At 41.3% G+C, this 243,793-nt stretch overlaps 18 protein-coding genes and 1 long non-coding RNA gene across 33 annotated transcripts in view; 9 read left to right on the forward strand and 10 right to left on the reverse strand.

The window, feature by feature from the left end:
• The window catches only part of LOC108877911 (neuron navigator 1), a 94,925-nt gene extending 72,785 nt beyond the window's left edge, over positions 1-22,140 (reverse strand). For 3 of the 6 annotated variants that reach the window (XM_051071220.1, XM_051071219.1, XM_051071218.1), the window contains exons 1-4: positions 12,730-12,864; positions 9,151-9,339; positions 4,187-5,089; positions 3,214-3,305 (exon numbers count right to left, since the gene is read on the reverse strand). In XM_051071220.1, the coding sequence (XP_050927177.1) occupies positions 3,214-3,305; positions 4,187-5,082 (988 nt within the window). In that variant the 5' untranslated portion in view covers positions 5,083-5,089; positions 9,151-9,339; positions 12,730-12,864. Of the gene's footprint in view, positions 1-3,213; positions 3,306-4,186; positions 5,090-9,150; positions 9,340-11,466; positions 11,573-12,729; positions 12,865-21,733 lie in introns of those variants that run through there. The other 3 variants (XM_051071217.1, XM_051071216.1, XM_051071224.1) reach the window with 3 other exon arrangements.
• csrp1a (cysteine and glycine-rich protein 1a) lies at positions 20,555-27,920 on the forward strand. The gene is made up of 6 exons (XM_018668158.2): positions 20,555-20,903; positions 23,822-23,931; positions 24,670-24,838; positions 24,923-25,052; positions 25,147-25,243; positions 27,392-27,920. Exons 2-6 carry the CDS (start codon positions 23,823-23,825, stop codon positions 27,466-27,468), a joined length of 582 nt encoding a protein of 193 aa, XP_018523674.1. The 5' UTR covers positions 20,555-20,903; position 23,822; the 3' UTR covers positions 27,469-27,920.
• A 1,052-nt stretch (positions 27,921-28,972) lies between these two features.
• On the forward strand, positions 28,973-31,504 carry phlda3 (pleckstrin homology-like domain, family A, member 3). The gene is made up of 2 exons (XM_018668160.2): positions 28,973-29,707; positions 30,866-31,504. The coding sequence occupies exon 1, from the start codon at positions 29,278-29,280 to the stop codon at positions 29,704-29,706; it is 429 nt and encodes a 142-aa protein (XP_018523676.1). The 5' UTR covers positions 28,973-29,277; the 3' UTR covers position 29,707; positions 30,866-31,504.
• A 5,352-nt stretch (positions 31,505-36,856) lies between these two features.
• On the forward strand, positions 36,857-39,414 carry tnni1a (troponin I type 1a (skeletal, slow)). The gene is made up of 5 exons (XM_018668159.2): positions 36,857-36,991; positions 37,231-37,362; positions 37,726-37,815; positions 37,986-38,162; positions 38,788-39,414. Exons 1-5 carry the CDS (start codon positions 36,983-36,985, stop codon positions 38,890-38,892), a joined length of 513 nt encoding a protein of 170 aa, XP_018523675.2. The 5' UTR covers positions 36,857-36,982; the 3' UTR covers positions 38,893-39,414.
• Positions 39,415-41,629: 2,215 nt separating this feature from the next.
• lad1 (ladinin) lies at positions 41,630-49,867 on the forward strand. Of its 3 annotated transcripts, none has more exons than XM_051071262.1 (14): positions 41,630-41,723; positions 42,708-42,875; positions 43,387-43,708; positions 45,236-45,309; positions 45,923-46,094; positions 46,449-46,541; positions 46,915-46,958; positions 47,042-47,084; positions 47,368-47,411; positions 47,520-47,586; positions 47,741-47,875; positions 48,228-48,314; positions 48,981-49,097; positions 49,269-49,867. In XM_051071262.1, the coding sequence occupies exons 2-13, from the start codon at positions 42,727-42,729 to the stop codon at positions 49,071-49,073; spliced, it is 1,323 nt and encodes a 440-aa protein (XP_050927219.1). In that variant the 5' UTR covers positions 41,630-41,723; positions 42,708-42,726; the 3' UTR covers positions 49,074-49,097; positions 49,269-49,867. The 3 variants fall into 3 exon arrangements, with proteins under 3 accessions (XP_050927219.1, XP_018523679.1, XP_018523680.1); XM_018668163.2 differs by lacking the exon at positions 41,630-41,723 and adding an exon at positions 41,752-41,949; XM_018668164.2 differs by lacking the exons at positions 41,630-41,723; positions 46,449-46,541 and adding an exon at positions 41,752-41,949.
• A 647-nt stretch (positions 49,868-50,514) lies between these two features.
• On the forward strand, positions 50,515-59,025 carry tnnt2a (troponin T type 2a (cardiac)). The gene is made up of 15 exons (XM_051070985.1): positions 50,515-50,552; positions 50,791-50,794; positions 51,241-51,325; positions 51,719-51,772; positions 53,089-53,145; positions 54,556-54,585; positions 54,827-54,851; positions 56,227-56,290; positions 56,563-56,679; positions 56,762-56,839; positions 56,931-57,041; positions 57,140-57,249; positions 57,383-57,473; positions 57,573-57,613; positions 58,763-59,025. Exons 1-15 carry the CDS (start codon positions 50,515-50,517, stop codon positions 58,794-58,796), a joined length of 939 nt encoding a protein of 312 aa, XP_050926942.1. The 3' UTR covers positions 58,797-59,025.
• A 1,461-nt stretch (positions 59,026-60,486) lies between these two features.
• Positions 60,487-76,779, reverse strand: LOC108877916 (plakophilin-1). 2 transcript variants are annotated; one of them, XM_018668162.2, is made up of 15 exons: positions 76,402-76,779; positions 73,133-73,248; positions 69,331-69,510; positions 68,970-69,166; positions 68,716-68,857; positions 68,195-68,402; positions 67,759-67,927; positions 66,963-67,080; positions 65,426-65,581; positions 65,144-65,320; positions 64,653-64,806; positions 64,378-64,564; positions 63,581-63,665; positions 62,781-62,891; positions 60,487-62,613 (listed from the first exon to the last, which is right to left on the reverse strand). In XM_018668162.2, exons 1-14 carry the CDS (start codon positions 76,583-76,585, stop codon positions 62,817-62,819), a joined length of 2,148 nt encoding a protein of 715 aa, XP_018523678.1. In that variant the 5' UTR covers positions 76,586-76,779; the 3' UTR covers positions 60,487-62,613; positions 62,781-62,816. The 2 variants fall into 2 exon arrangements, with proteins under 2 accessions (XP_018523678.1, XP_018523677.1); XM_018668161.2 differs by having other exon boundaries at positions 69,307-69,510; positions 76,402-76,774.
• A 3,544-nt stretch (positions 76,780-80,323) lies between these two features.
• Positions 80,324-99,160, reverse strand: tead3a (TEA domain family member 3 a). Of its 6 annotated transcripts, XM_051071263.1 has the most exons (14): positions 98,939-99,160; positions 93,646-93,887; positions 88,029-88,093; positions 87,782-87,844; positions 87,616-87,678; positions 85,578-85,589; positions 85,067-85,177; positions 84,918-84,961; positions 84,731-84,792; positions 84,507-84,640; positions 84,228-84,398; positions 83,510-83,650; positions 83,262-83,414; positions 80,324-82,314 (listed from the first exon to the last, which is right to left on the reverse strand). In XM_051071263.1, the coding sequence occupies exons 2-14, from the start codon at positions 93,650-93,652 to the stop codon at positions 82,201-82,203; spliced, it is 1,140 nt and encodes a 379-aa protein (XP_050927220.1). In that variant the 5' UTR covers positions 93,653-93,887; positions 98,939-99,160; the 3' UTR covers positions 80,324-82,200. The 6 variants fall into 6 exon arrangements, with proteins under 6 accessions (XP_050927220.1, XP_050927221.1, XP_050927223.1 ...); XM_051071264.1 differs by lacking the exon at positions 85,578-85,589; XM_051071266.1 differs by lacking the exon at positions 87,782-87,844 and having other exon boundaries at positions 98,939-99,159.
• Positions 99,161-105,678: 6,518 nt separating this feature from the next.
• On the forward strand, positions 105,679-113,515 carry LOC108877939 (uncharacterized). Its single transcript, XR_007813413.1, has 2 exons — positions 105,679-106,660; positions 112,929-113,515. It is a non-coding gene; the product is annotated as an uncharacterized LOC108877939 (long non-coding RNA).
• On the reverse strand, positions 113,375-116,564 carry LOC108877936 (adenosine receptor A3-like). The gene is given in 4 exon segments (XM_018668192.2): positions 113,375-114,124; positions 114,126-114,142; positions 114,315-114,778; positions 114,908-116,564. Coding segments are annotated over 4 exon segments (1,014 nt in total). The 5' UTR covers positions 115,246-116,564; the 3' UTR covers positions 113,375-113,929.
• Positions 116,565-116,701: 137 nt separating this feature from the next.
• LOC108877937 (uncharacterized) lies at positions 116,702-168,571 on the reverse strand. Its single transcript, XM_018668193.2, has 6 exons — positions 168,444-168,571; positions 119,150-119,184; positions 118,132-118,345; positions 117,916-118,034; positions 117,556-117,712; positions 116,702-117,378 (listed from the first exon to the last, which is right to left on the reverse strand). Exons 2-6 carry the CDS (start codon positions 119,168-119,170, stop codon positions 117,113-117,115), a joined length of 777 nt encoding a protein of 258 aa, XP_018523709.1. The 5' UTR covers positions 119,171-119,184; positions 168,444-168,571; the 3' UTR covers positions 116,702-117,112.
• LOC108877942 (leucine-rich repeat-containing G-protein coupled receptor 6) lies at positions 136,790-174,504 on the forward strand. The gene is made up of 18 exons (XM_018668198.2): positions 136,790-138,181; positions 152,225-152,296; positions 158,768-158,839; positions 160,838-160,909; positions 164,040-164,255; positions 164,433-164,504; positions 166,707-166,775; positions 167,245-167,316; positions 167,471-167,542; positions 168,002-168,070; positions 168,512-168,583; positions 168,885-168,950; positions 169,070-169,141; positions 169,601-169,672; positions 170,216-170,341; positions 171,200-171,354; positions 171,999-172,079; positions 172,207-174,504. The coding sequence occupies exons 1-18, from the start codon at positions 137,937-137,939 to the stop codon at positions 173,460-173,462; spliced, it is 2,931 nt and encodes a 976-aa protein (XP_018523714.1). The 5' UTR covers positions 136,790-137,936; the 3' UTR covers positions 173,463-174,504.
• A 105-nt stretch (positions 174,505-174,609) lies between these two features.
• On the reverse strand, positions 174,610-177,151 carry ube2t (ubiquitin-conjugating enzyme E2T (putative)). The gene is made up of 7 exons (XM_018668200.2): positions 177,006-177,151; positions 176,511-176,620; positions 176,180-176,249; positions 175,985-176,090; positions 175,756-175,854; positions 175,269-175,352; positions 174,610-174,928 (listed from the first exon to the last, which is right to left on the reverse strand). Exons 2-7 carry the CDS (start codon positions 176,617-176,619, stop codon positions 174,812-174,814), a joined length of 585 nt encoding a protein of 194 aa, XP_018523716.1. The 5' UTR covers position 176,620; positions 177,006-177,151; the 3' UTR covers positions 174,610-174,811.
• A 500-nt stretch (positions 177,152-177,651) lies between these two features.
• Positions 177,652-179,849, reverse strand: zgc:194242 (uncharacterized protein LOC100005854 homolog). Of its 2 annotated transcripts, none has more exons than XM_018668088.2 (4): positions 179,702-179,849; positions 178,720-178,976; positions 178,385-178,565; positions 177,652-178,174 (listed from the first exon to the last, which is right to left on the reverse strand). In XM_018668088.2, exons 2-4 carry the CDS (start codon positions 178,972-178,974, stop codon positions 177,978-177,980), a joined length of 633 nt encoding a protein of 210 aa, XP_018523604.1. In that variant the 5' UTR covers positions 178,975-178,976; positions 179,702-179,849; the 3' UTR covers positions 177,652-177,977. The 2 variants fall into 2 exon arrangements, with proteins under 2 accessions (XP_018523604.1, XP_050927227.1); XM_051071270.1 differs by having other exon boundaries at positions 179,697-179,751.
• A 254-nt stretch (positions 179,850-180,103) lies between these two features.
• etv7 (ETS variant transcription factor 7) lies at positions 180,104-185,071 on the forward strand. Its single transcript, XM_018668080.2, is given in 10 exon segments — positions 180,104-180,360; positions 180,611-180,758; positions 180,891-181,000; positions 181,002-181,056; positions 181,147-181,323; positions 183,035-183,142; positions 183,268-183,411; positions 183,794-183,936; positions 184,028-184,128; positions 184,214-185,071. Coding segments are annotated over 10 exon segments (1,209 nt in total). The 5' UTR covers positions 180,104-180,327; the 3' UTR covers positions 184,404-185,071.
• Positions 185,072-186,304: 1,233 nt separating this feature from the next.
• pnpla1 (patatin-like phospholipase domain containing 1) lies at positions 186,305-189,603 on the forward strand. Its single transcript, XM_018668081.2, has 9 exons — positions 186,305-186,628; positions 186,707-186,939; positions 187,015-187,080; positions 187,165-187,377; positions 187,730-187,790; positions 187,908-188,159; positions 188,333-188,450; positions 188,690-188,812; positions 188,996-189,603. The coding sequence occupies exons 1-9, from the start codon at positions 186,421-186,423 to the stop codon at positions 189,081-189,083; spliced, it is 1,362 nt and encodes a 453-aa protein (XP_018523597.1). The 5' UTR covers positions 186,305-186,420; the 3' UTR covers positions 189,084-189,603.
• Positions 189,604-199,341: 9,738 nt separating this feature from the next.
• On the reverse strand, positions 199,342-213,912 carry kcna10a (potassium voltage-gated channel, shaker-related subfamily, member 10a). The gene is made up of 2 exons (XM_018668219.2): positions 213,628-213,912; positions 199,342-203,203 (listed from the first exon to the last, which is right to left on the reverse strand). Exon 2 carries the CDS (start codon positions 203,015-203,017, stop codon positions 201,272-201,274), a length of 1,746 nt encoding a protein of 581 aa, XP_018523735.1. The 5' UTR covers positions 203,018-203,203; positions 213,628-213,912; the 3' UTR covers positions 199,342-201,271.
• A 7,516-nt stretch (positions 213,913-221,428) lies between these two features.
• On the reverse strand, positions 221,429-229,317 carry kcna2b (potassium voltage-gated channel, shaker-related subfamily, member 2b). The gene is made up of 3 exons (XM_018668206.2): positions 229,033-229,317; positions 228,015-228,165; positions 221,429-227,246 (listed from the first exon to the last, which is right to left on the reverse strand). The coding sequence occupies exon 3, from the start codon at positions 227,127-227,129 to the stop codon at positions 225,627-225,629; it is 1,503 nt and encodes a 500-aa protein (XP_018523722.1). The 5' UTR covers positions 227,130-227,246; positions 228,015-228,165; positions 229,033-229,317; the 3' UTR covers positions 221,429-225,626.
• Positions 229,318-236,469: 7,152 nt separating this feature from the next.
• Positions 236,470-243,316, reverse strand: LOC108877945 (potassium voltage-gated channel subfamily A member 3). The gene is made up of 3 exons (XM_018668205.2): positions 239,499-243,316; positions 237,565-237,639; positions 236,470-237,424 (listed from the first exon to the last, which is right to left on the reverse strand). The coding sequence occupies exon 1, from the start codon at positions 242,562-242,564 to the stop codon at positions 240,969-240,971; it is 1,596 nt and encodes a 531-aa protein (XP_018523721.1). The 5' UTR covers positions 242,565-243,316; the 3' UTR covers positions 236,470-237,424; positions 237,565-237,639; positions 239,499-240,968.
• Between the last annotated feature and the right edge of the window lie 477 nt (positions 243,317-243,793).

Below are 243,793 nucleotides of genomic sequence, written 5' to 3' on the forward strand. Positions count from 1 at the left end.
CACTGAGCTCATTACACACTTGAAAACAAGCAACACAAAGGTGAGATTTATGCTTTGTAACAAGTGTTCCCAAACAGTTTCAGTTTGGCAATAGAAAAGGTGAGCACTAACTGGTTGATTTTGCAAATACACAGCATGTCTGGATAACTGCCCCACCTCCATTACAGTGCAGAGCTGCTTCCCAGCACTTTTCTCAGGCAGCTTCTGAACAGGGCTATTATTTAGCCTATCCTCGTTGATATAAAAGGGATGGACAAAATATGAGAAACACCTGCCTGCATAATGCAGTGCAGTTTAACAGCATCACAAACTGCAACCTCCAAAGTGATCATAAAGTTGAATCAACACCTCTCTAAAACAGTTCATGAAAGTAGGATTAGAATGCATTCGTTTTAGCTAAGTGCACCTAATAAACTGTCAACTGAGTGTATATTATAAAAGAATAAGTTAAGGGAGCTGGGACCATAATACAGTTCAGTACACTACTATGCAAGCTGGCTCGTGGCCACCAAAATTAATTTTTGGCTCACCTTGAGAAAAACATCATGAAATCTCTCTCTTCGAAGGAACGCGTGCCGAGTTATTTCAAAATAACATGTTGAACTCACACCTGGAAAGTACAATTTGTTTTGTTTTCTATGTTTAAATGTTAATGTCGGTGGTGAAGTCACTGGATCTGAGATGGTGGGTGTGGGCTGCTGTGCAGTTTCATATCCTCTGAGTTTTCAGACCAGATGTAAATCAATCCTCTATGTTTGTAGGTGTCTGTACAGTGTGTGTGTGTGTGTGTGTGTGTGTGTGTGTGTGTGTGTGCATGAGTGAGAGAGAGAGAGAGAGAGAGAAAGAAAGAGAGAAAGAAAGAGAAAGAGAGAGAGAGAGAGAGAGAGAGCTGACGGACTCTGAGAGCGTCCGTGGGGAATATCGGGCCATACCCTCACTGGGAAATGAAAAATGATACACAGTCCACATCACATTTATCTTTCAAACACCATCTGTGTACTGTCACATGCGCACACATACACACACATGCTCGGACACGAGCGCACGCTCAAATACTCCTCTCCAGAGAGCAACAAGGTCAGGAGGTCTGTGGCGTAATTGAAAAACCACATGGTGCTACAGTCACTTTAAATGTTCAGGTCTTCATTAGGGTCTCGGATTGAACGTGTAAGAGCTGATTATGTTACTGCTGATTCAATCTATGTGAATGAAAGCATATGGAAGACATTCACTTTGGGGAAAACTACTCTTTTACCAATACTCACTCAGGACAACCATAACAAAATCACATCATGATTTGGCCTTGTGTTGTGTGTTCAACCAGAGTCCTCAGCTTTGAAATGTTTAACCAACATTCAATCTGTCTTTTCATCTCTGTGTTCACATTTTCTGTTTTCTTTCCTCCTTACGAAAAACAAAATCCATCAACCCACTGACCTCATCAGCCTCCCTTTTTTAATCTCTCATCCCTCTCACTCTTTCACCCTTCCTTCCAACTTGCCTTCCTCCTATTTCCTTCCCTCCCTCCTTCCTAAATTACAGTTATTACAGTGTCAACCCACCCTCCATGTAAATGCAGCTTCAGAGGAGTCTGAGACACTTTAGTTCTGTTTCTAACGCCTGCTAAGGACCAATTACAAGGCCACAACCATAGTCCCTAGACAGCCAAAGACCTTTAAAGACTGGGGCTGGTCTGCCACAAGTTCCCATCCCCTCCTTTCCTTAGCCAGCTGGTTGAAACCTGCAAAAAGGTTTTAAAAGGTTTTATTTGCAAACTCCTCTGTTCTGTTAATTATACTTTTCGAGAGGCCAGATCAATAGGAGAGAGAACTTAAAAGTCAAGGCAGAACTGTTTGTGGCATATTACACTAACTCTAGTGTAACTAAACTGAAATTTGGCCGCTGTCGCTCAACTCATTCAATGAAAACAAATGATAAAGGCAAACACCAGCTAAATGTACCTTGGTAGATCGTAATATACTTGATCAACATCTGTTAAATTGGATTAAAATGTCTTTTGAATTTCATATTGATAATGTGTGTAATGTGTGTAGTGGGGGGATCATATTGTGTTCCTGAGCTGAGGGCCTTTTAAAATTGAATTCTCTAGTCTAGCTTTTTTGATTTTACAGATCTAAATTATGATATTAAAAAAATAAGAGATGCAAATGAAAACACCTCTAACGCATTGTCATTGTTTCACTGCAAACAACCAAACAGAGAAAAACATTTCTGACTATACTAAGAAGACTACAACTGAGAAGAGATTTGCAACAATGCTAGGTAGTCAGTCCCCTCCTACCCAACCGACACCACATCACAACACCAATGGAATGATTCACTAAGTCACTGATAAAGTCATATCTCTGAGGCACATCCACATCTCTTCACTCAGACTGACCACAGCGATGAATGGCTATGGCTGTGGTTACTGAGCAAACCATTACTCAAAAGGACGGGGGGTGTGGGGTGGGGGTTGGGGTGGGGGGTGTCATGCTGGGACTATGGCTTTTTAGGTCAACGAAGCTGGAGAGGAAGAAGAACAAGAGATGGGTGGAGAGAAAGCGTGAGGGGAGGAAGAGAGCGAGCTCCTCAGCAGCTCTTGGATGAAGATGAAATCAGCGCACACATAACACTGCCTGGCAGCGAGTAGAGAAGTGCCCCATTTCATCCCATTACTGACCCACATCACCCCTGTCGTCTTCCTTCATCTTAACATCCTGGGCCCATCTCTCTTTTCCATCTCTTCATTGAGGAACCGCTGCAGTCTGCAGAGCCCCGGGCTGACGCTGGCTGACACACACACACACACAGACACACACACACACACACACAAATTACACCACCTAACCTCAGTCATGGCTCCTGAGGAATGATGAGTGGCAGCGTGACAGACATACATTTGGACAGAGAATGGTTGTCCCTTAGTCTTCACTGAGCCTATTCAGGTTCCACAATGAGACCCAAAGGTCAGCCGCTGGCATGTCCTGTCTGCCGCCATTTATGACCCTGTCGCAGTAAATGCGTCTGGCTGCCATGAAGTAGGCATCTATACCTGCCAAAAGAGCTCTCGGCCTCTCGGCGCCCTGACACTAACTTGGCAGACGAGATTAGACTGCGAGATTTGTTCGGCGAGGGAGACAGAGAGAGGGGAAAATTGACGATGATTGTTATTTCTGCGAAACTGTGCGTGTGTGTGTCGGTGCAGCGAACCTGGCGTTAGGTCATCGCAGCAGACTTCTATGGATCCAGATGAGCAGTCACTCAGTTCATCCACTGAAAAATCGCTCTCCTGCACCTGCAGCCTGTCAACACATCATGAGGAGAGCCATCGCACATCTGTTACTCCACATGCAAATCACTTTGGTATCGCTGATGACATCAACACAGGCTACTGTCCATGACAGTAGAAGAACACGGACATTCACGGATGTGCAACATTAATTTCCATAAAAGCAAATCACAGTAACAGAAAATTTCTGTTGATGCACAAAGCACTGCAAATAATTCCATCATTATAAGGCTAAAAAGAAGCATAAGAATTCCTCTTTATCATATTAAATATTGTGCACCATGCACTGAATGAAAATAACTTTCTGCTTTGGCTGATTCATTCTTCATGGATTGATTCATTCCACTAAAACACCATACATCACTAAACAACATACATCTGACACAGTGACGTCTTTTTTTTGTTGCTTACAAAATTAGGTTCACCATTTTCTTGTTTTTATCCCACATCACGAGAGACTATGTGTGTGTGTGTGAGAGGACAACAGTATATTGAGTGAGCCCAGAGGCTGTCAAGAGGACACTTTAACAATCAGCTCTGCTCCAGAAAGCACCACACAAGTGTGTGTATCTGTGCACACCAATGTACTACTGGACGAGATGCAGAGGAATTAGACTGAAATGGCCAAAACGGGCCTCTGGGGCTGGTCTTTGGTATCCTGAGTGGGAGTCAATGTGTGTGTGTTTGTGTGTGTATGTCAGTAGAGAGGGGGTTTGTAAAGAGCTATGAGGAGAGAGTGATCATATGGTGATAACAAGAGAATGGTTACACAAGGGGGTCACAACAGGGGCTCCTGATGGAAGTCTTGATAAACTGTACGTGTGTGTGTGTGTGTGTGTGTGTGTGTGTGTGTGTGTGTGTGTGTGTGTGTGTGTGTGAGGGCTGACCACTCACCTGAAACTGAAGGGAGCCACAGTAGCCATATTGACCTTGGGTGTGTTTGTCTCTGTGGACTCAGTCTCTTCATCTGGGTATTGATCCTGTGTATCAACAGCCATCTTTGACATGACTGGTAGGGTGAATGAGATGGGCGGCAGCGGCAGGGGACCAGGAGAGGACACTGGACTGTTATCCTCAGGAGTCCCCATCTCCTCATCTGACTGGCTCATGGAGTTGCTGCGATGTCTGACGGCTTGCTCACAGCTCATTTGAGAGAGAGAGGGGCGCAAGTTCCCGTTGTTCAGCATGGCGGACTGGGCTGGCTGGTTTTCTGGGGACTCCTCTTCTCTTCCTGGCATGACCTCACTCGATGTTACAGAGTTGGAGTTGTCCCCTCTTTTGAACTCCTGCGGTGGACGCAGGTTGCTGGCTCCCCACGCTTGGTTCTTATTGGTGAAGGCATTTCTGTTGCGATTGCCATCATGTGTTAACTGTGATGGGGTGTGAGCCAGGGCAAGCTTTGCCAGATCCAGTGTGTCTTTGGAGTGCGGCGGCGTAACTCGGCGCTGGGTCAGCGGGCTGCTGTAGGCAGAGCGAGACACCTGGGGAGCAGGTAGAGCTCCCGTCCGCTGGAATAGTTGACCTTTCAGGCTAGCGTCTCTCAGCAGGTCCCTGGAGGAAGGCCCCGGGATGTTTGAGCTCCGTGGTCGAAGTGAGGGTGAGTGCATGGGTGTGTGCGTGGGTGTGTGCGTGGGTGTGTGTTTAGGGGTCTGAATCGAGGGCCTAGGCAGGTCACTAGCCCGGCGGCGGGGGTCTGCTTTGGGGGAGGAGGGCAACAGGCTACGCGGGAGGGGGATTCCTGAAGAGGGAGGCCCGCGGGGGGCTAACTTCACATTGACTCCCCCACTCATATCTGACCTAAAGTAGAGAAACACAAGGAGAGAGACACATACAATGAGTCAAAAAGTTGGGCGGTGAGGTGGATGCTCCACCTTCAAGGCACATCCATAGCAACAATACAAACAATATGATACGATCAGTCGCAAAAGCCCTCCCAAAAAAGTTTTGTTATCCTTTTAGAGGATAATTTCACTGTGTGAAGGTTCCTGGAAATGAACCTAATCAGGTAAACTAGAAATTTGCTGTTCTTAATACAGAGCTCAGTAAACATCCACGGTATGTGAGCATGTGACTCAAACACATATAACAAACTGAGTCATGGTAAGCCACGAGTTGAGCTTATTTTCAGCAAGGCACGGAGCGTCTGTGCAATCAAATTTGCCTGCTGGGGAGTTGAAAGCACAAAAACAGTTTCACACAGATTCATGCTCGCAGCAATGTCTACCAGCTGCTTTGAGAGCGCTATGTTCTCAAATAACTGATTTTCTTCACGTAATGAATTCAAACACACTATCACACGGACTCCCCACACACACACACACGCACAAACACACAGATATAGACACACACAGACACACACACACACACACACACATACACACACACAGAGCACTCATCTTCTCTTGTACATATAACAGCTTCAGCTGGGGGATCGCCCTCACCTGATTTGCTTTGATTCCAGATATTTGTGGTTTCTGTTACCTTCTCCGCCGTCCCACACAGAATGACACAGACCTCCTAAGAGCTAGAAAAGTCTGCCTGATGTTTTTTGTGCCCTTCTGTTCTACACAAAACCGCAGTGGATGTTGGTCAAGCGAAACCATTTCACACAATGTCATATAATTTAACTACCTCGTGCTACTGTGCTGGAGGGAGGGGAAGGAAAGGGGGAAAAGGTGGAAACAGCAAGTGTAGGACGGGACTGATCCCAGCATCTCGGAGAGGAACAGAGAACTAATTCTTTTGCTATCGCTAACAAAATATCTGAATCTCACTCTGCAGTTTTCTGTGATAAAATCTCACTAACCCTCAACTGAACATGTAAACAATATCTCCACATGAGATTTACAATTTTTAAGGAATTTTGACTTCATATTAAGCATTGAACATGATTTTCTCAATTGTGTGTTATGTTAAAAACAACAACACTGAATTATAGCCCAGTCTGAGAAAATGTCTGAATACATAACTGTATTGAAATACTTTTCCACATCAGTCTGTCTATAAAAGGACAAATGTCTGAGTTTAACTGTGAGAAATGCTTTAGCTAAACTTTTATGACCGTCTCACTTAACATAGTGAACAAATCATGTTGCTGTTTCTGTCCAGATGTTCAGGAGCAGGTCAACAGCTGCTCTGCTCTCCCTTCCAACTCTGATATAAACATAAAGACAAACACATACGCATGTTGTACATTTTCTGTTTTGCTTTCTGCTTCCTGTGCAGCACATTTGCTTTAAAGCAGTGCAGTAGAAATAGATTTTTAATATTATAATTTAACACACTCTGACAAACACGCAGATTTAACGCTTAGCCCTACTTGCCCTTTCTTAAATAGAAGAAATTTTGTTGCCAGACGACGTCTTGGGAAGCTGTCTTTAGTAAAGCAGAGATGTATCAAATTAAGCAGTCAAAGTCACGAGGATAACATGTTGGATTATTTGACAGCGCATCTAATCATAGTATTGCACACAGTGTAATGCAGATCACACAAATACACACACACACATACTTTCCAAGCAGGCTAAGGAGAAGGTCTGTCTTTTTTAAAATCGTCGAGGGGGGGGAGTTGACTGTTGCGGCTGATAAACTCAAAACCTTCCAGTTTCTTATAAAGGAAAGAACAGTGTGTCTATAGAGAGACATTTCTCTCACCTGCTCATAATATCAGACACACTGACACAGAAAATTGAGATTTGGTGTTTTGCCAAGGACTAGCGCTCCATCATAGTTGACTCAATGCTAATGCGCAGCAGCGTACAGCAGCGGTGAGGCAGCAGAAGGTAAACAGAGACAGATGTGATCATCTATCCTCCTTTCCCCTCATTTCCCTCTCTAAATTCCTCCTCCTCCTTCTCCTTCCCGTAACCCCCCATCTCTCATTTCTTCCCGTCTCTTCTTCTCTCCCTCTTTCTCTTGGGAGGTCGAGTCACTAATAAGCATCAGAATTTTTGTCTGTCTGATATAATTCCTGCAAGGATTTTCAGGAGCACAGGTGCGGTCTGGCTATGTGTCTATCTGTATGGAAATTGGCTATTCTCTGGGGACGCACAGGGGTCATGCTGGTACTACTGCAGCCCACGTAAGGACATACAGAGGCTCAGCTGGTGGCGGGGATGAGTGTGTGTATATATACGCAGAAAGAGAAAGAAATAAGAGACACAGTAAGATATTTCTGCTGACTGAACTCAGTAGCTGTAAGCAGGTGAAAAACTGGCAAATCAATTTCTGGTCCGATTCTCTCACAGATAAAACTATGTTTTACAGCACAAGCTTGTTACACGTGTAGAGTGCGCTCTCTATGTCATGTGTTCAGACTACATACAGCCCCTGAAGGCAAGATCATCCTGTATCTTTTTATTACATAAGCTTTTACAATGGTTAGACTGTTGGTTTGTTGATGCTTTCACTGTAGGTTTAACAGCTTGTCTGGCCACAGAAATTGGTTAAAAGCAGTGCAGTAATTTGTGGAGTTGTCCAGAAATGTACAGGATGAACACGTGTAAAATCAGATTTCTGGTTCGGTTCAGGCTGAGTTCATCATGGCATGAGCCTTATCCTAAGGCATGCAGATAAGGAGAAATAGCTTAGTAGTTAGGCCTGCAGCTAACAATTATTTTTACCATCCTTCCACACATTTTTTACATTTTTTTTTTCAAATAGTCCATAAAATGTCATGAAATTGTGAAACATGCCCATCACAGTTTTACAAAAACCAAGATGACATTTTGAAAATTTCTTGTTTTGACTGGCAAACAGTCCAAACCCTTGATGTTTTCAATTCTCAGTGAATAACAGAGAAAAGCAGCACTGTTAAAATCTCAAACCAGAGGTTGTCTGCAATTTTTGTCTAATAAATGAGACATATGATGAATCAATTGTCAAAATCGTTGTAAGGTAATCAAATCAGATGTTCAGGAGCAGGTCAACAGCTGCTCTGCTCTCACTGAGTGTATGTGTATACAGTATATACACGTACACACAATACACTAGAACACTAAAATAAGATAAAATATACTGACACAAAGATGGTAACGAATACATGCAACATACTGACAATTTTTTTTTTTTTTTTTATTGTAGGTGAGTGTAGAAGCCAGGTCTTCCTCCCCTGTCATTCTGCAAGGTCGGTACTGACATCTGCTGGATATTCAGGTAACTGCACCAGCAGGAATCAGCAGATTCCTCACTATTCTGCTATCTGTTCATTTCTACTGTCTGCAAATAGCGGAAGTTGCATTATGTAAGCTGATAAAAAAAAAAAAAAACCTTAAAATCAGCACGAAAGACAACAGTTTAGTATGTACTGTCTGAAGAGAGAAAAAGAAGGATAACGTGCAGCTGCATTAGATGTCAGCTTCTAATTTGCTAATCATATACACCATTGTCCCATGACACACACAGCCTGCGCTGAGTTCGTCTGATCAAAGAAACACCCATACCCTCTCACACACACACAGACACACTCACCCTTGTGACGAACACCCTCTGACTCATCGCAAAATCAATAAATGAGGTGGGAACACAGGCCTCTCTGTCTGTGAAGTAAAGGACATTAGCAATGCCTGCGAGTTTGTGTGTGTCACCCAATCTGGGAAGTTGAAAATAAATGAATGTAATTACTTCCATAATGACAACAACAAAAACAACAGCCATAATGTGAGCGTCATAAATCATCTTACAGTGTGCTATAGTGACACACAGTATTGCAAAAACACTAAAATGAGCTGTCAGGATTCCTGGAAAGGCACTGTTTTCTTGGAAGTCGCAACAGCATAAAAATAACAACATCTGAGGTTCATAGACTGCTTACGATGAAATGTCGTGTGAGCAGATCCGCTGTCCCACGAGTGTCTTACCTGTCACTGGGGTACTGAGTCCGTCAGTGTGCCGTTAAGCCGAGCAGGCAGGCAGAGCCGGCTGGAGGGAGGTCACACTTCTCCGACGTCCCAGGAACAATGGGCTGTTTTTTCCTGGATCACTGTTGCATCCTCACGGCTGCCCTCCCATTGGTCCGCTGCCGCCTCACCATTCACAGAGACAGGAAGCTGTAACAAACGGGAAGAGGACATTTTCATCCAATCAGAGGCCCCGCACTGAGGTGACTCATTTTCAAAGTCACTTTCTTTGATGAAATCTGTGTTCTCATCTTTTGGTAGAAAAACGTCATCTCTAACACACACACACACACAAAGTGAAAACTGAAGACTGTTTATGTTATCATGAGTCAGTGACCCAATTGGAAATTTACTTGGCCTACAGTGACCCACCATGACACATATTCTGCCATCCAAGTGTCACAATATAGCATTAAATTAATCAAAAACCTTGTATCTCCAGCACAGATTGTTTTTTTTTTTGATGTTGTTGTTGTTCGTGTCATCACAGTGTATTTTCATGTCGGACAATGGGTTTTCTAACTGTTTCATTCAATGAGGATACCCACTTTCACACAAAATGGGATTTCAACACTGAATTCAACACAAAAATTACTAAAAACTGGTGTCACAAGGTTTTCAGTGCAGCATAGTCCAACCACATGGAGAAGTCATCGGATGTGGAGTCTAAAGATTTCTTCAGAGGGAGTGTGAATCACTGGCAAACTAGGGAAAAGACGCACACACACAGACACAAAGACTTGTTCCACTATCCCCGTGAGAATACTCATTGACACAATGCATTCCCTTGCTCCTTACCCTTACCTTAACCATCACAACTAAATGCCTAACCTCTACCCTTACCCTAACGCTAACCTTAACCCAACTGTAACCTGAACCTAACCCTAGTCTTGCCCTTTAAAGAAGCAGTCTTTACCCATAGGGACCTCAATTTTCTGTCCCCACGGTGACACGAGTCCCCGTGCGTCAGTGTGCATTCAAGTTAGAGTCCGTACCAGGATAGAAAAGAAGAAAAAAGCCCACATCCCCTCCAGATGCACTCATTATAGAAGCAAGTATAGTGGTACAAACACAGGCACCCACAAACTAAACAGGACAGAGCATAACCAGACAACCGACAATATAAACATGACCATGTGTGCACAAACAGTTTCCCTCCGTCCTGATTCACTGCCACAGATCCTCTCCACATCACTCTCAACGCACCGTCCCCAGATGCATGTTATGCATGCTGCACTGAGTCATACAGCCCCTATAGTGCTGACTCAGGCCGATCACATCATGTCACCCCTGGTTATAGGATACCCCCCCACCTCTCTCATCCCCTCTAGTCTCTTTTCATCCCACTTAAGCTCTGCCTTTCTTTCTGTTTGCCTCTTTCTTTCACCCTACCGCCATCTCTATGTTCCGCTGCCAACTGTGATACTGCTGTGAACATTCTCACAGATCAAGATACAGTGTTTTTATTTATCTGTTCACAGAGTCACAGTTGGATTTACACCAACAAGAGAGCACATATTAACACAAACAGGGAGAGATGCGCAGCAGCAGTCAAATTAACACATGCCTAAACAGAAATATCAAATACAAACTGAAGTAAAACAAACACAAGGCTGCACTCACCCTCTGCAAGCATCAGCACACAAAGCATCAAGTGAGTTTGTCTCCAATCTGTATGCTGCTGAGTGCGTCCAGCTGAGTCCCTGCCTTTTGCTTCTGTCTACTTTTGCCTGGCAGCCCCCTGAGCTGCGAGCATGTGCATTTGTGTGTGTGTGTGTGTGTGAGAGAGAGAGAGAGAGTCTCTGTCATTCCACTCGTCTAGCACGTCATGCCGCTCTGCTGCTGCCGCAGTACGCCTGCAGCCGTATTCCCGCCCCTCTCTTCCTTTTTTCCTCCCCTAATCACAATCTCTCTCTCTCGCTCGCTCTCTCTCTCTCTCTCAGTAATGGACCTGTTGGCTGTGCTCCCTCCCTCTCTGAGGTGAAATATAAGCCCCAGCTAAGGCAGAGACAGGCCGGTCCATTAGCTGGATGAGTGTGGTTTGTGTGTGTGTGTGTGTACCCGTGCATGGCTGTCTGTATAGTGTGAGTAATACATGGTAATTAAGCAGATGTAGCCACAAATGTGAAAAGCCCAAACCCATCATCCGGTTTTCGAGGTCTAATTGGTGGTCAGCGTGAAAAAAGAAACACGCATACAAAAAAACAGGGTATGCTAATGATAGATCCTCTGACGACAACTGAACATGTGCATAAATGCACACAATCACACACTTACATGTGATGTCTGTATCTGCGTCTGTGCTTAGCACACACACTTGTATGGACAAGGACCCTGAAGGAGGAGCAGCCCATCCATCACTCCTCTAATTCGTCCCACAACTCTAATGAAAAGGGAGGAGCAAGAGACAGAGAGAGAAAGAGAGAAATAAGGGAGACAAAAAAAGCAAGGAGAGGCTGAAAACAGTAGGCGGCCATCAACATGTGCAGAGTAAACCCCTCTACTGACGTCTTTTCCCAGCTGCCAAATAGGGAGTGACAATATACTGTACATCCCAGGATCTAACCTTGAACTCAGCCTCTCCAGATTGTCTACCCGTTTCCATAAACCATAGACTGTAGAAATCTCATCACATGCAGCCAGTCTGCTTGACAGATTCAGTTTACAGAGGAAAATGTTGTTTAAATGTAGCAGCAGTAAGACACACTGCTGGAACTGTTAGTGTTTTTGTGTGTGATGGCGAGGTGTGAAACTGAGATTTCAAGCCCCAGAGATGTCTTTATCAGCTATTTTGACAACCAGACATCATTCATTCCTGTATTTACTCACAGATTTTTTTTGCTGCGAGTTTAACAGAAGGGGATCTGTTTATTTTGTGATTTTTTTTTTGCTTTTCAGTCTCTCTCTTTCATGTTTTTTGTCTCTTATTCTTTCTCCATTTCTCTGTCTGTCCTCTCTTCTCATATTTCTGCTGAGCTGGCTTACAGTTTGACACACTGACATCAGGGACAGTGCTGAATTTTTAATGAAGACTGTGATTCACAACAGAATCAGACCCACAAAATACGTCTGTAATGCTGTATATTCCTCAGCTTCAACTGACGTTTAAAAGGTTATTTACTGCGCGTTTAATCAATCACCAGACTGTAAGGGTCTCTACAGTCTTGATCTTGCGGCAAATACAGCCTCAGAGCTCTTTGGATGATCACATTATTGATCAGGCATTGACAGGTCAGTGCTAACACTTGACTTTGTCTGCAAGTCTCTGCTGGAGACATATATAAATAATGGAAAATGTGTCCAGTTAAACTGCATGTATGCAAATAAATACATCAACTGATCAGCCAACCATGATATATTGAGAAATGAGAAAATATTAGCACACAGTATGTTGACCTGGAAGCACAGCACCTCCCCCAACACACACAGGGTACATGCATACTGTAGCCTACACATACACCCCCCACAACCCCTTCCTCGGCCCAGCATACAGTACAGTCTGCCCCTCATGCTGTCGAGCACAATCACTTAAATGCTCACCTGCAAGTACTCGTATTAATTGCCAGGGCCCGTCTCCTCTTTTTCCTGCTCCCAGAGAGTTTGGTCTGTGAGACTGATGCACAGCAAACACTCCAAAATCAGCCACGAGCACAAAAACACACTCACATGATCTGTTGCTTTGACTCAGTGGCTCATGAAACGGGAAGTGACTTGTAAGAGAAGGATTATGGGTAGGAGTGTGCATGCGTCTACAATGAGTGTGTGTGTGTGTGTGTGTGTGTGTGTGTGTGTGTGCGTATGTGTGTTGAGGGGAGAGGGTTAATGTTATAGCTAATCTACTGATGTCCCCCAAGGCATGCCGCCCCCCCCCCCCCGGAGAGACAGACCCTGACAGATGCTGTTGTGACAATGGGACACTTGTGTCACTGTCACCCTGAGGGGCATCTGGAGGGAGGGAGGCAAGGGTGGGGGCTACTCTAATATGTTGACTGTCTGGGCCATGGGTCCTCAGATGTGTCGCTTCACTGAGATGAGTAAAATCAGAAAACAAAAAAAGAAAAAAAGGACACGTACTGATTCTGAACAAACAAACAGGTTCAGTTTAGAGGAAGTCACTAGTTCCCTGGGAAAGTTTGTCTTTAGTTACCACAGTTCTCTATTCAGAGTGTGTCAGCATCCTGAGCTTGTCTCTACATTATGTATGACTCTGCCTCATGTGACTGCACTGTTAACACTAGATGGAGCCAGACTGCCTCACTACAGTGAAGCAGTTTGAGATGGGGCCGAATAAGTTTAAGATTGAGGTTATGACAAAGGTTATGACTGGTAACTAGTCCTGCAAATGTTTGATCTCTAGTAGCCATACTCTGAGAAAGGTTTAGTGATTGAGGCTGCAATTTATGTTTATTTTCATTGTTAATAAATTAATCTGCAAATTAGTTTCTTGATTTATCAATTTGTTTCCATAATGTCACAAAATGTTTTTTTTAAAAAGAAAAACATTATAATTTACATACATTATAGATGAAAAATGACATCTTCGAACCCAAAGATATTTAGTACCATATAAAACTGAGATGATTTTTAAATAGCATATTACTAAAATTGTTAGGCTATATTTTTTAATATATATCTAATAATAGTTAATCTGCTGTGGATTAACTAATAAATTTCACCTCTCAATTTATAGAGAAGGTCCACAGAAGATTTGTCAGTTGCAAAAACTAAGCTTTTTGTTAAACTGAATCATCTTTTATCTGACTTCATAACTCCAGTGATACTCTGTACCTTAAAAGGTTGTTGAAAGCATTAGTATGTATGATAGTATGTTACTTATTTTGAAATGGGAGCAGGAAATTATTTTCTTTTCATTCATATTGTACATTTATTGTCATTTCCAACCATACAATCCATGTCAGGTGATAATTCAGTATTGTCATTCATTTCAATGTACTGTGAGTGACAGAGGAATATGTAATAGTCATTTCAACCATACAATCCAGCTGTGATTAGTTAGTGGATTGTATGCAAAATGTGTTGACTGTCATTTTTAAAATTTGTCCTTTAAAGAGCTGCCTTAGGGTAAGCTTCTAGTCTCTTCTGCCTTTACAATACCTGTGCTGACAAGTTAAACCGGCTTAGACGACAGGGAGTTGAAATTCCCACCCAGCCCCAATAACAGCATTGACAGCAAACACAAGAAACAGAGAGGAGACAGTCACAGATCTTCACAGGTAAGCACAGCTGCTACCTCTGTCTGACAACTACCTGCTCTTCTTTTTCACTAATTGATCTCTCTCTAACAGAAGACTAACATGTAATACTCTTCTTTTCAAGAACTGCTTTACTATATTTTAGTGAAGTCAGGTAATCCCTGTGTAACAGGAAGTTTATTGAAGACCACACCTCTATCATCCTTCTCTCCTCATTCCTTATAAAGTCTTGACTGAACATTTCTGCACTTCAGGGGTCGTCTGAGAAGTGATGTGAATCTAAAATGCTGTAATCTCCTCGTGCTGATATTATTTCAAACCATGATTCTGATTTAGGTATCATTTCCTAAAATCTGCTGGAAATCAAGCTAATTCAGTTTCACTTTTTCTTTTTGACTGTTTTGAGATTATTTTCCATTTATTATGATAATCTTCTAATCCGCACACATTTCATCTTAATGAATATTAATCCACTGACCACATGAAATAACAATACATTCCACTGAGAAAAATGTTTTATACATTGCAAGACTAAATTTTAAAAGTTTAGGACTGTGAGGTGACCACCATATACTCGACCAAAGGTTAAGTTAGAGGAAAATTCTTTCATCCAAAAAGTGGGGGGAAAAGCTAACTACTGTAGACAGAAAAGCAAAATTTGCAAACTAATGATCAGATCCATTTAGGTTAAAAGTTAAGGACCAGTTGACATGTCTCTTCTTTCTTGCCCCAGGGTCAGAGGAAAGAAACACTGCAAGACAACATACCATTGAAACAGCAGCCTTCAATTTTGACATATTTCTTGACTTGTTTAACCACAGGACTGTTACAGCATTTGCCATTTGTCCTGTTCCTTATTATAGATTCTTTTCTCACAGATTGTTAGACCAGACTGTCCACTATGATTGGATCAGTGCCTACAGAGATGGAAGAAACTGAGGAAATTTCAACTGTTACTACAGGCAGTACATGTTTCTTCAATCTAATCTTTTCTTCAATCTTTTTTTTCTGACAGTCATTTGCATGTTTCTTCCACAAACTTCATTTGTGGTCACTCTTTGTGTCAAATGGTTCACATATTATCTTCTTGTTTTACTCTGTTTGGTCTCAGAGTGGAGAACAGTGCCAGATCCAAAGCTTGCCGGTTGGTTATTCTCACAGGACCTTCTTCACAGCAACAATGACTCTAAAAGTCTATTTCTGAGTCTGGACATCAGACATGACAAAGAGGAGCAAGACCAAGCTTTAGTCAGATTCTACAGGAGAGACAACGTTCAGTGGGCATCTCCACTTCGGTGCAAACTTCAAGGTAGTCACTAGTAGATTCAATAGTACTACACCAACTGGTAAAAGTAGTGATAAAGGTGTGTGTCTCTGCACAGGGGATGTTGCAACAGGAAGTGGGGTCGACCGTCACATGATGTCAACAGTGATTTTCAAGCTAATGAGTGGATTCCATATAAACATAGGTTAGACACAACAACATACACACACACAACAACATGAACAGCATTGATTGAGACTATTTTCAGAAGTTTCTGACTGCTGAAAAAAATGGATTAATCGACTGACAGAGAGTTAACTGGCAATTAATCTGATAATTTAATCATTTTTCAAGTTATTTATCAAGCTCAAATGCCAACCATTTGAAAGTGAGGTGACAGTTTGCTGCTTTTCCATAACTTATGTTATAGCACGCTGAACATCTTTGGGTGCTGAACATCACCTTGGGTTTAAAGGATGTAGTGACCTGCATTTTCTCTGTTTTCTGACATTTCCCAGACCAACCTGTTAACTAATCAGTCAAGGAAATCATTGGGAGAATAATCCTGCTGAAAAGCTTATTGTTAGCTGCAGCACTAATAGCTAATAACATACGTTCTGTTCATGTAACCAGACCAAACATTTACCATTATTATTATTATTATTAACTAATTTACCAAAAACAAGTGATGTTGGGGCTAATTAGCAGGGACTGAAGTTGACATGTTATTTAAGGCATTAGCTTGCAACATGTGTTACATTCTTCATTCTATTTGGCTGATTTTCCATGTCCTAGTCTATCTTTAACTTACACAGGACATAACAGAAAAATCACAGGTAGAGTACACAGCCCAAAGTGGTAAATGGTGTATTGTAAAATGTAATACTGTACTTTTATGTCATTATATATCTATGCTTTTTAAATCATGTAGTATTTAGTGTTAGTTATTCAAGTTATTCACCACTCATGCAATTAATTCATAACTTGAGGTGGATAACCTGATAAACAAGACAATCCAATCCAATACAATCATTGAAACAGATGAAAGATGGACCATTTACCTGAAACTTATGATAATGATTATAGCAATCACTATAACAGCTTATCAGCCAAGGTGAACTATGGGTCTAATTCAACTTACACAGACTATATTCTGCTCAAATGTGTTTTTCTTCACTCTCTCTAACCCTAACCATTTCATTTTAGTCATTAACCTTCGCTATATATTGCAATTGCAGGAAGTACGGCCATTACCAAAATCTTCGAAGGCGAGTCTGACCACCTAATCCCCTCAGTTTCAGAGGAACTGCTTGACAATAACATGTTCACCGTAGCGGGCCGGATGATCGGCCATTCCTTCCTGCACTGCGGCCCAAGTTTTCCAGGACTTAGCCCAGCCATTATCCATGTTCTCTTTGGAGGTTCGCTGGAGACTACTCCTGTGACGATACGAGACTGCCCTGACCTCGACATCCGAGATACTGTTAAAATGGTGAGAAAGTTTGGAAGAGGTCACCATGAAACATGAAAAATATTTATATTTTCTACTAAAAAGCTCCATCTGTCACTTAATGCACAGACTCAGCTCTATAAACCTGCAATCAGTTTAATATATTTTGTGGCTCCCGCTTGAATAATACATATTTTTGATCATGTTTTATTCCAGCTAGACGGAGATACTGAATTAAAAGAATCTGACCCCATCCATCAACTCTGCCTGTCATGGAACCTGCCAACACCAAATGCCACCAACAGGAAATGGCTGTCTGAAAAGCTTCTCTTTCACAATGTAAATGTCAAAGTATTTTTCAGTTTATTCTTCTTCTTCTTCTTCTTCTCAAGTCATTCTAATTTCTTCACACTAATGCTGCTCACACTGAAGAACCTACCATCAGATAACATATTATTTCATTACAATATGTTTTAGTATTCCAAAGAGCATTTATTGCTGGCTTGTTTTGATATAACTTTATTTATACCCACTTAAGTCTTTCAAATGCTCTTGATCATTGGTCAGGAAAAGACACTTTTCCGCTGAGAGTAATCTGTTTGGCCATTACAGTCATTTATACAATACCCAATAGTCACTGTAAAGGTCATGTTGCCACTCTTATATTATCATAACCAGTAATGGACTCAATTTATCAGCAAGAAAATGGAGTGCAACAAAAAAGGGACATTTTACCCGCAACATAATTCAAGTAGAACGGCACTCAGCAGAGTGCATACTTCTGCCAAAGCCAAACAATCCAACAAATGTATGTCTAGCTCTTATACTAGAAAAAATATCAAGATCCACACATCATTTCCTGAGAAACTGATGAAAACGCTGAAAAATGGCATATCTCGCAATATTAAGGAAAAAGAGCAAAAAATTCCTGGATCCTCCTCTTTAACAGGAAAATTCAGTGGGTTCTTCCCTGGGCCATGCCCCAATACTCCACCAAGTTTGGTGAAAATCAGTTCTGTACTTTTTGCATAATCCTGCTGACACTGGTGAAAACATTACCTCCTTGGGGGAGGTAACAAAAATTCTTTATCATCCAACTGCCAATAATCAGAAGCCTGGAGCATACGCGGCTTTTTGTTTTAAACTATTCAACTGACATTATCTGTATATGTTACAGCTATTTTTCAGTAAAATAAGCTACATATGAACACATGGAACGATTGCTAATGAAGATGAACGGTACAGTTGTGCTGGGATAGGAGAATGAAAACATCTGGCAAATCATAATTTATAAGTTATACCATGTCTCTTGTATTGCAGGTTATCGAGCAAACAAGGCGTCAAATCAATCAGTTCCGAAAAGGCTTGAAAGAGACAGGACTGTGGCCTCTTCTCATTCACAGAAGAGATGTAATCCCACTCCTGTTTCCCAGGGAATCAGAGGCACAGGTCACACCTCAGGTACTGAAGCCAAGGCATATGTAACAGTGGTCTAATGCTGTATACACACAGGTTCATAAACAGTAACTGCTAAGGAGTTCAGATTCATTCCCTTGCAACAGTAAATTGCACCACTATCAGACACTCAGAAGACCATAGATTATGTTGAATACAGCTGTAGTTCCATGTGATTTCAGATGGTCTTGGGCTGCATCATATGGCCTTCATTTGTAACAGTCTTCTGTGAGAGCTACAACATAGAAGATGAAGATGAGTCAGATGTAACAGATGTATGTCGGGTGTCTGGCTACTTGAAAACATTTATTGAAAACGGTATGTGTGACTATTTTCACTGTGATATTCTTTAGCTAGTGTAGCATGAATGCCCAGCAGATTCTGTGTTGTCTGACCAGCTGCTATTTTAACACAGCGTCTCCAGCTGAGCTAAAGAGCCTCATAAAGTTCTGGATAGGGTGGGAGGTGCCAGCCACAGAGATGAAGGTGGAAGTAGTAGAGGCAACATTTCCCACCGCCTCAACGTGTTTTGAGAAGCTGAGGCTGCCGAGGCATTATACAGCATACAGGACATTTCACCAAGATTTGTGTGCATGCATATCAACCAGTTACAGCGGTTTTGGCTGTGTCTGAAGTGGAATAATGTTCTGTAAGTGTATGTGAATGTGTGGTTCTTGTATAATATGTATAATAAACCCATCGTTACTTTCACTTGGCTTTTTCTCTTGCTTCCTTAACACATTCCACATTTCTTATTGTGACTCTTGATTTTCAATTCAATTAGTTATGACTTACAGGCCATATTTACATGAGACTGACTACCTATAGGGCGGCAGCTAATAATTCTATCAATTATTAATTAATCTGCTGATTTTTTTTAAATCAATTAGTTAGAAATACCCAGTTTCTTCCCAATTTTTTCTTCGTCCAACCAAATGTGCTCACAATGATAATAAATAAATAAATAAAACAAAGAAAAACAGCAAATCCTCACATTGGATGAGCTGGAAAAAGATTTATTTTATATATATATATATATATATATATATATATATATATATATTTTTTTTTTTTTTTTTTTTTTTTTTTTTTTTTTAAGTAGTAAATGTGCTGGTGTCACAGATACACAAACAAGAATCACTGTTTTTCAGCCTTCTGGTTTTATCCTGGTGTTCAGTACCCACAATGACCACATGATGGTAGCAGAGATCAATTATTGTAGAGCTCACTGTCTATCATCCACTCTGTCTGTATAAGCGAGCAGCTCCACTGTCCATTTCTATTAATGCCTTCTCATCCATTAAGCATATTTGAGTGACCTTTAACAGCAAGTCTCAAAAGGTCATGTAAGGTCATGGTAATAAAGCACAATGGCTGGAATTAATTTGACACTACGTCCTACTTACTAAGTATGAGGGAAAGCAACTGATTTACTATTTAACTCCTCAAGCTGATTAATTGTTAAAGGTTGAACTCTACACAGGGGTAAAGGGATGAATTTACTGGCTTAAAAGAACAAACATGGAAGAGAAGAAAGAAAATACCAATGGTTAAACAAAATCTCAACACGACACGGTGCAGTTATGCTAACCCACAGCAGGCAATTTCATGATTGGCAGGGTGCTTTAAGAGACACACTATAAAACCGCTTTAGCAAAGTGGAGCTCAACCACTTTAGCAGGGCTGACTGCTTGTTAATTGTCCTGTAAATCTCTCTAAAAGCTCTAAGGTCAGGCCTTGTGCATGATTTCAAGGAGCCTGCAACTAAGGAGAAAAAGTTACAGACAAAAGTACAGCACGTCTTTGTTCTACTTGTAGCACTACACATAGTTTATCTTCCTTTTTGTTGTTTCTAGCTCTATTTCTTTTTAGGCAACAGTATTTAAACTGTGCAAGACAATACACAGCTTTTCAGTCCAAGTCCCCTCCCCATTCACACTCTCTCTCCCTCTCTCTCTCTCTCTCTCTCTCTCTCTCATTTGGTCGGTCAGTCAGTGAGAAACTCTCTGTTCCTCAACACGAAGTTAAGTTTGCAGACTGGAACAGCAACAACAGAGGCTCCTCCCTTTTCAGCACATCTGGATCGGTGGAAGAGCGGAGAGGCACATAGCTGCAGTCTAACTGAGTCCATTTATAACAGTGGGCTCACCAGGACAAAGTCACACATTTGGATACCTTTCTCTTGCAGACTAAAAGCGCGACTCCTCCACCACAACTGTGGCCAGCTGGTTTCCCTGAACACACTCTGGCACTGCATTAACGCTACTCGTATCGAGGAGTCAAACTTCAACCTGTCTATCATCGTAGACTGACAGCACCTAACTAACCACAGGTGAGTAATGTAAAAATATTACAGACTGCTTAAGCTTCCTGCTTTCTGCTTCCTTCTTTCTATATTCAATTTCCCAATCTTTCTGCTGATGCAGTATGGGAAAAACACTCTGCCACAATGTAAATTTACCTTTCATTAAGCTCTGGAGCAAGTCAGGCCAGATGATACTTCTTCTGTTTAAAGAGCAATTATGTATTAAAGTCTACAAAGGTATCACATGCTAGTTTGGCTAGGAACCTGCCAAGTTAAACAGTGACTCTATGTGTTAGAATCTACAGTAAAAACCTAAAACAGCACACAAAGATCTTTATGTGTAAAGGCTGAAAGAGAATACTGGACAAGTTGTACTGAAATTAACCTAAGCCTAAAATCACACAAATGTCACATGCAGTCACATCTACCTCATGAACGGACTTCCTGATTTGCTCCGAGTTTACACTCCTTACCTCTGCTTCGCTTCTGTCTTAAGCATTCTTGTACCATTGTCTGTATCTCTACGTGCCTAAACTTGCAGCACCACCATTAAATTGTACCAGATTCACCCTCAAGATAATTGAGCAAATGCCTGGAGTATTAGCACAGCAATCATAAACCTCATCAAAAAAGTGCCCTAGTTTTAGATCAGAGATATGGCTTTAATACCCTTTCAGTATGTCGAGTGAGAATACTCTTTTATCATCTTCTCTCACTTCTCTATGCGTTTACCTTTGTGGTCAGACTGACAGCTATCAGTCTGGTCAGTCGTGACAAGTCAGTGAAGCCCTTATGTGTACAATTCTAAATACACTTCTGCCCTTTTTCCTTAGATATTCTTCATAATTTTTTCTCACCTTCTGCTCTATGTACTTCATCCTGAAGCTGGGAGCTAGGAGTTGGTCATTTTCACATCCTGACACTCAGCTCCTGTCCAAACTCCTACCTTCTTCTCCTGCTCCTCACTGATGGCCTTGCCTCCAAAACTGCTGTAAAATGACATGAAAATAATCAGAATGTTAGTTGAGGTTTCTGACTCACCACTTCAACTCACATTTTCCTAGTTGAGCCACTGGAAAGCTCTAAAATGATATTTTTCTATCTGGCACAAAAACATTCCTTACATTTCTGCTTTTGTTGGCACTCAGTCGTGTTTCCAGGAGTGTAGAATATACAAACTGCGAGCCTTTACAACTGAAATCCTGAAAATGCCCATTGGCGTCTGAGTGGCTAATATTATGAATTGTCTCCAGAATGAGCATTACATTAATAATCAAGGCCTTTTGCTTTACTCCATGTTTCACATCTGCTTCTTCTGCTTCTCTTTCACTAAAGTTTACCAGTTCAACTTCAATTTCTGTCACTTTAACTGACCCTAGACACAGAGCTACTTTTCAACAAAAAGAACATAGCAATTATTGCACTTTTTTGTATTTGCCTTTCATTGATTAGCTTGCCTTGATAGCAGCACTTTTACACAGTATGTCATAGACAATAATAATAAAAATAATTTAATACATAAGAATTCTGATAAATGTATATGTTAAGCTCTTTTATTTCAGCATAAATAATTTAGATGTAACACTGATATATTTATACTGAATGATTTGCACGGTATGATATTCTCCTAAAATCCCAGTCACATCCCAGAAAATATTCTGAGCATTACTTGTTGCACTCATAATTCCTGTATCTCTTTTAAGATTTCACTGTCTGGCCTTTGAATAACCCTCAGAAATAGACTGAAACAGTTAATGACAGAATGGCACATTGCAGTAACAGCCAGACACAAACCACTCCACCTATTACTTCACTCTGATTTACTATCATACCATGACCTCATTTTCACATTAAGTACCATTATGGCAAAGAAGTTATGTTTAATGTTGGGGTGTTGTATTTACTTTTGAAGAAAGAAAGAGGAACAATTAGTTATGGGCAGATTTCTCAGGGTGAGTAACAGGATCATATGCTGTACTGTATGTTCTGACTTGCTAAAACAAAAACATAGAAAAACAGGAAGCGAGTCCAAGGGTGATAGGAAATGGCCTAACTTATTCATACTGTGCACTGACAGCTAAGCTCCTCCCATTGGTCAATAAAAAAAGAAGCTGACCCAGGTAGAGTTGCAGCTTCTTCCTCAGCATATTTCCTTCCGAATAAAGCAAAAGTGAAATCAAGATCGAGAGTTCAAGACAGACAGACAGGCAGGGAGTAGGTGTTGTGAGTCAGGGGCAGGGAGGTGGGAGGGTTTACACAGTCAGGAATGTGGATACAGGAGAATGGACAGGGAGGGTCATGATGGGAAAAACATTGGGTTGGAACAGGCAGAACGCCAAGGTCTTTCACATCACACCAACTTTAAGCCTCTCCAGAAAGTGACATTTTCATATTATTTCCACAATGGTTGTCTCAAGAGCAGTTTCCATCTCTTGCCCTTTCACAAAAACATCTTTTTTTCCCCCACTGCTGGCTTAATGGAGCTTTACAGAAGCCACAGAGAACTGGCAGGAGTGAAATTACAATCTCTGGGCCTGGCTCAACACAGTCATAATTACAGGCAACCAAATATGGATGTTTAGACGGATTTCTTAGAACAAAAACTCCTGTGAATGTGTTTGCTTGCGGGTCATGTAAAATTTATTAGTTTGTTGATTCATTTGCTTTTTTATTTAAGGCCTAGTTGCACATGTAAATTACTGGCAATAAAGTGGGTTATGCCCTGGAAGAATATATAAAGACTTTGCACTTTTAGATCAAAGCCACTCCCTAGTATTTCACTTTTCCCTCACTAAAAAAAACTCTGCATTAGGCATATCTCTTTGGGTGCTTATCTTTATAGACAGCCTCTGTACAAATAAAGAGTTGAAAAGTCTTATACACACCAGACTAACCACAGTGTGTTTGTGTGTATTTCTATGATCTTGTTTCATACATTACAAAAGGATGCCATTAGGGGGAGGAAACAAGTGTGGCCGCTGTCAGAAGGCAGTTTACTTTGCAGAGGAGGTACTCTGTGACGGGCGGAGCTTCCACAGGTCCTGCTTCCTGTGCAGTGAGTAAACTCTTTGCTGCTTCCTGTGATTGTCAATGTTTAAACCACTGAGCTGCTGTCACTTGTTGAGAGTAATACTAACCTAATGTGGACCGTTGCTCATATAATCTCAAAGAAACATTTATACATAGGAGAAAGCAATAGCACACCAGGAAAAAAGCACACTAGGAGAAGCATGGCTGCATTGCATCCTGGTCTAAAACTCCTGGTATTTTCATTTATTTAATTACTGTATTAGTAAGTCTTGTAAGAGACTTTGCTGTTATTATGTTAGATCAAAAAAAAAAAGTTTCCAACAAGAGGTATTACAGTTGAGCTGCTAATTATTATATGTACCCTGTATGTGACAGTTAAATATGAGAACAACAAAAGTGTACCAGCAAAATGAGATAATTTACCTGAAAAAATAAACATACTTTGCCTGTGGATTAAAAAAATCTAATGTAACTACATGAATATAAGAAATTCAAATGATTAAAAGAAGAAAGAAGAAAAAAACAAAGTTTCTTGTTCTCCTCGACTTGAAAAATATGTCGGTTCATGGAGTTCAGAGTGGAGTTATTTGTGTTCCTGTTTCGTAATCGAATATTCCTGTGATGGAATTTAGATGAGAATGTGCTGCTGTAACAGCACTGTTCCATAAAAGGAAACAGTTAGGAGCATATTTTAAAAACAGTGTGCTCAGAAACATGTGCACAAGTATGCAAAACAATAATATATGGATGTGTGTCTGTGTAGTGGTGTGTCACAAGAGCTTGGACAGCACAACTGTTGCTGTTCATATGGATGAAATCTACTGCAAGGCATGCTACGGCAAGAAGTATGGACCAAAGGGCTACGGTTATGGCCAGGGAGCAGGGACCCTCAGCATGGACAAGGGAGAGTCTCTGGGTATAACACATGACGAGTGAGTAACACACAAGCACACACATGCTTCTTGCTGTATTTTTAAGGCCCTTTATCCACATTTTTGCCCTCTTTCTTCCATCAGACCTGGTCCTCACCAACCCACCACCAACCCAAATCCATCCAAGCTGGCTCAGAAATTTGGAGGATCAGACAAGTGCCCTCGCTGTGGCAAGGCTGTCTATGCTGCTGAGAAAGTGATTGGAGCTGGAAGTGTAAGAAAGAAAAAACATACACATGCACACACAAGCATGCTAAAACACTCACATTTTAAAACAGATCTGTTTTTTTTTTTTTTCCCATTTACAGGCATGGCATAAGGTTGGATGTTTCACCTGTGCCACGTGTGGGAAGAGCCTTGAATCAACCACACTAGCTGACAAGGATGGTGAAATCTACTGCAAAGGTAAAACTTCACTGAGTTCACTTCCCATACAAGAATGACTTCAAACAGTATTATAGTATTGTTACACAACTACAGAGACACCATGTATGTGGTGCTGAACAAGCAACACACATTTGACCTGTGCATATCAGACTGCTGTCATGTCTACACATTGAACAATACAATAACATACACATGCAACCCTGTTCAGGTTCACTCTGACACTGAATATATGGCTGAGAGAAGCAGCCAATAGTCTACTATCTACTTTACACCCTTTAGTAGCTTTACTGTGTATTTACCCTATAGTAATATTGTGTGTATACTGACTTGTTTTCGATGCTGGTCCAGAGAGGTGAAGCCAAGCAGGATGACCCATGTTGATCCATTCAGGCTGCATATGTCTGAAAGAGATGATGATGATAATGCATCATAAACTACTAACACAAACATAAGCAGTATGACTACACTAAACACTTTACACACAACACTAAAAGAGCAAGACTGCACAACTTAAACTGGGAGGAAGTGGGGTTGGATACAGTGCTATAATTTCCAACAGACACAAAATGAACTGCTGTGCCTTGTTAGCAGGTTTGTGGGGGGGTGACTGCGTTGTAATAAACATAACAATACAGCAGAGGGCGCACTAACACAGAAAAATGTCCTCACATACACAACAATGAAATTGTCAGGGGATAATCAGTTATGGTGATTTGAATCTCATCTGAGTTTTTTGTGATCCCACCAGGGCGTCTGCACTGCTCACCAAATTATGTTCAAGACCTATTTAATATGACATACAGTCACCAAGCACTTAATTAGGGACACCTATACTCCTATTTATTCATGCAATTGTCTAATCAGCCGATCATGTGGCAGAAGTGCAATATATTAAATCATGCAGAAACAGCCCAATCTAATCTGCCTTGTTTCAAAAGCCCAGACTGTAATGTTGTGGGGAATGCTTTCTTGGCACACTTTGGACCACTTAATACCAATCAGTCACGGCTTGAATACCACAGCCAATGTGAGTATTGTTTCTGACCAAGTGCATCCCCTTATGGCTGCAATTTATCATCTTATGATAGTTTCTTCCAGCATGATAATGCACCATGTCACAAAACAAGTCGAACCTTCCTCAAACATGCCAATGAGTTCACTGTGCTCAGTGGCCACTGGACTGGTCAACAGATCTGAATCCTGTTCTACCACATCCCAAAAGGTCAGGATGTGGTGCATCAAGAGATTTGAAGCATGAATGAAGCAGCTGACAAGTCTGGCACTATGGCCTATTATTTATCATGTTAATCAACTTACTGACATGTTCATCACATTTTTGTCAGTACTTCCCAGCTGTAAGTAATAACAATTCCTGTTAATGTAATTAAATAATGAATTAATTAACACAACATGCACCCATGTATTACTGAACAGACCTATAGGAAAAGGCCCATGAGCCAGAGGGGTCAGGGGACCCCTGGGCCAGAGCATCTGCATGAAGTGACAAAAACAAAGACACACAAATGACCACACACTTCATATTTAAGTATTTGCAGAATTCTCAAACACTCTTCTGTCTGATTAAAAAAAAGGATCAACTGGTTTCCTCCTCTCATGCATTAACGTTATCATACAGTGATAGAGATAACCATCGGTTTCTTTAACAAATAATTAACCAGTGGTGTCTGATAAACCCAGAAGGTCATTCAGAAACACTTACAGTGGCGGTGTGCCAATAGGTTTAATAGCGGTAATAGCAGACGTTTGTTACCCGCTGTACACACATTTTATTCCCCCTCTGCCGAGGACGACGGTGAAGTACAAAGTTAACCTGTGATTCGCAGCATCCGATTCGACAGTTAAGGTGAAAGTTCAGGGAAATTTAAATGGCAACACGGAGCGACAGATTCTCTGTTTTTCGCACCCCCAAGTATTGTGGAAAGGTGTTCACCAATAGTAAATAAGGCTTACGATACGCTTTCTGATTTGTGAAAACAAACAAATCTAGACCACATCAGACCGGGACTAGCTCCAAATAAGGATCTATTCGGGCTTTTGTTTGTTTGCTTTCTCCAGACCCAGTCTTGAAAAGAATAAGCAATGAAAACTACTGACTACTACCACTAAACTAACTTCAGCATCACCTGTCACCTGTCTGTCTTCCAGGGTGTTATGGCAAAAACTTCGGTCCTAAAGGATTTGGATACGGAATTGGCGCCGGAGCGTTGGCGCACACTCAGTAGAGTTCATTGGGATCTTGACTGGTGACTGGTTTCCAGAGCCCTGCACTACCGCCTTCTTCCTGCAGGGGGCAGATTGCTGCCAGTAAATATACTGTACACCCGATAAAAACATGCCTGATTATAAAGCTGCATTATAAACTGGGCAGAATAAAAGAAGACACCATCTTAGTTCCATACAGATTAAAGGTGATTAGCCTACTTGTGCTGTTACAGTTAATATTGACCCATACATTACACTTAATACTCATTTATCTATTTAAAGCTGCATTGGTGATTTGCACTATACCTGCTCTAACTGAATATTACCATCGTCTTCTTACTGTGGGGCTGTTTTCTTGTCTGCAAATGAAATCTCAGTATTCTCACCAGTCTATGTAACACAGTAAATGCTGCTTGTTCACATATAATGGCTTCCAAACAGCATGATGATAAATAAAATGGAAAGATAATGATTTTACCGCCAGCTTTTTCTGAATTGGTGCAAAATTATATAACAAGATGTGAGTGAGGCTGTGTGTGTGTGTATCTGTGTGTATGTAAAGAACATGTTGTGTGTTTTAAGTTTTCAAGAAATGACACGTTTATTGTATCCATTCCTTACATAACATTACAGTGACACATCACACTGCCGGAACTACATCAGGTAAGTCTGGTATCTTGTAATAGTTGAGGAAATTACTGCTTCACTCCACCCACAGAGCTCATCTGACACATTAGAGCCATGTCACCTTCAAGGATGTGAGGAATGACACAACAAAACAGAAATACATGACATTTTCATACAGCACAGGGAAGTGAAACCTCGGGGGAATCAGCAGGGCTTTGAATTTTGATATGAAAATGTAACCAGTTTCTCCGCTTAATATGACTTTTGTCACATGCCTTTCAGCTGTTTCAGACATGCCCACTATTATGACAGGGTGTGTAAATGTTTAAATGTAATGTATAGAACTGGAAATGCCTGCCTCCAGCACATCTTCACTAATAGCCTACACTAAACTAATGGAATGGTTTACAATAAGTAATAATAGTAATCTACCGATTAGTCATCCTTCTATCTGCTCAACAAAAACATTGCTTCTTTGCACTTTTGTTTCTCTCTCACTCACACATTACAACATTTGACTTCTTTACCCACCCTTAGCCTCCCACTCACATTCCAGCTCTGAAAGAGAGACAGGAAAAAGCAGCTTGTCATAAACACTGTTGGGAGCTAAAAGTGATTTAGCTAACTTATTTCTTTTAGTTTATTTATACTGACAGGCATGTGTGGGGCATCTTTTTTTGAGCAGGTGCACTGTGACCCAAGTAAAAGGTGGTCAAACTGACTGAACTGTATTTCTGTTAACACTTAAACCCCACACATAGTGCTGTAAAATCCAAGTGTCTGCATGCATTCACTGACTCACACATTACACACACACACACACACACACTTAAGCAGGGAATTTCATAAACAGCCCGGATCTCCTCATGCCGTCACCGGGAGGAGGCGGTGTGCTGTAGTTGAAGGGGGGAAAAGGTCCACAGAGGAGCCGGGCATGTTTGAACATATCCAGGCAGACCAGCCTACCGAGCTCCACGGTGCGCCGTCATTGCGCATGGGTTGGATTTATTTACTGACGGTCTCAGAGTTTTTGTGTGGGCTGTTATTACTAATGCCATAGCCCAAACCGATTATGTTTTCTTCCTGAGGGACATACTGCACAACATGAGATGTGTATTTAACTGATTCATCTTGAGACTCACCGCTGCTTAAGACTTTCTGAGTTTTGCCTCTGTCTGAAGATTGTGGCACAGCGTGGCCATATGTCTCTCCCGGCCAAAGTGATGAGAGACGGGCTGCTGGAGAAGCGCAGCAGCGGGCTCCTCCAGCTGTGGAAGAAGAAGCGCTGCGTGCTCACCGAGGAAGGGCTGCGCCTACACAACTGCAAGGGCGGTGGCGACGGGGATGCTCCGGGCGGCTCGGCGTGGAGCTCCAAAGCCAAGGAGCTCCGCTTCGAGCGCATGGTCACGGTGGATTGCGTGGAGTACAAGCGGGGGCTCGTGTACTTTACCGTGGTCATGGCCACGGGGAAGGAAATTGACTTTAGGTGTCCGCAGGACGGCGCGGCGTGGAACGCGGAGATCGCTTTGGCACTGGTGCGCTACAAGAACCTGCAGGCCGTGCAGACCGGGAGGAACCGACACCTGTCCTCAGCGCACCTGGGCAGCACTGGAGAGGATGAAGAGCTCTGAGGTAAGTCTACCAACAGTGACGGTGAAAGGTGAAATAGACTGTGTTTGTTTTAAAATTTGCAGCCTTAGATTTGTGAAGACTCCTCCATTTATTTACCGCATTTAGACTTAAATATCATTAATTTATGGAACTGGGGGACATAGTGTTGCACCACACCCTCCTGAATATCTCAGATTTACTGTCAGTGTCAGTGTCAGAGCTGTGTGTCTCTAAAACTGACCACTAAACACATGTCAAATCATCACTTAAACCCCTCAAGAGTAAAGGTACATTTTTATTTACTTCAAGCCAGAGGTTCTCAAACACTCGCCCTCAAAGTCTCAAAGGTCTCTCAAATAGTGCAACGGTGGTAATCTCCCTTTCTGTGGTTGAAGGGGGTGCTAATAGTTGAAACAAGCTGGTGCTGTCATTGGATGGAGTGAAAACATCCAGGCTCTTGGGGAGGAGGTGGCACGGGGGGGGGGGGGGGGGGTCAAGGCTCCAGCTACGTTCATGCTAAAGGTTATTTTCAAATAGCACTTCAGTGTTTAGATGTTGAGTCAAAGTCACGTCAGTGTTTCCTTGCTATGGTCATGGGCCTTTACTGCACCACAGTCTTCTGAGGACACAAACCCACTCTCACTCGAGGACATAATTACGATGCAATGTGAGCCTCCAAAATAACATCTGCCTGCCTCTCCCTCACCAGGCAGCCAAGTATTTTTAAACACACACACACACACACACACACACACACACACACACACACATACACACATACAACCATCTCTTATGTATTTAACTGCACATGAAGACGATATATAATGTGTTTTGGGAACAGAGTTAAGTTCCCCATATATCTTTTCAGCTTTTCAGTTTTTAGGATGAAGTCAATGTCGTCATATGATATCAGTGTTATTGGCTGAAACTAGTCACTGAAATCTAAAATGTTCATGAACTGAGTGTGTAAGTCTGAACTATGAGCTCACGGCCCAGGAATCCACAGCGATGCTTCCTTAAGAGAGCTGCACCAGTCAAGTGCCCGAATTAACTTAGTAGCCGTGGTAACAGTGCAATATAACTCACTACAAATGCACTCTGTAGAACACCATCAGCTGCATCAGGGTCCAATACATAATGTAACAACCGAATATTAAAAATCTGCTTTTCTCTCTCAAGCCTTTCTTAGGAGTGAACCAATCAGAGTGGAGAAGGGCAGGAGACACCAGAACCATTGGCTTGATTCTGTGGCGCACAGCTGGGATGTACAAAACGGCTCTCAATGAATATGGATTAAAGGACTGAGAACAAGTGTTGCAGACGCTCTTCCTGTATTCCTATGAGTGTATTCACACTGTCATACAAAGCATAGGAATCTGAATCCTGTTGGAACAGTTTTTTCTGTCATGACCTCAGTGTTTGAGGTCAACGTGGAGGTCGCTGCATAAGGAAAAGATTGTGTTATCTGGACAGAAACTGTGGAGCCGGGACACTGTTTACACCTGTGCCTTGACGTTTCCAAAATGTCTTCTATTTAGGGCATATTTTTCCCAGCAATTTCCAGCGTTGCTGAAACAGGAGTCACTTTGTTCCTTCAGTCTTACTTTTGATGGACACGCCATTTGACTGGCTGTGAAAATCTTTGTTACAGACTGAACAGATGTGCATGTTTTTCTAAAGCTGAACATGAAGAATAAGCATTTTGCTCATATTCATTGCACATTGTATTCTATATATTTGCTGAAACCATGTACAGTATTACACGCTTAAAAAAGATAATAAATTTTTTCAGCAATCCCAATGTGCTGATATATTTCAGTTGAGTTCCAATTCTTGTACAGTTCTTAAGTTCTCTACACTGGAGCATATAATGTCTCTTACAGCAAAACAGTCAGCTGCACTTTATTTTAGGTTCAGACAATTAATTGTTAAGCTCATCTGTTTCCAGTTGTGGTGTAACCTTGCTGTTATAGCCTCTGGAAAATACACACACCCCTGGCACATAGACACACACACACACACATACACTTTGTGGCCAGGACACCTTTTGTTCTGAGCGGTGCGGAGGACTAATGAGAAGCTCAGTGAGCCTGAGGCATGTGCGCACCAACATCCACCCACACATATCCACCTACAGGAGATTATGTGCACACCCAGCATGAAAATCAGCGAGGTCTCTGCATCAGCAGACTCTCGTTAGCGAATACGAGCATATATTGTTCATTCAAGCTTGTTTTGTATGTCTGTGTGTGTGTGTGTGTCAAGAATATAGCAGTCAGTGTATGAGTTGTGTGCAGTTGTGGAGCTCAGTGCAGGTCAGGGATAAAGGGTTGATTGTGTAGCGACTTCTCTCGTTTCTGTGGAAAACCCCAAAGCTAGCCACACCGCATGAGTCAGCAAGGGACCAGGAGCGCTGCAAGGAGCAGAGACACCCAGTGATGGATCATTGTACTAAACTTTGTGTATGTATGTATGTGTGTGTGTGTGTGTGTGTGTGTGTGTGTGTGTGTGTGTGTGTGTGTGTGTGTGTGTGTGTGCATGGGCAGGTGTTAATACACAGAATGCTGTTTGTGAAGGAGATCTGTGGAGAAGTGTGAGTGTGTGTATTCGATTGTGGTTGCGTGTCCTAAAAATCCGCACCCTTCAGAGTTTGTGTGCTCACACTACTCAGTGGAATGCCCTGTCTAAACATCATAACCTCTGCCCGGGGCATCTGGTTTTCTCAGCAGATAAACACACACACACATTGACCTGCAATTTCATAAACCAAATCCTAGAACACAGGCCATGTTTGTCAGAACAGGACTGACAATGTTTGCATTATTTTGACACTGATGTTCCTGCAAATGGGACAGTCACCTGATTAGCTTATCAGTGTTTGTAGAAAGAGAAAGCATGTGTACACATATTTTTTGACGGGGACTCAAGATCACTCTTCAAAGTGTTTTTGTAAGTGACTGTCCTCGTTCAGCATATTGAGCTGCTGTCTGCTGTGTGTGTGTTAAACCACTAGAGGTCTGTCTCTCTCCTGTTAAATGAGGAGACGTTTTCATTGACCACTGTTGCTTGGCTGTGTGTGTGTGTGTGTGTGTGTGTGTGTGTGTGTGTGTGTGTGTGTGTGTATGTGTGTGTGAGTGTGTGTGAGTTTGGCAAGCCTGTATGTAGAGCAGGCTACTGTTTGCTTTATGATGAAAGGTAACTGAGCCAACATCTTGGTTGTCTTGTGTATACAATTTTTGTATGTGTGTCCCACTGTCATATGCTTTACCCCCTCCAAACTACAATGAAATGTTTCATAGTTTTTCTCCAGGAAAGTTCTTGGAATTTGTTGGACAATGATCTGTTGACTTTGTACATGCAACATTCTCAGAAGCTAAAGATGGTGAAGCCAAAAACTCTTGGTATACAAAAACTAGACAGCGTAAAAATCCCATAAGTTAAATAAATACAGGAGAAATGTACACATCACAAGAAGAACTGTCTTGTGCATTAAATGAAACTTACCATGATAACATCATAAAAATGACATCATGGTAATTTGGCCACAACCTCAATGGTAAATCATTTATGGCAGTGACCAAACCACCATATCATTTCAGTATCACAATGGTTAAAAAATCCTATCACCTGTCAGCATCATGGAAAAACTAGCACTCACTCACGACATGTGCCGCACATCTGTAATTCCAGCCATGTTTTGAATTTTGGTGGTGAGGCTACCCTTTGATTTTCATTTGGTTTACAGACTGTGCCCTGAAGTTTCATTTTGTCTGTCAAGAAGGTCTGTCTGGGAGGCTAAATATGAGGCGAAATTTTCCCAAGGGCCTCCCTGCAAACGTGTCTTGTATTTTGATCTGCCCTATGAGATTTAAGTGTGGGTCAACAAGAGTCTGAAGTCATGTTGTTTAGCAGGTATACTATTTGCTGTGTTAACCATCCTAGATCAGTGTGTCAGCATGCTAACATTTGCTAATTAGCAATTAACACAAAGCACAGCTGAGGCTGATGGAAATGTCATTAGTTTTGGAGGTATGTGGTTGTAATAAAAATACTGATTAAGTGAAATTTAGATGCTAGATGGCGCTAGAGAAGTGATCGTCAAAATCCATTGGATTGATTGTTTGGAAACTATTAAAGTATGTAAAAATATGACCTGTTGCTGGTGCTGAAGGAAAAGTCTGTACAGAATTGTATTGTAATGCATCTGGATTACAATGATGGATCAAAGTTGCCATCCCTTATAGAGCTACTCCGCTAGTGTGGCTGAAATACTGTATAAGAGAGGATTCTGGACATTGTCAACCTCACTTTCCTCCAGGACATCTAACTGTAACATTCAACAACAGTGAAGTAAATCAGCTTTTTTTCCCACATTTTCTCACGTCTGTAGATCCTTGTCTGAGTGGTCTTCATCCTCCTGTGTCGTGCCAGGCCAAAGCTTCAGGCTGTAACTGCTGGCTCCTGGTTTATAATGAGTCTGTGAAAGAGAGACAAATAGACAGAGCAAGATTAGACAGTAAGAAAGATGGGCTTGACTAATAATAGCCTCCACTAACAAAAGAGAAAGAGAGAGAGAGACAATGGGTGGTGCAGTTAAATAGAGGGACACCAAATCGTCGGCCTCATCCCTGGTCTGTCCATCCTGCCTCTGCTGCTGCCACTGCTGCATCTCTCTCTCCTGCCTCTGACACTGGTAAGGTCCCTTCACGCTGTGGTCTGTAAAGCTTTTCAAGTATGGTGGTCTTCCTTCTGTGCATGGTACACAAAGGTGAATGGATAACAGCTTTAATAGATTGAATACATTTGTCTGGTACAACCATTTATTTTATTTTCTACATAGACCTTTTCTTTTCAAATTATTCTGGATCTATTGGTTTACACCATGGAAATGCACCTGCCCTCAAACAGATTTAGCAGAAGTGCAGATTCCGTGTTTTAGAGGGGGATTAATGCACAGTATATAATGTAAATCAAGTAAACACAGACATTAACAGGATGTACAGAGCTATAAAGTGTTTTAATGTAATTTTGTTAGTAGCATGATTTCACTTATGTGTAAGTGTACCTAAACCATAACTGCATTAACCAGAAAACTCTGATGAACTGAAATAATACAAACTATTTGGTTGAAATCTGTAGCCAAAGCAGCTCTGTTCAAATCTGAGACTGACGTGGACTTTCCAAAACACCTTGGGCTGTTTTTTGCATTGCCAAGTTGGCTGCACCACAGAGGCTCAGAAGCATCCATGAGTTACTGGCGGTAAATCCCTGATCCAGGCTGGGCACCCCAGAGCACAATCACTCGCCACAGCTGTCTATCAGATGTCCCCCAGTCTATTTGGGGAGACAGGCCACTCTAAATTCCTCTCCCCGAGATAATCCCGACAAGAAAGATGGGGATGAGAGAAGGGAGAGATGGATGAGGGACGGCTATCAGTACGGAATTTTTCTAATCCGCTGGAGCAGCTTGTAACCCCATAATGCTAGGAGGTCTTAGGTGACGTCATTCACAACTTAAACCAACTAATAAAATGGGGGAGGGACATGAAGAGAGAAAGGGTGAGATAAGGTGAGGCAGAGAAGGGGTGAGTGTTGTTAACTGCTTGTTGATTTGATAAAGGGCAGAAGGGCATGACCCTGGGGGGGAGGAGGGGCAAGATAAGGTAATGACAAAAGTGAAAACAATACCATAGGGATGAGTTGACAAGATGGGTTTAGTTACTTAAAATACAGTCTCACCTTTTGCCCTGTTAAACATGTCACACCTTTCATGATATTTTACATTTGGTAGACAGTATTCCCCTAGTGAAACTTCATCCCACAGCCAGTGAGGTCTGATAACTGGGACAATGAAAAACTTTGCTGCTACTGATTTTTTTTATGTAAATTTTTGATGCCAAACAAAAAAATGATTAATTAACTTTCAACCCAGTAACCTTAATTCTAGACTTAGTGCTGGATTTAAGGATGCATATACCAGTGGTTCCCGATCTTTTTTTTTCCTTCTTTGTAAGATTATTCTTACAACCATATCAGATGAACATAAGTATCCTTTTGTCAACAGTACTATTTATTTCAAACATTTATCCTTACTTTTTCCAAGCTATTTCAACTGTGTATTGAGGTATCAACTTCAACTATCTACCCACTACTTTTAGCAAACACCATTTATCCATTACCTTTAACCAACTATTTCAATCATTTATCCAGTACTTTAACTGTACTGTACTGTACTGTAACTTTACTATTACTGCTTATCCACCACTTTTAGCTTTATATTTCAACTGTCTATCAGTTATATGTACTTAATTTCAAACAAATATAATGTCTGATTGTTTAATTCTTCTCATGTACTCTCAAAGCATGGTTAACAGTGTTACAACTGACTAAAAGTGTAAATATAGTGGCATACATTTCTTTTAATTTTAGACTCTAGAAGTACCCTCTGTGAAACTATGATTTTCCTACAAAATACTTGTACAACAAACTTCCAACATTACATGCAGCTCCCCAACAGCCAGTCAGAACTGAAGAAGCCTCTTAGGTGAGAGGTAAAACACATAGAAGTATCTACAACCGAGTCCAGTTGCCCTTGATTCAACCCTTGTTGGATAACCATGACACAGATGACTGAGAATCTCCACAGACAACAAATGTCCAGTGTTTTTTGAATGATTTTGGAAAGTCTTGCAGTACTATACAGAATGAAGATACAGGGATTTTTCTTTCAAGAGTAAAATTTCAAGAGAGTGTTAGTCAGGAAGGTAGTAGGTAGTAGTGTGGAGAGTTTTCTATGATTGGCCTGCAGAGAGCACCCATAGAGAAGTGTGGAAAGATGATCTGACCGTCCAAAAGCTGATGAACAAACACTGACAACTGTTCACTGTGCGTGTGAGTGTTTGTTTCTAATCTCTTCTGTCTCTCCTCCAGTGAGATCTCATCAGCAGGATGCCTGAGCATGTGTGAGTGATCAGGCTTTGTGTTCTTATTTTAGACCATTTACTCACTTACACACATAGTCACACATACAAACCAAATATTTGGACTGTTTAGACATTATCTCTAAGCTTTGGTCTTTCCTCTTTTAAATCTTGTCCATCCTTCTTTAACAGGCAAGAGGTAAGTCCAATTTACCATTGACTTTTCCAAAACATTCTTTTATTGCCAAAAATATTCCACAGAAGCAAATCAGATAATATATGTTTTAAGATACAAATGAAGCAAATATTGTTGGGAATGTCTTGAATTATATTCTCCACCCAGAGGAAACCAAAGATCTCAGCTTCAAGGAAGCTGATGCTCAAGGTAAGACAGCTCAAGTTTACATTTTCTGTAATGCATATATTTAACCACAGGAGGGCAGCAGATGTCATGTTCTTTGTAGGTGCACAGTTAACGTGTACTCTGATGTTCAGATAAGCCTAAACATCCAGAGCACATACTATGAGACCTGAATGTTTCAACTTGTGTCTAGAAACTGCTTTACCAGAGAAGAGCATCCTGCGATACATTATTATGTTAAGTGTTGATTCATGTTTGTGCAGAGTCTGATGGTGGCAAAAGCCAAGGAGGAATTAGAGCAGGAGGTCATTGTTAAGGAGGAGGAGAAGCAGAGGTATCTGGCAGAGAGGGCTCCACCTCTAAACACCAGCGGCTTGAGCCTTGCACAGCTACAGGTAACTTGTCCTCAAGTTCCCAGAATCCTCCCATTCTTCCCTCCACTCATTTCACAGTAACTCAAAACCAGTTGCAGCTGCATATCCCATACAACTGCAGGTAGTTGTTATCGATCCACACTGAAAACTTTTTTTTTCAGCGTGGATGTTTTCAAAAACTACTTTCATCCTTGCTCACTTCATTAAATATTCATAAAAATCAATATTTTTTCTAATTGAGTCAAATCTCTTAAAGGAGTACAAGGCATTATTGTTCAGTCATATAAATTGTGTCCAAGGATTATTTTCTGACAATGGAAACTTTTCCTAAATGCATGGATTTGAACTGTGAGTGTGTTTTCTGCATGTATATTATATGCACAGGATCTCTGCAGAGAACTCCATGCCAAAATCGATGTGGTCGATGAGGAGCGATATGACATTGAAGCCAAAGTCATGCTTAATACACGTGAGGTGGGTACATGATACTTTCATAGTCCATTTCTCTGTGCTGTAGATAGAACTGGGTCATATAAACATCTTCATTAATGTGACGTCATTTAAGTCCTACTTTTAGGATGCAGAAAAACTGTCACAGTGATACCCTCTTACATTCATTTATGCCTACTTTGTCCCTGACCCAGATTAAAGATCTGAACATCAAGGTGTTGGACCTCAGGGGGAAATTCAAGAGGCCTAATCTTCGACGTGTTCGTGTGTCTGCTGACGCCATCCTCCGTTCGCTGCTGGGCTCCAAGCACAAAGTCTCCATGGACCTCCGAGCCAACCTCAAGTCTGTCAAGAAAGAGGACACTGAGAAGGTGTGTGCAGAAGTAAAAAAGAAACTTATATACACACAGAGCACAATCAAACCAGCCCGTGCAAGCCGTGTACCTTGCTTAGGGCGAGCGTGCAAGGTAGCCGTGAAGTTTCAGATATACACATGACATCAACACTTAAAGTGCCATTGAACACATGAAAAGTGTGTTTATGTGTGTGTGTGTGAAAGGTGTGTTTGAGATACCGAGCAGCAGGCCAATGCAGGGCGGTGACCGTGTGTTAGACAGAGAGGAGGTACAGTACACAAAACAATGATCCCATTGTACACAGAAGAGTAGCTTTTGTGACTAGTTCTGCTCACTGGTCAGCATGTGTGTTGGTACATGTGCAGATTAGCTGGTGCTGGTGTGTATTTGTGTGTGTGCTTGCACGGATGTGTGTGTTTCTGGGTGTATTATGAGCAGTAAACCAGTTATACGAGTACAGTTATACAGTAATCCCACAGGGGATTCCCAGGTGACAACATAGGAATCAAAGGCTTAGACACAACAAGATCTTCTGAACCTGCTCTACTTCAGTCTCTTAAAAAAACAACAAAGATTGCTTTCATTCTTTTATACCATTGCTTAAGCCATCTATCTAACTATCCACTGCATCTTTCTGCAGAAGAGGCCAGTAGAAGACAGTGACTGGAGGAAGAACGTAGAGGCCATGTCAGGGATGGAAGGAAGGAAGAAAATGTTTGATGCTGCTAAGGGTCCTGCCCAGTGAACACAGAGAGTGGGCGGGTGTCATGTGAGTGCTAGTGCTTCTCCTGCATCTGAAATGATTTTGTTACAGTTTTTATTTTTTGCAGCTTCTGGATTTTTGTCTCATGCTGTCAGACTTTGTTATGCTCCTGCCATGGAGGTGAGAAGATGTCCCCCAGACTCCCAAAAGGTTTTCTCTTCTCTTCTATTTGCTGTTCATTGATAAGATGTTAAAAATGACTGCATCTATTTCACATGTGCAATTATTTGTATTGTTCTCATAACCAATATTGTATCTGAACCCTAGTTATTTAGAAATCATCTCGGATCTCTGTAAGACAAATGTAGATAATATTGTGACCAAATCAGTGGACTTAATGGTGTCATAGCCAATGATCTGGTCAAATTAAATTGCATATTTGATATTCTTGCTTGGGGATAAACTGTAAGCATGGGTTGTGGTTTTATGAACTGGTAACAAAATGATGTATGCTTCATCAGCTATACTTACATGAAAACTGACACAATAAAAAAAAAACCTTAATCTGATTGTTTGTGCTTTCTTCTGTGCAAGTGTGTGTTCAATGAACAATGGTTACAGTTAAATTGAAAAAAATGGGAACCTCACTTCATTAATAATTCAATAATTCAATTTAACATAAGTCCTCTTGTTACAGTTGTCTTCCCTTTGCAGTAGAGCAAGCTTCATATGTTGGCGATACAGCATAGATATCAATGTTCCACTTTACAGATTAAGCTGATGCAGCAAAATTTCTGGCACACACACACACACACACACACACACACACACACACACACACAGATAATCTTGCCAGCTGTTAACTGCCACTTAGCCCCAATATGGAAGCAATGTGACAATAATGATGTTTATAGGCCAGACTCGGGCCGAGGACCACGGAATACACTGGTCCAAAAGGAACACATATACTGTTACGGTATACGGTATTTAGCAGAATAACTTCCTGTTTGATTTAACTCTCCAGTCTGAAGTCAACACAGACAGCTATAGTCAAATCAAGTCAGTTTTATTTATACAGTGTCAATTCACAAGAGAAAATATTTTTAAAGAAATTCATGGTTCTCAGAGGATAAAGCTTAATGAAATGTCTCAACTATTGCATGAGTTACCATGGAATTATGTCCCTCCAGGATGAATTGTTATGACTTTTCATTTAGTGCCACCAACAGGTCAAAATCTTTTCACTTAAGTTCATGACCAAACACCTGAAAAACTAATGACACTGGCATCAGTCTCAACTCTACTTTGTGTTTAGTGATAATGGGCAAATGATGGTGAACAGGGTAACCATCACAATTACTAACAAAATGCTAACATTGTTCTTGTTCAAAACACCATTGTACATACAGCATATGGCTGTGGAATATTCTTTTATATTAGAGGAACATAGAAGGAATGTATGGACAAAAATAAACTCAAGACTCTCAGAAATGCATCCTGTAGAGACACTTTTAAAACAGAGCTTATATGTTAAGTTGCACATTACTGCTGATATGCTTATGTCTGACAGCTGTCCACAGCAGTAAAACAGTCCTGTCACTGTCTGTTTTGCATGCCCATAAAGCACGCTCTGAGAAGTTCTTCCATAATAGTACTTCAATCATTATCACCTTATCCAGACGGATGCAAAGAGCCTGCCGAGTCATTTTTCCCTCATGGGGGAGGGGAAAGTCTGTTTCACTTCCAGTTATGTGGTCAGGTCTTCCCTGAAAATGTAAGGCTAATTTTAGGTATAGGCACAGTAACACCTTCCAACACCACAAGGGCACACAATGATACAAGCACACACAGACAGAAAACGTTCAGTCAGTTATGCTTTGACTGAAACTATACTGATGCATGCATTGCTTCTTTGGCCAGGGAGTGACATGCAAAATTGTTCCATAAGATAGCATCTTAATGGTACATGCTATAAGCTAGTCTTCTCCAAATATGAGTGGAGCGGGCTCATGTTTGCACACGCCACAAAAGACAGAGGAATCTGGATGTGGATCAAGTGCTTTACTTTATCTGTTATCATGAGGGTAGCTCACCCTGTTTATTGTGGCATAATGGCCTGCACAGAATACAGCAGGTGCAGGTGTGGTGTAAAGCCAGGTGAGGTAGAGTGTGTGTGTGGGTGTGTGTGTGTGTGTGTGTGTGTGTGTTGGACTGAGCCCCAGCCTGGGTCAGAGTCCTACACACTGGGCTCTAGGGAAAAGGTGTGGCCTCACACAGCACAGCAAACAGTCTGACTCACACTGTAGACTCACACTCACACATTTATTTAAAAAACTCATTTTAACTAATGTTTGTTGTTTTATGTATAATAGCTACAAATATTTAAGTATTTGTTGTTTTTGTGTCAGGATTCTGTCAGTTTGATACTTGGTACTTAAGTGCTTTAGAAGCAGGGAATATGGAGAAGGTAACAATAATGGCTTTCATCGCGGTCATACGAAACACATTACAGAGAATGTTTAAATGGAATATGTATATATTTTATTCGTCATATCTATTTAACTTTTTTGCCCCATATTAATCCTATTTAAATGTTAAATTGAAGATTTCCCATATCAGTGAAAATGTTTTAACTGATTTACCCAGTAATAACTAAATTGCTGAGGAATTGCATCGCCACGATTTTCTATTTCATCAATTCTACTTGGTTATTGTTTAATTATTTCCTGTAATTATTGTGTAATTACAGGCTTTACCACAGCCCCAACAAACAGGGTTAGTTTAAGGACCATCAGGTCGTGTTAAATGACATAGCTACCACACTTCCACCATACAAGGACAAACTCTCTCTCTCTCTTTCTTCTCTCTCTCAGGTGGGTAGCTTACCTTTGTGGTCACGTGACGCCACCGGGGTAAAGGTGGACTGCTTTGTGCCGCACTGACTGTAATTTGACTGCCGCCCACAGAGTGCCAGCCAGTCAGTCGACTTTTTCCTGTCTGTGAGCGAAGTGCGCCTGGGAACTTTATTATTTATTATTATTATTATTATTTTGCATCCAATATGTCCTTCAGTCGGAAAAACTGGTCGGCTTTGTCCAGGTAAGATTACTGCTGGCGGTGAGTTTTCTGAGGAGAGTACGACACCTGTTGCTGAGAGCACCTTCTGCAGCTGCTGCTTTTTGACAGTAGATATTCATTTAACTTCACTCAAGCAGCTTCTCTCTAGCAGCCAAGCAGCCTATCTTGAGTAAAACTTTATATTGTGCAGCCAGCCTAGTGAGCCTGCAATTACCTTTTCAAACACTATGCTATTTTCGGTTTCCTTCAGTATCATTGGTAACATCACAGGCACTTCTGTCTTTGCTGTGATGTTTGTATAATAAACTATAAAGTCACAGTTAAGGTCTAGAAATAAATGGACTATCCATATTGTCTTACAGTTGAATAAAGGCGTTTGTCCAGAGATAACATCAGCCCTGTGCTGCACTCTAACTGCCTTCACTAAGAAACTAATAAACACTCTTTTTTTTCCCTGCACACATCATGCATAATACTAGAATGAATAGTTGATTTACAGTTGCTTAGACAAGCAGCCAACTGTGACTTTACCAATAAAACAGCTGATGAACAAGTAAAGCAGGTTTTGTGTAACGGTTATTATAACTGTAATCTATCCTTTCCAACAAGCAGTTTATTGGATTAATTCCTATAGATGTTATAAAAGTAGACTGATTATCTGGACACTGTTCTTCATGTGTTCACTGTGTGTTCACATTGTCACTCCTGTTTCATTTTCTGTTCCGTGTCTATGTTTGCTGACTGTTTGTTCCCTGTGTGTATTCTGACTCCGCTCTCAGCCTGGCACGCCAGTGGACGATGGAGGACGAGGAGGAGGTGGAGAGGGAGAGGAGGAGGAGGGTGAAGAGCTCTACCAGCGCCGACCCAGATGAGCCTAGAGACACGCCCACCAGTGACAGTGCCTTTGGGACAGATTCCACGACTGAGACGTCCCAGGGCCCCAGCAGGTTATTCTCATGATTTAGTAAAACCTGAATTTATTGAGTCGTACTTGCCCGAGCTTGATTTAAAAACTTTCTGAACGTCGGCTGCTGTTGCTACAGATGTGTGCTCTCCTCTTCCTCTCTCTGCTTGTTTACCCGCTGCTATTATTCTGTCTTTTCCTTTGTCTTTCTGTTGTAAGAATTCATCTTTGATGGTACACCTTTTTAGTGGTTGGATTTCAGAAGCAGAGAGATAGAAAGGATTCTTACACTTTTGCCCCTTGGGAGTGTGTCATCTGTATACTTTTCACACACATGAAAAAACCTGATACCATGCATAGAAAGCATGACAGGCTGTCAAATCCCCACCAGCTGAGTACCTGGAGGAGAAGCAGTCTTCAAAGAGAGAGAGGAACTGTAGAGCCTTTCATTAGAGAAACCTGATCAGACACAGGACTGACAAGTCCTTTCACTTGTCTCTGAGAGGCCATCCATCACATATATCGGTCATTCACATGTGCATATTTGTTTCCAGCATTGAGCAAATCCAGCTCGACTTTGTGGAGATGCTGCGAGTCCGCGATGAAAAGCGGAGGATGAGACACGTGGAGACACTGAGACGACAGAAGGAGGAAGAGGAGGATGGAGCGGAAGCTAACAGAAGAGGAGGAGGAGGAGAGGCCAGGGTGGAATTACTGGGAGACTTGGATGAGGAGCAGGGCAGTGTGTTTACCTCTGTGAAAACTACATCCAAACCACAACCACCTAAAAAAACAACATCTTACAGCCCCAGCAGTCCCACCAGCAGCAGCACCAGCAGCAGCAGCAATACCAGCACTAACATCACAAAAAGACAAGTAAGACTGGAATCACTCATCACCTCTCAGCAAAGTGAAAGAAATATTTAGTTAAACATTTTGCCATTTGACTTTTAAAACTATTGGGGCTATCATATGATACCTAGTATAACAAATTGCAAATTATCAACTGAGGCTGATGGCAGTACTTTGCAAGTATTTATTTATAAACCAAAACATTGGACAAAATTGGCTTTTGACCTGATGGTGGTGCTAGATGAAAAGTCAGGGGCTCACCAACAACATTGGGATACATCATCTGGGAACCATGAATACTACATTTTGTACAAATCTCTGTCGTACATTTGAACTATTTCAAGGGATGAGTGAACACTTAACCTGCTGGTGGCGATACAGAAAAAGTCAGTTTAAGTCAGGATTTACCTTCTTGGCACCTTGACTGTCAAAACTAGACTATGGTTAGCAGCTGTGTGAGGCTATGCTCAGGCACAATGGTGCTTTGAGCCAAATGCTGACATCAGTATGCTAACATACTCACAATAACAATGTTGACATGATTAACAGGTGTAAGTGTTAGCGTGCTAGCATTTGCTAATTAGCACATAAAATACAGCTAAGCATGATGGGAAGTTTTGGAGGTATTTACTCAAGTAGTTAGCGAGAAGTATTTGTTGAAATCTAAGATGGAGCTAATCTGGAGCTAAAGTAAAACTCGGGATCTCTAAAGTCAGTAGGATTCATCATCTGGGGACAATGAATTTCATGCCAACCCATACAGTCGAACAATAGGTGAACTGACAGGCTGACATGCTATCCTAGTGCCATGCTAGCATGCTAAAATGACATATAGTCATTAGTGCGACGCCTCACTGCAGACGAGTCCTCAGAAACAGACAGTAGACAGAAAGTCAACAAACTCACTCACAAATAAAGACTCACAAGTATAGCACGTACATAGTTCACCTGCATGTAGTTAATACTGTTACCCCACACAGACTGAGAATCGCGTTAATCATTTTCTAGATCTTACAACAACAACAACAGCTCACCAATTTCTTTCACCTCAGGGAAAGATATTACTGTCATTTGTTTTGTAAAGATGGAAAGACTCAGTGTAGATTACAAATATTATTTAGGCAAACAAAGACATAAAGAGAGTATATGATGTCATACACATACAGACGCATTCATAGATGCTATTAAAACAACTTCGATAGTTTTTTCGAGGATACAAGCATACTATATAAATTTAAATTTTGGTATAATTTGAAGAAATAGAGGGAAATACTCTGTATCCTCATCTCTTTGTATTGTCATTTTGCTGGAATTGCACTCTTCCAGTGAATCAAGTGACTATGCAAATGATCTATAAAACTTCGATAAGGTATGCTTAAGGTCATAATTTGAACTTTATCTTTTATTACACTTGCAGGCAGCTCTAATTCAGTAGATCTGCAAATGAGGCCATAACAGTGCAGCGTTATGTAATGCAAGGTGTGGCTGTTCAAAAGCCTGTACGCTGTGTGCTTATGTTTGATTGTCTCTTACTGTTTGTTTCTTTGTTAGCATGAAAACGGTGAGTCGTCAAGCAAAGGCCCTGATCCCAAGCCACCGTCCAACCCGGCGCGCACGTTTGTCAGGTTAACAAGCAGAATTTTCCATTGTTCTTTTTGTCGGTTAGTCATTGGGAACGATCCAATACAGATCAAATTGGAATTTTACATAAGATAAAAGGTTATTGAGTCCACACAAGGAAACTAAAATGCAGCAGCAAAGAACAGTGTACTTCACAATAACCACAAATGTCTAAATGCTAAATATAGCATTTAGCATTAGCATTATGTCATGCTGCAGTTACTTTGGCTCCTCCTGTCTGACGTTTTAGCTGCTTGCATTTATTCAGACCTCTGTAAAAATGACAAAAAAGGAGGCCTGATTTCATGAGAGATTTCATTTTATATCTCTGTCTTTAAGATGGTTATTGAGGATATTGTTGGCCTCTTATTGATCACAGTGTTATCATTTGAGTGTTTTGACATGGTGACCTGTGTTCATTCGAGTAACTTCAATATCTGTAGAAGGGTAGAGACAGATAGTTCAAAACAACATTTCAAAAGGAGACTGGGAAATATGTTGCTGTAAAGACTTAAATCCTCTGCAGCTTTACTGTGAGTTTGTCCTGGATCACTGGTTGCTTTCTCATGCATCATCTTCAACTGACCTTTCTGTTCACTCGTGGTTCTGCTGTTGCAGTTCTGTATCCATCTCTCTTGACAAGAGTCCCACCGTCAGCGGGCGCACGACTCCCATGAGCCCTCGCTCTCCAACTGCCCCCTTGTCACCTCGAGAATACTGGCCCTCACCCTGTCAGAGTCCCTCTCCCAGGGGAGCTCAAAGCCCTGTTCAGAACGGACACACACAGGAGGTAGTTTAACACACACAAATACACTGTCAGATGACATAATTTACAACATAACTATCTGTGCTTCATGTTTTGTTTGTCAAATGCCTGCAAAGTGCTTGCAAAGTGCTAACGCTACTGCTCATTAATTCAGTAAAACAGCAGCACCATCTAGTGTTAAATGAGTGAAAGTTACATTCTTCATGCTGACAACAACAAACTAGCATTGGCTCCTTAGTTGGAACCTGCAGCTGGCATAAAACAAACACTGTTGAGGGGTAGATTAGATGCTCAGGAGCCCACACCTCCTCCTGTCTGGGAGCAGTCGAATCCGATCCTATGTTGCTGTGAAGTTTAAGTTATTTTACTTTACCTCAGACCCGCGAGAATGTCTCTTCCTCCAATGGGAACTTTGAACAGACGACCAAACCTGCCTTCATCAGACAGAGTTCCAGGACTATATCTTTCAGGGTAAACACATCAACCCAATGGACACACACACACACACACACACACACACACACACACACACACACACACACAAACATGCATGTACACTTTTTCCCATCATCAACTTTTGCTTATTTGACTGTTAAAACACAATTTAATCTCATAACACCCATCAGGCTATCAGTTCAGGTAGAATTTGCTTGCGCCACTTATGCCACATATGCTAATCGCTGAAGCAATATTTACCAGCTGCCACTGCTGACTGGTTGCTTTGTTAACACCCTAACATATCCACAAGAGAAGAGGATGTTTGTGCCGCTCGTTAGCTGCTGACATTTGGATGACTGGAAGGTCTGCTAACACACACACTTGTCTCACTCTTGGTCCTCCACAGATGATGAAGAAGAAAGAAGAAGAGAGTGCACCGCTCCAGCGGAGGTAAAGAAAGATCCTTGTCTTTATTTTAAGCCACTTTGTGTGTGTCTATTTTTAGTTAAATGCATTGTTTAATTTTATTTTAGTGCAAGTATGAGGATGGCCACCAAGAAGTTTGAACCCAACACAGTAAGATAACACTTTACTTTCACCTGATGTAAAATTCATTAATTAAAAAAGTAATAATAACCAATTTTCAATCAATCGATTACCATAAAACTGAACTGCAAACAGGTTTTTTGGCTTTATAGCATCCAATGTCTTTGTGGCATTTACTATATTTAATCATATCTGCACATATCAGTTGAGTAAAAACATTACATTATTTGTTTTAGTTTGTAAAGTTTTTTTTAAAATGCACATAGATGATTTACAGTGTGTCTTATACTAAGTATCCTTGGATTTGGAACAGGACCAACATGGAGATGAAGACAAACCATCGTCTTTCCAGAGAAAGTGAGATGATTTTTTTGTACCTTTTCTGAAATGTTTAACTATTGTAGTTTTATTCAAATTAAGTGAACACAACTGAACAAGTGCATGAGTACATTCTGTTTTGTTCAGCTCCAGGCAGAGGATTTCATCCAGGTCCATCCAGGAGAAGATGGAGAGACTGGCTCAGGCTGCACAGGTCAGACTCTCAGCCCACGACACATCATAACTTGGCCTTCCCAATTCACCCAAAGCAACAATCATCCTCTTACTACTTCTTGTCTACATCACATGGCAGTATTATTACTGATGGTGTTTTCTCTGGACTTCTCTGCTTCCTATATGATGCTCAGAAGTCAGACATAATGCGATCTCCAGATGTGACCCAGAGGACCCTGTTCCTGCTGGATGAGGTGTCCAGGAAGAGAGGTCTCTTTGAGAAGGAGAAGCAGGAAGTTGCTCCCTCCAGCCCTGGAATTTCCAGACAGGTACATTCATTGCTCACCATCCACTTTTAGCTCTGTATTAGATGCACATGTACTGTCAGTGCTTTTTAATGCTTTTTAAGGCAGCTGTGGGACTAATGAAGGATTATCTTATCTCAACTTAAATTTTAGTAATTAAGCAAAACACAATAGGTAAACTATTCAAAAATGCATATATAAAAGAAAGATGTAAACAAAATAATAATGATAGTAGGGGATTCAGAGTAATTGAATAGAAGGCATACTTATTTAAAATGCTAAGCTTTAATTTCATGTGACATGTAAAATTACAGCTACACCCTGGTATCATTAACACGACTGGGTTCTGATTATTTCACATCTCTGATGTTACCAGGAATTCAGGCACTTCACATCAGGAATGTCGGACCGGATCAACCGCTGGCTCAACAAGACAAACCAAACTGGGGCCTCACACAGTCCTGTATGGCCACCTATTAACCAGGCTATTTGCATTGTAACATATCTAATAAAATTGTGTCATATAAAAAGTGTAGAATCTTGCAGGTAGAGGGCAGTAGTACTCTTTCAGTTAAATGTGCCTCAGCGTCCTGTGCCTCAGCGTCCTGCTTACTGTTATATTAGTCTTAGATTTTACAGTCAATGTGTAGATTGTGGTCAGTTACCTCTCACTGATTGTATTCAGGGGTGGAGGAGTGTAAACCCTGAGCAAAGCTCTCTTGATTAAGTGCCTTGTTATTTTTAAAATAAGATTTTTTACCAATAGCAACTGTGATTATTATGTGATTTAAATTCATCGGCAGTCTTAGTGTTTATATTCTTACATTTATGAGCATTCACTCTCCTTATTCTCATTCTTCTGTTATTGTGGAGGATGTTTTACTTGTGGTGATTAGAGACTGCCACAGGGACACTGTCATCTCTGTTATATCAGGATAAAAACAAGATCTTTTTGGTTATTATTCTTTATAGGGAAACTTATCTGAGGAATATCAGACACAAGCACATTTTCAATATACTGTATATACAGAGTAGATGTTTTCTTCTCTCTGCCTGCTTCACTGCTGTGTCAAGGCTTAATTGCTTTTGCGAAACGTGTGATAATTTTCATTTTATTTTCTATTTATAGGACTTGAGACATGTGGACATCGGCAGTAAGAGGTGCCTGTTTGAGAGCACAGGGGAGGACAGTGTCTCAAAAGCCAGCTCTGGAAAAATCTAGTGAAGGATTTATAATGTCCAACAGGTAGAGTTACTGTCCCACACTGCTTGTAGTAGCATACAGTAATATTTCTTTGTCTGGACATAAGCAGATCTGAGGCTGCTAGCAACTTTGACATATGTTTATAGTGAAATATAAAACTAAAAACTATTTCTTAAGTTGTAATTTCTTGCCTCTCTGTTTTGTAATTTGTAGGATTAAGAAGATGGCAAGAGACAAAGAGAACTGGGAGATTAATGAATTCCACCACTGACTGATTGCTTTTTCAAGCTTTATATGTTGTTTTTTCTTAACTGCCAAAGCAAACAGAGGGAAAACAGACAGGAGAATTAGAGAAAAAAGTGAGCTGAGTTGTAGCTTTAGGAGACTGAGAAAGATGAATTTGCTTTTAAAGTTAGGAGGCTTCTATCATACATTTTCACAATACTTCTTGAAGTATAAATTTGTCTTTTTTCAAACATTAAAACATAAGAGAAAGATGTTCAGCAAAGGATAAGGAAAGTGACAGAAAAGAGGAAGGGCAGTGACAAATTAGTTTTAAAACACTTCAGCTGTTTGCCTTAACCTTGTGTAATCTTTCAAGCACTTTAAATGGGTGAAGGTCTTAAAGCAAATGATACCCATGTTTATTGAATTACAGTAGCGGGAAGTCTGGAGTTTTAATTGTATGTTTTCATCTAATCTGCCAAAATGTAAGTTTTGTTCTGTGTGTCCTTGTGGGCAAGATGCTGCCTGTCTGAGGAATAAAATGTTTTACTACATATGTCTGCCATAAATTTATTTTAATTGCTCAACATGGAAACAGTGTCTTTCTTTCAATGCAATGCTCTTAAACAGCACTTATCTCAGCGGAGGTAGAATGTAGATAAGAGTTGGATGTCTGTGTTTTGTCAGTGGCAGAGTGCCATACATGGGTGAGAGTGTGTGAGCATTTGTGTGTGTGTGTGCATGAATCATTGTCTGTGAGCAACTGCAGACTTATCTGGATCTTTTTGGCTCTGTAACCTGCAGTCATGCACACAGCGGCCTTTTTTGGGAATGGTGATAATGGAGAGTACATGCTATCTGAAAAGTTTATTAATAACACAACAAGGGGTCCTAAAGCCTCTTCCCCCACCGCACAGTTTGTCCCTTTGCCCCTGTGAGACTCACCTCACATTCCTGTTAGAGAGAGTGAGGATCTCCCCCCTGCTGCACTTTGAGTCTCTTTCTCCATCAGCTCTCATTGTCCATCAGTCCATCTCATCTTGAGGTAGGTTTCACTGACTGAGTGTGCAAGAATGTAAAACTAAAACAGACTAAAAAACACTGCAAAAGGTTATTATAAAGATGCTGTGGGTGAAGTGGTGAGATTGTGGGAGGGGGGGCAGCATTTCTAGGTGAATTCATAGAGTCTGTTTAATCTTCAGATTGACTGCTGCGCACCTGAACACTCACTACCATGTCGGACAACGAAGAAGTGGTGGAGGAGTATGAGGAGTAGGTTGAAGCTAATTTTCATTTTCATGCATCGTATCATACAATAGAGTCTACTGTTTCTGCTTAAATATGCTTAGCATGTGTCCCGTGCGCATGTACAAACAGATTCTGTTATATAGCTGTTAAAGTGCTTTCTTTACATCTATTGTAATGATAGCTGTCTTGTCATGCAGTTTGTTATACTGCTTGTGGTTGATGTCATGTGATGATAGACTGCTATGTGCTATATTTACATCAGAATGGTAATGCATATATGTGTTTGAATTTCACAGGGAGGTGGAAGGTAAGAACCTGAATCATGACTCATTCATCATTACAGTAGTGAAAGGTCAGTCAAGTCAGCATGAAGCTTCCATAGCTGCAGGGGAAGGTGGGGAAATCCTGTTACATATACAATGTATATAAGCAATATGCAGCACCACATAATTAACAGGGTGTCTGCTTTTTTCTTCTCCTAATGTTTGAGGCTTATCACAATGCAGCACAAAGAGTGTTTGTACCAAAACACTTCCTTGCTGAGTCAAGGATTGCAGTAGGTAGATTTATTTATTTTTTTAATCCACAGGATGTAAAAGGTATTTGCTCAGGGTCTTGATGCCGATGTCTGTTTCCTGTTTTTCTTTTGCTCGTAATCAGCTGTAGCATTAGTGGCATTATAGCAAAAGTAGCTGTGTGTGTATAACATGAGGCATTCTCATTACGTGATTACATTTCTAAATTCCTTCTGTGTGTATTTCTCTGGCTGTGCGATTCAGAAGAGGAGGCTGCAGAAGGTACGGAATGTCTTAACTTTGCAGTACAGCTTTAGCACTGACATTTGTAAACAAAGTTCTGGGTCATCTACAAATGATTTCTGGTCATAGTTCATTAACATAAAATGCCATTTAAAATGTTCATGATCATCAAATACCAACAAACAGGTGGAATGGTAGACACACTTTGTCCTGCCAGTCAGGGTGTTTGTGGTTAAACCAAAATAGCTATGACTGACATTCATGAATAATTATATTGAATTAGTCATGCTTTATCTCACCAAGCCTTGAAGCTTGTCTTTCTTTCTTTCTTTCTTTCTTTCTTTCTCTCTTTTTTTTGTGTGTGCCTGAGTTTTGCTGGCTGCTCTGCTGGCTGACTGGCTGCACTAACCGCATCTGTGCTTTGCTCGGCAGAGGAGCAGGGGATAGAGGAGGAGGTGGAGGAGCAGGAGGAGGAGGCAGAGGAAGGTACTGCTTGAGCTTTTGGGTTGAAAATATTTTTGTGGATATACTCCATAGACAGTAAATTTTTTGGGCTGATTTTGGTGACATGGGGCAAGTAACCGCTGACACCCCCCCCCCCCCCCCAATCTAGCAACAGTTTGGTGTGTTGGTGCACATGCAGAGCAACTAGACATAAAAATGATAAATTAATAAATAATACATTTATATAAATTATTATTTAATTTGAATGATTAAATAAAATGTTCTGGCACACTGTCCTGGATTCTAATAACTTAGGATCCAACAAGTATTACTGAGAAATAATACTTGAGCTCAAAATAACCAACAATAATCAACACTTGGCAGGCTATGTCACACCAAGGAAGACAAAATAAATAAAAATATAAATACATGCTTAACTAACTAACTAAATAATAAATGAATATATGCAGAAATATATTTCTCTTCTACATGTAGTTCTACTCTAAAGCAGAAATTAAGAAAAACATTTTATATGTTATTCCCTGTTAAATAATCAAATGTATTGATTGATTTATTTAGGCATTAATTATGTATTTTTATATCTATGTATGACGAATAGTAAAGTCATTTTCTGTCCTCCATAGATATTACTGTCGCTGATCCAACTTTTCTGGATTAGCACTTTAAACTATTATATGCCCGAACAAACATTGTCTGTGTCCACAAAGTCAGTCTCATTTTATTGTGAGTAATGGAGATATTATTCATCACCTGATGAGATCATATATTTGGGACTTTGCTGCTTTGTTCTCACCCTCTCTAAAGTTCCCAAATATTGACCGTGTTGCTCATGAACTTGTCTGTGCAATTTTGTTTTGAAATGTCTTATCGCATAAGTTTAAAGACCTCAAATCAGGGTTGAGAAAGTTTAGTGCCATCACAAACACATACACATGCTCAAACACACACCACTTCACAAGCTCTTGAGGGATATCTGCTTTTAATTCCAGAGGGGAGTAGCTCATTCAGAAACTGATTGCTTCCTATCTCTCTGCAAGGCTTTTCATGGTGTTTAAACAAAGTCTTGTCCATCTTACTCTGGGACACTGAAGATACATCCTCAAAAAGTGTAAACAAGTTCCTGCAATAGCTGGAATGAGGGAAGAGAGAGAGAGAGAGAGATGTTTAGCAGCTGTTTTCTCATCTCATTCCTTTCACCATGAACTTATGAAAAATGGCAGGTCATTGACAAGGGAGAGCGATCGCTCAAATAAGGCAATGAGTCAATATCACACCCTGTGATTGTCAAGATTTGTCACTGAAATGTCAGTTTGCTGTACAACTTCTTTCTCTGCCAGAGGCTGCACAGGAAGAAGGCAACCCCGCCGCAGAGGAGGAGCCCGGTGAAGAACAAGGTGAGGGGTTTGAAAATTGGACACCGGTTGCCAGGTTGTTTTTGGGTGCAGACATTTAGTCAGTGTTGTTACACAGCCTGTGTTTATACAAGAAGACAATATATGGGTGTAGTGTTGAGTAGTGTTGAAAACACAGTGACGGTGATTAACTTTTTCTGTCTGTAACCATGAGACAGACAGACTGGAAATGATCAGCCATCTCAGTCACACTTCACTTTGGTATGTGACAGTCTGCAGTTACTTGATAAGCTCAAATGAACATACCCTCTGTCTTTGTCTTAGTCATACCAGACACAGCCCCTGAGTGAGAGTAATCCTCAGGCCTCCTATTGCTCCCAGCCCTTAGGCCCTTGCTCATTAGTCAGGATTGGATCATTGCTGTCACAGTTAATTAGCAGTTAATCTTGCTGATTAATGTTAGTCAGATTCATTCCTTTTTATGCCTCAGCAAACGCCCTACGAAGCACCTGTCAACTGTCACCTGATATGTCTCATACAATGGGCAGGAGAGAGTGACTTTCTGACTTGTCCAAATGCTTTGTGAATGCAGCATTCAGACTGACAGTTCAGTTTAAAGCCATTCCTACTGTGAGGCTCATGAGATGGCAATCTCCGTTGTTCCCCCACTTTCATCCAGACTGAAATATCTCAACAACTAGCACATGGATTACTTTAAAACTTTGTACAGACATTCATGGTCCCCAGATGATAACCCCTACAGACTCTGGAGATCTCTTGACTTTTACTTTGGTTCCACAAAATTTCAACAAATACTTCACGACCAAATATCTGCAAAACTAATATTTCCATCAACTTCAGCTGCATTAATGTTAGAATGCTAACACCCAGATGATGAATCCTACCATCTTCTGAAACCTATTGAGATCCCCTGACTTTTCTTTTAACTCCACAAAATGTAAATTTACCAAATATAATAAACATGTTGCCAGTGTCACTGTGAGCATACTGACAGCATTTAGCTCAAAGCCTAAATATAGCCTCACACAGCCAGCTAGTTGGAATCTTGTTGCTATTGTAAATATGAGAGACTAAGGCTAAAGTTTTTATGGCTCTTGTTGTTTGTTGAGTGTCATTCAGAGGTCACAGATTCCATACCTTCTTTGGTAAGAAACTGCTTATTATCAAGATTATCTCTCCCTAGATATCACCTCTCACCTCTCAAGAGTGCTAGCTCTGATATTTGACATGTGCAACACTTCATTTTTGACAGACCCCACAGACAAGCAAACAGTATCTGATTTTCTCAGTGCTCTGTTGCGGTCTTTCTGTCCCTTTCATGCACTCTGATATATAATTTTGTCTGTCAGTGGAAAAACACTACTACTAAACATCTACTGTCCCATTTAACACAGTCACACAAACCTCTCAAGCATTTTGTTCTGGTTTCAGATGGAGAAGGGGAAGCAGAGGAAGGAGAAGGTAATGCTCTTATTCTAAACTGCATCAAAATGAAAGCTGGCACTGTGTGAATCTGTTTTTCTTGGATGTGACCAGGATCAGAACTGAGCACAGATAAACGTTCGGCTAAACAAAATTTCCAGCTGTTACAAGCACGCACACCGAAGCCATTGTCATAACTTGCTTGTGTGTGTATAAATGTGTGTGAGATCTGGATGAGCTCATTTTTGTTTTGTCTTAACTTTTTTTTCTTTCTCTGCAGAAGAAGAAGCCAAACCAAAATTCAAGTGAGTAACACTCACTGATGTGCACGCACACATTTAATCCTCTATAGTATTTTGTAGAGACCAAAAATTTATGGTAGAGCTAATTCTATTATCTGTAAGTAAAGCTCTGAAATTAAAAGCATAGTTTTGGGGAAATTATTTGTTCTTTATGCAGAGAGTCTGATGAGAAGATTGATACCACTCCCATGTTGTAAATTTCCCTACTGTGGGACTAATAAAGGATTATCTTATCTTATCTTATCTTATGTCTGTATGGCAATCTACCACACCATTGGCAGCCATTAAGTTTAGCTCAGGACAAAGACTGACAGCACGAGGAAACACCTAGCTTGGCTCTGTACCAAGGTATCAAAATCCTTCCACCGGCACCTCTTAAGCTCACTGATTAGCACATTAGATGTTACTTGTTCTGTGCAAATTTACTGCTCCCAGCCGAGAAATACTGTGGCACATAAAATTATACTTCAGGTTTTGAAAGAATCAGTTAATCAAACAGCATATAACAGGTTAATTAGTAAGAAAAAGATATTGCATGACCTGAAAAGGACAATAGTTGAGGTTAGTTGTCAAGTGATCTGATGAGTAATTTGGCCCACAGTTGATGCAGCGGCTGTGACACACAACCCATGGAGGCTATTAAGCACCAGAGAGCTGGAATTCATACTCCTCCTCTGAGTTATGACTCAGTCAAATCTAAACACACAAACATGATACACATTTAGATGTGCTGTGCCTCACACTTCCTGTGGATTTTAATATGTAAAATAATAAATCCACAAAAAATTAAAAAATAAAGATGCTCCTCATAACTTCAGAGCTTGTCTGAGAATCATTACAGGTTTCTCCAGTATCAGAGTAATCCAGTAGTAACTATCTTATACATATATGAGAGTGGTATCAATCTTCTTATCAAATCATTAATGCCACACTGAACCCCAAAGTAAGTCATCAGTGTTTAGCGGTACTATTAAATACAATGACATTCATATACAGAATAGGAATTGGTTCACTGTGTATCTTCTGACTGATCTTATGACTTGGGACTTTAATATAAATCATGACCTGTTTTCATCTCTGTACATACTGCCATGATTAATAAAATCTATACCAAAACAGAGAATCAAATAACATATAGTCATGTGAAAGCCGCTTCTCATATTTGTATGTTTGTTTTCGACATTTACAGGCACAGACATGCAGGAATACATTGAAGGGACATTTTTTTGGCATGTTGAATTTTAACCTTATCTGACACCCATGCTGACAGTGACTAATTATTTTTTTCTCATTTCTTCCTACTCTATCTTATCACTTTTGTTCACCCACTGTGCTCTCTGTGTTTTTTTTGCTTTAAAAAAAACAAAAACATCTCCAGGCCATTTATCATGCCAAACCTCATCCCCCCGAAGATCCCAGATGGAGAGAAGGTGGATTTTGATGTGAGTGACAGGATCACCTGTTTACTTATATTACATACTGTGCATAGGTTTCTGCCTCAGGGGATATTATGTAATGTCAAACATCACCAGAGGTTTGGTTGGGATAGATATGTTGATGTTAAACATGTTCCTATTAAAAACAAATAGGCCTTCTTTACATTTCCTGACATACTTTTCAGCAAATCCCCAAAGAAGAGATGAATAACAAATACCATATGTGTTCTTTCCTTTCATTATGTGGAAACCAATGAAACATATCCCTGTTTTTGTAGGATATACATCGTAAAAGGATGGAGAAGGACCTGATGGAACTTCAGACTTTGATTGAGGTTCATTTTGAGAGCAGAAAGAAGGAAGAAGAGGAGCTCATTCATCTCAAGGAGAGGATTGTAAGTGCTCTATACTATTCAAACCTATTCATATACACAAGAAAGTTAAAGGTCTGTTAAAGTGGGCTACTTTGTTGTGCAGGAGAAGCGCCGTTCTGAGCGAGCAGAACAGCAAAGAATCCGCAGCGAGAGAGAGAAAGAGCGACAGAAGCGTCTTGAGGTAGAGTCCTGCTCCAGCTGCTGTAATGTAATTTATACAGCTGCCTACAATTCACTCCCGGCCTCTTTCTTTTGACCCGTGACTTCTCTAGGAGGAGAGAGCTCGTAAGGAGGAGGAGGAAGCCAAGAGGAGAGCAGAGGATGACGCTAAAAAGAAGAAAACCTTGACCAGCCTCCACTTTGGAGGATACATGCAAAAGCTGGTGAGCAAGTGGAGGCTTTGTGATGGGGGCTTCCAAGAAGTTAAAGTAGTAAAATTTAAGGAATGTAGCCCAGAGCCATGAATTTCACTTTTCCACAGACAGAGAAACGGAGTGGTAAGAGGCAGACTGAGAGAGAGAAGAAGAAGAAGATCCTGAGTGAAAGACGCAGATCTCTGGACATTGAGAACTTGAGCCAGGAGAAGCTCAAGTAAGTTGAGAAATATCACAATACATTCAAAGATAAAATATTTTTCTAATGGATGTTCTTCATGATACACACGAGATAGTGAAAATAATCCCTCAACAACAACCGCACAGTCTCACATTTCTTCGTCTCACAGGGAGAAAGCGAAGGAGCTGTGGGAGTGGATGTACCAGTTGGAGGCAGAGAAGTTTGAACTGCAGTACCAGTTCACCAGACAGAAATATGAGGTGTGTTTGTGCGTGTGTGCAAAGGTATACAACACGTATAATTCAAGTAAGATACCGGAACCTCGTTTGAGTAACATTCGTGTGCTTTCTTTGTTCCAGATTAATGTGCTGAGGAATCGTGTCAGCGATCATCAGAAAACGTGAGAATGAACTCTGAATTCTTTCTCTTCTTGATGACACAAACATTTTTCACACAGGTGCATCTGCTCGCACACTACGTACCTAGTCTACGTAATTGACTGAATGCAGGATGCTCGACAGGAATTTAACTGTCCAACTGGAGGCGAATCAGCTCCCTACTCTGGGTGTTGCTATTACTGACAGCATGAGGAAACATTACTACTTTGCCTCTGTTTAGCATACTAACTAGCTGCGTTCCCTTTGACATTTAATCTCACTAACAAAACCTCTATTTCTACCTGTCAAGTGAAATGGCCTCAGAGAAAAAGAGTGTCCCAGCTTAGGACATCAGCTTTTGTAAAACCTCCAGTTTGCACGGGTTCAATATGTCTTCCCATGACAGGTAAACTAAACTGTGTGTGTGGAATTGGAGGAGTGTCCTTTTAAGGTTAGCGTTAAGGTTAAACAACTGAAACAAAGCTGGTTAATCTTTTGTTAAGTTTGTACTTTGGCCTGAGGACAGGCTGCCAAATTTTGCACAAATGCCCCTCAGTGTTGTCAGAATACAGAGGACACAACAGAGCCACAGAGCAACAGAGCCACAGACAAAACAGTTAAGTTTTAACCTTAACGCTAACCTTAAAAGAAGCTATAACTGATCACAGCATGCGACTGCAAGTTATTTTTCATATAAATGGTCGTGTTGACAGAAGACCATCACCTGCCTCTGTGCACGATGATTTGTCGCAACGGAGGGTATGTGCGTCAACCCTTTGAGTGCTCATCACTAATTTTGAGCCTGGACAAGCACCACACCCCGTCTCCTCCCTGTCACAGCCTGGCTCTTATTTTGCTTGTGATAAAAAGTTAACGACCCCCCCGAGGGCTCTGTCACTTACTTCAACTGGGAGAGCTGGCTGAATGGCTGGGTGTGGCAGACAAGCAGGTCAGCTGTCACACCTCTCACAGACACACCAAAAAGAGTCTCTGGGACGACTGAGCGTATCTCACACCATGTACTTTTCGCCTTGTTATTTTTGGAATGCGCGGTAGACGATTCTGCCACCTCAAAGTGTCAGCTAAATGTGCGTTCTCATTGCTTTTTGTGGACGAACAAGTCAGGCCTGATGTCTGCCTGCATGTGACCTTTCTACTTGTTTTTTCACCAGATCCAAGAGGACCAAGAGAGGCCTAAGGAAATAGATGCTGAAATGCAGAGTGAGCAGTGTATCATCAGTCCTGACCCGCAGCTACGACCGCAAACTAAGTCCTGGCTCTCCTGCCCCACTGTTTCCCTAATACCACCACCTAGAGTACCAATCATAACCAGTTTTCTAGCTCCATCTCAATCTATTGCTCTCCTCTTTTTTCACCCATCCTTCGAATTAGATGCTCTGTGTTTGATAGTGTAAATAAAACCAAGTCAGTTTCATCACTTGCTTCCTGCTCTTTCAGACGTTTTTGGCTCCCGTGCATGTGTTCGTTAACTTGGCTTTAAAAACTGCACAGAGAATAGAATGATTCTGCAGTACAATTAAGACATGAATGCAGAGAGCCTAAAGCAAAGACAGGAAGAGACACCTTCCTACTCAGAGACGGGCTCTGACACGACCAGGACTGACATAATGCTCCTTGCCTCGCCCACACCTCCACCCAACACACACACAGAGCTGAAAGAGAATGAATCATTTACATTTACCTGTAATACAGGTGGGAAAATCCTCTTTACAAAAAAAAAGATGTTTCTCCTCCAACTGTGTTCCACCTTTTTTTGTATCAGATACTCATCTCAAAGTGAATTCTTGGTTTCGATGAGACTTGCATATGCAAAACTAAATCCCAAGTCATTGGTGGGGATTGGTAAATATGGTGGAAAGGTTATGAAATGAAACAAGCATTTCATTCAGTGGTAGCATGGTTTATTAACTTGTGGTCAGATTATACCAAGCACACAAATCTGCTGTCAGGGATGACTTAGTTTGTCTTTATGATGCTCTGTGTCACTTTTCAGTATTCTACCACTTGGGGGAAGGGCAAATCTAATATATCCTAATATTATCTAAATTAAAAACTGAATATTTATGGTTCAAAATGATTTATATTAATGAAAAAGACAAAAATATTAACTCTAAAATAGTAGGATGCACTGAGAATTTCTTTGTTTTCACATCATGGTTTATAATTGTAACAGACCACAGAGAAGCAGTGATAAGTGAGCCAACAAAGGTATCTGCTGTTTTTCCAGCTGCTCTTCATTACCTGTCAAACAGCACTGGTGGCAAAAATTCAAAGAAACAGAGACAGCTGTTGACAGTTTACTTGGTAGTGTCACGTTAATAATAAACAGAAAGGACTGAAGGATCAACGGATGAAAAATGTACAAACAAAAAGCTAATGATTTATACCTGCTGATCCAGGCAACCAGTCAATTATAGTAGGCTAGAAAGGGTACAGGAGAAAAAAAGACAACACAGTCATATTCAGTATATTGTGAATATTTGAAATGAATGATTAATGTATTCCTGTGTGAAAACAGTGCAATGTGCAAAAAACACATTAAAAAATCAACCTTTGGGATTTAAATCTCACCAACCCTGCTTCAGTCAGACCCTTACACTCAATTTGGAAAATGGAGCTGAAAAGGCTTCTCGTTTTACTTTCATAGCTGTTCTCTTAGTCAGAGTCACGGCATGCATACACAAACACCACAAAAACCCAGCTGGAATGAGAACTTAGAGCTTAATTAGTTCAAGAAATGGGATGAACACAGATTCCAGTATCTTTCTATCTTTCCACACAGCTCATATTGTGTAAATATGTCTAATATGCACATAGTATGTTAGTACACTGAATAGTTAGTTGGTTGTTGAAGAAAAGATCACCACTTACAATGTTGTCTGCATATATGTCATTTATTCTACGTACAGACTGAGTGACAGGGAATGCTCCTAATTATAGGCCACACACACTTCTCCAAAAATACATTCTCAGAAATACTGACATCAATCTTCCCCGAGGCAAGCGAACCTCAGCGTGACTGTGTGTCTCGAGTATAAAAACAGTCCACTGCAGTGTATCATGGGACCGTGGAGAATCCCCACAGCTGCCAACCATCTCATCTCCTCACAAGGATGCGTTAGTGATTGAGGTTTCAGAAAGAATTTGAATTTTATACATTTTAAAATCATCTGATTTCAGTAAACAAGATTGTACTTATGAGAGCAGACACCCTTTAATGTATAAGTACCCTGTACTTTAAGTAAATCTGAATATGTACCTCTCAACTGAGGTAGCGCACACAAATCATAATTCATTAGAATTATGTCCGAGGGCACAGCCCCTTCATGATCTCCTTGCTGTTCTATTGAATTAGATCAAAGATCACTTAAAAGACTCTATGTGTGATGCCAGCAGCTAACGCTGACTGTGTGGATATACTTTATAAGATTTTTTTTTAATGGACTGACTGTTTGAATATATTGCTACAAATTTCTATACATAGTAAATCAAAGTGAATGGGCTCCAGCTGTGCCCAGGTGTTACATGTCATGTACTACATGTACTACTACCTCCTCGGTCTCCAGTTTCTTAGTGTATGCAAGAACACAAACAAATTTTATAAAACAACACAAGAGAATTTGTAGATTTCCATATGCAAGTTAATGACAAAGCAATATAATGGAAGAAGGCGCTTCGTACTACTACTTAAAGAAACAGTTTGACACTTTGAAAAATACGTTTATTTGCAGTCTTGTCGAGATTTAGATGAGAAGATCATTACAAAATATTAAGCCATCACTGTGTAAACGTAGCTTAGCAAAAAGACTGGGAACGGTAGGGGAACAGTTTGCCTGGCTCCGACTACAGGCAAACACCTTATGTCTTATTTGCTTAAGCTACACAAAAAATTAGGTGTAAAAACATGGTTTGATGAGTTCCAAGTGTTGTTTTAACACCTTAGTTTTTGTATGAATTAATCAAACAAGATATTCATGCCTGGTAGGAGGATTTTTTTTTTTTTTTTTTTACCTCTGGACAGAGCCAGGCTAGCTGTTTCCCCTTTTTCCAGTCTTTGTGCTAAGCTAAGCTAACCAGCTGCCGACTGTACAGACTGTCATGGTATTGATCCTCTCGTGTAACTCCCAGAAAGAAAACAAATAAGGCTGTTTGCCAAATGTCAAACCATTCACTCAACTATTTAGGGCACTATTGTTGTAAGTGAACAGAATGAAGTAACAAAAAATTCAAATAAACTGCATTTAACATTAGAAATGTAGCATTTCTTTGCTTCTGTGTGGAAACTTTGCAAACCCAAGTGCTATTTCTCTCTTGAATTGAGCATTTGCTTTGCCTTTTTACATACTGTAGGTACATTCAACATATTAAACCATATTAAACCTATCAACTTCAAAAAAGTGAACAATTAAAAAAAAAAAAGACTAAACAAAAAAACTGATTTCTAAAATTGTTGCTGTTGTACTTTATACCTACAGAGCGCACGCTTTGGATGTACAAGATTTTATCTGATAGCAACAGTTAACACAAACACACACAATAGTCTTTTAAACTGTTTATATATTTTTCTTACTGCTTTCATTTTCAGCTGCTCAGTCCTCAAGGCCACAGATGTTTTAACTTCAGGCCACTTGTAGACACGTTTATGGATATGAATAGTCACTGTGTGTCTTCTGTAACATTTCACTGCAGATAACATGGTCTGTCCACATTGTCTGTATTGTGGTTGACAGCCTGTGAGAACTAGGTTTCAGCACATGCACACTTCACCTACCAAAAACACTCTCACCCATGTATATACACAGACAGAAACGTATCCAAATTAAATACATATAACACCGGCAGGTTTACTCAAATTAAAAGCTCTTTTTTCTCTATAGTATGTACAATACATGATTGACTTGTAATTGCTAGGATCTTTCAGCAAGGCTATTATATGAAGAATTTTACTTCTCCTTGTTGCAAGGGTGTGGCCACAGCAGTGTCTAAACATGCTGGTTTCCATCTGCAAGTACACACACGAGCACATGGAAGAAAAGAGGAAAGAGAAAAGAGAGGAGAGAAAAAAGTTGTAATCCCTTTGATAGAAAAATCTGCTCATTCTGGCCCCACTGAGCCTTTAAATCCTGAATACATGCAGCTACAAACATCCCAAAAATACAGAGACCGTACCTCTCGGGCTTGCGTGGTGCCACTCATTCATTGCACTCACTCGATAACTTGCATCGCCCTGTGCACTGCTGAGGTGTTCTCATTGACAAAAAGCGACTTGGCCAATCCCATCTGTGGAGTGTAAAGTTCAAAAGAAATCAGTGAAGGGTGTCCCACAGATGCAAGCACATGCATAGACACACACACACACAATGTGCCCTCACCCTAACTATGAAAGGAAAAGCACTGCGTCAACACATGGAGGAGCCTTTGGCGAATTACAGCAGTGTGAAAACCAGCTTCTCTTCCCAGCTCTACTTATCTGTCACTTTTTTTGGCTTGATTCATAACATGTATACACACTGCTGTTACTCATACGATAGGCACACTTGCTCATACTCATGTACTCACACACACATTTCGAGGAAACATTCAATGTATTCTGTCTGTGCTCCACCCTGTCCACCTCTGACCCTCACTGTCTTGACCTCTTTGTCATCTCTGTCTTTCCAATTTCCACATATTACTCCTCTCATAATAGACATCGAGCACTGAAAACCAGTCGGCCAGGATTCCAGTCTGACTGTTTCTGTGTTCGCTGAACTCTTGGGTGTGGCAGGAGGGAAGGGAAAGTGACTGTGCGAGCCAAAGAAGTAATAACAAACACCCACCCATTTCAGCTGGGGGCCTCCCACTGCTGTTGCACAAGCAGTGGGAGCATGTGCTAAACTTTAACCTGATGCATATGTGCGCGTCTGCCTTAAGAGAATCTTAAGTCACAGTCAGCAAAATGTTATGCGTTTCGCTTCTGTCTAATTTACCTTTTTCACAACACCCTGAAAACTCTTCTCGTTCCATAGGCTGTAGAGCAGCAGTGAGGCTGCTTTGCTGCCTTTGGGAAAAGACCTATAGGACAGAGGAGCAGACATTAAGAGAGAGCACAGGTTAGCAGCACGAGATAAGACAAAAGCAGATAGAAAATAACTTTTGGCCAATACACTGCTATAGAAACTGCAGTGGTGATGGTAGATTACAAGCTTACTTGATGTATATTTGCTGTAAAAAGGGAGGAATTCATAGTTTGCTCATCATCCCGCATCATTATTTGTGAAGGTCTTTATGTTGTTTACAGTGCCTCGAAATGATGGCTCACCAAAATCATAAAATAGAAACAGTTTTTCTCACTGACCCTCAGCGGTATCTTGCCATGGAGACAGTTTTGGTTTTGTGTTTTGAGATACGCGTCTCTGAGATCAAGATCCAACAGCAACATCTCTATTCAGATCCAATTTACCAACGAATCAACTGCAACTTCTGACAATGATTTTGTAACAGGAAGATTGTGTCTGGAGGAAGGAGTTGGCATTTTAAATATTTATTTTCATCAGTGCTGCGAGCACCGCAAAAAAATTCCATTGCATCATGGTGAAGCAAACAAGAATCAGACAGATCTCAAGATAAATAAACATATATTTAAGACCCAAAACAACCTGCATGGATAAATACCACAAGAGAGGCAAAGCAAGGGGAGGAGTTTATCTATGTATCACCTTTCGATCACAGAGGCAGTTCAGAATGTTGTGGCTATGAAAGCAGAAATGAATGAATAAAAACTGACCCGTTCTCGCTGAGGTCAGCCAGTGATGTCACCAGTTCATTATTAATGACCTTCTTGCTGACCTCAGGGTCTCCCAGCATCAGACTCCGTACTGTGTTACAAGTTGTTGCTATAGTATCGTCGTTTTTCCCCATTTCCCGGGGTCCAGAGGAGAGAAGGCTTGTGAGCTCAGGCAGAGTCTGCTTTGCTGCAGAGAAGGAAACCAGTAAATCAGATTTATGTGGACAAAAACTACTTTTATGTAGGTGACATCAACATCTCACGCTTTTTCTTACCTATGGAGGTCTGCAAGCCGTTGGTCCGAGACAAGTTATTCAGCAGGGACATGGCCGTCTTCTGCAGGCTAGCATTAGGTGACTTTAACAGAGAGGACATGTGCGGCAGAGCACCCAACTTCTGAACCAGAATTTGGCTCATGGCACTGGAGCCCTAAAACAGCGCAACATATAGTAGCAGGACAAAAGGAGAGAAATACATCAGCTGTTTCTCCCACTTCACTATAACGGTTCATATTCATCCCATATGCACACTGTGAAATCCAGTCCAGATGACTTTGTTGCATGCCTCCCACTTTCCCTTTGACAAAGTTCTTTTGTATTTTAACTACCTCTGAATCCATGGAGAAGAACCTCCACCCTTTCTCATAAAATCAGCCAGTTCTCTCTGCCTCTGCTGCTTTTCTCCTCTCCAAAATCAATATGAGATAATCCCAAATATCCAAAGACACGCAAATGGTAAGCCCAATAATTATCGTCTTTGCACTCACCGGTCCCCTGGTGGCAGTGAGGTTCTGCAGGGCGCCGCAGCAGGCCTCCAGGGTGGCGTCTTTCTGGGACGAGCCCAGCAAAGACAGGTAGGTCTGCATAGCTTTGGGATGGTTCAACCAATTTTCACCCGTCGGGTTGCTGTCCTCTGGCATCGGCCGATTCACGTCAAACAAAAACTGAGGAGAGAGGAAGGTGGGAGAATGGAAATGGTGCTTGGATTGGAAGTCCCGTCACGATTTCGTGAACAATCACAGATGGGAGGTTTGCTGGTTGATGCCCACCTGCTTTTGAATCCTGTTACTCTTGGGGCTGAAGCATCCAACTGTGGGGCTCTTCTTGCCCTCTGTCGGAGGAGCATACTTTCTGAAGCACCCAGGGGACTCCTCCTCCAGTTGGAAGGTCAAGTTATGGAGGATGCATGTACAGTTCTCCACAGACTAGAGGAGAGGACAGGAGAGGAGATTAGTACACTCAAATATCTTTTTTCCCCAGTCTAACTTTTCTAATAACTATTTTTATATTCTATTCTGATAACTATTTTAACTATATATAACTAGCAGATCTAGTTTCCGACTTACCTGCCACATTATGCATTATGTTTCACATTATGAAACAGTAGATAATACAAAGATGGTTCTTGTTTCTAAGTTTCTCATCATAAAAATTAAATATCAGGGGATTTTAGGAAAAAAAATATGCATGTCCAAAATCTCTACAAAAGAGACCGCAGAGATTTGGGACACGCAAATCTCTGTAATTACATAACCATACCAACGGACAAAAATAAATTAGAATGACATCCAGGTTTGCAAATACTGGAATTTCTGTTCCATTACTCCAAATGATTGGGCAAATATCCACTGAGCATCCACAACAGATACATTAACATGTTGACTAAAATAATAATGAGTTTGAGGAAATTAAGGCAGGTTTAGTTAATGAGGCAGAAAAATTCACAGAAAAATTATCCTTAATTACAAAGACAGTGAAAAACAACGACATGTCCTTTCCAGAGCTGAAATAAGCTAAATGTATTCTCTCTCTGTCTCTCACACAGACAAAGCACAGTCATACAACACGACTCATAATCTCATACTACTTCATTAAAAGAGGCCTGTGTAAACAGTGCTAGCACAGACATGGCATTAAGCCTGCGTCCACACCCAAAACTCCCACAAATGAGCAGATACACACATCGGCCCACACTAAATATATACACATGCTGGCTCCGCCTGCAGTATTTACCTACCTATCCATGTGTGTGTTTATGGAGTGAGCGGTGTGAGAATGCCAGTGCGCATACAGACATTCAAGGGGGTGTATGTGTATATGTATTTGGATGCATGCATGTGCTTAGCATCTAGACCGAGCACATTGTGAGAGACACAAGACATGTTCAACAGAAACTATGAGTAAACCAGTATACGTCAGCGTACATGACTCCGACAGAAGCTGTCAAGCAGCAACAAATATTCAGCATTTTGCTTGAAAAAAAGAGGACTTATTCACTGATTAATTGTTTCAACTCTATTTGATGTCATCGGTTTTACTGATAGTGATGATGACGGTGGTATTGCGGGGAGTTTGGGAGTTAAAACAGACAATAACAGAAAATAATTTACGAGTCCGCTAAAAGTTAACTCAATTCATTTTTGTTTAGCAGTGGCACTTAAGGGAGGACAAGCAATGCAATGGTGCCAGAATAATAATGACACTACAGATTAGCTGCATTCTAAAGCAAAAGCCTGAAAAATGTAGAGTATCCTTTTACAAATATCAGTGGTGGATGGGAAAATGTTCCAGTTGATGGAGGTGTACCTTGTCATCAGGGTTATCCTCTGCCACGCAGGACTGGATGTAACTCATGAGGGCGTCGATGAGGCCACTGCACTCTCTCATTGCACGCCTCTCCTTTTGCTGGGCGCAGCTCAGGTTCCTACACACATCATCCATCACCCATTTAAATCAACATGGAAACACTAACATGTCTAGAACATAATAAGAGACACAGAACTGCAGGTGCCTGAACATGTAACTTGCACTATCATACCTCTGTAAAGCAAACACAATCATGGTGAGAAGGCACGTGGTGCACAGAGGTTTCCACAGCATGATTGTTCATAACCAGTATTTGCAGTATCAACTATAACTATAGTTAATAAACAATAATAATATATGTGCATTAAATTCATGTGGTCCTTCAATTTAGGTGAAGTGTATGGCACTTCACACAAAACTCTTACAGGTGCTGAATGAAAAGACTGAAGGCAGACATCAGATAAAAGTGCTGCTCACTGTACTGAGTGGGGCCAATACATTTAATTCAGTACAGCAATATCTTGACTAGGTCTGCATCTAACAATTATTTTATTATTGATTAACTTGCCACTGATGTTGTTGAATCATTTCATCTGTACAATATTGAAAAGTGTCCCTAGTGTTTTCTATCTATCTATCTATCTATCTATCTATCTATCTATCTATCTATCTATCTATCTATCTATCTATCTATTTATTGTATAAAACTAATTGAGAACTATCAGTAAAGATTATAGTCGTAAAAATCATCCACATAAAGGCACAAATTGGAGGCACTGATCTGAAATGTTCTCACCTCAGGCACCCTGTGGCATTGTAGAAGACATCAGGGTGTATGTTGTTGTTGGCGCTGTTGTCTGACCAGCAGGTGAATGGCACCACCACATTCTCAGTCAGGGCTGGCAGTGCCGTCGCTGTTAGTTCTCCCTTCAGTTCGTCGGCGGACGACAGGTTCCATAGCAGGCCTGCGTATTGCAAGAAGAATCAAGTCACAAGCAATTAAAAATAAAAAGCTTTCTGATTATAGTGTGAGTCATTTCATCCATGCGTCATGCAGTCTTTATGTTCTACTAAAAACAATAAGAATACATTAAAAGGGCCTGTCAGTTTGTATGTGAGAATTTCCCAAAAGGTTTAGGGTATAGGGCATATGTTTTAACCTGGGATTAAAACCCCACTGTGTCTCACTATCTCCCAGTTTTTTGAGGTCCCATCTCAATAATCTGTCCTACCTGTGATTTGTTTCTGAGTCTCAGTAGAATCTGTCTCTTTTAGAAGCTGCAGGGCTTTAGCTATACCACCACAGTGTTGAACCTCCAGCTTGTTGTTCTGGTCCTTAAACACCAGGTTCCTCAGAGCCCCAGCGGCAGCCTGGCTCACCCCAGAGCTGGGGCTCCGCAGCAGGCCTACCAGAAAGGGGATACCCCCTAGTTCGGAAACCTGCAATGCAGAAACGTGGAAGGAATGGTTGAGGAAAATCCAACACTTTCAGGTGTGGCGATGCGTTGACAGCACCCTGAGCTACAAACAGAGCTAGCAGCCAAGTGTGATGACAAATGCTTTCTCCTCCCTTTCCCTTAAGGCAGGTTACACAAAGGTCCTCATAGAGCGCTCCTTTGCTTGAATTTCTATCGAAGAAGACAATGCTCACACAAAAGTGATGTGAAAAAAGACTACAGTGCACTTCTGCATGTTTGGAGGGCGTGTCTGCACTAGAGGCATTTGCAGTGTATTTGTGTGAGAGTGCTCGTACCTCCTGTTTAGCACGCTCCTCTTTGAAGGTGGTGTGTTGGATGAAGGTGGCTCCAAACTGCTGGAAATTGTCATCAGGGTGAGACAGGTACTCTACAGCCTCCTTTAGAGTGATTTCTGACAGGTTTATCCCACTGTTAATCCTGGAGAAACAGAAATTAGATATTTAATTAATCTGATGTCACAAGTTTGAATAACAGCGTGGAGTTCATTTAATGCAGGAAATTTGAAAGACAGGGAGCAAGTTGAACTCACGCAGACTGCTGCAGCTCGATCTTAGAAGTTTTGATGGTACCCATCTTGCCCTCAGTGTGGGACTGGGCAGAGGGCGGCCGGACCATGCGCGTCTGGCTGTTGGTCAGCTGAGAGCCGTTGGTCATGGAATAGGTGCTGTGTCTATTTACTCGAGTCTGCACAGTGTGCTGGCTCTGGACCGTCTGCCCTTTGGCTCTCTGAGTAAAGAGCAGTTTACAATGCTAATTTGATTCTGTGGAGTACTTGCAGTTTTTATGTTCACAAACATATGTTTTGCACAATCATTTTAGGTACTTCAGCGACACTGCAGGTTAAGAGAATAAGAATTAATGATCACCATAAGGGGTGCAGGTGCCTGTACCGGTGCTGGGGCAGGAGAAAATGGAGGAGCCAAGGCAGGGTCACTGCGACTGGGTTTCAGCCCATTGGGACTCTGGGGCCAGTTGGAGGCTTTGATTTGCTGTTCCCACGTGCCTGAGGAGCTGAAATGTCTTCCTCCCAAAGTTTTAGTGGACATAGTGCGACTCTTCTGAACATTGAACTAAAAAGAAAGAACGTGTGGCTCATGAGATTTACTGACATTGAAGATTTCATTTCAAGGTTCTCCAGAGGATAATGGGTCTACACAACACTTTATATTTTAGATTGAATTAAAGTCCACACTAACTAGTTGTGGAAAACTGTAGTTTAGCTGTAGCTAAAGTCAGAGTATTTTTCTCTGTATGTATTAAAACACTGCATAACCTTAAGGCTTCTCTGTGGCAACAGTCCAAGTCAGAAAAAAAGACAGAAGAAAGTAGGTGACCCATTTTTTACATAAACAGTTTTCAAAGATATCCCCCCGTTAACCTAGACAGAGGAGTCTGACCTGACACAAAGCCTGCATACCTCTTTTTTTCCCCCCCTTTTCTTCCTTCTCACTTCATGTTGAGGCCAGTGGAATGCACCGACCAGTTACACAAACCAAGGTAACAAAATATCTGTTGTCACTGGAGACCAGCTCAAGCTGTGTGCATTATGACACTGCTGGAGCAGTTGAGCAGTTTCTCACAGAGGAGCTTTGTGTGTACAAGTCAGACACAGCACCCATTAACATTTAAAAATCCTGATGTCACTTAACACCTTAATCCCCCGTTGTCACGTATTGTTATTGTTCCAATTTATACTTATACTGCATTTGCTTTTTTGGCTTTTTGTATGTCTGTGTTTGTGTGTGTGTGTATACAAAACACACTATTCAAGCTTTGCCAAAAAGAAATCAATAAAGAAACTTGGCATAGGCTGAGCAAGATGACAGAACATGTCTTGCTAATGCTTTAATGATTAGTCATTCTCGCAATTAAACCTTTGTCTCCCATTGGTTTGTTTGAAAAATCACGCTACAATGTGGCAGTTTTGGAAGAAGATGACATTCTTGCTGGTCTTTGGACGCACTGAACGTTCGTAAGAGGGGGAAGTGTGCACCAGCGAGACAATGAAGGGAAAAACGTCCCCCTTCTCCTCACCCAAAAATCATAAACATCAAAGCTTAAGAACTCACAAGATTTTTTTCTCACAGTTAATCACTGCAGCTGATGTGTTAACGTTTTATAGAATCAGGTCACATACACACACTGTATTTTTTTTTAACCCTATCCTCTGTCTGTGTACCGACTCTCTTTCCTGTTTCAAACCGGACTGATTGCTCAGTTACTGGAGCCTGATGGAGGAGAAGTCTGTCAGCAACATGCTTGATAAGCACTGACAGCGTGTTTACTCTCAGAGTGTTGCATGCTCCCTTCATTTGGGTACAGGTGGACTGAGCCACTGGAGCCATTTTTACACCAGAGGCTGGACAGGAAAAGATAGATGCAAATTCTGCAGAGCAAATACAAGCGTCACAGACAAACAGCAGGATGTTTCTGTGTTTAGTTAAAAATATCACTTCATTCTTATTAATGGGATTTAGATGGGAAACATGAAAGAGAGCAGGGTATACCTGTATGCTACAAGAAAGTGCACTGCCATCAATAATTTAGAAATTGTGACTGAGAGTATTATTGATGTTTACTGACGTGATGGTAAAGCAATCCAGTTAAAAACATCAGTAACCCGTCAAATACAGATTATTTTTGTGTAGATGAAAAACACAAAGCAATGTTTGGTCAAGTATCAAGCAATATCAGCAACACAAAACTGCAGCTGGATCGCTGACTGGATCACTTGCAGGTTGGTTTGAGTTCTGGTTGAGTTCTGACATCTGGTTCGTATTTTAAGTCATGAGGCTCCGCTGCTTTATAGGTCAGATAAACTCTCAGTCACATTCTGCCTGGAAAACAAAATTTAGGGAAGAATCAAGTCCGCACAAGCAAGCAGACAGTTTCTGATGCCACTAGGGGAAAATTACACTCATAGTCCACGACGTGCCCTCGAACAGAAACTGAAGAGGCTGCTGCTGACAATATTTACCAGATGACAGAAAGATTTTTTTTCTATAGAATTCATACCAAGTTAGATATTACTTTGACATTTCTGTCATTACTGCTTTGAATGAATGTACCTTATAAATGTAATATGTGCATATAAATGTACCTTTATATTGGCAAAAATGTCCTAATTCAATTACATGCTTGTCAGTGAGGTCATAGTTAAAGCTGGTCTGTCACTGGACTACAATGTGTTGATGTATCTAACAAAGTGGTCACTGTATATCAACACTGAAATATAAAAGTGGGGAGGGTTATCACTGCTCCTGTTATGACCCAAGGCAGAATTTGTGGTTGCTAGCTCTGTAATTCATTTTTTACTGAGCAACTCCAGAATTAGCTTCACTTGTGGAATTTAGATAATGGGACACAATCAACACACACATTCTAAAAAAGGATGTGACAGAGATATATACAGTGATGTGATGATAATGAACCTTCACCAGCGAGAACACATCACCACACTCCCAAGAAATGCCTCAGCTCACTGTCAGCGGGTAAGGTCAGGTTAACCCAGAGCTACACATTCACACACAAGCACATACGCACACCCAAAACCACACCGATGAAGTCAACATTACTCCTTTGTGGAATTTGGATTAGTCCTGCTCTGCAAATGAGTTGAACTCACCCTGACTCTTTGTGAGAAGATCGGAATTTAGAATGACACTCAAAAAACAATATCTGTCCTTTCCCACAATGAGGATATCACTCACACACTCACACTCACACACACACACACACACACACACACACACACACACACAAACACACACACCTGGCTGCTGGATACAAAAGTATGTTCTGAAAATGTTCATCAGATTCACACACTGTTCTATGCATAGACACACATCCAGGCACATGAAAAAAAAAACAGATTGAAAACTGATTCAGGAAAAATGTTGTCTTCGAGAGACCCATGTGGCAACACCATAATGTTTGCCTGGCATCATTATGGTCTAATGCTTTATTGAACAACGCTGTAAGTCACCCATGACTAAGTGAACCCTCCCACTTGGTGTTAACACCAATTTATAAACTTATGGATACACCCCATTAAAACACCAAACTTCTCACAGTTGAGTTCCAAAACATTTTCAGTAAAATGGGAGGGGATTTTGTCACATGTGGGAGCTATAAGGCATCTTAATCATGAGTAAGTGTATCTTTAAAGGACCACATGAAGATGTTTAGTGCATTTTCAAAGCATGAGCCAATTTCTGTTATTTTACTAAAAGAATTATCTCACATTTTGGGAAGTACATGTACATTTGTTTGCTTTATTGCCAAGAGTTAGATGAGAAGGTTGTGTGTGTCCATTCAACATGAAGCTCAAGCCAGAGGCTGGTTAGCTTAGCTTAGCATGAAGACTGGAAACTGGGAAACAGCTAGCCTGTTGTCTAAATCTGTTTTTATTGTTGTCCAAGTGTAATCTTTGCATGGTAATACAGTTGTTAGTTCCCTTTAAGAAGCTTAGTCCGCATTACCACACAAAACACACAACTTTTTATGGACAAAAATGAATGTATGAATGGCATGTTTCATCTCAGTAAAACCGATAATGTTGAGTATCTGTATTTATAGTCAAAAACACAGATTTTGTCCTTTCATGCAGAGTCTGTGAGAGAGAGAGATGGGTTCATGCTCTAATTATCTCTACAATAACATGCAGTGCTGTTACATGAGAGAAACAATTACCCCTTTGCTGTAGCCCGTTGTCGCGGTGGAGCGGCTGTAGGTGCCATTTGCTTTGCCTGGCAAAAACTTGAACGATCCAAATTCACTGTATGTTGTCAAAGTCTGCGGAATCACACCTGTTAAAAGAGGAGACGAGTGAAAATCCAGTGATTACTCTTTTACTCTCAAGACATTACTGGGTTGTAAGACAAATAAAGTCACATGAAACACAAATACCTGGATTCATGTCAAGATGATAATCAAAGGAAGATTAAGCCCCCACTGAGAATTTTACACAATGGAATGGGGGAGGGTGTTACTGGAAAGAGGTGTCTTTATCATCAGATTTCCATCACACTGATAAGACATGCTGTCATAATGTAAAATATCCAACCACATGTTTGTGGTGATTTCTGCTTCCAAAAGACCAAACTTGCAGCACTGCTGAATTAAAATGTTTTAAAATTAATTAAATTTGGAAAATTCAGAGGTATCAGATTGACTCACATGTGTTTCACTGTTAAAACGGTCCGCTTCCCTGGTTTCTGGTGGACAAAGACAGTCTTGTAATCTCTTATAAAACCTTTTCATTAACTGATATTCAACTGGACAGTTTGAAGAGGAATTTGAAGACCGTGAATAAAGTAATACACCAATACATATATTAAATTTAAAAAGGGAAAAAACAACTTATTAAATTATATTAGATTCATTTCAAATATTCAATATTTAAATTTAAAAAAAAAATCTAGAGATCAATAATACTATGTTTAAAAAAAAGGAAATAAATAGCCAAATTCACAGTTACATTTAACAGGTATTTTAAAGGAACCTTAAAAGGTGGATTTATTTTATTTACAATTTCCTTACCCATTTCATTAATAATTCTCTGTGCTTTTAATTTGGTGACTTTGTTTTGGCAAGACTGTGGTAAATCTGCCCTAAGGTGTACATTAATCTAATAGCGCACATTTCTTCAGTAATTTGTTAATGCACTGTTTGATTTGACTCATTTACTAATTAATTTATCCAACAGTAAATGACACACAATCATTCTGCTCTACCACTATTTTGTTTAAAGGGCAGCCTTGAAGACCTTTGTGCACATATTACAGGTTTTAGAATCAATATACATGACTAGTCAGACAGACAGACATGACATCAGGTCAGTCACACTTGGCAGGCTTCGTAGGGAACTGTGTGCGTGAGCTTAGGAAAAATCCACCCTTTACACAGGAGCATGTTTTAGCACCTTTGTCTGACTGTCTTGTCGAGTGAGTGATTGGCTGAGACTTCACCATTACAGGATTATGACAGTCAAAACAACAGTATTATCATCAGCAGGAACATATGTGAATTGTGTGCAGGAAAGGAAGAAATCTCCCACTGTAACCTTAAAGGGTCAGTTCACCTAAATCATAAAAAAAGCCCACATTTTTTCCCTCTCAGGTGACTGTCTGGCCAAGCAAATTATTTTGATTTAATATGCTGAGATTTTCAGGTATCTATGTCTGAATCCTCTGCTGCCTCTCCAATACTCAACAGCAACATGTCCTCCAGAAACAATACACCAGACAGACCTCGCTCTGGGCAGCTTTTATATAGACACTTGGTAGACACAGTGGTAGAAAACAGCTTTATCTGTATTGTACACTTAAGCGGGAAAATCTGAATCATCTGTGCCTTTAAACTCTTTGAGCACCATAAACCTCAATGGTGTTGGCGCAGAAACAGGAACATCAGAGGGCGAAATCTTATAACCTCAGCACATAAAACCAAAATATGGCTTGATAAAACCTGGGATGAGTGAGAAAATATGTGTTTTTGTTACTTGGTTGACCTGCCCTTTAAAATGTCAAAGAACAGAATAAGTCGTGGTCATTAACGGGAAAATCCACAGAGGCAAGTGTTCGAAAAATAATCTTTGTCAATAAAACACTGTAAGAAAAAAAAGCTTCTTTTGAACAAAATAATTAGCATTTGCCCCAGTAGTAAAACTAAGAATTTAAGAGTAGTTGTATGACCTCAGGGGTGTGTATAACTCTCACCTTATGGTTATTCTCCTAATTATTCAGTGTTTGTCTACTGCTGTGTGTTTTCTAGATATATACCTTGAGCAAAGTATTCCCAAGTCTGCACCTTACTGGTAGAAACTTTGCTTTTTCTTTGGAGAAATTGGTTTGTCTTAAATTGTGACTATAAAGGGATGCGTACATTTCGCATTTTCACTGTAAAGAGTTGATTTTGAAGCTATTAGTTGTGTGGAGCAGAGATGATAACGCACTTACTTCTCAGGTACAGCCTTTTGGTTGGGCTGTATGTCTCTCATATGGGCTACATTTTTCAGTCTGTACTAAAGGCTATATTGCAGGCCAATTTTAAACATGCCAGAAGTGTCTTATCATGCCTGACCCAAATTTCACAATTGCTTGAAGCATTGACAGTGTCAGTAAGACAATAAAGTAACACAATGATAGCCTACTTTACAGATTACTAACATAGGCTACTGATAAATTCCTCTGATGCCATATATGCCATGCACTACGTATAAACTTAGCGTGAGGACACATTTCACAAGACATTCTGTTTCTCAATTTTGGTGGATCTTTATAATTCCTCTTGCAGTAATGCCAAATACCAGGGTTGTTTTGAAAGACTAAAATGTAATTTTCAAAATGTGCATGTGGGCTTTTCCAAGCCCATGGGGCTACATTCCTTACTAACTAACAGAGAGAAACAGCTCTGTCTTGCTCAGGATAAAGAGGTGTCTCTGACATGCTGGTTCTCAGCTCACTCCAACAAAACTCACTTTCATAGTTTAACAGTGGAGAGGGATCACATTTCACATTTCGGCCTGTATAATTCCAGCAAAAGTCACTTTTGGCCTAATCAACTTCTGATATCCACGACTGTCACAATAAAAACCCTCTACACCTAATAACCCTTCACAGATAAATTATACAACTCCCCACCTGTCTCTAGGGTTTTTCCCCAAACGACACAACTCATATCTGGTTCTCCCAGGTTATTGGGCCAAAAACGCGGTACAGGTCAACAGTATGTTCAGCTTTTTTAGAAGATGCAGCAACCACTTCTAGGGAAGTTTTATGACTCATGCAGTTAAGAGGAAAAACTAGTTATATAATAGTGTTACAACAGCGGGCAAACAAAAGTAAAACACTCATATTAGGATAAATAAAAGACAACACCGCGGGACATGGCAAATAATGAAGATACAACAAATGTGTTATTCTTAACATTGTGAGGTTTTAAAGGATTTTTTTCCATACTTGTAGGTGAGGGAGACAATGAGCCGTTCTTCCCGTGTTTGGACTTGCTCCTCTTGATGGTGTGCACTTGATCCAGCACGCGCTGCTGTCCCGAGCGCAGCTTGTTATCGGAGGGTACAGCGAGCGAAGTGTCCTCCGCGTTCCCGATTGTCATCGCCGATCGCAGCGGGTCAGGAGGCATCATCTTCCTTAGTCGGTGCCCTTCTCGTGAACGGATCGACTAAACCAGTTCCCAATGGTAACAGTTCTAATAACGAAATAAAAATAACAAACCACAAAGCAAAGCGCAAGGACTGAGGAGAGGTGTGGCTACACTCTGCGCAGTGGATGCAGCGGATGTGCAGAGTGTGTAGACACGCTAAATGTTCCCAGAACAGCGGCGGTGAACTCCACCTCCCCGGGACCGCGCCCCGTCGAGGTGGGACCGGGAGAGTTCATATGCAGGTGCGGAGTAAAGGGAGGGGCCGCGGCAGACACTCATACACTGAAGCTTCTGTGTATAACATCTGCGCTACTGTGGTGGAACACATGGTTAACACTAGTAGTTTTTTTCTTGGGATGGGAAAAATGGGAATATAGGCGACCATCAGCAACCACATCCACTGTTGTCATGGTGAAATGTCTTTTTCTCTCTGTTCCCCTCCTATCACAGACTACTATTTAATTTCCCTGAAGGAGTCATCCCAACGAGATCAATAAAGTAAAGTCTAAGTCTAAGTCTCTTAAGTCTACACAGTAAATAGTGACGATGGCAGTGTAGACACATGTCAATAGACAGTGTACAACATCATGAAAGAAATAATACATTTTTGAAGTTCAGGACTAATTAAACTATATTTCGGTTACTCAAGTACTGTACATAAGTTCAAATATGAAGAACTTTACTTGAGTATCTGCGCATTACTTTATCCTTCAGGAAAATGTCCTGCTTTTTCTTATCTGTATTTATTTGACTTGAGAGATTAATATTTTACACACAAAACATGATGACGAGCTTCTAAGATGAACTATTAAAGGAAAAAATAGAGTATAAATATAAATAACAGTAGTTCAAATTAGCTCCACCTCAACCAGCTACAATAGTAGCAATGTTATTTACCCAGTAATTCATCAGAAATACATATAATTGCAGGACTTTCATTTGTAGCAGAGCACTTTTTTGTGGCTTTTACATAAAGATGAGAATACTTTCATATTTTTATATGCTGTACATCTCAACAGCATATAAAAGATACTTAACACTACTCAACATCAAAATGTGGGGCACCACTTTCTAATAAGTCATAAATTGCAGAATTGTTTTACTAATTATTAAAAACTTAATAAGGACTTTATAGAGGTACTATACTTTCTTAGCAAACACACATTTTGAGTTACCCAGTTGTTTAAAAAAGTATTTATATTTATAATGTTTTTATGATCTATATTTGAATGATTTTGCCATATAAACCAAATGTCCTAATCGTACAAAAAACAAAAACAACACACCTACATAAGCGCATATATACACTTACACATACATAGTTCAATACCATACACATGCACCCACGTACATATATACAAATCCTTACTCAAATATCAACATGTATGGTTTTGTCTATCTTTATTTTTATCTTAGTTTTTTATCTATGAGTATGGATGACTTTTTACTATCTGATTGATTAAGGATAGAGGAGAGACAGGTCGGGGCATGAGCAAGCATAAGTCAACCTGAGAAGAGAGCCAAGAAAAAGGGAGGAATCAGAAAGAGGAGGAAAGGGATGAGCAAGATGAAAGAAATACCGGGAGAACAGCAAGAAGGGGGGTGGGGGGGGGAGAAAAAAAGGAGAAAATATGAGCACATGCTCTCTGCATAACCGGATTGTTCTGGCTAAGTTTCTGCAGGTGACATTTTCCCACCACACCCTTCACTTCAACATCGCCAAGGTAATAAACTTATGACATTTGTGTAATGTACGTGTGATATGTGTGTGTGTGTGTTTATGACATTGTGCTGCATGTCAAAGTAGGCACAGATAAACTGAGGCCCTCTTGATATATTCCTACCAGAGTCTTGATCTGAGAGACAGAGGGAGAAACATAAGTCAGAGATTTGTTTGATCTACTAATAGTGTAAATCCGTCCGAGCAGGTGGATTCTGGAGGACAAGGCCATGTTGTTTGATTAGATTTGACATCTGAAGACTAGAACAAAATTTTATCCCATGAAGCTTTGCAAACCAGACTGATCTGATTTGGAAGGGACTACCACGTGAAACTGAACCTCTAATTATTGCCGGTCCATGACCAGTAATTTACTGATTTAAGGTGAGATACAGCTATGAGCAACCTGTTAACTATTCTAGCTGTATTCTTGCACTGCTGCAATGTTGGCAGGCTTAAGCTGTAGGCACCACACCCTGCCTGATGGCTTTGTGTGCGAGTCACCGTTCACCACTTGCAATTTTGGCAACATAGCACTGGTAAGTGGAGCCATCGCAGACAAATAACACACTGAGTAATGTCTACAAACAAAGAGCCAAAAGTATATGTGTGTGTGTGTGTGTGTGTGTGTAATGCTGGAAGTGATCTCTTGTACACATCCTTGACAAAGTTGCAATGAGCACGTCAGTTTAAAGCCAAATGTTATTCTTATGCTTTGCCACATTTTCTACAGTGGTTTATTAACACTTCACAACCCTGTTTGTGAAGTGTTAATTAATGTTAAGAAGGAACTGTGCTCACTTAACTAAACTAAACTAACTAAACATACAGCGAGCAAAAGGTCACATGAGTTGAGCACCGACGCCACCTCTTTGTAGCTTGGACACAGACAATATCGACTGCTGGACTGCAGCTAGAATGTGTGTCAAGCCAAACCTCAATAAAAGTCACTTAACCTTTGCTGTGTATGCCTTGGATGGCTGCCAACACATACAACATACAGTATATTATATAGGATTTTGAAAGGTCCTGAAAAATTTTGAGCTTGCAGAGGTATTTAAAAAAAAAAACAAAAAAAAACAGGTGTGCAACAGGATGTTAAACTTAAGTCTGGACTGAGGAAATAACAGAAGCGTTGCTGCTGGTAGATGTCAACCTTTGCCCTAACAGAGTGCCACAGTATTGTAGTGATATGCGTAGTATAGTATCTATATGCTATCATTTGTGCGTCACCTTTCTGATAAGTAACTTTTCCCTGAAATGTGATTACCCTAAAAGAAAAAAGAAGAAAACTGTATAACTTGCTCAGTGGCAAATCACCAAGCAGACAATGTGAATAGTTTGTAGTAACATTGATGTGTGCACTATTATCTGCATCTTGTTTATCTACGACATCAAATTTCCTCAACATTAAAGAATGGTTGCATTAATAACAGTTTGACTTTTTTTTTTAGGTACACACCAAGGTCTGTGCAAACACGAGCATTATGTAAACAAAATACCAAAGATGTTATATAACTGTGAAGGGAGGATACAATATGTATGAAAGTGAGTGACCAAGTAAAGAGGCTGAGCCATTATGTATGGGGAGAAGGTAAAGTCTCTACATGACAGTCCTTAAGATACAACCTACCAGACAGAACTGCTCCTATCTACGCTTAGAACATTGTGGTAAAATTGAGGCGACAGCGCCATCTGGCAGGCTGAATGAGAACTGCAATCTCTGTGGTAGAAAACCTTTTCAATAGTGTAGGTGAGGGGTGATGTTAAAGTGAGAGTGATTAAATTGAGATTACAGCGGTGGAGTCCCAGCTGAGACCTAATAAGAAAACAACATTAAGAACGAGGTGAAGCTGGATATCCATACCACATATGGAATTTCATGGAACTAGGGTATCCAATGGTTAAAATGGTGGACGATTTTTAGATGTTACTGATGATGATTTCCTCTCTCAAACAGCTGTCTCAATGTTACTATCAAGATTCGTGAAACTACACAGTTCTGCAAACACCTTGTGATTTTATTGGTACAGCATAAAAGGCACAGATTTAATTCACTGAACAGACTTGACCAAAGGAGTGATGAGGCATAGCCAACCAGAATACACAGGCAGGAAAGAAATGATAAAATACAACACTTTTGGCTGACCACACAATGAATATTAAATGAAGTTCTTATCTAAAACTGAACTTGTTGCCTCTTGCTTTGGTGAGAGACAAAAAGGTGAGAGACAAATTATTGTTACCTTCCACATGGTTAAAAAAAATCTTGCCATGATAGTGTCAAAGTCAAACTACAAAAAAACAAAAACAAAAACAAAACAGAACGCTGGTAGCTATGTTTACCAGATATTGAAAACCGTATATTGAACAAAAAGTGTCGATCAAACGAATAGTTTGTTAGTGTTATCAGGCAAATATCTACCCCAGTGCACTGTGGGTGACCTTTGTGTGGTCTGTACCATACATAATTTTGCATACATCAAAAAAGGGAAAAAAAGAAAGAAAACACCCATCATTTATGTTTAGTGTAACACTTCTAGCTGTGCTGGTGAAATACAAAAAAGATCATCATCTTTACAAAAACGAGTCTATTTACTTTGTTTTGGCTTATAAAACAGTACCATTACAAGTGTAGTGTACACATCCTATACATCAGTGCTCCTCAGGTTAAGGCTTTATGAACCAAAGCACATTCTTACCCAACTCATGTGGAGGTAGAAATACTGCAGCAAGCCCACACAGTCAGAGTAAAAACAGTATTGTGTCTATGAATAGTAAAGGTTGACTCTTTCATTCAAAATGCTGCTGACACCCAATTGTGAACTGAATCTGAAACGGTTTGTGAACCATTTAGTTGTTTTCCAAACACGTGAGCCGAACTTTTAAACACCTCCTTGAGATTTGATCAGAATCTTTCCCTCCACACCATGTACCACTGAAAACCTTAAAACAGCAAAAAAACACCTGAAATGATGGCTCTCTTTACACTTTGACACTGTGTTTCAAATATAAATACGACTTGTATGTCTTTACATGTAGTGCATTATATTCTAAGAGGCACACTCATACTTTTGTGTCATATGATCCTTAAGAGTTTTGATTAAACAAACTGAAGATCACAACTCAACTTTAAGCAGTGATAGAAGATACACCATTATAGGCTTATTCAAGTCCTACCTTACAGAGACAATACAAACTGTAGAAGAAATAGCCGTTGTGGCTGAGTTACAATAACACTGATTAAATGATTTGTTTGCCAACCTATATTCAAACTCGTCTCACATCAGTCACACCTTTGACATAAATGTATATGCATGAAAAATCCCCTGCAAGTGATAATATTCATTTCTAGTGCATCACAACAACAACCCCATTGTATGTAATCTTTATGATGGAAGAGTATCACATATGAAACTTGATTTTATCTAGTTAGCCCTTTTACTGTTTTTTTTTTTTTGATGTTTTTATCATGTGTCTGTCATTGACTTAAACTTCTCATTAAAAATAGAGGTCTAATACATATAATAAACTGATATTTTGAGCCTGTTTCATAAGGTGAGACTTTTCTTGGAATACATCATAACACTTACTGGTAATCATACTAAGAATGGTATTACATTTCCATTGAAATATGCAAAAAAAAATTCAATTCACTTTAGTGTTTAATTGTTGTAGACAGTGCGCCTAGTTTGCAGTGATGGAAATACATACACATTAAACACCAGGTGTGACTACAGTGGGACTGTTGGTCTGTTAAAACAAGAGTGTGTTTAGAAGAAAGGAGTGGGGTTTTCTGTGTCTGAGCTGGAAATAGTGTTTATGCTCTATGTATCAAAAAGTCTGTGGAGAGTCTTTGCACGCACAAAATGTGCTGCTAGTCGTTAATTAGTCGATAAACATGGTACTGTGCTCCGTGTTCACTAGTGGACACTTCAAACACAAAGGCGATGCACAGCAGAGTCTCCTGAGTTTCTCTGTTGGACACCACCTAGTAAGAGACAGGAAAAGAGGAAAATATTGTGCAGGTTCAGGAATTAATAATAAATAATGTGTGAACACCAGTGCAAAGATAGGGATAAAAAGGAATTAACAGAAGTAACAGAACTTAGAGGAGACAGGTGTTAACTGTTCTGGTGAGGTTGTGCAACGATAGTAATGACCCATAGGAAAAAAACTAAGGCGAAGATCGTAGAACTCAGGACAGCAGAAGGAAGGAAACTCTAGAACCTGCCAGTGAAAATACGAATATTGTCTCTGCTAGCCTTAGTTTGGTAAAGAAAAAAGTGTAAATTTCAAGGGAAGCTATGGTGCAGTTTTACACAACAGTTGTGGAAAGTGTGCAAACTTTCTCCATCAGTTTGTTTTGGTAGCCTGACTGTTGCTGAAATTAGTGACCACTCCGTCCTATTTCTATCTTCTATCTATTACATTAGGCTGCACCAAAAGGCTCTGAACATGATTATGAATGATTTTCACCCTGCACCTCCCCTCTCTGAGGGAATATCCTGTGAAAGGAGGTATTCAAACTGAGTGGCTCAAAAACACAAAACGTACATTCCCTGAGGATATGCAAGTCTTGAATGTTAACTCTTTGAACTTTAGGACACATTTAGTTTTTTAACTTATTGCTTCCCTTTTAATTATTGGTGTTTAATCCTGTGTTAAAAATGATAGGATTATTGGAACCATGAATTTTAAATCTCTCACTTTATGCTGTTTTTAGCTGATTGTATATAACAGTGGTAATCTGTGTATTTAAAGATGTTTTACTTTGGATGTTCTTATTAGTATGCTGTGTTGAATTTTGTCATGTATTATGAGCTCATTAAGAGAATGAACTACCAATGTTTGTTATAGTGGCGTGGCAACTCAACTCAACACACACACACACACACACACACACACACACACACACACACACACACCTACACCTACCTGTAGGATGGTAAAGTTCTCCAGCACACTGTTCATCATGTATTTCTCTGGCAGGTGTTTGAGTTTGTGGATGAAGTTGATCATGTATTCACACATGGGCGAACGATGGATGCGGAACACATACTTTCCTCCTTCCATATGTGCATATTCTGTCTGGATGGGGAGGAATCCACACACATGTGTCAATTAAAACACACTGATATGAAATATTTTATTGTGCATCAAAAATATTGGGTTGATTTTCTCACCTCAACCTTCTCCACCACCTGTTTACCAAAGGAGCAGACCTTTGTTGAGACACTGATAGTGATGTTTTCTGTTCCACTGTACTGGCTGCTCACACCGTAGAACGCGCCAGAACCCTCCTCAATGTCACTGCTCAGGTCCGCCTGGAACAACCACATAATAGATGGACAGGAAGTGAGTGTGAAAAGAGAGGGAAGAGTAGAGGAAAATCAGGAAAACACATTACCGAAGGCTTATTATTATTAACATCCATCTCTTATGTGTGTATTCCTGCACATATCTGGGTCAAAGTCACTACTATAGCCCCTAAAGCAAAATTTATTTGTTTATAATTTTCCAGTGATTCTGCATAAGTCTCATTATATGCTCTAAGCAACACAAAAAAAGAACCTGAATGTGCTACAAATTAAGTGTTTGTCTCCTCTTTAAACTTTGCTTCAGCATCACATGAACTTTGCTCCCCCCATGCGGTGTAGTAGATCATAACCTCAAACTGTAAACAGAGTTTGTAATGTACACCACCTTATAAACCAACTATCTAATAATAAAATCTAATACAGTGCCTGTTATTTGTTGCACCATTCCCAGCTAATCCCCTGCCTTCAAGTGATGATGTGTCAAACTCGGTGAATTCCTTTTCTTAAGCCCGCCTCCCAGACTAGCAGGTTTTAAAAAAAAAAAAATCTTATCTCAAAGGGAACTGTAGTTTTGTATACTGACCCAGAACTTGACGAGGAAGAACGCATTGTGTGGCCCCTTTTCATACAGCTCCTTCAAACCTCCCTTCTTCTCTGAGAACTTGTCGTAAATCTGCCTCACGTCTATGGACTCCAATACAGGGTCATTGTAGCTCGGGTTTGAAGGGCCAATGTGTACAAAAAGGTGTTTATACTGTTGGAAGAAAGGAGAAATGGTGAAAAAGGGGGGGAGAAAGGGGGAAAAGGGAGATGCTAAATTTTATATTGTTGGCATTTATTGAAAATGTCTGGATGTCTGTACCGTCTCTCTGTCTCTCTGAGTCTCCATAAAAGCAGAGTACTCCAATAGCCGTAGTTTTGCTGAGGCGATGGTTCTGTCTTGCCATACAGGAGCTGCTATGGCTGCAGGGCGAGGGGGTGGCAGGGGCTCATAACCTGCCAAACATTCAAATGAGGAAATAACATTATTAACCTGACATTAATCACAGTAATTAGTCAAATCAGTCAGTTTGTGTTCACACTTACTGACAGGTGCAGGGACAGGGGCTGGTAGTGTAGTGTATGGTGGCTGTGCAAAGGGCTTAATGCTGTAAATAAGAAGAAAAAAGAACAGAACAGTAGGAACTCAAAAATTAGCAACTGTACCAGCTTAATCATAAAACATTCACCCATTTAAACAAACAAAACCAACTAATCTGCCAGTGATACTTACTCCTGAGAATGTCCAGGCTGTCCTGGCATAGGGCCGGGCCAAAACTACACAAAGGCACAAAGGGAAACGGGGCAGATAGTATTACTCAGACTTTTACCCAGAAGGTAGAAAAGAACAGATGTGTGTGTGTCTGTGTGTTGGTGTCTCACTCTGACTGGTGGAGGGAAGGGAGTCTGGGGTTTCATTACACTCGCAGACACAATCTGAGCTGATGAGAGGTTGGCTACTGTCTGCAGTGCCTTGTCTTTGGATACCTGGTCCTGAGTAAGAAAGACAAAGTAATACACAATGAAAATGATCTGTCCTGAAAAACCTGGCAAAATTCTGGTCATTACAGAGTCAGCAAAACTTCAAGGCCAGTTTAGACAGCAAGCCAGCCAACTTACTTTAACATGATGCAGTAACTATGAGGGAAGACAGGACAGAGTGCAAAGCAGATACAGGGGGATGCCAAAGCAGAGGGGGCACCACGCTAGCAGGCTAGGAGAGCTAACTGGAGCCATCACCAGTATTTAACTAAAGCCACTAAAAACAAAAGAGTAATGAGCAGGATTTTTGAGTCTGGCAGAAGAACTGCACTGTGGACTAGCAGTAATGTAATGCCAACCACAAAGCACAAAGCCTGAAGCAGAAAACTGTAGTTGTATAACCAAAACTTACCAAGTTCATGGCCTATGGCGAAAAAAGACACGATATTAATTAACTTCAGTACATTCAAAAAGAAAGCAGGTCACAGAATCACTGTAGGGCAATAAGGGAAAACACCTGGCTCACTACATTTAACTCTTTGAAGAGACTACAGCGCAAACCTACCTAATCTTGCACGCTATGCTAAAAAACATCCATCTTACATTGACAGTACAAGCTACATCCCATTAATCTGTGTCTTCTTAATCCTGAGTGCCATCAAGTGACATTTATGCGAGGAAATATAATGACCTAGGAATCTGAACAAGTTACCCTCTACAAATATGCATTATTAGAGAGCAGCAAATTAAATGCCTTTGGTGCAAAATGATGTCACAAAGAGCCTTTATTACAGGGTATGGTAAAACCACAAGAAAAGTACTTAAACAGAAAAGATATAAAGAACTCAGGAAAATGTTCAAGAGCGAGAACGTGGAGATCAGAAATGTATCAAAGGAGAAAACTGAAATTTCGCAAATGTACACCCAAATGAGGGGCACATTAAAAACTCCTCGCATGTTTGTGTGTATGCAGATCTGCATTGCTACAGCCATGTACATGCTTAGTTCAACCATGCCAGCTACTGAATCTCATGCAGTCATCTATCCAAGGCCACAAACCTTTTGAACTCTGTCAACAAGTCAATATTATTGCCATGCATTATAAAAAAAAAACACAAATTATGATACGCAAACACACTAAAAAAAAAAAAACCCTGCTTTTTACAGTGAGCAACGGCACACAACTTTAAATATGGACAGAGAGCAAATGAATGAGACCGTTAAAGCATACAAGGAACCAAATAAAGTGTCTGATAATATAACAAGTCTGCAGAGCCTGCTCAGCCATGTTCCCACACCCGTTAAATAGCGCTATCCTCAATGCTGCAATGATGTGCTGATCATGTACCTAACTCTTTGTAAGCTGGATTTGTACTGTCTCCATCAAGGTGTTCCAGTGGTCCTACCTTAGATGTTAATATAGGAACTGTGGCATCACCACAACACTAAATGGATATGACATGCATGGGTTGCAAGTGTTGGCACCATTTTGCATCTGGTTTTCAGTCAGAAAAATACACAGATTTGTTAAGCGCTGACACCACTGAATCTCTTATCAAATATTTTATCTGTCTTAACTCTTTTATCGTCAAAGAGCATAGTTAACATAGTAAGCATAGGTAGCTGTTTCAAGTGACAGACATCACTGGTGGCAGATTAAATCAGCTGTAATTTAATTCCTTAATTTGCTAAAATGAAAAAGTTTGGTTCTTCTCTGGTTAATTGCACTCGGCAGCTGGCATCTATACTCAGCCAGACTGTTTGTGAAAAAACACATCATACACCACTCCAAGCAGACTGGGTGTTTCTGTCATTCAATAGGGACTAACAAAGTGGTGACTCTAGAGAAATAACCTACAGAAAAAAACAAAAAGACAAAACAAAACAGAAGTTTAATCAGAATTAGTTAATAGTTCTGAATCAGGGCCTTCAGTATTTGAAAAAGCCGCTCTTACAGTATAGTAGGTTACAGCTATTAATTCATCTCCTGTTTAGATTATAGGTACAAATTGTGAACATTAGCTAGGATGCTACTAAAAACTAGTTGTTATTTTTGCATTTACTTGCTTAGAAACGTTAAATCCTAATGTGATTCAGATTCAGATTAGATTCATATAACTGAATTTGATACTGGATTTAAATTAGATAATATGATACTGAATATATTGAAATCTTAACACGCATCTTCATGTAAATTTGTCCATTACTAATGAAAACAAAATGGATCTTTAGATTTGTTCACACTGCCTTGGCAGTAAAAGCATAGGATAAAATGTTCAGGTCAACTATGGCTGAACCTCCAAGGTAGGTACTGTAACACCCTGACAGAGAAGTGTAAACTTGCCATAATCTCTGACAAAGACATCTATGCTGGTTCAATAGGTTAAGTTGGATTTGAGTTGCATGCAGAGCGAAGCATCTAGCATGACAAAGGCAGTGAGCATGTGTACCTTGAGCTTAGACTGAATCTCACGAGACTTTCTCTTGGCCAAGACTTGCAGGTGACTAGAGACCTGAGAAAAGACAGGATGAAGGAAAAGGGAAAGAGGAAAAGGAAAGGAAAAAGAAGGGATGTGACTACAGAGGGAAGGGAGAGTTTATTCAGCGGGCACCCACCTTGATGCTTGCCTGGTATTCTCGTACCCTCTTTCTTGCCAGAACCTGAATGTGACTAGACACCTAAGGGGCGAGGGTTACCCCCATGAAAACACACAGATTCACAGGATGATTTTTGCAATTTTAAACAACCATGGTGCACTAATAATCACTTTAATAAGTTGAATGAGTAATTTACAACAAAATAAAAAATGTGTGGTATGGAAATCCCATTACATTAAACACTGTCAATAACATCTGTGCATACCTGTTTGCGCGTCCTTGTCTTCCCTGTTCGGAGCTTAATATAGCGAGCTATCAACTCATTTCGACCTAGAATTGAGAGAAGAAAAGGTAAAATTGTGATCAATTTAACACAAAAATATCTTCTGCCATCATAACACCTGAGTTACAATCAGAACAAATGTGTTTTACTATGATGACATAGAATGAGACAGAGGATATGGCTGACCTACCACTAAGTTACCTCTCTGTTACAGCCTAACCTCTGTATCCATATTACAATACACCTAGTTAGTGGCAAGTGGTCCCCTTTTTCTGGCCCCCTTTTTTTGTTGGCAAAACTGTCAAGAATCTTGGAGCATGTAGGGCCCTATAATTTTTTTATGATCTAAAAATGGACAGAATCAGTGTTCAAAAACTGAATTGTGCAATTTTCTGGTGAAATGACCTAAAACATAGTTAGTTTTACCCACTTTGTCAGCAGAAAGTGATCATTAAAAATCAGGACAGCCATAATTTTGGGCCAAACTTAATGAAGCCTGACACTGTTCACTGGCGTGCATCCAGAGCTAATCAAATAAATATCCAAAGTTCCTGCCTTAGTTTTCCTCTGTGGTACATTCGCAAAATAGGCCTGCATGCTTTTAATCACACACAGTGTCATATAACTACTGGTGCAACCAAGCTCATTTGTTCACTGAACCTAAAAGGCAGCGATGACAAGTGTGAGTCCTCTACTACATTTACATAAGACCAAACCTAATCAGCACTTGATCTCAGTTCTACTACAACACAACAAACCACATAGTCTCTATTTTGGTTTGTATCTTACAATGTTAATCTTCTTAAGTACAATCATAACAAACCTGGCAAGACTGTGATTCCTTTGTGTTTGTCAGCCTGGGGTCACAGTGACAGTAAGGATTTAACCTTGTCAAATGTATGTTTAGGTTGTACTCAATTCACAGGTCAAGATTTGGTCATGAAGCAAAAGATGGAGATGATGTGGATACTTTTTCCATTCTCAGAATGCATTTGAAATGAAGCCAGGATAATATGAAAGTTTAATGTGACTGCACTTTCAGTATGAAATGTCTCTAAAACACACCCACACACACCCACACACACACACACAGTTACATGGACTGTCAAGCTTTCAATTTCTGTGGCTGTATGATATTCCCATTAAGGACAGCCTGTGTTAATTTAGAGTCAGATTTGGTCTTGCTTGCTGGCAGAGCTCCTGAGCAGATGGAAGTGATGGGAATGGAGAAGGAAAAAAAGAGACGAGAGGTCATCATATCATTAACAGACATCCAAAATGTGGTCACTAAAGACTGTCTGGTCAGCGCTTTCTTTCTCTGCCTCCCCCAGTTTCAACCCACACCTGATGATCTATTTGTCTCTGATCGTAACTGGTGAGCAACTCTCGATTCACTGTGCTGCACATGTCAGACAGCCTTAAGAGGAGTTAAGGATAAAGGTGATTAAAAGAACCCTTGCAGACTGATTCTACTGCTGAAATCATTTAATCATATATACATGTGCACTAACATCATCAACATCCCCATCCTTCTTTCTGGGAAGTGGTGCGATGCTGTAGGGACTTAGGTCACATCAGGCTGAGTCACATCAGCTCTGTGAAGTTACCAGAACACAGAATTCCCCAAAATCAACAAAAGGGGCTGACTCAGACACAGCAGTCTGCTCCAATTCCCAAAACAGGACACATGCACTTTCCTGCTGCCTTTCACCACACCACATAAGGCCAAATGGTTTTTCATCAGAACTCAACTAAGGTCCCATTTGCTGTAAAGTGACTAATTCACACCTTAACATGAGATCACAGCAGAAGATAAGAAGCTAGGAAATATGGTATTACACTGCAAAATGAAACTCCTTTGCAAAGAGACTATGCTCATTCAAAAATCAAGTCATTTCATGTAAATTTATCTCTCAGTTTGCTCCCTCATCTGCCACATAAATGAAGCATTGGCCCATTTGCTTCCTTGTTGAAAGTAGAGATTAAATTTTCATCAAAAAGAGCTAAAAAGAAAGATAGTGGACATTACAGAGTGGGCGAGTGAAAACAAAACTAAACAAACTTCAATTTCCTTCTTTTATATTTGGTCATGATTTTGAAGGGGATACAAAAAAAAAGCCAAAATTTTACTAATGATACATATTTCACTTTGAACCAGATGCTTCGCACAGCAGGGTGTGAAGAGCCCCCACCCAATATGTTTTTTGCAATATGAATGAATCTGTTTCCTCATTTGTGTCAGTCTCATTTGTTTAAAAGAAATTCAACCACATCCCCAAAAAGATTTGACTTACTAAGTCTTAGGCTTTTTTCACCAAAATCTCTACTTAAAAAGTTACGATAAAATTACTCACCTAAGGGAACACCTAAGTCAAATTGAATAATAAAAGCTATTTGGCAAATTTCTTTGAACTTAAAAATGTTCCTTAATTTAATCAGACTAGATCATAGATGGCTGTTGTACAGAAACAGAGGTGAGCAATAAATATGATTCAGAATCTGTGATAGAAAAATTAACTTGGTAAAACAACAGGATTGTTGAAGAATGAACAATACAGCTAATGTGGATCAAATCCTTGTCTCTGATTGGGTCTTCCTGCTCCGAATATACAAAAGTAAATATTGGCCCTGATATGGTCTGATTACAGAGGCGAGTGCATCAAGAAAATCTATGCAGTCTCCTGCTATCCACAGAAATAGGCCTGCAGAAATTATGACCTTGCTGAATCTTGATTTTTGCCCCTCCCTTTTCCCACCATATATGCATGGAAGACAACAACTCATGAGTCCTTTACAATTTAATGAAATCAAATACAAAACCACTGAAAAGTACATGGACAAGAGGACCTAAGTGATGGAACAAACCTCTCTGACAGTCTCAATGCACTTGTAAATATTTGTTGCAGGAGATTATGCATGTTGATGAAACCGTGTCCAACCCTTGTGTTCACCAATGTTACTAAAATATTATCATTAAAGAAGTCACCTCTGTTTTATATATGTCACCCTATGAGTCTAAGAGCACGTGATCTGTTTGGTGATCACCCTAATTTAGTAATACATGCTTGAAACCATAATCCAGGGTGACATCATGCTAGCGACATATGACTGAGAGCAAAGACAGCATGGAGGCTGAGCTCAGTTACATCTGGCCTAGTTAAGCAGGAGAAGGTACATTAAAGCTAGAACATGTATGGGAGTGAATCTGATATTTTGATACACAAGTAAGTATAGACTGGGATTTTGGTTGTTGTAAAATCCTTATATAGTTTAATTGTTGTCTTTAACTGTTTTGTACAGCTACACTAAGATATTTCTGGAGTTGACTGTTCCAGCTAAGTGAAAAGTCTAAATGGCTAAACTGCTTGACTGTGATATCCATATTTATCCACATGAGCCACTTGCAGACATGAACTGTAATCCATAAATGCTCTGCCAATTTTATGAGTTGGCTTTATGTTTGAAAAGGACTTTAGTTCATTCATCTGTGAAAGATGCTCTGGCAATCTGCCAATTTAGCACTTACATTAGCACTAACATTTCTGTAACAACTGCTACACATCCTCTATAAAAGCAGTCATACTACTAGAGGGTAAATACAAGATAACAAAGTACATGTGTGGTATATAGCGATTCAAAGTCTGTCCATTTTATAAACTATCTCTTATTGGTATAAGTCATGATGTAGGATGGGATTAATTAAAGAAAATGTGATCCTGTATGGATAAACTGTGGATGGCTTTGGGGTGAAATCTTGATAAACTATTCTCTGTTGATAAACTGATAAAACAAGTAATTTCATTTTTTTCATGCAGTTGTTACAGTTATTTAAATTGCATAACAGGTAAAATACTCTGAAACATTTTTTGTATAAGATAATTAAATAATTTACACATTTTCACAAATCTTAGATGATTAAATTTGGCAAAACTTAAAAACAAAAAGGATTATTCAAAGTTATTATAAAGAGGCAGTGACACAGAAGTTTTGGGGGTGTCTTACATACTGGTTTGAAACTGAGAGACCGGTGGGTTAATAGGAGCCTGGGTATTATGTTCTAAGTGTCAGTGTAGCTTTTCAATGTGTGAATGTGTGTAGCAGCAGGACTGTCCTTGTTTATTGAGAGGGGAAGTGGGGGTGGTCAACACAGTGGGCCCACATTTCCACAAAAGGAGAAAATGCCGTGATGCTGAAACAAACTTTCCCTTTCTGTCGCATGGGATCACATATCCCGTTTCCCCTCACAGCAGACACTCAACACATACACAAATGCGTGACACAGACTGCTGCAGGCGGGAATGCCAACTCTCAGCCAAAAAAGAAATGCTGGGAATGTTGGGTGCTAGCCAAGGCCTTCAATAAGGTAGGAAGGAATGGTCAAAATACATCAAAGCTCAGCTCGCAGGCAGCATCCTGAACAGATCCAACTAAAAACAAACAAAAGTCACATTGCATGTGTGCACGCACTACAATGGCTATGCAGTCCCACAGACCAATATGAACCAGTAAGCAAGTAGTTTCCGAGGGGAATGAGCAACCAAGAAATGTCTGCATATGTTAACCCTAAGCTGACCTGAAATGTCAACCTGTTCTATCCTTTGACCCCTTCACTGCTGGCTGCCCATTGACCTCAGAGCTAAATAGCCCTCTCCCAAAATTCCTGCAAGCGGATCACCTGGGTACAAACTAAGAGGTCTTTACGAGAAGAATCAATAAGCCACTAGCTTCCAAAGTGCACACAGCAGATCACAGCAGGCCCTTGAGGTGGTTCCTTGAAAAGCCAAACAACACCAGGAATAAAGTTTCAGTTTTATGTCATTCTGGGAATGTTAAAGCTGATAGGGAGTGTGTACAGATGGGATATGGGACTTTGTTTGTTGTCATTTGGCCCTCATACTTATTGCACTTGCAGACAGGGAGTCCACTTAACAAATGGGCCTTGTACTGATTTTAAAAAGTACTATTTAAAAGTTAACCAAACTACCACCTAGAAGTGAAAAGTGAGAAATTAAAAACAAAATTTAAATCATCAGTTGTTCTGAAGCACTACTTCACAAATTAAAATTCACTGTCACAAACTTAATGTACGTGTGTTTGTTTACAATGGTAAAAGAGTGGCTTTACATGCTGTAGATCACCTTGCAAACCCCTAATAAAACTGCGGCAATGATGGATATATATTGTAATTTAGTGAGCTAGAAATCACCCTAAAAAACAGAAGCACATATAGTACAGTAGGTTATTCCTACAAACTGAACAAATTGCTTTTGGGAAACTGCTTTAAATACAGAGAAAATGTTCTCAAAATTATGCCATTGTGAGTGAATGATCTAAAATAGTTTTGTTTGTGGTTCTGTGACAAAAAATGTTTTTGGTCAAAACCCTTTACAAACAAGATGGAGCGATATCTTTTTTGATTCTGTTGTTTCACATGTAATTCATCTCAGCAGGCATATAGACATATAGACTTCACCTCTGGGCTTTGGATTAAATAGGGAAGAACAGGCCCGGAGGTAGGGGGAGATAACACAATAGATGAATGACCAAAAAAAAAAAAAAAAAAAAAAAAGTTAGCACAGAAGCATGTTGTGTTCCTTACCATACATCTTCCCCTCGTCTGAAAGTATGATCTTCCTCCTGCCGCAGGGAGGGTAGATAGCCAGAGCTTCCTGAAAGCTCTGCTCAATGTCGGGACTCCACACTCCCTCAGGGTCGCCGTCCAATCCACGGTCTGCCCCATCGGCAAGTCCCTCTCCATTGCCACCCTCCTCCTGCGCCCCATCAGGGCTGCCACGGCAAGTCCACTCCGACGCAATGATGACGGCTCCAGCCACAACACACCTTGAAAACACAAGACAAAACATTTCTATAATTTTGTGGTGCCGCAGAACATTTTAGAGAGACGAGCAACAACATATGTACCGGATTTGACATGATGACCACATGTAACATTTTATAATTCTTTTGATTGATTATTATACTCAGCATCAACAAAAATAGAATAATGCTAATGGTGATACTTGTTCTGAACCAAGGCTTCAAGACAGGCTTTCTTCCACATTAAAAAAGAATTAGACCAAAATATCCACCACAGTGTGAGAACAGAGGGCAGGATTTGTTTTGATAGCTGATGAATTTAGACAAAAAGGCATCGCAATCAGCAAGGCTAAAAAAATTAATGCAGCTGTCCCATGGATATTTTGAAAACACAGCACAGCTTTAAATCATCTATTAATGCAACATATACAAACCCCAAAGTGTATAGTCTGTGAACTGGTAATAATAAACCAAAGGCATTTTTGTGGTTAGAGAAATTTACTTCTTCAACTCAACCACAGCTGGAATTCACCAGTACACACTGCCACAACAACAGCAGCCTAGAAATCTGTTTAGTTCCATAAATTTGTTATTAAAACCCTGAATCTGACTCCTAAAAAACACATTTTGTTGTTATTTACAAGAAAATGTTTGTCAGTCTGAAATTGACTGACTGGACATCTTTCAAATATATTATTTTGGAGTGTGAGAAGTGGAGATTTGGGCTCTGAGAAGCACAGAGCATGGGAGGTTGTCAAAGCAAAGAGCTGAATGCTGTATCAGCACTGAGCTGCACATGTGCTCAAGTTATAAAGTGTGGTGTGATTTAAAACTAGAGGCAAAAAAAAATCATGGCAAAGGTTTAGAGCCTGGAGACAGGGACAAGGGGTTTCCCTAACGAGTAAAATGCAAGAACTGGCTTTGTTACTGGCTGGCCCCAATGGAGTTTGGCAATGTGACGCTATACTCTACAAGAGTCTAAATTTGTTAACCTAAGACTCAAGACTTTGACATATCATATACACCATGGTAATGATCATTTCAATATCTCGGGGTGGATAAGGCCATTGTGGGTTTCAATGCAGCAAATCAATGAGCAGAACAGATTTATGGCAATGCTGTATTTTTATGATATCTCACCAATGTGGTGAACAAGTTTGATTTATTGTCCATTTAATTCACTGGACGAGCCATACCCAAACATTTTGTGTCTGAAAATTTTATCACCAGTTTCTCTCAATTGATTCATGTTAAAAATATACTGTATATCAAAATTTTAACATAAAATGACATTTACTGTGATAAGAGGGTCTATATTTATATTTCCTAACTCTCCACTGTTTGAGTTTGATGTGTCACTGGACAAAGACCAACCAACAACTCTATTCCATCTGAAATATGTAGTAGAGGTTAAAAAAATTCTGTAATCTGTTCAGTCAATTTATCTATTGTGATAATAAGTATTTTCTGTCATCATGTTTCCAGCAAATGTGATGATTTTTCTTTCTCAGTAAAAAATTGAGTCTAGCTAGTTGTTGGATGAAACAAAGAATCTGCCACGGCTACCCTGATTGTGGGAAATTGTGGAAAGTATTTTCAGGTATCGACGTACAAAACCATTAATTAAGAAAAGAATAGAAGTGTTGCTTACAGCCCTAGATTGTAACCACGTAAATTACATTATTAAGCAAACTTTACACTTAATGAGCGTTATGTTGATCACAGCTATCAATATTAGAAGTTATGAAACAGGCTTTTCCGAAACAGAAGACTAATGTTGAACCCCACTGATGCGCTTATTTGTATATGCTCACAAATTAAAATCAAATCTGTGAGTTTTATGAATGAGGCCCAATAACAGGCAGTTCAAGAAAATCGAGAATGGCCCTGAACTTTGTTTTACTAAGCTACATCACACAGACCGTGATGGATTGATGGATGGACCGGGCCAGGATTAACTTTGCGGTCATTGAGAATGGTGACAGATTTCTTGGTCTCCAAATGTCTCCACACTTCACCAAGAGTGAGATCAGATTCATCTGAAGTTGTTTACAGCTTCCATGGGTACAGGGTGTATTAATAGCCCTGGCATCCAGGGTTAAAGACCCGACAAACCAAATGGCAAAACATTAAGAGCTTGTAAATTTATAAAGATACTGGCCAAGGTCATTGAAGACACTAACAGTTGGTCTAGCTATTAAGGTTACACCAGTAGATGGAGGATGTTAGTTGACAAATTGACATTAGTCAGTGATGGCGAGACCAGTTAATCGTTTTCCTTGGCTAACAGTCCATGAGAATCTAGCTCAAAAAGCAAAACGCAAGCCATATGAACTTCCCAGAAGCCTGCAACTTTGCCTGCCTAGGCCACACGAGGAAATTACACATTCTTTTGTTATTGTTGTAGATGCTCCAAGTCCTTTCAAACACAGGCACACATATGCAACATGAGTGCTGCCTGGTGTGTAATGTTTTCCAGAGTGTGGCTAACATGGTCCCTGCCACAGGAGAACCACAGAGGATCAGTGTGGTCGCTGAGCTTCCCCTGCTGTGGTGGGCTTATTGGACGCACTCTGCACCGGGCCTTCCCAGTTTCAATCACTGCTGACGGCACTGTGCTGTTGCCATAGAGATCAGACAGGCCCTGGTGAGATGGTTAGGAGAGAGCAAAGCCTGAAAGAACATTTTGATATTCAAGGGGAGGAGATGTCTCTGTCTTTAAAGTTTTACTGTGTGAGAAGTCGGCAACTTAAAAGATATTGTCTGTTGTCTGCTTGTCCTGACTGGATCTGATTAATCCTAATTCTCTGTTTGGGATCCTAGACACCACAGCCCCCTTTTGACATCTTAAAACACATAATTACCATGGTTTTAATTACTTCAATACTGCCTAATTTCATGAGAACTGCTTATGAGTAAGTTTTAGAACAATTTATCTCAAACTGAGGTGAAAATACTCCACTCTGGGTGGACAACTCAAAGCTCATGTCCACCCAAGAGGTTCAATGAGAAGTTGATGACCCGATGAGTCAATTAACTCAGAATGAATAATCGTTTTAGTCACTGTTTCAGCAATAAATGCCAAACATGTGCTGCTTCTACCTCTTCAAATCTGAGTATTTCATGCTCTTCTTTGTCCCACATGATAGTAAGGAGTGTTGGTCTAACAAAACAAAAAAATTGAAAATATCGTCTGTGTCTGTGGGAAGTTAAAATAGTTATTTCTCACTCTTTCTGGCATATAATAGACATAACAGTTAACCAAAAAACAGCAGGTTAATCAGTGATGAAAATAACCATTAGCTGCAACCCTAGTACGCATCAAGAGCCGTAATCTGTAATGATGGGTGATACCATAGATATACAGTAGGATAACATACTGGACCTTTTGTCTGTGGATGGCAAACAAAAGGTATTTAAACTTGTTTTTTTTTAAATATATATATAATGACAATACTTTATGTTTATTTACATATTTTTTGTCACCCTAATCAGATGGGCAAGCTTAGTTTGTGGCAAATGGAGGGGTTGTTGAGTCAACACTTTGCTGCATACCTAAAGTCAGAAAATTAAATATTCAAAAGGGGAAAACTGTTTTACAATTGTTAGTATTTTTACACATGCAGCAGTGAGATCTGTGGGATCCCAAACAGTGAGAAGGTAAAGCCAATGTCAACAAAACATAAGAGTTAACTTTGATTAAATCCATTCAGTTCACTCAAACACTGATTCAACTGATATACATTATTGACAGTAAATAGTACACTATTGTGCACTCACTGGCCTCGTTCTTAGGCACATGTGTAAAATCTAATGCAATCCAATAGTACAGCTGAGCCACAAATCCCACTTTTACAAAGAAAATAATGTTTTGATTGACAAGAAGATAATTGTTAGTTGCAGAGGTATTAATTTACCTATACACTGAAATTGTAGTTGGTATTGGAGGGTTTTTTTGTTTTGGTTTGGTTTTGGTAGCAGATCTAGTCTACTGGATTGCATGACATCGCATGGGTGTTCCCAATAAAGTGGCCGGGAGGTGTATATCAAGACTGAGGGTAAGGTTACAGCTGAGCAATTCGGATAGGATTTGGGAAATCGTGCAATTGTCACTGAGGCGTCTCACAGCCACAGCTTTGTCATTTACCAGAAAATGGTGATGCATATACAGTAATTCACTATAGTCAGATGTCGCTTTGCCATTTCCAACATAGCTCCCAGTGGCCAAAAGGTCAGGTGTTTAGTGCAGTGAGGAGCCAGCAGAGCATTGGGCTAAATAAAGCTATGAGCTCAGCAAACACCGACAAGACACATGCACATTACGGGCTGCTTTCTGCTCTGACGGGAACAGCAGTGACATTATGATTACCCAAGCTTGATTTCATCACAGTAACTTTCAGATTTCACACTGCAGCTGACTACTACTATTATTGTTGCACTTGTGTTGGAGACGAACAAAGGTCTTATTTATTAAATTGTCCTCTGACTTCTGTTGAACCCGTAAAACCTGTCTCACATGCTGGCGAAACTTTCACAGTAACAAGAAATGAATCCCATCTGCTAGCACGTAGAGGGAAAAATGAAATCACATTCAGCGGTTGGGAGCCGATTAGCGAACTGTGAGTTGGCAAAATCTTCCTTTGATCCCGAAAGGAAAGAAACTTCCAACAAGCTGGGCCCAACAGTTGTGAAAACACTATATAATGACTTTAAAGTGTAAGAAGAACTGTTATTTTTGTTCCATTAGGTGGATATGTTACAGACAAGCCAGTGCTAACACAGTAAGAGCTGACATGCTAGTTGGTTAGCTTGCGGGCTAATAATACCTCAACAAACTCCAAACTAAGTCCGACAGACGTCTGGAAAGTCACTTCAATTACAGTACAAGTGACTAAGTGAATAAAAGAGGGAACTCCCCGCTAAACACACGAGACTCTGAATCAGCAAAGCGGCAGCGGGAAAATGCGAAATATGTCAAAAATCCCAAAACTTCGAGCGCACACAACGAAGCGAAGCAGCTGCTGCAGCGTGAAAGTTGCAGCACACAACAAAGAACTATCTGGGAGCGCACTCACCTTACAACGGCTTTCCTGCCCTGCTCTCACAGGCACACACTCCTCTCCTTATGCTTTTGTTTCTGCAGAGGTTTTCCTCTCCGAATCGCGTGTATTTCCTCGGCAAAAATAATCGTGTTTGACAGAAAAAAAGGCGGAATGCCAAGTATGAGTTTGGTATGAAATCAACGCGCGGAGGAAAACGCACGCACAGAGGCGTGGCGTCGAGACGAGCACACGCAAAAGTTTTGTGGGTCCCAACGCAAACTCCTCCCATAACACCAGACTCCTGGTTGCAAAGGAATACAGGAAATATAGTAGTGTTGATATTATAACATTCAGGCTAGATAATGTGTCTTTAACGTTTAGGAATATTTTTGCTCCTGCATAGTGATCCTAAAGGATTTTTAAAGAAACAATAGTCAGGTGGCCATATCATCATCCTCTTGATTTGTCTAACACAGACCGCCGGAGCCTCATATTAGCTTCAGATAAGGACTGTGGATATTGTCACTTACATTGGAACTGATTTGGAAACTGTTCTTTTAAGGGCCAATAATAAAAGGAGGAATGACTAAAGCAGGCAAAACCTGTTCCTGAGTGTTCCTGAGGACATTGGACTATTGTTTAAATTTTTACATGCACTGATAGTGTCTCTCTTATTGTGGCTGAAAAAATATTCCATCACAAATTAAAGTCCTGCATTCAAATGTTACATGTTACTTAAGTAAAAGTGAAATATTATTGGCAAAATATACTTGAATTATCCAAAGTAAAAACGTTGCTCATTCGAAACACTCAGTTTAAAGTTGTACTATTAACTGTATTATTGGATATTATTACTTAATGTTGTCATTTGTCAGCGTCAGAGCTGAATTACCAACTCAGCAAAACATACAACTGCCCTGGAGCCCCAAACCCCTGGGTTCACTCTATCAACTGGTTGAGCTGTTTATAACTTTGAACCACTAACTTGTGATATCAGCTAAGATGGGCCCGTCACACCGAATCTTGTCTCTCTGGTCTTGTAGACAGGTAGTGTCAAACTTTTAATTTTGTTTGTTTTGTCATGTTTTAAGACTGTTATTATTTAAGTTTGTATGTGTTCGTGCTCATTTATCTCTAAATACAGCAGTGTTTTATTAAATTAACTGAAAGTAATCAACACCCAAAACCTGGGGCAAAGTAGTAGTACTCCAGCAGTTGTTTAAGGCTGCAAATAATGATTATTTGAATAATTTCCTTTTCAATGTAGAACTAATTTATCATATCTAGTCAGATATCTTATGTACTGACTTTATAGTCATATTCCTCACAAGAAGGAATGACTATTGTTTCATTTGATTTGGTTCACACTACATTGTGAAACTATACAATTCATAGCGATGTGCTGAGAGACTAGAGGAGGAGGCTGTCAAATACTGCACAGGGATCCATGTAGATCTTGGTCAGTGTTGATTAATGATTTACTTCACTATAGTCTTACTTTCCCATGTGGACATAGTGAGAGTAATTAGAGGAAAAGGCTCTGCTTATGCAACTGACAAGCAACAGTGACTCTATTGTAAAAGGAGATGTAATGGTCTGTTGAGGAAATGTCACGAGACCGACAAAGAGACTTAAATTCTCTTCTCCTTAACATGCCCCTCAACTGCTGACAATAAGCTCCTGCTCCAGATTAAAGGCTAACATCTGAACTTGTGTTCTGCAAGAGACCTCAGTTATACCTATTTTCAACAGTTGATGCAGAACTCTTAGCATTATCAACACAATACTGTTGAGACTCGCTTGCCCTATCTGCACCTACTTGGCTTCTTTAACACTCTTGGGGATTGGGTATAAAACTGATCAGGCTGGGACAAGACAAGACCAGGCAATGCAGGGGGAAAATGTTAACACTTCAGCACACTATGGGGCTGATGTTGTCCTGGCCACTGGAGGGCAGCAGTACCTTGGTCATGGACATTTCAGAGGCCTGACTGACATGGCACATGTTGATGAAAAAAGTAGGTGATATTTACAACCAACATACAACCTTTATTGTAAGTGTTGTTGTTTGTTTATGAAAGCTGCTCAGGACACAAACATCCATTTAGTCTTTTAGTTAGGTTAAGATAAATGACTTAATTAAAATGTAAAATATTAAAATAAAAAAAAAACCCAACACATATATATTTAGAACAAACAAAACTGATCAAGATGATTTTTCCAATAATGATGACTTACTTATCTACTGTCTGGTGATTGATAAAAGCACCTAAGAGTGAAATATACAGTAGGCAACAGACTGACTAACATCATTTGGATTTCCCTGGTTTCTTTTTAGACATGTACAAACACATCAATATCTCAACCTGCCTTTACAAGGTTCTTTCCCTTCTCCATTGGGGTCTGTGACATCAGTGGAGATCAGGTAGTTAGAGGCAGTTCATTTTCCTCTCAACTTTCAGAAACACTTAAGAGTGAATAAGGAGAAATAATAATCTCTACAATATATCTTGGCACTGGCATGAATTTTAAAGAGGTCCCCTCCCTCCTTTTTTATCACTGCTCTGTTCAAGTGTATAAGATAAATGGGGAATAAGCTTCAATCTATCTCTCTTATCCCTCAATACTTTCCACCTCTGTCTCACTCACTCAGGAACTGGCTGGAGGGCAGACTCTTCAGGATTATTATTTTAACTCTCCAGAGTGGTTCTGCTCTTCATACTGGAAAAAAGAAGAAGAAACTGGATAGTCATTCCAGAGCTCCCTTCCCTTCTCTTTTCATTCTACTTTTTCTTTCCTACTTCTGTGTTGTTGTCGTCACTTTTGCTGGACTTTATATTACATACAAAAGGGTTTACTTGATATTTAACAATTTTATCATTTAGTAACATTGAAAAAATACAATGGAATCATGATTGTTCAAAGCCCCCCACACACATGCATATTCACACAGTTGCACTCATTTGCATCTATCTAATATTAACCCTGTACTTCCTGATAACTTCCCAGAATTTATGTTTTCTGTCTTTCTTTCTTGTTTTTTGGGTGCTGGTGGATATGCATTTATGATTTGTTGTCTTTTATATATGTTGTGATCTTTTTAGAAACACTTGTTGTTTACTTGTCTGATTTAAATGTTCTTTGAAGTGTGTTGTATGATGACCGTGCTGAGGGCCATAAGTCAAAATGTATTGGTCTCACAGTGAAGTTGTCCTTTATACTGTAAATGTCTTTTTCCTGCTTGTCTTTACTTGGTTGGTCACCTATGTCTTATTTACCTATTGCATGGACAACTGTTTTACTTCTCTGTTAATGGCTGATGTGAAAAATATAATAAAAATGGGACTCCATCCATCAACAGTCTATCAAGTACACAGTTGTAAATATTACTCAGCAGTCTATAAATGGATTTTGGTGCGGATGTCCTGCAGCCCTTTTCCAGAGGAGGTCCAGAAGAAGTGTTTAAACAGGAGGGGTCTTTGTAATTAATTAAAGGAGCTGGAGGAGTTTCCCCACAACCTGCGAACATCAATAAAGCCATAATTACAGTTTACAAACACCTAATAAATGGTTCACTATCAAAAAGTTGTACCAATGGTACCAAACAGAGACAATGGTAAGAATAAAGGGGAATAAAATATCAGTTTGTGCAGGACAGTGGGACTTTTCTTCGTGTACTGCAAACTGCATTTGCATAAGTTTGCCACTAGATGGGGTGCCACATCTTTCAACAGTAAAAATTGTACAAGATGGTAGTTTAACCATAATAATAATTATGTGTTTTTGAGCAGATGATCTATGACATTGTTAAACTGCATCACATCTTTAATCCAACTATTGCTGATCGCTGCTGGTTAAAAAATGAAATATTACTAAAATGATTTATTAACTATTATATAACCATTAATTATAGCTCACAGACCCTTAATAAATGGTTCCTCATCAGAAAGTACCATAATTGATTGGTCCAACTTTGGTCCAGGCCAGACCCAGCCACCCTGGTAACCCATTTAACCTCAAACTGCGCCACTGTTTTATGTCAATAAACCGGTTAAAGCAACGCTAACGCTGCTTAAGTCCACTTGTTAAACAGCGAATGTCTGACAGATTACTATGAAAACTTAAAGAGTGACGGTGTTATATCAATTCAACTATCACTCACACAGGCCCAACAAATTTGTTATGTAGATGTTTCTGCGCACTGAGGTGCGCAATTATGGACCCATCCATGTCCAGTGTCCGGCGTCCCAGCCAGGTGAGTAAACGCTTAACTCTAATTAAAGAATCGGACAAGTTTATTTTACTAAATTGGTTAGTTTATTTTAGGGATTTGCTTTTTCCAGAACATTTTGTTTTCAAGTTGGATTTTTTTTTTTTTTTTCCAGACTGGGGATGCTAATACATTTTAGCTAATACCATTAACTACTGACGTCAACATCATTTATAAAAGATACTTTGGGTCCAATTAGGATGTGTCAGGACTGTAAAATCTTCAAGGCCGTAAATATGCCATTATTTAGCCTACTTATAGCTGTAAAGATTATTGGAAGTTAGATTTAAGCAATTACTGAAACGCTGTAAATGCAGGAGTGCTTTCACAATATTTTAGTTATTAAACTGTATATATTAGCTGGCTGCCTTTAACAGTTATGGCTGATTAGCCTCATGGTGCTTCAAAAATGGAGATACTTGTTGTTTAAAGTTAATTAAGTAAGAAGTCACCATGAATAATGCAATTATTTACCTAATTAATCTAATTTGCAAAGCATAGCTGTGATTAGGATACTGTTTCCCAGTAGCTGCCTCAACATTACAGAATTTGTGCACCAAGGTAAGGTCAGAAACAATGTCTTCTCTTGACTGTGTGTGCATGTGTATGTGCACCTATGCATTCAAACAAAGTCCATTTAGCAGGAATACAGGATACTTTTTATATTTGGCTTTTGAGATGTTCATGTGTACATATGTAAATACGTCAAGCAACCTGAGCTACACATGTTGTTGATACCACAAACTCAGTGTGTCCCAGTGTGAACTGGGTGTGAGCAGTAAAACACACTGTTATCAGATTCAGCTGTCACCCTCAGTTAAAGGCAGACTAACTACACAACTGTGGCACAGGCTTTTGAGAACTCTGCATGATGTCCCTGGCAATGATTAGCTTGTATTTTTACACATTATCAACTGCATGTTGCTTCAGTAGAAACTCATTATAAACGCTGAAGGAATGCAACAAACTGCTCTCTTCCTGTGTCGTGTGGGTTTGTGTGAAGTGAAAATGGTCGCTGTGCATTTCAGAGTACATCTGTCTCTACAACTGTACAGTACAGTCTAGCTGTGACTATATTTGTCCTCCCCTCCTTCTCTCTCTCTTCCTCTCTCTCTCTCTCTCTCTCTCTCGCAAGGGGACATGAGAGTCAAGAGTTGGACGGCTGCCAAAAGAGGCCGGCCCCGCCATGCAGCTGAAACTTTTACAAGCCAAGCAGGAAGAGACACAGGGAACGATCGAAGAAGAAAAGGAGGAAAAGAAAAAGTGAGATAGACATCTGAGCTCCTTTCTCTCTCTCTCCCTGTCTCTCTCCTCTCTGTGTCTGTCTTTCTCTCCTTCTTTTCTTATTCCTTGTTAAAGCCATACTGTATTTGCCCGCCTTCATTGGCAGGGGGTAAGTGTAGGGCTGGAGGACAGGACGGGAGGGTAGGGGGAGGAGAGGAGGAGGGGTGGGGGTGGGGGTGGGGGGGTACGACTTTGGGTTCAGAGAGTTCAGCTGAGGAGAGAAATAAATTCATAAACAACAAAGGAGACGTGACGTCAGGTTGAGGGGCTGTCCAACCTGCTGGCTGAATCTGAGCCTCCATGGAAGAACCGGATTGTTCGCACCACATGTGTGTCTGTGTGTGTGTACAGTATGAATGCATGTGTGTATGTGTGTGTGAGTGTCTATTGTCCTATCTTCGAGAAAAGGCTCGTGGAGTTTAAGCAGAGAAGCTGGACTATTGTGGTCTGTTTTGTCTCCGGGGTGAGTGTTTGAGGACTGGGAGCACCCTCCCCAATGTGTGTGTCCCTATGTGTGTGTGTGTGTGTGTGTGTGTGTGAGTGTGTGTTTGGTCAGTTTGAGGACTCAATAACTCAGGTATTCCAGCGGCTGCAACGAAGCGTTAACCGTTTCACTCTGCAAAGACAGAACAAGGTTTGATTTTCGTCTTCGGGTCATCGATGCAAGTTTAAAAAGACAAGAAACAGCATTTGTTTGCAGTGTAATGGAAAAAAGTATTTCTGTTTTTTAGACTTGCTCTCAACATTTTCAAAATGACGTCAGCTCAGAAGCGAGCTCTGATTGGTTGGCCCAGCTCGGGATACCCGCTCAAACGCCAGCGATTGGTCCGCTGGCAGGCTATAGAAAATGTCGGCCATTTATGAACAGATGGATTTATGTTTTCTCTCCTAATGGTTGAGGTCATCTAGAGGCGACAGCTCGCTGATCCAAGATCTGCATTGGTGTTCAACTCTTGCTGGTGTGAGAAATCAAAGGGAGACCTGGGAAAGGTGCCAACAGATGAAAAAAAGAAAGAAAAAAGAAAAGTGACATTCTCTGAAATATCCACCCTCCTCGCTCATTGATTCATTTAGCTGAACTCCCTCAAACTCCTCCCACTGAGGAGGGCTGATATTATCCCCAATGGAGGGAGAGGACGAAGTGAGGGAAGGATGGAGGGAGACGCGGAGGAAAGCAGGCAGAATAAAGATGTCGAAAAAGACAGTAAGTCTCCTAGGATTCCACTCTCAGGCGAGAGAACTTGACAATAAATGTCCAACAGTGTAGAGTTTGAATCTTAGTTAGCTAGTTTTGGCATTTCGGATCGATTGATGATAAAATATGGCGAGATGGAACAGTATGGCAGAAGTGTCAGGATCCGCTTGTCTGTCCCGCCATCTGTCTGTTGCTGCAGGATAGTTATGTGTGTACAGTACGAGGCGAGAGGTGTATTTCGGACATTAGATGATTAACATACAAATTCTCAGAGTGCTCCCAGCTGCTGTCCCGCTGTTCTGTGTCACTGTCTCTGCTCACGACAGTTTCCACTTCTCTTTCTTTTTTCTTGTCTTTCTGTGTCTCACTGTCTTTCTTAACTCTTTCTCTCTGACTCCTCCTCTTTCTGTTCCCCCTCTCTCGCTACAGCATGTCCCTCCCTTCCTCTTTCTGTGTCCCCCCCCCCCAACCACACACACACACACACCCCTCCTCCCCTCCTCCCCTCCTTTTTCTCTCCTTCCCTCTTGGCAGCAGTGCCAAAGTGGGCAGGCGGACCGAGGCAAACACAGCACAGGGCAGAGCAGAGGGCGATCCAAAGGCTGGCGAATTGATTATGTGTATGTTTGTGTTTTGAACTGTCCTGTGTCTGTGTGTTCGCGTGTTTGTCTCTGTTTTGATCATACGCAACCGCATGCACTGTGAGTCTATTGTGAGTCCGTTTTGGAGCTGTTCTTTTTCCTTGTGCACAGTGTGTCTGATAGTGTGGCTTGTGTGTCGTGTTTTCTGTGTCTGTGTGTGTGTTGTAGAGCTGTGTGTGAGCAGACGTCCCTCTGTCACCCTGTATACGGACAGACGCACTCACGCCAGTAGGAGGGGATTGTGGGAAGGGGGTGTAGCTCTCAGAGGGTGTGCTCTGCTCCTCTCTTTTCCCTTCTTCCCGCCATCACGGCCCTCTTCTCCTCCAGTCCTCCGGCCCAGCCCGCCGCTCACGTACTGGCTCCAGGTATTTTTCTTTTTTATCCTGCGACACCTCTTCCCGTCTTTTTCACTGCCCTGTAATCTTTCTCCTGCAGTCCCTCTCGCCCTCTTCTCTGTCCTTCATCATGGTCTTCCTCCTGTAAACGTGTCTATCGTCGTCGGTTGCCACGCCGCACTCCGCTCGCCGCCATTTTGGCTCGATGGACATAACAGGAGAAACTTTTCTAGAGCTCAGAGAGACTCCCTGACGCCCCACTGACCATCTTCTGTCCCCTTCCTTCCCCCCTGTCTTGCTGTCTTTGCCTGTCCTCCTCTTCCTCTCCCCTCTCTGCTCCAGGACAGCAGGCTCTGACAGGCTCTGGTAAACAGTCTTTCTGTGGCTTTCCGTACTGAACAGGTGTCTCTTTGTAGACTGGCAGGAGGAAGGACAGGCCTTCTTGGTTACTTTCTGACCTCAGAGGGTTGACCGAGCCAGAGAGCTGTTGTTGCGTTCAGGTCAGTATAAGTTTAGCTGCTGACCAGTGTTGAAAAGCTGCACCCACAGGACAAGTGAGGCGCTTGGCAAGTCTCTTATCACCCCGAGCCGTTACGATAGGTAATAAGAGGGCGATATTTACTTTGTTTCTCTTTGCTTTCACACACTGTTTGCACTTTCTGCCACCATGAAAACTCAGATATGTGGAAGATGTTTCACAGTTAAATGTGTGTTTGCGCGCAAGTTTTATCTTTCCGTGATCTAGAGGTGTGACAGTTTGTTCAAAGGTGGCAACTATAATGTCTTGACACACTGCGTCATAGGCTACTGTATATTAACACCTCAGGAGGACGCCGAGGCAGAAATGACACAGAGTTAGCTCAAACAAACAGACAGTGCTATAAAGAAAAGGGCAGATTGTTAAGCAAAACATTGCAGTTTAATGTTGGTGTTCCTCAGTAGTTCTTTCACATTTTTATCAGTAAAGCTGTTGATTTTTTTATCACTAGTCTGACACGCTGTTGAAAAAGAAAAAAAAGTAAACAGGCGCATTTATCTGATTGGTGTGTATCTTAGTCAGCTGCAAGAAAACAGACATGTTATTCATATTACACTGTATATTTTGCTTATAGTCACATATCAGAGGCCAGAAGGCCATAAAACAAAAGAAAAATATTGATGTTGCGATCTCCGAATCAAACAGAACAGTATACGTAAATTAAACAACAGCCAGTCCGATCATTCAGCCTACTTTTAGGGGGTAAATTTAATACCAATTGGATTATATGAAATATCTGTATTATATTGGCTATTAGGAACCTAAATGGACTGCCTATTGTCAGTACTGTATCTTGATCTAAATAGGGGTTGGTGGTAAGATGGCGCCTTCGTGCCACGTGTTTAAGAAACAGTGAATATGGGCAGACCCTTTCAACATACCCCTCACAATTCGTGGGTAAACTACTCCCAGTTCGTCTGCAGCAGCCTCTGTCACTTCAGATCTCTCAGCTTTGATATTATGTGACAAACGAATTCATAAAAAAGAACCATAAGAACCTCTTTTTAATTATATCGACATGTGACAGTGATGAGAGGAAAATGTTGAGAAAGAAGAAGCTGGAGAAAAATAGAGAGAACAAGGGTTACAGAGACAGAAAGAGAGGCAGGAGTGGGAGAGCTTTTTCCCCGCCCCTCTCTTATCCTCAGATGAACTTATCGTGTTGCCTCATAATGTTTCTGAGTTTTTCTCCTAGAGGCAGTCAGGCTAACTTCCTGCATATAGCCTCAACAGAGCTGATTGGCTGATATCTTGGCTGACCGGCCGTGGTTTGCAGCGAGGCAACAGGAAGTCTCTCTTCTCATGCAGGAAACTGCAGCTGTTTCGTCCTGACATACACCACTTTGCACTCTTGCACGCATACTCTTTGTGTACATGCACACAAGCATGCACGCACGCCTTCTTCAAAATGGCATACCTTTTCAACTGTTTGTGTCTGTGTGCTGTTTGGTGTTTATGTGCATGTGCATGTGTGTGTATGGCCTGCTCTGCGTGGCATTAGTGAATGCTATAACATGTGGGCGTGTAGCAGCGTGCCAGGCCAGGCATCTGAGCTATCAGAAACATTTGAAACCATGGTAACTACACATCTCATCAGCGCATTAGCAAAAGCACGGACAAGTAGAAAAGAGGAGGGGGAACAGAGAGAGTAGATGAAGAGGAGGAGAGAAACCTTTGATGTATATTTTCTTCATTCAGGTCACTGGTCATCTGGGTAGTTGGAGGGTATAACTAACACACCAGTGATGGTCAATTACTGTGCTCTTTTTTTGTTTATCAGTATACTCGTTATCTTGAAGCGACCAAGTCATATACATAAAAATACATTTTTAATGTCACAAGACACTTAAGTATAAATCTAAAATTGGATTTTTAACACTGATTATTCAACTTTGCTCCACTTCTCTCTCTCTGTGTGTATCTATGGTTGAAATGATTGTTGGACACTGTGATAGTCAACACAATGGTTCCCTTATACTCCTGCCTTATCTGGGTCATACTATCGTTTCATCAGACACGTTGCCCAGCATGTTTACCTAGCTCTTATGCCTGTTAGACCAACATTTGTGTGCGCAGCCCTCTATCTCACAAAACAGAGAAGCTGATGGCAAAGGACTGGAAGCATTTTAATTTTAATTACCATTTAGTATATCGGGATAAGACAGGCTGAGCCTCTTTCATGTTTACAGGTCAAGCCAACTGTGCTGTGTTGTGTCTACTAGAGTGTGGTTGTGTCTTAAGTACATGCATATGGAAGCATATTTCAGCATACATGTGACTGTGAGCCCTGTGTGCTTGCATCTGGTTTAATGAGGATATACAGAACATCAGAGTGGGCACCATGCCAAGTGGGCACGGAGAAGGCGCAGTGATCCTGTCCTTCGTCCTTCAATGTAGCAATCAGGTGATCCTTAGGGAGCGGGGAAGGTGAAAAAGCAGGTACCATAAAATAACCATAGCGCTCTATTTATGGATCAGCCGTCTTTGTGTTTGCCAGGTGCACATACACAATTTTATCTCTGGAGTAGGACTGGACAGGAGTAAGACAAGACGTCTGTTTGTATCTTTTTAACTGTGGGAATTCTTCATCCTGCCATTTATCGTGTGGCATACTTCCTCTGCCAACTCCAGCTCCCCCACCACTCCTCCTCTTTGCCCACCATCACCACCTCCTTCCTCCCTCATTGAAATTCTGCCTGGCACACAGACACTGCCCATTCTTGGCACAAAGCTCAGAGAGGGAGAGAGAGAGAGAGGAAGCGAGAGAGAGAGAAACACACAAGAACCTGTACCAATCGTCTGGTGCCCCCTCCGTTGTGTCTGTGCCAAGCATTCATCCCGTCTCGTGGACCAAGGGACCAAGGCAATCCAATAGGTATTTCCCTGCCTCTGCTTCCTGCGAAAATCTGCTCCAATTCTGAGGAGTTTTGTTGGCATCCGACTGCGCTGTGTGTGTGTGTGTTTGGGGATTTGCTAATTAATTTGCGTGTTTACGTCGTTTGCGTTGGGTGAGGAGTAAATCCGATGAGTCCTGCGTTCTTTCACAGTGGAGGAGAGGGAGCTAAGGCCTATTGTTTCCACGATATTTTTCAAAATAATTTTTTGCATGGCTTTTTATTTGTAAAAGCTGGCTGGACCAGTTTGTTCTTTTTGTGTAAACTGAAAGCACAGCAAATTTAGGTCGATGTCGGAAGTTTGTAAAACCTGTATAGTGATAAACACAGGTCATTCAGTTTAGCAGCCATTTTGATTTTATTCGTTCAACTTCATGTACAAAAGAGCATAATTAGTGAATAGTTTGATTCTAATGACTTGTCGTCTTTATTTTGTAAAGACATGTTGCCTTTTTCATTTTCTGAAAAGACCTCTTTTATAGTTGTGGCAGTATTATAAAAATGAATTTATTTAAAACAAATATTTGATGTTGCATGTTTGTAACAGAATCAGGTACGGCTCTATAGACAAGACGAGTTAAGTGTAAAACATCTGCTGGAAACCTACTGAAAAAGATAAGAAATTTCCAGTGCTATAACTGACAAGAGATTTTGGAAATCCCTGAAGAAACACGTGTTAAGTGTCACCCAAAGAAGATTAACATACTCAAGCAGGAAATTGTCTCCAGAAAAATATATCGTGGTTGGTCACAGCAGAGCAGTGTTATCAGAGGGCAAGAGAGGACAAGGTCCATGCTTTTTGGCTTATGTAGAATGCTGCTAATGTGAATTTACTACCATTCATCCATAATTCTGCTGTGACAGATGCACAGACAGACTGTCTGATAGGCAGATGAGATTAACTCAATGGGCCACATTTCTGCCTTTTCTTGTCTCTCCTTCAAGATCCTCTCAGCTGCCCTGCAGGTTTGAGGCACATTTATTTTGGAGCTGTTGACAGAGAAAATGATTTGCCCCAGCAGAGCCATGCTGCCCCTTTTGTGTGCCATAGACAAAGTCCACGATCACAGACAACAGCGCCCAGTGGAGTTCACATGACTGACCGAGTCTGGTTTCAGTGTTTCCAAAACAGTCGGGAGTTGTGCAGGGAATGGGACGGCATTTTTTGCAATTAAATCAGAAGCACAGAATAACCCACAAGCATTTAATGTTTAAATCTTTTCTCTTGTTTTTCATCTGAGGCCATGCTCAGATGTCCTGTTAAATCTTCATTAATTTGACCCATTTCCCCCAGTACACTGTGTCATATCATTATTAGTCTGTTCCCCTCGTCCTCCAAATACAGCTCCAGTCAGGGGATGCTTCTTGGCAACCAAACAGAGCTTGTAGATCTGTCACTGGCATGGTGGCAAGAGTTGGGCATCATGCCAACCCCCCCCCCCCCCCCCTTCTGTCTGTCTGGTCTTCTGTAATCAGGCTAGCAGGGTCTACTGCATGCTAACTATGGGCTGGTCTGGACCAAGTCTCATGGGTTGTGGCTGTATGCTAATTTATGCAAACAGTGTACCTCCTAACCTCTTCTCTGTCTATCTGAGGCCTAGGTCTGGCATTTAGTCTGGCACACATTAACCCTTAGGTGGCTGCCATGTTAACCTGCTGGCCCATCACAACCTTCCAATCCCTTAAGAGAATAGTGGCTTGACGATGAGCATCTTTTATAATGAAAGGAGCAAAAATACAACCTGCTCATTCAGTGAGAGTGCCATAGTTACGGATTTTTGATAGAACCAAAGGTGAATTGTAAATGGTACGAGCGAAATCACGCAGCCACGGGCATGCTGTGACAATGCTTTTTCTTTGTGAACTTTCCGGCTGTCTGATAAGAAATGTTAGAGTTGCTCTCTCACTCAGTGCCTGTGATAGAGTGTGTCGTCTGGGTCTGTTGGCTTCGTCTCAGTACTTGGCACAAGATTGATTCTCCATCACTCTTGATAGAACAGCGGCTCTCTCTTCATCACGAGACAGCAGGGCTAAGGAAAAAAAACCCTGAAAGGTGGACCTAATAGTGTTTTTAAGCAGACCTAAAATGGCCGATGTACGAGACGCCATTTTGTGTTTCCTTGTTGTGTTTTGGGGGGCAGAATCCCAGCCTCGTATTCAATCAGAGGCAGCTGGTGGAAGCCATATTTGCAGGCATCTGTGTGTGTACCTCCGTCTGAGAAGCAGCAGCCAGCCTACACAGGGATAGCCCACTGGAATGAGCTCAGTTTTTGGCAAAAACGGAAACGAATTCCTGGCACAGAATCGAGCAGTTCTTTTTTTTTTCCTCTCTCTCTTTCGATCACATGCCAGAGTCTAAGGAAGCCAGTGAGTTGTTTGGTGGGCTTTCACACGTTAGTGCTCTCACTTTGCGATGTCTGCTTGCCGTTAAATTATTTGTCTTTCATTTATTTTAATGGAACGGATTTCTTAAACACATTCAGCTCTGAAACACACATACAAAAAAAAGCTTGGTTGATCAGTGAAGATGTGCCAATATGCAAAATCTCTGAGTCTTCTTTTGTTAAGAAGCGATAAACGTTTCCCCAAATCTTGGCAGTTGAAGACTTGTTGTCATGAAGCACGAGCAATTTTTGCTGCAAGTCGCGATTTTGAATCATTTCCAGGAACCGATTTAAACAAAAACAAAGAATCAGACACAGAGATAAAACTGAAAATACGATTACACTCCTTTCTGCTGGGATTGAATCTGAACACAAGTCGAAAAATGCGACGTAAATATGCACTTTATCTTGCATGTATTTCACAGAAAAGACTAGTTAATTAAGATAACCCTCTCTGTCTCTTTTTCTTTGTGCCATTGCAGGAGTTTTACCTTTGAGGAGCTTTGCTGCTGAAGCAACATGGATGCTGTCCTTGGGGCTGAGGTAGTAGATTGAATAGTTGTGGGGTTGTGTAACCTCTTTTTGAGATAACTATACAATCTACTGTCTTTCCCAAGGAGACAGCTGAATCAGCCACTCGCCAACTGTCATCTCCAGACGGGCAATCATGTCCAATCAAAACATACGCTTGCAGCAAATGAAAATAATGCATTGTGACAAGCATTGTTTTTTTTGCCAGTGCAGGTAAATTGGATGTCATGTTCCCCAACAGGTGAACGTGTGGGGTGCTTGATTTGGGTTCTGTCAGGGTGAGGTAGTAGGTTGTATAGTTTGGTGGGTGGGATTGCACCCTGCTCAGGTGATAACTATACAGTCTATTGCCTTCCCTGAGGAGCTCACTGAACACTCATCAATACTCAACACACTCTCATGGCTGAGTATCACTTTTATTATCAAAAAAAGGATCAGGTACACATGTGCTGCAAAGGATTAGTGTTGAATTGATTTAACCTGTCACATGACTTGCTTAAATATATGTACATCTCAATAAAGATATACTTGCTTCAAATCAGTTGTCCAAAAATCAGTGAATGAGGTTTTGAAATTGTCTGTTCCTGATCTCACATACTGCATTTTGCTGGTTTCCTGGTTTGTGTACAACAGCAGCTGTTGAGTTTGTTAGTGTAGAGTACCCTCTAGTGGAGACACAGGAGATTGCTTCAACTAGAACAAAGTTTGCAGATCAGGCGATAGGAAACTGGAAGCCACGGTGGACCGGAGTACGCAGGGTTCCATTCAACACAAACACTACCAGTGGGGATTTTACAAATTCAAACAATCACAAGCTGCCTGCATTTCTACATGGTTTTCTGTGCCTTAAATGATTGTTGGAGACTGGTAGTCTCTTTTCTCATGTGAGCATCCCATGAACTCAAACCTCCAACAAACACACTTCACTTAAAATGACCCTGTGGTCCTTTCATTAGGGCGTTGTCTTCCCTCTTGATTCACACACCTCTGTGTGACTGGCTCGGTTGCTTGTTATTGATCGCCGAACTCGCTTGTCCCCATGGCAACAGTTTAGCTTCAGCAGAATTCGTCTCCAAATTTGACCGTAGGCCTGCTGGATCTTTGGGATGCGGTAGGCGTAGACCACAGGGTTGATGGCTGAGTTGGACATGAGATAGGAGAATACCTGGAAAAATTGGATTTTTCACCGTCAGGTCTGGTGAGTATTGTGCTCTGTGATAACATCATGGATGAAAAAAACACCCATTCAGAACAGTGGAGGAATAATGAAAATAAATGTCTGACTATGAAAACAAACACATGACAAACTGCAGTCTAGTAAAGCTACCATCACTTGCCTGTATAGAGTGTCCCTTGTGTGACAGCTTGAGGACCGTGAAACAGCAGCAGACAGTTCATCAGGTGCAGAGGAATCCAGCAGCTGGCAAACAGAATGAGAACCAGAGCCAGGGAGCAGGCCAGCCTCTTCTCCCTGAGCAGAGAGGCCTGGGCTTGAGGACAGCTCTCTTTTAGGCGACCTTGCAGGCTCCAGAAGATTCGAGCGTAGAGGAGCATCATGACCAGCAGGGGCGCCATGACACATCCCAGGAAGTTGAAGTAGACCATGAAGGGGAGGGAAATAACAGAGAGGAAGGTGCATGGTGGAGAGGTGATAGTAGAGGATGATGTGTTGGTGGAAACAGATGTTAGAGAGGAGTAGTTGTGCCAGCCAAACAGAGGGGTGAACCCCAGCAGACAGGAAAGTATCCAGCACACAGACACAGAAAACCATGTGCGCCTTTGTGTGGCCAGTGTTTTGTATCTGAGAGTGAGGGATAAAACAGGAATTTGCAATGGAAGAGAGAGTATTATTTCTACAAATCAATAAGTAGGTATGTTATCTAAGGAACTTTTTAATTTGTAAACTAGCATTTCAGAGTGCATACCTCACCTGAGTGGAATGTGTAACCGCAGGTATCGGTCCACAGCGATAGCCAACAGCGACAGCACAGAGGCCTGCGTCAGCACGAGCACGACGCAGCTGAGAAGCAGGCACAGGTCAGAGGTCAGACTCACCCAGCCATCCAAAATTACAGCCAGGGGAACAGCAGCCACGCCCACGAGGAAGTCAGCCACCGCCAAGGAAACCAGGAAGCAGAAAGTTGGCTCCCGAAGGGAATCCCGGATACCAACACACACCGCACACACCACCAACACGTTGCCAAGGCAGCAGGCCACAGCAATCAGCACCTCGAGCACCGTGTAAACCACCCAACTCCATTCGGCCATCGCTGAGGATGGCGAGCAGGGAGGACAGAGAGGCTGTGAAGTTTGATTGGGCAGGTTTCCTTGAAGACTGTGGACAGGTGCAACAAATCCCACAGCAGAGTAGAATCCAACATAATCTCAAATTTGTTGTTCACATAGTCTATCGCCGCTTTCAGCTCTTGGCTTCAAATGACCAAAAAAAGCACTGACCAGATGCTTTTTATATGCAAGCATGTGTGCGCATCTGTGTGCACACACAACAACAGGCGTGCACTCCATGGAGACACCATCTGTATTTCATCAGTCAGTGAAAATCCTTCTTTCTCACTGATAAATGTGGCCCAGTAGACTGAGAGGAGAGGACTCCTGAATGAGCCGTGTCACATATTTCACACAACAGGTGTGCTCGGTATTGCCAGTGGTGAATACATACTGCTGAGTTATAACTCTGAAGTACAGATGTATTATCAGCAAAATGTACTGTATCAAACGAAACAAGCACTTATTATGCAAAATGGCCAGATCCGTAATGTTACTGATGCATGAATGCATAAGCAGCCTTTTGATGTTGTAAGGTAAATTAAAGTACATTATTTACTGGTGGATAGTTTGGTCTAATACAGCATCATATTCTATAAGATGATCACAAGTTTATATGTAAAATCTTAATCTGCAAGGTAACTCGCTAGTACAACTGTTGAAAATGCAGTTGAGGAAAAGGTATATTTCCCTCTGAAATGCAGAAAACATATATACATACCAAGGCAGAGCACTTGAATAAATGTACATAGTTACTTTCCTCTACATTCTTATTGCAAATGCATCATACCAGAACAAGTAGTGACAGTTACCTGAATAAAACTCCTGCCTTAGAAGTATAATCTACATAGTAAAGAAGGACCGTCCATGTGTGGTCAATATTATGTAATTTATTCATGTGTCATTTGGTTTTCAGTGAATATGTGACCTCATCATTTGACTACGAAAAATAAATTAATTTACTTTGGCAGTGTCACTCGAGAAAGTCACACGCAGCATCTCATGTGTGTTCAGTGTGTGTGTTTTGTTACTCTGAAAGTGAGGGGACTTTTTAGATGTTACTGATTAACAGGTCTGTGTTTAGTGGCGGTTTTTCAGTGCATGCTTGCTTTGCATACAATTTTGGCTATGCATGCGTCTGCGTGTGTGTGTGTGTATGTGTGTGTGTGCGCGTGTGCTGTAGTTTATAAATGCGTGTATTTGCTTGGCTTATATGCCCCATACAGTATCTCTTTGTTCTCATAGGTGCATAGACTGCTAATAGATGGATACACAGACAGTCAGATAGACAAAATGTGTCAGATTCTGAAAAAAAAAAAAATCAGATATATTTAATCTAAAAGATTTTAACACAAACGTCATGTTTACACAAGCTAATTTTGTTAACAAGTGTATAAAATGATCTCACTGCTGCTAAATATCTTCAACACAAAATGACAAAAAACAGAAAACCACAACTTTTATTTAAGTTCTACTTATGAAGTAGATGTTATCTGACAACCTTAGAGATTTACATATTTTTTAATGCCAGTTTACTTTACCCACATTGCCTATGCTTGGAGTTTGCGTCCTCATGTCAGTATCATCGTTTCCGTCATAAGCACCAATTCCAGTATTGTTCTGTATCTGAAGAACACTCTGACTGACAATGTTTCATCTTCTGGCTTTTCAAATACTCAGTATTCATTTGTTTTCACATGACATAGAATTAGAATCAGCAGACAGGACATTAACGGGACATCCAGTGATTTTTCTCGGAATATCCAATTTTTCTGTGCTTATGTACACTTGCCATAATGCTTCCTACACTGAATTAGAGTCTCCTTGCAGGCCTCTCAGCGTCTTCTCATCAAAGCGATACGTGAGCTTCCTCTTCACCTTCTGAATCTCGCCGGTGCGGGAGTAGTTCCTCAGTGCTCGCGCCATCTTCTGGTAGGTCATGGTCTTGCGATTCCCCTTTCGCCGTCCCCACAGCTGCGCCAGGCGCTCCTTGTTTTGGGAAGAGAACTGAAAGGTGCCAGGAGGAGGACTGGACCCACCAGATACAGCTTCGCATCGATGGCGTCTGGAGCATCTCAAACAGGAACTGGAACAACCGCTCTTTCCTCTTTCCTACTGAGGAGGGAACACAAAAATATGAGGTGACAGCGATTCATACCTGCATATGTTTGTGAACATGTGTTGTTTCCCCCCAGCTGTGTCTGAACAGTAGGCTAAACACATGTGACTATGTAGTTTGGTGTTTGTTGATGTGGTCAGGTCCAGGATTGTTTGTGTTGTGTGTATTTATACCTGACAATGGGGCAAGAGGCAGGGAGTCTCTGTCCATCCTGCCTCCCCTGTCAGACGATGGTGATGGTGAATCTTGGTATTCCTGGTACTGGGAGCTACTGGACTGGGAATCTGAGTCAATGTATGCAGGTCCTCCATAGGAATAAGCAATGTGTTCCTGAAACAAACACACATATTAATGATTCACAGGTGTAACTGTCTTCATAAATCATGAATAAAGCCAATCAAATTTTGTGTGTTAGTCTAAATTTAGCCACAAATTGCTGAAATGTGTGAAACACAGTGATGTGTTGTAGTATTCAGCAATTAAAGAGGCAATTAAGCTTTATTTTATGAAGAGATTGAGGTCCTTGAACTCACCCATTGGTTGTCATGGTGACTAGGCCAGGCTGGAGGTGGGGCTTGCTCTTCATATTCCTTGTTTCGAGTGTGAGAGTCACAGTGCCACTCATATGCATGCTGACCTGACCAGTTATTCTCTGTATGGACAAACAGGCCAGTCAGGTAAAAGATGTAGAAATATACAAGCGCATGCATCATCTTTTGAATTCTCATCACTGTCATCGTCACACTAACCTATGATCCTGGCGCCCTGGTGGGGGTGTGTGTGCGTCTGCTGCCCCACAGTGCTCGGAGGAGACACGGGCGTGTGAGCGGGCTGGACCTCCAGCGAGTGCTCCTGCAGATACTCCTCGATGACCTCCAGGTCTACCTCGGGGCAGGAGGAGGGAGCCACTCCGCTCCAGGCCCCCCGACCTCCACTCAGCCTGATCTCAGTCACATAGGCCATCTGACAGAAACAGAGCAGGACAACAACTGTCACAAATAATATACACACTCTGGTTTTGAAATTGGCATGTTTTTTTGTACCATGCTGGCAGCCAGGAACATTGTGTATGATGGGCAGCGTTTATCTCACGTCAGTCATAGCCTGAGGTGTTATTATTATCAGACCATACACCTGCTCTGTTTTTTTTCACTATAACCCATTGTTGTTTTGTTGTGGTACTGTCGCACATCCTAACTGTACAGTGAATAATTTTGAGATCTGAAGATGAGCGATGCAGGCATCCATCAATTTTAAATGAGCCTCTAACTGTCTATAAATCATCCATTGTCTACATGGTATCAAAGAGCACAGATCATTCTTGTAATATGGTTAATCCTTTTCTTTCCATGCAGCATAGTTTAGTCAAATGACATTCTAATGATATTCACATGCTACAGAGAACTGTATATAATTTAACCTGTTCCTAGCTGTGTGTTGTAGTGTTTGTACCTTGGAAATGAGCCAGGCAACAACACTGTGACCATGTGTGTTTTAGTTTGACTGGCAAATTTATGCAAGTGTTTGTGCTTCCACCAGCACGGGTAACATTTGGGTGACAACGTTGTGTGGTCTAGCTGCTATTCTGACAAACAACCTTTTACCCTCAGCCTACACACATCTGTTACAGTCAACAGGATCATATTTTTAGAGCAGACTATTACTGAACTACCCAGTTTTATAAATATAAAACATGCATCCCCCCCTCACAAAATTACTAACAACTATCTTTAAAATGTTAAATATTTGTGAATATATCAGACTCACCGTCTCCATTTGTGCCAACATGCTTAAAAGACAATCTGTAAAGAGAAAACACCATCATGAGACACCAGAATCAAGGCTCAAATGTCACAGCAATGAACAGAGAAGTGAAAGAAGCTGTCACACACACACTTCTCTAACTTGTCAGAGGCTGATAGACAAGTCATATGACAGCAAAAAACAAAGTCAGAACCTGAATGAATGCAATGAAAAGGATAGCTGTACCTTGTTAAGTCAGAGGTGAACTCTTGTGTCTGGTACAGTGAAGTAGTATCCTCAGGCGGTGGAGCGTGGAGACATGAGAATGTAAAAGCTCACCTGTATGATGCTCCACCTGGATGTCGTGTCACTTATATAGTCTTTCTCACTTTTGGCCATGCCCCCAGAGAGGGAGTGGTTTACAAAATAAAAGGTAATTCTGGCTATTGTTTCTTAATATAGGCTTTTTTTTTTTTGAAGAGATACTCTGAGTGCTTATTGTCTCCATCCCCTCTTATTATAAAAGAAACAAATACACATGTTCAATAGTAGGGTTTGAGGTATAACAGAGGTGGAATTTGTTGTAATTCTTTTCTTAGCAGATTGTCTATTTTATACCAAGTTTTCTTTTGAGCTTCAGTGAATATTTTTTTTTAGCATGCAGGGTTTTATTTCCTGGAATTAAAAACATGTGGTATATCTGTGGTTTCTTATCATTTCATTTGCAACAGCAGAGGTACATCACTATGGAAGATAATCATGTGGCTTTACCTTCTTGGCTTTAAAATGCTTGAAGGATGGAGGCACTTGAAGGATGAGGGAGAAAGGTTTAAAAATGAATTCTTACGTAAATGTGCAGTGCATTGAAAAACAATTTACAGACACATTTGCCGCTACACTTACATGCTCACATATTCACCGTCAAGTTTCCCACGTGTGGGGAAAAGTGTGTCAGAGTAGCTGGCTGACCATACTCTCAAGCTTTTATCAATTTCACAGTGATATATTGGTGTGTGACACCTGAAATAAATATGACTTACTGAGAAATGTGTTTATGTTTATGTTCAATAAGGAAATGTTCCACAAGACCAAATGAGGGCATTGTTTGTAAGAGCGACCTTTGGCCCTCAGGCAGTAATAACTTCACTTACTTTAGCCCTCCTATTTATCATTCAAAAGCACTATATAAACATACGGTATAATGACACATTATAATGCAGTTGTGAGCAGGTATGAGGATATTTTTAGGTGTTTGTTAATACATAATATTTTCAACAATTCTAACTTCTTCCATCAAGAACAGCTGAGTTATATTACACTGCATGTCATCATCTGTTCATATACCAGCATCTAGTTATGTTCTTGAGTTGTTCACAACTACACTTACAGCTACATTACAGTCTGTTATAAACCATTTATTAAATGTGTATACAGTATACTGCTTATAAATGCTACATTGGGGAGTTAATGTTATAATAAAGCCCCCTGCATCAGTTATTGGTAACATTTTTTTTCCCCCTCCAGCTATAATGACAGTGTTATGACAGGCTCACTCATTATCAGCTATGCTTGGCATGCAATGGCCATATACTCATCTGACTTCTGATTATATTCATAAATAATCCAATATATTTCTAGAACAGTGTTTTGAAGAATGGCTTATTAATGGCCTACTTAGTGAATAAAAATCATCCACTGTAACTCTCCCTCCCCCTCAAAACCTTCCCAGGCTCAGTTCTGTAGCTCTGATGAACAGTATGTTTTAATCAAGTTCCTAATTAAACTGAGGGCTGCTACATAAAGTGACATTGTTCTTCATAAACCGCTGTGGTTAAGCAAACAGTCAGGTGTTGCATCACACTGCAGGTAGGGAACACATGACGTCATTCATAGTTCACTTTCGATATATGCCGCTTTGTTTCTTGAGAGCGAGCATGTTCCTTTTTGTTGATGTTGTGTGTGTCGTGGACGTGGATTCCAGTACTTAACTGGCAGTGCAACATGTCCCTTTTTTTCACAGGGTGTGTGTAGCTGAGGGATTTCCCCAAACCCTACTGGGTTTGAGACACACGGACTCTAAAAACGAAGTAGCAGAGACGCTGTAGTGTAGTACAACAAACCTGTCAGCCTGACTGACTCAAAGAGCGTGCTGTATCAACAGAAGTATAGTAGAGGACAACCTGACATAAAACTGGGGTTTGGAGTTAAATAAAGTATTAGAATAATTTAGAAATGTCCACAACAGTGAAGGTGACAATTCAGTGAACTGGAATGAACTGAAGTCACAGCTTTAAGGTGAAACTTTGTCAGTGGCAGGGTTTACTGTCTATTCAACCATGATTTTTATTTAAGCTATTTCCTCCAGATAGGAGTGCATATTATTATCAGTAAAAACAAATGGCTGGAACTGTGATTTTCCTGTATATTGGACTCGCTCTGTGGGAGGTAACTCTGTTTAACCTGTTTCTGTGAGTTTCCTCAAACAGTTCAAAGACAAGTCAGGTCGACCACAAATTCTAATTGCTCATACTGTAGGTGTCAACAGGAATGTCAGGGATTTTGTGTAAATATGGTAACCCTGTCATGGACTGGTGACTTGTCTTGAGAGTTTCTCTGCAGTGCACGCTGGGATGAGGCATCTAAGTAAATGTTGACTGATATACTTTAACCTCAACAATTTAAACAAAACAGCAATGATTATTATTAAAAAATACCGTTGACACAGTTATTTATGGCCTGATAAGCAGTGCCATAAATCCAAAATACAGTGCCAGCAGCTTCTGACCTCCTTGGAAATAGATGATATGTGAAAGGGATTGTATATAATGGGAGAGGCAGTGGGTATTTACAACCTGTGTTTTATTTCTAGGCTATTGACCCAACATGACAAAAACTCAAACTGTGCTTACAGGAATGACATTACTAAATTTACAAATTGTCAAGTTTTAGTGTAGCAATTTACCACAGTGAAATATTACTACAGGTCCCTATGCTGTAAACCTATCAGAGTGCACAAAGAAATACTGTTAGGTCATGGAAGGCAAATATAACAAGTTGTATCAGAAATTACTAGGTTGGTTTCCAGACCTTAGGAAAACATTTAAAAAATACTTTATATGATTTTTGGTACCACTTAAGTATTATGCATTTCTTTCTTTCTGGTTCTGGTCTGTACCTTTAAAATTTGTACACATGTACATGTACTTGTGGGTGTGTTAAATGTGAAACTCTGATTGAAACAATGCAGCTGAGCCAATAGCACCAATGATTTTTTTCCCACTGGTGTGACAGGCTAACCATCTGGAATATTGCAGTCTTTATGAACATCCCCCGCCCCCTCTCACACACACATGGACACAAACACATGTAAACACTCATACACATATATGTCTGTGAATAAACTGCCATGCACTGTGAATGGCTTTTCTTGTATGCACATGGCACAGTTTTGTTTACCCTGTGCAGGTACAAACAATTACAACCTACTGTGCACAAATATTTAGATTCTGGTGTGATTGATAAATCTGATCATCAACTGACTGCTTCACACTAGCTGCTTGTTTATGTGACTTTACAGTAGGCTGCGGTTTTTAAGGTAGAGTCACTGGCACTCAGTGGAACCTGTTGAGCAAGGTGAAAGAAATAGCTTCCATGAAACATCGGGAGTGTTTCCCGACATTGATGCACCTGATATCATACACTCTTTTTTGTATATGTAAAACAGATGAAAGAAAATCTGTAATTCATAAATCAAACCAAAGAGTGGGCCCTAATCTTTACGATGTGGTAAGACATCAGTTTGCGTGCTTAATATTTGCTTACACTGCTAAAGTTACAAATATAATTTCCATTTGGGTAGATACTGCCATCCTCGACTCCCTCCCACATGTAGCCTATCACAATTCAATGTTATTAACTTTTTCTGTCAGGACTCAGTGACAGAAACACCACAGCCACCACATTTTTTGTATGAATTTGACATCATGCCAAATCCTTTTTTTGGGTGTAACTTCTATAACATAAACACATTCGTACACATATAGTATTTACATACACAGTGTATACAAAACTACAAGCCTGTGTCATTCAGTAATTTGCCTGTGAAGCTTACACAAAACTACTAGCTTATTTTACACCGCTTATCAAAAGAGCTGTTATTTTTAATTCTTATGTCTTTGTCCTGACCTTGTTAGAAATAATAATAACATCAATACCAATAGAAGTCCTAATTCAAATCCACTACCATACCCATATAGTGCCAATAGAAATGCAAATGCCATTTCCAACACCTGTATCATCAGCAATGCCACTGTCAACTCCAATACTAATACCAGTACTAATATCAATACCAATACAATAACAACCACAATAGCAGTAAACAAAGTAGATGTATTTACTTGTAAAGTAGTAGCAGTTTAAGTTCTAGCAGGATGTATTACAGTACAGTAATTAAACATGCAAATCAGTATAAACCTTGACTTAAACCCTGGTCCATCATGATTTAGACTGATCAGTGTGGTACATGTAAGAAGACATAATGATACTTTTTAGTCTGATTATTATTATTGATACATGTAACTGCAGAAATAACTAGCACATAGATAACACAACTTAATTGCATTCAAATTAAAAAAAAATGTTGGAGATGATTTAAGCAATTCATTTTATTCATTTTGGTGATTTTCTTAATAGGCTTTGTCTTAAGTTGCCTTGTACTTTCTCACAATATTTAAGAAAATTGACTGATCAAAGGTTTGAATCTGACATGAAGGGGATGAAAGCAAAACACAGACTGCAAAAAATGGTGTTTCCAGGATAATTGTAAAAATTTGAAAAAAAATAAATAAATAAATAAAAAAGACACATAGTGGCTTTAAGTAAGCCACCAGAAATCCGTGGTAGCAATAGCAAAAGTCTACATATAGCACCTTTAAGAAGCAGCAAGTAGACAAGCAAATTATATTCTCATCACATCTCAAATTGGTATAAGTGGAGCAGCCTTTTTTTTTAAATACCCCACTTTGATGTTTCACTTTTATTCAGTCTACATATTTACAGTCAACCATGTAACATAATACCCGAGTTTTTAAATTCTGTTTTGCTTTTTAGCTATCATATTATCACATCATATTAATATCTTTTCCTTTCTGAATAATGGTGCAAGATCTGCAGTAGGTTTGAGAAGTCTGAGACAGCATATCAAGGCAGGAAAATATAGGATTCTGCATCGTCACTGAGGGTGACATGGTAAATATTTTTTAGATATTTTTCCTCTGCACACGACTGCAGCATAGTAACAGTAGTAGTTGAAGGGGCAGTAGTAAACTTGATAAACGTGTTCGGAAAAACCCTCAGCGTTCAATGAAATAGGTGACGGTTAGGACTCCTCTTGCACCTGGATAAGGTGATAAGGTCACAGAGACATTGGACCCTTGCCGTCAAAAACAAAGAGAGAGGCAAGTGAAACTTGAGAAGTGTTGCTGTTACTATGGCATGTAAGAATTACAATTAATCTGATTTGCATTCTTGGAGCTGCCTTAAAAATGCTGTTATGTCTCCTTTTTAAGAATGAGCGGGGAAGTCCGAGCTAAAAATATTAGTTGCCATCTAAAAATAAACCCTAAGTAGTGAAGGGATTCACGGGGGGGTGGGGGCTGTCCAGAAAATATGTAATCATAGGGGCAAAACAAATACCAAAGATATAAGATCACTCTAACACATGAAGCATTACCTCAATGACTGGGGTTAAATAACAACTAGTGAATATTACTGCGTATCCTACATTATTTCATATATTATTAAATCTACAGATTATACAGAAGGGATCACTGTAATTTTATTTCAATTGCTTTTTAATCACATTTTTATGTTGTTCAATAGTGTCTGTGTGTGTGTGTGTTTGAATGTGTGTGTACAAGGGGGTTAGAGATTTGATCAGCTGTCTACCTGTAGTGCATCTGAGTCATTTGTGATGTTTAACGGTCACAGACTGGCAGGTGAATAAAAAACTGACTTGTAATTACACACACACACACACACACACACACACACACACACACTGCTGACCATTAGTGTGTTAAGTGTTGCAGCACTTAAGAAAGGGTTTTTATCTGGCTTATCAGCACGGTCATCAGTTGCTGATGAGCAAGGTGCTCTGTGTCTCTGTGTGTGTTTGTGTATGTGTGTGTCCAGGTGTAGTGGGTTTACAGTTATAGCCAAACCCCCTAGATTAGTGAACATACGCAAATCACCAGTACACATGCAGGTTACTGGGAAATCCCCTAACGCCTAGACAAAACAGTGTGTGTGTGTCAGGGTGTGTGCGCATGTTCATGTGTGTGATAAGCAATAAAGCCATAATACCCCAATTAGGGAACGCCAACATTGGCTATATACTGTGGAATGACTGAACTGAGCAATATGTCCAGTTATCGTATCTGTTTCTTTTAATCACATTACAGTTGGTTGTGCTGCAAAGATAAACAGAGTTAATGTATGTATTCAGGTGGGACTGATGGTAAAAGCTGATGATGATTTGAATGAGCAACAGTTTTATTTAAAAAAAAAAAAAATCTGTTTGATGTTCACACCCATGGGCAGGGCTGCACTGGAGGCCAGGTGAATCAGGTGAACAGTCTGGCAGGTGAGGAGGCAGTTGGCCACGCTGTGGTGCTGGCATACGTACAGTGCATTAGAGACACAAGCAAGTATGCAAAACCTGAGGTTGACCCCCTACCTCACCACCTCTCTATTGCTCTCGTACACGCCTCTCTCTCTTTCTTTTTCTGTGTTCTCACTGTGTCTGCATTTCCACTGCAAAAATGTACATATACATATTCCTAACATATTAATTTACTATTTTTGTTTCCATGTTGAAATTTTTCTTTTTTATACCATCACTTTGTTTGCAAATGTGAAAATGCATATTTGTTATGCATTTGCAAGCTACAATTAATCTATTAATATTGGTGGTAACTTCATCTTAATTGAACTTGTTTAAACCTAGAAACATGCATATAAATGCATGTCATTTGCATATGGTCGCTAGCAGTGCTGCAGTCAAATGGTCCTGGTTCAGGAGGATAATATACATCACTCATATGGGAATGCTGGAGATAAGGAATGGGATTGGGAACTGGTGGGACTTTGCATTCCCACGGAAGACTGTCTGTGTCCTCCAGTAGGCAGTCCTGCAATCTGAGGTCTCAATAAACACTCATAAACCACACAGACACACACACGCACACAAACCCACGGGTCTTATCGGAATAACACATAAACTCGAGCACGAAGACTGTACATAAATCATCTGTTTTCACAGCAAGATAAGCGCAGATAAAGAGGGCCAGAGCGAAAGAGAAATTTTATCTGCACTCCAAGGATAAAATAAAACATCTCGGAGTGATTTTCCATCTTGCTTCCAAAGAACACAATAAACGGCCTGCGGGTCTATGATGTGCTATTTTGAAACCAGTCCCTGTTGCACAGAGGAAAGCCCACACACACCACACTTGACGAAGCAATGCATATTTCTCTGTGCAGCTTGACCAGATCACAGTGTATCCTCCTGCTGGAGGCCCACACCTCCACTCCACAGCTGTTGTCATGAAGGGAGGGTAGACGAAAACAATAGCTGTCTTTTCTATCAGCCTCCCACATCTGAACTCATTGCCTCATTAGCAACAAACTCACATGCAACATCTGTCTGTTGCCCTGCTTTACATGGTATATGAAACTTTCAGAGGGTGATAGTGCATGAACTGTGATGTTAACATTACAGAACAAAATGTTTTGCTGTCCTCTGCCCTTCTCTAAATTTTGACCCGCTCAAATAGTCAGCTCCCGACAGAGACATACTGTAGTTACTATTATGTTTATAATTTTTACCTCCCTCTGCCAAGGTGGTTATGTTTTCCCATGTTATCCGTGTTGGCTTGTTTTGTTTGTTTATTTATTCGTCAGCAGAAAAAACTGTAGAACTTATTTGCACCAAACTCGGCAGAGGGATGGGGCATGCGCCGAGGAAGTATTACATTTTGGTGCTGATCTTGTTAAAGGTGATAAATCCAGGATCTCATGGGTAGCCTTGATATTGGTACTTGAAACTGGTATAGAACAAAAAACAAACAAACAAACAAAAATTAAGAGTCTCTGTGAAGCTGCACTTAGGTGATTTTAATGATATATGGATGTCAGCATGTTAATGTCCTCACAATGATGATGAACATACAGATGTTCAGTGGATATTTGCCATGTTTACCATCTACATGCATGCATGCTAACGTTTTCATGGCATGCTAACAAACTTAGCATGGACAAGCTAACAAGATTTAATGGCAAATAATCCAATTTTTATCTAAATATTTCATCCTGAAAAATTAGGGGATTGACAAAGTCATAAGGATCCATCCCCTTGGAGACATGAATGGCTTTTTAGCCATGCTGCTAACATGGCTAAAAAGCACATACTGTAACACATACAAATATGAAAACTTATTTTATGCAAAAGGCGTCAACCCAAACTCATCCCACAGCAACTTTTTTTCTCACTATGCTTCTCTTTCAAGACAGTGTCAACACTTGTAAGAACTCCTACCTTAAAGTTACGATAATTTCTTTAAAAGCTCATTAATAAAAGTGCTAATGACCCTCAATTGGACTTTGAGAGAGCTCTGTGGCTGAATATGCTCAGAATATAAAATTTGGACTTAATGAGATTATCATGTCTCTCAAGTTAAGCAGAGAAGCAATTACTTCATGCTTTTGTCAGACCGTGTCTTACATAAGTTTGCATCTCTGTTGCATAATGTCTCAATTGAAAAAAATATTTAAAAAAGATGAAATCTTGGGAAACAGTCATCAGAAAGGGAAGGAAAAATTCCAAAAGGGACATATCACAACAATGCAGTCAACAGTTTTAGTTGATTTACACATGTAAACTACATCCAGCTGGGGGTTTTTGTGCTGTGATTTCTGCACATTTAGGAGTGTCCAGTGGAGTCAGGATACCTATGTCAGCATGTGTATGGAACTTTATGGTAAGCCTGACTGCTCTATAGAGAGCTTGCGATATTATGGCGGGGGAGAAGCTTCCTCTTTCCACAGAATACCACGTCACTGTCTAAGTGACAACTGGATATTTATTACTTCTCCTCTGCTGAAATCCTCAAAGGCCGAGTGTGGTCAACAGAGTGAATGACAGGGCAGTCTGTGTTCATGGGAATGTGAGTTCCTGTGGTTTGAATTTTTGTGCTGAAACTGCAGTAGCTGAATTACTGAGTAGAAAGAGGGTTAATTGCAATGCTTGTAAAAGACATTAAGCCCCCTTGGACTTTCTCATGTTTTATTGTTTTACAACACCGAATCAGAGCAGTTTAAAATGATTTGATTTACGATTAGAAATGAGGATTGAAAACTCCCTAATGCTGAAGGGGAAATGTTTTTTTTTTTTTTTTTGAAGAATACCCCTTTAAAGCACAGACTGCAAAGCATACTTGCAAGCTTGTCTGTCAAAATTACACAATATACCTGCTGCAATCTGATAGGCTGGAAGCTGAAAGGGGCTCTCCATCTGCGTGATCAACTTCTGCGTATGATGCTAATGACTACAGTTTGTTGTATTCCTAAGAAAAGAATGATCACACTGCACATTAAACTGGCTCCTCAGCAGAAAATGACATTTTCAGAGCTAAAGGAAGGAGAATTCTGACCAAAGGAAAATAACAGATATGAGGGACGCCGAGTGAAGGAAAACAAGACAGAAAGCACATTCTTTGTGAAGAAGATGTAGACTTTTTTTTAGATGTTTTTCAATAGACAGTTGACTGAAGTGGTGGATTCAAAGTAAAGACAAGCTCTACAAAAAGTATTTCTACTCCTGTCATAGTGGTAAACTTCAGCTAGTTTGTTTTGTCTACAGTAATAAATACAACCTGCCTGAATCAGGATTTTAGAATACTCTATCAATATTAGAAGTGAAAGCACTCTATACCGGTATTCAACATAGACAAACAGTTTTGATGAGGATCCTTAAAATTGGGACCAAGATATGCACTGAAAAAAACTCTTCAGTGTTCCCTCATTGAACAATGTTATAGTCTCAAACATATACTATATTTAGCATTTTTGCACTGCATTGTCTGGTTACTCATCTGCCAGCTTGAGCACAGATACTGATAAAACTGCAGTGAGCTAAAACTAAATCACCTGCTGATGACTTGCACCGATGAGTTAGTGATTGGGTTCTATAAAAAGTTCTGACTAACTGTAGTAACTGAGTCAGTGATCTAACAATAATGTTTAAGAGGAAGGAAACTCTTCGTAGTTCCCAGTTAATTGTGTAGAGTTCACTGTCAATAGTGTGCTTGTTTTACTTGTGAACTTCATTCAAATTCTGTAGTGAAATCATTTGAAATGGATGATTGCCTTTGTAAGTATAACATGATCAAAAATTTCCCACAGTATGTCTCACGATCATATTAAATAGTGATGTTTTGGTGAGCCCACAAAGATTAGTTTTATTTTTGGTTGATATGACCTCTTCTTAAAATGATGTGGGTGTTGACAGATTGAACTTGTTTGGAGCCTCCAACACACCTGTTAGGTGTGTCGTATGGAAAACAGAACAAAAACAAATTACACCTTTATCACTCTAATTAAATATATTAAACACATAATTCATGACATAGCCCCACCCATCCTGACAACACCTGTGTCGATGAGCAGAGCCTTCAATAATCAATACTGCACAACATTTTAAGTCACACAGAAATCATAAATGTTCATCATGCATACATAATTACAGTTAATAACAGGATATGGGATGTTTCTTGGACCATAAGAAAATGAAGGGCTTGATCACTGAAATTAAACATCTCCACTGTTTATAAGATTTTTGAGATTTTCATTTTCATAACTTAAAAAAAAAAACACTAGTTTTTCTTGGATTGTTTTCAATTAACACACTGCAGTTAGAAAAGCTTGAAAAGAAAGGAGAGAAGATGTTTTTATATTTTATCTATGATCGAATAAACTGTATATGTTTCCAGTGAACTTATAAAATTCATAAAACCACACCAACGGGTAAACATTTAAGATGGCAGACACTGCAGGTTTATCTCACGGGACTTCAGAGTCCTGTTACAGTATATCTATCAGTGTCCAATCTGACTGTGTTTCTTGTGAATTGGACTGCATATTAATTTACAAACACTCATAAACACTGCTCACTGATCTCAGCTTATGCCAAGATCCTGAAAACTGAGAACCATGGGAGCTTTAACAGTTCAGTGTATTACAGATCTTGCAGTGAGAGAGGAAGGTTGTCGCCATCAGCTGGTTGCTCAGTTCCTGACCCTCTCCACTGATGCCGTTCTGTCTTTTGCCTGAAGATGGCACCATTTCATCACTTAATTCAAAATGCAGCGCTGGCTCCCATAGAGAGAAGCTCACACGACATAATGGTATGATTTAATAAGATTATTGTAATCATGCTTTCAGTGATGATAAGGCTCATACTTCCCAGGTGCTTAATTCCTGCTTTAATAGCTGTAATCTTTCAGCTGCTGCCATGTATTTTTCAGACGACTGGAACTCTCTGAGGCTGGTGTGAAACCTACAATAATAAGGCTCTTCTCCTCATCTCTTACTATTATTGTGTTGAGTCTCCTGCCAGTCCTATCTAGGTTCTGCATGGATGAGACTCTATGGAGGCAGTCCAATACTTTCAGTCACTGTTAACATTCCACATCAGTCTCCCTCCACACTCACACGGCTGATACCATCACGCAGAACTGGGTCTGACTACAAAGACAGCACAAACATTCATCACTCACACAGATGCATGCATAAGTGCACATGAGCATGCACACCCATACACATGCTACTGCAGAATTACACTCACTCTCTCTCTCTCTCTCTCTCTCTCTCTCTCACACACACACACACACACACACACAAACACAGAGGCAAGGTATGATTAGGCAGTCCACAGCAATCACTGCCTTACTGCTAGGTCAATAAACTTTTTTATAGATAGAATTTAGTGTACAGGTGCAACAGAGATGCATACAAACACACACACACACACACACACCCACAAAATCACTCAAACACACACATCTCCTGATTGCAGCGCCAGTGGCGTCGCTTAGAATAGCATCAAACAGAGTGGAGCGTCTCTTTCTTTGGCATTGTACAGGTGCAGACCTGTCTGCTTTAGTCAGCCTATTTCACCATATTAACCCTCGTATATCAAACTGTCACAGCAGAGAAAACAAGCAGAGTGGAGATCAAAACACAAGAAAGCTTTGTCCTGGTACGACAGTAAAGTGCTACATGAGAGATATCTCCGTGGAAAAGATGAAAAGCATTTTTAAAATATTTTATTTAGCCAACAATAGTATGTCTACGTAGAAGTTATTCAAGAAAACTTGACTATGCAGTTTGTGGTTACAGAGATTGAATGTTTTTGGCCATCCACTATTAAAGCTTTTCATTTTTCATCAGCAGTGTTTTCAGGAGTATATTCCATATTTCTTACTGATTAAATCGTCACTGATGGGAGAACTAAGTTACGCTGTCTCTTTTTCTGTCGGTGCTTATAACACTTAGCTTTCTTTACTTGCTCCTGTGTAGCCTACAGTCCACAGTGTGCAGCACGAGAGGGGCTCCCTCCTATGTTTGTTGTTAGTTATTGCACCAATGAGAGTAAAAACATTGACATTTTTTTTATTGAAGTATGTTGGTTATTGCCCAGATTCTCAAGTGTACATACTTATACTATTTTGTGTCTGCAGATTATGCTCCTAGTAGTTCTGCTAATTAACCCTCTTATAATACTGACATCATGTGTGTATTCAGTGTCTTGTGTACAGAACTCTAAAGGACTCGGACCCTCTGTCAGTACATGACTTAGATTACTTTCATTCAGAGAACATGGTAAAATCCTAAATAAAGTGCTTTTCATTATTCTCTGTGAAACATGCCACCAGAAGACATTAAGAGTCACAGTTAGTAGATTTTATGCCAAAAAAAACAACAACAACAAAAAAAAACTGTACAACTACTCAACTCTGTACCACTGCCTGTTTTATGTTGTGTACAAATATGGTGTGCTTGATGTACTGTTGTATATACTACTGGAATATAATGTGACATCATGGCTATTGTCAGTCATCACTTTAAAGGTTATATAAGGTAACTGTGAGCTGTGATGCACAGTGTTGCTGAAATGCGTATTTCCTAACATGTGAAACAAACCTCTGACCCTCCAGCTGAGGTGAGGAGCTTTATCTCTCCAACCTGTGATGGAGTGCTTTTCTTAACTCCATGACTAACCACATCCCTCAAGGCTTACTATTGTTCCAGACAAACACACACAGGAAAAACACCTCCACCACCCCTGTTTTGCCCACTCGCCAGCACACCCCTCCTCTACAACCCCAATGCCCCACCCTTGCATCCTCATTCCCTTACCTCATCCCCCTTCCTCTGCTGCTCTTTCTTTCTTTCATTCATTCCTTTCCTTTGTACTGTGAGATGCAGAGAGGAAGAGAGCGACGGGGAGGGGGAGGGATGGAGTGAAGGAGAGGGACCTTTTGTTGGCTTTCAGGTGGTTTCACATGAAAAGCCAGAGCACACACCTAGGTTGCCGCCACTGGCGACCCACTGCGTCTCACTTGCTTCCGTTGTGTATACCTGAGTTAGCCTTCAATTGCCTGCGCGGCCCAGGCATGCACAAATGCACACATGGGCACATTTGTGAGCACATGTGTCTATTGACATGCACACGCAGGTGTGCGAAATTATGCACACACACTAATGTCGACTTTTGGTATGAAGCTTAGATTAGAGAGGTGCTGGGTAGGTGTTGGATGTGCTGGGGGAAGGGTTAGAAAGAAGTTTTGGGGGTTAATGGGAGGGGTAGGTGTGTGTGTGTGTGTGTGTGTGTGTGGTGGGGGGGGGTGCTGGTGGATGAAGACGTGAGGTGGGATGGAGTGTGTGTGTGTTGAGGGGGTTGATTGCACGGCTACTTTCTCTGTTCTCTCCCTGAATGGACTCTTCTTGCTGCAAGGAGCTCAGGTAGCCTTGTGTGTGTGTGTGTGTGTGTGTGTGTGTGTGTGTGTGTGTTATTCCCAGGTAGACCACGGTGAGTGCTCTCAAGTTAGTGTCAGGTGTCAGGTAGCTACTTGTCTTTGTGTCTTCAAGGCTGCCGTTGCTTGGATAGTGTTTACAGCCCAGAGAGCACAGCGGAGAGAGGGGGAGGATGGGGGGAGGAGAGGGGAGAGAGCACTGGCTTTGATCTGATGCAGACTGTGTGATAGCGTGTGTGTGAGTGAGAGAGTGAGAAAGGAGGAGAGAGAGAAAGAATATGAGAGCACGCATACTTTTTCAGTGGCATGTACAAATGTCTGAACACTTGAAAACAACTGCGTGTGTGTTTGAGCCATTCATTCAACACTGGGCTAATACAGCAAGCCTTTTTGGACCTTGGAGCAGAATTTGATTTAAGCCACTATCTGGAATGTATGAATTGTACATTATTAACACACAGAGCTTATTAATTACTAGGGTGCAACACACATTGGCCACGTAGCGGAGTCTCATGTCATCTGCGGCATGTCATTCAATTTATCACACACTAGCTGCGTCATAGAGCTAGAAGCAGTACCAAGGTCCAGCAGCTGGGATGTGCCAGTCAGAGTTCTCTCTTAAGAACTGATGTGCACCCATGCTGGGAAATAGGACAGTGACAAGAGGCTGCTGGTGTGTGTTGCCCTTGGCACAACTGGATGAAGCAATTTAGTTTAGTGAAAAGCGAGTGATTCCAAGACACCAGGTACAGCATGTACTGACAACTAAATAAATGACATAATACATGATCTTCCTAGTCAGATACAGAGTTACAGAGCATGTTTTCATAATACATATTCCAAGTGAGTGTCACCAGACAAAACCACAACATCAGCACAGTATCATGCTGCATCTTTGACAGCTCAAACTAGTGTTAACTACTACATATAGCATGGTACAGGTTGCACAGTAAATATGATATCACGTCACCGAAAGGTATCAAACTCACCAAATAAGACCCTGAAGGTGCATGGTATGTTCAGTATGAGCATTTTTTTAAAAAAGAATTTGTCCAATTGCACACAGTATCAGACAAAATTGTAAATGCTGTTTTTCTGTGTGCAGTCAGAATCATGCTGATTTCTCTTGCACATAATGTGGTTTCTTTCTGAGAGTTTCAGCCATTGTTGTGTTTGCAATAAAAGAGGTTACAGTACCCCCTCTGAGCAGTGCTACTTCTTCATGGCAATCTGAACGTTATAGTGCGTCACTATCAGAAAGTGATGAGATGAGCCAGCTGTCACCAGCTGGTTAGCATGCTAACTTCAGTGGTAGAAAAGAAGTGATAGAACTGGAAGTAAACCATTGATGCTCCTTTCCACTGCTGAAGACAGCACTTGGACAGTAAAGCAATGAAGTTGGATGCTGAACTTCCAACATTTCTTCTAGACTGGTGAGTAAACAAGAGTTAATGCTAACATAGGGTAAGTAGTGACAGCAAAATTTACAAATAGCTCCTTTAGCAGCTGATGCAATGAGATCAGTAGCAGTTCTGCTCCAATGTAGAGAAATACTCCTCCAATGCTATTAGTTTAGTACAAAATAGTCTGACTGTTTGACCAAAGTACATACAAAAATTTCAATCAATCAGTTACTGTTTCTGTCATGGGCGAGAAGAAGAAACTCAATATTCAATTCAGCGAGACCCTACTTCTCAGTAGAGCTGCTACTTAACCGCTAAATAAGCTGACCACAGACATAAATGGGCTTACCCTACTAGCATCAGTCTATGTATGTTTTCAACCAACTACTTAATTTTTTTGCTTCTCCGTCTCCCGATTGGATTACAATGATGCACATTTAACCCTCCACATCCATCACAACTGCTGTCAGAACAGGTGCAACAAAAACAGATATGTAGCTTACTTTGCTATCAGTTAGGAGCGTCGTGCGTGGTTGTGTGCGTATTTGTCATTGAAAGGCAGGAGGATAGCAAAATGAGAGGAAGAGAGAGGGAGACAGACAGAAAGAGACAGAGATGGGCAGGAGACCAGACATGCAGGTTTTTACAGTATGTGTGTTTTAGGGCTCCCCCGGGGCCAGACAATTAAAGAGCATTTAAAAAGATGACAGAGCTCTGCACACAAGAGGGGGAGAGGTGGAGAGCCCAGGGAGTGGAAGAGTTTGCAGGTGTATGAAGAGCATATGCATGTTTTTGTATATGTGCATGTTTGCCCATGGGAATGAATTTGTGCTGTATGTGGGTGTACTGTAAGATCATGCAAGGTGTTTCTGCGAACAGTCCATACATCTGCCTACATTCATTTAAGTACTGAGTAGAGAAAAAAAAAACATAAAATATCACTTGAAAACAATTCACACAACATTTTGAAATCTACAATAGACAGAGGAAGCAACAACAGACATACCACTACAAAGAGGAAGAAAAGAGAGAGAGCGAGGGAGAGAGAGGGGAGAGAGAGAGAGAGAGAGAGAGAGAGAGAGAGAGAGAGAGACTATGTGAAGAAAAGCTCTGAAAGAGTTTTTGTGGGGCCATAACAAAGGCCCCTCAGAAAACACAGTGGCATAGGAATGTTAATTAATTAATGAGAAACTATTCAGCCTACAGAGAACGGTGGAGAAAGAAAGACAGAGAAGGAGAGAGACGGAGTGACCGACAGACCGGCTAGAGGGGCAGACAAACTCAAACTGGGTGCAAAGACATTTATCTGTGGTTTTATGCTTCAAAAATGCACGACTTGCACCCATTCTAGGCCCAGTTTCTACACAGCTACACATTTTTCATGGCCTGTTTGGGGAATTTGCGCATCATAAATTTACATGGTGCATCTTTGTTCCCAGCTTTGCGTGTGCGCGTTTGCGTGCATATAACATACTGCTGCTGTCGCATGAAATCCTCTGTTCCTCAAGCTTCAGATTTCCAGGAAGTAAGGAAACTGCCTTGTTGTCCACATTGATCATGCATTTTTGAGTTAATCCAGTGGGGTTTGAAAAGATTTTATGAGCCCAAGTGCTTGTCACATTTTATCAACTCATGGAAGACCATGTAATCCCTCCTGTAAAACATGAAAGTCAGCAAAACTGGAGTTACGAGGTGTGATTTAATACTAACCCCATCTAGTATTTCCGCTAAGTTTCTCAGTTGGTACAGTGTTTTATTGTAATGTTCTCTCTCATTGGAAAAAGTTCATTATCTCCCCTCCCTACTGCAGCTTCTCACTGGTTAGTACTTGCTGCTGGGAGAAACGCCTGGTTTGAATGGCAAACCAGTTTTTCTTTCTTTGATTTGTTATAATTATAGAATAGATCATTAGGCTCTTATGCAACATCCTGCACTTACAGGTGCACAGCATGTAAAGCTTAGTTGTGTAACATATGAAGCGGAGTTGTATGCATCTTGCTGGAGCCCTGCTGTTTATGGGCCCCTTACTGGATCAGAAAAAGCTCAAGTTTTAATTTCTAATATTAAGTCTACGCAAGCGAGATTTATGTGCTGAAATAAGAGAAAAGGCAGTCGAATGAGATTATTTTCAAGATTCTGTGGAAAAACACAGAGCACAGACTGTGAAATACAGATAGGCTTTAGCCCAAGGCAGCTGACACTTCTTCACAAATCCACACTTCTCTCTCTATAGACTCGGGTGTGTGTATGCGAAATGGATATGCAAACTCCTTTGCGCCAGTCACTCATAATCTGTTATTTTCTATGGGTGTCCATGCATGCATGTGTGCATTTCTGTGTGTGTGCGCAACGATTGCGACATTCCAGCAGCAGAAACCTGAGAAGGTGTGACTTACAAGACACTGGATTCTGCTCTTTCTGGGGACTGAGGGGTGCTGAAGTGTCAGAATTCCAATTTCCTCCAAAGTCACTCCCAGTCACACACTCTGACCCTCTCTGCATCTCTCTCACACAGCCAAACACACACACACACACTCTGCTGCCTTCATTCTTGTCCTCCAGAGCTTGCTTTTTCCCCTCCTCTCTCTTTCAGCTGTAAACACTGTCTCATTTTCTCTCAGTTCCATTCATAAGGTCCTACAAGGAGAAATCTTGTTTCACACCACTGTACTGTATTGCCACCCCCCACTCTTGCTCTCCTTCCTCAAACTAAACACTCAGTCGTTCTCTTCACAAAGAGCTTCTAGGGTAGAGTAAAATAGGGGGAAAGGAAGAGAGGGAGAAAAGAGAGGGAAGAGTTTGAGAATCGCGGGCCCCTCCTACTTTCCGGAGATGCTCCAGCCCATCCCTAAATTGTGGACCAATGAGGGTGGCTCATTCACAACTCATGCGGTCCTTCTACAATAGGTAAAGGAGAGAGAGACAGAGAGTGGGAGAGATATATACAAGGAGAGAGAGAGTGAGGGAGGGAGACAGAGTGACTGTGTTTGGGGGGAGAAAGACGAGGGCAGAGTGAGAGGGAAGACAGGGAAGAGAGGAAAGAAGCTGCAACAAAGTCAACCCCTGGGAATGAAGTGGTGACCGGCAGATAGAGGAGAGAGATGAAGAGGTAGAGCTTGTGACAGGGACAGATTTACAGTGTGGACAAGCACAGGAGAAAAAGGCAGTAAGGGGCTTTGGGAGAGAGACAGCAGAGGAGCATTGAGAAACTTTAAAATTTCCTCATCTTATCAGGGCTGCCAAGACATCAGGACAAAAAAAAAAAACAAACAAAAAAAAAAAAGTGTAACAAGACAGGAAACCCCACAGGTGTAGATGCAGACAGGTGGTCAGTCAGACATGCTGCCCGTGCTTCTGCTTCTCTGCGCTGCTGGAGGAACTTGGGGGTCCGCCCCCGGAGTGTGGGGGTACGGACGGATCCAAGGCAGGCAGGGGCCGGCGGGGTCGCTGTGCCCGTCTCCGTGCCAGTGCGAGGAAGATGGGATATTCATCATGGCGGACTGCTCAGAGTTGGGACTATCGTCCGTGCCAGCTAACCTCAGCCCTCTCACCACTTACCTGTGAGTAATACTTAATACTGTTACAACAGTTCAGGGGCTTCCGGGGTGTGTTACCTCGTCCCGTTTCATCTTCGCCTTTCCACCTCCAGGCCTTTGACTATGTCCTGATTGTTTCCTGTTTCCCAATCATTAACTTCTTGTGTAGCTACTTTGTATGTCACCTTGAATCCTTCTCTTCGATCCCCAAACCTCGTCTCATTTGTCATGATTGAGAGTCAATTTCTTTCATATGAAAAATGAAAATGTTACTGCCAATGGTGAGTCCCAACTGTTAGTCTTGATCATTAATCTGTAAATAAATTAAAAACAGGTCAAACAGATGAAAATCCTGAATAATGTTGCTGAATTGGATCTGGGATTTCATCGTCTTTTAAAAATAGGGTATTGGTCAACAGTCAGTCAGATGAGTGACCAGGAAAGTGCGGCAGAACCCGCATGCAGATAAAAACGGACGGAGCCAAGTGGGAACATGTGTGTGCACATATGTGAGAATGTGTGTATGTGTGTGTGTGCTGTCCACTATAGCAAAATTACTGGACCACTTCTTTCAGTGTCAGGTTTCCGAACGCCAACTGGAGACCCAGCACAAATGTGCGTGTGTGTGTGTTTTTATATATATGAGTGTGTGTAAGCTGCAAGCACATGACACAAGCATGTGTTTGTGTGTGTGTGTGAATGAGGAAATGTTTGAGCACAGATGTCTAAATGTGCTAGAGGGTTAATGATCACTTAAATTCCACACACATGGATCTTACTGTTTTATGACACCAAAACTCAGTTAAACAGATAAGTTGGCATTTGACTTGGAAAACTAATTAAATTCACTAATTTCTTTCGTTTGAAAACTTGAGAAAGTGATTTCTTTGTAAGACTGGAGAGAAGTTAACATCATTCTTAAATATGATTTGTTAGTTGTGTTTGAAAGCTCTGCTCCGGCATATGACACATGTATAAACATACTGTAAATACAATTAAAAACACAATTATTAACACTATTCATCAAGAGCATTTTACTGTAATAAGTTGCAGGAATTCACCACCAGTAATTTCTAAGGGCAGGGGAGAGAAGCTTGAGACTTATATTATGTAAAAGACAGGCAATCTGAGGAGTTTCTTACACCACCCTACTGTGGCTTACAGCCAGATCTTTCAAAATGCTTCACTGCGTAAGCCTCTGAGGACAGATTAGAGACACTTTGTGATAACTGATATTGAAGTGATAGAAGTCAAATCCAGGAAACAGGGTGTGATAGAGCAGTTGCTCACTAGGGGCTCTACAAGTATTACAAGAGTGGAGGGACAGAACTCAGAGGGAGTGAGGAAAGATCAACAGCTTATGTAGCAAACGACTTTTAAAAGAGAAGCATAAAAGACAACTGTACTTGAATGATGCCGGACTCTTTGGCTGTGACGGAGGAGCCAGCGACCGGCCAGATTTCACTGTGTTCGTTTGAAAGTTAAAACACATGCAGAGTTTATGGTGGTGAAATACGGTCTCTAACTCCATCCAGGAATCTCTCTACCTATGAGAACATCAGGCGGTCGGTCCAACAACAGGGCATGCCACACAACTAAGCCAGTGCGCGCACACACACACACACACACACACACACACACACACACACACACACTCTCACTCACTCACTCACTCACACACACACACACACACACAGTCATACACAAGGAGGGATGAATCTGAGAGGGAGAGTGTTGAGCCTTTCAGCCCTCCTCTGAAATAAAAACAGTGATGACCTGAGACTCCCTCTGTGGAAATCTACACTGCTCTTAACTGATCCACTACAGCCATAAACACACATAGACACACACACACACACAGATATACACACAAACACACATCACTCCCTACAAACACAAGAGTAATTGTTCATTTCCTCTCGTTACCTAACGGTGGAACTGGACCAATTAGTGTGTTTGAGGGCTGATTTAGAATAAGATAAATAAACTCAGGGACCAACCGCACATGCCCACACACACACACACACACACACACACACACACATAGTCACAAACACACATTACTGCAGATGAGAAGAGGAGGGGAATGTAGGACAGCAGGAGAGACGCCGCAACAAATTAAGACACCGCGCACAAGAATCACAGATTTCTCTTTTGCCTCGCTGATAAAAATCATCAAACGCAAACAAGACAACATTCTCTCCCTAACCCTGCCCGCATACGCACACAAATCCCAGAAACCCGGCACAGCAGGCTACAGTTTCTCATTTCGTCCTAGGAGTATAAAAGGTTACGACAGCGGAGAGCCAGTCCAATCCCCACCAGGATCTGTCAAACCGTCCAGCACGCCCCACTGTGCTGTGGAGGCTGGATTAGCCTCCCAGCACATACTGTAGGCTGCCGAGGTCACAGGGATTTGCTTGGGAACGGTCCACATTACAAACCACATCCACACAATGCTGTGAAAGTATATGACATCATTCACCCGTGTCATCGGAGAGCTCTTCAAAGTGAGCACAACTGTACGTGCTATAGCGACCGAGAGGGCAATCCAGGCAATGCATGATTCACTTGGACCATCCCATTCCACATAGGTAGAAACTTAATTAAATGTGAATCTGAAAGGAGCAATCATATCATAATGCTGAGCTGAATGCAGGGTGACTCTGTGAAGGAATTTAACCATTCTGAGGTAAAGATGCTCCGGGCGACTTCGAGCAAAGTGGGTAGAGATTTATGACAATAGTCTTTTCCGTGGGCAACGTATGAAATGAGCTGTCATGTGAGACTCTTTGAAAGCCCCTCTCTTTGATATCAGATTAGAGAGGAAAGACACTGCCCAAGGGTTTGTGTATCTGCATGTACGTGTGTGTGCACGTGCACTGATGTGTGTTGAGTTCGAGAACACTGCGTACTGTATGTACATCGAGGGATCTGAGCTGTTTTACGCGTAACTGCAAGCAAAGTAACTTGTCATAAGAGGTGGCTTCACAGTGACACAATCAGTAGGTTGTCTGTCTCAAATGTTAGCTGGGAGAAAATGAATTAGTCAGCTGTCCCCCACATAGATTTATACCTACTAAAAGTAAATATCTAATCATGTTATATGTTCACTCTCTGGCTGGTGTGATATCCTGACAGAGTCAGTTTGGAAGGTTGTCAGGTGCTTATGTTTACTCACACTTCCCTGAGCGGGCTTCACTGTGTGCACACGGGTGTGTAAGAGTATGTGTGTGTGCATTTGTATGCGAGTCTGGGGCTGGAGTTGAGCAGCGATTAGGTGATGCTTTGTGGTAGCGGTGAGTGCGGTGAACTTCTAACGGTGTTTTGGCCGAGGCCAGGAAACCACAGCTAGCGCATTACCAGACAGAGGAAAACCAAGGAGTGTGTGAGCGCCTGCGCACGTGTGTGTGTATGTGTGTGTGTGTGTGTGTGTGTGAAGACCACCCAGACTGCTAAGTTTTTTTTTTTTTTTTTTTTTGGCCAGTGGAGGTGAAGCAAGAAAAATAGAGGGAGGGAGGATGAAGAAAAGGGGCAAAAAAACTGACAAGGATAAAGGTGAGGATTAGAAATTAGTGACAGAAAAATGTGCATTGGAAGACCCAGCTGAGGTTAAGAAGGAGTATACACATACAAATACACACAAGCACACACACATACTGTACATACACATGCAGGAGACAACATCCTGCCTCTTTGTGGTGGCAGTGACTGTAACAGTTGTGTGCGTGTCATTTAGCCATTATGTTGATGGAACGATTCCTATCATGAGCAACCGGGGGTCACACTGTAAACATCATGTCTGAGAGAGAGAGACACACACACACACAAAAAGAGAGAGAGAGAAATTGTGAGGCGATGGAGGGGGTGGGGGGGTTGGGAGGATTTGAGGGGAAATAATGAACAAACGTAAGACAAGTGCAGAGAAACGAGAACAGTGTGTCTGTGTGTGTGGGTGTGTGTGTGTTTGTGTGTGTACTGTCAGTGGAGGGTCCTCTATACAGCAGCTATCAGCTTCAGCATCAGTGTCCTGGCTCCAGGCGTCTATGGTAGCCCCCCACCTCAACTACGTTCCACTCCCTCCCTCTGTCCCTCTCTCCCTCTCTCTCTCTGTCTGTCCTTCTTCCCACCTATTCTCCTTTCCTCACCTGTTTCCACTGGCCTCTTTCAGGTAGAAGAAGAATCTATACATTAAGTGCTGTGTGTGTGTGTCTGTGTGTGTGCGGGTTTTCAGAGCAGGTGTTGAAGCTGGTCATGCAGCACTAAGTGTAAATGTATGATCACTGATGTGCACTGTGCTTCTTGAAAATTCTAAATGAATGCATATAGCTCAGGGCAGCGGGCGAGAAAAGTGAAGGGTGTGTACCCAAGCCAAATGGTGTAAATGTTTTCAAGGTGTGTGTGTGTGTGTGTGTGTCGGTTGGGAGGAGGAGGGGCTTTGGCTACAAGCCAACTAACTGTCAGCTGTGATCAGAGCTGGGGGAGAGAGTTACGCACCTCTGATTATACAGAGGAAGAAAACAGTGACACATGCGATCATAGTTAATCTGTTCTGCTTAAAAAGTTGGATAAAGAAGCACAACTTTTTTTCCTTTTTTCACATTTCCTTCCTTCATTTTTTCCATCCCTCATTCACCCTTTTGTCCCTTCCTTCCTTCCCGCAAACTTGAAGTGTTTGCCTCAAAGTGTCAATTCCTCAGCTCTCTCCTAGATTCCCTGGAGGCCCCTGCGGTGAACACCAGCAAAAAAGAAAAAAAGAAAAAGCCATTTCCGCCTGCAACAAAAGTGATATTTATGCCAGAAGGGTGTTGGAGAGAAGGGATAGGCAGTTGGCGTTGGACAGAGCAGTGGTTTGTGGTTTCCTGAGAGCAACCTGGGAGGCTTTTAAATGTCGCTCAGGGACAGACGGCAGGTAGGCAGGTAGAGGACAACAATGGAAACAATGACAATTCCCTCAGGAGTGGCAGGCAGAGAAGACACAGAGGCCATAGTGTGCTCTACCGCTCCATATCCTGTTCTTTAGAAAAACGCAGAAAGCAATCACGACACAAGATCTTGAAGGTTACTAGGGCGGAGGAGGTGGAGCTCAAGGAAGTAAAGCGGACTTATGTCTCTGGACCATATGTGCACATGCATGTGCACATGGGCATGGGCACATCGGTATTTGTTGGGGTCAGACCCACGCTCATTGACCGAATATGCGAATCTGTATGTTTCGTGTGATAGTGGCGTGACGCAAGTATGACACGGGGGCTAGGAATGTGCTCCCTGTGACGTGTGGTTGAAGGGTGAAGGGCTGCTTCTGACTGAGAGGATTCAGAATGCCTGCATGGCCCAGATTCCTATTCAGCCCCTTTCCAACCCTGGGAATCCATGGGAATGTTTGCGTGTGTGTGTGTGTGTGTGTGTATGAGTGCATGCGTGTACGTGAATCTGTGCAAGTGCACTAGCCCTCTCTTTTCCACTACAGAGAAGGCATTGTCCTATCCTGGGCCAGGCCACGACAAAGCGTGTATGCATGTATATGTGTAGATCTATACGCATGTGCACCTATGACCCATGCATGCTGTCATTTGTGCCAATCCATACTTAGGATCAGATAACACGTGTGTGACTAGTTTTTTTCTTTCATCGCTATTGATTTTCACCAGAAAATACCACATTTTCTAAAAAGGATTTAGTAACTAATTTTGTATTTTGTGTCTCCATGCAGTCAGAAGCTTTTGTTTACCACAATTCACAGGACACGAGATCCTCTTTTGCTGTTGTTTCTCCTTGGATGTTAGAGGAGGCGCCAACATAAAAAAAAAAAAAAAAAAAAAAAAACATCTTAAAACTCACTTGTTTTCTTTGGCATGTCTCTCACGTTTTGTCTCATCATGTTTGTATCTTCTGTTTCTTTTTCCTTTCTCTCGCTTCTGTAAAGCACTTTGTAACAGCTAGGTTAAACAGAACTAAAAGCTAAATTTCTTCCTTTTGTGATGAAAACAGCTCGGAAAATGTTTTTGGTAATAAAAGGTAAAGAAAAAATAGAGAGAGGACAGAACTCCGCTGTTGATGAGGTGCTGATGAGGTTTAAAGATTAATGGGTCGTTGCTGTGTGCTGCAAATCTGGTTTTCACCCGTTTTTATAATTTGAAAGAACACAATCATTTCGCAGATCTTTGTTGATAAAAAACTAAAATAATGAGCTATAGGCATACATGAGTATGAGTGTTGATAGCGATGTGTGTAAGACATAGCTCTCAAAGTTCCCTCTGTACCTCAACATGGGTCTGTCTGTCTCTGTCTGCCTATCTGTGTGATCGCTGGCCAGGCCTGCTGACTAAAGTGGCTCATGTGGGGCTGGCAGTGTGCAGGTGATGACTAGTAAGAGCTAATGATACTTAATTCCCTTTCCAACAGCGTACACACACTCTCTCTCTCTCTCTTTCTCACACACAGACACACACACACATACCCACAAGACCCTCTTGTGCACATTACACACAAGAAAACATGGATGTATGTACACGCATCCATGCTTGCACGCACCCACACACACACTCACATGCACATACTGACTTAATGATGGTTAATGCCCTATCCAATCCCCCTGCGCAGCATCAAAGCATCCCACAGAGCAGTGCTGATACAGCGATGCTAGCAGGGATTAGGTCGGGAGAATGGACCACTGGGACGGGAGTTAGCTAAAGGGAACAAAGAGGCAATCACAGACACACTTAAATGTCACACACATGTGCACACACACCTCAGGGCACACACAAAGCATAGCCAAACGTGGGTAACTGCACAGGAATGTCCAGAAAGTGGAAGACGGGATGTAGAAAACAGAAGGTGAAGAGATGAATGAAGAAGGGAGAGAGAGAATGATAAAATCTTTTTCAGAACTCTTAATTTTGGAGGGTCAGGTTAAGTGGTCTGAATGCAGAAACAGCAGTCAGGTCACTCCGATTGGCATAAGGCAATAGTATTACTTCTCGCTACGACTGGACTTCACAGGTGTATTTTTCATCTGCTGTAAAGGGAGGCTGGAGGAAATACTGCCACTGCAGAGCCTCTGCAACTGCAGCCAGACTTACTTATGTCTCTATTACATGTCTGAGAAGGAGCAAAAGAGGAAATCTGGACTTTTTACATGCATGGCAAGGAGCCAAACTAAATCTCTTTAAACCAACAGCAGCCACATGTCCTCATTGGTATGGGGTAAGATTTCAGTGAGTGCTGATCTAAGTTCACTTCTAGATGTTATCCGTGGGTACTGTTAAATATATGGAGCAGATGAGCTGATCATAGATCTGCGAGTGCAGCAGTTAAGGAGCAGTGAGCCAGGAGTGGATTTGAGCGGTCTTCTAACTAGATCCAGTGTCCTCCTGTTTCTGCCATTCAACCAAATGAAGTCATAATAGAGCCTGACACTAATACTCATCGGGTTTCATTTACCGTTGTATCCACTGCTGAGAATCTGCCTCGAATCAGTGTGCAGGAAAAAACACCTCTGTAAGAGATACCTTTTCAGGATGTGTGGAAAAGCGGTGAAATTTGTAACCCTCTTCCACACATCAGTGGCGTGCGTTTGCCCTGTGAGCTTGAAACGTCTCTTTTATGTGGCATGAATTGTTAGCTTTGATTTAGAAAGTAGGAGAAAAATGTTTTCTGGCACTTGTCACGTAACAAACATATATGAAAGCCAGGCAAACTATACATGCCAAACAACAGATTAGTAGACTATGGGCAGGGCTATGAATGCCTTTCTGCCTTCCAGAGCTATGTCCTACCCACAACAGCTGCCTGTCAGTCCTGTCCACATGTTGGAGTTAGTTGTATGTTGTGTAGCGCCGACTGTTCCAACACTTCCTGTTCCATTACTGAAGTGCTTGACCTTTCACCCCCCCCCTCCCCTCCATCTCATGACAGGGTATGTGTGGGAGGACAAGGAACGGACATAGAGTGTGTACATGCACGTGTGTATGTGTGAGTGCGCGGTATACCAGGGTATGAATAAGTCCCAGAGGGCATGAATATGTTTCCCATGACATGGCCTCAGACTAAACAGCCGCTCTCTCCGCCCAGACATCCGCCTGTCATTCTCCGCTAAACCGCAGCGAGCGGAAAAGAGCACAAAACATGGGAACACAAAAACACAGACGCATCTCCCTTTTCTGCCTTGTTATCTCTGTCTTTTTTTCTCTTTCTCCCTCCCTTTCTGGTCTTTTGTGGCCCGGGTCCTCCCCGTGGTCCTCCTTGTCCAGGTGAAAGACTTCTCCTCGCCCTCTCCCTCGCTCTTTGTGCCCCATGAATGAGAGAAAGAGAGAATAAGAGAGGGAAAGATAAAGAGAGAGTGCCTTCGGACACAAAGGGCAGTGTACCCCTCCCAGGAAGTCTGGGAGAGAGGGAGAAGAGAAAAAAACATACATCTTTAGAGGAAGGAGGAGGGCAGGACAGCATTGTACCCTCCTTCCTGACTCTTTGTGTGTGTGTGTGTGCGCGTGTGCATCTACGTGTGTGTGTGTGTGTGTGCAAGCTCATGTGTGACTGCGAGAGAAACTGAATGCCAGAGCAGTCAGTCTATTCAGATAGAAAAAAGCAAACACACTTAGACCTCACCCTCACTCACAGTACACACATGCATTTTCTCTCTCCCTCTCTGTCTCTCACATACACACACACACACACACACACACACACACACCCACACACACACAGACACACACACCCACACACAAATGCACCATTTAGGCCCTCTTTAAGGCGGCGCCCGAGCATTGACTACCAGTTGTATTGTGTGGCATAAAAGATCCTCTTTCATCGTGGCCTTAACTGTTTCAAAGAACTAAGCGGAGAGGATCAGACTGGCTGAATCCGACTGAAGACATTACTGTCATAGTTACTGTAAAAGGCAGCCAAGGTGTGGCTCAAGCAGTGCTAGTGCAGAACTCCTGCCCTCTGGGCAAGACTCTGGCTGTTGATTTCCACTAAAGATCTATTACTCTAATGTTCCCTCACAGATAAGCCGCCTTCAAAGGTGCAGGGCTTACCGCCATTATTGGCTGTTTGTTCGGTAAGAGCCTCCACCTGAGTGAGGGAGAAAGGGTTTGGCAGGAAGGCAAGAAGAAAGAGAGAGCAAGAGGAGGAAGTGAGAGGGAAGACCTCAGGCTATATAGCTCTTTTGTAGTGATTTTGTGTGTATGAGTGTGTGTACATGTAAGAGAGAGAAAGAGAATTGTGAAAAACATCCTTCTCAAGGGCAACAATGTAAGCCTGTTTGTTTACATGCTTTCGCCTACATTGTTATGTACAATACCTGCATGCAATTTTATGCTTGAACAACATGCCAGAAACTTTTCCATACCAAGTTTTTTTTGGTTGTTGTTTTAACTTGGAGACAATAGAATTCTCCAAAGTGAAATGTATCACGTCATCTCTCCTCAGGCCTCTCCAGCTCAGCTTTGTCTGAGTGACACATTTCAGCGCTGATGCTAGAAACAGACACCTGACTGCTGATCACATCTATCCCAGTCTGAGGGCATATTCACTCACCAGGGTGGTCCATCATCCACCCCACAAAAGCCACACGGAGACTGGAGTGTGTACGAGTGCCCGTGGATGTAGTGTGTGTGTGTGTGTGTGTGTGTTCGTCTCCGAACGTAAACAGCGGGTGTTTTTCATATGATGTGGCCAGTTGTTTTGCTGCGCTAAATCACCAGCTCTTGTCAGAAATGCTTCCAGTTTGAAATCGGCTACAATGGAGCTAGGGGCACATTCACACCCACACACACACTGCCTTTGATCACAGGACCGATAACATACTTCAGTAGTTCTGTTGACGGCGAAGAGGAAATATGATAAATCACATTATTGTAACTACCGGACTGTGTAACCCCATGCTCCACTTGAAATCTGAAACTGAGGTGGGGAGAGAAAGAGTGAGTGTGAGCGACAGAGTGGCATAAGAGAGAGGGAGAGAAAGGGCCAAGGCTGATGAATGGAAATGTACCTCTGCTTCTTCATGCTTCCGTTCCCCCCTTAAAACAAGTTCCTTGCCATGGTTACTCTATTAATCACAGCATAAAGCAGTCAAATATCCAGCACTTTACCTTTCTTCCCATGCCAAACCTTCCTCTCTTACATTCACATGCACATAAGCATGCACACACTTTGGAGAGGAAAGACTAAACGATCTATCAGAGCACATTGTATATCTGCAAATCATGGAACAATGGAGGGAATAGGAATGGAAAAATGTCCATTTCTCCTTTCTCCTCCAATTGCTGCAAGATTGGCCTCGATTTCACACGAGCTACTGTGCTTAAACACACAAATTACATGCATGCACATGAAAATCTAATTCCTCTCCAGGGAAACAGAAAGAGATCACTGGGGGCTTTGTCAGTCATTCTGCAGATTCACAGCAAAGGGGGATAAAAAGAACAGTTAAGAGGCACATTTGTGTGTTTGTTGAGGGATGAGCACGGGTCTCCATGTCTGCATCCTTGGCTGCCAGTGCTGCTCAGGAGTCTTTAGTTCATCATTCAGCGGCAGACGGAGATCTGAGGGGAGGGGACTGCCTGTGTGCCTCTGTCAGTTGAGAGATGTGTTGTTCTGCGAGCAATATCTGGCTCCTTTCTTGACGCCGCGATGGCCAAGATAGGGCAGGACGGTTCCCTACTGAATACTCACATGAAAAATAAAGAAACCATGTGAACTCCACACACACACACACACACACACACGCAGACCCACAGAGCAGTCCGTTTCCATGCCACGGCAGCGTCAATGTATGATGTGGTGAAAGCACAACCAGGGACTGTACCCACCACATCTGCAGGCTGACTGGAAAACAATAGGGGTGTGAAAATGAGCGACAGACATCTTACCACACACACCGCAGCCACCTATAAATGGAAAAAATATTGCACAGGCACAGATACTGACACACATACTTGCACTCCCTCTCTCTCTCTCTCTCACACAGGACACACACACACACAGAGACGTTAGAGATCCCTATAAAATGGGGACACAGAAACCCCAATTCTAATTGTGAAACTCCCATACACTACAGAGCCTGCAAAATCTTTAAGTGCTCTCTTTCTCATTTCTTTTGTGGCCGTTTATTTGCGTTGAAAATATCTGCACGTCACAGCGCCAGCCGACACAATGCACATGTGGTAGTCATCAATCATAATTATCATGGTTTAAAAAAGCCACAGCTGTTATTTGATTTTAAAAACAAGCCATAGCGCAGCGCCTTCCAACGATACGTCAAGTTGTCAGCGGAGGCCTTGGCCTGCACAGCAGAAATGTCTCTCTCTCTCTCCGGCTTCCCAATGAGCTCGTTGGAGAGCACAGCCGAGCTGAGCTGCATTCAACCTTTCCCCATGACTCACCACTGTGTGTCTTTATTTTTAAACATTTTCTCTCTCCATTGCTGCGTGTTTATTCTGTCTGAGTGAAGCCGCTGTTATGGACTTCACACAACGTTTGTTTATGGCTTCTTTAATCAGGACCAGATAATGGAGAGTTGCCTCCATCCGTGAGCGCATCCCCAGAAGCTGGGCGATGTTTGTATGCCTGCTTGTGTGTGTGTGTGTGTGTGTGTGTGTGTGTGTGTGTGCGTGTGCATGTTGCTATGCGTTAATGATCCCCCCTCTCGAATGTTCCAGTAAATATTTCTCTCAGTCAAATATTAGTACACAGACAATGAATAGGATTAAGGGGTGTGTGTGTATTGTTCATGAGGCCCCATGAGGTGATCATTTGCCTCCTGTGTCATACGTGATGTCACCCAGTCTTGATTATGTCAATTTGTTTGCTGTTACTGCTTGCTGTGTCATTTCCATGGCAACTTTGTTATCACTTATATTTACCTCTGACTTTAATCAAGCAGTAGTGCATTACACTTGTTGTATTCATTCCCAAATTACTGCCTGGAGCCGGAGCAGATTGTGCCAAAAAATGGGACGGACATGAAGCATATAATTTACATGACATCACTGCAGTGCTTTTGTGCAGAGCTAGACTTGAGGTCCCATGATGGCATCCCACATCAGTAATGGTGTTTGGGGTTTTCACATGTAAAAAGTAATAAATTATATGTAATTTGTTCATTTGTTACATTTCTGAATTATTTTACTTTTATTTATTATTTTTTAAAGAATAAAACTGTATTACGTTGCTCAAAGGAGCTGATGAAGTGCATTTGAAAGATTTTGTATTTTGTACCTACCACATTTGCTAGTTTAGTCATGTGTCATTCACTTTTAACTGCACAATTTTCTGTATAAATTAAATTCAACATACATTAGAAATGAGGCCATATCATTTAAAGGCACCCTGTGGAGTTTTTCTTGCAATGCGGATGGGATCATGTTCAAATTTTCACACCAAACTAGATTGTCTGTATCCTTAAGGCCTTACAAACAAGTTGAATGAATTTCCTATAATCCCTTAAACATCTGCAAAACCATAGAAATATTTCCCATTGGAACCTTTTAGTGGCACATTACCACCTCCAGCTATCAATTTGCTGTTATTCACCAAAAATAACACTCCTCTGTTCATGGAGTGCCAACAGAACATGAGGTACAAATAATGCAGGGACCTGAGTAGTAAAGTTTAAGGTCAGTAATGGTGATGTGAGTACTGAAATTGTAAGATTAATTCCCTACTTTGTTCTGTTAAACCAATTTTCCTTCAACACTGATCGAAAGTATCCGCCCTGCATATGTGTCCTTGAGAAACACCTTGAACCCCTCTCTCCCTCCGCAGTCAGACCTCCCAGGAGGGGGGCATCCGTAACAGGAAATTCCCATGCAAGGAAACTAACATGCCATTATTATGCTTTCATAAGGAAAATATTCAATGTCAGCAGAGGCTGTAAAAAGACTACATAATTATCTGACCTACAAAATCTCATGGCAAAAGGACACGGTAAAGATTGCAAGCTCATCACATGGTGAGAACACACCTCCTCCCACAGAAAGTCAACATCCCGGAGTCTAATGTTAAGTGTTATCTTTGACAAGGTTACAAACAACTCAATTTGTGAAGAGAGTGCTGTTGCATAGAGCTTTTTCCACATCTCCCCTGAAGCTGAATATAGATCTCGCCTGCAGATAGATCCATCCAGCCCCCCGTCAGCTTGGCTGACTTGACAAACAAACAGCCAGTGTGTCAAAACTCCCAACTGCGAAGGGCTTCTGAGAGCACAGTTTACACTTGCTAGCCCGGTGGTCTGGCTTTATGAGCAATGGTTAGTATCATACACACACACAGAGACACACACGCACACACAAGCCTCACTCTAGAAGACTCATGTGAGACCCCAAGGGCTGTGAAAGCAAAGAAGGGGTGATGTAACACCTCCTTGCTTTCATTGTGTTTATCAAAGAGATGACCTTACATGACTGGGGCCACAAGGTTATACATGTTTTCTACCAGAGGCTGACACTAAGTCCTCATAGGTTATGTGTGTGTGTGTGTGTGTGTGTGTGTGCATGCATGCATGTATCCGAGCATCCTGCACCTCTCCCTCTTTGACCACAACACAGCTGCGTCAACACTCACCCCCAAACACACCCTGTCACGTCAGAGTGTGTCAGAGAGACAGGGAGAAATGGAGTGTGTCTATGTTACATTTCTGAACAAAGTGGGAAGAAGGTGGTCTCCTGAGAAACCTGGGGGAGAAATAAAAGAGAGAGAGAGAGAGAGAGAGAGAGAGAGAGAGATGGAGAAAGAGAGAGAGATAGATATGGAGGGAAACTGTGGGGTCAGATCTAAGAGTACGTAGAGTGAGACATCTGGAAAAGAGAAAGAGTCACTGGGACGAGGAGGAAATTACAGCTGCCCAACAATGATTCATTGGGGAAAATTCTCTTCTACATCTCCTTCTCCTCCCTTTCGTCCTCCAACCTCTCTACCTAACCCTATAACCTCTCTCTGTGTCCTACTCCCACTCTCGATGATGGATCGCCATGTGAAAAACATTTAAACATCTTAAAAGAACATCGATAAGGTATACACATTGATACTTTGATGCTGACGCTCCCCGTTTTCTCTCTCTAGGGATCTGAGTATGAACAACATCAGTGAGATCCAGCCCAGAGCCTTCCACCGACTGCACCTGTTGTCAGAACTGTGAGTACAAAATCATTCAGCTCATGTTCAATTAATAAGCCGCCATAGTCACAACTCACTCATGACAAGAAACAGTCATTCCCTGAACTGCTGATACGCACAGACCTCAGTGATGGGGATTGATGACTCTGGCCTGCCTCTGATCTCTCCTACCAAGAAACTGCCTGCAGCAATACACTAGTATATCGTGGGATGTCCTGCATACAAGGGGGAGGCAAGGGGAACCTGATATTCACTCAGAGAGTGAATATATGGCCCTTAAAGTGTTTAGAGAGCAAGCTCTGTGCTCAGCATCCAAGCTGCTGCTTTCTTGTCCTCCTTGACTTTGTTTCAGCTGGGCAGCTCAACAGTAGTAGTATACACGTAGACACAAGCCCTTGCCAAGACAAACACACACTATAGGAGAACGTCAGGATGGGATTGGTGAAAAAGACTTATGTTTTTCTTGTTCTTAGCATTAAATGGCAACTCTGATGATTTTCAAACAGCTTTGTATCAGTACAATTTTGGTAGTAAACAAAGTAAACAGCGTTCACTTATATAATGACACTGTAATTATTCAAAGCTGGTTGAAAACTGGCAAAGTCGCCCTTTAAGTATACATATGGTTGGGTATGATTAGAAAAATATTCATATACAGTAGGTGCCAAGACACTAAATGAGTTAAATGCCAGATATGATTCTTTATACTCATCTTGACAGGTAACAATTATTTTCTACAAAAAAAAAACCCAACATAAACAATATGTTGCCACAAAAACTGTAAGAAATTAACATAAATATGACTTGAATCTGGGCATATCTGATCTCCAAATAAGCAAACAAGACTAAGAATTTAACTCTGCCACTGTGCCAAGTTGACTGTGCCAAGTTTCTTGACTTCTATACTCTGCGCTCCAGACACAGTCTGGTCAGCATTTCACAAAGCAGAAAGTATTGGTTTCATTCTCACAGGGCCGATGAAAGAACACCCGCTGTAGCGAAATCGCAAAAGTTTTTGAACACGCTTTTCGGTCGACCTCACCGATATCTGATCTGACCACTCAGCAGAATTCGTCCGAGTCTTGGTTTGACAAAGCCTGCCCACAGATTTGCCCTCAGGCTGTGAATGTGTGTGTAAGTGTGTAGTAATTCATGGGGGCTTATGTGTGTAAGTCAGCATTCACCTGATTCTTTTACTTTTGAAGCGTGCAGTGTGTGTGTGTATGTGTGTGCATGCGGTGTTTGAACAGTCCACTGTTTTCTTTGCTAATTCTTGCAGCTGCAGCCTGTGAGGCATGAGCTAATGATGATGAAAGTAAAAGGTTAGTTGGATAACCATTCAGTTGACTTTGAATCACAGTCAAACTGGATCTGAAGAGCAGAACAAAGCTGAACGAAGTTTTGTGACACCTTGAAGCTACAGAATTAAATTCAAGACTTTGATTTATTGTCATCAATTGAATTGCCGATCTGAACTTTTGCTGTCATAAAAACGGAAAAGGTCAGATATTGCTGATGGTGTAATAATCAGAACCATACAATGCAGAGCGATGCTGAACATTAAAGTTGACATTTGCCTGCATTGGGGAAAAGGGGGTGGGGGTCTTGGATGCAGCTCCACCTGCAGTGTTTGTCCAGAGACAATCCTCCCAGTGTTTTACAACCCTGTTGATCTTGCTTCCCCTGTATCGCTCTCATGTTCTGACATTTTATGGAGACGTTCTGTTGCTTTGTAACTCTTCCAAGGAGGATGTTCCTGCCTCAAAGCCAATTTTTGAAGCCTGTTGACCATTTCTGGAGACATGCTGAGATGATGAAGAGGTTCCAAGGAGGGGAGACGCACAATTTCTGAAATCCACCCCTGACTAGAATGTTTAGAAAGATGAAGCATGGCAGGTTATGTTAAACACATTATAATTACAACAACTTATAGCACTTAGGAAAAGCAAACCCAGGCTCTAAGCGCAAACACAGTCGGTTTGTGAGGAAGCGTTTGATGTGGGTCTACAGCACTTGTTGGTAGCACAGGGAGAGGCAAGGGCCAGGCATGTTGTGACTGGTAGAGTGATAAATTGTTTGATGTTGGGTTCTACTACCTCCCTGCCTGCCCTCCCTCACTCTATCTCCCTCCTTTCCAATTCATTTCTATATCCCCTCATCTCCATTTTACTGCAGGCTATTGCAAGCTGAAGTTGTTGCCTTTGATAGTTCTTCTCCTTTTTTTTTTTTTTTTTACCCTTTTGGGCGATCTCCACGTTCTTACAAAACCAAAACAAATCTGCTTATGGCAAGAAGTTCAGCTTTTATCCAGTTTTACAATATAGGGGAGGAGAGGGAATAAAATCTTATGAGCCGCAAAAGGAGCATCTTTCTGAAGCCCTGCTCATAAATGTAAATTGTAGCACATTGTCTCTTATCTCTTTGCTTAGCTCTCACCTCTTTAGTATCAAAGTGCAAACAGCTAATCCCTTTGAACCTTAAATAAGGTGATCAAATTAATTCACAAAGCAGGTAGCAAATCTCACCAGGCTAAACCTCCTTTTGATTCATTGCGGCATTAATATTGATAATAAGATGTAAGTGTAATCGTCCCGCCCTCCAGCCCTTTCTCTAACTCTTAAGTCCTTATTTCTAAATCTTACTCTATTGATCTCAGATCCCTCTCATTAAGCCTTCATTTAGTGCTTTGATCAGTGAATCGCCTCTTAATTCAAATACACAAACCCGCACGCAACTGTCAATCAGATGGAGCATGAAGAGAGGCGACTGAGGGGTAGACTGAGTGTCTATGGATTAATGAGAGGGCAGCAATGCCCACACCCAGGTACAGACTCTGAGACTAGTTACTCATCTACCTGACATATCAAAGACATCCCCTCTCTTCAAATGTTCTGCTCTAATATCTATTTCTGATCTAATTGCATCTTGGAACTAGCAGGGGGTAGTTTAAGACAAAACTGTCCCCCTAGACGCCCTTCTTGAAAATACTTTAGAAGGTGAGTGTTTTCCACCTATCATCAGTATCAAAGTCCATGCTGTTCATACCTCAGCAGATCACATTTCACTCTGCTTTTTTTCCTTCGACTACCCTCATAATTGGCCGTTTGGACTGAGTCTCTTATTCTCATCTTATCATTATCTGTAACTATCACTCACCTCCTAAATACAGAGCTGAAATCAGACCATTCAAAGTGGCCTGACAGGTAAAACAATCTCACTGTATTTTTTTTTAAAACCTATCAGTGTTGGCTTTGCCTCTCTTGACGCACAGTATTGCCATCTTAAGTGAATGTGCGTAGGATACGGTGCCAGCTCCTGTTATCAGCTCAAGACTGAAATCCTGATAAATCTGTCTTCAGCAATTCCCCTCCAACTCTGGAATAGCCTGGGCTTCTCCAGCCCTGTGAGAGTACGCTAACTATCCAACCATCACGCAAATGAAATCCAAATGTAAGAGGAGAGAAGTGGTAAGTGGAGGCCAGGGCTGCCCTGCTTGTCTTCCCCTTGGTGATAAGATTGTCTGCTGATAGGCCAGAAGTATGACGTAGGTGAGGGTTAAGGAGTTACAATATTGGCTGTCTTGATGCTCCAGGTGCACAACACATCTGGGACTATCTAGGTCAATTAAAACTTTTCCTTTTAGTGTTGCCAACATTGGTTTTTGTCTGCTTGTCTCTTTCTCTCCCTCAAACATGTACCCACATACACACCCACACACGCACACTGTTTCCACATGTCTATATTTTACTCCAGTAATTTCAGAGGTTAACTCCGGGTTAAGTGGTTGACCCTCAGGCTGGACCTCTGAACAGAAGGAGGGGTAACATTTCTATTGATGGACCAAGGGTGAAAAAGGTCATACATGCATATGTATTTACAAATACACCCACACATGAACTGCCCTCTCTCTGATAAGACCTGTTTATCTCCTCCATCTTCTTTCATCATCGACTCCTATCAACAATCCTAGCCCTGCTGCCACTATGATCTCCTATCACTACCTGATAGCGTCCCAAAATATGATGCTGTCTTTGCTCTCAAGGTCTTTAATCCGTCTTTTTGTTTATTATTTTGAGGCAATAGAACATGGCGATACATCGGATAATCAGCAGTTGGTATGTTTCAGTAAAGCCCTAACTGATCAGCTCTGATAGCAGGGTGGTCTCGCCTTTGTTACCAGCGGCACCCCTCCCACTGGTCTCCCATACGTTTGAACCACACTGGCTTCTGTTATTTTATCTATGAATCACTTCAATAGAGCTGAATTATGCTGAGGTGGAATTTTTATCTACGCAGTCCACAGGCCAAGAAAAATTCTAACCATCCCCAAATCAAATTAAAAGAAAAAACAGTTGGAGCCACGGTTTGACAAGAGCAAGGCGCCTTTCATTAGAATGAGATTGATGTGGAACGACTAGGAGGCTAAGTGCGGAACATTCACTCATACGTACGATCATTTACACACGCGTACACACATAAATACACACACTGATATCATGGAAACTGTTGGTCAATGGCAACTGCCGGTGTTCTGTTGATGTCTATCAAGAACGTCTGAACATTTCTTTCCTTTTTCAATATCCATCTTCACTTTCGACATAATTATCCTTTTGACAAATGAAGTCGGCAAAAAAAGCATGATTCCACTCTAATGCTGTTTTGGCTCCAATGGTGCAGCTAATAGAGAAAGGCTGGGTTGGCAGTGCGACATGCACATCATACCATGGCCTTAACTACAATGTTTGTTTTCTAAAACTCTAAATTACTGGCACTCCTCATCCCCCCATAGAAAAGACATTTATTTTTCTTTGCTGCTACCTATATCTATTTTCCGTCTAGTGCGCCTGCAACCAATCACTGCATTTGAACAAGAACCAAAAGAAGGCACTTAGGGGTCTTTGCAGAAAGAGCCTTAGATCTATTTTACTGGTGTCAGGACCTCAGCAAGGCCTATTGAAACAGTTACCTCTGGAAAAGTAGCTATTGAAATGCTCCCCGGTGACTGACTCGTGCAACAGCGGAAACTGAAAAGGTATTGAAGTAGCAGACCTGTCGTCCTCAGAGGGACAACAAATGGGCAGTATACAGGTTTCTTTATGAGTGAAAATCAGATCTAAGAGCAAATTGAACCCCTTTATCTCAAAACAAAAGAATGAATATTGGAATTTGTAGGGTCAAATCCCTGCAGTCACTACAGATCAACTCTCTGTCATCTGCATCTTTCATCGCTGAGAAAATATTGAGACATCATGTGGCGCAGTTGAAGTCTGTTTGAATGAGTTTTGACTGTGGTTTGAGCAGCATGACTAAATGGCACCATGATAGCTTGGATAAAGATCAGTTCATTTTGTATTCTAGGATGCCGATGTGGGCGTGCATCTATGTGTATATGCGGGAGTGTGTGTGTGTGTGTGTTTGTGTTGATAAATACGAGCTCTATAAGAGTTCTAAACTGGGCTGAGTGTGAGATTTGGCAGGCGCAGGTGGGGTTGTGCGGTTTGCCACTGCACAGTAATAAGACCGAGACATGTTGACATGAGTATCAGATGTCAAGAGGGAGTTTGCTGGGAGCCCTCGTACACCATCTGGATGATAGTGGTTTGGAAAGGCAGACTGCGCTCCATATCAATATTTCAGTATTCTGGCACTGATGGAAAAACTCAGCCAGAGGCAGGCTGCTTAGCATAAGTCTGAAATGTCAGGCAAATGTCACCTGTAGTGCAACGGAGTGAGGAGGAGGAGGATGCCAGTGAGTAACTTTTAACGTGTGTGTGTGTGTGTGTGTTTAATAAAAGTGGGTGGTCTTGAGCTATGAAGACCAAATCTGTGTTTAAATTGTGCTTCCAGCTCGTGACCTTGAGAGTTACTCTGCTGGACTGAATGTTATTTATTTGGACATCTTATACACACTCACAAATGACCATTAGGTGCTGTGTTTGATAAACAAACTGATTGGATTGCTTGTGTGAATGTGTGTGGTTTTTCTCCCTTGCTGTCCTCAAGGCCCCTCAAAACGAGCCCAATTTACCTCAAGGACATGGAAAATAGCACACGCCTTCACACCGCACAAACACGAGCTCATGTGTGCATATATAGTATACACCTTACCCTATACGCACATATAAACACACTTGCATGCGCGCAAGCAAATATACTTTCACGCTGCACTTGTTGACCCAGTCTCATTCAATTCAGTCTTTACTCACTCATCAGAGCTCCCAGGATTGGTTAAGGTTTCAGGGTGTGCTTCAGGCCAACAGCAACCACACTGAATGGAAGAGAATATTGTTATTTGCATACTGCCCCAACAGTAACCCTGAAGCAGGAACTCAAGTATGAAGTCATATCAGAGCTCAATCCAAAAACATAGAAATGAAGCAAAAGGCAAATATTCTCTCGAGACTTGTCAATTTTCTGTGTGTGCTTATATTTCATTTTTCACTTTTATTTTTTGTTCTGTCCTTTTTGATCTCTGTGTTTCTCTCCTAGGCGTATCTCAGGGAATCAGCTGAGGTATATCTCAGGCCATGCTCTCCAGGGTCTCCACAACCTCAAAGTTCTGTAAGTAACCTCCTCCTCTCTCCCTCCCTATCCCAATCTGGTGGTTCAGTCCCCATCCCAAGTGGGTTGTTCTACTCAAGCCTTTTTGACAGGGGGTGGGGGGTGGGGGCGTGGAGCTGTGCTCCCTTGAATAAAACACACAGGCCATGGATCATTAACTGCAGTTAAAGTTTATGGGCTGGGGGAGACCTGCCCTGCTTGAAGCTCCTTCATTCCCAAACAAGCCCCTTTTTAGTTGCAAGCATACACGCACACACACATACACACCCTCACAGGTGTAATGCTGGGACCTCCCAGTCACACCACCCACAGAGATTACAGTAAGTGACAAAACAATTCACTTAAAAAAAGCCACTCAAAGCTGTTCTCTTAACACCCCATTTCTCATAGTGTATTCATAGCCTTATGATCCATGGCCACCGACTGTTACTACTGATGTGAAGTATTAAATCATGAAAAAGTGCAAAGCATAAAAACCATTGTACCTTCTGACTTGTGAGTGCGGCATCTAATGAGTTGCGGCCTTACTTCTAGTGGGTGCAAGACAAGGGTATTAAGGAGATTTTCATGAGCCTTGGCAACCAACTCAATTCCTTTTGGACCCTGACTGAGAAAAGTTTGAGAAGCTCTGCCACAGAATATAAACCTAGCTAGAGAACTGTGGTTTGTAATTTTTAGGGAATCTGGGGGGATTACCAGGCACACAAGTCGATCTTCTTTCACCTTGTGTTGTGAAACTCACTGAGACAGAATGAGCGTACCAGCCGTGAATCCTGGGCCATTATGTCATTACTGTGGAAGGACACGCATATCCTGAATTCATAGGCGTCTGCAAGCATTCATGCTTCACACTATAACACCCAAGCAAGCTTTGGACAGTCTCTCTGACCTCAGAGCAGCTGGGCTGTTGGTTTCCTTCCTCAATATATTAGTAAAAGTCAGGCCGTGTCAAACATAAATGGACTGCTGACCTTGTGTAGGGTAACCGCAAGGTCCCCACTGACTCTCAAACACACACACACACACACAGAGAGAGAGAGAGAGAGAGAGGGAGGGAGGGTTATGAACCCAGAGTCCAGTACAGCAAAGTTCCCCATGGGGAATTTCATTAAAACAGGAAAAGACTCAATTCAATGTATTTATCATGGCATCATCATCATCCCAGAGGAAACATTCCCCTGATCCTCTAAAACCTGAGCAGCATTTTTTCTGGACCAAAGCAATCATCATATCATACACGGGGAACTCTGTGAAATACACTACACAATGAAAGAATGTGACACAATGATTAATGAAATAAATACACAGAAATATGCTCTTTACATCTTGAGACATCCAGAATGCACTGCACTGCCAACATTTAACCACCACTTCTGGCTAAATGAGAAAAAAATAATAATAAAAAAATTGAAATTAAATATCTGCCTCGGTCATGACAAAAGAGGCATCAAGACCGTTTCACACTAACAAAGAAAAAAGTTACAGAATTCTTATCATAAGCTCAGCTGGCAAAAGGCCTTTACACTGACAGACTCACAAAGACTGACTAATGTAGCACAATAATGCCACGATAAAGGCATAACGGCGCTGCTGACAGCAACACACTGGAGACTGCGCGCCTTGTGTGCTAATGTCAGATGACTGGCCACCATAAAAACTTTAAAGAAAAGAGGGAGACAGAGACAGAGAAAGAGATGGGGAGGGAGAGGAAAGAGAGAGGGCTATTGTTTGCTCCCCACTTCCTCTTCGCTTTTTTGCTCCATTCTTCTGAGAATGACATCAGCAGCCCACCCAAGGAGCTTCTCTTTTTCTTTTCCTCTATCCTTCATTCTCTGCTTCTCTTCAAGCTTTCACTGGCCCTTTCCTTCTTGTGTCAGATTTCCCTCACTATGGAATTATTTGTTCTGCCTGATGTGCCCTCGTGCACACCACATGCACTTTATCACCTATAGACATAGAGTATTACCTAGGACTGAATAATCTGTATGTATATTTCAGAATGCTACAAAACAACCAGCTGGAGAGACTTCCTGATGATGCACCATGGGACCTACCCAACCTACTGTCCTTGTGAGTTTCTCTCTCTCATACACACATACACACACTAATCATGCTACTCTACCTCATCCAGCAGGGAATGAAACATCCCCTGGCCACCCACCCACACATCTCAGCTCTAACCGCAATGCAGGTATAGAGTACCACTGACATATTACAGACCATACCCCGAACGCCGGCTGCAATAGTTCTGCATTAGGCGCTGTGCTGCCTAACGGCAGGAGTCACAGCCTGACTGTGTCAGTGCAGTTCATGGTAGCATCTGGAAGCCATGAGGGAAACAGCAGACACTGCAGGCCAGGGAGAGCATCTCCAATGAGCTGTGAAACAACCCCATTTTCCATCAGTTCCCCCTCTCTTCCTCCTCCGCTCCTCTCCTCCGTTCTTCTCCCACCACCCACACCGCTATCCCCCTGGCTAATGAGAGTGTTTGGTGGCTTAATTGTCTCATCTGTGGGGTCAGTGTACATTTGTATATGTGTGTGTGTGTGTGTGTGTGTGTGTGTGTGTGTGTGTGTGTGTATGTGTCAGTGTGCATGTTTGGGCGGGTGCGTGTGGACCACCTCATCTGCAATTCCTCACCCCTACCCGTCTCTCCCAACTTTGTACCACACACATCTCTGCTTTCCAAATTAATAATTCTTTGTAAATATCCATAAAGCTATTTCCTTCATCACACAGACACACTCAAATTGCTGGAGCTGTAACACAGGAGGGGCGTGCACATGTAACTCCTCTACCACCTACAACGTTTCCCCGTCTGGTATAAAGCAGGCCTGCTCTCCCTTAATACAGTCACCAAGCCCTACACACACACATTCACACATCTTTACACATAGTGTGCTCACAGGCAAGCACTGTAGCTCAAGAAGGCATCCCTTCTTGTGGGTGTGTGTGTGTGTGTGTCTGACTTAACAAGTTTCTGTCATGATGATGTCTCTGTCTGTCTTTAGTCTGTTAGTCTATATATGTATGTGCACAAGCAGTGTGTGGTCTTCTCTTAATTTCTTCAGATAGAGATCGTCTCAAGTAATGAAACACACACACAGACTTACACAGTACACACACAGAGCCAGCGCACAGAGACGCACCTTGTCATTACAATAATGATAAGCCCAGTGGAGAAAGATTACTGGAAAGGCTTTGGAGAGTGAAGCTTGTCGGCGCCTCTCACTGACATAAAACACACCAGGTAGAAAGAAAGAGAGAGACAGCATCTGAGTCAGCACATGGGTTTTAAATTGGTATAAATGTATAAAGGAGGCTTTCATCCGGAATAAATCATGACTTAATCTCGGACAAGAATCCTTTTGTCAGCAGAGAACTGAAACGGAGTCAAGAAATTTGTCTCACCATTTGGAAGAGGCTAATTACAACACATAGCGCGAGTGCTGTTGTCTAGTTTGGTGCCATCACAAGCAGACAGACGTGTTTTGGGTCCCAACCCGCAGGCTGATGAGTTCCACAAGCTGCATTAAATCAACATAACCCTGTTTTTATAGACGTGAATCGATGTAGAGCTTCTCCCAGTTCCCTGTTGTATAACATTTTCGGCCATCTGGAGAATTAAACCCAGAGGAGGCAGGTCCACAGATCTCCTGGACCATTTAAGAGATCTTTCTCTTTCTGTCTCCATTTCTCTCTCCTGTAATCGTACCTTGGACTTTGATGTGATGGACAGGAAATAGTTGCTGCTTTATTGGCTTCTGTGGAACATTCCTGGTTCTGTCTGGACCTTCTACAGACCTGGCAGGTCCACCCAAAGGAGCAATTATTATTTTGCCCTGGAGAACGAACCAGAGAGTTGAAGGGTCTTCCGCAGCTTTCATCCTGCGATTTGGGTCAGAGACAAACAATGTCCACAGTTGGAGAGCACAGGATGCACAAGGACGATGTTAGGCAGTGAAAAAAAAAAAGTGCGCTCAGGAAGTAGACAAGATGAAAATTTCTCAAAGCCATTTGTGTGCGTGCATACACACATTCATGTGTATTTACATGTATGCCGGAGGGTGTTTCTCCATGTGCTTGTGTGTGAGCATCTGCCAGTGTATACAGTTGCCTCTCCTGATGGAAAATTTCCCTGGGGAGAAAAGCCCAGAGTTCAGAGTTCAAGTTCAGATTTCACTTTGATGATGCTGTTTGTTTGGCTGAAGCCTCGGAGGGACGAGGAGGAGCTGGAGCGCGAGAATCAAAGACCCTCGGTGGAAGATTGATAAGGGAGGATGTTTGAAAGACGAACAAGAGTTAAGGAGTGAGACGCAAAGGGGTTTGCGGCGGCTGGGAGTGCATCAATGAAGATGTAAGAAACAAAATGTGAGTGTGAAAGGGGCCGGGGGGAGGAAAAGGAGATTAATGAACGAGTGTGAAGGGCCAAAGAAAGAAGAATAGCAGGAGGAAGTGGTCTCAGCTTGTCAACTCTGCCCTGAGGGGATCATTCATCACTATGGACCGTGTGTATGCATGTATGCATTTACGTGGGGTGTGTGTCACCATCCACGCTCGTTGCCTGTCGGGTGAGGACATCAAGTAAGAGAGGGGGACGAAGGTTTGTTAGGTTTTCGGTGGTTTAAAGAGATGAAAGTGTGCGCATCATAAATTCATCAGCTGAAAGGAGTAGTGCTAGTGTCTGGTGGTGGAAACGTCAGGGACTGATGGCGACAGCAAGGCTCCAATGGAAAGAGCAAAAGACGGCGGAACAGCTGAAGATGCATCTTAAACTGTTCCTCCCTTCTCCTGTCTCTCCTTTTTTTTCCAGACATTGGAGGAAGAAGGCTTTACACAACATAAATAAAGCGAGGCAGAATAAAACAGGCTCATCACAGTCGTTCCTACACGTTTGTGTCTGTGTTTTTCTCATCTTACATTTCATACATGTCTGTGCTAGTGAAGCTAGACATGGCTTATTTAGCATGGGAATAAATCATAATGAGATGGTTCTAAGAAGCTGCAGCAAAGATGAAAGAAGGAGAATAAAGGATGTGTAATTCTCATAATAACCTTCCTGTAAGCCAAAGTGTTTCAATGCCACGACACACAACCACTAATGCACGCACAAGCACGGTAAAACGCGTGCACGTGAGCAAACATACTCTACTTAGACTTGGTGATTATCTTGCTAAGATGAGTTCCTCTCACCCTGCAGGCGTCTTGATGCTAACCTGTTGTCTGAGGTTCCGGCCGGGACTTTCAGAGGGGTTCGCTCTCTGCGGCACCTGTGGTTGGACGACAACTCGCTAACAGAGATCCCAGTGATGGCCCTGGACTCTTTGCCCTCCCTGCAGGCCATGACACTGGCCCTCAACCAGATCACACACATCCCAGATTATTCGTTTACCAACCTCTCCGCCCTTGTCGTACTGTAAGTGACATCTTGATTTGTTTACTCAGAATTCTCCTGAGTCCGGGGTTTCTCAGCTTACCAGAGAAATTATTTGTTCCGTTGACTTAGAACAGGGCGGTGGTGATTGCAGTGTGGAAATGTTTTTTCAGAAACCAATTTCTGATTTGTTGAAAAATATTTGTGGCCTTTTTCCAGGCATCTCCATAACAACCAGATCCAGAGCATGGGCGCGAGATGTTTTGAAGGTTTACACAGTCTGGAGACACTGTGAGTATCTCTCATACACACACACACACACACACACATATACACATACTCAGAGACACACATACACAAAGGCACACATAGCACACTTTGCTTTTTGGACAGGGATTACACATTACATATAAGACAATTTCATTATCTTGTGCACACGCAAACCTACATGCATGCACCCCAAAATGATTTCATTTCATAGGCCCAAATGATTACCTCCTCTGTTTCCCCAAACACTAATGCAGGCTTTGTGATGACAAAGTATCAGCAAGTATCAACATTCATCTGGTACGGTAGTGTTTATAACAATCACATAGCCTTAGAATAACCCTGAGACATAGGAAGAACTCCCTGAAATATAGCCTAAAACAAGGTCATACAATCAAGAGCCATCAATTCATTCAAACTGTGTGTCTGACTATAGCCCTGCTTCTTTTGTGTGTGGAAGTGTTTGGTGTTACTTGGAACACCTGAAATTAATGTGTTTTTATAAATCATATGGCCCAAGTGTGCCAAAGAAAAATGAAGTGTAGCGCTAAATCGTAAAGTCATAATGATTAATGTCCTGGTAATTTCAGCAGGTGCTTGAACGTCTCTCAAAACCACAACCAACAAATGAACGGCAGGAATGTGAAGATGAAAAGTTCCCCTTTGATTACCTTGAAGTAACATCAACAGATTGCTCTGTGTTTTGTAAAAGTAATTGCTAAGCAGCGCTGAGGTCAAATATGGCTCAGCGTGGCTACGGGAAAGTTGTTTGAGAGTACGTGCCGTAGCTTCGATAACTAGTTCCTAACCACACACCGATGTGGAAACCGCAGAAAACTGACACAGTCTTATGAAAGAGGTGGAGAGAGAAAGTGAGAGAAATTGAGACAGCCGCAACTGTGTCTCCTGGAGAATTCATGGTGGTCCGATGAAAACACCGTTTCTGGCACGCCGCTTAACAACCTGTTGAAGTGTAAAAAACTATGCGTTCCTTTTTATGAGCATGTGTGTGGGCACATGCATGTGTGTGCAGATAAGCACGGTACTCCTGCCTGTGCACTCACAAGTGTACGGCCAGCTCAACACTCAACTTAAAAGCCATTATGCATGCTGGGGAAATGTGAAGGAACGGTCTGGGGAGCCATGGTTAAGGGGATGAAGGGAAACCAGAGAATGAGAAAAAGAGGGATGGGAGCTCCCTAGACCAGAATAGTGTGTGTTAAAGTGTTTGGGCCGTCAGCGGTGGGGAGAGACAGATGATTCAGCGGGATAAGATGACAGGTGTCATTGACGTGGGGATTGCGTTGGCATGAGGGGTTAATCTCTCACAGCGGCCTCGCTTATGAGAAATACGAGAGACCATCTGCATCACCAGCACCCTCCCCAATTCCTAGCATGTATTATAAAATCATTACTATGAAGGGCCGTCCAGAGGACTACTGGAAAACACAGCAGCGTATGCAAACAAGGCAGTGCAGACCCAGACAGACTAACATTTCACAACATCCACTGAAAAACACACATACCTATCAGTGCTTCATCAAAGCATTTTTCGCTACTTTGAAAGAATAAAAACAAATCCAGCTGGGTATGACCTAGCACTTTTAGATATCCTTTGACCTGGATGACTGAGAATCTTCAAAGATAGTGCACACACTGCAGATGCAACCATTCCCAGGCATGTGTCTTAATATAGCAAAGCACATACGTGCACATTACAAAGATCTCCCATGCACATAAGCACATCTACAGTACATGCTCATGCACGGACAAGAAATACAGTAAACCCCTTTTCCTGCCACCTGCATATGAACTGTGTCAACTATAGCAGTGGTTGTTTTGATTCGGTGTTTCCCGGGAAACTAATCAGAGACAGACCTATATAATCAGGTCAGAGCAGCAAAGGTCAAGGGTCACGTTCAAACTTCACACTCTACAGCTGTCTGCCTGTCAGAGTGGAGAGGAAATGGCTACACATACATGTGCAATCAAGAATCAAGAATTCTTTATTGTCATTATGCACCACATAATGAAATTTTGTTCGGTAGCTTTCGGCATAAGAAAAAGACAGACAAAGACATCAGACACACTTTCTCACACACAGAATATCACATATGGATGAATTATGATTTCCATTGCAGGGGATATGAAACCACCATCATGCCTTGGGCTTGATGTTTCAATATATTTAATCATGACTGTTTTCTTTTTTTGTTTCTCTCTCAGGGATTTAAACTACAATGATCTGCAGGAGTTCCCTGTGGCCATCAGGACATTGAGCAAACTTCAGGAACTGTGAGTACACACACGCACAGACATACACGAAAACACACCTGCCTGACATGACTATCGTGGTTGCGTTATCCCAAGTAATCCCGTTAAGTGATTTTAATGTGGCACTCGGATACGATCTCTCTCGCCCTAAGCAGGTGCTGGCTACACACCCACGCACCCGCTCGCCTGCACGTACACACACAGAGACGTACACGCACATACACACAAAGCCATGTTTTCCCTCAGCTTTCAGCAGATGTTCCACGGCGTGCATATGTGTCACAGATACAGCATATGTGTGCGTGTTTACATCTCATGTATCCAAAAATGTTTTTCAGCTGTGCAATGGCAGGTGCAACATGAGGACATATGACTTGCCTCTCACTCACAAACACACTCTGTCACTCCACCAAATACACACACATTTGCACACAAAATCAGAAACATATTGATAGACTGACTGACTAACAGTATGTTTTTATATTTGCAGGGGCTTCCATAACAACAATATCAAAGCCATCCCCGAGAAGGCCTTCGTGGGAAATCCTCAGCTTCAAACCATGTGAGCTTAATGCTTATCCTTAATGCTACATTGTGCACATATTAGATAAACACATAATTGCTATTTCATGTCAACATTATGTAAAACGCAACTCCTTCCAAAAAAACAAATTAATCTGAAAATGTCCAAAACATTTTTTCTCTCTCTCTTGCAGTCATTTCTATGAGAACCCAATCCAGTTCGTGGGAAAATCCGCTTTCCAGTTCTTACCTAAGCTGCACACACTGTAAGTATGCGGTCAGTAGAAACCATTCCAGTGAGTTAGCCCAAACACTGTTTAAATCATCCTCTGTCCCTTGCAGTGAGAGTTGAGTGGACATGTGTAATGGCCTACTGAATGATGTTGTGTTAGCGTATTGCTCTGCTGTGTGCTGATGTGGTAAGAAAGAGTGTGTTGTAAGAACATGTTGAATGGTGTGACTTATGATGTCTAGTGAGACAGCCAAAACAGCCTGTGTTGATGTTGGAGGAAAAGTTTGATGGCTGAAATGAGCTGTTAGACAAGGTCTGTGTGCACATGTGTGTGTGTGTGTGTGTGTGTGTGTGTGTGTGTGTGTGTGTGTGTGTGTGTGTGTGTGTGTGTGTGTGTGTGCGCGACTGAGAGAGAGAGTGAAAGAGAGGGAGAGAGAGACAGAAAGAAAATGAAAAGAGTTTTCTGACAATTTTTCTCCCCGTTTGACTGCAGTTCCCTTAACGGAGCAACCCAGATTCGAGAGTTTCCCGATCTGAAAGGAACCACCAGCCTGGAAATTTTGTGAGTGTCTCCTTTATCCCCCCCTACACACACCACCAACGCCACACACATGCGTAGTATTATTTCATCAAGTCGAGCTTCGCCACATACAACAACAAAGAATGCGTGAAGACACTGAGGTTGAGGGCAGAGATGCAATACTCAGAGTTCACATCCATGAAGGAAGAAGAGTGACGAGAGATAACAAGAGGGAGAGAGACACACAGAGAAAGCCAAGAGAAAAGAAAATGATTAAATATGTGTTTTTTAGGATTCTAGGAGAGACAGGGAAAGGAGACTCAGAAAAGGGATAGGGAGGGGTAGGCTAGTTATGCCAGCCAGTGACAGGTTTGGCGAACCTTTACAGCTCCCTGTCTGACCAAGTTAGACTCACACAACTGGGGGATCCTTTCGCTTGCTTGCACTTCAACAATGATCAGAGGATTCTCTCTTTCTCTACAGGACGCTGACTCGGGCTGGTCTCTCAGCTCTCCCTCTGGATCTATGTGAGCAGCTGCCTCGCCTCAGAGTGCTGTAAGTACATACACACAATTGAAAAGGGGTGGGGCGGTGGGGGGGTGGGGTGAGAGGTACAAAACTGATACACAAAACCCAACTGTGGAGAGCTGTGCCCCCAAGCAACCATTCGTACAGTCACTTTGCTATGAAATACAATCACTGCCTCCCCTCCAAAAAAATAATTGTCCTGCTATATCGCCTTGCTCACAGAGCCGACTGTTCACCCAAATAATCCTGTCACCCCCATAATTTCCCACACTATAAATCCACAGCTGGTCAATGTGTTTATGTGTGTGTTCTTTGTGTATTGTTGTAGGGAGCTGTCTTACAACCAGATAGAGGATCTGCCCAGTTTTTACCACTGCTCAGCACTGCAAGAGATGTGAGTAGTTCAACCTCCGACAGAAATGCACACACATATGCATTAAAATCAATATTTTTATTCGGTTTCCTCAACATTCTACATTACTTATTTATGCTTATATGTATTATTCTCAATAGAGGGCTTCAGCATAACCAAATCAGGAGGATAGAGTCAAGCACCTTCCAGCAGCTCACCTCTCTCAGAGCACTGTAAGTCAGCTCTAGTTGTAATTGTACATTTTCTCCAACATGTCATGAATTATTCTCTTGGAAATGCATTGTCTAGGCCAGTGGTTCCCAACATGAGGGTCAACACCCCACCAAGGGGTTACAACATACATCTTTGGTTTTATCACATGATCAACACAACAGGACACAACAAACACAAATCATAATTCTGCTACACAAAATTATTCTTCAGGACTAGAATAAGTATCTGGAATGAAACAATCCGTGGAGGAGAGTCACTATACTGTGATGAGTAGAGCGTCAGGTAGATGCTGATTTATTTTAGGGGGTCATAAGCCAAAAAAGGTTGGGAAGCACTGGTCAAAATAAAACTACAATATATACTTATGACTCGTTACTGTCATCTAGTGGTGATCAAAATACAACAGCCAATGTGTATTTTCAGTCCATCTGGGTTTACTTTCTTTTTTTTTAAATCAGAGATCTGAGCTGGAATATGATCGAGTGGATTCACCCAGATGCCTTTGCTTCACTTCACTCTTTGATCAAACTGTGAGTAAATACAGATACATATCAGTCACTAAGTCTCTTCGCCCTTTCATCTGGTCCTAAAGCAGTGTCACTCTTTCCCTTAGAAGGCATGCTAAATGTGTGTATCTTTAATTAAAGTTAAGCTGTATGTAAGAGCCTTGGCGCTACACAAACACCCCATACTTAACTGTGTGTACCACACAAAACATGTTGTCTTTGGCTGAGTCTACAGAGAACACTGATATGCATTTAATGTTTGAAAAACCCCTCTGTGTGGCCAGGAGACTCATCTCAGGTCATGCCAATACAAACTGCTTTAGTGTGCAAAGATTGGTTTAGTATGCCTAGCTAAACAAGCAGACACACTACATCTGACAGGAAATGTTATGTGGGGGGAATCTGATATAGAACCTTGTCTGAACAGTTAAATACCTAAGAGACAAGGCCTTTTTATTACCAAGGATGACCCTTGGCTATATATGAATAAAAACACATTGAACATGAACACTGGCTTGGCCTGATCTGACACCCACCCTCTTCTGTTTCTTTCTCTATTCATCCCAGGGACCTGACAGAGAACCGTCTCAGCTCAGTCCCTGTTGCAGGTTTGGGGGGTCTCACCCATCTGAAGCTGAGGGGAAACACTGATTTATATGAGGCCTTCAGTCCTGATCACTTTCCCCGTATGAGGTAATATAAACGCACACCATCATGCACCATCATTCTTTCTTACAGAGTGCATTCTGCAACATGAACTTTGCATTTTGGTTTCTCACTCACCAGAAACTTATTTAAGATGATAACTCACCCAGGTGTGTGTCCTGTGGCTGTAAGGAACAATGCATCCCTTCCCATCCCTTCAATTATCCTTCCTCTCACAACTTTCTATTAATATCTTCAATTTACCAAAAGCAGCCAAGGTTGACAATGAACTAATTGCCCTGTATCCCTGCAAGCCATTCCTGAACTGAACTTTAACAATGAGGAAGAATTTGTAGGCAGCAAGTTAATTCTTGTTACATAGATCCCTGAAGGCCTGGAAAGGTGCAGTGAAGTAAAACTTGAGAGTGAGTTTGAAAGACATAGGAGATGGCAAGTGATCAAGTGGCAATGTCTGCATTACTATAGAACATCATCCAAAACAGAACTCCTGGCAAAGAGCCATTGCAAAAAAAAAAAAAACAACAGTACAAACAGCGTACAACCATGCACGCCAGACACTTGATCTAGACTTAAGAAAAGTAAATGTTTTTCCTACATTTTCCCTACAAATGATGGGTAATTTTATTCGATTGTCTGTAGGTACTTAAAGATTAGGTTCACAACTACATGTCTAAAAACAATATCCCTAAGCCCAGATGTACATCAAAGGTTTTTCTTGATGTCATCACTACTTCTGTTTGCAAGGGCCACTTGCGAGATATCCATTCCTAATGTGCCACCAGTGTAAGTGATGGGGGACCAAATCTGGGCAATGTTGTGTATCGTGTTGTGGCTTTGTTTTTCCTTTATCCTAATGTCAAAACTGTTTCTATCTGTTTGTTACAGGGTGATAGAGATGCCTTATGCCTACCAGTGCTGTGTATATGGTTCCTGTGATAGCTATAAGCCAGCCAGTCAGTGGGACACAGAGCAAAGCAACACTGATGAGGACCTACACAAGAGAACTGTGGCCATGTACCCTATCCATGCTGACACACACTGTAAGAAAGCACACCCTTACAGTATCTGTGTGAGAACATAATATTAGACACCTGGCACACACCCGCAATGAGGGGTAAAGTAATAGCTGGAAATCTGAGCCCCATATGTCTGCTCACTGCTGAATTATTGACACAAGCCCGTTTGAAACATGTCAGAGCCTCGCTGAAACCACAGCTACCTGGCAGCACACGCTCTTACTCTTGCGTGTTGACCCCTCCGTGCATTCCTGTGGGAGGCATAAAATATAAACACCAATAAACCAAAATTAAGTTGAAATTAAAACCATTAAACCTACACCATTAAAGCTGAAAATAAACAATTGCTGGGTGAACCAAAAGGCAACAATAACAAAAGATGATTAACCCGTAACATATCACTGATTAAAATTTATTCACCTATAATTGTTAGGAAAACAGTCATTATAATCATATTTCATGCAAGTGCCAATTATCTTCTAGAATTTTTTTTCTGTCAGTGCAAAAGAATGTTAGATCAGACCTCCCATAGTAAGCCTCTACAGCCAGTGCCACACACAATCTGTACATGCACATATGGAGTATACACATGCAGAATAAGCCAGCAGATAACCTCACACAAGCTAAAACAGACTCCGGTTTTTGACTCTAACAATTCTTTATTCCAGATGACCCTGACCTGGAAGAGTTCCAACTGGAGATAGAAGAATCCAAACTACAGACAAGTGTCCAATGCACACCCTCGCCAGGTAAGTCAAGTTACACCTTCAGTGGCGTGAGCAAGCTGTTATAAACTGGCTTGCAGATTGTTTTATCAAATCAAATCAAATCGTTCACAGTTTGTGGATCTAGAGCTGATGATTTGTATGTTTGCAGGTCCTTTCCGTCCCTGTGACTCGCTGTTGGGCAGCTGGCTGGTTCGCGTGGGCTTGTGGTCCATCTCCCTAGTGTCTCTGCTGGGGAACTCTCTCCTGCTCCTGTCCCTCTTCGGCTCGCCTGGCTACCTGTCGCCGCTCCGCTTCACTGTGGCCTGCATGGGTGCTTCCAATCTGCTGACAGGTGTGTGCACATGCACCCTAACCCTTGTGGATGCTCTTACCCTGGGAGAGTTTGGCCACCATGGTGCCCGCTGGGAGGGGGGACCTGGCTGCCAGGCAACAGGATGGGTCTGGGTGTTTGCATCTGAGGCGAGTGTGTTGCTGCTGACTCTTGCAGCCGTGCAGTGTGGCGTGAGTGTGACGTGCGCCCGGGCATATGGGAAGTCCCCGTCCCTGGGAAATGTGCGCACATGTGCACTTTTCTGCCTCACTCTTTCCCTCACCCTTGCCTCTCTCCCACTGGTAGGAGTTGGAGAATATGGGTCCTCACCTTTCTGCCTTCCCTCACCCCTGCCACCCCCATCCTCCCGGCTGCCATCCTCCCTGGGCTTCCCCTTGGCGCTCATTATGATGAACACTTTGTGCTTGCTTATAGTCACAGGTTCATACATCCGCCTTTACTGGGAGTTACTTAGGGGTGAGTGCGAGGGCTTGTGGGACTGTGCCATGATCAAACATGTTGCCTGGCTGATATTCACCAATGGCCTCCTCTATGTGCCTGTAGCTTTCCTCTCCCTTTGCTCCCTCTTGGGTCTGCTTTCTCTGGGGGAGGAGGTGCTTAAATCAGTTCTCCTGCTTCTCCAGCCCCTGCCTGCCTGCCTCAATCCCCTCCTCTTCCTCCTATTCACACGAGACCACTCCCAGTTTTTCTTCTGGACTCGCCCCAAAGTGCGTCCCCAGCTACGCCGGGACCGCACCCTGGACTCGCTGGTTTCTGTGGCGACAGAGAAGAGCTCTTGCTCTGACTCGTCGGCACAGGCATCACTCGCCGATGCTGATGCTCTGTACAGCGGGGGGTCCTCCCTCCAATCCCGACTGGATCCAGTCCGATTTTCCCACTGCTCTTCTACTTCCTCTGTTCCTCTCATCCCTTGCCAGATACCCACTCCCACTGCCAGAGATAGAGACAGAGCAACAGAACGAGGAAGCCCGAACGACGAAGAATATCTGAGGAGTTTGGATGAAGATGTGATTCATGGCAATTGCCCTCGGTATCACTCAACCATGACTCCCTCTCTCACCTCTCATCCATGAGCCTCCAAGCTAGCTGTCTGAATGGCTGGGACACTATGGACATACAAGGACCATAATCGAGCAGCAGCAGCAAAACCAGCTCTGGGTTATCAATCCTCAAGAACCTCAGAATCAGTCCACACAGAGACTGTAGAGAACTCTAGAAATGTCTATGAGAACACAACAAAGTGCCTCTGCAAATGGAGAGTGCAACTAAAAGTTCCCTTCACAATAAAGACAATTAAAGGAAAAACCACAACACAGCATGACTGTTAAAATAAAGGACAATTTCTCAGCAGACCGTCTCAGTCATGGACTGAAATGATAGAGAAAACTCAAATAAAAGCTGTTGACCACATGGAAAAACTAAGCATCAGACAAATCAATAGCCAGGGGGAATTTAGGTAGAACCAGTAGAATTTTAAGTGTAAATGTTTTTACTGAAATGTGATCATGAGACATGCAACTTAGAGGTTACAGATTGCTTGGTTATATTTTAAGTGGAGTTATCTTATTTGTCTTTTTTTTAATATAAGTTCTATCCTATTGCTAAGGTCTGTTTCAAATAAAGGGATTCATCGTCAAACACACCAGGACATTATACCAGAGCATGTAAGCTAATATTTTTCGCTCACAGAAATGTTTTTGTCCGATATATTCCTCAGCAATTGTGTAACAATGGTTATTTTTTATGTGGCAGAAAAATGCAACAGGAGACCGGATCGCACATACAGTTTTACATGGTTTACATGATTTTATCTTAAATATGCAACTCATACAGACTGAATGGGATATAGCTATCTTTCCACAGACATTAGAGTAGGCTAGCAATATGTACATACAATGTAACTACCTCTGAACTAGCATGGTATTGACTCACTACAGCCTTATGATGTTTGTTTCCCTTTTTATATGATAAACAGCAAATATATAATTTTATATGTTAAGAAATAAATCCTTAGTTTGTAAAAAAAAAAAACCTTGTCTTGCTATTTAGGATGTACATACTTTGTATACAACTGGTAAGCATATGTTCGAATAAAATTATTATCTTCATACTGTATATACATGAACCACTCTGCTTATGCAACTATTCTAAAACACACCCCAACACTACATAAGAAGTTGTGGTCTTCTGTGTAATTTGTTAATAAAATTAAATGATCAATTAGTGCTTAAAATAAAATTTAATATCACAGAACAAAAATAAACATATACATACAAACATAGACACATAAATCTGTAGATATTTTTAAATTGGGAAGAGGAATGCATGCACAGAAAACTGCTAAATGAAAAGCTAAATTCACTCTTACATCACTCTTTAGTAGCCATGACATGTAGACATGTGTATAATTGCAAGGTGAAAACTACAAACAGGTTTTCTTTGCTGGCTCCTCTGCCTCCTGCTGTTCAGTGAGAGACTCTCTTTTGCGGGATGAAGATTTCTGATCTGGAGTGTTTTCTTTGTTACCTTCCATGACTCCCTGAATAAAGACAGACTATTTTACAAACTATTTCAGACAATAACAGCATTACCTATCTATGATTCATCCCAAAACTTAAAAGTATCAAATATGGAGGTCACAGCTGAATTTAGATCAAACAGGCTGCATCACTTTGTTGCAAATGAATATTAAATTAACAGCTTATATTAAGGGAGCACAGCACCACCTTGTGGATAAAATAAGCCACTACATACATCAATAATAATGCAACACACTAAGATTACTGCAGCCTAACTGTAAGGTCAGTACAAAAAGAAATTAAAAAGCTACAAGAGGAAAATTGTTCTATAACTGTCACCTACAAACCAGAGTGACTTACCGTATTCCTCTGTACAGCATGTTCCTGTGTCCACTTCCTCGCCTTCTCCATGAACAGCTGTTTGTTGTATTTGAACTCTGACGACTGCATTCAAAAAATGTGAGCGTCTCTTTACAGAAATGTACGGTGAGGTTACATAATCGTTCACTGTATGACTTAAATGCCTTTTACCGCAAGTTTAATACAGCAAGAGGTGAAATTTTTTCGACAAGGGCGAGAGGTGTTGTTCTGGCATTTAGAAAACCTCAGACTTCTAATAAGAAGTCATACTGAAAACCGCATTCAGTTCTTTTCAAGTACACATTATTTAGTTCTCAGCCATTCTAATGTCCCAAAAATGTTTTTGATAAAACTCTACTGTCACATATCAATATTGGTATTACACTATTGACATGCAAAAATTAAACTACCATATTGTGATTGCATATCAAAGTTATGCTACTTTAAGAAATAGTATACGTGTGGTTAAAGATTACTTGTGACTCACTATATCTGCCATTAGAGGGTCATCTGGATTGGGCTCAGCCATGAGCAGCTGAATGGAGGAGAGGACTGCGGAGATGTTTAGGGATGGCTTCCAAGCACCCTGAATAAAATAAAGAGAAGGAAACATTAGATCAAACACATGTATATCCTAATTTCTTTTACAGCAGACCAACAAAACCAGATAATAGACATTAAAGATATATCATTTGTTTTGTGAAATCTTTAACAACCTTGGGAGGGAGTTTGAGAGCATCGTGACAGATACGTCCTGAGTTGTCAATGTTTGGATGGTAGATAGGGGTCAAGAAGCGCATTTTGGGAGGCTCAAATGGGTACCTACAGGAGGAAAACAGCAGGTAAATCCAACAGCAGTCCTGTGGTGGAGACTACTTCTTCATTAATGTTAAACCTCTAAGAAAATTTACCTTTCTGGGATCTTGATCTCCAAAGAGAAGAGTCCACCTTCATAAGGAGTCCCTGTTCCACCTACGATCTCTGTAAATTAGGGGAAGGGAAAAAACAACTTATCTTCAGGTAGACAAAACAGATCTTCAGCTGCATTAGTTTTAGCAAGATGTACCCAATAATTATGTGGTAACACACATTATTTTTAAGTATCCGTGTCGTGCCAGATGGAGTAGATTGACTCACAGACGAAATATCATGTCACTGACTTGAAAAGGTTCATATTACAGACATAAACAGTGTCTTCGGTAGATTCATATTCAGTGACAGTACTTTATATTCAGTACGTACGTGCCCGGAGGTCGTCTACCTGCTCATCCGTCTGCCAGCATGTTATTCCGGGAGGTGGCTCGGTGCTTAGCATCTGAAGTTCACGCTTCAAACGGGATGTCCTCTGCATCCTGCAAAGCGGAAATTGAGTTTTAGATACATGTAACTGTATCTATTAAAAAGGAGATGAATGCTGTACACGTCTTTGTATTAATTAAGCTAGGTTAGATTGGACAAATTCATTTGAACCAGACGAGGAGTGTTTCTTAACACGCTCAATGGCAGTGCGTTTAGCAAGTTAACATTACCCCTGCGTGTTTACATTTACCGATTAGCCTGCCTAGTTTTGCGTCAATTAACCAGCTGCCTTCTTAAAAACCATCTGTTATGAGCCTAACTAGCGTTGAGGAAACATGTCAGTACATGTTCTGAAGTCCGATAACCACACCAACGCTAACATAACATCTTGTTTACATTTTTTTATAAAAATTAAATCGCATTCGCTCCCGCGTTTACCTTCTGGTTGTTGTCCAGTTAACAGCTATTTAGCTTAAACTAACTTTCAACTAAACGATGTGACTTCTGTTTTAGTTTTCCCTCTCTTGGTTTACGTCATCAGCAGCGCCACCGGCGCGTTCTTCTTCTTCTGTTTTAATGTCAACACATCCGCCTCCTCCGCGCCCCCTACCGTCGAATACATGTAACAACAGCATGTCATGGCATGTATCACAGTAATACAAATGCAGAGTTTTGTAGTTTTGTAGATTCACCTTTATGTACAGCATACATAATGCATGTCATTTGACATTTTTCCACTTATATATAGTGTGTCTACTGTGTACCATGTGTTTATTTTACCATGTAGATCAAGCATGTTGGCACAACATTTTCCCTCAAGATGAGTAGGTTCTGATCTGATCTAATCTTAGTCCATAGTTTTTACTTTAGTGTCAGCAGCATTATTTGATACCATTAGAGGCAGATGCCTTAGTCAACCAGAGCTTGTCAAACAGGACTAAACAAAGTTTTGTGTCTTTCAGCAGAATTGTATTGTGAAGATATAATCAAATGTTATGTTACTTTTTAGTGTTATACATTTTTGATTTGTTTTTTAAGAAGAGTTTGGTTTCATGTAACAGACACACAACAGTAAGAGTGTTAATTGCTTTGAACATTAGTTTAATTATTGAGTTTGCAAATATTTCCTTCGTTGTGGTTCATATTGATATAAGAAAATATTCTTAATATTTCAACCATATCAATAGAATATACTGTATTTATGACTGCAGCATAGTGTAATTCTACTCCAAGTCCTCTCTGTATCAAGGAAATATTCCACCAAGTATTTAGGTGATACAGCTCTGATCATTATTTGTTTATCATTATGATAAATCACAGTTTTTCAATCTTGAAAAGGTACAGCATCAAAAAACAATTAACTCATACAAAACCTCACAATCACAAAAGTGAGGTAGAATGCACATAGTATCACTTTAAGGCAGTTGCATAGATAGCCTGAAAAGTAACGTTTTCAAGCTGTTTGTCCTCAATTCTGACATCAGTAAAGCCAGATTCTCTCAGCGCGGCCATATAGGCCTCCGGGCGCCAGTTCTCCCCTGGCATCACTCGCTTTGCTGCCATAGCAGCCACATTGGACAGCCTCAGTGTGGTCACCATCAGGCCTCCTGCGTGGGTTCAAGAGTGAGAAAAATAATTACATTTGTGCATACAAGCATTACTAAGTGTGAGTGCTAAGCAGTACTGAGCAGTGATAGATCAGAAAGTCAAAACTAGAGGTAAGGTAGTAAATTGCCAGACTGTTTGAGACAGGTTTTAATTTGAATGATGAACATGCTTTGAAAAGTCTGTCTCACTGCCATGTCATGATATCCTACCTGGTTTCATTACTCGGTGTATCTCTGAAGCTCCCTTCCTGAGGTCAGGCCAGAAGTAGTAGCAGTTACAGTGAAAGACTTTGTCCACAGTGCTGTTGTCTAGAGGCATTGCTGCTACATCACAGTGGTGTAGTGTCACTTTCCCACTTGCCACAAGATCCTTCACTCGCTCACTCGCCATCTGTAAGAAAAAAGTAAGAGAAATATTCCACTATTCAAAAAGTGTGTAATCTCAAATTTTCAAATACAATATCGTCCCAGAAAGAGAAAAGCTATATTTTCTTAGTTTTTTATGACTTTTTTAGCCAGTGGTTTCTTCAGAATTCATACATAACCTGATGCATGTACTCTGAGTAATCCACCCCTATGAGATGGCCTGTGGGTTCTGTTAGCAGTTTGGCTGCTGACTGCAGACCCAGACCCGGGCCGTGACCCAGTTCCAGCACCGTGTCTCCAGGTTGGATTCCACACAGCTGCACGGCGTTCTCCTCAAGGACCTGGTTGCGCACTGTGAGCAACTTACTGACCAGCCACCCTCCTACTGAACGTGTCGGGCGGCCCAGCTGTTTCCCCAACTTTTCAGCCCACATCACTGCAGAGATGAGACATGACACAACACAAATAAGACACGGTCATCCCATGTTTTACAAATCCAGACTACTTTAGTCCAGACTAAATATATATTTCCAATTCAAAATCTAATCGAAATTTAGATTTTTCCGTCAGATTTTCAAGGATAATATTGACACCAATACTTCACTGTCAACCTCTACACCAGGGGATCAAGGAATGGGTGCATTATCATAACGGTTTTGATAAACTGAGTTGGCTGAAACCTTTTATACTGGTTTTTGTGTAATTGGACTTTACTTACTGCAACATCTTACATAAAGTTAATGTTTGATCTGCTGTATAACCAGATGAATACAAGCTGATAGGTAAGCTGATGCATATTAATATCATCTGCATTGTTATAATAAGTATTAATAGTATTATAATTATGCCCTTTATAATCATTTATCAGACTTCATTATGCTGTTCAGTATAAATGTTTGCATTGGATCATACTGCGGTCCCTGGGGTTTCAACACTTAAACCTACACTAAACCATAGGTATAGACGTACACAATGAGCATTAGGTAACGTACTTGGCCAAGTCTTCTCTCCAGTAAGAGAGATTTGACCCATGCATGCTCAAAAGTAATGGTGCATTGTCGCACTGCCGTAAAGTACAGTAAACTCAATTTCCCATCAAAATGGCTTCAATATTGTTAATGCGTTCCTCATCAACGCTTCTTCCCTGGATTCGCACCTTACCGTTTACCGTGTTCGTGCGCTTCTACCAGCAGCTGGTCTGTTTACTCTTCCTGTATGTGAGAGGAGGAGGAGGAGGAGGAGCTGTGCTAACGCGCACGCGCCGCTCTGCGCTGTGGTTACTTCTCACACTCCAGTAGTTTATGATCACTCACTTCTTTCAATTTTCACTTATGTTCTCCCACAACAGCTCTTCATTCAGATATTCAGTGCACTTAAATGTGGAAAAAAAAACACCACAACTGATTTCACTCATACTTTATTATATTAGATAATTTATACAATATCCCATATTGAATATGCTGCTGGATATCGCACTCTAATCAAGGGCAGTCAAATCTTTTTGGAAATGTCCTCCGCCGTCGCTTCCTCCAATCAGCCTATTTTGCGCACACCCCCTGCAAGGATTGTGTTTCTTTCGTTTTCATTTCCCGGAAGGGTCGAATGTGAAAATAGTAAAGAGTTTTATCTCTTCGTGACTTTTTTTTTTTCAATCTTCATTTAAAATGGAGTTCGGGGATGATTAACCTGAAGTTTATGTCATTTTCTGAACGATTTTTATGTCTGCTCACAAGGAAATTATCCTATTTTTTCCCCGCTGTACAGTCGAATAGATAAAGGGCATTTCAATGGAGAACGCTTCCCCGTCACCTTTGGTCAAGGTAAGTTAAGGTCTCAGGCGCAAACAGTTTACTAATGTGCTGTCTTAAACAAACAAACAACCAGGGAGCATCAACTGCATTTATTTACATTGAGTGCCTTGGAACTGTAGGACGTGGCCAACTTCTACCTTTAGTGAAAACACGCCCTTTGTAAAATGTTTTAAAATTCTGCTCAGTGCTGCTGTTTTTATACTGCCACTGGTAAGTGAGTGTTTGTGTAAAAATGGGCATGTGTGTACATGTTTTGCAGCAAGAAAACAGAGCTAACAGTCCTTCATCCATAATGCATGGAAGGCAAGTCAGCATTCCTCCCAGTGTGCATCACTCCCCCCCTAACCAGCTTCCTATGGTCAGTGCTTCCACTCAGGAAGACCTGTGGCATCTACCTGGGCGACTGCGTAAGTCAAAGTCTCTTAAGTGTTTGAAACATGCTTTGTTTACCTGGGAGATACTGCTCCAAAATAACATGCAATTACTGCAGCACCCTCTGCCAGCGCAAACATCACCATATTTATTTATTTATTTATTAGGCATAAATCCATCTCTGTGGGACAAAGAGGATGTTGCTCACTGGCTCCACTGGGCTCAGAAGGAGTACTCACTGCGCCGACCGGAGAAGGGGCGCTTTGAGATGAATGGCCAGAGCCCTGTGCCTGCTCACCAAGGAAGACTTCAGACGCCGCTGCCCCAGCTCAGGTAGGAATGAGTGTGCATGCAAGAAAGAGAGTAGCACGCTGACTGATTTTTGTGCCTGTGTTTTCACATGTGCTCCCTCATTTCCTGTAGGTGATGTTCTGTATGAGATCCTTCAGTGTGTGAAGCAGCAAAGGAGGAGTGTTGTCTGTGAGCCTCAAGACACGTCTCCCTCCCCGGCAAATGGACACAGCCAGAGTCCAGTCAGCTGCCAGGTCCCCACTCACAGCGTCCAAGAGCAACAGGCTCCTGCAGCCAGTGACACCCAAGGTCAGTAGTTTCAGCAGAGTTTGTAGTTTAGAATTGAAAGTGGCAAATGTTGTGGCATATTTAACATCATCATCTTGTAGTTGTTTCCATCTGGGTGCAGAATAACAGCTGAAAGCAGCTTTACAAGCCGACCACTTCCTAAACATCCAAGAGACCTGCAGGGTTTATATTCTTCAAACAGATGAGAAATGTATAGTTTGATCCAAGGTTGTTAAGTGATTCATTAACCAACCGCAATGCTTTAAAATCTGCTCTATAAATGACTGGAGGCCAGTGTAGTGCCAGTGCCAGTGATGTGTTCAGTTCTCCTGGTTCCTGTTAGAACAATGACAGCAGTGCTCTGAATGTGCTGCAAGGTCTTTTTTTTTAGAAGACCAAATAAGGGAATGTTAACAGTAGTTCATCTTTCTGGAAGATATGAATGAGTAGCTCTCAATATACTTAAACACAGACATACACTAGATATCAAACTAAACAAATGTAATCAAATCTAAACATATAGCTATTGTATACAGGCAAGATGTGGAGAACAAACTATCTATGTACTCTTCACATTGGATTATTTTGTACTGTATGCACAGGATAGTTGTCCAGAGAGTTGGGCAGTTCAAAGAGCACGCACACACACACACAAACACATAAATACACGTCCATACACAAATGATTGCTCAAAAAAAAAAAGCAAGTAAACTCCATCTAAGCCTCAATACCGGCACGAGATTGATAGTCAGCAAGTACCTTAAGGGAAAGTGGAAAAGAACTTTGCTGAGTTTTCAAGTGAGCTTGAAACCGTTAAGTGGTAAACAGGTGTGGTCCATGCAGTCTGCCCGGGGGATTCAACTCAGCAGGTTAGGGACAGCGATGGGTTAGGGATGGGCGCTTGCATATCCAATCTCAAATTTCATATTAAATGGGTCAGTGGTGGCCTAAAGCTAAGAGCAGCAAGTTTGTGACTGGAGGGTCGCTGGTTCAAAGTAAAAAGGCAGCACTCATCTACCCCTATTCAACAGCACTGTTGTCAACAAGGTCCTTAATTCCAACTGCTCCAGTTGGGGTGGTTGCACTGGGCAGAATGAGGGTGTGAATGAGTATAACTGTGATCAGTGAAATAAAGGTCAAAAAATATAACTTGTTTATCCTGGTTAGACTGTGGCTGCAAATACTTCCTCATCAGGTACATGTGCAAACACATCATGCAGGAATTCATGCTGTTTCCTGCATTTGTTTTACTGCACTTGTGAGGACTTAAGGACAGCTGCAACTTCAGAATTTCCCTATAAAGTTAAACTAAATAAGAAAGTGCTGGCACCTCAAAACTGTGCATAAATACAGTACTTGTGTAAAAATACTTAGTTACTTTCCACTGGTGAGGACATTTTACCCCTCAGTGGACAAATACAAACATACACATTCCTCCTTTCACCTTACAAAAAAAAGGTGCTTTCCATTATAAGAAGCAGGAGTGCCAGTGGGCGTGTTGTGGTTACCTGGAAACCAGTGATCTTATAACTCCAGAGTCCAGAGCAATGACTTTGTTCTATGTACCGTGTTCAAGTAATAAAATGGCCTCCATGTGTTAAACATTGCTTTATTAAACACGTTAATGTAGAATCTTCAAGAAGCTGGAAAATCACTTTTGCTTTCAGTTTAGCTCTTTCTCACAGTTCCTCATATGGCTCTCTCACAGTTTCCCTCTTTTTCACCAATGCAGTGTCGATAGCTGTCGTAAGCACTGTGAGCAGCCAGCCAGAGCCCAAGTCACCTCTCAGAGATCGCCGCTTGATCTTTTACACTCACTCAGCTCCCCTCACACACATTAGTGAGTATAACAAACAACTATACCACAAATATAGTGGCCCACGGGTGTGATTATTTACTCTGCTGTCTGATTTTCCATCCCTCTCTCTTTGTTGCTCTCTGTATCTTCCTTTCTCTCTCTCTTAGATGGGTCAGCAGCTGTCTCTGCATTGCCCTGCAGTCAAGTTAAGTGTCCTCCCCAAACAGAGAGCATCAACCAGGAGCCTCTCAATCTGTCCAGCCGAGAGAAGCCAAGGAGCCTGCTGCACAAAGCCAATGGCCGCATCCCAGGTACTGTTAAGCTAATTTTATAACAGCTGTGCTACAGTGTTCACTTGGAACATATACAAAAATGAATGTATTTTGTCCTAAGAGAAGGTGCACTGAGTTTGACTTCTGTTCTGGCCTTCTGTGTTTTTTTAAACTGCATCAAGCCATTTGTGACCACTAGGGGGTAGAAAAACCTCACTGACTTCTTTGGATCAGATTTTAGACATTAAACATCCATAATAGGTTGCCTAAGTGTTTTATTGTATTTGAAAATAATAAAAATAAATCCCTTTCATAATGGATTCTTAATAAAGGTTTATATGCCAATAATTTATTGCAGTTCTGTATGTTTTGGTAATGTGCCTGTAATCCTAAACTTTATTGTTGTTTTAATCATTGCCAGAGTGCAGGCTTCTGTGGGACTATGTGTATCAGCTACTGTGTGATGACCGTTACCAGGAATACATTCGATGGGAAGACCGGGACAGCCTGGTGTTCAGGGTGGTGGACCCCAATGGACTGGCACGTCTCTGGGGAAACCACAAGGTGAGCATGCACAGGCCTGTTAGTTTAATCTTACAGGAAGAAGTAGTTATAAGGTGTCATGCAAGCCCCTTTTATTAATTTTTTTGTACAGAACCGAGACAATATGACGTATGAGAAAATGTCCCGTGCTTTGCGGCACTACTACAAGCTCAACATCATCAAAAAGGAGCGAGGACAGAAACTCCTCTTCAGGTCTCAGTCCCTTTCTCTTCCTCATTCACTGTCTATTTTGCTTATGCTTATTCATTGTTAATGCCTTCTATTTGGCTCCCCCCAGGTTTCTGAGACTCCCACAGGACATCAGGAAACCAGAGGCTGACCCTGCAGAGTCCCCAGAACACACTCCACCTCCGAACGGGGACTTTCCAGACAGCCCTCTGACACACGAGTTCAGTGAGGACCATTTTGAGGTTTCCCCAGATCGCACTTCTCCACAGCCCCCTCCAACCGGTGCTCCTGTGAGATAGAAATAAAACGGCTTTAGATGTGCCAAATACAACAACACATTACAAATTATTAACAGAAGAGACAAGGAAGTGTGGTGTATTTATCTTGTAGTTTAAAAAGCTTAAAAAAATAACCCAGGCATGTACAGGTTTAACAAAATGCACTATTAGGTGTCAGGTTTTTTTGCACTGTGAGATTGCTTTTCAATTTGCTGTGAATCAATGTATGCATTACTGTGATCAGAATGAACACTAATATTAAAGGATGAGGAATGTGAAAGAAATCACAAGAATGTTCAACCAACCAAATAATCATCAGAACTTAAATTTCCCAGGCTTGCTCAACATAATTGCTATACAAATAACGCACTTCTTTTCATATACTATGTAAGTCTTGCAGGTAAGTGGTAGAAATGATTGTGAAACTGTGCCAGTTTCTTTGCAGATTGTTCTTAGACAGGATGAGGCAGGAGCGATTTATTGGTGTTTACACCAAAGTATTTGTGTGCTATTTGAAAGCCAGTTTTTACAAGCAGTTGTTTCACAATAGTGTATGCCTTGTCAACCTGAAGATGAGGTATTTGTTTGTGTTATACTTTGTAGAGTTAAATTAAATTGGTATTGCCTATAGGCTGCTTGCCACTGTTTTTTCCTGCTTTGTAAAATAAATATTTTGTATGTCATAGAAACAGAGTGCGGACAATTGTACCTTCTTTCTTTCTTTCTTTTTTGTATATCTTTGCAGACTTTGCATAGACATCATCAATTGGTATCTCTCTCACCACCCAAAATTGCTAAAAAACATTTAGGTATAAAGTTTATTTGAACTGGGCAATAATTAAATTATTGAATTACTTAGAACATATATTGTACGATTAATTCCTTGTTTAGATGAAAATTACGGGAAGGGAATTTTGGCATCTTTGTGGTGCAGAGAGATCCCAGGCTGGCTTTTGGGGCACAGACTACCAAAAAGAAAATAAAGACAGGTCAATACTGAACAAAACCCTTATTAATGCAGGTTCAAGTTTTTGGCTAAATGTATCACAGTTCATATGAGGAAAACATACAGGTATTCACAGTACTCCTCCTTGCTTAAAACCCTCATCAAAGCTGGCATCTGTACCCGCAGGGGGTGCTGTGTTGACATGGTAATCAGTGACCTCCTCCAAGAGGACAGAAATTAGGACACTGCACAATTACTTTACCTCAAATGAAACCAATGACTACTTTCATGGAAAATGCTGTGTCTTATTAAAATAGGAGAGAGATATATGTTTTGTCTCAGAAAAAAAGTAGTTAAGGTAAAGTTGTTTTAAGAAGATAACCCAGAAGACTCACATTCAAATACTGATGTTTGTTTCCTTATTTAGATAATAGATCAAATAAATAAATAAAAAATCTGTATTAAAAAAAATCTTAAAAAAGGTGCAGTTGAAGACTTAAGAAACTTTTCCTAAGTTAATAACTGTTGAAACTGATAACATTCAAAAGTATATCTGTCACATATGTGTCATATTTTCAGTGTAACACAATAATGTATTACTATTGTGCTGTAGTTGTCCTTACGGAAACTGTTACTGGGAAATCATGAAAAGGGTTTTTCTTGGAGTTCGTACTAAAAGTAAGGCTTGTAAAAGTCAGCTTTAGATGATTTGTACTTTTGTTTATTTGTACTTTTCCTTCATTAGTTCTGCACATCCCAAAAATCTGGAGCTTTTTGTTTATTTAGTGGTGTCACATGGAAGCCAGACTCGGATAAGCAAACCAAAAACATGTCAGCTTTTAGACAAGAAACAGACAAGAAGTCATTGTCTGTTGTATGCTATATCACATGAGCATAACCAATACAGTATGTCTAATTGGGATTTCTTTAAAAAAAACTGACACCATCGCCCACTTGTCAGTGGATAAGTCATCTCAGCCTGCTTTAACTCAGTCTTCTTTCTAAAGAAAGAAACATTTTTGCCACAGCACAACAGCTTTTCACCATCTACAGCTGAAAAATTTAAGACACAAAATTTAAAAGCCTTAGAACATGGCTCCGGGAGTTCCCGTTTGTAATTATGGTGAAGCTCCTCCATCCATCTCCTTCTCTGGATCTGGCTTCATGGCCACCTACCAGTTAGGGGTTGCCCAGTGCTTCCTAACTTATACGCCCTGGATACTGCGCACAGCACCTTGTGTTCTCGGTGCATCTGCTGGATCTCTGGTAGCTGCTGCTGTGGTCTGTGAAATGAGCCTGAGTAAGTGACCTTTCCATTTCTTCTAAATCTACTTCTGTTCTGTTTATCATTTCTGACGCAAAGTTCTCTATTTTACAGTTACAATTAAGGATGAGATGCTGCATTTTGCCAAACAGATGAAGACTTTTACACTCGGGCCATTTAACCCTTCAATCAATGTGTTCCACTGGTTAGAACATATTCTATGCAAATATCTTCCTCCTGATGCACACCAACTGGCCAATGGTCGTCTTGCTGTGGCTATGACCCGCCTGATTGATGGAAAGCACATTGTGATGTCTGAGTTTCAGTCCAAAGACGATGTAGTGCAGGTGAGTTTTCACTACAAAACCACCTTGTTGATTCATCGGAACTTGACTCTTGTAATTGTTGTATCTTGTCCTCAGGCTCTGCTATGTAGCTGCTTTGTACCTGGGTACTGTGGAATGCTGCCTCCAACCTTCAAAGGAGAAGTGAGTATTTGATATCCTTCTCACAGACTCACTTGGAATACATTATTTAATCTGTATTATAACATATGTGATCTTATCTCACAGCATTATGTAGATGGGGGTTTCAGTGGGATGCAGCCTGTCATGCCTGTACCCTGCAGTCAGACCTTGACAGTGTCTCCGTTCTCTGGAGAGACTGACATCTGCCCCGCAGACACACCTTGCTTGTGGGACATGGTAGTGAGCGGAGCCACACTGAAGGGCAACATGGCAAACAGCTTCAGGATCATCAATGCTCTTTACCCCATGTCTTTAGAGGTCAGAACCATGTTGTATCTCACCCAATGTTAAACTCTCTATGTGTAGATTTTTGATCCCAGTTTTTTATGGCAATTTGATAGCTGCCTAGGTGGGCAGTGAAAAAGTTCTTTAACTTTTTTTGTGGCATAAGACAACTCTCTTGTGTTTGAGAATAACTGGAAATCCACTGAACAGTTCAGACTTTTTTCTTTGCAGATGATCTCATATTTTGTGTGCCTTCCTCTAACATCTGTTGATGAATCAGTGAGAATTGAGGGCAGTTGTCCAACAATAACGCTGTAAAAAAAAAGACTCTAAATGATCATTTAGTAACATTTGATAATTTGGGTGTTGTTTTCTCTCTCTTTAGACGTTGGAACAAGCCTACCACAGTGGCTACAAAGACGCCATTCATTTCCTCCTGCGCAATGGTGAGTTAAATGCGAGGGAAAATTGCAGAATTGAAAACACTTAATTTTTGTTACTTGCCCTACTCAATCTGACCCAGTTCCTCTTATTACTCTTTCACGCCTCTCCATTGTGTGCAGAGCTTGCACCATATTTGATGATACACGAAGTATCCCACTTAATCAACCATAACTGTAACCAATATAAAATGTGGAAGCACCTGGAGACAACCACCACAGAAGAGGAAGAGAAGATGAAGGTGGAAAAGGAGATGGCAACAATGACATCTTTTATAAGCAATGGACACATGCAGAGGGGCAACTCTACTGAGCATGAATGGACTGGAAAACAACCAACTCAAAAACCTCTCAGTTTTGACATGGTAAAGAATGGTATGGCTGGTGCGCGCACGCACACACACACACACACACACACCCACACACACTAGTCAGATGATTACGTTTACTACAACAGCTTGTTACCACTATGTCTAGTTCATTCAGAGGCTGAAGCAAAACATTCAGATTGTTACACTAACCTGCTTTTGTCAACATTTGTGTTTCAGTTCTGCTGGGCAATGTGGTGACTTATGTGAACATGTTTGGACTCCCTGTGAAAATCTTATCGTACATATTCTTTCCTCTCATGCTGTCGTTTTACATCTTACTTGAGAGCAGGCAGAGGTAAGAAATACAATGAAATTCAAAAAAATTATTTTTTCTTCCCTCAGATTTACAGGAACAGTTTGACATTTTTGGAGAAAAAAACACTATTTGCTGTCTTAGATGAGTTAGATGAGAAAATTGATACCACTCTAAATTTGACAGATTGAGCTTAGCATAAGTGAACAGTCATATAACACTTTCAGACAACAATAGAGGCATCCATATAACACTTACACTAACACTCCTGTCTCCCCCAGATTGGAGCTGCTGTTCAGGCAGACACCAGAGTTGCTTTTCTGGACTTGGCATGGCCTGAGACATTTTAGCATCTTCTTTTTCAACATATTTGTCTGTAGCCTCAAAAAGAACATTAAGGACAGGTAAGACAACACAGTATCCTGAATTAAATGATTATTCTGGAAATTGTATTTGATTCTTTCAGAATCACTATTTACCTATCATACTACTAATTTTAACTAAGATCACCTGTTTCATACTTATCTAAACCTGACTTGACTGACTCAGTTCGACAAATTTTGAATTTAATCACACCTGTGTTTCAGGGTTATGCCCATCATCTTGTTTTTTTGGTGGTTGAAAGTTCTGGCCCAATTTGAGGTTCTACAAGGGCAGATGCACCAAACAACTTGAGATTAGTCTTCCTTCTCTTCCCATTCAGATAATATCAAGAAGGGGAGTCTGAACAGACGGTTCGTCACTCCATCAAGGGAGTAGAAGAAATCTAAATAACATTACTTAGAGAGAAAGCCACTAACTTTTTTTTTTTTGCTCAGCAAGTACAAATGTAAACACTGTATTCTTTGTATATCTGGTCACATGTGTTTTGTGAAGTTAAGCTCTTCTTAGTCCATATTACCACTGAACAGAGCATGAAATTTGACTTTTGCTGTTATTTAAAGGGGGATTTATTTTATCTAAGCTTGTAAAAATGTTTCAGTTTGTTTCATATGTTTTAATTTGTATCAGTTATCAGTTAAGTGCAGGACATCCACTAAGTATATGAAGTAACCGAGCAGACTTCAAATTAACAAGTGATACCAGGCTTAACATGTGACAGAAATAAGGTAAACCAGTGTGTAGTCTGAGGGAGTCAAATGGGGAAAAGTCATGGGCTTACAAAAATCAGTTTCTTCCTGCTGAAAGTATGAATGCGAAATTGTATGGTACAGTTAGTCACAGTTAGTCTTCTCTCCAGAAGACCTAGCCTTGTTTGAAAACTTGGAAAGCTTGACTTGGGTACTGAATAATCACGTTCTCAGAAATCGTAGTTTCTCACTCTGACAACCATCATTACATAACATCCTGGGTATAACAATTTCATTTATGTAATACTATACTAATACAAAGATATAATCTCCTCCTTTATGTGTAACATACCAATTGAATGTTTTATAGCTTACTGATTTCTGTGTCACACATCAAAAATAGATGGCTTACTGGGTGTTAGTGGTTAATCAGCTGATGTGTGAAAAAAGAAAAGTCATGAATCCCACCTTTATTTTCTTTGTGGAACAGACAAAAACACACGTGGATTGAGACAACTTTCAAGTTTGGCTGCGGGGGATAAAGTGTTCCTAATTTCATTTACACGAGAGGTGACAGCTAGTCCTATGATGTGCTCTTTGAACACTGCACTCTTTCACTGCCTTGTTCCCTTGAGTGCAAGCATCTGCTGCCTCACTATGACTGTACACTGATCCAATGTTAAGCCTGGGCTGTGTGTCCTTGTTTCCAGAAATGACTACAGGAAAAATCGAGCAATTCTTACGCAACTGTAATGTGTAGCACTCTGACACTTTTGCTTGTTAGGAGCAGAAAACACTGAGTTCCTCCTATGTAACAAGATCAAAGTGCTTTTGGAATCTTGTTTGTGACTTCGAAAGAATAAATGATGTGGCTCTAATTTGTCTCGTACAGTGTATATTTACTGTTGCTGTTGATGTTGGTATTAACTAGCAGCCTATAGCTGCTATTACTACTTTTAGACACCGTTAGCCATCAGTTATGGTAGTTAGTTGAGGGGAGGGTCCAAAGGAAAGGGCACTGTTTCTTTATAAAATTAAACATACAGTTCAACTCACCTCCTCCTAATTTTTCATACAAAGTGACTTTTTTTTTTTTTGTTCCTGTCCCTTATTATTTCCCATTTGCAATGGGTGATCTGATTTCAAAATGAAAACACACTCTTAACTCTCTCAATGATAACTGTTTCATTATATACCCACAAGATAGAGCATTGAGCAGTATGGAGCACAGTACAGCTATGGTGACTGGGAATTAAACATGTGCTGTGATATCAAAAAGTCTACCAGATCTCTCAGCCAAATCCCAGCCAAGGAGTACACATCAAACAAACTCCTCAAGCTGAAGAAATATTTCTGATGTGAAGTCCTCTATCAAAATTTGACTCCACTGTTTCAATAATCAATACTGTACCTGTACCAACTTTTAACACACTAGCTGCCATCCCCACTGTCTGCAGTATACGTTTCAGAAGAATAAAACATGTAAAATACTGAATTATAAAGCATTAAGAAGAGTTGATGATGATTAACAAGAACTAGAAATTCCTCCTTGGTTTTGAAAGATGTCTTTAAGGATTAAGGTCCTCAGGCAGAATTGAACCAGGGATGTTCCTGTTCACAGTTGGCATCTTTACCCTCAAACTACACCTCATACTTGCTTGATCAGCTAATCCACCTTTCACACTCCTGCCTTAATGGTAATATGTGTTGGCACAGAGCTGGGACAGACCATTTGATATCCGTGCTCTGTGTCCTTTTCATACAGATGGCCCGTTACCTGCGAAGAGATCCTCTTATATAATGAGTGTGGATGGATCATACGGATAACACACACATCTGCTGCCAGCCACTGATCCAGCCAGTCAGCCTTAGGCCAGCTGGCTTTTTAAAGACAGAGCGGAAACACAGTGTGGTGTCTGTACAACTGAAACACGTAGGGGTTTGTTTGCTCAGGATATGCAGAGAAAGAACACAGTGTATCAATAAAAAAAAGAAATCACAAGATAGTTTAACTGCCTCTCAGTTCCTCTCCTGTCCTCTTCTCTCCTCTCCTCCTGGACTATCAAAAACCATAAAAATTTGATTTGACTGACAAATGACTGACATGGCCAAAATTAGAGCACTGGCTGCTGTCTGTCTCTTTGGTGATGATACCTCTAAAAGTACATGACATTTTCACTAATCCACCCAGCAACAGGGTGAACAGAACAGAGTGTATTTAGGTGGTTTGATGGAACACAAACAGGTTCACATTTGTTTCTGGGTGTAATTTTTTATTTTCATAAAATAAAAAGGTGTGGGTTGCTTTATGTGTGCAGAGGAGAGACAGACAGGGATGTTAGCTGGTTCTACACTGATAGAGTATTGTCAGAGTGCTCCTGATCAATGATGAGAAGGAGCACCGAGGAGAAAAGAGAGTGGTCTTTGAGATGATGAAGAGGAGTAATGACCTTTATTGCCTCATGACATGCAGAAACTGTCTCCGTCTTTGGTCTCCTGCTATACTCTTTTTTTCTTCAAAATACACTCATGCACACTGTAAATATAACAGAATATCAGTTTAAGCAAAACAAACCACAATAAAAACTTGCTCCCTCATTAAGATTTTGTGTTTGTGTGTGTCTGTGTGTCGTTGTTTGCTTAAAAAATCCTGACAAACATAGAAGTCAGGTGGGGACACAGAGAGAGGAGTGTTGCTTATCTCTGAGTGAATCTAGTTCAACATGAGTACGAGAGAGAGGTTTTAAAAAATGGTACAAAGTGGCTTAGCAGCAAGACCTCAGGAACTTGGTCAGGCGTATATGACATCTGACACAGAGAAGACTTGACATTATACCACTCTCTGTGTAATTTCTCCCTAATGGTTAGGCCAGTTCCTGGTGTATGAGTGTGTATCTGTCTATGGGTGACACATAAAGCCCTCTGGATAAAAGCACTATATGAATGAATGCAGTTCATTTACTGCATTTTCATAAACTAATATGCAGAGGGGTAACAAATTACAGTAAAGCCTGAGTAAACTGGAAACATATAGAGGATACAGATGCTTCTCTGCAGGACATGATTCCACTGTCCAACCTCTGTCCAACCTATACCAAGGGGCCTTCTGGAGGCCCATGGTGATCTCTTACAAACACTCATTCTCTGTCACCCATCTTTGTGTAGAAAATATCTCATATGTCAAAAATGAGTGTGTGCTGGTCTACATACAGATGTCTGCTCCAGTATATGTGCGTCTGTATGCAAACCTGTGTTTGTGTATGTATGGCTGCTGATTTACACTTATGAAATGGTTTAAAGTATTAGAGATATGTACCGTTCATACTGTTTAAACCCTTACTTATAGTATTAGGTCAGTTTGTGTGTGTTTGCATTTATGCATTACTGTATGTCTAAGTGTGTTTGAGTGCGTGTGAGTATGTTTGTGTGGTATATTTATCAGTCGAAGTGTTACTCTTGTATGTCTTCTCCATCATCTGGCTGCAGAGGAGAAGCTTTTTTTTTTAACACTCACAGATAAGACTTCTTTTCAGAACACATGCAAATGAACTTTATTGTTTTGCCATAATTAATGTACAATGTCTTAAGGTTCACAAAAGTTCTCTTAAAATACCATGACTGATTTTAGTGATCAGCTGACTTTTCCTGTAGTGCTATGAACATACGACAATTTATTTATCACTGTTAATGAAAAAATACAGACATTCCCATCGGCCTCTGCTATACTTAGTGTTAAGTGCTAATTACCAAATGTTAGGGTTAGGGTTAACATGCTAAACTAAGATAGTGAGCATTACACTTGCTCTAATGTCAGTGTTATCATTGTGAGCCCTGCTAGAATGGCTGTGAACTCTTAGTCTTGTTTAAATTTCATGCCATCTCAACAAATTGTAAATAGGTATGTGAGACCTGAAAATTCTTCGCCTCAAGATGCCTTATGTGACCAACTATCACCCTGTGCTTGTTTGTCTGTCTTGAAGATGTGTAATCTCTGGGATCTGGAAGGGATGATTTAGATTAATTCTGTCCACTCAATCAACAGACCTCAACAGATGTTGTCAGGTTTCACTAGGGAGAACAACTTACATGTTTTAATGAATGAGACCTTGTGTGTGTGTGTGTGTGTGTGTGTGTGTGTGTGTGTGTGTGCGTGTGTGTTTGTGAGAGAGAGAGAGAGAGATCTCAGACTAACCCAGCAGGACCTGGTGATACAACTGACTAATAAACAGCAGCATATTGACAGTTTTTCGTCTCTAATCTTTTCTTCCTCCTCCTCCTTCGTCTTCCATATTTAGAACCCACTTGATTAGATGAAGAAAGAGTCTTACGATGCTGACGCCCAGCACTTCTATTCCTTCTATTCCTTGTAAAACAGACTGGCAGTGCTCCATTCTGACTGTTTTACTCTTAACCTCTTCACCTCTTCACCTCTCTCCTCTTTTAACATCTTATCACTTCATCTTATCGTCCCTTTAATTTAGAAGTTATTTCCTAGTGAGTTTCAGGGTGAATTCACTGATCATATGTGTTAATTACAAAATAAATCAAATAAATAAAAAATAAATAAGCAATTTAACCATTTTAAATCCACTGAATGTTATATATTATTAACCTTGGGGAAAAAAATCTGAAAAAAAAAAAAAGTTCATTGACACAGAGAATGAAAAGTGCAACACTGTCAAATTGGTTTTATAAATTAGGGCAAAACCTTTTTCAGGCTCATCATGGTTTTGTATTTCTCGAGCAGAGGCGACACCTCGTTGGAGAAAACTCCACAGATTCGTCATTGGAAGTCTGTTGTTTCACACTCTCATGTGAAATTTAAAGGACAAGAGTCTTAGATTACCACTTTACTACATCCCATGACTGGTTTCAATGAAACACAGTTCTGTTATGAGTTGGTCTCACAAGAGGATGTTTTAACCACCATTTCTGGTTTATTATCTCATGGCACCCTGTGCTCCACTCACACAGTTCATACTGTTCATACTGTTCATACAAACATTCATTCTCAGTACAGCCACAGCCTGGATTCTTGGCCTCAGATGATCCAGCAGAGCATTTGGGAGTTAAGGGCCTTGTTGAGGGATATGTCAGTGGTGGTAACATCAGTCACTTTCCCACACAAGACTTGGCCTTTCAGTAACAAGCCCATGTGGGAGACTTTGGGCATAACAAACTCTTCATTTAACCCTCTATTCAATTAACTTCTTATATTTTTCTTTCCAGAGAAAACATATGAGATTATTTTACATTTGTGGGGCATATTTGGCATTGTCATGCTGACCAAAACTGGGAAAATAATTACAATAATAATACTGTAAAATAAGCCAACTTGTTGTCATAGTAACACTGGCAAATTGCAATTTGTGTGATGAAGTTATAAAATGCGCATCCTTAGTACTTTCTGCTCTTCACACAAAATATAAGTAGTATAATAAGTATCTCTCTCTCTCTCACACACACTCTCTCTCACACACACAGAGTCTTGTCTCTATGGGCACATGTGTTCAGGGCACATTACATTGACTTACATTCATCTCCATTTCCTGGACTCAAACGTTAACCATAACCACTACTTCCTTAACCCTAACCCTAACTTTAACCTAAACCTAAATCTAAGTCTAAACCTTATCCTAACCTTAAAACATGTCTTCACCTCAAAATTTAATGATTTACATTAATGTTACATCAGCTTTAGGTCCCCACACCATGAGTGACACTTTGACCACACACACACACACACACACACACACACACACGATGATGCTCAGTGGAGGGAGGCCCCAGCCTAAACAGAAATAAACTACATGCCAATTCTTTCCTCTCTCTCTCTCTCCCCATCCTACGCCTGTTGTGGCCTCCTCTGTCTGTCTTCTCACTTGCTCCCCATATCTCTCACTCCGTTGTGGAACTTTCCATCAAAGCATCTCGTTAATGATGGAGCACTCTCATGCATCTTTAAGCACTTGACAGGGATCTTCCACAGTGCAGTTTCAGCTCCTTTGATCACACAAACTCACACACACGTACACTTTTTTTTTTTGAATAAGTCAACAATGTTTGCACTTCAGTGATAAAAAGGGAGAAAGTGCAGTAAAGAAAATGTACTCAGTCTGAACTGGATAGTGCAGGAAGGCACTATAACAAAAAGTAGAGCAATCTTATTTTGGCGCAAGTCTGCTTTTATATAATGTTTAAATGCGAGAAAGTGTACATTTTGTTTGGTTGTGTGTGTAGTACATGTGTTAGTGGGCCTTTGGGAGCCCAACAGTTTAATCACATGTCGTCTCAGCAGATTAACTTCAAACATATGCATGCAAATGATAACACTCCTACTGTCAGCTCCACAAACAGAATCAGTGTTGTTGCACCTGCACCCGTGTATGACAAACACTCACTTTGACTGCTGCTCTAAATCTCATTATGTGTTTAAATTCCAATGCCTTCCTATTTTATATATGTGCGTGTGGGAGTGCTGTGTGCATATATAGCACAGTGGGGGATACAGTGTATGCATGTATATTGATGTATCCCCTTGAGGTTAAGTAACAGACAAACTGTCCATCCAAAAAAAAAAAAAGAAAAAAAGTTTATGTTGCCTATGACATCTCTGAAACAAACAAGCTAATAAGACAAGATTATTGACTGATTATACATCAAAGATTATATTATTGTCCTGAGTCGGGTTCTGCTCGAGGTTTCTGCCTCTTAAAAGGAAGTTTTTCCTTGCCACTGTCGCCTAGTGCTTACTCATGGTGGGATTTGTTGGGTCTCTCTCTGTAAATACCTATTTTAAAGAGTACGATCTAGACCTGCTCTATATGAAAAGTGCCTTGAGATGACTTTTGTTGTGATATGGCGCTATATAAATAAAACTGAATTGAACTGAATTGATAGATGATTGATAAGTATAGGATTACTTTGGGGTAGGATTACAGTTTTATGGTGAAATCAGTAGAGATCTTTCTGTCCCTATAAAAAGTAAGATAAAGTATAACATTTTTTGGTTTACCCAAAATATTTTTTTGTGAAGTTGTAAATCTTAGATAGAATTCCTTTTATCATGCATTATTTAATTGCAACAAATATTGAAATTAATCTGGAGGTATCTATTATTAAGTTGGGTAATCCCTTATTACATTACCAATTACAATTTTGATGAGGTATCTCGTGACTGTAATGGAATACAATTTTAGTGACCTGCCTGACCTTGTCTAGGATGCAGCTGGATTCACTGGCTGTAGTTAAAACCTCACAGTGCCATGTGAATATGGGACACACACACACACACACACAGAGAGAGACACATGCACATGCAAATTCTAGATAAATCACGAGAAAGAGAGACTAGGATTAATATCAAAAGCTGTTTTAGTCCTGGCTGGTATGACGGATGGTATTTGGATTTGCCATTTTGAATGGGTATGTCCTTTTCAAATTTGAGTTTGAACCCATGGATATAACAAGGCTCAACAATGTTTTTACTCAGAGTACAGCTGTTATTGTCAGCTTAGAAGCCTGGACCATGATCACAGTCAAAGGTCCTGTCTTGAACAAGGTGTTGTCTAAATCTGTTAAGTTGTATTAGAAAATTGGTTTAACAGTAAGAGCTGAATAAGTCCTTGAGCAAGCAATCCAGCTGTATCAATTTAAATGACAAGCATAAAAATAATGCGTTGTGGTGGGAATAAAGGATCACATCTTGTGTATAGATGATGTGAGTGATATGAGGAGAGGGCAGGAGATTTCTGGAAAAGCAGTCAGAGGAAAACTCTAGGTGCTTAAGTGGCGTTTTGGGTGAGATAAAAGTTGTTTCTCTCGTGCTGCCCACCAGACTGTAACAATATTGGGGAAACTAGTATCAAAAGGAGCCTGGAAAAGTTTTTCTACAGAAAGGACAAAAGTTTCTCCCATTTTACTGAGAGAGAACCCGAGAACAAGATAGGCTTCTTCATATTTTGAATTTGACTGACATGTTTGCTAAATGAGCACCACCAGTTTTTCTTTTCTTCCCAGGAAAAAAATCTGTCAGACTCTGACTCTTATTGCTTCAAATATTTAAAAACTGCCTAAAGGATAAATCTTCTGAAGTACTTTTCAGATGTGTTATATTGATGCTATGCATGTGTGAACATACAGATTTATGTGTGTAGCAGGTGTCCATTTCACTTGTACCCTATTTCCGCACCCGACTGTAACCTATCTATGCGGTTGACAGTCCTTTACCAGAGACCAGGTAGCGTGTGAACTCCTAGATCTCGTCTCCTCCCAAGCGTCATTCATCCCTCCTTTCTCTCTTTTCATCGGCAGCTCCATTTTCACTCTTTGTCCTTGAATGTCCCTCATTTCCTACGGTCATAATCTGGGTCATACACCCATTCATCGTTTAGGGTTCCGGTTATATCGGGTTGGAGGAAATGCAACCAGTTTTACTACAGCAGTTGGTAAACACTTTGTCAAATAAACTCAGCAGCTCTCCTCAGCAGCAGTCTGAGAGTCTGAAATGTTGGAAACACAGTGTTTGCGTTTTTGTTCCCAACTCTGCATAATAACACAACAGTTGTGATGTGATGCAGAAAAAAATTCAGCACTAAAGTTGCCTGTGAGTACATCTTAATCTGCATTGCTAATTAGACATTTCTACAAATCAAAAGTTGTTAATATTGTAAAAACCCTGTAAGTCTAATCTACTGGTTAATTTTCATCTTCTGCATGAACGAGGTCAGACTTACCACCACGTCTGATATCTCAATAATGTGGTCTTTCTACATTTAAGTCTCTCAGGGCTACAAATGTTATCTGAATTTCCTGCACAGAAATTCATTGTAACAGCAACTCACTAAATAACATCCTGAATTGTATATTATTGTTAATGTATTGTACAACAGATTTTTTCAGTGGTTGTGTGACATATTGTAGATTTACCCATAATTTAGAATCATTTCCTCTCCATGACGTTGCATGTAGACTTTAATATCTCAAAATAGAGCTTAGTAAGTTGATTGATTTATGAATTATCAATATGAATATGTATTTGCAACAAGCAGTATTCATATCACCAGCGGTATCAACAACAGAAAAAGACCCCTGCTGTTATTGGACACCATCTTATTACTTCTGATTACTATTCCTTGAATATTGTATCAGAAACATCTTCTGCTTAGCCAACCTTATATGAATATGCATGACATTTTTTTTCCATTGTTATTTGGTATGAAGAAATTAGACTCACTTTTTACACCGTAAGGAGCCTGTTGCTTTTCACACTGCATCACACTTGAAGGAAGCAAAGGATCACGTTAGTGATATTTATTACACTTTAAATATAATGGGGAAATTATAATATTATTATTAAGTAAACCATGCTTCAAGTATTTACTGGATACATACGTTTAACTTTCTGGAGTCTTCTTGGCGCGAGACAAGGTGTTGAGGTGAGTCCAGAGAGAAGGATATCAGGTGAAGCTAGCTGGCATTAGTAGCTCAAAGGCTACTCCATGTCATCCAGAGACCGGCATCCTGTTGTTGTCTGGAAGACCTCCAGTGATTCGGTTGCTGCACTTGCCTTGTTGATGTGACCTCTATCTTTGTGTGTGCGTGTGTGTTTGTGCTGCACTAACATTACAGTGAAAGCAGAGACAGGTTACTGAAAGTAATGACGAAATCTTATATAACATGAGGGATTTTCTTCCCTGAAGGGGGACACTGATTGAGATAAGGAGAAAATACAAGAACCCTAACTGCGTCTCTCTCTCTCTCTCTTTCTCTGTCTGTCTCTCACACGCACATCTGTATATGCACACACAAACACATACCCTCATATGAACACATCAGAGCATTTAAAACACAAGAAGGCATGATTTAAAATCCCAGAATATATTGCATCTACATAGCAGTAAATCATATACTGAAATGTTGTCATACATACAAATACAAATACAGTGTAATGGTCTTGTTGGTGTAACAAACTCTCACTTCACTGCTGCAGCCATGATGATGCAGGTAATCACTTCAGGCCAATTGTTATGTAACTGTGACCTTACAGACAAGGGACTGATTATATCATAAAAACTGACATACTGTATAATCACTATAATCATCATTATCGCCTTGAAACTCATAAAATCTTAATTTGATCATATGCTCATCCAGAAATTGAGACATTACACAAGTCTAATGCAATTTTGAGATATTATTCCTGGATCTGGATTAACACATAATTTACTTTCCAAGTTTTCTTTTATAATCAGAAAAACATGGATCATGGGACATTTTGGCCTAATGTCCCTTGGCCTTGTAAAAGTTCCCTTTATTCCCTGTATTAAACAATTATCTTTGGCTTCTTCCTTCTCTCTTTCACTTTCTGTGTTTTTCTCATAATCCTTTAATCATGGTGTAACTGAAAGGTTTACTTCCTCAATTAACGATCATGACGTTCATTGCATGAAATCAAAATTTTTGAAAGATAATATCAACCTCCAGTCAATTTCTCTATTAGACAGCATTTTGGAAAATAACTCTCACAAACAAATGCTAGCATGGAGAAAGGTTACAACTTCTACATTTTCAAACAGGCTGAACTCAAAAATATGGAGCATATATGCATGATGAACACAGGTATTACTGTAAGATTATGTATGGCAATTTCAACAGTTTCTCAGTTACACAGTTTAAGGCACTCCATTATAATACATAGTGTGGAGTCAGTTAGACTGCTAGTCATAGTGGAGGATCATTACCCACGCTACTTATTGAAGAAAATGAATAAATACAACAGAATTGTGATACATTTTAAATAAATAAATACAGCAGGGCTATAATCTAGAAACTAGACACACATTACACATTCATGACGCTTATAGGAAGGTTGTGTTTGGGATTTTTTGTCTTTTTTTCTAACTAAACTTGGTCTTATCTGTGTAGTATTGGCCATCATTCCCATCAGTTATGAGTTCATCTGAAGACTGCAGCAGCATCTACTGGGCGCCACAGAACATATGCCTCAAGCAACATTTTTGAAGATGAGAAATAAAAAGCATCACCCAAATTGTCCAGTATAAATCTCACCCCCTTTATTGCCTTGGTTAACTTGTACCGATTGTGTGCTGCACACACACACACACACACACACACACACACACGATGGGTTGCTCACTTACATAACCTGTAACACATCATAAAAATCTGTTGATTGTCAGCTATTCCAGCAGGTATTCCAGCAGCAGAAAGGTCATCCCTAGAAGCTGAACCAATCACATAAACATTTTGGCTTGCGGCATTCAGCCTTTCTCTTTACCTTTGCTGTCCTTGTGGCCGAAATCTCAACAGTCAAGCTGTTGTGCAAAATGTTATAAGCATTAGGATTAATGGCCAAGACAATGAAAATAAGACCATATCTATAAGAACAACTTTAAACATACGTACTGCTGAATTTCGACAATGAAAGATTTTTTTCAGCTTCTATGCAACTAAAAGAAGAGTCCTAACACAAGGTAAACTTGAAATATGTTGACATACAATCCTGAATATGACTATAGTGAATTTGTCCACCTGACTGTTATTTAAATGTTTAAATGCGTCATTTTCATAATAGACACTAAAGAGGTAAGTACGGTATGTCCTGTATATCATTCTAAAACATATCTTTCAGTGGGTACAAACAAGATATCTCATTTGACCATTCTTTGAGAGAAATCGTAACAGTTAATTTCCTCCATATTATCTTCTTTAATATTTCTCTTCTGCTTTGTGGCAAAGTCTCTCCATCTCCTTAATATTGTCCTTCTACAGTTATTTCATTTTGTCACTCTGCCAGATGCCATTGGCTTTATTGAGTGACATGCTGCTACCCTGTTTGGTGCCTGTCTCAGCCTTCATGGCTTGCTCAACAGCATCTGCCAAGGGCAACTTGTCCTCTGCTTCAGTCTCTCTATGGTAGAAGTAGTTGAAGTTGGAAACAATAACAGGAACAGGCAGAGCAATGGTCAGCACACCTGCAATTGCACACAAGGTGCCAACCATCTTACCCCCCATGGTAATGGGACACATGTCCCCATACCCTACAGTGGTCATGGTAACCACAGCCCACCAGAAGCCATCGGGTATGCTGACAAACTGTGTGTTAGGCTCGTCTACCTCGGCAAAGTAGATAGCACTGGAGAAGAGAATGACGCCAATGAAGAGAAAGAAGATGAGCAAGCCAAGTTCGCGCATGCTGGCCTTCAGAGTCTGTCCTAGGATCTGCAGCCCCTTGGAGTGACGTGAGAGTTTGAATATACGAAACACCCTGACAAGGCGGATGATACGCAGAATGGCCAGAGACATGTTCTGTCCTGAGCTCTCCTCTGGCGTTGTGACCAATTCTGTAACCACAGTAACAAAATAGGGGATGATGGATATAATGTCAATGATGTTCATGAGGTTGTGGAAAAATTCCTTTTTGCTGGGACAGACCAAAAATCGCACACACAGCTCAAAGAAGAACCAAGCAATGCAGGCTGTCTCTGTGATGAAGAAGGGATCAGAGAAAGTCGTGGGCTTTACACCAGGTGGAGCCACAGAAGTGTAACCTCTGGACTGGTTGAAAGGTTGTATAGCTGTGGGCACGATTGGGTCAGAGTCATCTCTGAATTCTGGAAGAGTTTCCATGCAGAATATAATGATGGATATGACAATAACAAAAACAGACACCAGTGCTACACCCCGGGCTGCATTGGAGCTCTCTGGGTACTCAAACAGCAGCCAGAATTGCCTGTACATGTCATTATTAGGCAGAGGGATCTCAACATCCTTTATAAATCCTTCATCTTCTCTGAACTGCTCCATGGCCTCGTTTCCAAGCTCATAGAACACAATTTCATCTGCAAACACATCAAGGGGAACATTAGCTGGTCGTCTGATCTTACCCCCTGACTGGTAGTAATACAAGATCCCATCAAAGCTGGGTCGGTTGCGATCGAAGAAGTACTCGTTCCTCATTGGATCAAAGTAGTCCATCCTCTTCAAAGGGTCTCCTAGCAGTGTCTCAGGAAACTGGTCCAGCGTTTTGAGCTGTGTCTCAAAACGAAGACCAGCAATGTTGATGATGACCTTCTGGTCGCCATCATCCAGCCCTCGTTTATCTACAAACAGATCCTCGCAGCACTCCTTAGCAAGCCGGCTGAAGATTGTCTCACTCTCCTTAGTGCCCTCACTGTTTAGTAGCAGTTTCCAGTTGGAGATCATGCTGGCACAGCTACTGCGCCCCTGCCTGCTTGGAGTTGGCATCGTTGGGGACTGGGGTACTCCCAGTGTCTGTGTCTGCGGAATGGGTGAAGATGAAGTTGATTCCCAAATGCAGGAGGGCACGGGACTGTGGTGGGAGGGTGGAGAGGAGAGTTGAGGGGCTCGCAGGAGGTAGTTGCTGGATGGGCTGTTGTGCTCTGGGGGCAGGTCCACCGTGAGAGCTGTGGTCTCATCAGCATAGGTGTCCACCTCATCCTCAAGGCTGCCGTCAAGTTCATCCAGGCTCTCAAAGTCTACCAGGGCCACCTCCATGGCTGCAGTTCAGCCAGTGCAAGGCCTTGGGACCCCAGGATACGACAATCTCACACACACGCACAGATGGAGATGGGAGGCTCAGTCACCGGATTCTGCAGCAGAGCACCAGAGTATCCAAATCTTCAGCAGCACTAGTAACAGGACAAACTAACAGCCTCCTTTATCTGTTTTCCCCTCTAACACCTGTACATTGAGAGACAGAGAGAGAAAGTCAGAGTGTTTCTGTCAATGGTTAAGGTTTTGTTTTGTGTTAATTGTCATCAGGTGACAAGAACATGACGTCTGAAAGCACATGTTCTATCATGACTCCTTGTTTCTAAGATACCCATCCCTCTGGAAACCAGCAGCGCCAGAAAGACGAGTGAGAGAGGGACATGCAGAAATGAGGGAGGCGGGCGAGGCAGCTAGAAAATAGGAAGACAGACAGAAGAGATTACACAGTAACAGCAGCAGGAGCAGATTAGACTCTTTTAGAAAGAAAGATGTAGTAGTAGAGTCCTTGATACTTCTTTCCACTGTTATTGTGGAGGCACTGTGATGAGTCATGTAACTGTGAAAAGGGAGAACAACAAACATTAAAGAAAACAGTAACTATTATTTGGATGAAAGTGTAGCTAATGGAGGGCTTGTTTTTTAAATGTTAAAATATCTCAGACCATTCAAATCACTGTGTCCAGTTCTTGGCATAAACAAATTATGAAACATGACCTCATTTCGACTTATTAATAAGTTCATACATTCACATACAAATCCTGTAGTGACCCTAATGGAGACAGTAGGAGTAGAGGATAGTACAGGGTAACTGGGGCTGCGCATATATTAGTGCATAATTAACCGGCTGTGCTGTGATAGCATGGGCCCAACTCCCTCCAGACATCAGGGCTCACTTGTAAAGTGTACTGTGCCCCTTAATTTCCTCAAGCCTTGAAAATCCACCCTATTCCTGTTTTGCTGTTTATTTCTGCATTTAAACGAAGCCAAACTTTTCATCAGCATAAAGATCACATTAAATAGTAAACTGGTCTGTAAGGCGTGTGTGCGTTAGTGTGTGTGTGCGCATTTGTCTGAGTGTGCATCTGTGCGTGCAGTCTGCAGTGTGTGCAGTCTGCTTATACTGTACATGTGTGTATGTGTGTGACCCAGTGCTGACGCCTGCAGATGTTTAATTAAAGACTCCAGAGATGAGTCACCACCTAAAACCAATGCCAGTGATACCAATCCTGCTGGGAGAGAGAGAAAGAGAGAGGGAGAGAGAGAGAGAGAGATGGAAAGAGATGGGCTGGCTGAGTGAATAAGGAGGATGACATGAAAATTGTTGGGAAGACGGATGTGGGCGGAAGTGCTGGGTGGGATGAGGATGGAATGCAAAAGAAGGAAAGTGACAGTGAGAGAGAATGGGAGTTGATAGGTGGGTGGATGGATAGACAGGATGATGAGAGAGCAGCTTTGACAAGGAAAGAGGGAGTGGTTTATCAAAAGCAGAAGAAACAGATGACGATGAGGGGCTAAGAAAAACAAAAGCTTTGATCAATTGTGCACATGGAAAGAAAGTTCATTCAAAATTGGTAAATATGTCTAATGTGAACGAGTTGGAAACAAAAATGGCCAGCTTTAATGTAGCCACACAAAAAGTACAATGATCAATCAAATCAAGCCCTTCACTCCAATCCTCTTTAGCCACATGACTGGAGTGATGTAATCTGACCCTTTGAGCAACCAGAACTTTCTCATGATCTTAAAATAGAAGCTGCAAACCAGCGTCCACCGATAAAACACCTGCTCTTAGATCAATACCTGGATAGTAGCCAATGACATTGTTCTGCTTGACCAATCCCTAATGTTTTTTCAATAACTCAATAGGGCTTGATGCAACAGAACTGAAAGCTGCATGACTGCTCTGACCCTCCAAAAATAAAAAGTTCCAAAAACAGATTGAAATGGTTGCACTGATTCAGCTATTTACCTTTAATTACAGATGTGCCCAGGATCTGTTGAGATTGATATGTTTAGGTTAAGAGTCCTGTCTCTCTTGAAAATAGAGTGAAATCTAACCTAAGAGAAGTGAAGTGTGGTCTTTGGCATTTTAATTTCAAAAGCTCCTTATGTTAAAGGAAGAGAAGAGGTAATGGGAATAACAGTGTAAACTACCCAAATAGGCTAACAGATAGAGGTACAAAGAGCAACACACACCTTACCTTACTTAGCAAGAAGTCTATAGACCATGTGCGTGCAATATGCTGCAAAAAGAGAAAAAAAAAAAAAAAAAACAGGAGAGGGAGAAAACAGTGCTCCACAAGTTCTGCCACTGCTGCAGCTTTCTGCTACCTCTCCCAATTGGGATCAGAACAACTAATCTACCACAGACTACACTGGGTAACCTTATGCTAGAGTAGAAACTAGAGCTGCGGGCACACATGCACAAACACATGCAAACAGGCATGCACACAGGCCACAGTAAGACAAAGAAGAACAATGGAAAACAGTATGATGCTGAAGACTGTTTATTTTGTACACAAGTGTGTGTGTGTGTGTGTGTGTGTGTGTGTGTGTGTGTGTGTGTGTGTGTGTGTGCGAGCGAGCGAGCGAGCGCATGCGCATCTTGTAATTTGTGACATAAGCAATCTCACAGTGATCTGGGTGATGTACTCAAGGCCTTCTAGACTGGAACGGTGCGATTAGATACTAAGATCTCTCCATGCTTGACTCACTCACCCTACATACACACACACACACACACACATAGACAGAGGCCGTATCCATATCTGATTTACTTACAGTATCACTGTAAATAATTGATGTTTAACAACTTCATTAACGTGTTCAACACATCAGCGACAGAAAGAATGATGAAAGAGTGACATGAGCAGAGGAACCAAAGCTCCCCTCCTCACTCCACACAGCCTTTTCCCCCTTTCACTTTCAACACAGCCAAGCTTCTATATTATCACTTCCTTTAACCCTTTCTTTAGCTGTTAGCTCTGTCTAAGCTGTACACCTTGAGAACATGCATTTTTAATGCTGCCCAGTCTAAATTACTGTCTAACATCTTCCATCATTAGAACAGAAGGGAAAAAAGGAGGAAATTTGATCTCTTAAGGGGCCTGCAGGTATTTTTTTCAGCCCCAGAGATTATAAATGATCTTATGGCAAATTCCACACAGTGACACTCAGGCATACCCGGACATACCTTCCTGTCCTCACATTGTAAAACATATTTGTACACGCAGGCATGTAACGAAGCTGCCACTCCACTCTCATAATTCCATGAGTATGTGTGAACAGCTACTGTTGAGAGTCTTGTCAGCGCTGTTTAACCAACATGTCTTGTTCGATTTCACTTTATCTGAGATGGATGAAATCTTGTTTTATGCCCCACAATTTGACTTGTGAATTAAAAGTACCCATGCAGGAATATAAAGTAGGGATTTTTGTTTTTCAGTGTGTCATTAGAACAACCTGTTTGAAGCACTTTTCAAATCATGCTAAAGTGATTCATTATCAGTTCCTTCTGGTAACAGAACTTTGCTATTCTCTACTTAAACTTCAAACCTCTGCTTAGACCTCTGATCATGTACTGTATACTGCATCAACATATGTTAATGAAGGACAGCAAATGTGTTGCATACTTCCAAATGGTCAAGCAGAAATAATACAAAATAAACTAAATTAAGATGAAAACAAAGTAATCAGTGTAGGGATGACAGATATAGATAGAAAACCCATGATAAAATTAATCTAGATTCCATGACTTATGCATACTGTGCATTTGTTCATGAATCACAAGATTCATGTTGGCAAACATAGTAGTTTTAATCTAGATTGTATATGTAGCAGACTAAGTAGATGGATGCTTAAATACCAAAACACAAACTCTTCCAACTGTAATGTGATTAAAACTAATATGCATTTTAACATTCAAGCACAATATACTCAATTATACTTTTGTCTGCATCCTGGAATGTGAGATTGCTCTTTTGACTTTAATTAATGACAACTTTTAAAAAAGGTTCTGTGCTAAAGTCTGGCATTAGGGTGTTTTAATGCATTAGTGGGCAAGAAATTAATTTGGGGGTTTATGAGGCTTACAGCTCAAAGAAATGACAAAAAATGAAAAATGAATAAATAATAAACAGATATCTAACTATGTAATTGTATATGAGTCTACATGCAGTTATTCTATAATACATGCATACATGCATGGAAAAAGACTTTGCCAGACACCAGCAGCTGTGCAGTGCGCAGCAGTGAGGACAAAATGCTTCTGAGGAGGCAGTGTGACCTTGACTCGTGGTGGGACAGCGTGAAACAGGGGTGTCATATGGGGCCCACGCCAACCCATCGTGCTCAGACTATTCTTGCCATGCTATTAATACACAGGGAGTCATGATGGGAGAAACCGATGTGATGCTCTAATGCATATATACAAACACAGGAAGTGAAAAAAATGCATATGTGGGACAACATGGGAATCCGCATCGGAAATATGGTATTACATGTTGTGCTGAGCAACTGTACATTTAAGCTACCCCCCCCGTGACTTTACAACATGTGTGTAAACATGAACAGATGTTCAGGCAGATCTAGCTTAACTACAAGCCCACGCTTTGCTGGCTGGTCAACAAGAAATGCATGAATACATAAAATATTAACTTAGACATCAATCACTGTTTGCATTTGGTAACAATTAACCCTGTTTGTTCTGATTAAATCAACAGAGGATTTGCTGTATGAACCAATGCAACACAACATGTGTCAAGCACATGCAGTGTTTCAGCACAACAATTTAAACTAGTTTAGACAAAGTGCCACAGAGTAAAAGCAGTCCCTAGTAATTCACATTACTGTCTAGCAAAGTAGCGTAGCATGTAGACACACGTTCATGCAAATAAACGCACAACTGTGCACATGGAAAAGATACAGACAGACAGAAACACAGTATCTCTCTCCAGCTGAGCTGAAATAAGTCACATTTATGATTGCCCCTCCAGTAAGACACAACACATTATGTCCATTTCATGTTTTGACAGGTGGGAAACTAGACTGTTGACTTCAGATCTTTTAAGGTATAAAAGGCTTGTAAAACTCCAGAGATCAAGCTTGAGATAAATACAATGTATTACAGCCATTATGTCTCCCAAAACTTCAGCTCTGACTTTAGCTGGAAGGGTGTTATGGGGTTTTTTGTATGCTTTTGTCTTTGTGAGCGTTTGTGTGTCTATCCCGAGTAATTCCACTCAGGCTTGAGGCTTCATTAAAGTTTAAAGCGATCTTTTGCCTCCAGCTGATACTGGTACATATTCCACATTTTACTTTAAGTGATTTTCAGGTCTGCTTTTGTCACAGCAGATCACATGATTCAAGTCAGTCATTCAGAAACATATAAATTTGACTCTTATTTTTCAAGTTCTTTGATGTTTTACTGTTTTCATTACTTGTACCCATTTCATTTACCCTTTCCATTCTCTTATACATTATATACTGATGTACTACAGTGTACTGTGGTATATGGTTCCACACTATATACTAAATCTATGCTAAACTATATGCTCTAGAAACTAAACACTATGCAGATTCACTTACAGTTGCCTCTGCTGCAGTTGTTTTAATTGTCCCACCCTCCCACTTAATACTAGCCTAAAATGATCTTTACACAGTTCACAGACAGTTCACTTTTCTCATCACAAACTGAACTCCAATTCCACCATACTTTAATGAATAATATTCATTATCACAAGAATAAATCTGCAGTGTGCCAGATGTTTGCAGCTGAGCACAGTTGGTGTGTCTGTTAAGTGCGTTCACACAAAAGACTACCAGAGGAGAAACTCTCACTTCGAGGCACAGTAAATACAGTATGGTTGACCTTGTGTGCTGGGCCTTTTGTTATGCTCCTGTGATGTGGTGGTAGTGGGGTGGGTGGGGGGGTCTGTGGCAGTGTGAGGGCATTGGTTGGTAGAGCTGGTATTTTTGGACCAGAGTTTTGACCCTATTAAGCAGATTAATGTGGGCTGGGCAGCTCAGTGCCATAAGCCGAAGGATCTCTTCTGTCAGATCAACACAGATACTAGCAAGCCATCAGAGATAGGCACACAAACACACACACACACACATAGACAGACACACACATAGAGAAACATACTTCCTGAGTCATATATTTCTTGAATCAATCAGAATGGACAGAACAATCAAAATGTTGGTATCAGTGTGTGGAAACTAAACTATATTTAAATCTTGGTTAAGGTTAAGAAACTGAAGCCACTTAGATTAGTAGATTAATGGATATTTTGGTATTGAAAAAAAGATTAACTGTTTTCAGTTTTTCAGTTTAAATGCTGATCATTCTCTGGCTGTGAGTATTTGACTCTTTTCTTTGTCATATATGAGCACGAACTAAATATATTTGGTATTTGGATTGTTGGTCAAATAAAACAAGGTATTTGAATACGGTTTTATATTTTTCACTATTTTCTGACATTTTAAAGACAAAACAGGTAATTGATAAATCTTATTTGAATTAATCAATAATGAAAATAACTGTTGGTTGCACCTTCAGTGATGCCAAAAAAAAAAAAATCCTTCCCTGTGGTCATGGTAAATGTTTTCACTGAGTGTAAACTGATAATATAGATGTTGTTTATGAACATAAGTCATTGATGACAATGGTCTTTTTCTCCATTTCCATCATGAATTCCAACTGTTCATGGAGAAATCATACATTTACAAGCACACACACCAGCAAACAAACCTCTGCACACAAAGCCAGTCATTTCTATTCAGTACAAATGAGCCTTCTATACACATTTTCAAACAGTATTACAGATGGCAATTGAGAGTATATTTTTAATTATCAAACATCTATTATCCGAATAACAGATTTTCAGAATATCAGAACTCTATCCCTCTCTCTTGAGCTTTTAAATCACTTACTAAAATATGAATTATAAATGCACAATTTGGTAATGCAGTTCTCATAACCAGAGCCAAACGCTGCTTCTCATTAATGGAGCTAAAAATAGACACAAAATGGACCCTCAATGTACTTCAGTCTGTGGCAGTTATATGAGGTGACACTACACTGTATGTTTTTATCATATGAGTGTGAGCACACGTGTGTGTGCTTCAGCGTCCTGAAAATGGGCGTGTGCTCTTTTGCCTTCCCTCTCAATTACTAATGATAAAGCTGCTATGTGAGATAAGTGAGCAAAGATAAAACACACAGACATAATAAGTTTTTAGCTGGGATATTTTCACGCTATTATTTTGGGATTGTTACAGAGTTACATTTTATCACAAATACTCCAGTATTATAACTCATAAATTACATTTAACTTGCCCATTCATGGACCCTTGCCTCCCTGCATCAATTTAATTCCCAAATACTGTTGCTGGGGGACAGCTGTGAGTGTAAATGTGAGAATGATGTGAACATCAATTGGCTGTCTTGTACTGTGTGTCTTGGTGTGTTGGCACTGATTAAAGATTATTGCAGGAGAAACTTTAGCTTGATTACTACCAACAGCTCAGCCCTGCCCATTGTGAATCAATACTGTAAACATTCACAATTCCAGGAGTGCATTTTGTATATAATATAGAAAATGTCTGAATATTATTGTTGCTCATATTACTCATCCTTATTCCATATATCTGTCTGGAGCAGATTTGTTGCCTACATGCAGTCTCCGCGAGGCGTTCACAAGATGTAAGCTGCTGATGCTGACATGGGTGTGTCTGCAGGCTTCAGGCCAAGTCCCAGTGCACAGCAGCTGGGACCAAAAATCCTCCCTTGGCCTTTTGACAAGACAGGCACACACACACACACACACACACACACACATACACAAAAACAGCAAGAACACGAGCACGAGCAAAGTACAGCCAAAATCAACTCCTAATAAATTTAAAACTTCCTGTGGAGCATCTAAAATTAGCACGTAGCGCACACACAGCATACTGAAAAAACTGGAGGCAAATCCACAGCTTAACCAGCAGTTATAGACTCCGTTCTCAATCACAGGAATAAATCAACAGATTAAGATGACTTTGGGCTATTTTATTGTGATCTATGTGTCAATCAAATGCATTATGAAACTATACTGTACTGTTACTGGACCTGCCTCTCAATTAGTACTAAGTAGAAGTTAACATAAGTGTATAATATTGCCATTTGATTGAATCAGACACATAGCCTACTGCCTATGTTTTAGTTTTAAAAAAACAAAACAAAAACAAATATACATAATATGTCGGAGTATGCTCCTCATTATATCTTACTTAAGACAAAAACTGAATGTTGCTATTTGGTGCGTCTGGGTTTAAAAAGCAGATGAGCCAGCTCTTGCTGCTTTGACAGGACATCTTCAATTACTGGCACAGAGTTTGACAAAAAGGTTGATGTGCCAGCATCTGGATGAAGCTGTTGCACATTCAACCATTATCAAGCATAGCTACAGTATACATAAATGTACATGGTACAGCTCTTTTTTCATGATATATGTCAGGTCATACATTGAAATCTTGCCTTCAAATCGAATTATTTTTCTATTGACAGTGACCAAAAAACTAACCCACTCTTATCAGATGAGACATTTTTTTTTACAAAATTCTTTTTGGTGATTGAAAGTACGTGACATCAGTGTTTTGACAAAAAAGCAGCACAAAAATCTCTCTCTGATGCTTAATATCCAAAATTGTTCTTACTTTGGCAGAAAATGTGGTGTTCATACAGGAATCCATCACTCACAGTAAAAACCAGATTGAGAAAGTACATTTTCAGGGTCTTTAAGGAGTCATGTTGTCCTTGGCCTAATGAGATAATGATTCTCTTAATTTTTGAAAACAAGTGTAACTGGACAGAGGACGTGTTATTATCTCTCCCCATTGAGAGAATTTTGTCTTTGAGATAAAAGTACTTGTTGCACTGAAAGGTGCTGTCTGTTGTCGAACTTTGTCTTAAGCCCCAGCAGCTAAGAATAACAGAACAACTCTAAACCATGTGAGTAGTTCTCTGAAGTCTACGTGATGCCTGTTCCACAAGCAAATGTCACACTGTGTCCCTATCTGCCTAACTCACAAATTTCCTTTTGAACGTTCATATAAATATCTCCTCATGTTCTTTAACATCTTCGCATCTTAACTGTTGCACATTATTACAGGTTATGTGCTCATGAAGCACAGCCAAAATGGTTAAATATCATCATTTCATTTTTACACACAAACACACACACACTCATCCACTGCCTACCCAGGTCACCATCCTCTGCCAAACCCCCACCCGCCCGATCCAACCTGGCATTCCTCTTCCACAGTGGGGGATTAAGCCTGTCTCATTTACAGAAATATGACGTTATTTTTTCAGAAGCCTTTTTTTGTATGCCAGATCCAGACGGGTAAAATATGGCCATCTGGTCTGACTCTCTATTACATATCACTAATCTCAAGTGGCATACAAACAAGCAACACGCACACACACACACACACACACACACACACAGATGCCAAAATACACCATGCATATTGAGTGAATCTCCACATCTGCTTAGAAAATAACCATATGACTACTTTTTTGATCCCTAAACACATCTTCTCTCTCAGTAACAGCTTACTAACTTGGACAGACTGATAGTAACAAGTCTGCTAATATATGTATACAAGCTTATGAAAATGTAACCTCTGATGTGGTCTTAACTTATACAATAGGCTTTGGTTGGTGGTTATCACAAAGATTGTTAACAAAAATAAACCATATTTTAAGAAAAACTACCAAACTACAAACAAACACTTTTGGCTTCAGGAAGATTCCTAAATCCCTAAAATCATCTCTGCTCCACCCAGTGCATTATACAGGTTGTTAATGGACTACAAAATGGGGTGTGTGTTAATGTCATGACAGATGGGTGGAGGGTGGAGAGTCTTGAGGGGTTCTGGGAAAATGAGGGAGTGGGTGAAACAGTTATTTATTCAAAGAAATCTCAGTTAAGGGCAATATAATGGGCAGAGCTCTTCACCTGAGGATTTCCATTGTACACATTTAAAAAAAAACATTCTTTTGCAACAACTCAACCTACGTATTACTTTGCAGAACAAAATCTCACATGAAACACGTACTGTATGATATATTGTTATTATACCTGTTTATATCTATAATAATGTTGGCCTGTTTCAAGAATGCTGAGGTGCTGGGCTGATTCAATCCTGAACATCTATGAAAACAACTGAGATGGAAAAGGGGAAAAAAAGTGGCATCATAGGACATGATGCTCTAGAAAAAGTACTGAAGTAAGTGAGCTGTGATTTGGGCAATAAAGGACTTACATGTTTAAACAAATGTTTTTTCAGCAACTCCAACCTTTATAGGCCACACTTAAATTAGTAAGGAAAAATATAAGAATTTGCCTTGGTGGGATCCTTATTCTCATTTATATAGAGTCGAAAAAAGTTGAAAGAAAGAAAAAAGACGCTGTGATTTCTCTGTTGCTCAAACGGGAGTAGCGCGACTGTGCAACAGCTGGTTGAATTGAAAATAACAACGAAGAAAAAAAAAACATGGCGAGCGATCACACAGCAACCTGTAGCACTTGTTGTAACAGACAGAGAGTAAAGTGGCCTACCTTCGGTGCCGCCACGATCCTATAAAAGACGTCCGGGCGTTCTCGGTGAAAGTTTAGCGCTCCGGGCCGTGCCGGAGGCATGGTTAGTGTGCACTGGATCGACTGACCGCGTCCCCGGGCTGACCGCTCCAACAGCAGGCGCGGCGGAGGTGCCCCGGCCAATCGCCCTGGGGCCAGATGTGAGAGTGATATAACAACAACATGATTACGTTTAATTTGGCCAATTCCCCGCTTTTAAAATCCCTGTTTTTCTTCGTCCTCCAACCCAAAGCTGTGTCTCTTTATTTCGAGGGGAGGCGAGAGAGAGAGAGAGAGAGAGAGAGAGAGAGAGAGAGAGAGAGAGAAACTAAGGAGATTAAAAAAGGGTTGTTTCCTAACCTCTGCCAAGCTGCCTCATGCTCTCTTGACCACCATCAGTCATGATAACTTTATCATCTTTCTCATTTTCAATCACAGTTTTCAAGTCTGTCTCAAAACGATGCTGACATATGGACATTGACAGTGTTATTGATCTGTTTATGTTACTCTTGTCCATGTTGGCTTTGAACAGATCCTTTCCTTGAGTGATTCCAATTGTTACAGCTGTATGCTCCTCTCCATTCCTCTCTGTAGCTCCGCCCAGGTGCTACCTGATCAGTCATTAATGAATCTCACCTTTCTGTGGATGAAGTGATTTAAAGCTCCTTCAGCATCAGAAAGGTCTTTTCTGTGGTTGATTTGGATCAGTGGTGGAGTGTTGTGTACCCCATTAAGTGTGGGGCATAATACAATATTAAAACATCACAGTCTTTGTCCTTGCTAAAGTCCATCTTAAACTAACATGAGGCCTTAACAGTCTGACACAGACTATACAAGTGAAGTATGTTCCAAAGTTAGTGTTTTTAGAATGAAGTTTTCAGTTTGTGGATCACTGAAAAGTGCTTTCTAGCTGATCTACATCAGTATCTTATTGGTTTTGGACAGTGGACAGAAAGGCCCCAGCCAAAGCAGGGTTATGTTTATACAAAACAGTGCTAACTACTGCACCATCATGCCAACTGGGTATTAATGCAAAGTGAGAAATTTAAATAGCAGCTTACTCCAACACACTGCTGTAACATTGATGGACTCATTATGGAAAAAAGGAGACAAAACAATGCATCATCTTTTTTTATTCCATAGCCTACATTCCTATTAACCTGTCAGAAATTGGCATCTAACATTACCCACAATGCAATTAAAAAGATAGTCTGATCACAGATTCTGGCATGTTATAGTTGTCATTGCCCAACCAGTGACAGAAACCTGAGTTATTCTATGCATGTGCAAACTGCAACTACTTCTTGACACGGGTAAACCTAATCCTAACACTGTCTCTTGCACATGCATAGGACAAATTGGGTTTCCAGTAGGGATCAAGCAGTGGCTATGCCAGAAGAGAGTAATGTTGCCTTGAGCTGTTAGGATCAAGCAGAGCTGAGGAGAGGGCTGGAGATACTGACATCTTTCTAACTGCACCTGTTTTTTTTTTTCATATTCAGACTTGTAGTTGTCAGTCCCAGCCAATGCTGCCTCAAATGACATCACTTGAGGAAATTTATCAGTCATGGTGAAACTCTCTCTGGTCCCTCTAAAGGACTGCACACATTTTGTTTTACACTGGGTATGCAATAGTACTGCCCAAGACTTTGATGTATAGAATTGATAGAATTCCCCTTTAAGAGACTGTTTGGAGGATTTCTTGACTGCTTAACTCCACAGAACAAGACTTTTGGATTTTTTCCCCTATCATATACACTGACACTGCTTTAAGAAGAGATATTTTCATGGCCAGTATGAACAGGAGGAATGATTACAGTGACCAAAAACTCTTTCAGTGTGTATATGGGGTGACTGTCATTTCAAAATGGATTTGAAAAATGTAAACCTATCTTTTGAATAATACTTTCTAATCTTGCATTCCTTACAGGCCTTCTACTGTGGACACATCCACTTATTGCAAATTCATAAGTAAGTACGGTATATTGTATTTTGTATGAGCCATGCAGGTCAAATGTTAAACTCCCTGTGGTCAAATAAGATCGATTAACTACATCGCTAAGTGCAAAATTAATCTCCCATCATCTCTGTTTAAGTGGATGTGTCTGGCACAGATGTTTCCACATACTGACCCCTGGACCTGCGATCAGCCTCAGACTGAGGAGGAGACACTACTGTTTGGCTCCTGAGCCTGGATCAGTACTGAGTCATATGGGGCACACTCCATAATATGGATAGGCTTCCCTCTGCTGGATACTGGCAGCACTGCACTTTGGCACACAAACTTCTCTCTTCAGGCCATAAACAGTACAGTGGGGTCAAGTGGTCTCAGACTTTTAGGTCTCACCATAGGTTTTTGGACAGTCTGGATTTTGCTTATCTTACTTATTGCATTTGTATTCATTATTAGGTCAGTTTTGGACAGTCTCTCAGGTATGGAAGAAAGTGTACTAATCCCAAGAAACACTGGCTGATTGTGATATATCCCCTGTAATTTTGTTTAAAGAAATTTCCACTAATACTATTTAAAGTAAAACTTGTTTCTCTGCTCACTGCTTGAATAATTGGGCTCCATGTGTTTCTACTCAAACAGATGTATGTCCGCAGACTGACACTGCGTTGCCACAGGTCATTTATCTAACATATTAATACTGGTAAAATCTGAAATGAAAAGATCAAATTCCAAATGTTTTTTTCAATTGTTAACACCATTCAGTAAGCTTTTTTCTTTTAGACTCAAGTACAGTTAACCTTATACATACATATTAGGGCAGCGCTGTCACATTTTCCAACCCTAACCCCATCCTTCATATATATTCTGAAGTTTCAAGTCGTAACCCTCTATATACAGTACATTAGACATACTCCCAAGCATGCATCTTACTGCTACTTTTCCAGGTTACACAGCAACACAAGTGTGGATAATTCTGACTGTTTATTGTGTGTGTGTGTGTGTGTGTGCGTTTCCATCGTTTCATTCCATATTCATGAGTAGCGCTTGTCTTCTTCCAGGAATCCTAGACTACACGTCTCAACAGGCCTGATCCCCTGCTCTTTTCTCAGTCACTCACACTTCTTTGTTTTTCCTATTCCTCCCAAAGCTGTCACTGCCAACACTCTGCTCTGCTTTCCCATTAGAGCAACAAAAAATAGGCCAAAGAGAGTAGGGCTAGGCAACTAGACAAAACAAAGCTGGAGAGAGGATGAGGAAGAAGACAAAGAAAGGGATATCTGGAACTGTGAAATAGGTTTGATTCTGGTTAAGAATAAATAGCCTCATTATTCTTGGTCATATACACATATTTAATGGTTTGTGAATCATTAAAAGATGTTATAACACTTTTAATAATAACATTTTAATTTAAAAAAAGATCTTATAGTCCTCTTTGGTTGAACACAGGACACCAGGCAGATAGAGGGACAGTGAATGAGCTTTTGAGTTTGAGACACAATTAGCTACTAAGGCTAAGTAGCCATCAACTGCTAATGCTCTCCAATCACCACCCATTATGTAATCCACTTCTGATGCATATTTGATCAATACACTAAGAGGTATGAACAAAAGCTAAGAGCCAATCAGTGTGTGTGTGTGTGTGTGTGTGTGTGCGTGTGTGTGTATTTCTATTTTAAATGCTACATAGTGAAGACCAAAAAAAGTATTTTCCCAACATTTTTGGAAAATGAGGACATTCTGGCCGGTCTTCACAACTTCAAAGGGTTGTTTTAGGGTTTGCTTAAAGGGTAGGTAAGGGGTTGTATGTGTGTGTGTCTATGTCCAGTGGGCCCATGTGACCACACCTATCATTTCTGTATTTTACAGTGTTGTTGTACAGGTAGAAAATCATTCATATGACAAAAAAAAAAAAAAAAAAAAAAAAAAAAACAAACAAAAAAACAAAACTTGAACCTGCAGAAAGACAGACAATACCAACAGGGATTGACAATCAAAGGAGAAACAGAGAAAAGAACTGGCGACCAGGGGGGATTGTAGAAGATGATTTTTGAGTTTATGAATTATTTATGCAGGGTGGGTATTTTAAGCCCCTTATATCATGTCTGTGAGCAATGAGTGGGTGGAGGAACAGACAGAAGAAGAGGAAGTGGGTATCAGTTGCCTGTGTTGTCAGTGTGGTGACTATTACTATACTTAGCCACACACTCACACACACATAGAAACAGACACACACAACTTTGTCTATTCATATGGTCACATACAAAGAACTGCAAAAAAAATACTTAATATTCATCAACACATTTTACCATCAGAGGAGAACATCCCTCTGTCTTCTTGTGAATGGGTTTATTGTGGCATATGGGATATTAGGTTTTTTGGTAGTGATGTGACCGGGCTAAGGATTTTAGACAGTCCTATGTTATATCTCATGACTCCTTTTTACTGGAATGAAGCAAGAAAACAGAAACTACACTCTTTTGTATACAAAAATGAAAGCAAAGGAAGAAATATGTGTTACTCACTTCCTTTGTCTGTTTTTTTTTTTTTTACTCATTTCTTTCAGTTCCATTTTTTCTCTTGGATTACACAACAGAAACTAATGGTTTAGTTTTAGGTTGCCTTCCATCTAATACTTGTGAGTAAAGAGACATTAAACAATTTGTTTAATTTTGACTAAATGGTGACCAAATGATTTCACTTCTGTATATGTGGACATAATCATGTCCCTTCATGGACACTAGGTGGCAGATAAGTTAACATCAAGGGATTTAATGAATGAAGAGTGAGGTTAACTGACAATGACTCAGTTACTCATTGAAAGTTCTATAAAGGCAAAATGTGATCTGCAAACGTTTTTAAGAAAGCAGTCCATCTGTCCACCAAGCCACTAGAAACCCACATGTATATGTTTGTCCTTACTGCAATGCAAGGTCACTGCTTGCACGTGACTTAGTTTCACCTCTGTGGGTTATTCATGAAAGCAGCAGGATTCCCTGATATCATGCTGTTGTCAGCCCAGACACACATGTTTGAGTTTTGCAGGACTGTTGCATATTTTCCTTTATACCCAGTCATAGACAGGATTTTTTTTTCTGCAGCCTACACAGAGGTTGTCATTGTTTGTCATGTGTGAAGTGAAACCGAGTCTCTGTACTTTCAACAATGCTGGTTGCATGTTATTATACAGCAATGTTTATGCTAAAAAGAGAGCTAGGGGCAATGAAGTGTATTACTTTATTCCCTTATTTTATCATGAATAATTCCTGGAAAATTTTTGTTTTTTTTCTCTGGAGCTCATTCCAGAGCTCAGTAGGCTACAGTATGCAGATTACCTTGTTGTGCCTATCAACATCTTACTCTGTGCTTCATGTTTGTTTTGATTCCACAAGCCTAATTTTGTTGGTAGATAAGCTGACATAAAGACAGATGGAGTACAGTAAAGAAACAGCATGGCTGAAAATATTAACAGCAGTAGGTCCCTTTTATGTTTATGGGGACTGCCCCCTTTTCCATGTACTGTATGTCATATGAATGTATTTTTGAATCAGTGTCCTTCTATACAAGACTACAACTGCAGAAATTAGGTGAAATGAAGAATTCAGTTTCAAAATTCCTCACGGAATTTCATCAAATGTAATTGATGTTTATACAAACACTTTTACATAATATTGTTTTTAATGTTGAATATCACCTTGTTATCACTTAGCTATAAACTGTTTGTTGTACTATAAATGGATCTTCTTAGTTAAGACAATATTGAAGACCCTTGCAGCTCTGTGTTTGGCTGTAAGTAAAGATATATGATGGAGAGCAGCCGACAGAATGTGGGCCAACCCTTTAAATCAATTCAGCTCATTAAACACATTGACAGGTTGGAACTCCCCAGTGGCATTCTTTACTAATACGTCCTCCTTCTTGTCTCTTCAAAATCTGGGCAAAATCTCAAAACCCTTCTCCCACTCCACCTCCTCTATTACTCACTCCCTGTTTCAACTATAAATCATCCCTGCATCTGAATTTTTTTAACCTTTTTGAAAATACTTTATTCCACGCTGCCTTATGTTATTTTTCTTTGAGTTCAACAAATACTACTAGTCCAAGAAAATATCTTGTTTCTCTGTACACATCATTACCATACACTTCACAGTATACACGATCCACTGGCTGTTACAGCAAGAATGAGGCATTCCCTGCAAACACAAAGGAAACCTACTGCTATTAATAGAAGAGGTAAAAATAGTAGGGGCTTCCACTGTTGGGTTAGGAGTGATGAAAACAGGGCCACCCCTCCTCCACACATAGACAATACATATAAATGTTCAGAAGTGCTCACAGTACCCATCTAGGTTCCCCCTATGGAACCTGGTGTGCTATAAAGAAAGTACAGGATGACAGGTCCATTAACTGGGTTGCATATTAGGTTATAAATCAGGTCATACTGCAATGGGCAAATGTTCACAGCATGTGAGCCATTCACTTGGTCTATTGGGTATTGCCTCATATGACACACAAACACAAGTGCACTTGTGTCCATCAAAATGACAGGCCTTGGAATAGGGAAACCCATAGGTAATATATGAATTTCATTATTTTCTTGTGACCACGTTAAATCATTTCATAAACGTATAAAATAAAAACAGTAAGTCAGGACGAGGACTGGGAACAACCTCACACACATTGTAAGACAGGACAAACCACAGATGTGTGATATAGTTGGAATACTGGCTGTCTGTCTTGAACTTGAGCAAAGATCATGTTTAATACATACAGTAGCTAATCAAACAATCAGTGGCCCAATACCCATCAGTTACTTTGAAGGCTGCCTTGGAAAGCTGCCTTTCTGTCCTTAGTTGACATACACAGCGTCTCGAGATAACTTCTGTTGTGAATTGCGCTATATAAATAAATTTGACTTGACTTTGACTTGACTTGACTACAGGAACCCAATTAACTGAGCTAGCCAGAGGGGGCATTATTCTCCTGTTAATATATGTCTGGGAGAAGAATCAGATCACCCACTGTGCATTACTTTGGTGCTTAGAGCTGCTGGAGAGGCTGAGATAGAGAGGGAAAGCAAGAACAAACTCAAGTAGCAGTGATGAGACCAGAGGGGAGAGACAACAAGAGGAGAGAAAAAAATTTCCAGCTATTGAGGAAAAGTGTTAGACTCTACTAAAAAGCACTGATACAGAGAATGTTTGTACTTGTCCCACTTGAACCAAATTACTCTCCTCTGTCTCCGTCATTCTCTCTGCCTCACCCCTCACTTTCCCCCTCAATGGTTTTATAAATAGACCACTTTTCTTTCTCAGTAAACCACAGTGAACATAAGATTCACTTAAGGGGAGAAGCAGGACACAAAACCACTGAGGAGGTGTGGGTCGATAGTCAATTCAAATATACCTTCTATAATGGACATGAGAGGGTCCGCTCCAGCGGTGCCTTCATCAATTTATGTTGCATATTGTATGAAACCTTTAGGTTTTCTTTCTCACTGCTTTATTATCTTTGCTTTAAGCCCACAGAGGAAGATTGGAATCTGTTACACAGTGTATGCCTTAGCAACTGTAGTAGTGCTGTATTTTAACATAGGACATACGGTAAAATATTGGATTTCACGTAAGCAATCACTGACTTAGAGAAATCATTTTTGCTCAATTTGCTCAAGACTTAAAAAATATTGTTAAGACATTATAGTTAAAAATCATTGGTCCCCAGGTTTTGATGATAAAAGAAGCATCAATATGAGACAAACTGATCTAAATCCACTGTCAGATTGTTTGTGAAACACATTACATCTGTTGAGAAAGACAGAAGCAAAACAGCAGCTTGAGGTTATTGTAAAGATGTTATTATTGATATAATCATCAGACCATTATTATTATTCATAATAGTTTTATAATTTACAATTATTTTGAATGATGAAAGTCTCTATTAATCAGTTTATATTCATTGTAAATCCTTGTGAAGGGCATGGCAAGTGTTCAGATCCATGTTTCCTTTAACAACAGACAGTTTGCATCTTGGGTCAGTCTTTTCCCTATAATGGTAGAAAAGAACAGTTTTTATACAGATAGCTGAGCAGAATCCAGCACGAGAACATAATACAGTGAAGGAGCTGAGGATTATCTAAAGCACATACAAACACATTTCTGACCAGCAATAGCTGAGGAAGGCAGAGGAAGGAGAGTAAGTGGAAGATGCTGTCTGGGGGTAAATATGTATTAAGACAGTACAGACAGAATGTATTTGACCAAGGCTTGCATGTGTATTTCAGTCAAAACTCAGCCCATGCACTGTTTGAGGCTCAAAGGTGAGCTGATAATGAGAATCAAATATAAAAACATGGTGAAAACAAACAAACAAACAAAGATGAATTATACAGTGTCTGATGACACAAATAAGTTAAAAGTTCTCATAGAAATTATATTTCCTTCATGATTTTTAAAATAAATTTCCATTGTTTTTCCCTGGAGCATACTAACTAACCGAAGAGATAAATCACCTTCTACACATCTTTAGTTTCTTGGATTAGTTCAGCAAGCACACACTTTGATTCCCTGCTACACACAGGAATCTGTACATGGCAGAAGCTCATTTTAAAGCTGAAGCTTTAGGCATTTTAAGACATCATTGAAAGCAGCTGTAACTATTAGATACATTGTTTACATGGCTATGTGTGTTCACCACAGGCAGTGGGTTTGAGTCTATTCACTTTGTGGCCTTTAAGTTTGATGAAAACCACAGGTACGTGTCTGTCCTGACAGCAGAAGTCACCACAAAGGTATATGTTCACAGGCAGTGTGTGTACATGTGTGTAGACTGGCTGTATGTGTTCAAAATGTCCGGCGTGTGTGTCAAGTGTCCTCTTGTCTGTGTTGTGAAGTATGGCAAAGATGGTTTTTCCTTGGTTCAAATCCTGATGTGCTGTCTTCTTGGTTTCTCCAAAAGGGTGTCTCTGTCTTGACAGAGTGTCACTTCGGTTGTGTGCTTGGTATCAAGAGTGGAAAATATGGCAGTCCAGACAAAGCTTTCGTGTCACATAAAGTCACATAGGTGTTCCAGTACAGTGTAGAGAAATACAAGTATACATCAGAGTAAAAAGCAGAGGGTGTGGGCAGTGTTTATCTTACTTTCATCTACATACTTTCCATCCCAACCTTTCCTCTCTTTCCCTCTATTTCCTCTCTTCAACTGCTAGAGACTGGCTCAGGCTGATACTACAGCTTATCTCATAAGTCAACACATGCTTTCGGATCTTATCTCTAGTGAGCGTAGTGAGACTTTCCTTTCAGTTTTGTTTAAAATACTACATGCATGTGTTATATTCACAGTCTGTAAACAGTATGCTAAGATGGAATAGAATACATAGAGCACCAGAGTCATTCTGGCCTGGAGTCAAGAGGAGCAGTGTTTTAGATAACTGTTACCACATTGTCTCTAAAAGCTACACACTCAGCTTGGATCTAAAAGCTCTCCATTTCTCTCACATTCTCTTTGTCCCTCTCTCTTTCTCTCACTTGATCTCTCTCTCTCTCTCACACACACACACATATGCACAAACAACACTACACAGAGCTTGATGGACCTATATGTCAGAGATAGGGGCACTCTGACAGTCCTTTGGAGCGTTATGATACACTTGACTGAGCAAAAAGTCAGACAGACTAACTCTTCGAATCTCTGTTCGTCCACTGGGCTGGCAGCAGATAGTAGCTGTTGTCGTGCTTTCACTATGAGACACTGTTACTGAGCTGTGACCGCGACTGAGATCGTAAAGACTATAAAGCTGAAGGCAGCGGGACATTAGTTAACGTCTGAACTGTTAACTCATACTGCAGTGCCTGTTCTGTGGCTCTGGACTCTCATGTCACCTTGCCTCCCTGTTTACTCTTCTGTTTAACCTGCTGTCATTTTCTCAATCCTCCTTACATTAGAGACAGATAACAGATCTTCTTATGGACACGCAACCCTCTCTAGGTAAATCACATGGATCGCGATTCAAGAATATTTTAAATAGCAATGGCAAAAAGATGCATATGCAAAGCATCACTCTCACATGTTAAACAAGACACTTGTCTTTCATGTATTGCACATAGTGTCAGTATTTCTAGAAATATAGGAATACATTAAGTAAATTTGCCTTTTAAGTATTAGTATCATACTAATGCATGCTCCAATGAATACTTTAAAGGACGTGCAGCTCTACAATAACAGAATAGCATCTGTAATAAAGGACATATACTTTAGTCTAGGTTCCTGCATTATGTGGGCAAATTGCACCAATGGAATGACTGTTCAAACTACATTAGGTAAGAAAACAAAAACAAAAAAATTATAAGAAAAGATATATATTCCAGGTGGCAGTACATTTGTTTTTGGTGACCTGATATCTGACCTAGAATCATGGGAAAACACTGTTTCGTTTTGAACTCATTCCAGAGGCACACAAAGTTTACCAAATTTTGGCATATTGCTAAACGGGTGAAAAATATGGGAGCAAGTGCATAACCTAAGCTATAATGATTTATCAGTTTGATTAAGTAAAATCAATCAATCAAAAAAAAAGTATTGCTAATGAGCCTCTGGAGATCATAAGCAAGCTTACAGTATGTGGCATTGCTGGTATGAGGGCAGATGGACCCTAATGATCTTATAAGTTAATTTTAGTTGATAATTGAGCTCCTTCTTTAATCGCGAGCATTTGGTAATTTAAAACTTCTAGGGTTTACATAAGCCTTAATGAATTAATTTGTACATCAGCCTAGTTAGCTTTGCAGCAATACATGTTAATCTGCGCTGAAATTAGCCTTTGACAAAAACAACTAACTTAAACCTCACCCAACCCAAATCTCTCTGAACAATCTCTACAAACATGGAATGCTATGAAGTCAAGAACAGCAATTTATGCTGGGCAGTGGTATCAAATTAAATGGCACTCACTGTTACAGTGGAGTGGGAGGCAGCTAAACACTTTAAGGTACAGTTAAAAGGATGGAGAAATAGGCACTCAAAACACTACAGAAAAAATATTCACAATCTTTCTTTCTACATTGGGCATATTACTCATTAAAAATGTGGGTGAGAAGCACACATTCAACATAATTAAAAAAGGCATTACAACAAATCAAATGAACACACAGCTATAAATAAGACATTCACTTTGATTAGAGAGACATTTCTTCTGTCCTGCTAGCCTGCACTGGCTGGAATAAAAGGCAGTGTCTTGGTGAGTACATATATATATATATATATATATGATAAATCCACTTGAGCTTCATCAAAGGAGGAAAAACAGCAGGAAAAAGAAGGTGGTGCACTATTGTGGTCCAGAATTACACAATAGCATTGTCATTTATCTGTTAGTCTCTAGAGAGGCCACTAGCTTGTACTAGACAATACATAGCGAGGGCTGAAGGAGTAAAGCTAGTGCATTCTGGCTTTTTCTCTCACAGAGAAAGCAACAAATGATCCCTTGACAGAACAGCTGTGATCTTGGCCAGTTAGTTTTTTCTCTGAGTCAGGACCTTGGCAGTTAGAGCTGCAGATTAAAGTTGCTCATAGATGCTGATAGTATGCCCTGTTTTTAATCACAAATCAATAACTTAAGTTACATTTAAAAGCTAAATTGTTGTTATCGTGCATCTTCTCCCAACGGCAGCTTGAGCAAGAAGGTAGAAACTTGTGGTCCCTTTATGCTGTTAATATTGGTTATTACTGGTTAGGCTACTATATGGCTACTGTTGCGAGCAGGACGACTACTGTCATATAGGTAAGACTCCATGCAGATGTTGACTGTCTTAAATAAGACAGGTGGCAGTTCTATGATATGCAATGATAGGTCCATAGGATGTGGGAGAATATAAGGTCCTTTCTAATGACCTTTTCTCCAAGTCAATCTCACTCATCTGCTCTGGACTCCCATATTGGGTGCCATACGTTGGTCGATACAGGGAGTCACACCTTCATTCCCCTGTTACAGTCCCAGTAGACCCCAGCTGAGGTTAACCATCTACAGTAGCTCACGTTATACATCTGTACGCATCTTAGTGATATTTACATAGTTAGTGTTGGCCAGGGTGCAATTTCCTGTTTTCATGCCCTCTGGCCTGAAGTCCTCTGTGCTGTGGTTCACAGCCTCCTGAATCTCCACATAATCAGATTTACTGAGAGTGGACCCACTGCCGCTCCGACCACTCTTCTTCAGATCGTCAGCTGAGCTGGCTTTAGGCACACTTGGGATATTGAGATACTGTGCCTGTTCTTCGCCCTCCGTCTCTCTGTGGTAGAAGTAGTTGAAGTTGGACACAATGACGGGTACGGGCAGGGCAATAGTCAGCACACCAGCAATTGCGCAGAGAGACCCAACAATCTTTCCTCCGATGGTCGTCGGGTACATGTCTCCATAGCCAACAGTGGTCATGGAAACCACAGCCCACCAAAAGGCCTCGGGTATGCTGGTGAACTGGGAATGTGGCTCGTCTGCCTCTGCAAAGTAGACAGCACTAGAGAAAAGGATCACACCAATAAACAGGAAGAAGATGAGGAGACCCAGCTCACGCATGCTGGCCTTCAGAGTCTGTCCCAAGATCTGAAGCCCCTTCGAGTGACGTGAGAGTTTGAATATACGAAAGACCCTAACTAGACGAATGACGCGGAGAATAGCCAGAGACATAGCCTGTTGGCCTGGCTGGCTGTCCTCTGGCCTCTCTGCTAGCTCTGTGCCCAGCGTGATAAAGTAGGGGATGATTGCCACGATATCAATGATATTCATGATGTTGCCAAAAAATCCAGCTTTACTGGGACAGGCAAAGAACCTAACTAGGAACTCAAAAGAGAACCAGATGATGCAGAGGGTCTCCACGATGAAGAAGGGTTCTGTAAAATATGTCGAGCTGTCAGTGGTAGAGGTGGTGTTGTACAAGGACTGGGATGAATATTTGTAAATCTGCTCCTCTTCATTTCGGAAAATTGGTAGTGTCTCTAGACAGAAGCTGACAATAGAGATAAGAATTACCATGACAGAGATGATGGCAATGATACGAGCGGGACCTGAGCTCTCCGGGTACTCGAACAGCAGCCAAACTTGTCTCTGAAATTCGTTCTCTGGTAGAGGCCGCTCTTCTTCCTTTATGAAACCTTCATCCTCTCTGAAGATTTCCATAGCCTCCTCGCCTAATTCATAAAACCGGATCTCCTCTGAAAAAATGTCCAAGGTCACATTAACAGGCCGGCGAAGCCTACCTCCTGATTGATAATAATACAGAATAGCATCAAAACTTGGTCGATTCCGGTCAAAAAAGTACTCATTCCGGAGAGGATCGAAATACCTCATCCTTTTTTTAGGATCACCCAATAGTGTCTCCGGAAACTGGGAGAGGGTCTTGAGCTGCGTTTCAAATCGCAAGCCTGAGATGTTGATGACGACCCTCTCACAGCACTCATGATCTGGCTCTGGGTCGTACTGGTCGTGAGGCTGACCCGGATGCGCCGCTGCTTCATCTGCGGGGTCGCTCGTAGCAACCGTCATGCTGGAGGGAGATGGGACCTGCAGCTTTCAAACAGGGTGGAGCCACTTCGGGCCTCGAGGAGATAAAGACCCCCCACACTCGTGGGCTCAGGTACAGGCAGATCTGCCAATGAAGTGCTACAGGACAGGATAGAAAGCAAAGAAACACTACAATATTAATGTGATTGCTCTGTGTTTCCTGTTGTCATACTTTTAAATTGATTTCTCTTTTTAGATTTTGAGCATGCATATTCAACAACCTGCAATCACTGGCTTGTTTTTCTGATCCATTCAGGTTCGTTACACATGACATCTTCCACAGACCAAAATCATCAATAATTCCCTGAAACGCTGTGTTATTTCAAGGCCTTCTTGCAAACAGGCAGGATCAGGGTGGGCGAAAATAACAGGCAGGAGGGGCAGAACCATTTGAGCGCATTGGCTCCATTGTGTCTATGTGTATTAGGTTATGAGTTCTCTCTCATTTGAGCACACTGCAGGATCAATATGCTCGCCAGTAATACTGTATCAGCTCTCACAGGGTGCAGTTACAAATAACAAATCTGATTATATGCTGAGTGCTCCATACAATCTCTGAGATAAATTTCCTCTCTCTGTACGTGTGATGTGATCACCATTCACTCCCAAAGCTAAGAAAAACTTCATCAAGTCACTGATCAAATTAATAGTTTATCAGTAGATTATATTTAGGGATGTTTGTCATAGCCAGTGGTTGACGTTGCTGTTTGAGCAGTACACTATAATCTTCAAAATTCACGCACATTGCATAAAAGCAACATGTATATGGATATTGTGGAGGTATTAGATTGTACTTTGGAGACAGCCACAGATGTGTAATTTTGTTGTAAAAGCAGCAATATCTGACTAAAGATCACAAATTCCTACCTATTTCCACTGGCACTTGTGAGGCTTATTTACAATCTGTCCTCTGGTGGTGATATGTAACTGGACCCAGCAGAAGTGTCCGATCCAAACTCAGTCCCCACGGTTAAAGCAGTTCGTCTCTGCTGGCCATACATCACCCGAAGCTCCGGCTCTGCAGCAGCGCAGCAGTAGGGAGTGGGAGAGGGGACAAAGCGTGAGGATGCAGGAGTTACCTCCCCTAGCCTCAGTGACCGGCAGATACATGTTGTGATACAGCTAAAGGCTACAGGTTGAAGGATGGTGGAATTTACGAAAAAAAAAAAAAAAACATTGCTGGCATCAGCAAAAAATTGTCAGAACAACATGCCACCTGCCTGTCGTAACAGCAAAGGCAATCCTCTAGCCTGATATCTGCAGAGACTTATTAAGGAAGGTTTTCGGGAGACGATGCTGTCAGTATTTAGAACTACTGGGAAGCACCCATGCGTCGGCAGATTTCATCTAGGGCGAAATCACCTGTTTGATCCCTCAAACAGGTCCGTGTTCCGCCCGAGAATTTTTTTGCATCTCGGTATTTTAGCACATTAAAAAACACTATTTTCTAATCTATCTCCACGTAAATCCCATTATCTTTTTTCTGATGGGGAATATCCATATGAAAACACCAATGATGCACGTTAGTAACAAATGGAGGCTTATGTTCACAATCCATTCCATGGAATAACGCAGTCCTCTGATGGCGTTTTCAACAGACGGGGAACTATTTATATATATATATATATATATATATATTCATATATGTTAAGACAAAGCAGTCAAGTTCATGCACTGGGGATATTCAAACATTAACTGGCAGTGTTGTAGTTGCAAGTGAGTTAGTTTGGAGTGGCAGGTGCCAGACATGCTCAAGCCATTTGCAGCCCCATCACCCGAGTGGATCGTGGACAGCCACAATAAGACTCCATGCACTAAACAAAGCAGCATAACATTATCTGTGGGAATACAGCATAATTTCAGATAATGGCATGCAGGAATTCACCCTGATTCTCTTGGTGCGCAGACGCATGTGTGTGTGTTTTTTATCCAGTTTGTCTCCTCTTAAAAGGTGCCTTGAGCTCGTGAGTCCATTCCTGTCCCTCTTCCCCTTATTTGACTAATCTGTCCAGCGAGCTGTGTCATCTCATCACGACCAACTGTGTTTGAGCTGCCGGCTCTTCCCACGTCTCTCATATTTCACCATAATTCACCGTAGTTGAGATGCGTGGGCTGCAGTTGGGCATCGCGGCGCATACTAAGAGCTTTCTCGCGCGCCTCGCCCCATCCCTTTGCGGCCCCCCACCTTCCTCGACACTCCTGTCCGCGCTGCTCCACATTAAAGGGGAAGCATCGCCCACCACTGGGTGGAAACGGATTTCAACAACACGCGCGCGTCTCAGGAGGAGAATAGGGGGATAAAACAACATTTGGAGGTAGAAAGTGACGATAAGACGAGTGATATCATTTCCGAAAATACTGCATTACACTTTTCATTGCCCTGTGTCGCCCATACAGCAGGCAATACATAGCTAAATTAGTTCTGGTCCAAAGATAGAAATAAACAAAAAGAACACATATAGTATTAACAGTGTTTTCTCTGGGTCTGGAACAATGTCAGAGGGAAAATGAAAAAAATAAATAAAATACAGCATGTCCTCTGAACTGATATAAGCGCAATGAATTGAGGAAATGGGGACTTGATGAGCCAACAGTATGTGAACATATCTGTCTAGGATCAGCATGCATGAATTGGTCTAGTAACCCAATGAGTCATTTTTATCTGAATTTTCTCTTATCTCATGATTAGAGCACTTGACTGGGTGTGTACAGGCTTTAATGGCTACTGACAGAGCCCCTGTGTGGGAATAATCTTTTTGTGTGCATGATTTGTTATATTTACACAAATAGAACAAGACAGCATCTGCTCAAACATTATGATAGTAGATTTGAAATGTGCGAGTGAACTGTGTGTACCACTTTTGAGGTCTTTAATATATGCAGAGTACGGAGGCAGGCTCTCGTACAGTTCGTTGAGTTGTTGATCACACTCTGATCATTTACAGACCTGCATACTGTATCACAGTCCGCTAATTACTGCCTCCACCTATTAAGCATATGCAGGCACACACTCACGCTCGCAGCTGACTGATGCTAACAGCTCTTAATACAACCACAAAGCAGATGAAATTCATGCTGAGAGTCCAGATATTACACGGTCAGATTAACTGGTGCAGCGAAGTCCTCCTTGCAGAAGCATCTTCCCTGCCCTTCTTTCCTCCACTGCTTGAAAAGTGGGCCAGGTGAAAACCCAGATATGTCTTCAGGCAGAGAGCGGCACATGAAAGAACAAGAGACTCCACAACTCCTTAGAGAGTACATGAGGAATACTACACGTCCTCCCCCACGCCATCTCCTTGATCTGCCATTCTCCACAGCCCAAGGACAGGTTCAACATGATATTCAGTCCTTCTCCAATTAAAGTGTCAGAATACTGATTAAGATGATGACATGGGACCACAGGAATTGCAGCCATGGGGTTTTTCCACGGTGGCTGAAGATCTTACTTAGGGACAATTGACACTTTTACATAAGCAAGCTGATTAATGGCCAGGAACTCTTGAATCGCCATCATCTGTAGATGTAAATTAAGTGGGTCCATTTATAAATGCAGGGCAGCTGAGAGCCCAGCCACCAATAGCCAGTGCTTGGTGTCAGTAGTGTAACAATTCATCATCCACCACTACCACCTTCACAGCAATTATCTATTACACATTTTAACTGGTGGGATGGGTAAGAGGCCACTTAAGAGTATGGGATATGGGCTTGAGTTTGTCAGGATTGGGGGAAGGGGTGAGTCACATCCTCTATTTACTGTAATGTCTCATTTCATTCTTGCAACTATTTTGCATTTACAGTTTGCATACACTGTTCATGACCACAATCTTTTCCTTAATCTTAACCAACCGGTATTGTGTTTGGCTGACCTATACTGTAACCCTGCTATATATGAACGAGGCCATAACCATATATTCAGTTGCCACTCCCAGATCTTCTAAGAAAAATACAAAACAACAGAGAAACAGTATTAGTGAATGTTTTGGAGGTTGATGCAATATGTCCAATGTGTGGAAGAGAAATGTACAAAGAGCATCGTAACTGGCTAAAACAGGTGTACAGGTGTACAATACAGGTGATATTATTGAGCTCATTTCTCTAACTCACTGCACCATCTATCTTTTCCACCTGCGAGGTGTGTCTCCCCAGAGGGTGGGGGCAGGTGGAGAGACCACAGGCAGTGATGTGAGGCAGAGATGCTGCCTGATGTGAAAGGGACGGTTGCATTATTGTTGTTCTTCCAGGTGCTTTGGCCAACCACAGCAGGCAGAGTGGCTGTGACAGACAGCTCATGGAGGCAATCAAGACACTTTAAAACCCTTAGTGCCCAACTGCCACAGGTTGCATAAAGATTTGTGCTCCATCCTGAAAAGTCTTAACTCAGTCCAATCTAAATACACAGACATTATACACTTATGATCCACATTTTCCGATGACACCATTATACGTCGATATCTATTGCAAATAAATGTCCTTACTGATAAATCATGGGAAAAAGACATGCCTTATAACTCCAGAACTTGCCTGAGAATCAGGAAGCACAGTGTCAGACTCTGAAAACTCTTGATGGATACTCGATAAATAGTTTTATGTTACTGGCCCACAAGTGACCCACAGTTTTGGGGGCCATTAACCCCTCCAACTATTTTAGATCCTCAGTTCTGTCTCCAGTTCCCTCTCACCTTCAAGCGGTGCCAAGTCTCAGCAGAATGGGACCACTGATTCAGTTTTGAGTTCATCCAAGCAGACCAGATGGAACCTCATAATTTAAGGACTCTCTCGAGCTAATGACCCCACATGACTGCCTTAACTACATGTACTATATAAAACACCATTTCAACTTTTGCATTTTTTGATTGTGACACCTTGTAGCACCATAGTGGCTGATGTTGCCTGGGCTTCGTTGAACTGTGGATAAGAAATCACATATTTGTTGTAGATGGAACAATGATGATGATGGTCAGGACAACAGAATGGTCAGTGCCCAGAACTCCCTGCACAGAATCCATTAACCTCATAAAATAAGTACATTCTACTGAGATATTTTGAAAGATAATCAACACATTTGTCTATCAGTGAGTGAGTCAGCAGATCCGCACATGTAAAGTCCCCACCCTTTTCTATGCAGTGGGACATGTGGAAGTGAGAGAGGGAGGAGGAGAGTGAGAAAGAGGGTGAAGGAGAGGAGCGGGCGTTGATCCAACTTATGACAGCAGACTGCAGGGGGAGGAGCGTTGTCCTGGATGACCTCTGCCGGTGCTGCATCAGGTGATTGTTCACTTACGAGAGCTACAACACACTCACACTCTCACTCTCACTTTCTCTCTCCCTCTCTCTCTCTCACACACACACACACACAAATGTAATACGCTGCAATATTGGCACGTGGATGCACATACCACCAGAAAGACAAAGTCACACTGACTCCATGTTTCTTTATAGAGTCCAAGACAACACATTAACCTTGAGTTCACACACACATATATAAGCACATAGATACAGATAAAATACAAATACACACACACTCTCTCTCACACAACTTAGCTGCTTTGCCTCTCTTACATTAACATTCCTATATTTTTATATGGCCGCTCCATGTGACATCATAACCTTTCATTTCACATGAAAATCCTTCTCTTCCCAATTCATTTTGACATATTGGCATCAAAATAGCGCCCCACACCAGGCATTCTCCCCTTTGAAAACTAGCCAAGGAACTTAATTACTATCATCAGCTTATTTTGACTCTTCATCCCTCTTTTTTCCCCTAATTTTCTCCCCTCGCTCCTCTGTCTCCCTGCATGTCTCCCTCTGGGATCCCCCTATATTTAGAGATTGACCCTGGAAGTTCTCTACCTGCCTGTTGAGAGCAGGCAGGCTGATGATGATCACTGCTTTCATGATGAGATATGTCCTCACCTTCAGGGTAGAGTACTCCGGTATTGATTCTGGACGTGGTTTCACTTTCTGTTGTTTTCTGGGCCTTAGAAAACAAGGGAAAATCAATAACCTGAACTGATCTGGAGGTGTGGCTTAGTCAACAGTGGAAACTTAGGAGTGTATTAATGATATCTATACTGCATGAGCATGACTGAATACGTATGGTATATGCAGAGATCTCCTTTACAACAAGGCTCGGCCTGACTTTGAAATGTCTACTGAATGTGGAGTGACACAAAGGAAATCTCCCTCCAGCAAATGTTTTCTTCCCACACTGCAGGCAGCAGTTAAGTGCCGTCTGTCTAGTCAGTTCAATCAAATCAACAGTTAATGTATACAACCACAGTCTGGCAGCCACAGGCATCAGCTACCATTTTGTCTGTGGTGTGTGTGTGTGTGTGTCTTATGTGACAGCCACTCGTGGTAACACTATGTCAGAGCCAGCATACATCCACTGGGAAAGATGGTATCTGACCCCAAAGCAATGATGGTGATCGAGGTGGGCAAAAGGTAATTATGTCAGGAGGGGCAGATGAGGTGGGTGAGTAGAACGGAGAGTGAGGAGAGTGACAGTCGCAGGAAATGTAGTAAGAGGTGTGCAGAAAATGAAAATGAAGGAAAGGCATGGGACAATAGAGGTGGAGAGGGTGGCAGATAAAGGTCACAATGACAGAACGATGAGTCATCCAGTAGAGTACAGCAGCATCTCTCTCTCTATTTTACACAATCACTCTCTCCGCAATCTGTCTGTTTGTTTTGACAGCAGTACCTAACATGACTGGCAGCAGATCACCCCTTCCAACAGCTAGAAAAAATCAAATGTGTCTAAACATCTGGGTTTGAATATGCTACAGATATTATTTCGGATGTGTGTTAGTACTATATGTGTGTGTCTGAGATAATTTTATCTTGTGTGTTTGCAATGTAGGACATATGACTAGACAGGGAGTTACACCTTGCCTGCTGCTGCCTGTGGCTGGAAACAGGAACTGATCAGCCAATCAGGATTAAGAAATAATCTGATTTTTGCAGAACCACTGGCAACAGTATCATCAGCCTTAGCAACCATCCTTTCCTGCAAAGCCAATGGTGTGAGGCTGGTGAACCACATACACTGGAAGAAAAAGTGAGCCACATATACTGTGGGTGGCAGGTGTGAGGATCAAAAAAAAAAAGTTTTATCTTACTCTATGTCATCTTATGTGTGTAATAATAAATTGTAATTATTATGGTGCTTATTTCAAGGGGATCAACTAGATTTTTAGGGGGCTTTAATTCAGGTTAAGGAAAATATATATATCCTAAAATCAGAGGGCTTTATAGCCTGAGCAGTATTCAACACTGTCTATCATTACACCATTGGTTCAGATGTGGGGAAAAAATGGATGCACCATCAGTTAGCAATGCAAAAACTAGATTATAGGAAAGGGGTTGGTGACACACCTAGTGTATCACTTGAATCTGCAGTTTGTGTTTTCAGAGCCTTAAAGTGAGTTTCAGAACTTTGCTGTACACAACCTGCAACCAAATGGGAGACCAATGCAGTTAGCAACTAGGAAGTTGGTAGAGACCAAAAATGGAGCTAAAAGAGAATAAATATTGGTCTTACAGTAGCCAGATAGCTAGAAATACAACAGAAACACACCTCCAAATTAATGATAACATTTTAAGTCATTCCATCATCCTAGAGATGTTGGAATGTCCTTTAATCAGTAACTGTTGTTGGCATTTAACCTAATAATATCACTGTGTTATGTGTGAGATGTTGGCTCATGAATAGGTAGTTGGCATTGTCTTAGCTCCACTTAGACCTGCTGTCCAAAAGGAGTCCCTGAGACTCAACCTGCCTGTGGGGCAATACACTGATCCTCTGCCAGAGAGACACAAGCACACACAAATAAAACACCTATAAACACACACGCACACACACACACACACACACTAAATGACACACTGCCAACCTTGCCTTTCTCAGAGGCCATGTGCACATAAATGCCGCAGCAGTTGACACTGATACAAACAGCTTAAGTGGTGATCTCTCCAGTGCACCTGCAGAGAGCTGAATCTGTTCTATATGGCTACTCTCTTTATCTTACCAACAACCCTGCCTTGTTGCTATGGAGATTTCCTGCTGTAGTGCTTTGGCTGGTTGTGAGTCTTGATGACATCATAGGTATTTTAGTGATCTGAAAGGCAGTGTCATACCTTCCACTGACATCTTTAATGGTGAAGCCAGAGATAGACAAAAGAAAAATTGGTGGTATTTAGTCAAGAAGTATGTCGCCACATTTCCAACAAGCCACACAGAAGGGCAGTCGTGCAATAGCCAAGGTAGATGGCAGAGTTATTAGCAAGCTGGTGGGCTTACTGGAACTATAAAACACACTTGCTCATACACAGCGTGACAGTGTGATGGCTGTAAACCTCTGTTAGAATGTTAATATTTACCTCCCCGGCTCAGAGATGATCTGGAGTTTTCCACTGGGCTCTCACACTGTTCAGTTCTCTTTAAGGCCGAGCCTTGCACTTCAGGGAGCTGCCAAATGTGTGGCAACGTGATATACAGTAATGTTCCCATGGAATTAAAGTCGGGAATCACTATCTCTTTTCTATGCCAACTATAAATCTCTGGTGCCTCTTATGTTGCAGTCCTTAAATCAGATATAATAGTGTCTTTTATTTTTAATATTTTCCTTCTGTTTCACAGATGTTTACAAATAGATTCAGTACTATCTCATGCAGGACTGGCCCAGTCACCCTATTACAGAGAGGTTGCCTTGTTCTGTCTGTTCAGCACAACTACATTAGAGACCTTTGTTGTATGAGTGTGTTTTCCTGTAACCAGCCGTCTAAAGGGCTGCGAGCCAGACGTTGCTCTTCCCTTCTAAAAGACTGTCACTGTGTACGGCTCTGCATCATATTGAACAGTGACATTTCCTGTGTGTCAACTGAATTTTTAAGGACACTGATCAACTCAGAAGCAACGTTGAACAATTGAACCCGTAAAAACGTGTCCCTATTTTTATCATGCAAAGAATTACATTTCTGTTACAGTAAAAGCACTGTAGTCACTTGATCTGGTGCCCTGCTTTAAGCTATTTTATGTTTTTGCTTAGCTTTGTTTTGCTTAGTGTTTTTACTAAAAATCAACACATTGGAACAAATGGGAAGAGTGGTTTAAGTGCACAAACATCCGGGATGTTTGTTTCAGCCTTTTCTAGTCATATTTGCCCTAACTGAAATACTCTGTATGTACACAGAATAGGTAATAAGGTCTGTAATTGGACCCCAGATAGTCTCTCAGACATAAATGAGCACAATTCTCTCAGTAATTGAGTGAGAGCAGACTGTAGTTCCTCTCAAATAAAGACAGTACAACTTGTAATCTCTTTATATGGGTCATGTTTAAGACAGCACAGAATAACACAGAACAAATACTGGCATACACAGCCTTCCCCTGACAACATTCTGCCCCATCCCAAGAAAAAACACCAGTGCACTCTGGGATAAAAGAGAGCCATCCACAGGCATGTGTATACATGTGTGTGTGCGTGTTTGTGTTTGTGTGTCTGTGTCTGTGTGAATGTGCATGCCTTTGTATTGTTCTCCATGTGCAGGTCAGGGGAATAGCAGCAACCAGCACACATATGTTTGTATGTATGTATGTGTGTGTTTCACATATTAGCAATACAGAGCACACAGAGCTAACAAAGGCATATGGCTAACAGTCTTTGATTTGTATCACAGTTTCATATCAGCAAATCACGGTTGGCGTCAGTTTTTGCCACTTTTTGACTCAAAGCAAAAGCTGTCTGTCAGTTATTGTTCCGTAATGAATATCAGTTCCCAGAAACGTGGATATAGAATGTAGAAATCCTTGTAAAGTCCAGGAGTGAAATGTGCTTTGCAAAATTGCTGGCTGTTTTCCTGAAGCTGTCCTTTTGAATTTTAGATAGAAAGCAGTATGGAGAAATGTCAGAGTCCATAACACACACAGTCCAAGCTGAATTCTGTCACTGTCTGAATCACTTTTTGATCCTGTGATGGTTACACTCACAGTGTGTTAACTCCAGAACAGAAGCAGTAGTAAAACTGCGGCTACAAAACTGTATGTGGAATATATCATGTTTTTTTTTTTCTTGCAATTGCATTTTGTTGCATTTTTGGATTGAATGGTGGTCCACTGGAGGAGAACTGCTAGGCACCGCTTGTTAGAAGTCCAGGTTTGAGGACACCGGTCAGGAGGATGAGGGCTGGGGAAGAAAAATTGATCCAGTGGGAGCTCTGTCTCAACACTTTGGCCCATCTGGCCTAACAGAAAGACCAGGGTCATTGCGCCCCTATAAGGAAAAAGTGTCACTCTAGGTTAATGGATTAGAGCTTTAAAATGAGAAAATCTTTCTCAGTAATTAATCAGTGGACATTAGTCGAAGGTCACCTGTGTCATATTTATGCTCCTTATCAAATGTAGTCTATTTACCTAAATGGGAGGCAGTCTAATTGGGGTCATCAGGGGTTCCAGGAGGTCTGAGCAGAAAAATGGAACAACTTTTACCTGAGAGAGGGACAGAGATAGAGAGCGGAGGAGGAGGCGGAAAAGAAAAAGCAATATTGTTAGAGCTGCACAGCGTGGACGGACCCATCACACAGTTTGGTAGTTATTAACAATGCAAGACTGCTCCTCTTCTCCCTGCTGTCTCATTACTACTCATGCAAAAATCATACTGTAAACACTGTCAGTTCAGAAGAGGAGAGGAAAGGAGAGGAGAGGAGCAGGCAATGTTGAGATAAGAGACACTGTCCTGCAACAAGACAGTCAAAATTTAGCTGGAACTGACAGCCACATGTCCCCTTCATATGTCTTTTAGTGAACTGGATGTGCATCCTAAGAGCTCCCTTACTGCACGTTACCCTGTCCACAAGCATCAACTAAATGTCTGGACTGTGGTGAACTTAAACAGAGAGGAGCGGAGGTATAGAGAAGTAATTATAGAATCTGCCAGAGAAGTAAAACTCATGTGAGCTGTGGGGATTCACATCAGCAGAGTAAGAACTGAAAGGATGAGTGTGCATGGGCCTTTATTATGTCTGTGTTTTTGTCTCTACCAATCCATCCTGCCTGTGCCCACCAGAGTAGCTCTCAGACTGGCCAATCTTATTAGATGATAAACGAGAAGCTCCCAATCTCCTCCACAATATATCTCGCTTTCTGATCAATAGACTGGTGTTTCTCCTCGCTGGAGCTTTTATGTGACCTGCTAAATGAGCAGGCTTTTTAAGTGATGACTCATATGGAGGTTTTCACTGAAAAAATGATGAAGTCAAGGTCAGGGGTCAAAATGGAAAGGAATAATCAATGAAGAGGTCGCTCTGTGGGACCTCCCACTTTGCCTATAGGGTACCACAGCTGATGAGACTGCCCTAATTATTGCTCAACCATGACTGCAGAGGTACAGTATACATATTAATGGTCTACTACCACACATGTGCTCAAAAGCACACATGCGAGTGGTGACACACAAAACCACACTAAATAGATTTAAGAGCACGACTGCTTTGACAGATTCCCCATCCAGGCCTTTTAAAAATTTTATTTCCTTCTCACCCTCTCTCTGTTTCAGTTAGAGTAATCACAGTCTGGGAGGACACTGAACATAAATCTAGACATAAATCTGCAGGAAGAGCGGCACAGCAGTTTCAAAGACAGGAATCCGGTACGGGATATAAAAGCAAGGTAGAGGGTTACACAGTGGCTAAGACCATTTTCAACCCAATTAATACACTAATATAAAAGAATCATGATTTATAAATTCTAACAAATAAAACACAGAATAAACCTGTATTAAAAATCTGAATGTAAGCAGCAATAACAGTGTCCAGCCAGCAGCGCTACTTTTACTCTTGCTGGCTGGTATTTCATTGTTATTTGGCCTGTGTGCTTGTAAGAACACACAGAGGTCACCAAGCAGGTATGAGCCACCTGTTCTGGTGGCCCACCAGGGGGCAGCACTGAGACAAACTGGGTGGGCATGCCGCTGGTGCCCTTATTCGTTTCATAGACAAAGTCAGCTGAAGGTGAAAGACGACCTGGGCACACAGCAGGAGCATCACGCCCAGCATGCAGAACAGGAGAGACTATATACACACTCAGGTCTACACATGTAGCTATACATCTGCAACCCGTGACACAATACTGTATATTTAAACAAAGAAACAAACATCTTGCTTTCTTAAGGTTGTGATATTAACGGATGGAGGAATTGTAAGGAACTCTCCTGATCTGCACATCTTAGTAGAGCTCATGTAATTCTCTTGAGGGTTCACTCAGAATTGCCTGAACTGACAAGTCTATAAAACACACGCGTAAATCTACAAACAAAGAGACAGGGGGGCATGTCAGTGCCCAGAACTTACCTGTTTTATCAGTGGGAGAACAGCAGCCTCTGCTGAGCGCCCGCAGTAGCGCACTCAGGACAGCCAGACACAATGTGCTCCCAGTCCATTCATAATTCCTCACGCGCTGACACTCCTTTCCCTTTCCCGGCTTGGCCTCTTTCTCGAGTTGTGTGACTTTTCTCTCTCTCTCTCTCTCTCATTTTCGAGGGACAGTTCGTGGTGGCAATTTGTAAACAGACCTCCTTTTACTTACTCCCAATTGTGTCAGTGTTAAAGTCACTATAGTGAGCTTGCTGATTAGTGATAGTGGCGCTGGGCGTGTTTGGACTGTTTTTTTTTGTTTGTTTGTTTTGTTTTTTTACGCGCTCGAAGCTTTGATGGCAAAAAAAACAGTCTTGTTAGAGACTGGAGACGAGCTATTTAGATGAGAATCTTCAATATAGCTTCCAAGCCATCTGGGAGGTTACTGTGGAAACAAGGGTGCCATGGCAACGGTGACTGGGGGGTTACCGAGGAAACGACCGTCGCCATGGAGACTGCATCACAGCGGGCTATATTTGAGGCATCCAAAGAGAAGCACGCTCCATCTTTGATCGCTGTATGTGTGCGCGAAAGAGTTCTGTGTTTCTCCTCTCTCACGTGTGTGTCTTGCACCGATAATGAGACAATGACAGTCGGCTGGCCCCTGTGTTTACATGGCGCCGTTTACGCAGTAAATAGCCTATCAGGACAGTTCATGTTAAGGAATTATAGTAGGGGGGGTATTTATTTATTTTTTTTTAAAGACAATAGCATTTGGACTAGACTTTAACGCACAATAAAGGCATAGCACAGAACGGTCTAATTGAGATAATATATGCTGAACTGTGTTTTCAGACGTTACATGTGTTTAAAACACACACACATATTTAAATGATTCTGAATATTATACATAGGCTATGACTGACGAATCACGACTCATAACGCATGTTAATACAATGTGAGTGTCCTTCGAGTAGCATACATTTGCACTCAACTTTCACAGTTACAAAGCTTCTATTTCTACCTGTTGTGATAATATATCGGCTATTGCACAACGCACAACAGGTCAAGTCCTTCCCTCAGAGAAGAATAGTAGGCCTAATACTTTAAGGAGCTCCCTCTCTCTCTCTCTCTCCCTCTCTCCAAGTGCGGATGGAACCATACGGAGTTATGAGTTCAGATCACTGAAATGAAAATATCCTGATTCTTTGAATGGAGCACAAAGCAGCGTCTCTGAACAGACAGGGTTTGCTCTCTCTCTCTCTCTCTCTCTCTCTCTCTCTTTATTCCTTTCTTTCTTTCACCTGATCTACCGGGGTTTCCACACGCTGGTGCGCAACGACAGAACCAGCTGTGTGTTGACACGTCCCACCCCCCTCCTCCTCATCCTCATCCTCATCCTCCCTCCCTCCCTTCCTTCCTTCCTCCCCCCTTCCCGTGTTCAGGGGCCGTGACTCTAAAACTTGGCTACACGTCGGTGAAAATCTTTTTGTTTATGTTCACGCAATTCTGCGAGTTGTTTTGCGTGGTGGTGGGGAAGTTGGGCTGCTGTTTGAACGCGCTGTTGATCCCGTGCTCCTCTATCACCATGTACTCGCTCTTGCTGAGTGAGGAAGAGGAGCGAGTCTTCCTCAGATCCTCTGTGTCTGCCAGAGGCTGACAGCTGCCCACGTGCAGGTACTGTGCCTGCTCCTCGCCTTCCGTCTCTCTGTGGTAGAAGTAGTTGAAATTGGAGACGATGACAGGCACAGGCAGGGCAATTGTCAGCACACCTGCAATTGCGCATAGAGAGCCCACAATCTTTCCTCCGATCGTCACGGGGTGCATGTCCCCGTAGCCCACGGTGGTCATGGTGACAACAGCCCACCAGAACGCGTCCGGGATGCTGTTGAAACCCGAATCTGGGTCGTCTGCCTCAGCAAAATAAACAGCGCTGGAGAAGAGGATGACACCGATGAACAGGAAGAAGATTAGCAGGCCCAATTCGCGCATACTGGCCTTTAGAGTCTGTCCTAAAATCTGAAGCCCCTTGGAGTGACGCGAGAGTTTGAAGATGCGAAACACCCGAACAAGCCTAATTACGCGCAGAATCGCTAATGACATGGCCTGCTGTCCGTTCCCCTGCCTCTCTGCCAGCTCTGTGCCGAGGGTGATGAAATAGGGGATGATGGCCACAATGTCTATGATGTTCATAATGTTTTTGGAGAACGTGGCTTTACTCGGGCATGCAAAGAAGCGCACCAGCAGCTCGAAGGAGAACCAGATGATGCACAACGTCTCCACAACAAAGAACGGGTCTGAGAAGGGGCTGATGAGATATGGGAGTGTGCCATTTATCACAGGCGCAATGGTGATCGGGTCCCTGTTCTCGTCCCTGAACTCCGGTAATGTCTCTAAGCAGAAGATGACAATGGAGATGAGAATGACCAGGACAGACACTATAGCTATTCCCCGGGCGGGACCCGAGCTCTCCGGGTATTCAAAAAGCAGCCACACCTGTCTTTGAAATTCATTCTCTGGCAGCGGCCGCTCCTCCTCCTTTATGAAGCCCTCATCCTCCCTGAACTTCTCCATAGCCTCCTCACCCAGCTCATAGAAGCGGATCTCCTCAGAGAAAATGTCAATGGGCACGTTAACGGGTCTTCTGATGCGCCCACCGGACTGATAGTAGTACAGGATGGCATCAAAGCTGGGTCGGTTCCGATCGAAAAAGTACTCATTCCTGAGAGGATCAAAGTACCTCATCCTCTTCTTGGGGTCCCCCAGCAGCGTCTCTGGAAACTGGGAGAGAGTCTTGAGCTGCGTCTCGAAGCGTAACCCTGAGATGTTGATGACCACCCTCTCGCAGCATTCGTGATCCGGTTCGTATCGGTCCAGAGAGTGGTGGCCCGGGAGAGCCGCCGACTCCTCTAGCATGTTGTCACACGCCACGACCGTCATCACGTCGGCCTCTGTCTCGGTGTAGCCGTGGTTCACCAGGTTGTCGCCACGGGTTTTGGTTGCGCTCGGCGGGGGTGATTGCAGGAGGCTGAGGTGGTCGTCCATGCGCGGTTGAAGACGCATACAGGGGCGGCCGCCTCGCCCCCTCCGCGTACCCCGGTCAACCACAGCCGCCGCCACAGCCTCGTCTCCCCTCTCTCTCTCTCTCTCTCCCTGCGCTTCACTTTCACTCCCTACTGTTGCTGTTCCCGCCCACGGGGAGAGATCTGGGTTTATAAACAGGCCTTCCACCCGCCCACGGCGCGCCAGCGCTGGGTACCTTTCACTGTCCTCCGCCAATGGCAGGACGCACCGATATACACAAGAAGCAACAGACGGGCGTCATTCAACACCATCGTTTGGGCGTGCCCGCCTCCCTCTGCCCCCCTCTCTGTCTTGTAGACACGCTCTCTCTCTCTCTCTCTCTCTCTCTGACACACACACACACACACACACACACACACACTTCCTAAGCGAGTCCAAATAGTGTCCTTTTTGAAACAAGGTCATTGCCCACAGATAGGACATTTTCAAATAGGCTCATAAATATATCAGAGCCTCACTTTTGAGAGACAATCGGGCAGGACGCACGGGCATTACGCGTGCATCTTTTGTTCATCCAAGAAACGATTTTGGGTGTGCCGTGGTAAAATTAGATGCATTTCCAAATGGGATATCGAGCACAATTCTGTCGGTCTAACTTTCTTATTAACGTGAGGAGAAGTGACGGTTGGAGTGGCTGGCATCCCATCTTAAATCCTAAGTATAAAATAATTGATGCCTGCGTCCCAAAGTGGCGACAGTACGTGTTGAAGTGAAGAGGAGCAAACGGGGGAGGGCGGGGGTGGGAGAGAGGGAGGGAGAGAGAGAGAGAGAGAGAGATTGAACAGGTCGATGTCAGAGAAAGAGGGTGTTCTTCAAATAAAAGCAGTCTGGAAAAGAATATCAAATCTGTCCCATGAAAATACCGTGTGATATTGTGAGTGACACACACACACACACCAGCCCCATCTAATATTTAAGGGCTAATATGGTCAATGTCAAAAGGGCAACTATAGCAGGACGAACCGCCGATCCTGTGACAGATTTGATTAGATATAATCACATAGAGAGAGAGAGAGAGAGAGAGAGAGATCCGTCTTTCCCACCTGAAACGTGACCAGTTTTTACTCTCACAGATTATTACCAGCCCGGTTGTGCTCATCAGTAATGTTTAGCTTCCTTTTGTTCGATACCATGATAGAAATGACCCCTTGTGCAGATACTGTAAGTTAAAATACAAATAAAAAACCTTTTCTCAGCCATCAATTGTT

Source organism: Lates calcarifer, linkage group LG6 (genome assembly GCF_001640805.2).
Source record: "Lates calcarifer isolate ASB-BC8 linkage group LG6, TLL_Latcal_v3, whole genome shotgun sequence".
NCBI classification, from domain to species: Eukaryota; Metazoa; Chordata; class Actinopteri; family Centropomidae; genus Lates; species Lates calcarifer.

Excerpts from the sequence above, each read along its gene's own strand:
- csrp1a (XM_018668158.2), top strand. The coding sequence starts at position 23,823 with ATGCCATTAGGGGGAGGAAACAAGTGTGGCCGCTGTCAGAAGGCAGTT. Across the intron at positions 23,932-24,669 it reads CAGGTCCTGCTTCCTGTGCA|TGGTGTGTCACAAGAGCTTG; the intron begins GTGAGTAAACTC and ends GTGTCTGTGTAG. Across the intron at positions 25,244-27,391 it reads TGGTGAAATCTACTGCAAAG|GGTGTTATGGCAAAAACTTC; the intron begins GTAAAACTTCAC and ends TCTGTCTTCCAG.
- phlda3 (XM_018668160.2), top strand. The coding sequence starts at position 29,278 with ATGTCTCTCCCGGCCAAAGTGATGAGAGACGGGCTGCTGGAGAAGCGC.
- tnni1a (XM_018668159.2), top strand. Across the intron at positions 37,363-37,725 it reads TGAGCCTTGCACAGCTACAG|GATCTCTGCAGAGAACTCCA; the intron begins GTAACTTGTCCT and ends TTATATGCACAG. Across the intron at positions 38,163-38,787 it reads AGAAAGAGGACACTGAGAAG|AAGAGGCCAGTAGAAGACAG; the intron begins GTGTGTGCAGAA and ends ATCTTTCTGCAG.
- lad1 (XM_018668163.2), top strand. The coding sequence starts at position 41,912 with ATGTCCTTCAGTCGGAAAAACTGGTCGGCTTTGTCCAG. Across the intron at positions 41,950-42,707 it reads AACTGGTCGGCTTTGTCCAG|CCTGGCACGCCAGTGGACGA; the intron begins GTAAGATTACTG and ends CTCCGCTCTCAG. Across the intron at positions 48,315-48,980 it reads CTGGGGCCTCACACAGTCCT|GACTTGAGACATGTGGACAT; the intron begins GTATGGCCACCT and ends TTCTATTTATAG.
- tnnt2a (XM_051070985.1), top strand. The coding sequence starts at position 50,515 with ATGTCGGACAACGAAGAAGTGGTGGAGGAGTATGAGGA. Across the intron at positions 54,586-54,826 it reads GGAAGCAGAGGAAGGAGAAG|AAGAAGAAGCCAAACCAAAA; the intron begins GTAATGCTCTTA and ends CTTTCTCTGCAG. Across the intron at positions 57,614-58,762 it reads GTCAGCGATCATCAGAAAAC|ATCCAAGAGGACCAAGAGAG; the intron begins GTGAGAATGAAC and ends TTTTTTCACCAG.
- LOC108877916 (XM_018668161.2), bottom strand. The coding sequence starts at position 76,585 with ATGATGCCTCCTGACCCGCTGCGATCGGCGATGACAATCGGGAACGCG. Across the intron at positions 73,249-76,401 it reads ATTGTCTCCCTCACCTACAA|GTGTGATTCCGCAGACTTTG; the intron begins GTATGGAAAAAA and ends CTCTTTTAACAG. Across the intron at positions 63,666-64,377 it reads GCTGACCTCAGCGAGAACGG|GTCTTTTCCCAAAGGCAGCA; the intron begins GTCAGTTTTTAT and ends TCTGTCCTATAG.
- tead3a (XM_051071263.1), bottom strand. Across the intron at positions 84,399-84,506 it reads CTCAGAGAGACAGAGAGACG|TATAAACACCTTTTTGTACA; the intron begins GTACAGACATCC and ends TTCTTCCAACAG. Across the intron at positions 83,415-83,509 it reads AGGTGGTGGAGAAGGTTGAG|ACAGAATATGCACATATGGA; the intron begins GTGAGAAAATCA and ends CTCCCCATCCAG.
- LOC108877937 (XM_018668193.2), bottom strand. The coding sequence starts at position 119,170 with ATGTTGGCACAAATGGAGACG. Across the intron at positions 118,035-118,131 it reads CCAGGGCGCCAGGATCATAG|AGAATAACTGGTCAGGTCAG; the intron begins GTTAGTGTGACG and ends TTGTCCATACAG. Across the intron at positions 117,379-117,555 it reads GCCTCTTGCCCCATTGTCAG|TAGGAAAGAGGAAAGAGCGG; the intron begins GTATAAATACAC and ends TTCCCTCCTCAG.
- LOC108877942 (XM_018668198.2), top strand. The coding sequence starts at position 137,937 with ATGCAGACAGGTGGTCAGTCAGACATGCTGCCCGTGCTTCTGCTTCTC. Across the intron at positions 168,951-169,069 it reads TGCTCAGCACTGCAAGAGAT|AGGGCTTCAGCATAACCAAA; the intron begins GTGAGTAGTTCA and ends TATTCTCAATAG. Across the intron at positions 170,342-171,199 it reads GATCACTTTCCCCGTATGAG|GGTGATAGAGATGCCTTATG; the intron begins GTAATATAAACG and ends TGTTTGTTACAG.
- ube2t (XM_018668200.2), bottom strand. The coding sequence starts at position 176,619 with ATGCAGAGGACATCCCGTTTGAAGCGTGAACTTCAGATGCTAAGCACC. Across the intron at positions 175,855-175,984 it reads CTCTCAAACTCCCTCCCAAG|GGTGCTTGGAAGCCATCCCT; the intron begins GTTGTTAAAGAT and ends TATTTTATTCAG. Across the intron at positions 175,353-175,755 it reads ACCCTCTAATGGCAGATATA|TCGTCAGAGTTCAAATACAA; the intron begins GTGAGTCACAAG and ends TTTTGAATGCAG.
- zgc:194242 (XM_018668088.2), bottom strand. The coding sequence starts at position 178,974 with ATGTGGGCTGAAAAGTTGGGGAAACAGCTGGGCCGCCCGACACGTTCA. Across the intron at positions 178,566-178,719 it reads ACTCAGAGTACATGCATCAG|ATGGCGAGTGAGCGAGTGAA; the intron begins GTTATGTATGAA and ends TTTTTCTTACAG. Across the intron at positions 178,175-178,384 it reads ACACCGAGTAATGAAACCAG|GAGGCCTGATGGTGACCACA; the intron begins GTAGGATATCAT and ends GAACCCACGCAG.
- pnpla1 (XM_018668081.2), top strand. The coding sequence starts at position 186,421 with ATGGCTCCGGGAGTTCCCGTTTGTAATTATGGTGAAGCTCCTCCATCC. Across the intron at positions 186,629-186,706 it reads GGTCTGTGAAATGAGCCTGA|TTACAATTAAGGATGAGATG; the intron begins GTAAGTGACCTT and ends TCTATTTTACAG. Across the intron at positions 187,378-187,729 it reads TTTACCCCATGTCTTTAGAG|ACGTTGGAACAAGCCTACCA; the intron begins GTCAGAACCATG and ends CTCTCTCTTTAG.
- kcna10a (XM_018668219.2), bottom strand. The coding sequence starts at position 203,017 with ATGGAGGTGGCCCTGGTAGACTTTGAGAGCCTGGATGAACTTGACGGC.
- kcna2b (XM_018668206.2), bottom strand. The coding sequence starts at position 227,129 with ATGACGGTTGCTACGAGCGACCCCGCAGATGAAGCAGCGGCGCATCCG.
- LOC108877945 (XM_018668205.2), bottom strand. The coding sequence starts at position 242,564 with ATGCGTCTTCAACCGCGCATGGACGACCACCTCAGCCTCCTGCAATCA.